The sequence below is a fragment of the Zalophus californianus genome, chromosome 2 (assembly GCF_009762305.2).
Source record: "Zalophus californianus isolate mZalCal1 chromosome 2, mZalCal1.pri.v2, whole genome shotgun sequence".
Classification (NCBI taxonomy): domain Eukaryota; kingdom Metazoa; phylum Chordata; class Mammalia; order Carnivora; family Otariidae; genus Zalophus; species Zalophus californianus.
Genome location: NC_045596.1, coordinates 71,654,067 through 71,942,424, shown reverse-complemented (window position 1 = coordinate 71,942,424; position 288,358 = coordinate 71,654,067). Strand labels below are relative to the sequence as shown.

Genomic DNA, 288,358 nt, shown 5'->3' with positions numbered 1-288,358 from the left:
AGAACTCATTTGACTATCTGCAGCTCTTATCCAAGGATAGAATACAATCTTAAGACCAAATGAAATAATAAATTATGGATAAAGAACTGGTATCTTTCTGGCATTTTCCTCCCAGGGCAGTGGGGACAGCAAATACCTTACTGTTAACTCAACAAATACCTTACTGTTAAGACACTGCTTATTGTTAAGCAGTATCTGTGTATTCAACTGCCTACAAGTTAAAATCTAGCAGGCATTATTCTTATCATTCTTTCATCCAGTTTTCTTAGACCCATCTAAGAAATACCCAAAAAGGACCCTTCAACCCCCAATGATGAGATTATGACATATACTAGACAAAAGGAAAAAAGAGCTGCAATGATTAATCCTTCACAATTGTATGCAACATTTCTTACCAGGATCTCAGTATGCTTTGTTGAGAAGATTTCTGCTTTTGCAGCATAAAATAAAAAGAAGAGATATTCACTCATGTCTTTCTAGCTGTCCTTCACCGTGACAGTGATACTAAGCAATGTAGCAAGAACCACACTAGGTTCTCAGAAGTTTCTCCAGTAGGTAACTAACTGTGTGACAGAAATAAGGTCTGCCTCCCGGCACAAGTACAAAGGCACATACGACAGTGCCTAAAACAGCATGGATGAGTTCACTGTGTGCTCAATGAGTGCTAGTGACCCAGAAAAGTCAAAACATAAACTTCACCAAAGACAGAAGCTGTTCCACACAGTAATCTCAAACACAGTGTGTTGGCAATCAAAACAGGAGTCCACCACCCTCTGCCTGGCAATTTTTAAAAGTACAGCACTCTCTATTGTACAAAGACTTGAAGACTTTTGAAGCTACTTTTTAGAAGTCATGGTAACAGAATAATGGAGCTTCATAATACAAGTAAAAGAATGACGCAGGCTCCCTTCTCTTTACTCTCTTGAATTTAAGTACTGTCTTTCTTTTAAGGAAACTGTGTGTCATCAAAACATCCTTATTGAAAATGTGTTGTAGGAGCAGCCCTGAAGCCAATTAGTGGCAAACAACTGCAAAGTAAGAGAAAAGGAGCCCACATATTTTTTAAAGATTTATTTATTTATTGGAGAGAGAGAGAAAGCACACACAGGGCGAGCAGGGGAGAGGAGGATAGGGAGAGAGAAACTTGAGCAGACTCCATGCTGAGCGCAGAGCCCGATACAGGGCTTGATCTCAAGACTCTGAGATCACAACCCGAGCTGAAACCTAGAGTCAGACACTCAACTGACTGTGCCACCCAAGTGCCCACCCTCCCGCCCCGGAACATGCCTTTTAAACATAAGCATGCTCTTCCACACTGATTCTGAGTACCACTCTTGGGGTTAAGCATTGTCCATGAGTGTGTAGGTGTCAGCAGCAGATATAAACAGTGGAGAAGGAAAAAAAGGAAACAAAGTACCAAGAAGAAAAAAAAGCAAGAAAAAAACACTTGCCAGGAACCTACTTCTATCATGTAACTCCCTAGCTCACAAACCAACAGTGGCTTCTTACTACTGCTGAATGAAGTCTAAAATTCTCTAATTTCCAAAGACTTCTACAATCTAACCCCCAAGGCTAAACTATTGTGGGTCCTCCAAATGAAGCTTCTCCCAGCAAGCCCCCCCCCAACCAGTACCCACACCCCACACACACTCACTCACTGTTCTCTTCCTGAAATAACAACTAAGATTTAGCGATCACTCTATGGAGCACCTTTCACTTTTTACTGTGGCCTTTGTTCCCTATACTTTCTGTTATCCAACAGGTAGGTTTCACAACCTAGCTCTAGGCCATACCTGACCTCCCGGGTGTATGTGTCCAAGTTGCTATCTCTGAACTCTTCAGATTCAACCCCCAATTTAGTCTACTTCACTTTTGAAATATGGCTGCACACAAGAAGAGCTTACACCCTAAAGAGACTGTGTTATATTTCAGTATTCCTGAACACTTTACCTCTCAACTATTCAGTCAATTCAATTGATGATTAAAAGAAATATCTATTGAATAAGGAGAGACAGTGAGCGTGACAGGGAAGGAGAAGTAGAAACAGGAAGGGAGAAAAATTCAGACCCAGAGAGAGAGAGAGAAAAAAAAGCAGAGACAAAAAGTACTCTAAGAGTAATACTTTTATAAAGATAAGAAAGAGTTGTAAGTCCCAACAACTGCCTCAAGTGCAGACTACATCACAAGTGGCCTAGGCCTGCCCTGGATCACCGTCCAACCCAGTGTACCAAACACACAGAGCTCTACGATGACTCACAATAGTATAAAGACATTCTGAATGTTCCCTTCCTCAGGCCACAGGCCTAGCCCATTGTTAGCTTCTACAAAATGATGCAAATGTTATCTTGTCTGAAACTTGATGCAAAAGCTCAGACATCCTTTGAGAACTAAAGGCAGATACATACACATATACATGATAAAACAATCATCAAAACTACAAGAGAAATCTTCTAGGCCAAAAAATCCACTCTATGATCTGCCATAAATTTCCCAATTCTAAAAACATCAGACTATAGGGAATATATAAACGTGTTCTTATTTGAAAAAAATAAATAGATCATTTGCTGTGAACAAAGTACCAATGTTATGCAGATAAAGACAGGACAGTATATTTAGCTCCAAGGGATTCTTTTCTTTCCTCCAAGAGATTCTTGAGTCTTGACTGAAACACCTACTTGACACAAGACTAGCCTCTACATTAGGTTCCTAGAATTAAGGTAATTTCATCATCTGAAGCCATTTTTCTTGGGCACTTACTTTCCCCAAAGCTGAAGCTCCCTGGATAGTCTGGAAGGTTTACATAACAAAGAAGGTTACTGAATGTTACATTAGAACTCACAGTCTTCTAGTTGTCTTTAAAAATGTGCAAAGATGCAAGAAGAGGTCTGTGTTTTTCTAGATCTGCAACAGTTACCTCCTGAACCTAGGCCTGGTGCTTCCTCTAATATTAAAAATTAATTACAATCTGCAAATTCTTGCTCTCTCACCCTTGCCTCCACTGCAGAAGGGATTAAGATTTAACTTCAATCTTGGTCTTAAAAGTAAAAGTGCAGAGAAATAAAGTAGCAACATCCGCAAGGGTCCAAGGTCAGGACTAACCTGTTATCCTTGCGCACAGTTACTTTGTCCCCCCCAGGTATCAGCTTCTTCTGTTCAATCACTCCATAGCTCTCTCGACAAATCTATATTTAAGGAGGAAAAAAAAGAGATGCTTCAATTCTGTTTACCACTTATCTTTCTAGAATCCACATGACTGAGAGAAGCTTTAGGAACAAATGTAGGTTAATCATTACTTATTACACAGAATATTCTTGGGAAAAGAGAACCTGATGCAGAAAACATTAGTACCTTAAAAGATATCCTGTGTTTTAAGACATGCAATTGCCAATAAATGCAATCAAAGAGAAAACGATATGAACTCTAGAAATCTATGTATCAAGAGTAAAGAGGACTAATGTTTCAGTGATTTTAAGTTCACAGATGAATCATTCATTTATTCAACATCTTCACTTAACTCCTTTAACAATCAAGACACTATAACTAAAATAAAATTTGTTCAGAGAAGACCCTGAATTTATTCTTCAATGTAGAGAACAACTATATGTTCATTATGACTTGTGAACATGATGAAAGGGAATGCCACAATCAGAAGTAAACTGTGGAAATCCTTACCGTGAAATTGAGGCAGAAAGTCTCCTCAATATCTTCGCCAGTGTAATCTAAAAGTTCTTGAAGACTCCTAATCATAGAATAGAGAAAGGAAAAGAGGCAAGTTAGACACTGTAATAGTGTTTCCACCTCAGTCATATATCCAGAATCCTTGCAAGGAAAAACTAAAAGATTCTAGGATAAATGTAAATCCAGACTGACAGAAAATTGTGTTTATACCTTAAAAAGAAATATGGCAGGGGCACCTGGGTGGTTCAGTCAGGTAAGCATCCAACTCTTGGTTTCGGCTCAAGTCGTGATCTCAGGGTTGTGAGATCAAGCCCACACCAGGCTCCACGCTCAGCACAGAGTCTGCTTGTCCCTCTCCCTCTGCTCCTCTGCCCTGCTCTCTCCACCCCCACTCTAAAATAAATACGTAAGATCTTAAAAAAAAAAAAAAAAGGAATGGCAGTAGACCTGTAAGACATTCATTAATTATTCTCTTTTCCCACTGAGAAGTCTTACTAGATTTATGAAGAAATTCAGATAGATTTATGTCTGACACACTTGTGTTCCTTTAACTGTGGTATTGCCTGGGAGTCAAATATGAGGACATGGTACTACAGTGGCCCTATAGAATGTCTTCATCCACATTAGAATAATCCTTCCATCGTAAGAAAGCCACAAAGTCACCTCATCCACCTAGGAATCTTAATTGGCTTACTCGTTAATCCAAGGGGCTCTGTATGGTAAAGTCACTCTATTACCTGCCATACTAAAGAACACAAACATGTACTCTTAAAAAAAGAATGTTTATACCAACAATGGTCATATCCTAGCTTTCAAGAGAATATATTCCTGTAACCAGACTTCATTCACACTTTAGTGAGCTCCAAGTCCAGTTCCGTCAAAAGTTGCCCAGGAAGAAAATTCTTAGTGTAGAATTTAAATCCACTACCAGTTAACCACCCAAAATCATTACTTCAAATATATCCTCAGCCAGCAGGCTGGCAAAGTAAATCGCACACACTTCAACCACTCTCTAGCCTTCTTCAGTTACCCCAAAATTAACACTGCCAGGGTCTCCTCCGCTCTTTTTCAATATTCCTTCTAAATGTTCTCTTCCTCTCTGTGTCCCCACCTCTCCCATCCTTTATGGTTTCTCAGTATTGGTGTCCTACCCAGGTGGTGTGGCAGTCTCACTTCCCAGAGGGGACATTAGAAATGACCCTTTCTCTATCTCCATCTTAATATTGGTACTCTTTCTCCATAAAAAGTGCTGTTCCTTCCTGTTAAAGCCAAAAGGATTATACTGTCTACAGAAATCCAAGGATATGGTGCTTTTTATATATCTGATCTTATGTTACCTAAAATTAAGGCAGAAAAAGTCAGAATCAAAAGAGTTTTAAGAGCCAGAAAGAGAATAACATAAAAATATGGCTCCACTACTCTGGAAAACAGTCTGGCAATTCCTCAAAAGACTAAACACAGAGCCACCAGATGGCCCCAGCAATCCCACTCCTAAGTATACACTCAAGAGGAATGAAAACTTACATCCACACAAAAACTTGTACAAGAATGTCCATGGTAGCATTATCCATGCCAACTGAAAAGTGGGAACAACACCAATTTCCATCAACTATCAACTAATGAATGAACAAAATGTCATACATATCCATTCAATGATTATTATAATTGTCAATACTGACATGTGTTTCAACATGGATGAACCCTGAAAACATGCTGCATCAAAGAAGCCAGACACAAAGGACCACATATTGCATGATTCCATTTATATGAAATATTCAGACAAGGCAAGTCTACACAGAAAGCAGATGAGCTATTGTCTAGGGCTTGGGGGATGAGGAAACTGGGGATGACAACTAAGGAGGACCAGGTTTCTTTTTCGGGCAATAAAAATCTTCTAAAATTGTAGTGATAGCTACACAACTCTGAATACACTGGAAGTCACTGAATTGTATACTACAAGTAGGTGGATTGTATGGTATGTGGATTATATCTCAATCAAAATTTTTTTAAATACTCCCTTTTCAGTACTTTCTCTCTGTATTTCTGGACCATGACAAGTCTCCACCCTTTATTTTTGTTCAGGATAAGGAAGGGTGAGATTATTTTGTAGCCCTGGGCAACCATGACCTCCCTTTTCCTTGGTCCCCTCTGCCACAGGCCATGCCTCAAGCAAGTAGCAGTGCATCTGCATCTTAAGAGTCTAGCCATATGGGGGAGCCTGGGTGCCCCACTCATTAAGCATCTGCCTTCGACTCTGGTCATGGTCCTAGGGTCCTGGGTTCGAGCCCCACATCGGGCTCTCTGCTCAGCAGGAAGCCTGCTTCTCCCTCTCCCACTCCCCCGCTTATGTTCCCTCTCTCGCTGTCTCTGTCAAATAAACAAATAAAATCTTAAAAAAATAAATAAAAGAGTCTAGCCATATGGTTTGATAAACTCAAACTTGTCTATGTGGTATTTTCAACCTTAAATCCCTGTGCCACAGGCAGCCAGAGCAGTCCCCATCTTTTAACTTTATACCTTCCTTCAGTGGGTGAGAGCTCCTTCAGGTCTTCCAAGCCAGGCTTCACGTTCAGTAATTTCTTATAGAGAGCCAACGGGAAGTGGAGATCGACCACAGTGGAGTTGTAGATGGCTAGTCCACAGGTTATGCCAATCAAGTGAAACCAGTTGTGCTCTACAAAACACTTTTCAGTATGTATGCAAATGTGTTAAAAAAAAAAAAAAAGGAATGCACTGCTTGCAGCCCTCAAAACACTGCCATTTACCTCAGAATATTTTCAGTATAGAAGAATAAAGACCTCATTAATACTCAGTTACCTTCTGAAGCAGAGAGACATCCTGCAATACCACCAAAAACTGCAACCTAGACAAAGCTAAGCATTTACAGCTCATCTAGCGACACAGAGAAGAGCATATAATCTTCTAGAGCAACGCTGTCCAACAGGACTTTCTGCTCTGATGGGAACAGTCTATTCTATGCTGTGCCATCCCCCAGCCACTAGCTACACCTACTGAGCACCTGAAATGTGGCTAGCACAACTTTGGAAATAAATCTTAAACATTAATTTTAACTAACTAAAATTTATATTTAAATACCTACATGTGGCTAATGGCTACGTTTTTGGAACAGCGCAGATCTAGGGGGAAAACTCCAATGGAAAAAAGAACTAAATTATAGTCTGGTTAAAATTAGATGTCATTTTAAGCTTAGCTCTCCTACTGAATTTTCAAAAATAATGTATGTGCCTGTATTTGTATAAGTATTCACACACATACCACATTATTAAAGTAAGGCGTACTTGTCTATCACTTTCCACATGTCATAAAACTCATTTCTTTATCACACTGTGTTCTTTTTACCCTTCAAAGAATAACAAAACCTGGCTCTTACCTACCAGGAAGGGAAATGGGGCTGATAGGTGACAAAATACATGAGATCTTGGCAACAAGTGAAAATGAAGACTAGATACATTATTTAGACTGTTTAAATTATCTTTGTTATGCTCCCCTTTGTAAAGTCAGAAGTCAGGGGGTTGGTCTGACCACAAAAAGAAAATCTAATGCAATCCATCTGTTTAACTGCAATATCACTAACTTACCGTATCTGAAAACCACAAGAGATTTGAATCCTGATAGTAGGTAAACATTCCGTAGATAGGATTCAAAAGTTCTTTTAACAGTAAAAGAAAGAACTCCTTTGTGACACCACCAGCATCCACTGCTTCTTCACCATCAAAGATTACCTTAAAATAATGAAAGCAAAATTAATACTTCAGGGAAATCTTTGATGTTTTACCTTTTTTTAGCAAACTCTTTCCAAAGTCAGGACAAAGCAAGAAATATATTACAGAGAATACACTGATGCAATGAAAACTGCAAGGTGTATGTGCTGATTATTAACAAGGCACTTACAGACACACAGAATTTCTACTAGGTACTCCAAGGAATACAAAGGAAGTCAGAAGTTTACCATATGTCCATGGAAAGTTTACCATCTATTTGGGGCGGTAAGGCAAAGATAAAATAATCAATTGGAGATTATATTTTCTTTCTATCTATTTATTTTTAAAGATTTTATTTATTTAAGAGAAAGAGATGTCATAAGCCGGGGGAGGGGGGGAAGAGGGAAAAGCAGACTCCCCACTGAGCAAGGAGCCCCATGCGGGGCTCGATCCCAGGACTGAGATCATGACCTGAGCCAAAGACCGACACTTAACTGACTGAGCCACCCAGGCGCACCTGTATTTTATTTTCCAAGAATCAAATATATTGCGAGGTAAATGTTCTAGCACACAGCAAAAACCAATGATTAAATTGAGTAAAGGAACACTTTCTGGAAGAAATCTCTCTCAGTGGGGCTCTTGAAGGAACTGATGCATATGGAGAGAAGGAGGGCATTCGAAGGAGGCACAGACTTGGGTTCTGTGAGGGGCTATAACCAGATCTATGCAGGGCATCCTGGACCCATAGGATCATCACAGTAACAGCTACAGCAAACCAACAAAGAAGATTTATTGAGAGTTTGTTACATGCCAGCATTTAAACTCTATTAACCTAATGAGAGCAGCCTCATGTGTAGGGATTGCTATTATCAATCCCCTTTTTACAGGCAAGGGCTCAGACACAGAGCTAAAAAGAGCATTTGAAAAAGTATATCCTTCAACACTATTCTGCAGATGTGTGGAGAAAAAGCAGAAGAGGCAGAAGAACTTCGATTAGATCTTGAAGATGTAAAAAATATGTATAAGACTCAAATAGATGAACTTTTAAGACAAAGGCTCAGTTAACTTTTGAAAATTACATTCCTATCAAACTGAATGTAAACATTTAATATCTAAATGTAGACTTCCAATAAATTCTTTTATAGAATTAGAAGAAAAAAAGAAAAAGAAAAAGAAAAAGTGTATCCTTGTGGCCGGGTTCCAGGTTGCTGAGAGAAGGACAGGAGCAAAGGTGGGGACAGACACTAGGACCTCGATCGTACAGATGCCAGCAGAAGACTTAACGCAGATGTGCTACGAAGCAACAAGGGTCTCATCTGACTTACTGACTGAAAACAGGGGGCAAAGGGAGGCCCCCTCTCTTTGTGATATCAAAAACCTAACCCAGGGAGAACTCCCAGGCAGACAGAGGAGATTGATGCCACTCATGGGATGTTCTGGAAAGGGTGACAATAGCATGGAGACCATCAGTTTCTTGCCTACACTACCTTTTGAAAATCAGAGTTTACAACAGGAATGGCAACAGAGATCTGGAAATCATCTGAAGGGAATGATAAAGGGCTTAAAAAACAACTTCAGATAATTCATTAAACATTAATCGAACCACCTACTAGGTATGAGCATTGCGCTAAGCCCTGGGAATACAGTAAGTAGTAACACAAACATGCATAGTCTATGAGGGGAGAAAAAATTTTAATTCAGTAATTTCAGGGTACTAAGAGTGCCTATCATGATAGGTCAACAGCTTCCCAATTTCACTACCTTTCCATTCTAGGTTTTTCCTTCTTTCTCTTCAATATCTGACAACCAAAGTCTTCCTAGATGCTGACTGGATAGTTTCGCCTAGTTGAAGCTTTAGTTCTGCTCTTGCTGGCTTGTTTCTGGTAGAGCTGAAGCAGGTACACCCAAGACAGCAGACAGAGAAAGCCCTATAATCCCTCAAGTAATCCACTGGCATTCTTATCTGGTGGTATGTTGAGATGTTCTGTTCGATGATTTGACAGAAGGAGGTGATTAAATTCTTGTCAAATGAATGAAAGAAATCATGAATGGCTGTACTCCACAATTTTCATAATAAGACCTTTGCTGTTTCATCAACACTGTTTAAAGAAAATCCTGGAAGATATTTAGAGGAATAAAATGAAGGGCTCACTTTGAGAGGCTTTTTCAAATCAATATCAGAATGAATGCTCAGCTCTCTTAGGGCATCTCCAACGAGATTATTCCTGCGAACGTGAAGGACCAGGAAGGGGCTTCTGGCCAGCAGAGGCTCCAAGGTGAGAAGCATGAAGACATTCTGCAGGTTAGCTCCATTGACCGCCACCTGGAACAGCACAGCCAAGAATACAATTACTCAGAGTACACCTGGGAGTGGGGCTGGAACAGCAATCACCTGTGCCTTTGGACCTGGGGTGGGTGGGGAGCAGGCTGAATGCTTCTCCATTCTGTTCTTTCTGATTTTCCCTTTAACTTTTCCAGATTTTCTAAGTTACTCATGTTTATAAAACACACAAATCTTTCTAATCTGAACCAAAAGAAATTAAATGAAACAGTTTATGAACCGTAGGACCCATAACCAGTCCCATGAAAATGACTGAGACCAGCTAATTAAGACTGAAGTAATCATCAGAGTAGAAGAAACATGATGGAGAGTTAAACAGCTTTCATTCTTTGAAAACTGTCCACTTTCTCTGGAATGCCTTTAAATTGACAATATCATGGATAGGTCACTGTGAAAACAGACACATATGTACAGATACACACAGAGAGTGAGAGACAGAGAGAGAGAGGGATAAACGAAGAGATATACCTACCAACAATAGGAACTGGTAGATTTGGATTATTAATTCACAAATGTCTTTGTAAGCTTATCAAAACCAATTATATTTTATAATAAAAGTGTATATTTAAAATAAATTAAACAAATCTCTATAACTTCAGTTTTTAATCAATAAAGAATTACCAAGCTCCATTTAATTATTGCCCTATCTCCACCAGGGCAGCAAATGATGGCCTGCAGACCAAATCCAGCCTGTTGCCTGTTTTTGTACAGCTCTTGAAATAACAATTTTTTTTCATTTTTAAATGATTGGGAAAAAAGTGAAAAAAATACTTCATATGTGAAAATTATATAAAATTTAAATTTCAGTGTACAGAAAACAGTATTGGAAAAATGCCATGCTCATTCATCTACTTATTGTCTATCACTGCTTTCCATGTTACAACACGAAATAGTTGAATAGTTGAGATAGACTGCATGGCCCACAAAAACTAAAATATTTACTATATGGCCTTTTATGAAAATGCTTGCCAACCCCAGATCCAGGTAAACATGCATTCATGTATATGTGTTATATTCAACATAAAATTGCTGAAAAAACTTAAAATAGTTCTAAAAAGTTATAGTGGCCCTGTTAGACTCTCTCATGTTAGTAAAAGTTACAACGGAATGCTTAGGATGAACAGAACACAGTAAGAAGAGGAAATGATTTTTAAAATATGATACCTGCATCTGTAGTTCAGCATCGGTCTGTAACATTTTGGTCTTGGCTTGGGCATCAAAGATGAAAGGGTAGGAACAAAGTGTGACAGTATCCTAGAATAAAACATATTATTAGCAATATTACAGTGGTCCACAGAAAAAACTGCTAGAAAAATATATAAGTAAATGAAAAATGGATCGTTTACCTGTATTATAGATGGTCTAGCCTTCTGTGTAAAGAAAAATAAAAAGTCTCTTACTTGGATTGTAAAACCTGAACTTTCTACCCCCTGCGAATATAAAATATAAGTCAAAAAACATATAACCGATCTGACTATTTGCCCATGCAGAGAGCGAACACCATTTGAATGGCTGATTGGTTTTTGATGGAACAGACCAGATGTTTTGATGGGTACAGACTGAGAAAAAAATATAAAAACAAGTATAAAAAATTTTAAAGGACCTTTAAAGACCATTTCACTGACTCCATAATTTACAGCATTAATAGAATGCTCTTTTATAAGAAATCTAATTCCAAAACAGGAGCTTTACAACCTTGACTTCAGATATTAATTTTCTTGGGTAAAATGGATGATGCAGACTGCATTTTATTTGTCATCATGTTACATCTCCTTCTTACACACACACACACACACACACACACAGCTGTCATGATTAGGAGAAAACAAATATTTAGAAAGCTGTCCCTGACTCAGCACTTAGACTAGTGCCAGGCCTATAGAAGATATTCCATCAGTATGTGAATAAATCTAAATAAAATTTTGAGGACGGGAATAACAATAAATAACAACTATCACAAATGAAACACAGCTACAACAAAAACATCAACAATACACATTTGTTGATCTGCAGCAGTATTTCTCAAACAGAAAACTGCAGACTTACTCTCAGAGATCTGAGAGTGCTCTAGAATTTTTTAAAATTCTGCGAGTTCTTTAAAAGGCTATCCTAAACAAAACTAATGAAAATGCATTCTGAACAACCTCCTTGTGATGATTTTCATTTATTTTAATGATTGCACTGGTGTCACGTTTTATATACTTAATTGTCCAAGGATAATGAAAAAGAAGAAAAGCAGTCTTCCTCTGTCAGGGATGCATTTGCGCCCAGGAAAAGGCCAGACCAGTCTCGGCCCACTGCATGAAGGAAGGTTTCATAGCTTCTGAAAAGAGAATAGAGCTGAGTCATCCCAGGGCCGACAGGCTGGGGGAACTCAGGCACCCAAGGCCTGACAGCAGGCAGTTCCTCTCCCCAATACAATGGGTTTCAATAAGGTATTTTTGCTGTCAAATTTAATCAAAAGGCTAATCTGCATTTTATTGATTTTAGAGTTTTGTCTGCATTTACTTTGTAGATTTGGTTTGGTTCTATAATTGTTTAAGGGCTACTGAGTAAGAAGTGTAGAACTACCTCCTTTTGTGTTTGTGTATATTTCGATGAAATCATTTAATAGCAATTTTCACTAAAATCCATCCTGTTAATCCTTTGGAACTAAGTTCCTTTAGAGATCTTGGAACATTTCCCTAGACTAAGAAACCCTAACTGGAGAGATGATTCTAGTCCAGTGAGACAAGGTATGGAATCATGCATATATAATCCAGGCTAATTTGGCTCATTCTCATACCTACTATACCTAATTATTTGGAATTTAGGAACTGAAATCACTAAAAAAAAAAAAAAAAAAAGCCCACATACCATAAAATAGCACTTCACAAAGTGATCTTCTAGTCTAGGTACCTAGGGAGGAGTATCCTAGGGAAGTGGGTTTACAAGTAGTGGCAATATTCAGAACTAAGCATTATTTGCTTATTCTCAAGGGACAGAAAAAAATTGTCTACGTGTGTTGGTCTATAAAGCAAGATAAAAGTTCTGAACACTTCGAATGTAAAAGTGACTGGGAGAGAAGTGACCAGAGGGACCACAAAAACAGTTGTGGGCATTATAGCATCACAGCGTACCCAGTATTCTTCAATACCGGTATTTTTTTGTTAGGACAGTATAGTTATTTCAGACATCAATCAGCAGGTCTGTCTGGAGGTCCTGGCCCTCTCCAGGCCCACTGCAGTTCTCGGACCATTCTGCTGCCCTCTTGCTGCAAGCCCCACCACTCCCATCACCCGCTCAGGGGTGCAGGAGGGGAAGAATGAAGGGGGGGGAAATCAGAGGGGGAGACGGACCATGAGAGACTATGGATTCTGAGAAACAAACTGAGGGTTCTAGAGGGGAGGGGGGATGGGTTAGCCTGGTGATGGGTATTAAAGAGGGCACATATTGAATGGAGCACTGGGTGTTATACACAAACAATGAATCATGGAACACTACATCAAAAACTAATGATGTAATGTATGGTGATTAACATAATAAAAAAAGTAAAAAAAAAAAAAAAAAAAAGATTTACCCAGAGAGAGAGAGAGCCAGAGGAGGGGAGGGGAAGAGGGAGAGAGAATCCCAAGCAGACTCCCTGCTGAGCACGGAGCCAGCCAGGGAGCTCGAACTCATGACTCCAAGATCATGACATGAGACGAAATCAAGAGCCAGCAACTTAATCGACTGAGCCACCAGGCATCCCTTTGAAGGTCTACTTATACACAGAAGGTCTACAATTTTTTATAAGTCTACGGGTTTTGTATTTGAAATATAATCACTTAATGTCACTGATTTTTATTCTGTAAATGCTAACTATTTTAGAAATGTTATTAGTACTGGCATTTCTGCATTACATGAAATAAATGTTCCAACAGCAGCGTTAGGATTTTGCTCTATGGCTGCTCTCCCTAACGTAGGAGGATGAGCGTGAACTCATAAGATATGTGATCCTCTCAGGGAGGAGCCTGCTCGTCCTGGGACATCCACTCCCCAAAATGAGTCTAACAAACATAAAACTAGCAAAGTACTGGTGATGGATCATATTTCAAGTGTTCCTGCTTGAAATGGGGTTAGACTGTGACCTTCTTTCATTTTCAAAAGTATATTAAACAAAAGCATGGAATAAGTACATGGTACAGAACTGGGGAACTGGGAATATCTTTTTCTTCTTTTTTTAAATTCCAAGTCCACATTTCCTACGTGTGGCTGTGGCTGGCTGGGGACAGGAGGTACTGTACAAACATCTGCAGCATGAGGAGAAAACACAGCTAACTCTGCCTTAGGGCCTGCCACCAGGTGCTCCTGTACCCATCATAGACAAATCTGGCTTCCCAGCATCACTGCATGATGCTGAGGCAAAACAGTGGCCTTGTCTCACCCGGGAACAACACGGTACCTGGAGCCAAACCACTGTCCCCATGTGATACATACAGCAAGGTGTCAACTCAATTCTAGCTTTTACTTAGGAAGCATTTTCTTTGTCATTGACTTTCTCCCTTGTGCTGCCCTCTATGGGAGCCCATTGAGCCACTTATTCTATGTGCTCTTCGGTTTTCAAGTGTAGAAGCTGGCAGTTTATTAACTGAAATAAACCACTACCACCTCTTCTTTAAAATGAGCAAAAACCAGGGTGCCTGGGCGGCTCAGTCAGTTAAGTCTCAGGGTCCTGAAATGGAACCCCACATCAGGCTCTGCACTCAGTGCAGAGTCCGTGTCTCCCTCTCCCTCTGCTCCTTCCTCTGCTCACTCGCTCTTGCTCTGGAATAAATAAATTAAAACAAATCTTTAAAATGAGCAAAAATCAGCCATTCTAGAATGTTCCTTTTGTGCTCCATAGCCCTTTACACACAACGGTTCCACAGCTGTGTAATGTCTTTTTCACTGCTGCCTCTGCACTGAATATCCCACAGAGGGAATCACCACATGCTACACAGGTCTCCGTCCCTGGTGACCAGCAGGCTCATGACACATATTAGGTGACCCAGAGCTGCTTACTGAAAACCAGTTAGTGAGGGCTTATTATATATACGCCACTAAGTACTCTGCCAAGTAAAGCCTTCCCATGCTTTCTCCCATCTAATTCTCATGATACTATCATAATTCTCATTTACAAATAAGGACACCAGCACTGTAAGAATTAAGTAACTTGCCTAAGACAGCACAGGCAGTAGGCTACCACTGAGATCTGAACCCAGTTCTTTTTGACTAGAGCATGTGCTCTGAACTGTATGCTAGACTGCCTTGGCTACTACCACACTAAAACATTAGACAGGTAAAGCCATTTATTGTGAAGTGTGCACACACACACACACACTCCCATGCACGCACACAGAAATATTACTGAGCCATAAAAAAAGAAGGATATCCTGCCATTTGCAACAACATGCGTGAACCTGAAGGGCATTATGCCAAGTGAAATGAGCCAAACAGAGAAAGACAAATACTATATGGTATCACTTCTATGTGGAATCTAAAAGAAAGCCAAAGTTGCTCACTTAAGTACCGCCATTCACAGACTGCAATCATGATAATCTACATTTCTAACACCAGCAACTTCTTTTTCAGTGGCAAAAAGAATTAGGGTTCATTAGAAGTATTTTATTCAGCATCCAGTCACAGAAAGGGTAGATTCAAAGTCAGAAGAATTGGCTTCTATGAAGCTAACTAAATTCCTTAAACAATTGGAAAAACTGTTTAACTTCTGTGGGCCTCCAATTCCTCACCTAGAAACAAAACAGCCAAAATAATTCATAAAGCTTATTTCAGCTCTTAACATTTTATTATTCCATGAATAGTTACTCACAAGTTGATAAAACAGAAAAGCTTTTTTTTCCAATTTCTAAAGTAGCAGCTGAAAGCAGAGTTCATTGCTAGCTTGCATGTTAAATTTCCCATGTAAACCCATTTAAAAGACTCGAACTCATTTTTATTTGAGTATTTTGTTTTTTCAAGGTTATCATAAAGCTTATTAAAAACACATAACTAGGTGATGGACATTGGGGAGGATATGTGTTGTGATGAGCCCTGGGTACAAGACTGATAAATCACAGACCTGTGTCCCTGAAACAAATAATACATTATATGTTAATTATATGTTAATTGAATTTAAATTTAAAAAACACATTGTGTCTAGCACTGATCATCTATTATTTGACAAACCAAATAATCTCCTAAGTTAAATAAACCTATTTACACACCTTGCTATTAGAGACCACTACTCACCTCCAAAAACACTACAGGGAAATGTTGGTGATGAATCTGTTAAATGTTGGTGAAGAATCTGTTAAACTGGCAAGGACTCACACCAAATGTATCTGTTGCACATCACTTCACTAAATACAGTAACAAATCATCATTTGGTTTTCTGACATAACTCCAATTTACACATACTCCACAGAGGGGAGGTCCTAAAAACCCATGCAGAGATCCCAAGCCAGTCTGCAATCAAACTGAGCACCTCTTGCCAAGTCATGGTGGCAGGCAGGAATCCACAGTCCCTTGGGTGGCATATCTAACATACGGTGACAGCTAGGTCAGGGATGGGTGACATCTTCACATCCATAATCCCAAATCAGCGGTGGCCTACAGAATTCAGGTGCCAACACAAGACAACTGAAGTAAGCTAGCTATCAGAAGATAGTAATTAGCAAATGATCCTTTCCTCAATGTCAGAATCAAGGGGCAGTGGGGACTGAGGCACACAGAAGCCTCGTCTAAAGAGCCACTATTGAACTCCAGCCAATTGGTACCATCTGGGAGGACAGGTTATGTTGCCAGATATTCCAAGTTTCAAGAAAAGCTAGAAATTCATTTTAAGTATCTTGCCTTTTTTGTAGTAAAAGACATGTAACAAAGTTTGCCATCTTTACCATTTTTAGGCGTACAGTTCAGTAGTGCTAATTATATTCACATTATTACACGGCAGATCTCCAGAACTTTTTCATCTTGCAAAGCTGAAGTTCTATACCTACTAAACAATGCTCCATTTCCCTTCCCTCAGGCCCCAGCCACCAACCACCCTACTTTCTGCTTCTACAACTGTGACTACTTTAGATACCTTGATTTTTAAAATGTTGGCAACTAATTAACATTTGTACCATTCTGGCTGACTACCCATTTATGACTCCTTACTGACCATTTATGATTTCTCAAAGCACTTCAAAGTTTCAAGAATGCAAAGCCAGCCAAAACATTGTGACATTAACACCAAAGTCAAGGACAAATTTGGGGCTCAGATGTGCTCTTCTCGTCCTTATCTGTACTCTGAGAAAAGACTAAAGCTTTTTTTTTTTTTTTTAAGATTTTATTTATTCATGAGAGACAGAGGCAGAGGGATAAGCAGGCTTCCCGCGGAGCAGGGAGCCCGATGCGGGGCTCAATCCCAGGACCATGGGATCATGACCTGAGCCCAAGGCAGACGCCTAATGACTGAGCCACCCAGGTGCCTCAAGACTAAAGCTTTAAGATCCGCTTTACGTGAATTCTTACCATGCCTGCTTGATGCAAGAACCACATGAGGTAGTCTTCCTGAATGTCCACAAGACTGGAAATCTCAGGAATGTAAAATGTATCATATTCCACATGCTTCACTTTGAGATTTACCTGATGAAGAACAAAATAAGGAAAATTAAAACCCAGACAACCGAAAAAGGGCTTTCCATGGACAACCTCAGTAGGACATTTGAGCCTACCATCTATTCACCCCTCTCCCCACTGGCTCCTCTCTATGCTCACCTTATATAACTTCTCCAGGAGCTTGAGAGCTGCTGTAATATAATTGTTAAACAGTACAGGAATTAAGAATGTCTTTCTTCCTCTCAGTAGATAAACGACTGCACCTTTATAGAGGTTTACCAGCTTCATGAAATATTTTGGGCATACCTGAGACCACCAGTTATCTTTAGGGAGAGAGAAAAGACATATTTCAACATGTATCCTTGATCAAGTATTTACGTCTTCTGCCTACTAGCTAAAAACTGCTCCGGCTAGAAAATGAACATTAGTCTAAAATACAGTTTCCCAAAACTGACTTTAAAAAGAATCCATCAAGGCATTTCTGGAGAGGGCAGGAGATCCATAAGAATCCCTAGAGCTTTTTTCGTAGCGCTTGATCTGATTTTTTTTTCCTCCAAGACCCATTCAGAAAGCTTAGCTAAAAGTTCAATTCCAAAGGTCTGTGTGGACAAGATGCTAAGGCACCTGTTGTGGGCAGGAGCCTTCAGATCTCATCCTTGCTGCCCCCACCTCATCCTGTACCAGGGATGCAAAGGGCCACATGGCTCTGAAAACAGCGCCAGTATGGCATTCATGCCTTCCCTCAAGAGGCATCATTAGTTGAAAACTACTATTTCTGTTTCTCCCCAAACTATGCTTTCTCATAATCAGACAAGAAGGCTATAGTATTAGCTTCTACATTGTCAGAAGTAAATTCAGCCATACTGAAATACTTAAAGGATGAAATGATAGGATGTCTATGATTTTTTAAAAAATATTTCAGCAAAAATAAAAAGGTGGTGGTAGGGGGAATACAGAAAACTGAAAGGGCAAAATACTGATAATCATGAATCTTTGTGTGAATGGGTACCTGTAGTGTTTTCTATACTTTGGGATATTCCTCTAAATTTAAATTTCTTTAATTAGAAGTTAAAAACAAGTGTAAAACTGAACGATTCTGATCTCTTTGTGCGGCCCTACCTGGAAAAATTTTAAAAAAATAAAAACCCAAAACTTAAACGTCAGGTAATATTCCTTCGGAGACTGCCATCTCTCTACCTCATAGTCTACGAGGACACCTGAAAAAATACGCCCCCCAAAGGGCTGTGATCTTAAAAAAGCAAAATGAAGGACTAACATATTCCTAGTGCTTTCATTATTATTTCTGTTTTTGTATCTTCTGCAAAGGTGGAAGCAATATGGAAAAGCCGGGATTCCATCCTCAGGAACACAGGGCTCTTTATTCATGGGGAGACACACTCAAGTAACATCCCAGTCCACATGGAACGCAGAAGTTACTGAGTCGCAATGAACACCTAAAAAAAAAAATTTACCAGGGGGAAGGAAAAAAAAGGGAAAAGCCAGGTGACAGACTTTCTGCACTTGATTAATAAAAACATCTCAGGCGCTACTCCCATGAGAGACACTCTCCAATTCACTGAGGAACGGAAGGTTCTTATCTCAGCAAAGTGTCCGTGGCCTGCAAAAATCAGTGTGGACTCAACTGTCCTAAAAAAGAAAAACAGAACAAACATTTGGTAAGTCTCCACTAGGTCATTCTCTTCCTCTCCTCTTTTGGAGACCTGTGCATCACACCAAACTGTTCATTTCACTCCCACCCCCTAAATTAGGTTTAGGAGAAAGACCAACAGATGGACACTAATTTTTGAGGCACTATTAACTACTAGCAAATGTAGGAGGTTAAAAAAGTAGTTTAAAGTTGGATAATGTAACCTTGTGAATATTTAAATATCAAGATTAGTCTAGCATGAATCATTTCAAGTAACCAAAATAATGGTTCGATTTGCTCATCGTGCAAACATAGCCAGTTAGAAGACAGCAGCAAAGAAAAGTAAGATCTGAATGTTAAGCATATTAAATGGCAACAGATCGATTCTCGGATCTCAGTCCACTGAGAGTCAGTGGTCACACCAATAAAATAAAAAGTGCAAAGCCACTGGTATTGGGTTTCACAAATTCACCTAATACTTTGCTGGGGTTTGTATCCAGCCGCAGAATGGCCATGGCCAGGGGAATAGTCAACGTTATGTAATACTTGGAATCCTGGAGCAGTGGGAATTCGGGAAGTATTAAATAGATTCTCATGGCTTCAACATCTGGTGGTGAACTGGACAACTGAGGAATCAGGCAACTCTCAAAGCTGTTCAAGATCTGTCCGAGAGAAAAGAATACTGAGAAATTCTAACATGCCTGAGATCTAGTTACCTTATCTCTAAATTCATAAGCTATTCGATAGACCCTCCATTCCCACTCACTCAGTATGCACTGAGGGTGCTCAGGAGATACATCAGTGGAATGAAAAGCCAAAGATCCCCACCCGTGCAGACCTTACTCTGGAAGGGCACTTCCTCAGAATGAGTTAAGCTCAGAAGAAAGTTAAAGGTAGGTCAAATTCCCAAAGTGAACATTGTAAAGATTTATACAAGATTTTTGCCTTTTTATCTTACTCTTTTGTTTCTCTTGAAAGCTGAATTACTGCAGTGCAAAAATGCATTTTTAAAAATACACTCTGTAAATGTAAAGAACTTACCTGTTCTAGAATCATGGAGTGTTGAGAGCTCATTAACTTCTCAAATAACACTCTCGTTGAATTCAGGTCAATCCCAGGGATTTTGGGACTTGTTTTAAAATGTTCATCAATTCTAAACAAAAATGTTGAAAGTGTGTAATAAAAGAAAAACAAAGCAAACACTCTGACAGGAATTAGGAAAGGGAAACAAAATAGTCTGTCTCTACTGATGGGATTTAAAGTTGATCTAGCAGACAAGCTGCATAAAAACACTACACTTCAAGAAAGCCCAACAAAATCAAGCTCTGGAACCCCTTTTTCAAGATGATCTTAAAATTTTCAAGTGTTTTTTTTTCTTCAATTCAAAGTACAAGCAAGGATCATCATTTCAGTTTGAGGCTATCTTGAAATTTATAAGCAGAGTGTTATTTCCCTGATTTACTCTTGCATTTTTGCCTTTTTCTGTAATTCTGGTACACTGACCTAGATGTAGATGCTGTGCCAAGGGGCAAAACACAACCCCGGTGCAAACTGGCCCACTCATCAACAAATAGCAGGTAGAACAAACCTCGTTTAAAGCTTTTCTTAATAATTTTTTTAAAAAATCAGATCTACAACAAATACAAAGCTAATGTCTCTCTTAGTTTACACAAGGGATACAATTACATACACCCAAGGACTAATACACACTGCTACTGTTTTTAACTTCCTAGCAACTCATCATTTTTTCTAACCTTAAATAAATCTTAGCCTTTTAGAGACTTAGAGAGTCTCTCTTTTAAATTCCTACTCTTGAACATTACCACATCTATTAATTAAAAAAGAACTATCTATTTGCAAAACAGGCTACTGTTTATGAGTAATGGACACATTCAAATAGTTTTAACACCATCTGACAGCAATGTTGTAATTTATAAAAATATAAGTCGAGTTTCTAACATTAAAAAAAGTCATAATTACATGTATTGAAACCTAAATGGTCAAATAAAGAGATGCTTGGGCTTTGTTGGGTCTTTTGTTGTTATTACTCTAAAAATAAATCTACCCCAAACACAGAAATTAATTCTGGTGTCCTTTATGTAACCTTCTATATGCAGAGGTATTTACTGTCATACTGTTAAGAAAAAACAAAATATTTTATCTAAATGTATTTATGCTTTGTAAAAGTGGTCTTCACTTTAACTGGTTTCCTGTGAGCATAAGCTACATAAGCAGGAGTCCTGAAATAGCACAGTTGTCAGTTAAAAAAAAAAAAAGGCTTTACCCATTTATCTCTATGGAATTTATGAAACTAAAGGTGAATAACCTAACAAATCTGGCCAAGGGCCATTCCAAACCTTCATAAAAACCTATCCTTCTAGAACAAGTTTTCTCAGCCTTGGTGCTATTGACTTTTGGGGCCAAATAATTCTTTCTTGGGTGGATAGGATTGTGAGGTGCTTGGCAGCATCATACCACTAGATGCCAGTAGTATACCCCCCCCATTGGAACAACCGAAAAATGTCACCAGACATTGCCAAATGTCCCCTCGGAAGATAAATCAGGTTGGTTGAAAACCACTGTCCTAAAAGACCAACATCAGCACAATACAGAACAGTTTTCCGTGGAGGAAAATGCTAAATATTAAATCTGAAATAAACCGGATGAGCTGCCCTAATAATACAAGTAAAAGGCTTGGCAATCTCTAGCTGTAACTGAAGAGTTTCTGAAGTGACCTCTTGCAACCCAGTCAGGGACATACATTTTTGGTGGGGGAGGGAGTGGGATTCATACACTGAACTAAATTCTAAATCTTCTTGGGATTTCATTCATCTGGTCACTGGCAAAAAAGGACTGAGAAATGATCAGGACTTGGGATCACCAAAGATCAAAACCCATGACAAGAACCTTCTGCTGCATGAGGTTCCTGAGGGGGATATATGCAGAAGTGATAAGGCCAAGCAAAGAAACACTATTTCCTACCTGGAAAGTCAGCCCAAATGTAATTTCCTGGTGAGCTGAGCTAGACCTAAGGCCAAGGAGCTCCCGAAGCTTCCTTGGAACATCCCCCTAAGCTCACTCTTTTTGAGAAAAGAAAAACCTTTGGGCAACAATCCAATGAAACTGAGACTACTTAAATAATTAAGAATTTAAAACAAATAGGGTATACATGTTGGGGGTAACATTTCAGAACACCCTAAGAAATCCTGCTATTGATTACAACAACTCTCTCTGAGATAGTCTCACTCTTTGCTAATCTGCTTCTTTGCCAATCAGGCATAAATCAGCATTGCCCTTCCTGACATCTCATTCATCATTAGGCATTCCAATTTGTGCACAAATCATCAGCTTATCCACTAAATGAAGGCCAACCACCATCAAAGAGAACAGGAGTCTCTCATGGCCTTTGCTGAATAAGTATCTGAATCACATGTGGGTATTTTTTTAAGATTCTAAATCACTTACTTTTTTTCAAGAAAACTTCCATTCCAACAGGCTGCAGAAGATAAGATCTGAACAACACCACTGCTCAGAAAGAAAAAGGTAGGCAAGCCTTTAATAATTACAAAGAAATGGTTATTCAAGCCCAACAACAGGTTAGTCATCTATCCCAGGATTTCATCAACAGCAGCTTTCTTACCCAGATGAATCCTTGGAAAATGTACATTTGCTGTGGAGAAACATTGTGTCTCAAAATGGACAAGTACTTAAATTTTCCACAAGTCGTGTTAAAATCAAAAGTACCAAAGCTACTGAAAGAACGACTCTTGCACCCGATAATGATCTTGAACATTCTTCTACCATCAACCATCTAAGATATTCCCCGGCTCATCTCCAAACATATAATCACAAAAGAAAAGCTGAGCTGTTATCTCCCAAACACAGAAATTGTCTTTGCAAAATAATAAATGAGCAACTATTTCCTTTTATTGTGTTTCTTATCTGAGAAACTGAAAATAAGTGAAATGAGTGTTTATTCCTATTACCTAGATAATAGAGGTTCTGGGAAAACAGCTACTTTCTGAGGACCCAGAAAGAAACTGTGTGTGAAGAGTCCTGGATTCTTTCAGTTAGTATATGGAAAAGGGAAGGAATACAACAAAAACATGGTTAAGGAGGGGTTTGCAATAACTTCCGGTAATGATAGAATCTGGGTCAAGAAAGTTCTCTAGAGATCATTTCTTCCGTCCCCTCATTTTACAAATAAGAGAACGAGAATGAGTAAACTGTCAAGGCCCCAGCAAAGGGGAAGCCACCCGCCCCTCCCTCGGTGAGTCTAGTCCCCTTCCCTTACCCCTACAACCTCCCAGCCTGAATTCCCCGTCAGAGCCACCTAAGGTTAGAGAAACTCTGAGGACATGAGCTGCTTGAGAGCATTCCCAATGATCCCCTGGTGCACCCCAAAGTTTAGGGCCCTGGTCATTTGCCCTACTATAATCTATGTCATAAAGCAAGATGTATTATACGCATTTCAGTGTATACCACTGAGTACACAGAGTGTGATTCATTCATTCCCAAATATTAGATTCTGCAGAAAAATGGAAATGCTAAGGAAAGTCAATGAAAATGTATAAAAATGTGCAGGACAAAATTCTCCTTTAAAATAAACTTGATAAAAGGCCTCAATCCTTTTTACTTTATTTTCTCAACCTGACATTAAATGACCATCTCAGCTAATCATTTTCAATGTGAAAATGCTAGAAATTATTCAAGATGAGGTAAGGTAACAGCTGTCTTACTTTTGGGATGCTCTGGGATATGCATATGAAGAAACTCTTGGGGGTAAACAACCGTTAACACTGAGCTTTTTTTAGCAGAAAGGCCAACTCATACCTTCATCGGTGAGGATTTTTAAGATCTGAACAAGGTAAGTTTAAGGGACACACTCTGAGAGAATGGGGGAACATTATGTTATCTGGGGCTAAGGACACCAAATCCTCAAGAAATATGTGGCAAAAAAAAATGATTCCCTAAATTAAAAAACTCCATGTATATTTACAACCTCATACGGAAGTAAGGAAAATTACTAAACTAGAACATTCCAATATACTCTGGAAAAAATAAAATGAAACAAACAGCCGCATACTTGATTGTATTTGCATTGCTGTGTTCTGAGAGTTTTTGTCTCCAAACTGCTATGGTTTCATCATTTATTAAACTGGTGTAATGTGCTTGGTTCATCGTCCTGAAGTCAACAGCAGGGGAAGAATTCTGTAAAAAAGAGAAATTATGTAGGATGGATCTTTTCTCTTTCTGCTGACATAGTCTCCATTTTGGGTTTCACAGGAGCTGGGGTGCACTGCCCACATCCCCCTCTTGACTCCCTCAGCTGCTGAGAGTGTCAGCTCCTGACAGCTCCCAGCTGGGCTGCTCTCCGGAACCAGGGCTACTGGTTCAGCACTTCAACATCTGGAGGCAAGGAGAGGTATAGTACAAAGGCCCCTTGCCTCCACTCAGGACTGGTGAAGAGCCATCCCAATTGGCTTCAGAGCTCCCAAGGAGACTGGCTGAGGCCTCTGTTACACTGACCTGCAGTTTCTCCCTCTGCCAATCCTGCCTCCTTCATCCCTAAATAGATGCCCTTTCTAGAGCATACTACCCCTAAAAACTTTCTCAACATAAATCTCAGTCTCAGAGACTGTTCACCAGAGAAACAACCCCAACAAGGCTTTTCCACACTTCTTTCCCCTCTGCTTTGAATCACTGTAACATCAAGGCTTTTAAGGTATTGTTTGCCATAACTATTCACCGAACTCCAACAAAATATATTATTAGGGGCACCTGGGTGGCTCAGTCATTAAGCGTCTGCCTTCGGCTCAGGTCATGGTCCCAGGGTCCTGGGATCGAGCCCCGCATCGGGCTCCCTGCTCGGCGGGAAGCCTGCTTCTCCCTCTCCCACTCCCCCTGTTTGTGTTCCTGCTCTCGCTGTGTCTCTCTCTGTCAAGTTCAGTTATAATGTATAGTGCAAACAATCTATGAAAACTTAATGCCTCTTAATTTCTTGTTCCAAGTATATAGGTGTATATTAATAAGAAAGGTTGCAGAAAGGACATGTCAATAATGGCCTTGAAAATTCCCAGTGCTGCACAGCATTATACATCTTTTATTCAGAGAGATCTAAAAAAAAATAAGCACTTTTACTTTCTAAAATGTATCTTATTCAACTGGTATTTCCCAAATCCTGTTCTTGATCTAGAACTAAGAAAAAGTTGAAAGTGCCTTATACCCCCATAATTGTCACTAGAAAAGAGAGAAAAATTATATTAAACCATTCATCCATCAATTCATAAGATGATTTTTTTTCCCTCCTTTGTACCGACACAAAGAAAGACAACTTCCAAAGTAAATTTTCTTGGTTACTTCCCCATAGTTGTGAGTTAAGATATCATAATAAGGGGAAAGGAAGAGGGCATGTAAAAAATAACAAATCGGAGATGTTTGCCAATGTTTTTGATTATCTGGGTCTTGATCATTACTTTACTAAAATGGCCATGGACATCTATGAAAGAACAAAAGTCATCTTGAATGACACAGGAAAATCACAAGACAAAATGGACACTTGAGAACATACAAGCAAGATTGCCTCTTCATCCTGGCCTTAAAACCACTGTTATCTACATTTTAATTACTCTCCCCATTCACGGGGTAGCTGAACAGACTCTAACACATACAATAAAATAAAAACATGGAACTATTTTCTCATTCTTCATCGTATGTCCAATAAACTACAGGTGACCTGAATGAAGTATAATCTCAGAATCACTTAAGGACCCAAGAAAAGGTTATCAATTTTCTGTGCCTTCTAATTATATACAGGCCAAAAAAAATTTTTTTGATCTAGGGTCAGTGTTTCTCAACTTTGGATCACTAGAGTTTTCAAAATCTCGATGGCTAAGTCATACTCTAGACCAATTAAATCAGAATCTCTACAGACATCAGTGTTTTTTTTTTAAGCCCCTAGGTGATTTCAAAGGGCAACCAAGGTTGAGAATAACTATTGAGAAAAAGAGAATTATGTCACCTAGCAGGCTTGCAGGCACATGAGCACAAATACACACACACAAGCTCACCTAACATCCCAACCACACCCCCTCTTCAATCCTACCCATCAAACAACATGAAAGGAGAAGTAGGGGCTATGCTTTGCACTCACTGAATTGCCAAGACGTGGAGTCCAATGTCGCAAAGCAGTATCTGTACATAACTCCCCCCTCCCTTCTTCTACCTCAGACCTGGCATTAAGTGAGTGAGTCGCATTTATAAAAATGGAACCTGTCACAATACAGATGCTTTCTGTTAGGTCGTTAAGTGATTCTTCAAGTGTTATGGTAATGGGGTAAACACATGATTTGATCAGTCTCTGTGTCTAAACAAATATCTCTGCTTAACAGTGTAAGTAAATGTGTACAGCCTTCATTTATTTCAGTTTTAAAAAGAAAGAGCAAAGTGATAGTCTATTTTTTCTTTTTTGTTATCTTACATTTTTAATGCCTACCACTCTTACCAGTTGTTTAACCTTTAACTGCCCTATTTCTCTAATATGACATTATTTTATATCCTTTTCATCAATGTTTTGTTTTCCAGTCCCAACAGTGCTAATTACAATAATTTTAAATCCAACCACTTAGATCAGATACCATATTGGCTTTCATAGGAAAATTAAAATTGGATAATATTATTCAAGTCAATTTCTTAGGGAAATGAATACTTCAAACTCTACTTTGGACAAAGTTACCATCCTGCAGAGATTCGGGGCTTTTCATGTTTCATTTCACTGGCATTTTGAAGAAACGAAAAATAATCTCGGTCTTCCTCAAGATTTCTCTGTGAAACACTGAAGCTGGGCCTAAAATAGGTCTAAAGCAGCAGTTCCAAATCACCCCAGATGGCAGCACTAAACAGAACTTTCTCCAGGTTCCTGACCTGGAAAATATCTAGTTGTCAGTTTCCACTGTCCAACCTGCAGCCTCGGGCTCCAGCACAACCTCTTCTACCAAATCACGTAATTATACTGACTAGAAGGCAAGAACATTGTGTATTTAAAGATGGCAGAGTATCGGATGAATGGGGAGAATTTCCAGGACTCAAAGGGGCCCCTTGTCTCCACAGTTCCTATTTTCTTCCCAACCAGTTCTGATTCCTCTATCATCACAAACAGCCTTTCCCTGCTCTTCCAGAGAGGATAAGGATCTAGGCACCACATACAGTTGGTCCTCCCTATATGCTGGTTGAATAAAAGCGGGTGGGCGGAGGGCAGGGGGCAGGCAGAGGAAGCACAAAAGCCAGGAAGGGAATGGAGGGCAGAAAACAAATCTGTGTCACAAGTTTCAGAATCATTTCCCTTGTCCAGGAGGAGGGGAGGGATTACAGCTCTGTCACAGATTACCTGGACCACAGTCTCCTCTACCTTCAACCCTGAAAGATACCAGAACGGCCTTCTTCCTGACTTACCCACTACGGTGACACAGGAGACAATGTGAAATTTTAGTGTGGTGCTATGAGCAGATGATAAATAATAAAGGTAATCTGAAAATTACATCATCTTTTTTATATTTACCATATACTCAATCATATCAAACCCACTAAATTCTCAAGTACCTAGTATTTGTTGCTACCTAATGGGGAAGAAAGGGAAAGTCAAATAATGCCAAACTAAGTACAAATTCTCTAGGCCTCCTTAAATATCTTTTGGAACAAATGTAGACATAAACAAATAATTTTAAATTATAAATTAGAACTCTATGATTAAAATACCAGGAAAGTTATTGGCACTTCAAGGAAGCAAAATGGAGAGAACGTCTTCCACGTCAAGTTGGCTTACCTTGATAAGATAAAATTGGTAGAAACAGAGTAATACTGCTCTCATGTAATTATTTATTAAAATAAATACTGGTTCACCATTATTCCACCCCCAAAATAATAGTCGGAAGAATTGTTTACCTCATATTTGGAGCAAAGTACAAAAGTTTGGTCTCCTCCAGAGAATATCTGCTTAACAATATGATATTTAAAGCGATCTGTCAAAAAAATTTTCAAGAGCATATTTTTCAGTAGTTAAATTTTTTCCTTGATCCCCTTTTCTAATATTCCCAAATATGACTCAGACTGGTTTCCTATCCATTTCATTTATGTCAGAGAAGAAACCTTCTTCCTCGCTCTCTGCCCCAAAACTGTTTGTACTTCAATTAAAAATAAATGGATACAAAATGGTATCCTCCCCTCCAACTCTACCCCATCCCTTCCCCAACCGCAAGCTAATCCTGACGTTTCCATTCTTCATTCTAATCTTTCCAGCCACTAATGTGAAATTTAAAACAGTCACTAATATCAACAGTAACATGTCTAAGAAATAATTGAACATCTGAGTGTGGTGTTCTTTAGCCCCTTCAGGATGAAGCTTGTCATAGAAGGCCCTCCATTTCCTACTCCCTGCTTTATCTTCCATCACACTGATTCCACAGTGACCCTCCGATACCACCATATTGTTTTCATTCCTAATATACCGCACTCTCCCCTATCTCTGTATCTTTTCCTTCCACCACCCCCACTGCACACTGTGCTTTTCACAATGGTGCCTCCTAGAGCACAGTTGCCACGGTGCTCCTGCAAATTGTGTGATTCTGTGGTACTCACCACTGCCCACTCCCTCATAGTCCTCTACCTGGCTAACTCCAAATCAGCCTTTAAGACACAGCTCAAACTTCCTCTAACCGGAATACTCCTTGATGCCTTCCTCTGTGCTCCCACATTCCCATGAAGGGTCCTAAAACCACAGCATTTACATAATGAATTGAAATTTACCTATTTACGTTATAAAATCATTTTGGCAAACATCCAAACACAAATTTATGATCACACAAGTTAGGTTCTAATTAAACTTCAAAAATTTATGATTTCAAATTAAACTATACAACACTTGAGTTTATGAAATTGCTTTATTTCTTCAACACATGCATTCCTGGCATGTCTACAATGCCTTGGCGTAAAAGAAATTCACAAATGACAGAGAAGAGGACACCTAGCCATTCTTTCACTTTTAGGAACATCATCAAAACCAAATCTTATTTATTTTATATTTCAAGTTCCACTGCATTTTTAGAGGCTCATATATTCTTTCTATAACTCTTTCTTGACTGAGAAGTCTGTGCCAGGCCTTGTGCTGTATGCCAGATTTACAAAGAAGACTCAGTCCCTGCACTTAAGTTTCTTACAATCCAGTAGGAAACTTATGGTAGTTATTGCTTAAAAAAATCCTAATTAAGCCATAAGTCACTTTATAGTCTTCAAAATCAAGTTATTATTAAATCACACTTCTTTTTGGGGGCACCTGGGTGGCTCAGTCGTTAAGCGTCTGCCTTCGGCTCAGGTCATGATCCCAGGGTCCTGGGATCGAGCCCCACGTCGGGCTCCCCGCTCAGCGGGGAGCCTGCTTCTCCCTCTCCCACTCCCCCTGCTTGTGTTCCCTCTCTCGCTGTGTCTCCCTCTGTCAAATGAATAAATAAAATCTTAAAGTAAATAAATAAATCACACTTCTTTTTAATGACTCTCCAAGCTTCTTGTCAGACACTAGATTTATTATTTCAAGTCATTCATACTGAGTGACTGCCTTATTTTGATTTCCAATGAAATGGACAATGTGCTATTTCACTATTTTTTAAGAGAAGAAAAAATGGCATAAAAAGAAATCATGTCATGTTATGACCAGAATAGCAAAAGCAAAAGGAAAGTAACAGCACAAGCATTAAGCACACAGGTTCTAGAATGAGGAAGAGCTGGGTTTAATTCCTGCCCCCAGAATCTATGTGGTGTTGGATGAGTTACTTAACCTCCTTAAGACCCAACTTCCTCATCTCCAACATGAAATAATAACCACTAATTCTTAAGGTTGTTTTCAATGCTTAGCATAAGTAATGGAGCTTGGTTAAGTATTCAATAAACATTAACTTTCTTTATCAGCAATAATAATAAATAAAATTTATACACCACTACCAAGGTCCTTAGGGCCAAAATAACATTTTTTTTGCTTAATCTCAATTGAGATCTCTAGGATCTCAATTATAGAACCTCATGCATAGTAACTACTCAAATAATTGATGATCAATGTTAAAAGAAAAGATCTCATACTCATTTCCTCCAAAAGACTCCAAGGTAAAATATAGATATATGTTCTATAAACAATTTTTTGTTATCATTTAAAATACCATTACATTCCAATGAAAATCACTCTTACCGGCTCTGGCTGAAAGCTGGCCACTATGAGCGGCCCAGTAACCTTTCACAGGGGATGGGCATTTAACGTTACAAGTGTGTCCCGTTCCTAATTGACCTCTTGCTCCACAACCAAATGCATAGATGAGTCCAGAAGAAGGCACGAAGGCTAGGGTGTGTTGTCTGGGGAAAAATAAATTCACTTATCAGCATAGTTTCTACCACTAGGGTACATTCAGACTGACTTTTAACCCCCACACGTGAGCACAGCAATGCCTACGGGTGCCCCCTAGAAATCCCACCCTACATTGACATGTGACTGTTTTTGCAGTGGCTGGCTCTCTGTAATCTCTGAAACTCTAGGCAATGAGGAAGGTGGCAAGATGAGAAAAAGGCTGAATGGCCTGCTGCATTAGGCCTTTGAGATGACAGGGAAGAAGCAGGGTAGACCAGGCAAAATTTCCAAGAAGTTCTTTGAGGCTCTCTCACTTTCCTTTCTTCATGTCTTCCTCCCTGCTAGTCTTTATCCCAAAAGAAGTCTCATGTCCCCATCTTGCTACACTCATCTAAAACCCATCCTTGACACACTTTACTCAGATCGAACTTTCTCCAAACTTTCACTGTGGCTGTGTACGCAGTTAAGACCTCTTAAAATGCTGGTGGTTAGAAGGGCGCCCAGGTGGCTTCAGGCAGTTAAGCGTCTGCCTTCAGCTTAGGTCATGATCCCGGGGGGTCCTGGGATTGAGCCCTACGTCGCGGCTCCGTGCTCAGCGGGAAGTCTGCTTCTCCCTCTGCCTCTCCGCCTGCTCATTCTCTCCCTCTCTTTTTAGATAAATAAAATCTTTAAAAAAAAATGTTAGTGATTAGATCCAACCACATGCTCTGTCATTACAAAGACAAGATTCATTTCAAGGTCTCAACAGACACTAAGAAGCTCTTCAGGGCACTCACCTGCCACAAGCAATCTGAGTTACTTCACTGCCCATCAGCTCCAGAACTCTTCTTGGATTAACCTCATCATTCATGGAATCATGTCCAAGTTGCCCACAGGAACCCGCACCAAAGGTAAACACACCTCCACTCTAACAAGGGACAAACATGACATGACTGCATTGTATCTCTGAGTTTGAGTATACTCCTCAAAAAGCCTCTGTACACAAGATTCATATCACACTAGTCTGTACAAGAACACGATCCTTCACCAAAATGCCTCCTTTGGAATGTTCATTAAGTAGAAAAATAATTTAAAAAAAAAGAAATTAAGACTACATCTTTATGGAACAAAGACAGCACTGCTCAAGGGACCATGTGCCATCTGTAAATTTTCAAAGTTGTTTAGAAGTACAATGATGTGCTAGGAAGCAAAACAAAATAAGGAAAAACAGAGATAGGTGAAATGAAATGATTTTGCACAATCGTTCATATCTAAGAAATTAAATGCTCCACAAACTCCTTGGTAAGTTAGCTACTTTTTTAACAACTGTACATGAACAAATGCTAAGGCATTTTATTGAAGTGAATCTATAACAGTATTTGTTCAACATAAAAATACATTTTCATTCTCTCTGCATGTGATGGTTTTAGAAAAATAGGTTGATAATTTTAAGACATCAAGTACATTGCTCTGTATTTTTCACATATTTAAATTGTTTTAAAGGAACACAGAATGTTGCTATATACTATATTTTAAGGTTATTTATACTGAACTATTTTTAAACACCATCACTACTCTAAAAGATACTATCAAAACGAATCAAGTAATAATCATCATCTGTGCCATACCCAAAACCAAAGCATCACAGAAGAAACCAAAACACTGAGTCCCTTACCTTTGTGAGGACTGCTGTGTGTTCTTCTCCACAACTAATATAGACGACTTTTTGTGTTCGTAAGAGTTTCACGTGGCAAGGAGACTCTCGATCTAAAATAAGAGAAAAATCAGAATGTCACTACCATTTGTCTTTGAGATGAAATATACACAACTATTTTAGGATGAATTTTGGGTCCCCCTGGATCCCTGACTCACATATTCAGCTTCCTGCCTATACATCCACTTGAATATCTAATAGACATCTCATTTTGAATACATCTAAAACCTAACTCATGGTTTCCCCACACTCCCCAACTCTGTCCACTCACCACCCCAACACACACACACACACACACACACACACACACACACACACACACACACACACACACACACACACACACACACACACACACACACACACACAGTTTCCCTCAGTCCATAAATGGCAGCTTCATCCTTCCACTTTTCCTCTCTTTATTTCAAGCACACACCCAACAATGAGCAAAACCAACTGGCCCCACGTTCACAGTATATTCAAATCCGACTTTATTCCCACTGCCTCCAAACTGGTCTTCCAGCCTCCCTGGGGTCTGCACTAGCCAAACTTAAATTGGATCACTCTTCTCCTCCAAACATTCAGTGTCTTCCCCTTTCAGTGAGTGAAGCTGAACTCTTTCCTTTGCCTTCCATGGCCCTACATCATCGGGCCTATACTACCTCTCTGACCTCCAGCCCTGCTGCTCTTCCTCTCGCTCATTCCACTCTAGACTACACCACCTATCTTCCCACATTAGAGACTCTACACATCCTGTTCCCATTGACTGAAACATTCTTTGCCCAGATAGCTACATGTTCCCTTTTTCCCACCTGACCTCCTACAGGGCTTTGCTCAAACATCTTATCAAAAAGGCCCTCTCTGGAAACCTTATATAAAACAGGAAATTCTCCTCTCAAACCATCTGACATACTGTACTTCCATCCACCAGCATGCAGTCTCCACTAAGTCAACAGTATTATCTGTTTTGTTCATTGCTGCACCCTTAGAACCTAACATGGTGCCAGCACACAGCAGATTCTCAAGAAGCATGTGTTAAACAAATGAAAGTGCTTTTGAACTAAAGAGGTACACACAAAGAGTTTACTTACCTTCTTCATCACTGAGCCCTAGCTGCCCTGCATTATTCATCCCCCAGCCAAAAACTGCTCCTGAGAGAGACAAGGCAAAGCTGTGAGCTCCTCCTGCAGCCACCTGAGCCAGGGGGATGCCCTCCAGGGACCTCACCCGCTGCGGGCTGGCTTGGGAGGGGAACTCCTTCCCCAGGCCCAGCTGCCCATGGCTGTTCTTTCCCCATGTGAAGAACTGACCATCTGAAATAAAAACAGGGTAACTGATATTACCTTTCACAAAAATAACCTCATTAGAGCAATACAGTTGCCCAGTAAGATCATTTGTTAGTTGCTCCCCCTCAACCTACCAAACTCTCCTGAGCGCAAGGGGCAGAGACACTTCATGCTATGAAGACTGCCAAAACCAAAACTCCCACTTGTCATTACAACAGAGAGGTAAACTGAGTCTTACTGCCCTTCAAACGCTATTAACATTTATACAAAGAAAAGAAAAAATTAAATGTTTAAGTCAATTCAGTTGTGAAGAGGCCAATTACCAGGCTTGGATCCACTAAGGGAGCTGAACTAGTTCTAAACACACCAAGATCATGAAACCCAGGGCTCAGGAGGTCCATCTTTCACCTGGACTATCTCACAGAGCATTGAGCATAACATGTTGGTACAGATTTCCCTTCAAATTTATTCTAACACAGAATATAGTATTGTTTGCTGACTTAGGTTTCCCTAACTCCCTCCTTTTCACTTATTTGGGAGCTTGATATGGAATATCGCTTGAGAGTGACTATAGCTAAGAAAAACCAATCTTCTGTATGTTCAAGAGCACTGAGATTCAGTCCTGTCTCCTTCTCATCCTCCCCTGAGAGAGCGATGACCGCCTTCTTCACTGTCTACACCCCGAAAAACGTATGAGCTGCACAAAGACTGTCTCAGAAACACCACTGTCCAACAGGAGTGCATAGACCCTAACCAGTGAGTTAAAAGTGTCCAGTTAGGGCGCCTGGGTGGCTCAGATGGTTAAGCATCTGCCTTCGGCTCAGGTCATGATCCCAGGGTCCTGGGATCGAGTCCCGCATTGGGCTCCCTGCTCCTTGGGAGCCTGCTTCTCCCTCTGCCTCTCTCTCTCTCTCTCTCTGTCTCTCATGAATAAATAAATAAAATCTTTAAAAAAAAAAAAAGTGTCCAGTTAGATAACATCATATACAAATGCAAAGAGAAATAGTTCTCAAATTAACATAACATTAGCATACATTTCAATGTTATATTACCAGCTGCAAGAGCCAAGCAATGCCAGTTGCCACAGGAAACTTGTAATATCGTCTGCTGGTTCAGCTTTTGTATTAACCTAAAACAGAAAAGGCTTTCTTCTTAAGAAGGCATTCACAGTGATCAGAAATATTCCCAACAGTTGTAATAAATAACATCTTTCCTAAAAGACTTTTTAAAATCAAATGCATAATCTTACATGATATAGTTCTGTTAGGTCTTTCACTAACTTCCTACCTCTTAGGCAGTTACTATTAAGAACAAAACAGAACAAAATGAAAAATACATCTGCACTTAAACCCATTGCAACACTCTGTTAATTACCATCTTGAGGGGGAAATGGAGTAAACTATAGAAGACAGATCCCTAGGCATCTGTCTTCTGCTGTCTATTTGGTTTTCAAAATGAGGGCAATGCAATGCAATGATCCAGCAATCTCACTTCTGGAGGTATAGCTAAAAGAACTGAAAGCAGGGTCCCAAAGAGATATCCATACACCCATGTTCAGAATAGCATTATTCGCAATGCCCAAAAGGTAGAAGCAACTAAAGTGTCCATCAACAGACGGAACAGAATGGAAAAACAAAATGTGGTGTATTCATACAAGGGAATATTAAATTGATCTTCAAAAGAATGGGAATTCTGGCATATGCTACAGTATGGACGAAACTAAAGGACATTATGCTAAGTGATACAATCCATTAACAAAGGGGCAAATACTTTATGAATGCACTTATGAAAGATATCCAGAGTAGTCATATTCATACAAATCAAGTCTGATGCTGCTTGCCAGTGGCTGGGAGAGAAAAAATGGGGAGCTGTTATTTAAGGGATAAAGACTAATTTTTGCAAGATAAATGTTTGCAATTTCTGGAGATTGTTTACACAACTATGTAAATATACTTAACACTACTGAGCTATACACTTAAAAATGGTTAAGATGCAAAATTTTATGTGAGGTGTATTTTGCCACAATTTTTAAAAAATAAGGACAAAACCTAAATTCCCTAGGATGGTAAAGAGGAAGATCATAGAGTACTTTTCAAATCCTGCTCCTGTGCTTGTTCATGTGAAACACAGGGACAAGAACAGTACTTATTTCACAGGGTTGTAGTAAAAAAAAATAAAGAAAAGAAATCCATGTAATGGTGCTTCGTGCTGCCCCACAAATTTGGGCACCTGGGAATATCTCCCGCTCTCTATTGTAACAGCTTGCAAGTTGCCATGATCTTCTTCATTAAGTCAAGGAGTCAGATGGACACGCTCTCAGGAGAGGGGCATCTTGGAACATAGATGCCCAGTGGGGGAGGAGGAGATTATTTCAAGTGACAAGCAGATATTACCTTTGTTAATGTCTTATTTTCTCAGATATGAAAAGATTATAAAACAGAGTTCACATATGCATTTAGTATCAAATAGAGCCCAACTATTTTTTATTGAGGTAACTGTAGATTTACATGCAGGTGTAAGAAATAATACAGAGAGAGCCCTTGTATACTTTGTCCAGTTTCCCCCAGTGGTGACATTTTGTGAAACTATGGTATAAAATCATAACCAGGACACTAATATTAATACAATCTACAAATCTTATTCATACTTCCCCAGTTTTATTTGTACTCAATTCTGTGTATTAATTTTACCACCTGTGTAGGTTCGTGTATCCACCACCATCAAGATACTGAGCAGTTTGAACACCATAAGGATTCCTCACGCTGTACTTTTATAACCACTGCTCCCCTCCCCATCCCTAACCCCTGACAACCCCTAATCTACCCTCTATTTCTAAAATTCTGTCATTTCAAGAATGTTACATAAATAAAATCATATAGTAGGCAACCTTTTGGGATTGGCTTTTCCACCTCTCGGAATAATTCCCTGGACATTCATTCACGTTGTACAGGTATCAATAGTTTGTAGAACCCCACTATTTTTTAAAATTGGAAAATGCATTACTGCCTAGGGGATCAACGTTTCGGAAATTTTATGCAATAACAGCCCTTTTTTTCCTGGCCAGTTTCCACTCAAATTCCCCACGATTCTCCCTTTATGGGTCAACTGCTACCCTTATCACAACCTTCATAATCACAGTTACAGAAAGGAAGCAGGTCAAAAGAACAAAGAAACAATAGGGAAATGATAGGCTTGAGGTAGACAGGAGGGATATATAAAGAGTGCCAGCATATAATGTGTTTTACCTAAGCATCTCATTCTCTCCTCCCAGTAACTTCGTAAAGGTACACAATACATAACTCCATTTTTAAGTTAAGAAATCGAGGCTTAGATAAGTTAAACAATTTGCCCAAGGTCACTCACCTATTTAATAATAGTACCAGTATTAGAATGGGAGGGCTGTTTGACTTCAAAGCTATGTTACTTTCCACAATACTAGGGTATGGATTAAGAAATTAACTTCAATTAAGTTTTAACATAAAATTATACATAAACCAAAGCCTCAGAAGTCATCCTTAATTTAGACATGACTAATGAAAATTCAAGTGTTACTATAACACAGGTTACTTCATTTTTAGAAATGAAATGCCACTAAAAATCTTTGAGTCTCTGGTCATCAACAAGTAAAATTTTTTTTTTAAAGATTTTATTTATTTGACAGAGAGAGACACAGCGAGAGAGAGGGAACACAAGCAGGGGGAGTGGGAGAGGGAGAAGCAGGTTTCCCACTGAGCAGGGAGCCCGACGTGGGGCTCGATCCCAGGACCCCGGGATCATGACCTGAGCCGAAGGCAGAACTTAACAACTGAGCCACCCAGGTGCCCCAACAAGTAAAATATTTTTGTCAGTGACGTTATGAATCTTTTCCTTAATATTCACATAATTTCATTAAAATTTATACAGTGCCCTTTTTTCTTATTGCCACTCTCTCTCTTCCCCAAAATTCAACTGATTTTTGGAAAAATGAATCCAAAATACTACCTGTTCTAAGTCAGGAAATGAATCAAATCACTCTTACTTCCATGTTCCTCTTTTCCTTAAAACAGCTTTTGATTAAAGTTACAAAAATCTAAGAAGGGCAAAAAAGGAAGAGGAAGAAGAGTATTTTGTCCTTTAAAGGGGACAATAATTGGGCAGGGGAGGAGAGGCCATTTATTAAACAGCCTTGTAATAAGCAATAAATGTGCTGGACACCTTTAACAACGGTGATGCAAAAATGAATAATCCAGGTCTCATGTCATCAAAAGTTCCCAGCTTTGTCTGACAGTCATTAAATAAACAATTACAGTGAACGTGACAAGTACAACAGCAGGGGTGTGCTCTATGTTTGTAATATAAAAGGGCAGGAATTAAGTGATGGAAATAAACTAGTGGCCTCTTTGATCACCAAGAATCTCCACAAACTGAGACTCCACCCCCTAAGAAGAGCATGTGGAAGTAACTTCAGTATTTTGGATGTTTACTTAGTGCTGAAGCATCTGTTAGATACTTTATTAAGTCATCTAAGATTCAGAAATTAAATAAATATTTAAGAGTCTCAAAACCACTGTATTAGTATTTTGTGTTAAAAAAAAAACTTTTAGGGGGCGCCTGGGTGGCTCAGTTGGTTAAGCGACTGCCTTCGGCTCAGGTCATGATCCTGGAGTCCCGGGATCGAGTCCCGCGTTGGGCTCCCTGCTCAACAGGGAGTCTGCTTCTCCCTCTGACCCTCTTCCCTCTCGTGCTCTCTATCTCTCATTCTCTCTCTTTCAAATAAATAAATAAAAGCTTTTTTAAAAAAAAAAAAACTTTTGGGGTTGCGTGGGTGGCATCTGCCTTCAGCTCAGGTCATGATCCCAGAGTCCTGGGATCGAGCCCCGCGTCGGGCTCCCTGCTCAGCGGGAAGCCTGCTCCTCCCTCTCCCACTCCCCCTGCTTGTGTTCCCTCTCTCACTGTATCTCTCTCTGTCAAATAAATAAATAAAGTCTTTAAAAAAAAAAAAAGAAAAAACTTTTGTATATTTGGTATTTTAGCTGTTCGTAACGCTCATAATGGCTATTATTAGAAAATGGGTCAAACTTTTGATTCTAGTTTAGAGTCCTTAATTGAGTAATTGATTTAGGCTTACAATTTTAAGTTAAAGGTTAGTAAGTCCAGCAAGAGAAAAGATGCTTCTTTTATTTAAACATTTATTGAATTCCAAACACTATGCTAACAACTAGGTTACTAGAATAAATAAAGTACAATTCCTGAACAACTCACATTTTTTAACTGGAGAAAGACACGTCTATAAATAATTACAATTTTTGTGACAAATGCTATAAAGTATTAAGGCACAGTAGTGGTACCCCCCCCCAAAAAAATACCAAAAAACAACAAAAAAAACAAACCAGCAATTAAATAAAGAAAACAGAACTATAACAAGGATTCTAACAAAGCAAGAGCAGGAAAGAGTATTTATAAAACTGACATCTGAAAACTCAGATTCCTGTCTGTGTCATTCTTACCTGGGCACTGCCACCGAATCCTCAGTAGTCATGAGTCCTAGTTGACCATCACTCCCTGCACCCCAAGAAAACAGCTGGCCCCGGTCACTGAGGGCCAGGCTGTGCGACTCGCCACATGCCACATGGACAATGTGCTGATCTGCCAAAGCTCCAATTTGCTCTGAAAGAGATCAAAGCAAGGAGGAAAATGTAGAGCCTAGAAAGAGGAATCACACAAGACTTTCTTACACAGAATTATCCTTCTAGGCAGTTTCGTTTTTCAAAAAGAACCACTAAATCTGTATATTTATACAGATTATAAATTTCATACATTTCTACAAGCTATCAGTTTAGATCCCAGCTACACTGGGCAGCATATATGCCTGTAGCAGCACATACATCCCAGATAGTCCCCCATGGGCCTGGTGCTTCTCTCCAGGGAGAAGCCTGAAAGTTTACTATTGGGAGATATTGAACCAGAGAGGCTCAAATGTGAGTGGGAATGAGGCATATTATTTAAACCAGTGGGACTGGTAAAATTCTGCTTGGGAACAATAAGACTCCTTTCCCAGAGCCCTCCCTCCCTAATCCAGAAAATACCTTTCTCCCCAAGGTTCCAGAACACAGCCTCATACATAATATCTAGCCGAGAAAAAGGAGGATTTCTCTGGGGGGAAAAAAAAGGCCCAAAAGAGAAGATCCACAGATACATCTGTGGGTCCCCCAGTGAAATGTCCAGCTTCCTGTGAGTTAACAAGCCCTGCCCTCACACAATTCCACTCACATTTTAGAACCGCACTCTTAAATATAAAAGGCTGGGCCCAGTACTTTCCTCACATATGAGGAAAATGCTAACATTAAAGAAAAAAAAGAAAAAAAAAAAACAGAAAATGAACTCAGAAGATAAGGATCATGCTGGGAGCAGAAAAAATATCTAAGCTGTTAGAGAAAGAGAAGATAAGGACCATTCAAACATTTGAGGAACAAAATCATCTTAGAAAATGAAAATATGGCAGCATAAATTTAAAGACAAAAACCTTTCAAAAACAGATTGGAAAATAAGAATTGAAGAAATTCCCACAACTATATGGTCAACTAATCTTCAAAAAAACAGGAAAGAATATCCAGTGGAAAAAGTCTCTTCAACAAATGGTGTTGGGAAAATTGGACAGCAACACGCAGAACAATGAAACTGGACCATATTCTTACACCATACACAAAAATAAATTCCAAATGGATGCAAGACCTAAATGTGTGACAGGAAACCATCAAAATCTTAGAGAATACAGGCAACAACCTCTTTGACCTTGGCCAGAGCAACTTCTTACTAGACATGTCTCCAGGGGCAAGGGAAACAAAAGCAAAAGTGAACTATTGGGACTTGATCAAAATAAAAAGCTTCAGCACAACGAAGGAAATAGTCAACAAAACTAAAAGGCAACCTACAGAATGGGAGAAGATATTTGCAAATGACATAGCTGATAAAGGGTTAGCATCCAAAATCTGTACTTATCAAACTCAACACCCCAAAACCAAATAATCCAGTTAAGAAATGGGAGAAGACATGAATACACATTTTTCCAAAGAAGACATCCAGATGGCTAAGAGACACATGAAAAGATGCTCAACATTCCTTGGCATCAGGGAAATACAAATCAAAACCACAATGAGATACCACCTCACACCAGTCAGAATGGCTAAAATTAACAAGTCAGGAAACAACAAATGTTGGCAAGGATGTGGAGAAAGAGGAACCCTCTTACACTGTTGGTGTAAATACAAACTGGTGCAGCCACTCTGGAAAAGAGTATGGAGGTTCCTCAAAAAGTTAAAAAGAGAACTAACCCTATGATCCAGGAATTGCACTACTAAGTATTTACCCAAAGGATACAAAAATACAGATTCAAATGGTTACATGCACCCTGATGTTTATAGCAGCGTTATCAACAATAGCCAAACTATGAAGAGAGCCCAAATGTCCATCAACTGATGAATGGATAAAGAAGAAGTGGTATATACATACAATGGAGTATTACTCAGCCTTCAAAAAAAATGAAATCTTGCCATTTGCAATGATGTGGATAGAACTAGAGTGTATAATGCTAAGGGAAATTAAGTCAGTCAGAGAAAGAGAAATACCATATGATCTCACTCATATGTGGAATTTAAGGAAGAAAACAGATAAAGATACGGGAAGGGGGGAAAAAGTAGAAAGGGAAACAAACCATAAGAGACTCTTAACAATAGAGAACAAACAGAGTTGATGAAGGGAGGCGAGTGGGGGACGGATATTAAAGAAAGCACTTTTTGTGATGAGCACTGGGTGTTGTATGTGAGTGATGAATCACTGAATTCTACTCCAGAAAGCAATATTGCCCTGTATGTTAACTAAAATTTAAATTAAAAAAAAAAAAGAATTGAAGAAATTTTCTAAGAAATAGAACAAAAAGACAAAAAGCAAAACAGAGGGGGTTAAAAAAGAAAGAAATGAGGGAATTATTTCAAGAGGTCCAATGACAGAAAAATAAGAATTCCATAAAGAAGATGGGGAAAATACAAGATAAAAACATTTCAAAGAAGAAACACAAGAAAAGTTCTCATAAGGACTTAAATTTCACATTGATAGGACCTGTGAAGGACTCAGAATAATGACTGATGAAAGACCTACTTCAGAGGACTTCATCTTGACATTTAGAACACCAAAAAAGACTCTCAAAGTTTCTAGAAAGGAAAACAGTTTATATACAATAGAACAGGGATCAGAATGGCATTAGATTTCTCAGAAGCAATACTGAAACCTAGAAGACAATGGAGCAATGCCTTCACAATATTGAAGGAAAATGACCTCCAACTGAGAATTCTATATCTAACTAACCATGAATAAAATATGAGGAGAGAGGGGGAAAAGGAATAATTTTCAGGCATGTAAGGCTCTCAAAATATTTTACCTCCAATGCTGCCTCTCTCAGGAAGTTACCATAAGATAATGCCTCCTAAACAAAGGAAGATTCAGGATCCAGGAAACAAATTTTACATAAGAAGAGGTGAAGAACATTTCCAAAACAGCTATAATGTAGCAGGCCCATGAGCAAAGCTGAAGGAATGTCTCCAAGGTGAAAAGTGAAATACAGTCTGATGAGTTTTATATTGTTATGAGTTTTACAGTTCTGTCAGAGAATACAGAGGTTACTATGCAAAAGAAAAAAGAAGATATAATTAACTCCAGGAAATACATAAAATGTCTTACAGGAAATAAAAGCAATCATTGAACACAGAACCATAAAAACCAAATATAATTTACATAATCAAAAATTTAATTGTCAATTGATTTCAGCAATCAATTATTTGGGAAAGGATGAGTATCTAGGGGTGAGGGGAAGGAAAGAGTAGACAGAGAATATAAAGGAATGCTAATCTTCCCCAATGTCTCTACATTATGTCCAATACTGAAAAAAAAAAAAAATCAAGAAACAGCATAAGCATGTCATTTAGAAAAGATAAATATTAAAAGAAAGAGCTAAAATTGTTGACAGAAATGGTCTCTGCTAGTGAAACTGCAGGGGAGGCAGGGAGCGTCTGTTTGACCTAAAGATAGTTTGTATAAATATATTACTTGGAAACAAAGTTTTTATTTAAATTAAGCAACTGAAAACACGCTCATGTCAGAGAAATCTCTAAAAAAAAAGATGCTTTAACTCCTGTAGTTCCCATTGCCCAACTTCTTTAACCTCTATTCACTATTAGACCCTATATCCCAACTCAGCTTTGCCTCACACACTAGGAACAGTCCTGTCTTTATTTTGGAATAAGGTAAGAAACTCCTACTGAAGTACGTTGGGTGATTCAGACTCTACTCCTCTCACCAAATATCCACCTTGTACCACAGTTCCAGGATTTGGGCAGCTTTTATGTCCTCCTGGGCCTGGGTATCTGGCCTGACACCTCAGCCATGACTCAGGCCTGGCCCCTAATACCTGACTTCCTACGCCAACCATTAGCCTTTCCTGCCCGGATGTTAGCATTCAGCCTAATGTGACACTAATAAGTTTCTCCACTGTCTTGACAGGATGCTCTCTACCTGATCTGCCACTATGTTCTTGCCTCAAAACCTGTCAATAGCATCCCTCTTGATCTTGTTTACCACAGCTGAACAGCCTCAAAAGGGCACGGTAAAACCTACAACAAACCAATTCCCGTCCCATCACGTATTAGCCATCAAACCACCACTGCCACAACAAAACCTACAGCCCCAAAGGCAACATTCAGTAATGCAAAAATTTGTGAAGAATCAAACCGGTGACTGCACCAAGTCCAACTTATTTTATTTCTTCTAGCCAGAAAACTAAGCTCATCTGATTCAGACTGGGGATCTGTTACAGTGAAATTATAATCCCTCTTCTAGAATCCACTCCCTAGGTCAGGCCAACAACGTGGGAATGAATGCTTCATTCACACCTCTCCCTGAACACTCCCCTGCTCCAGTTGGGAACGTTCAGGCTGCAGTACATATTTTCACATGCAGTCTCTCTGGTTCATTCTGTCAAGACTCTATGCTATATTTTGCAGATCATGACAGAACCTCAACCCACACATTAAAATAATTAAACACACTGAAGAAATATTTGGCATTTTTTGAGGATAAAAGTATATTTTCTCTCTGATCCTCTCATAGAAACCCTTTCAAGTCTTTAACAGTCTTTAGCAATGTTCTCAACTCAGAATGAGCCAAGGTAATAGGAATGAGCAAGGTAAAAGGAATGAGCCAGAACAGTGGCAAATGTGGAGTGCTGCTTGAACAAGTCAGCAGTTCAACTGGACTTATGTTATTATGATTATTTCTACTTGGTTTTTGAGCCTACGAAGTTTTAAATGTATTTTCAGGTTAATAGTGAATTGGGCATTAAACCATCAAAGGGTGGCAATAGAGAAGGATGGTATGAGCCTAGAGGGTAGATGCATGATGCCAACACTTAATCCTGCAACAACACTGTGAGGCAGGGTTATAATAAGCCCCAACTCAGAAAACATATGTAATTTGGCCAAGATTCACAACTAATGAGTGGAGAAACTAGAATTGGATCCCAGGTCCTTCTGACTTCGGAGCTCATTGTACCCACTAGGCTGTATTACATTCTGTCATGGAAAAAGATTAGACAGATATGAAACTGGTAAAAGTAACAATGAAGTGATTAGCCTAGATATGGAAAAATGGGAAATGGATTCTTTTTCCTCATTGTTCAGATGAGAAATATATTCAGTAGTTTGCAGTTGAATGGAAAGCATAGGGAATATACAAAATTTGTGCTCAATATTTGCTACTAAATTTTAACTAATAAAACTATAATAAATTAAATGTCAGCAGTTGGCATGACAAAAGAGATTAAACTCTCATTACTTAAATGTCTCCTTTCTGAGTTTCCCCAAACTATCTACTCTAGAATTGCACTTTTCTTTAGGAGTAGAAAACAAAAGGCAGAGTCATCCTGTGAGAAATGTTGTGCTTTGCCCTGCCATCCTGTGGATTCTGAGTCCTCACATTCTCCCAACCCTCGTTGCTGTTTCCCACGGGACTCAGCCTAGTGCACATCCTGCCTCTTGCTGCTACATTCTGCTCTCCCCTGGCAGTGTTCCCCCAGTACCGTGAACCCAGTCTGAGGGGGGCAGCTGACTTTTATTGCAGATCTGGGATGAGGGAAATAAAACATTATCTCAGCAAACCACTCAAAACAAAATATAATCCGAATTCTCCTGCAGATCCCCCCAAAAAAGAATTTCCTAGTGCCTGACTCTCCTCCTGGGGTGCCCTGTCTTCCCACAATATGACTAGGCTCTCTCTCCATTGTTTGCTTCTGTATCTGTTTTGTCCTAAGACATATTCCAACTATTTTAAGTATTCTCATCTAAACATTTGGGGGAGGGGGAGTCTGCGCTATGCTCAGTGGAGTCTCAACTCTATAATACAACTCAGAGCGCCTGGATGGCTCAGTTGGTTAAGCGACTGCCTTGGGCTCAGGTCATGATCCTGGAGTCCCGGGATCGAGTCCCACATCGGGCTCCCTGCTCAGCAGGGAGTCTGCTTCTCCCTCTGACCCTCTTCCCTCTCGTGCTATCTCTCACTCTCTAATAAATAAAATCTTTAACAACAACAACAAAAATATACATATATAATACAACTCACACTTTAAAGTGACCCCCCCATAAAAGAAATCTCTCCACATCAGGAATTATATCTTGTTTCTGAGCCAAGACACTCAAACCAGAGTCAGTTTTTTCAAAACCAATTTTTTAAATTTATTGTACAGTAAAACTGATCTTTTATTATGTACAAGTCTATGAATTCAAGCACATGTCACAAAGAAGATATGGAACAGTCCCATCACTCAGAAAAAAAGTCCCTTGGTCACACACTCTCCTCATACCTAACTCCTGGCAACCACTAATCTGTTTTTTAGCACTACAGTTTAATATTTTCAATACTGTCACATAATGGAATCCTATAGTTTCTAACCTTTCAAGACTGAATTCTTTCATTCAATATAATGCCTGGAAGACTCATCCAGGTTGTAGCATGTATCTCATAGTGTGTTCCTTTTTATTAGTGGGTACTACTCCACTGCATTATGGATGTACCACAAAGCACTGTTCCCAGTTTTTAGCAATTGTAGAGATGCAATAAACATTTCTGTACAGGTTATACTGTGTGAGAATAAGGTTTCAGTTCTCTGAAATAAATGCCCAGGAGTAGGTATTTTAAACTTCCTAGATTATTATTTTTGAAGTCAATTTCTTATATACAGCATATAGTTGGGTAATTTTTTAAACTTAATAGAAGATCTATATTTTGTTTTGTTTAGACGATATTTAATAAAATCATTGATATATTTGGATTTTTGACCTACCTTTTTATTATTTGTTTTCTGTTCATTCCCTTTGTTTTTCATTGCTCTTTTTCCTCATTCTTGCCTTTGTTTGCATTATTTAAATACTTTCTAGTATTCTATTTTAATTCATTGTGGTCTTTTTTACTATATCTCTTTGTATGGTTACCTAAGTGATTGCTCTAGGGATTACAATATAAATAGTTATCCTTGGGGCGCCTAGGTGGCTCAGTTGGTTAAGCGACTGCCTTCGGCTCAGGTCATGATCCTGGAGTCCTGGGATCGAGTCCCACATCGGGCTCCCTGCTTGGCAGGGAGTCTGCTTCTCCCTCTGAACCTCTTCCTTCTCATGCTCTCTATCTCTCATTCTCTCTATCAAATAAATAAAATCTTTAAAAAAAAATAGTTACCCTTTCAGAATCTACTGAGAATCAATACTATTTCAAGTAAAATGTAGAAATTCTAGCACTATATAGTTTCCTTTATTCTCCCCACTCAAGCTACAGCAGTCTTAAATAGTACATCTGCAACACTTTGAAAACTCTATCACAAGGTTATAATTTTTGCTGTCAATCAGTATGTTTTAAAGAACTCAAGAAGAGAATAGTTCATTATATTTGCCCATATATCTACTATTTCTGTTGCTCTCTATTCATTCCTGATGTTCCAATATTCCTTCTGGTATCATTTCCCTTCTGTCAAAATAACTTCTTTTAGCAATTGTTCAGCACAGGTCTGCTGGCTGTGGATTTTCTGACTTTTCCTTCATCTGAAAATGCCTTCATTTCACATTCATTTGTGGAGAGTGCTTTTTGCTGGATACAGAATTCTGGGTTGACTTCTTTTCTTGCAGCACTTTTTAAAAGTGGCCATGCCCCTTACGGCCTCCACAGTTTCTGGGGTGAAATCCGTAATGATGTCAATGAATATTCCCTTACAGGTAATACATGTCTTTCCCCTGGTTGCTTTCAAGTATTTTGTCTTTAATTTTTAGAAGTTTGATTATGATCTTCTAGGTGTGGATTTCTTTTGGTTTGTCTTATTTGGGTTTACTGTACTTACTGAATCCACTTATTGAATCTGTTTATGTCTTTTGCCAAATTTAGAAATTTGTCAGCCCCCGTCATCTTCGGCACCGCATTCTTTCTCCTCTCCTGCTGGGACCTCCGTGACGTGGGCGTCAGACCTTCTGTTCTTGTCCCACAGGTCCCCAGAATCCTGTTTAATTCTTTGCCTCAATCTGCTGTTATTCAGATTGGGGAAATTCTACTGGCTTATCTTCAACTTCACCAATTCTTTCCTCTGTCCTCTCCATTCTGCTACTGAGGCCATCCAATGACTTCTTCATTCTGGCTATTTTATTGGTTCTTCTTTTATCACCTATTTCTTTGCAGAGAATTTCATTTTTCCATTTAGTTCACAAGAGTTTGAGCCAGCTGGCTGGAACATTTGTGTAACAGCCGCTTTAAAGTCTTCATTAGATAATCCCAACACCTATGTCATTCCAGCACTGCATCTACTGATGGTCCCTTATTATACTAGCTGAGTTTTCCTGTTTTGTTTTGTTTTTTTTTTTTAAGATTTTTATTTTTACTTGAGAAGGAGAGAGAGAGAGCACACATGAGTGCAGGAATGGGGGGAGAGGCAGAGGCAGGGGGAGAAGCAGGCTTCCCACCGAGCAGGGAGCCCGATGCAGGGCTCAATCCCAGGACCCTGGGGTCATGACCTGAGCCGAAGGCAGATGCTTAACGACTGAGCCCTCCAGGCGCCCCTTTCCTGGGTTTTCATATGCTGAGTGATTTTGGATAGTACCATAAACATTCTGAGTATTATAAGACTCTTGGTCTTATTTAAATCTTCTGGAGAAGGTTGACAATTTTGTTGTAGTTTTCAAAACTTCTGCAGTGCCATTCAAATTTGTGCCCTGCATGTACCACACTGAGGCGAGTCTGGAATGTAGGTGGTGGTCTGTGTGTTAGCTCAGTTCTTAGAGTCATTTATATGCTAAGCAGGATAAGATCCACACATAAACAGCTCAGGGATGAACCCAGGAGTTCATAGATGACTATATGCAGTTGCTTTCCCAAGGTCCTCCTTCCCTGAAATCTGTGAAATCTGCCCAACACTTTCTGGCTTCCTGGGGCTCCTCTGCTGCTCTCTAGCCTACATACTGCACTTCCACAGCTCTACCTGCCCCCGGGGCCAAAGGCAGGGGGACTGGAGGGGAAACTGGGGAATTCAACGGCAATCCAGTGGTACTTTGAATTCTGGTCTTCTTTCCCAATCCACCTACCATCATTTGCTTTTCAGAGCCCTCAAATAGCTACTCCATTTATTCTGTCCAGGTTTTATAGTTGCATTCTGCAAAAGAGATAAAAAAGAATGTGCTTACCCCATCCTTCCTGAAACTGGAAACCTAGAGCCATAATTTTAAAATGACATTTTTTTTTTCTGTACATGTGAGGCTTTTTGTTTTGTTTTTGTTTGTTTTATATTTTGGTTAATCAGAGAAAGTCCATAAACTGTCTTTGTTCAACCTGGCTAATTTTTTTTTAAAAAGCCAAAAAACCAAAGGTACAGCTCTCCGACAAATGCTCCAACTAAAATTACATTTAACCTTCTTCTACAGTGAAGGGCTGGATTCCTGGAGCCAGGCAGCATCTCTGAGCAGCTGATACTTCATTTAAATTATCCGGGAATATCAAATGCTTACTTGCTTAATCCTATGTATGACTGCCCAAGTTTAAACAATCATTAAACCAAATCTTTTCAACTAAAGAATGAGGAAAAAAAGATCAGTTATAATAGAGTTCAGAGTAGTATTTCTCAGTTCAGAGGTAGGTGACTTTACCTTGGGCTTTAGAGTTCATATACAACCTTACCCACCAAAACAACAACAACAACAAGCATGAAACCACTTCACACTATGAAGAATGCTGCTGAGAATATTTTCTTCTCAAAGCCATACATTTCAAATTACCATGTACGCTTTCAGATGTAATACACCATATATACTAAGGCAGTTAGAACATATGGAGGCCTGTCACAGGCAATGGGAGGGGAGAAGACTGTTTGTGAGTCATTGGCACTACCACTAGTCAGAATAAGATCAGCTGCAGTGACTCAGTTATTTTCAGGAACTCAAATTTGTCAATCATGGCATAATCTGATGCTTTAAAAGGATTTTAATAGAGAGGCATGGTTCTGGTCCAAAACGGCAAGGTAGAAACCCTGAACTCACTTCCTCCACAGAACACACCAAATCCACACCTATTTATAGAGCAATTCCTCCTGAAGAACAACTAAGGGCTGACTCAACAGCTTAAGCACATCAAAAGATAGACCACACAGAGAATAGTAGGAAAGAGAGGAGACACAGTAACAAAGGGAACCCCCACCCCAACACTGTGAACTGCAGTGGGGACGGATAGTACTGAGGGACGGTGGGCAGATCTGTCTCCCATGGGGCACAGGAAAAAAGCCTCAGTTTAAAAGAGCAACTAGGACATAAAAGATCCAGCTCTAGAACTCCACCAAATGGTGGGGGAGCTGCTGGAACTCTCTCCAGGCTGGAGGGGCTGGTGAGAGTCATAGTTAACGTCCCCCGCCCCCAACCCCCACTCTGATAGTGCAAATGAGGGCAGGGTCCAGATGCCATAGCTGGCCTGCCACCTCAGTGAGCATAGGGCCACTAGCCCACAACATTCCTGGATGCCCTGGGGCACAGAAAAAAAGCCACACTTAAAAAGAGCAAAGAGAATATAGAAGTAGCTCTAAAATACCGCCAAACAGCAGGGGAGCTGCTGGAACTCTCTCCAGGTCTGAGGGGCTGAAGAGCACCATGGTTTACATTCCCCTTCCACCTTGAAAGTGTGGACGAGAACAAGGTCCAGGCATCCTAAGTGACCTAACGCCTCAGCGAGCCCCAAGCCCCTAGCCCACACCAGCTCCAGCCATCCCACTAAGGTGGCCCCAGCGTACAACACCATGATACCCCTGGTCAGTGCTCACTATAGCTCCAGCCACTGCACTGAGGTGACAGAGGCACAAAGCACCTTAATACACTCCAGGCCTGCACCACTTTGGCCTCAGATGGCTTGGCTAAGGTTCCCTTGATGCAGAGTGCTCCGACATCCTGGCTCATGCTAGTTTTGGCTCTGGCCATCCCACACCCACCACATGGAACACCACAGAACCCCAGTCCATGTCTGTCTCAGTTCCAGCTGCCCTACCAGGGTACCCTCTACATGGAATGACCCAGGAACCCACAGGCCATACCCCGCCTTGTCTCCAGCCACCCCACCAGGATGACCCTGTGTAGAGTGCCCTAAGACATCCTGGCCCACATTAACCTTGGCTCCAGTTGCCCCACCAGGGCACGCCCTATGCTGAGCACGCCAGAACCCCCCAGCTTACACCCATTTCAGCTTTAGCAAGTCCTGCCAGGGCAACCTCCAGACAGAGAGACCCAGGACAACACAACCACACCAATTCAGCTCTGACCATTCCACCAGGGCAGCCCCAGCAGAGAATGCCCTTTGACCACAAACCCATGCCAGCCACAGTTTCAGCCAGACAGACAAAGTCACCAGGCACACACCTGTGTCTAAACAGGGGATGAACACATACAAGGCCATTCCTTCAAGTTCAGGAGAAATAGCTGTTCTGCCTAATCCATAGAAACAAACACAAAAGAAGAAGATAGTAGGAAGGGTAAAATTAAGGGGGAGAAATCGGAGGGGGAGACGAACCATGAGAGATGATGGACTCTGAGAAATAAACTGAGGGTTCTAGAGGGGAGGGGGGTGGGGGGATGGGTTAGCCTGGTGATGGGTATTATAGAGGGCACGTATTGAATGGAGCACTGGGTGTTATATGCAAACAATGAATCATGGAACACTACATGAAAAACTAAATATGTAATGTATGGTGATTAACATAATAAAACTTAAAAAAATTTAAGCATGGAAATATAAACCTAGAATTAAAATGGTTTTGTTTTTTGTTTTTTTTAAAGATTTATTTTGAGAGAGTGAGAATGAGAGAGAGAGAGAGAGTACATGAGAGTGGGGAGGGTTAGAGGGAAAAGCAGGCCCCTCGCCGAGCAGGGAGCCCGATGCGGGACTCGATCCTGGGACTCCAGGATCATGACCTGAGCCGAAGGCAGTTGCCTAACCAACTGAGCCACCCAGGCACCCTAAAATGGTTTTGTTTTTAATTCTGTTTAATGAACACTGCAAAAATGCCTAGGACTGTAACAACAACAAGAAACTGGAAAATTATCAAAGATGTGTTTGAATTGGAACTGTGCTGTTTCATATGCCACGAAAGTGCCTCTAATCTAGTAGCTCATACTAAAAACCAACTTTCCATGCTAAAAAAAAAAAAAAAAAAAAAAAAACACAAAAGTCAAGCAAAATGAGGAGACAGAGGAATATACTCCAAATGAAAGAACAAGACAAAATCTTAGAAAAAGAACAAAATGGAGATAAGCAACATGCCTGATAAAGAGTTTAAAGTAATGGTCAGAAAGATGCTCACTGGACTGGAGGGGAAAATGTATGAACTCACAAAGAACTTCCAAAAAAGATAAAAAAATATAAAAAAGAACCAATGAGAGCTGAAAAATACAATAACTGAAATGAAGAATACAATAAAGGGAATCAACAGATTAGCAGATGGAGAAGAACAGAGCAGTGACCTGGAAGACAGAGAAATGGAAAGCACCCAAGTGGAACAACAACAACAAAAAAAGAATTTTTAAAAAATGAGGAGGGGTCGGGGGGCGGGCGTGCCTGGCTGGCTTAGTTGGTAAGGCATAGAATCTCGATTGTGGGGTTGTCAGTTTGAGCCCCATACTGGGTGTAGAATTTACTTTTAAAAAAGTAGCTACTTAATGCAGTTGATGTTCTAGTAACACACTATTTGTTCATTGTATCAACTCCTCTGATTCTATCATTAGCTGCAGGGAAAAAAAGTAATGAACACCATCACCATTAACCAAGTCTGGTCTCTCTGTATTCATATACAATAAAACTGTTACTTTAAAAAAATAAGATATGAGGACAGGTTGAAGAGGAACTTAAGAAAATACCTGGAAACAATGAAAATAAAAACACAATGGTCCAAAATCTTTGGGATGCCCTGAAAACAACTCTAAGAGGGAAATTTACAGCAATACAGGACCTCAAGAAACAAGAAAAATCTCAAATAAACAAAGTAACACTACACCTAAAGCAACTAGAAAAAGAATAAACAAAACCCAAGGGGAGGAGAAAGAACAAAATAATAAAGAACAGAAATAAATGAAATAGAGACTAAAAAAAAAAAAAAAACAGAAAAAAATCAATGAAATCAAGAGCTGGTTCTTTAAAAAGATAAAGACATACCTTTAGCCCAACTCATCAAAAAAAAGAGAAAGGATAAATAAATAAATCAGAAATGAAAGACAAGTAAAAAGATACACTACAGATACACAAAACATTATATGAGACTACTATGAAACATTATATATCAAGAAATTGGACAACCTAGAATAGATGTATTCCTAGTAATACACAATCTTCCAAAACCAAATCAGGAAGAAATAGAAAATGTGAATAGGCTAATTACTGGCAACAAAATCTGGTATTCAAAAAATTCCCCAAAACCAAAGTCCAAGACCAGATGAATTCACAGGTGAATTCCACCAAACATTTATAAAGTCAATACCTATTCTCCTCAATCTATTCCAAAACAACAGAAGGGGAAGGAAATCTCCCAAACTCATTCTAAGGGGCCAGCATCACCCTGATACCACACCATATCGATTCTACAAAAAAGAAAACTACAAGACAATATCCCTGATAAAAAGAGATGCAAAAATCCTCAACAAAACATTAGCAAACTGCATTCAACAACATATTTAAAAGGATCATTCACCTCAATCAAGTGGGATTTATTCCAGGGATACAAGGATGGTTCAATATGCACAAATCAATCAATGTGTTACACCACATCAACAAAGTGAGGGATAAAAATCATATGGTCATCGGGGCACCTGGGTGGCTCTGTCAGTTAAGTGTCTGCCTTCAGCTCTGGTCATGATCCCAGGGTCCTGGGATCGAGCCCCGCATCGGGCTCCCTGCTCCGCGGGAAACCTGCTTCTCCCTCTCCCTCTGCCTGCTGCTCCCCCTGCTTGTGCTCTCTCTCTGTCAAATAAATGAATAAAATCTTTTTTAAAAAATCATATGATCATCTCAATAGATGCAGAAAAAGCATCTGACAAAACTCAACATCCGTTCATGATGAAAACTCTCAATAAACTGGGTTTCCAGGGCACATACCTCAACATAATAAAGGCCATATATGACAAAACCACAACTAACATGGTCAATGGTGAAAAACTGAGAGCTTTTCCTCTAAGATCACGAATAAGACAAGGATGTCAACTCTTGCCACTTTTATTCAACATAATACTGGCAGTCCTAACCACAGCAATCAGACAAGAAAAAGAAAAGGCATCCAAATTGGTTAAGAAGAAGTTAAACTGTCACTACCTGTAGATGATATGATACTAATACACAGAAAACCCTAAAGACTCCCCTTGAAGTAATAAATAAATTCAGTAGAGCTTGGGATATAAAATTAACACAGAAACTGGTTGCATTTCTATACACTAATAACAAAAGTAGCAGAAAGAGAAATTAAAACAATTCCATTTAAAATTGCACCAAAAAGAATAAAACACCTACGAATAAATTTAACCAAGGAGGGGGAAAGACCTGTATTCTGAAAACTATAAAATACTGATGAAAGAAATTGAAAATGACACAAACTGGGAAGATATTCCATGTTCATGAACTGGAACAATATTGTTAAAATGCCCATACTACACAAAGCAATCTACAGATTCAATGCAATTCCTATCAAAATACCAACAGCATTTTTCACAGAAGTAGAATTTTTATGGAACTACAAAAGATCCCAAATAGCCAAAGCAATCTTGAGAAAGAAGAACAAAGCTAGAGGCATCACAAACCCAAATTTCAAGATACTACAAAGCTGTAGTAATAATCAAAACAGTATGGTACTGGCCCAAAAGACAGACACAGAGGTCAACAGAACAGAGAACCCAGAAAGACACCCATGCTTATAGGGGTCAATTTCATCAAAGGAGGCAAGAATATACAATGGGGAAAACACAGTCTCTTCAATAAATGGTGCTGGGAAAACTGAACAACATTCAAAGAATGAAAACAGACCACTTTCTTACACCATACACAAAAAAGAAACTCAAAATGGATCAAAAACCTGAACATGAGACCTGAAATCATAAAACTCCTAGTAGAAAACATAATTTCTTTGACATTGGCTTTAGTAATATTTTTCTAGATATGTCTCCTAAAGATGAGGGAAACAAAAGCAAAAATAAACTATTGGGACTACACCAAAATAAAAAGCTTTTGCACAGCAAAGGAAACCATCAATGAAACAACAAGCAATCTACTGACTGAAAGAAGATATATGCAAGTGATATATCCAGTAAGGGGTTAATATCCAAAGCATAAAAAACTTATATGTTCTCAATATAAAAACTCAATACCAAAACAACAACAAAAACAACCCATAAATAATCTAACTAAAAATGGGCAGAGAACCTGAATAGATATTTTTCCAAAAAAGTCGTACAGGTGCAAACAGACACATGAACAGACGCTCAACATCACTAAAATGCAAACCAACACCACAGTGAGATACCACCTTACACCTGTCAGAATGGCTAGAATCAAAAAGTCAAGAAAGAGCAAACATTGGTGAGGATGTGGAGAAAAAGGAGCCCTTGTGCACTGTTGGTGGGAATGCAAACTGGTGCAGCCACTGTGGAAAATGGTATGGAGGTTCCTCAAAAAGTTAAAAACAGAAATTCTATATGATCCAATCATTCTACTACTGGGTATTTACCCAAAGAAAACAAAACACTGATAAGATATATGCATCCCTATGTTCATTATAGTATTATTTACAATAGCCAAGATATGGAAGCAATCCAAGTATCCACCAACAGATGAATGGATAAAGAAGATGTGGTGTACAGGTACTAGGGAATATTACTCAGCTATCAAAAAGGATGCGATCCTGCCATCTGTGACAACACTGATGGACCTAGAGGGCACAATGCTCAGTGAAATAAGTCAGACAAAGACAAATACCATATGATTTCACTTACATGCGGAATCTAAAAGACAAAACAAATAAAACCAAAAAATAGAAACCAACCTGTAAATACAGAGAACAAACTGATTGCCAGAGGGGAGGGGTAGAAGGATGGGAAATGGATGAAGGGGAGTGGGAGATAACAGGCTTCCAGTTATAGAATGAGTAAGTCATGGGGATAAAAGTTTTGTTGTTGTTGTTGTTGTTGTTTTAAAGATTTTATTTATTTGACAGAGAGAGAGACAGTGAGGGGGGAACACAGGCAGGGGGAGTGGGAGAGGGAGAAGCAGGCTCTCCGCCGAGCGGGGAGCCCAATGCAGGGCTCGATCCCAGGATCCCGGGATCATGACCTGAGCTGAAGACAGACACTTAACAACTGAGCCACCCTGGCGCCCCGGGATAAAAGGTTTTGTATTTCTACAAGGGTATCGTAAAGAAACAGTGTACAGTGCATTATTATAAACAGAAAAAAATTAGAAATAAATTGGGATTATATGCTACGAATAGAAATATGCAGTCATTAAAAAGGGTGAAATAGATGAGTATAAACAATCATCATAAAAGTATTCATGAGACATTAAGCGGAAAAGAAGGTTATAAAGAAGTAATATGATATGACTACATTTTTTTTTAAGATTTTATTTATTTGACAGAGGGGGACACAGCAAGAGAGGGAACACAAGCAGGGGGGAGTGGGAGAAGGAGAAGCGGGCTTCCCGCTGAGCAGGGAGCCTGATGCGGGGCTCGATCCCAGGACCCTGGGATCATGACCAGAGCTGAAGGCAGACGCTTAACGACTGAGCCACCCAGGAGCCCTGATATGACTACATTTTTTAAAAATTACATTGATGTTTTAAATACTGGAAGGATATAGTTCAAAGAATAACTGTTTTTTTGTTCAGGTGGCAGAATTAAAGAGTATTTTTTATAGGCATTTAAATTGTGAGCAATACACATGCACTGTTTACATGATATGAAAAAAGTTTAGGGGCGGAGCAAGATGGCAGAGGAGTAGGAGACCTAGATTTCGTCTGGTCTCAGGAATTCAGCTGAATAGGGATCAAACCATTCTGAACACCTACGAACTCAACAGGAGATCAAAGAGGAGAGTAGCAACAACTATCTGAACAGAGAAGCGACCACTTACTGGAAGGTAGGACGTGCGGAGAAGTGAATCCGAGGCTATATTCGGGAGGATAGACGGTGGGGGAGGGGCCTCCGCCGGCCGCTTCTGGCAAGTGCTAGAGCCGAGGAGCACAAAATCAGAACCTTTAGAAGTCAGCTCCACTGAGGGACGTCGCTGCAGTGGCTAAGCAGGGGGTGGAATCCTCCTGGGACAGTGTGGTCTCAGGATCCTTGGGGTCACAGAAAGACCGGAGGAGCCTGAGTGCGCCAGAGCTCCCAGGTATTGGAGCGGGGAAGCCGGCTGCAGAGACGGAGCCCAGGCGCAGGCTCTCAGTTTGGGGTTGCCATAAACTGTGATCCGCGGCCCAGTCGGGCCACTGCTCCTGCAGCAGGGACCCAACAAGCGGCAGATCCGGGGAGACTCCCCTTCCTTCCCGGGGAGGAGCGGCGCAGGAACGCACCACAGGGATCTGCTGGGTTTGGAGACTCCACACGGGGTCGGGTGCCAGAGATAACAACGCTCGGTCACAGGCCGGGTGAGCACGGAGAGCGGCCGGAGACCGGGGACACGGGAGTGACTGCTTTTCTCTGGGGGCGCACTGAGGAGCGGGGCCCCGAGTTCTCAGCTCCTCCGGGTGGAGATTGGGAGGCCACCATTTTTGCCCTGGTCCTCCAAGGCTGTACCGAGAGCTTGCAGGGAACAAAAGCTCCTGAGATCAAACCCGAGCACATTGCTTAGCCCGGACCGACAAGGGCGGGGCAATTCAGCCTCCGGCAAAGACATTTGGAAACCACGGCAACAGGCCCCTCCCCCAGAAGATCAGCACGAACAGCCAGCAAGCCAAGACCAAGTTTACCGATCAAGGAGAACGAGAGAACTCCAGCGCTAGGGGAATACTGCACATAGAATTCATGGCTTTTTTTTTTACCATGATTCATTAGTTCATCAAAGTTAATTTTTGTTAACTGTTTTTTTTTCTTTTTTCTTTTTCCCTTTTTCAACCAACATCTTATCAATCTCTTTTAAAAAAAAATTTTATTTTTCATTTTTAGAGTCATATTTTATCCCTTCATAGTAGTTACCCTTATTTTTGGCATATATATATAAGTTGTTCTCTCTTTAAAATTTTGAGATACAGTTTCTTCTAACAGATAAAAATATACCCTAAATCACTAGTGTATGGCTCTGTTCTAGTCTCCTGCCTGACCACATTCTCTCCCTTTTTTTTTTTAAATTTTCTTTCTTTTTTCAAACTTCCTATCTTATCAAGTCCTTTTATAAAATCTTTTATAATTTTCATCTTTACAGTCATCTTCTATCCCTTCATTGTATCAACCCTTATTTTGTACATAGATGTCTTTCTTCCTTTAAAATTTTAGGAGGCCTTTTTTTCTAACAGACCAAAATACGCCCAAAATCTAGTGTGTGGCACTGATCTATGCACTAGCCTGATCATATTTGATCACATTCTGCTTTTTTTGTATTGTTCTGTTTTTGTTTTTATCTTTTCTTTTTTTTTTTTTTCTCTTTCTTTTTTCTTTCTTTCCCTTTCTTTTCCCCTGGTTTCAGGTCTTTTCTGATTTGTATACAGTATATTTGCTGGGGACGTTGTAAACCTGTTAGCATTTTGTTCTCTCATTCATCTATTCTCCTCTGGACAAAATGACAAGAAGAAAAAAATCACCTCAGCAAAAAGAACAAGAGGTAGTACCGTCAGCCAGGGACCTACTCAATGCGGACATTAGTACGATGTCGGACCTAGAGTTCAGAATCATGACTTCGAAGATACTAGCTGGGCTTGAAAAAAGCGTGGAAGTTATTAGAGAAACCCTTTCTGGAGAAATAAAAGAACTAAAATCTAACCAAGTAGAAATCAAAAAGGCTATTGATGAGGTGCAATCAAAAATGGGGGCACTAACTGCTAGGATAAATGAGGCAGAAGAGAGAATCAGTGATATAGAAGACCAAATGATGGAAAATAAAGAGGCTGAGAAAAAGAGGGAGAAACAACTACAGGATCACGAGGGCAGAATTCGAGAGATAAGTGATACGATAAGACGAAACAACATTAGAATAATTGGGATCCCAGAAGAAGAAGAAAGAGAGAGAGGGGCAGAATGTATATTGGAGCAAATAATAGCAGAGAACTTCCCTAATGTGAGGAAGGAAACAGGCATCAAAATCCAGGAGGCACAGAGAAGCCCTCTCAAAATCAATAATAATAGGTCAACACCCCGACATCTAATAGTAAAGCTTACGAGTCTCAGAGACAAAGAGAAAATCCTGAAAGCAGCTCGGGGGAAGAGATATGTAACCTACAATGGTAAAAATATTAGATTGGCAACAGACCTATCCACAGAGACCTGGCAGGCCAGAAAGGACTGGCAAGATATCTTCAGAGCACTAAACGAGAAAAATATGCAGCCAAAAATACTATATCCAGCTAGGCTGTCATTGAAAATAGAAGGAGAGATAAAAAGCTTCCAGAACAAACAAAAACTAAAGGAATTTGCAAACACGAAACCAGCCCTCCAAGAAATATTGAAAGGGGTCCTCTAAGCAAAGAGAGAGCCTAAAAGCAGCAAAGATCAGAAAGGAAAACAGACAACATACAGTAACAGTCACCTTACAGGCAATACAATGGCACTAAATTCATACCTTTCAATAGTTACCCTGAATGTAAATGGGCTAAATGCCCCAATCAAAAGACACAGGCTATCAGATTGCATTAAAAAACAAGACCCATCAATATGCTGTCTGCAAGAGACTCATTTTAGACCCAAAGACACCCCCAGATTGAAAGTGAGGGGGTGGAAAACAATTTACCATGCTAATGGACACCAAAAGAAAGCTGGGGTGGCAATCCTTATATCAGACAAACTAGATTTTAAAACAAATACTGTAATAACAGATGAGGAAGGACACTATATCCTACTTAAAGGGTCTATCCAACAAGAAGATCTAACAATTGTAAATATCTATGCCCCGAACATGGGAGCAGCCAATTATATAAGGCAATTAATAACAAAAGCAAAGAAACACGTTGACAACAATACAATAATAGTGGGGGACTTTAACACTCCCCGGACTGAAATGGACAGATCATCTAAGCAAAAGATCAACAAGGAAATAAAGACTTTAAATGACACACTGGACCAAATGGACTTCACAGACATATTCAGAACATTCCATCCCAAAGCAACGGAATACACATTCTTCTCTAGTGCCCATGGAACATTCTCCAGAATTGATCACATCCTAGGTCACAAATCAGGTCTCAACCGGTACCAAAAGATTGGGATCATTCCCTGCATATTTTCAGACCACAATGCTTTGAAACTAGAACTCAATCACAAGAGGAAAGTCGGAAAGAACTCAAATACATGGAGGCTAAAGAGCATCCTACTAAAGAATGAATGGGTCAACCAGGAAATTAAAGAAGAATTAAAAAAATTCATGGAAACCAATGAAAATGAAAACACAACTGTCCAAAATCTTTGGGATACAGCAAAGGCAGTCCTGAGAGGAAAGTATATAGCAATACAAGCCTTGCTCAAGAAACAAGAAAGGTTTCAAATACACAACCTAACCCTACACCTAAAGGAGCTGGAGAAAGAACAGCAAATAAAGCCTAAACCCAGCAGGAGAAGAGAAATAATAAAGATCAGAGCAGAAATCAATGAACTAGAAACCAAAAGAACAGTAGAACAGATCAACAAAACTAGGAGCTGGTTCTTTGAAAGAATTAACAAGATTGATAAACCCCTGGCCAGACTGATCAAAAAGAAAAGAGAAATGACCCAAATCAACAAAATCATGAATGAAAGAGGAGAGATCACAACCAACACCAAAGAAATACAAACAATTATAAGAACATATTATGAGCAACTCTATGCCAGCAAATTAGATAACCTGGAAGAAATGGGTGCATTCCTAGAGATGTATCAACTACCAAAACTGAACCAGGAAGAAATAGAAAACCTGAACAGACCTATAACCACTAAGGAAATTGAAGCAGTCATCAAAAATCTCCCAACAAACAAAAGCCCGGGGCCAGATGGCTTCCCGGGGGAATTCTATCACACATTTAAAGAAGAATTAATACCTATTCTCCTGAAACTGTTCCAAAAAATAGAAATGGAAGGAAAACTTCCAAATTCATTTTATGAGGCCACCATTACCTTGATCCCAAAACCAGACAAAGATCCCATCAAAAAGGAGAATTACAGACCAATATCCTTGATGAACATGGATGCAAAAATTCCCACCAAAATACTAGCCAACAGGATCCAACAGTACATTAAAAGGATTATTCACCACGACCAAGCGGGATTTATCCCTGGGCTGCAAGGCTGGTTCAACATCCGCAAATCAATCAACGTGATACAATACATTAACAAAAGAAAGAACAAGAATCATATGATCCTCTCAATAGATGCAGAAAAAGCATTTGACAAAGTACAGCATCCTTTCTTGATCAAAACTCTTCAGAGTATAGGGATAGAGGGTACATACCTCAATATCATAAAAGCCATCTACGAAAAACCTACAGCGAATATCATTCTCAATGGGGAAAAGCTGAGAGCTTTTCCCCTAAGGTCAGGAACGCGGCAGGGATGTCCACTATCACCACTGCTATTCAACATAGTATTAGAAGTCCTAGCCACAGCAATCAGACAACAAAAAGAAATCAAAGGCATCCAAATCGGCAAAGAGGAAGTCAAACTCTCACTCTTTGCAGATGATATGATACTTTATGTGGAAAACCCAAAAGACTCCACCTCAAAACTGCTAGAACTCATACAGGAATTCAGTCAAGTAGCAGGCTTAAAATCAATGCACAGAAATCAGTGGCACTCCTATACACCAACAACAAGACAGAAGAGAGACAAACCAAGGAGTCGATCCCATTCACAATTGCACCCAAAACCATAAGATACCTAGGAATAAATTTAACCAAAGAGGCAAAGGATCTGTACTCAGAAAACTATAAAATACTCAGGAAAGAAATTGAAGAAGACACAAAGAAATGGAAAAACGTCCCATGCTCGCGGATTGGAAGAACCAACATTGTGAAGATGTCAATGCTACCTAGAGCAATCTACACATTCAATGCAATCCCCATCAAAATACCATCCACTTTTTTCAAAGAAATGGAACAAATAATCCTAAAATTTGTATGGAACCAGAAGAGACCCCGAATAGCCAGAGGAATATTGAAAAAGAAAAGCAAAGCTGGAGGCATCACAATTCCGGACTTCCAGCTCTATTACAAAGCTGTCATCATCAAGACAGTATGGTACTGGCACAAAAACAGACACATAGATCAATGGAACAGAATCGAGAGCCCAGAAATGGACCCTCAACTCTATGGTCAACTTATCTTTGACAAAGCAGGAAAGAATGTCCAATGGGAAAAAGACAGTCTCTTCAACAAATGGTGTTGGGAAAATTGGACAGCCACATGCAGAAGAATGAAACTGGACCATTTCCTTACACCACACACAAAAATAGACTCCAAATGGTCGAAAGACCTAAACATGAGACAGGACTCCATCAAAATCCTAAAGGAGAACACAGGTAGCAACCTCTTCGACCTCAGCTGCAGCAACTTCTTCCTAGAAACATCACCAAAGGCACGGGAAGCCAGGGCAAAAATGAACTATTGGGATTTCATCAAGATAAAAAGCTTTTGCACAGCAAAAGAAACAGTCCACAAAACCAAAAGACAACCGACAGAATGGGAGAAAATATTTGCAAATGACATATCAGATAAAGGGCTAGTATCCAAAATCTATAAAGAACTTATCAAACTCAACACCCAAAGAACAAATAATCCAATCAAGAAATGGGCAGAAGACATGAACAGACATTTTTCCAAAGAAGACATCCAAATGGCCAACAGGCACATGAAAAAGTGCTCAACATCACTCGGCATCAGGGAAATCCAAATCAAAACCTCAATGAGATACCACCTCACACCCGTCAGAATGGCTAAAATTAACAAGTCAGGGAACGACAGATATTGGCGGGGATGTGGAGAAAGGGGAACCCTCCTACACTGTTGGTGGGAATGCAAGCTGGTGCACCCCCTCTGGAAAACAGTATGGAGGTTCCTCAAACAGTTGAAATTAGAGCTACCATTCGATCCAGCAATTGCACTACTGGGTATTTACCCCAAAGATACAAATGTAGGGACCCGAAGGGGTACGTGCACCCCAATGTTTATAGCAGCAATGTCCACGATAGCCAAACTGTGGAAAGAGCCAAGATGTCCATCGACAGATGAATGGATAAAGAAGATGTGGTATATATACACAATGGAATATTATGCAGCCATCAAAAGGAATGAGATCTTGCCATTTGCAACGACATGGATGGAACTGGAGGGTGTTATGCTGAGTGAAATAAGTCAATCAGAGAAAGACATGTATCATATGACCTCACTGATATGAGGAATTCTTAATCTCAGGAACAAACTGAGGGTTGCTGGAGTGGTCGGGGGTGGGAGGGATGGGGTGGCTGGGTGATAAGACATTGGGGAGGGTATGTGCTACGGTGAGCGCTGTGAATTGTGTAAGGCTGTTGAATCACAGATCTGTACTTCTGAAACAAATAACGCAACATATTTTAAGAAAAAAGAAAAAGAAGATAGCAGGAGAGGAAGAATGAAGGGGAGTAAGTCAGAGGGGGAGACGAACCAGGAGAGATGATGGACTCTGAAAAACAAACTGAGGTTTCTAGAGGGGAGGAGGGTAGGGGGATGGGTTAGCCTGGTGATGGGTATTAAAGAGGGCACATTCTGCATGGAGCACTGGGTGTTATGAACAAACAATGAATCATGGAACACTACACCAAAACAAATGATGTAATATATGGTGATTAACATAACAATAAAAAATTTTTTTAAAAGTTTAAAGTTTTTTAAAGACTCCTTACCACTTCCCTGCCCTAGTCACATTTTTTTTTCAACAACTCAAATCCTTTTCATTTAATGTGATTTAACAATAAGAGACCATTTCCAAGCTCTCAGGTTATTTTTCCAATTTTAGACTGTGTGCTACCTTATAAACAAAAAATGTAAAAATATACAATCATAATGCAAGATTAAATGCTTCTGGAGGGACTTCCTAAAGATACTTAATCCCATTGATTTTTACAGATTTGGATAAAATTTTATCACAGCAGGCAAAAAGATCTCTGTATTGAGATCCGTCTACTTTATCTTTAGATTGGCAGTCTTCTGTCCATTTTTTCTTAAAAACGTATGTGTATGTAAAAACTCCAATCAATCAAAGGTAGACTGTATTGATGTGCAAGACCCAAGTATATGCTGCCTTCAAAGCACCCACTTCAAATATAAAGACACAGAAAAATGAAAAGTAAATGGATGTGAAAAGAAACACTAATCAAAAGAAAGCTGAAGCTATTATATTCATATCAGGTAAGGTAGACTTCAAAGCAGTGAATATTATCAGGGATAAAGAATGACATTTAGGGGCGCCTGGGTAACTCAGTCATTAAGCGTCTGCCTTCGGCTGGGGTCATGATCCCAGGGTTCTGGGATCAAGCCCCGCATCAGGCTCCCTGCTCGGTGGGAAGCCTGCTTCTCCCTCTCCCACTCCCCCTGCTTGTGTTCCCTCTCTCGCTGTGTTGCTCTCTGCCAAATAAATAAATAAATAAATAAATCTTAAAAAAAAAAAAAAGAATGACATTTCATGACATTAAAAGGAACAATTCATCAAGTAGACCTAATAATCTTAAATGTGTATATACCTAATAATACAGTTTCAAAATATCTATAGCAAAACTTAGCCAAAAGAAGAAATAAGCAAATCAACAATGATAGTCAAAGATTTAAACACTATACTCTCACTAATGCGTAGAACAAGCAGACACAAAATCAGTAAGTATATAGAATACTGAACAACACTGTCAGCCAACTTGACCTAATTGATATTTATAAAACACTCTACGCATCAACAGCAAAATATACATTCTTTCCAATGGCACCACAGAACATTCACCAAAATAGACCACATTTTGGGCTATAATACAAATCTAAATAATTTTAAGAGGCCTGAAATCATACAAAATATGTACTCTGACCACAGAGTATTAAACTAGAAATCATTAAATGAAAAATGTCAGTAAAATCTCCATGTATTTGGATATTTAACTACATACTATAAATAATGCATAGGTCAAAAAAGAAATCATAAGAGAAATTATTATAAAGTATCTTGAGTACTAAGTAAGAACAGATCCAGTGAGAATTTGTAGAATACTGCTGAATAAAGTGAAGCTTAAAAGGAAGTTTTTAGCATGAAATGCTTATTTTCTAGAAAAGAATAAAAGTGACAAATCAGTGATTTAAATTCCCACATTAAGAAACTGGAAAAAATAGTGCATTAAGCACAAAGTAAGTAGAAGAAAGAAAACAGTAACAGCACAAACCAATAAAATAGAAAAAAAAATCATTGAATCCAAAAACTTTTTCTTTGAAATTATCAGTAAAAATGATTAACCTCTACCCAGTCCAATCAGGAAACAAAGAAAGAATACACAAATTATCTATATCAGAAACACAGATCTTACAGACATGAAAAGGAAAACAAGGGGACATTATGAAAAATTTTATGCCCCAAAATGTGACAACTTAAGTGAAGTAGATAAATTCCTTGAAAGACACAAGCTATGAAAACTCACCTAAGACAAAATAGGTAATCTGATTACCCCTGTATGTTTTTTAAGGATTTAAATTATAATTAAAAATGCTCTCCAAAGAAATCTCTAGGCTCAGATGACTTCAGTGGTAATTCTACCAACCATTTTTTTTAAGATTTTATTTATTTATTTATTTGAGAGAGAGTGAGTGAGCAAAAGAGAGAAGAAGCAGGGGGAAGGGCAGGGGGAGAGGGAGAAGCAGACTTCCTACTGAACAGGGAGCCCAATGTGGGGCTCAATCCTGGGACTCCGGGATCATGACCTGAGCCGAAGGCAGATGCTTAAGTGACTGAGCCACCCAGGTGCCCTCTACCAACCATTTAAAGAAAAAATAATAACCTGTAATAAGCTTACATAAAATATAGACAAACTCTTCCAGAAAACTAAAGGGAACACTTCCCAACTCATTTTATGAGGCTGGCATTACCCACAGAACAAAACCAAAGACATGAAAAGAAAAGAAAATCAATAATCCTCATGAATGCTGATGCACAAACCTTGCCAAATTTTTAGGAATCAAAAGAATATGTAAAAATCACCAAGCGAGATTTATCCCAGGAATGCAAGTTCAATTTAACATACAAACACAATTCATGTAATTTACCACTCAGCAGACTAAAAATGAAAATCCATACAATCACTTCAATAGGTTGAGAACAGCATTTCACAAAATTCAACACTCATAGTTTAAAAAAATTAATAAATATTAGGGATCTTTCACAACTTGATAAAAGGAATCCAAGAACAACCCACTGCTAACAAAAAAACACTTAACAGTGAAAATGAATGCTTTCCCTCTAAGATCAGGAACAAGACAAGGATATCTACTTTTATCACTTCTATTCATCACTGTACTAGAGTTCACTCCGTAAAATAAGGAAGAAAGATGAAAGAAAACACATAGGAAGAAATTGAAGGAAGGATGGAAGGATGGAATAAAACTGACTTGTAGACAACACTATCATTTATGTAGAAATTCATTAGGAATCCACACCAAAAAAAAATGCTACTAGAACTATTAAGAGAGTTTAACCAGGTGATTCAAGATCAATATACAAAAAATTAACCATATTTCTATACAATAGCAAAGAAATTAAAAATTAAATTGTTTTTAAAACACCATGTATAATCAAATCAAATATATGAGTACTTAGAAACAAAAATATGTACAAGGCCTATTCACTGGGAAGTACAAAATTTTGCTAAGGAAATTAAAGATGACCCAGAAAATGGGGACATATACCCCAAATCGGTCTAGTGATTCAAAAGTAATCCCAATGAAAATCCCAGCAGGCTTTCTGATAAAAACTGAAATGCTGATTCCCAAATATATATGCAAAGCCAAGGACCTAGAATAGCCAAAATATTATTTTTTTAAATTTTTTTATTTGGGCGCCTGGGTGGCTCAGTTGGTTGAGCGACTGCCTTCGGCTCAGGTCATGATCCTGGAGTCCCGGGATCGAGTCCCACACCGGGCTTCCTGCTCAGCAGGGAGTCTGCTTCTCCCTCTGACCCTCTTCTCTCTCGTGCTATCTCTCATTCTCTCTCTCTCTCAAATAAATAAATAAAATCTTTAAAAAAAAAATAAATAAATTTTTTTATTTAAATTCAATTTAATATACAGTGTATTATCAGTTTCAGAGGTAGAATTCAGTGACTCATCAGTTACACAAACACCCAGCGCTCATTACTTCAAGTGCCCTCCTTAATGCCCATGACCCAGTTACCCCATCTACCCACCCACCTCCCCTCCAGCAATCCTCAGTTTGTTCCCTATAGTTAAGAGTCCCTTACAGTTTGCCTCCTTCTCTATTTTTGTCTTATTTTTCCTTCCCTTCCTCTATGTTCATCTGTTTTGTTTCTTAAATTCTACATATGAGGGACGCCTGGATGGCTCAGTTGGTTAAGCGTATGCCTTCAGCTCAGGTCATGGTCCCAGGATGCTGGGATCGAGTCCCATGTAGGACTCCTTGCTTGGCAGGGAGCCTGCTTCTCCCTCTGCCTGCCACTACCCCTGCTTGTGCTTTCTCTCCTCTCTCTCTCTGACAAATAAATTAATAAAATCTTAAAAAGAACTCTACATGAGTGAAATCATATGGTATTTGTCTTTCTCTGACTTATTTCTAGAATAGCCAAAATATTCTGAAAAAGAAAAAGTCAGAGGATTTGGACAATCTGCATTACATACTTTCAAGATTAGTGTAGTACTAAGGGTAGATATGTAGATTAACAGAATAGAATGTCTAGAGATAGACCAGTATACACATGGCCAACTAATTTTCAAAGGTGCCAGGGTAATTCAATGGGAGTTAAAGTCTTTTTTTCAACAATGGTGCTAAAAATGGATATCTATATGCAAAAAATGAACTTTGACCATGATCTCACAAACATACAAAATGTTAAATTGAAACAGATCATGAGCTGTTATATATATATATAGCTAAACTATAAAATTTGATGAAGGAAACTTAGGAGAAAAATCACTGTTATCTTGGGTTAGGTAAAATTCTTAAAACACAAAAAACATGAATCCTAAAAGTAAAAATTCATAATTGAATTTCATCAAAACAATTTTTGTTCTTCAAAAAACAATTTTTTGTTGTTCTTCAAAAGACACTGTCAAAAAAAATGAAAAGGAAAACCACAGATTGGGATATTTGCAAAATATTTTTTTTTAAAGATTTTATTTATTTATTTGACAGAGAGAGACACAGTGAGAGAGGGAATACAAGCAGGGGGAGTGGGAGAGGGAGAAGCAGGCTTCCTGCGGAGCAGGGAACCTGATGCAGAGCTCGATCCCAGGACCCTGGAATCATGACCTGAGCTGAAGGCAGATGCTTAACGACTGAGCCACCCAGGCGCCCCGATATTTGTAAAATATTTGATAAAAATCTTCTACCCTGAATATGTAGATAACTATTATATCTCAAGAATAAGATAAGCAATGGAATGCCTGGCTGACTCAGAAGAGCAAATGATTCTTGATCTCAGGATTGTGAGTTTGAGCCCCACATTGGGTGCAGAGATTCTTAAAAATAAAATCTTTTAAAAAAAGATTAAGGCAAGCACTTTGATTTTTTTTTAAATGGGCAACATACTTGAATATACACTTTGCCAAAAATAAGATTAAGATAAAATAAGCATATGAAAAGTTGCTCAAGATCATTAGTCATTAGTGAAATGCATATTAAAACAAGGAGATTCTATTGCACAGTAATTTGAATGGCTAAAATTAAAAAGATGGACAATACCAAGTGATGTTGAGGATGGGAAGAAACTAGAACTCTCATGAACTGCTGGTAGAAATTTAAAATAGTACTGTCACTGTGGAAATCTGGCAGTTTCTCATAAAGTTACCTAAGGAAAAATTCCTAGGAATTTACCCAAGAAAAATCAAAATATATATCTACCCAAAAAACTGTACTCAGACATTCTTAGCAGTTTTACTCAAAACGGCCCAAATTTGGAAAAAAATGTCCATTAACTGATAAACAACGTGACATATCTATAAAGTGGAATACTGTTCAGCAACAAAACCCTACAAACTAACATATGCAATAATATATGAATCTCAAAGGCATTATTCTAAAAAGCCAGACACAAAAGATTATATATGATTCCATTTATATAAAATCCTAGAAAAGTCAAAACTATAACAACAAAAAGCAGATGTAGGGAAAAAACTGGAAGCACAAGAAAGGTATGGGATAAAAGAAATGTTCTCTATCATGATTGTGATGGCCACTTTTTTCTCTATGACTGTTAAAACCCATTAAATTATACATTTAGAATTGGTGAATCCTATTGCATGTAAATTACATCTCAGGGAAGCAGATTTTATTTTTTTTAAAGATTTTTTTGTTTATTAGAGAGAGAGAGAATGAGAGATAGAGAGCACGAGAGGGAAGGGGGTCAGAGGGAGAAGCAGACTCCCCGCTGAGCAGGGAGCCCGATGCGGGACTCGATCCCGGGACTCCAGGATCATGACCTGAGCCGAAGGCAGTCGCCCAACCAACTGAGCCACCCAGGCGTCCACGGAAGCAGATTTTAAAACCCAATACACACACCAAAATAAAATATGAGTTTATCATCTACACGATTCTATATACATTAGAGATCAAAAGACAAATAAGGTATGGAGTTTTTTTCCCCAAATTTTTATTTAAATTCTAGTTAACACACAGTGCAATACTGGTTTCAGTAGAATTCAGTGACTCATCACTTACATACAACACCCAGTGCTCATCACAAGTTCCCTCTTCAATACCCATCACCCACTAGCCCAACTCACCTCCCTCCATCAACCCTCAGTTTGTTCCCTAGAGTTAAGAGTCTCTTTATGGTTAATCTTAGGAAACAAACTGAGGGCTGCTGGAGGGGTTGGGGGTGGCAGGATGGTGTGGCTGGGTGATAGACATTGGGGAGTGTATGTGTTGTGGTGGGTGTTGTTTAAGACTGATGAATCACAAACCTGTACTCCGAAAACAAATAATACCTTATATGTTAAATAAAAAGAAAAAAATTATTCAATTATTTAATGATCTGTTTAAACCTAAAAACTTATACATATGTATTTAGTTTTGATCAAGCCAAAAAAAAAAGTCTTTTATGGTTTGTTTCCTTCTCTTTTTTTTTCCCCTCCCATATGTTGATCTGTTTTGTTTCTTAAATTCACATGAGTGAAATCATATGGTATTTGTCTTTCTTACTTATTTCACTTAGCATTATATACTACCTCCACCCAGGTCGTTGCAAATAGCAAGATTTTTTTTCTTTTTGATGGCTAAGTAATACTCCATTGTGTATATATACCACAATTCTTTATCTATTCATCAGTCAATGGACATTTGGGCTCTCTCCATAGTTTGGCTATTGTTGATACTGTTTCTATAAACATCAGTATCATGTATCCCTTCGAATCAGTACTTTGTGTCCTTTGGGTAAATACCTAGAGGTGCTATTGCTGGTAGTTCTCTTTTTAATTTTTTGAGGAACCTCCATGCTGTTTTCCAGAGTGGCTGTACCAGCTTGCATTCCCACCAACAGTGTAAGAGGGTTCCCCTTTCTCCGCATCCTCGCCAACACTGTTGTTTCCTGTGTTGTTAATTTTAGCCATCCTGACTGGTGTGAGGTGGTATCTCATCATGGTTTTGATTTGTATTTCCCTGATGCCAAGGGATGTTGAGCATCTTTTCATGTGTCTGTTGGCCATCTGGATGTCTTCTTTGGAAAAATGTCTATTCATGTCTTCTGTCCATTTTTTTAAAAGATTTTATTTATTTATTTGACACACAGAGAGAGCGAGAGAGAGAGCACAAGCAGGGGGAGCGGCAGGCAGAGGGAGAAGCAGGCTTCCTGCATGAGCAGGGAGCCCGATGTGGGGCTCGATCCCAGGACCCTGGGATCATGACCTGAGCTGAAGGCAGCGGTTTAACCAACTGAGCCACCCAGGCGCCCCTCTTCTGTACATTTCTTAACTGGATTATTTGGTTTTGGGGTGTTGAGTTTATTAAGTTCTTTACAGATTTTGGATGCCAACCCCTTATCAGATATGTCACTTGCAAATATCTTCATTCATTCCAAAGGCTGCCTTTTAGTTTTGTTGATTGTCTCCTTCGCCATGCAGAAGCTTTTTTTTTTTTTTTTAAGATTTTATTTATTTGAGAGAGAAACCATACGAGTGGCCGGGGTGGGGGGGGGGGTGCAGAGGGAGAAGTAGACTCCCTGCTGAGCAGGGAGCCTGATGTGGGGCTCGATCCCAGGACCCTGAGATTATGACCTGAGCCAAAGGCACACTTAACCATATGAGCCACCCAGATGCTCCTGTGCAGAAACTTTTTATCTTGATGAACTCCCAATAATACATTTTTGCTTTGTTTTCCCTTGCATCCAGTGATGTGTTTAGTCATAAGTTGCTATAGCCGAGGTCACAGAGGCTGCTGTCTGTATTCTCCTCTGGGATTTTGATGGATTCCTGTCTCACATTTAGGTCTTTCATCCATTTTGAATTTATTTTCATGTATGATGTAAGAAAGTGGTCCAGTTTCATTCTTCTGCATGTTGCTGTCCAGTTTTCCCAACACCATTTGAAGAGATTGTCAAATAAGATACGGTTCTGTCCTCTGCCTCTAACTGAAGAGGCAAACAAAGCATGCAAATTCATGTTACAGCACCATGTGCAGGCTGCTAAAGGCAGCCCATGTGACAGGCATCTAATCCAGCCCATGCATGGGGGAGAGAGAGGAGAGGCTTCTTCTTTTCTTTTCAAGATTTTATTTATTTGACAGAGAGAGGGAGAGAGAGAGAGAGAGAACACAAGCAGGGGGAGAGGGAGAAGGAGAAGTAGGCTCCCCACTGAGCAAGGAGCCTGATGCAGGGCATGATCCCAGGACCCTGGGATCATGACATGAGCTGAAGGCAGATGCTTAACCAACTGAGCCACTCAGGCACCCCTGAGAGGCTTCTTGGAAGAGGGAACATCCAAGATGTGCCCCGAGTGATAAATAGCTGGTTATTACAACACCCACCCATCCATCCATCCATCCATCATGACTCAAAATCTCTAACAGAAGACAGACTTAAAGATTATATTATAGTGAGGTAAATCCAATGACAAAATTGTGTACAGCATATTATGAGGACAAAGGATGAGTAATCAAACCAGCCTGAGAGGGCCTAGAACAGCTTCCTCAGAGTCAGTACTCAAAAGGGAGTCTTTTTTCTGAATACATACACCTAAGTCCATCCTAACCACTTGAATCAGCAAATTTTGGAAGACCGCATGTTTTGTGTGGTTTTTTTAATTGTCCAAACGATTCTAATGTTAGAAAATATTGCATTGAAAAGCTTCATGACACTGGATTTGGCATTTGGATTTCTTGGCTATGACGCCAAAGGCACAGGCAAAAAAAGAAAACAAAAAGGTAAATTGGACTTCATGACAACAACAAAAAAATTATGCATCAAAAGACACTTTCAACAGAGTAAAAAAAGGCACCTCACAAAATGGGAGAAAATCTTTGCAACTTGCATATCTGATAAGAGAATAATATCCAGAATATACAGAAAACCCCTAAGACTTAACAACAAAAAGATAAACCACCCAATTCAAAAAGTGGAAAGGACTTGAACACACATTTCTCCAAAGAAGATACTTAAATAAGGGGCGCCTGGGTGGCTCAGTCATTAGGCTGAGATCCTGGGATCGAGCCCCGCATCGGACTCCCTGCTCCGTGGGAAGCCTGCTTCTCCCTCTCCCACTCCCCCTGCTTGTGTTCCCGTTCTTGCTGTGTCTCTCTCTGTCAAATAAATAAAATCTTAAAAAAAAAAAGAAGATACTTAAATGGCCCATAAGCACATGAAAAGATGTTCAACATTACTACTCATTAAGGAAATGCACATCAAAATATAATGAGATACCACCTCACACCCATTAGGATGGCTACTATCAGAAAAACAGAAAATAACAAGTGTTGATGAGGATGAGGAGAAATTGGAAGCCCTGTACACTGTGGGTGGGAATGTAAAATGGTGCAGCCCCTGTGGAAAACAGGATGGGGGTTCCTCAAAAGATTAAAAATAGAATTACCAGATGATACAGCAATTCCACTCCTGGGTATATGCCCAAAAGATCTGGAAGCAGGGTCTCAAAAATATATTTGTACACCCCTGTTCTTAGAAGTATTATTCAAAATAGCTAAAACATGGAAGCAACCAAAATGTCCACTGACAGATGAATGGATAACAAAATGCAGTATATCATAGTATGGAATATTTCTCAGCCTTAAAAAGGAAGGAACTTTTGACACATGCTACAACACTGATAAAACTTGAGGCAATTATGCTAAATGAAATAAGACAATCACAAAAAGACAAATACTGTATGATTCCACTTATATGAAGTAGTTTAGTCAAAAATCAGAACACAGAATGGTGCTGCCAGGCGTCTGAGGGGACACATGGAGCGTGACTGTTCCAGTTTTACAAGATGGAAAGAGAGTTTTAGAAACAGATGGTGGGGGCGCCTGGATGGCTCAGTCACTAAGCATCTGCCTTCAGCTCAGGTCATGGTCCCAGGGTCCTGGGATCAAGCCCCACATCGGGCTCCCTGCTCAGCGGGAAGCCTGCTTCTCCCTCTCCCACTCCCCCTGCTTATGTTCCCTCTCTCGCTGTATCTCTCTATCAAATAAATAAAATTTAAAAATCTTAAAAAAAAAAAAAAAACAGATGGTGGTAATGGTAGCACAACCTTATAATGTATTTAATACCACTGAACCGTACACTAAAAAATGGACAGGACAGTGAATTTTACATTATATGCATTTTGTCACACAAAACACTGCACTGATTCTGAACTTGTTATACACATGGAGCACCCGCTATAACAATAATACTAAAATTTCTAGCACTTATTTCCTGCTTCCTATGTACCAGGGACTCTTGAGGTAGGCACTCTTATGGACAGATCTGATTTTTAAAAAAATCTCTCACACCCTCATACTCTGCTAACAAGAATGTAAAATGGTGCAACCACTTTGGAAAGTAGTTGGCAGTGCCTCAAAAAAAGTTAAACCTAGTTACCCTATGACCCAACAATTCCACTCCTAGGTATATACCTAAGAGAAATGAAAACATATATCCACACAAAAACTTGTACACAAATGTCCATAGCAGCATTATTAATAATATCCTAAAAGCCCATCAATGGACCACATATGAACAAAATGCGATATATCTATGCAATGAAATATTATTTGTCAACAAAAAGAAACGAAATATATGCTGTCAATCTTAAAAACATGCTAAATTAAAATCAGCCAGTCACAGAAAACCATATATCGCATGATTTCATTTATATAAAATGTCCAGAATAGGCAAATCTGTGAGGGCCAAAAGTAGATTAGTCGTCGCCCAAGGCCAGTGGTTGGGAAATGGAGAAGAGTTGGATGACTGCTAATGGTATGAGGTCTCCTTTGGGGTGATGAAAATGTTCTAAAATTGATCATGGTGGGCGCCTGGGTGGCTCAGTTGGTCAAGCGACTGCCTTCGGCTCAGGTCATGATCCTGGAGTCCCGGGATCGAGTCCCGTGTCGGGCTCCCTACTCAGCGGGGAGTCTGCTTCTCCCTCTGACCCTCCCCCCTCTCATGTGCTCCCTCTCTCTCTCTCATTCTCTCTCTTTCAAATAAATAAATAAATAAATCTTTAAAAAAAAAAAAAATAAAATAAAATTGATCATGGTGATGGCTGCACAACTCTGAATATACTAAAAACCACTGAATTGTATACCTTAAGTGAGTAAATTGTATGCTATGTGAATTATATCTCAATAAAGCTATTATTAAAAACAAAGATGTCTCAAGGTGGAGGATGAGTACAAGCCTAAGTCAGCAGTCTGTCATTAAAATGCAAGTGTAATTATCTACCACAGAGGTAATCATGACTTCATTCTGGAATACTTATAGTTTTAAGAGACAAAAGAAACTCAATATATATTTGGGTAAGGGAACTAAGACACTGTAGGATATCAATACTCAATATATTTGGGTCCCCCGCACCAACAATATACAGTTGACCCCTGAATACCATAGATTTGAACTACATGGGTCCACTGACATATGGATTTTTTTTTGACAAATACAGTATGCTCCTATAAATGTATTTTCTCCCCTTATGATTTTCTTAACGACATTTTCCTTTCTCTAGCTTACTTTATTCTAAGAATACAGTACATAATACATATAACCTACAAAACACATGTTAATCGACCGTTTATGTTATCAGCATGGCTTCCAGTCAACAGTAGGCTATTTGTAGTTAAGTTTTGGGGAAGGCAAAAGTTATACACGGATTTTCGACAGCATAGGGGTCAGTACCCCCAACCCCTGTGTTGTTCAAGAATCAACTGTACTTCCAACTGATTTCATAAATACTTCCCCAAAAGCAAATCAGGCAAATCTGCTGCAGGAGTGCAGGCAGTCTTTCTAGGAGTGCCCTTCTTTCTCACAGCTTCACCTCTGTAGACAGGGAGCTCACTACAGGCCAATGCAAATGCCCGACAGCTGAAGCCATGTAAGCCTGTCTACAAATAAATTCCACATTAGAGTCACAGGAAGGAAAAATCAAAGGGACATCATTTTTTTTTCAATAAAGTTTTGGGTTGACTTTTTTCTCAGGGAGCTGCAATGAACTTTTCTGATTTGAGGAATAACTGACATACAACATTATATTATATACAACATAATGATTCGATATTTGTATATACTGCGAGATGATCACCACAATAAGTCTAGGTAACATCCATCACCATACCTAATTACAATTTTTTTCTTGTTATGACAGCTTTTAAGATCTACTCTCTTAGCAACTTTCAAATATACAATACCATCTGCTAAACTCGCTACGCTATATATCACATCCTCAGGACTTGCACCTTTTGACCACCTTCTCCTGTTTCACCCACCCCTCCCTACCCCTGCCTCTGGCAACCACTAACTGTTCTCTGTACGTAAGAGCTTGGGTTTCTTTTTCCCTTTTTTTTGGATCCACACATAACAGCTAATATGGCATTTGCCTTTCTCTGACCTATTTGGTTTGATTTTATTTGTACAAAAAGGGATCCTATACTCCTTAATTAGAAACTTTGTTTCTTTCTATAATATAATCACTCATTTATTCAAAAAACAATTCCTGAAGGCAGCACTTACATATGCCAGACACTATTCTAGGTGTTGGGAGATACAAAATAGCCCTGATCCTCATGGAGCTTAAACAAATATAAGAGAGAGACACAGAGAGAAAGCAGTATATGAGATAGGTCTAAACTATGAAGAAAAGCAAAGTGGGGAAGGGAAACAGGAGGTGCTGGGGCTTGGTGGGGCAGGGGGAGAAATTCACAGGGTAGTGAAGTGAGGGAGGTGGGTTCAGGGATGCCTTCAAGGTTTTTGACCTGACAGCTGGAACTGCCATTTACAAAAATTGAGAAAATAGGTGGGGAACAGGTTTGAGGGAAAAACAGGGTTTGGCTTGGGATCTGTTAAGCTTAAGATGCCAATTACACATCCAAGTGGAGACTGTAAATGGACACCAAGTCTAGAATTCAGTGAAAATGAGGCTGGAAATAATTTGTGAGTCAACAGTATAAAGATGGTACCTAAAAGTTTGAACTTGTGACTGTCCGTTATATTTATTCAACCTCTTCCCTGGAGTATGAGCAAGCTGTTTTCATTACTTTACCACTGAAAACACTGCTGCAGTGAGCATTCTTAGAAATATTTCCTTCTGCTATATATTAACATTTTTATTTGTGTAAGGAAGCTTAAAAATAGAACTGCTTATTCAAAAGGTATAACCATTTTAAATTTTACTAAATACAGCGAGTTGATTTACAAAAAGACTGTAGCAGCTCACACTTCTTCAATTAGCACATGACAGCACCCATTTTCCAATACCAGTGAGCAGTGGTATTGGAAAAAAATTGAAATTTTTTTGCCAATCAAATGGATGGAAAAAATGGTATCTCATTTTAATCTTCATTTCCCTGAACATATTTGCATATATTCATTGGCAATTTTAAGTGCTCCTCTGTAAAATGTCCATTTTATTAAAGGGTTCCTTATCTTTTTCTTATCAACTTGAAGATGCTCTGCTATATTTGAGATATGAAACTTTTACCTGGCAATTCATGGCATGATTTCTCTCAGTCTAGACTCATCTTTTGGTTTTATTCATGAATGCTTTATATCACAGAAAAAAAATTTAATTTCATGCAAATCTGCCCATCATTTCCTTTATGGCTTCTGGACTACCTGTCTCACTTTAGAACCCCCAATTCTAAACACAGTCCCCTAATTTTTTTCCTATCATTTTTGTAGTTTTACTTTTTACATTTATGTCCTTCATACATCTGGAAGTTACTTTTGAATATGGCGGGAGCTAGGGGGTCTAGGTCTATTTGCAGATAAACAGCCAACTGTATCAATTCCACGTATTAAGTAAACAATCCTTTCCCACTGAAATGCTCTGGTATCATGTGCCCGACTCACCTGGGCAGCCATGCATTCTCGACCAGAAATAAATCCTACACAAAAGTGTAAAGAAAGTCAAAGTGCCCTAGTCCTTAATATAAACATGCAAATTACAAAAAACTGAGACATACATAGTCAAGAATTCCATTAGGGAAGAGAACAACAGAAATGAAGCACGACCGATGGCTTCTTGATTTGTGGCTCTGGCCTGGTCATGATGACAACCAGTTCAGAGCAAGGGACAGAGAGGAGGCACTTAAACTAGAACAGAGAAGAATTCATTTAAGTCTTGGGCTCCCTCCAGTCTTTCCTGTCACAGATCTTTCACTGGTTGGTTTCATCCACGTGCACTGAAGCCTGATGCTCCCCCCACCCACCCCCCCGCCACTGACACTTTAGGGTCAATCCTAAGAAGGTCTCTAGACAGCTCTGTTTGGCTGGAACACTGCCAAAGTCAGTGGTACATTTAAACTGTGGACAAACTTGAAATAGTGTTTTTCTGACCCAAAATACCTAATCAAGGCAGTTAAATGGTAATTCATAAAGTGATTTAACAAAAGGATGGGCAATGAGGAGATGGACTAAGAGTTTGGCTTTTTCTTGAGCTCATAAAATGACAAGGGAAAGAAATTCTATGGGTCCAGTGGTCCTGCCCAATCCTGGGTGATGTGTACTGGCACCCTCCCCTCATTCAAACTATGCTGCTGATGCACCTTTAGAAATATAAAAAGTAGCTATTTACAAAAGCTTTACAAAGCCTACAGATAAGTCCTCCTCCATAAAGAGGGTAGCCAATGCTTAATGACAAGCTAGAATAGTAAAGAAAGGAGACAGGCATCCAGTTGATCTGAATTATATGCAGTAACCAAAAGGAGAGCATAAAATAGCCAGAATATGTATACTCATATACCGTTCACCACTATTTTGTCTCCACATGGAAACACTAAATGCATTCATCAAAGCTCTTGTGCTTCAGAAACTACCTTCAATGAAGAAGAACAGAAAGATGTGTAAAGCGTGGGCTAACACTCATCAAGACATCACAATAAAAATTCCAACTTCTCAGGGCGCCTGGGTGGCTCAGTCATTAAGCGTCTGCCTTCAGCTCAGGTCATGATCCCAGGGTCCTGGGATCAAGCCCCACATCAGGATCCTGCTTGGCGGGAAGCGTGCTTCTCCCTCTCCCACTCCCCCTGCTGTGTTCCCTCTCTCACTGTGTCTCTCTCTGTCAAAGAAATAAAATCTTTAAAAAAAAAAAAAAAACTTGCGGCGCCTGGGTGGCTCAGATGGTTAGGCGTCTGCCTTCAGCTCAGGTCGTGATCCCAGGGTCCTTGGAGCCCCACATCGGGCTCCCTGCTCAGCGGGGGGCCTGCTTCTCCCCCTGCTCATACTCTCTCTATCTCTGTGTCTTGAATGAATAAATAAATAAAAACCTTTAAAAAAAAACTTCCAACTTCTCATGCATGACTAGCTAGTTTGGGATATCTTTTTTTTTTTAGATTTTAATTTATTTATGGGGGGAGAAAGAGAGAATAAGCAGGGGGAGCGGCAGAGGGAGAGGCAGACTCCCCGCTGAGCAGGGAGCCCGATGCTGGACTTGATCCCAGGACCCTGAGATTATGACCCTAGCTGAAGGCAGACGCTTAACCGACTGAGCCACCCAGGTGTCCCTAGTTCGGGGTATCTCTATCATGTGCCACCTCACAGTAAACAGAAACATTCCATAATTAACTCAGCATTCTTTCCACCATATGAAGAAAAAAGAGCTTTTAACTTGTGCCTCCTGGTGAGCTCAGCATGACTGCTCTTTCCACTTTTCCTATCTCTCCTTTCTCTTTTCCTGGTTGCCGATAGTCTTACTTCCAGCTAGGCTTGGAGGAGACCCACCGTGGCCCATCAGCAGCCTTCACCTCCTTAAAGGAAACCAGGGAACTTGCATCTAAGAGCATAATGAGCCCCATGTTCCTGCACTACTTTGAATGTGTGCCCCACAGCCTCTGAGTACAGGCAGAATGGAGAACTTGCTGTCTCATTCAGCACAATTTATTTAACCATGATCAGCACTATTCATACAGCACTAGGCCGATTCCAAACCAATCAATGATAAATTCTTCTCACGTGAGAAAGTACATTGACCACAAATCTATGCAAAGTGGGAAACAGGTTCTTTAAATTGTTAAGGACTCTCTGCAAGCTCTCATTAATATGACTTTGAAAAGAGGTTTTAAAAAGGAGCCCTAAATTAGTGCAGCCACTATGGAAAATGGTATGGAGGCACCTCAAAAAATTAAAAACAGAAATTTCATACATTTCACTAGTGGGTATTTACCCAAAGAAAGCAAGAACACTGATTAGAAAAGCTATATGCACCCCCATGTGTATGATAACATTATTTATAATAGCCGAGATATGAAAGCAACCCAGGTGTCCATCGACAGATAAATGGATAAAGAAGATGTGGCATACATGCATTTGGCAAAATATTACTCAGCCATAAGAATGAGGCCATTTATGACAACATGGATGGACCTAGAGGGTATTATACTAAGTGAAATAAATCAGAGAAAGACAAATACCATATGATTTCATTTATATGTGGAATCTAAAAAACAAATGAATAAACAAGCAAAAAAAGCAGAAACTGACCCATAAATACAGAGAACTGGTGGTTGCCAGAGGGAAGGGGGGTAGGGGTGGTGGGCAAAATGGGTGAAGGGGAGTGGGCAGTATAGGCTTCCAACCACAGAATGATTAAGTGACGGGGATGAAAAGTACAGCACAGGAAATACAGTCACTGTTAGCGTAGTCGCATTAAGGGGGAAAAATAAAAAGCCTTAGAGCTCTCTTCCTAGCAACATGCATAACTCCCCAAATAGTTGACAGCTGAGATGCTATTGTGACTGGACCTCATGGAAAGTTCTCACTCTCAAATTTTAATGAAGTAAATCATATTCCTTTGAAAGTCTGAGTCCACTACAAATGTTGTCATTTCAATACCTAATAGAGTATCAAAGGAGAAAAATATCACAAGAAAGAAAATTAAACTTTCAATATAACAGGCTAATTACGGCATCCAAAAAAAAACAAAAAACAGCATACTGGCAAAGCAGACCCTTGCTGGTAAAGCACTTGGGGATAAATGCAGGCTCTAAATCAGACCCAAAAAATCTTACAACCACATCAGTGAGCTAGAGAATTGGCAAGGAGCATAAATCTGCAGCACTACAAAACTCCACTCCCCATCCATCCACCACTGCCTTATACATAAACTCATAGCTACACATTCTGTTAAAATAAAAAAAGCCTCCTATCACTGGAAGGTATTTGTATCAATCATAGCAATAAATGGATATTCACAGTCCTGGAAATTTACTTACTGCTGGGGAAAGGTGTGGTGGTAAGGACTGGGAGGTATTAGAAAGGGTATACTTTAGTGTTTGCTTCACTTCATGATTTCAAATTAGTGTGACAGTTAAATGCAGGAGGATCACTGATAAATGAATGCCTGATTCATGGCCCAGGTGTTACTACTTGCTAAAGGCACTGTTCTGAGGACACTCATGATCTCTGCAGTCTTTCTAAAAATGGGTTAAACTGGGGACGCCTAGGTGGCTCAGTTGGTTAAGCCTCTCCCTTCCACTCAGGTCATGATCCTAGAGTCCTAGGATCGAGTCCCACATTATGGTATCAGGCGGAGTATCATGTGGGGAGCCTGCTTCTCCCTCTACCCCTCCCCCCACTTGTGCTTTTTCTCTCTCTCAAATGAATAAAATCTTAAAAAAAAGGGGGGGGGTTAAACTGATAAGTTAACTGAGCTGAAGTAGCCGAGGCTACTGCAGCTCCCTTTAGAGAAGTTCTGCTGTGTGATACTAAATCCAATGTTAGTTCTGTGAAGCCTCATGAATGGAAATATTGACCATTCAAGTCACTCTTTTATCCTCCATCCTTAAAATTCTGTGATCTTCTTTAAACAAAGATCATTCTGATCTTTGTTGACCTAACTCCAGAAACCTCCCAGAACCCATACAGAACATGGCAAAGTAACAAAATAGTAAAACCTATGAGACATGTATTTATTTAACACATTTCCTACCCTATGTACCTACCACGCTGTGCTTAGCACTTAAATACAAAGCTACTAACTCTTAAGAAATACACAATTCCATATCATACATAATAAACACTACAAAGTCATTGCCTCATAATGATAGCCATCAGTTTTGTTCGAGGCCAATGTTAAGGTGTTGTTGTTGATTTCATAAAAGGAACTACAGATTATAATATGAGCAAAAATAAGATGCCATGATTCCACTTTAAGGTGGCAAAGACCCTAGACTGCACACATTATGAAATCGGCCTTGTGGAAGATGCTGTGTGTTGCTTACCCATTAGCCATCTCCCATTTTCTCCTTGCACTAGAACCCTTAGGGTTGCTGGGCCCCTCCCCAGTCCTAGGAGATGACACCTGACTATGCCAAACCAATATTTCCTATTTCACTTACTCAGGAACAGCAGTGACTGGTCTATGGTAGGCACGTACCCCAGGCCTGGCCAATGAGACAAAGGAGGATGTACGCAACGGGGTTCCTAGGTGAGGTTTTCCCCATTTTTGAAAGGTGACACAAAAGAAAACTCCCCTTCCCATCTGCCTTTGAATACAGCTGTGTGAGAATGTGATGCCTGGAACTGTGGCAGTCACCTGGTGACCGTGAAGGGGCAAGCCCAAGGAAAGACAATAGACTGAAGATGGCAGAACAGAAAGATGGCAAGCACCTGCGTGCCCAATGGTGTCCTTGTGCTGATTTAACCAATCCTAAAACTCTCTATAAAGAGATCTTAAGTTTTACTCATTGTTCCTGCAGAAATGTAGCTTAGTATTCTGTTACAGCTGAAAGCATCCTGGCCATAAGCACAGGCCCATTTAAAAAAAAAAAAAAAAACAGGATCAGACAGGTTCAGACTCCAAAGTGATTTCTTCTTAGGCAACTGCAGAATGTAGAAAGGAAAACCACTTACCTTCTTTCAAGTCATTTAGATCCCTGCTCAAAGATTCACCCCCCACCAAAGCTAACAAGAAGCCTAAAGTAATCCCACACAGAATTCAGGTGGGCTCAGCATAAATTGATTGTGCCCTATTTTCTGGACCTGTGGCAAGATCAAATCACCTGGCTAACTGTTGCCAAACCACTTCCAGTCCTCTAGGAGCATCACACAGTAGCCCTTGGAATACTATAATGTCCACAGTGGCCTAATTCACTTCATTTCCCTTTGCAATTTTGGACCAGAATGCTGGAGGCAATGTTAACCACGGCATAAAGAGAACATATATGTATGCATGTCCATACGTGGATAACCCATTTTTACAGAGTGCCAATATATATGCAAGGTAGTTTTCTTGGGACCAATAAGGTAAAAGACCCCAAAAAGTTTAAAATAAAGACTATCCAAGGCGCCTGGGTGGCTCAGTTGGTTAAGAGACTGCCTTCGGCTCAGGTCATGATCCCAGAGTCCCAGGATGGAGTTCCGCATCAGGCTCCCTTCTCAGCAGGGAGTCTGCTTCTCCCTCGAACCCTAACCCCTCTCATGCTCTCTCTCTCGTTCTCGCTCTCTCAAATAAATAAAAAATCTTAAAAAATAAAATAAAGACTATCCTTTAGGAGGGGAAGAATGAAGAGGGAGAAATCGGAGGGGGAGATGAACCATGAGAGACTGTGGACTCTGAAAAACAAACTGAGGGTTCTAGAGGGGAGGGGTGTGGGGGGATGGGTTAGCCTGGTGATGGGTATTAAAGAGGGCATGTTCTGCATGGAGCACTGGGTATAATGCACAAACAATGAATCATGGAACACTACATCAAAAACTAATGATGTAATGTATGGTGATTAACATAACAATAACAAATTAATTTTAAAATTTTTTAAAAAAGACTATCCTTTAAAACTCAAAATATAAAAATTAGCATGTGTGCAGCTTCTCTTAATGACCCTAGCTTATAGCATCTCCCTCCCCTGTATGCACAGACCATTCACCAAATCCTATAGTGTTAAGGGAACCTATAAAAATGATCAAAGTACTTATTTTTATGTATATATATGTGTAATGAATTTATTAATTTAATATCATAGAACAGTAAGATCAAAAAAATTGTAATGGAAGATGTTACCACACACTACTACTGGGAGCACCTAACTGAGTCCTTACTTTGGGCCAGGCATTATTACAAACACCTGAGATAAACTTATTAAATCCTCACAAAATCCTAATATGTAGATATTATTACCCACGTTTTACAACTAAGAAAACCAGGACACAGAGACGTTAAGCAACTTTTCCAGAATCACACAACCAGTGAGTGGCAAAGCCGGGATTACAATACAGGCAGTCTGGCTCCAGAGTCCACGCTCTTATTCATTATAATGCCTCCATAATTAGCTAACACTCCAAATTAAAATCACTCACAATAACAATTTCAACTGCTATGAGTCATTTAATAATTGTAATAGAAATGCAATACATGTCTTAAAATGAGTAAAAAACTAATCCAAAATCTGCAAGGACAGGAGACAGTTTATCTGCTGGAGAGTTACCAAAGATTTCAACATTACATGCTATGAAAGGGTATTTACTCAGATTCATGAAGAACTGTAAAATGTCAGCTGAATAGACATATAACATCCAGACTGATAAATTTCCTAAAAACATTCTACCTATCCTAGATCCATCAAGATCACAGATCACCAAAGGTATACCAGAGATCATCAAAATGACAAGACTGTTACTGCAACACAAAAATTCAGAAGTAAAAGGTGGACTTACCCACTAACGTCATGGAAAATCCCTGGAGAATGACACCATTTCCAAAGCTGCCCCTTCTCCGACTGCTAGATTTCACTCCTTCCACAAAGCTCACAAACCCAAGATAAACTTGAACTTTATATGTGTGTGGTTGTAAAAGATGGCATCTGTGAGAAATCTGAATGTAGCAATGTTGGTGACCTGATTTAGACCTGACTCTTCACTACAACTCTTATTTTGACACACTTAGGACCCTGATCACTTGCTTGGCACATGGTGAACTGGATTACATAATCATTACAGAAACAACAGGAACACATCTTACATTCCCACCTAGCCTGTAAACTCCCAAAGGGTAGGATCTGCACTAAATGCATTGTGTTCTGACAGTAACTGTGACAAATGAGGAACCTAGTAGTCTAGTCACTCAGTAAACACCTGCTGAATCAATGACAGGAAGTAAATAATTCAAGGAAATAAAGGAAGAAAGAACAAGAGGCAAACTGCAAGGCAAAATAAAATCTATCAGCCTGAGATGTGAATTATCATGTGTGTTTTTCCCCCAGATTAGCTGGCAGTCACCTGATAGTTTTAAAGATGAAAAAGGAACTGTTTTTCCATACCTTTAATCAAAGCACCTTAAGTATATCTGGCATTTAACCAGTAAATTAAAGAATACAAGCTTCTTGGTGGCCAAGTTTATAACCTTTTGTTTCTTTTGTAAGGAATGAGTGAAGACTAAAAGTAAAGAAGAAAAACAGTTTAAGAATAAAATTCTATTGTGCCCTTCCAAGCAGCCTGCGGTTAAAAAGATGTCCATCAACAAAATTTTCTGATTACTAAAACAAACTGTCAGCACCCAAGCAAAACTGAAACTCAACTCCCTTTCCTGTTCTCCTTTACATATACCTGGGATGGTAATACTGACCTACTTTATAGAACTATCAGGAGGATTAATCAGCTTAAAAATGTCATGCACGTCCAGAGGAAGAGAGATTATAATACCTATAGTTAACCACTTCTACAATTAACAAATGAACTTGGTCTCATGTATCACAATGCAAACCACTGTTAGTTACCTAAAAATAACACTGCAAATTTTTAAGTCACAAACGGGGGCTCCTGCATGGCTCAGTAGGTTAAGCATCTGCCCTCAGCTCAGGTCATGATTCCAGCGTCCTGGGATGGAGCCCCCACATCAGCCTCCCTGCTCAGTGGGGAGCCTGCTTCTCCCTCTGCCTGCCCCTCCCCCTGCTTGTGCTCTCTCATGCTCTCTCTCTCTGTCAAATAAATAAAATTTTTAAAATCTTTAAAAAAATTAAAGAAATAAAGAATATGCTCATTAATAAGTACATATTTTCTAAAACTTTCAAGTGTCTTTAAAGAAAGTAGGCCGAGTACAGACAGGAAAAAGTAACTTTTGATGACTCACCCCAGAAATAATAATAAAATTATTAAATGACACTGCTCCTGAGCTCCAGGCATCTGAACTAGAAAGCTGTCCACGCAGCTAAATTCTTCAGCCATAGGGTTTGATTACTCCCACGGTTGTCATCATCATCAGAAAGGGTTGTGCAGCCTCCTGGACCACCTGCCACCCCTAATGAGGAAGGGATGGGGTTTCTAACAGTGCAATGTTGAGATCTGAACATTTCCTGTGGCACCTTCTGCCTTTTATATCAGGGTTATGCCCATAGGAACATGCACTTCAGTAATAGGAAGTCATTACAGGATGTCTTCCATTTTCTTTCAGCTCAGCTAGTTTGCTTTTCAGCAAAAGCTGGTTAACATGAGAGAGTTACCTCGTCCTCCAGATGTCCGAGAGGAACTTGGTAAGCTAGTTGAAAGTGTTACTTCTACCAGGGTTAGCAGCAACCACAGCTCTGGGAATTGACGCTTTTGAGATATTCCGCTTTATAAACCCCATTTATCAAACAGCGGGAGAGCTGTTACATATGGTGATGGGCATTATGGAAATGCTTAGGTTGAATACAAAATTTGAATGTGAACTGGATTAATTACCTGCAAGAAAGAGAGAAACTAACTCGGGAGGGGGTAAAAGGAACCAATCATAGATATGAATCAAACAGGGTTGCACAGAAATGTTAGAGTCTGCTTTAAATGGTTACCATTGAAGTTTCCTGTGAAAAAGGTTTCCCAGAAGGTCAATGCAGAATTTTAAAAATTTAACATAGTGAAGTTAGATTAAATAATTGCACCTACCACAGTTCTTTGTCTACTCAAAATAGAAAGGTTAGAAGAGGTTTACATAAATTCAGACATCCCTAATAACACAAGGATTAGCTGGTGCTAAAATCCCAATATGAAGAATCAGAGTATGCATGGGGAGAGGAGACCTGTGGGTTTGGCTGAAGAATACAGTGCTGACAATGTGGCTGGATGGGAATAAGAGAAGCAGAGTAAACTAAGGTAAAATCCTTGAATTTATTTTCTATGGGCAACCAGTTTCTATTTTAGTTTAATAAAATATTTCAAGATGTGCTTAATGTTCAGTTATAGTTTAGTCACTTTACTTATTTAAAAAAATCACAATTTGGGAAAAAACTCACGTTTTGCTTGCTTTATTAAAAAAGAAAAAAATTTAAAATTTAAAAATTTAAAAAGGCGGGAAGGCACACAAGTCTTCCTATAATGTAGTTCTGTAATTCTACATCTTCAGAAATTCTGAGATGAATTCATGGGCAAAAACATGTGGAAATTAGTTTAATAATCCTAAAATTTTCTCACCACTGAAACTACCCCTGATTTTTGGAGAGGTAAGGTTGATAATCACAATGTGATGGGGAGAATGAAGGAGCAAAAAGTCATATGGGAGAGGAATATACAAAACAGTTATAATCCAACTGTTTTTTTTTTTTAAAGCTGGACATTGAGTTTAGATGGGACTTTGATATTCTGCCCATAAAAAATGCTTCTGGGAATCACAGGGCTCTTTGCCTTTGGCCAAAGCACAAATGAATGAGTCACAGAGATACACAACCTAGAACCCCAGGCTGCCCAACACACTGGGAAGATATGGGACCTTCATAACCAGGAGTTTCAGTATTTGATGTGTCCTTGAAATGCCCTCTCCCCATCACACACAGAGACACACAGGAAGCTGGTCACATAAGAGCAGTACTAAGAGGTAAGAGAAATGCACAGTAGCCGCAAAAACAGCAAAAGCAATAGGTAACTATTAGATGCTCCCAAGGAGAAAAAAAAAAACCCTTTAAAATCATTGTGAAGTGCTTTATACCACCGCTATGTCACAGGTATAGGATTCCTCCTAAAAAAAATGAATGTGTGTCCCTGGCAACCATGCCAATTAGAGACAATGTGTATAAACTGATCAACTGGCAGGACAGACGCAAGGTGCACGTTCTGACAGAAGAGTCTCATCCCATCATCCCAGTGCATCCCCTACCCCATCTTCCTCCACCTTTCCTTCCCCTGACTCTTCAATCCTTCACACTACAAAGTCCTCTGGTCTGGGCAATGGTGTGGACTTGAAATCACAAACCCACCCACTGCCCCCAGAAGCATCCTGAGAAAGTGCTCTTCTATCAAGTTCCCTCCCCAAACAGCAGAGGGGTTACTTAGGGCCAGCACAGGCTACCTGAAACAGGGTCTGCCTGTCACTGACTTCCCCCCCTCTGCCTAGCAGCTCTCCAGGTCACAGTTCTCAAAAAACACATGGAGAAAACAAGTTCATTCTCTTTTTCCCAGTCATTAAAAATAAACCCAAATGGTCCCCAATTTAGAACACACCTACCAATGAAAAAAGTTAAAAGAGAGGGAGGTGCCCACCCACATAATCTTTCCATTCAAAGAGGCACTATTTCACAGCTGCTATGGAGTTTATAATTAACAGACAAGCTTAACCAACAACAGAAGTTTCTGGAATCTACTGTAACTTACACTAGGGCCTTGCTTATTACAAATTTAGATTACAAGCATGGGCTGGATTCTGTGGCTGAATCCAAAAGCCTTCTTGACGCACCTCTAGCTCAAGTCTCTTGCAGTCACTCAGCCTTGCCTACAGGGAGCGGGGGCAGGCTGAGGCGTTGGCCTGACCCAGTGTGCAGGCTGAAGCAGTGACTACTCCTGCTCACTCACTCCCAGAGCCCACAAACCACCCACCACTAGCTCCATGGAGCTGTCAGGAGGTTCCACTGGAACAATGTCACATTGCACTGAGGTGCGTTCACCATGGGGCCTCCCACAGGTCTTTGAGATGGTTGGACTGAAAGCATTTTGTTTCCTTTCTCACCTGCCACCCCAGGTTGAATCCTCTGACCCCAGGTTCTAAGACAAAGGGGGGGGGGGGCAGGCAGGCTGCCAGAGGGCAGAATCACAGAGCAGACAGACAGGAGGGCGGGAGCAGGGCAGTTTTCACAGGCCACAGGTAGCTCTGCTGAGTCGTCTTTAACATCTGAATCTACTGCATCAAGAGCTACACTACAACGGGAAGTCTCCTTTTACAGGAAAGGGAATTGAGCTCAGAAATACAGAGACAGGTAACGCCTACACCTGGTTTGTCTGACTCCAGAGTTCACCCTGTGTTGTCTCTGCAGTCCTGGAAAGATCTCCTCCTGGTCCCCAAAATCCTCCCTTCAAAGGCTGGCCAGGGTGAGGACAAATCCTTCAAGGATCATTGGTATGAAGTGGGCCTTAAATATCTTTAAGTCCTGGCTGGACATACACATTCCCATAGGAAGGAGCAAGTTGTTGGACTGTGACTTGCCATTAATCTCTCTCTAGGCATTAATGTTAGATACTGGCTCTCACTTGAGGAAACAGCAAGAATAGGAGGCTCATGTAAGATACAAGTGAGTTTTAATAGAAGGAAGGGAAAGACGACCTTGGTTTTTTTACTCTTTTCCAAAAAGAAAATCATTTTTAGAAATCAAAAACCTTCCTGCATATTATACTTTTATGTCAATTGGTAAAAGATATAATGGGTAGGGTTTACTAACTCAATTATAAATTGGTAGCACATATACTGAAATTTTATTTCAATGAATAACAGAATCTACTAACATTTGAAAACCTTTAGGATCAGGTGCATTGTACATATAAAGGTGTACAAACATATGGCTCATGCTACAAACTCCTTCCTTGAAATCCCAAGAGTCCAGGGCCCACATGTTAGGAAAGCCCTGACAGAACATTGGGATTTGCTCCAGGTGAGCAGGCCTGATGGGATGTCTTAGGGAGGGCTCCAATGAGGGAACCTGTAGGCAAAGAATGGGGAAGAAGCCCACAAATGATACTTCACATACTTCATAATTTTGCTTAAGACCAGTCCAATGGCCCTTTATCCAATGGTCAAATTATTAATTTATAAATTAATACTGACATTTGGGCAGGTGAACTATGGAACACAGCCACTTGCTATGGGAGGGAATAAATATGAGAAAGGAGGGAGAAGTGTGTCATGGAAAAAATTTAGCTCATCCTGATGTCAAACTGACCTTCCTAGATAAACATGAAAGAGTAAAATTATCTAGAAAAAAAAAAACAGCAAGGCTGTTCTTTAATGAAGCTTCAGTATCTTCACTTGATTTGGATTGAATAAAAAAGATAATAAGTAACAAACAAAATGACATCTGCCCATGTTAGTGTGAAAAACACAACATGGTCACAACTGAAGACCCTACCTTATCATTTCTCACCAAAAGGAGACCCATTTAAACTTCATCATTACTACTTCCAAAATCCAAGACTGAGAAAGTACCTCACAGATTCATTCATGCTATATATATATACTCAAGGTCAAACTCACACAGAAAAAGTGGGAGGAAAATAAATTGAAATCAGAGGACTTTAAATATGTGCAGCCCCTTTCACCCTCCATCACCAGTCCTGCCACACTATTCAACATTCCCTGAACAAGGATTGCACCTTGATAGCCATGCCTTTAAAACAAAACAAAACAAAACCCACAGGGTACACTCAGGGTGTGTGCAATAAGCTGAGTGTTCCTGCCACATGCATACACACACACACACACACACACACACACACACGCTAAAGTCCTACTATGCTTCTTACTTGACCCCTAAAGGCAGAATGGATCCCGCTCCCCAGCTCCCTCCAGCATATTCTTTAACTTACCTCACACATCCTTCCACGGGGGATCCCTGGAGCCACATCATCACTAACTCCCATTCAACTATCTCTTCACACGAGCACAGTGCTTAGCCCAAAATGCTAAACAAAAGCATGTTGCCAAAATTGATGAACGAACACTCAATTAGGAGGAAAAATGAGGTGAAAATGCTTCTGATATTGACTGTGTGAGGGTTATAGATCCACAAAATGATCATAATGTCTTAGCATTCAATTACCAGAGAAAAATCTCTCTAACTCTGAACTCGTCAACCTCCCCGCCTCCATCGGCCAGTGATATTACATATGTTATCTAATAAGACGAGAAAGGAAAAGTCTGGTTTTCTGACAAAAAGATTTGAATTGAACACAAAAGTTCCAAACAGCAAGGGATCCCTGCACCAGATCAGAGCCTCTCGAAAGATAAACACTCAGTGAGGAAATCTTCAACCCGCTCTCCCCCTTTCCTCAGCCTTTCTCACCAATCATGGAGGTGAACTAGGTGTGCTCACCTGGCTTATTTCCTTCCCTCTCGTGGCCCAGCTGCCCCTTGGTGTTCAAACCGCAGGTGTACACTTCCCCATCCTCCAGCAGGAATACGGAGTGGTTTCCTCCACAGGCCACTTCCTTGACGCTTCTATCGGATATGAATCCACACACCTGTGGCTCAGCCACAATCCCTTGCAGGTTGGTGCTGATCCCAGGTTGGCCCAGAGACCAATATCCCCAACATAACATTGTTCTGATCCTTCAGGGAGTCATGTAGCCTAGAAGAGAGTTCTGTAAAAAAAAAGGTTTAAAAAAGAGGTCAGAGAAAATAACTTTTAAGTAATAAATATAATCAATTTTAAAAAGAACACTCCCCTTAATACTCTCCAGATACCTTGCATCTCAAAATAATACATATTAACATCGTTGAAAATATTTATAGTAATGATGCTGTTTTCGTGTTTCAGTAGGAGTTTAAAAAAACATTTCTAAACAAATTTTGTTTATATAAATGAATAGTGAACACAAACAGAATATAACTTTTAGATCGCTGATAAGGAACTCCAAATACAGGAGACTCGCTAAAACAATCTTTGCAAACCATTATGGCAATAAGAGTCTGGAAATTACCCTCCTAATTTCATCTTGTCCTTTCTCCTTGCCCCTTTTGAGTTTTCTGCTTATTTCATGTTATAAAATTTTTTGAACTAATTAACTCTTTTAGGTAACCTATTGTTAGCTTGGACAGTAATAATTCACCACTTAAAACAAAACATAATATTAATAATAATAAAATGAAAAAAAAGAAAAATGGGGAAAAAATGTTATCTTCTCTGCCATTTCTTCTTACACATCCTTCTGGCTCAGAGTCAACTTCACTTCCTACCTAAAAGCCCCTAGGGATCATTCCAGCCACAGTTAGCCTGCATTCCTCTGACACATCTACTATAGTGTCTTGATTGGAGACTTTCTCTGTGGTTTGTTGTTTTGTTTTTTTTTTGCTTGTTTTTTTTTTTGCTTTTTTTTTTTTTTAAACTTAACTCCTCAGCCAGAGCCTAACTCCCTTAAATAGGGACCACAGTATAACATACCTCTTTGATTTAGCAGCTACTCAATCAACTTTTGGCTGATTCCTGCTGACTCCAACCCAAAGTTTCACCACCTTTTAGAAATTTATGCTTCCCTTTCATACAAACAAAAACAAAATCTCATTGCGTTCTACCAGTTCACACTCACTAGGATGGCTATAATCAAAAACGACAGATAATAACAAATGTTGATGAGGATGTGGAGAAACTGGAGCCTTCTACATTGCTGGGGGGAACATAAAAATGTGCAGGTCGTTTGGAAAAATATTCTGGCACTTCATCAAAAGGCCAAATATATAGCTACTATATGATCTGGCCATTTCATCCCGAGGTATATATCCAAGAGATTTGCAAATGTATGTCCACACAAAACCATGTACACAAGGAGCACCTGGGTGGCTCAGTCGGTAAAGCATCTGACTTTGGCTCAGGTCATGATATCAGGTTCTTGAGATGGAGCCTCATGTCAGGCTCCCTGCTCAGCAAGGAGTCTGCTTGTTCCGCTGCCCCTCCCCACACCTCATACTCACGTGCATGCATGCTCTTTCCTGCTCTCTCTCAAATCTTAAAAGAAAAACACACACAAAAAAACTTGTACACAAATGTTCATAGCAGCATTACTCATAATACCAAAATGCAGAAATAAACCCAAATACCTATCAATTGATGAATGGATAAACAAAATGGGGTACTTCCAAACCACAGAATATTATTTCACTGCCTATGGTAATGTTATCTGACTTATTCTTTGAACGCTTAAGGCTTCCAGGAAAGGCACAGAAACCCAAAATAAAATATAAAACTGAATCTCAAGATGCTTTCTTAACCAAAAAGTTCTGTTTCTTCCCAAGATTTGTATTCCTTGTCTAGACTCTAGAACTAAAAGGACATTAAGCTTAGCTGTTATTCTTTGAGTTAATTACAAAGGGAGGCAAGATAAAGCACAAACTGGGGCAGGGGGGTAATATATACATTTTAAAAGACCAGAAAAATCACATAATCTTTTCATAATTTAATTTTCCCAACTAACTTCTTTCATCATTTTTAATGTTTCGTGAATTCGTCTTATCTCACCTACCAATAATTACATAAGCAGCATCACAGAGCTTACTATGCAACAGTCACTGTGCTAATTAGCATTTTATATCATTATTTCATCTTCACAACAACCTTATGCCATAAATACTATTTTTAGCTTCATTTTCAGATAAAGCAAGCCTCAGAGAGACTGAGAAGCATGCCCAAGGTCACACAGCTAGAAGGCGTCAGAACCAGGCTACAAATCTAGGCCTGATGCCAATGTCCACAGTCTTATCCACTGGGCTACACTGCCTCCCAAGCAGGTCACCTACAGGAGCAAGAACACAAAAATTACTTGCAGAATGACTAACTGTAGTCAGGATACAATACAGTATGCCCTGCAAAGTTGAAAATAAAGTTGCCCTCTGAGAGGGAAACTAGTCAGAATTAAGAGATAATGGCTGAGATTAGGCAGCTGTAGCATTAAGCCATCCCCTTAACCAGCCAAGTACAAACAGTGCGTCTAAAAATATGGCATGAAGAAGCTACAATTGTATGTCTGCAAAAAGATCTATAAACAATGCTCACAGCAGCTTTATTCATACTAAACAAAAATGGCAACAACCCAAATGTCCATCAACAGGAAGCTGGATAAACAGACTGCAGTATATTCATACAAGGAACACAACTAATCAATAAAACAGGGGGAGGGGGCATGGCTGAAACCCACTTAACGTAAAAGCAAGCTGCAACTCAAGGTGACGCAATCCTTCTGAATGATAAAGGTTAGTTTAAAAAAAATTCCTCAAGGGTGTTATCAACTGCTTTTTTTAAATCCATGTCCCAAAGTCCCTCTTCATCTAGTAACAAATTTGCTGCTCTCTTGCACAAGGGTAAGCATGACCCTGGCCAAGCCAATCAAAGAACACCCCTCCAGGGGCGCCTGGCTGGCTCAGTCAGTTAAGCATCTGCCTTCAGCTCAGGTCATGATCCCAGGGTCCTGGGATTGAGGCCCCCATTGGGCTCCTGCATCGGGCTCCCTGCTCCGAGGAAAGCCTGCTTCTCCCTCCCCCTCTGCTGCTCCCCCTGCTTGTTCATGTTCTCTCTCTGTCAAATAAATAAAAAAATAAAATCTTAAAAGGAAAAACAAAAAACAAAAAACCACCCCCACAAGCCATCACATGACCCCCCACCAAGCCAGAGAAGGCCACCCCTAAGCCACAAGACATGACCACAGCAACCCAATCAGAGAACAGCCCCTAAGCCATTTTGAATGGTTCAGGGATAGGTTCACACTCCCAAGGGAGCCAGAGTCCTTCCCCATGAAGCTCACTGGAGCTCTAAAGGAAGACTGCCTTTTGCCTCTGAAGGATAACTGAGGCTGCTGCGAGCTCTGTTCCCTGCCACACGAGGATACCTATAAGACATTATTACCCTCCTAGCCACAGAGTTTCAAAGACAAGAGACAGAACCAGTCCCAATAATGTTGCCTAGCGGGGGATCCCCTCTTGCCTGGTGCCAGCACCACCACCTTCACTCTTCCCAACTGCAGCTGTTCTTCATTATTTGTGGGCTCCATGCATGTGAATTTACCTACTCACTCACATGTATTTGTACCCCAAGAGCGATACTTGGAGCATCTCTGTAGTCCTTCTCGGATAGGGGCAGAGAGGTGAAAAATCTGAGTCACCCTACGCACACATTCCCAGCCGAAGTCAAACAAGGGGATGCTCTGCCCTCTCGTTTCAACTCTCATACTGTACAGAAGTGGTCTTTCTGCCGTCTATTTGGTGCCAGACTCTTCAGATTTTTATAGTTTTTGTTGGTGATTTTGCTATTTAAAATGCCACCAAGCACAGCGCTGATGCTGCCTAGTGTTCCTAAGTACAAGAAGGCTGTGCTGTGCCTCACCAAGAAAATACATGGGTTAGATGAGCTTCACTCGCACATGAGGTATAGTGCTGTTGGCTGTGAGTTCAATGTTAATGAATCAATCATGGGATAGATCTAAGAAAAGGAAGAAGGAATTTGCTGATCTACATATGTGGTGGCTGTGGAAAGTGCTAAAGTAACATCTACAGTGCATAATGAAGCTACAGAAAAGACAGAAAAGTAGCTGAATCTGTGGATTCACGAGATGATTGTAGTGTGTGGTGGACAGCATTGCTGGGAGGCTGAAAGCCAAAGAAATACACCATCGCATTACCAAGGATCAGAAAAATGTTAAAAACCCTCTTGGCTAGTGTTCTGTCATAAAGAAATATTGTATACAATTAATCACTTGTAAAAAATATATATTAAACTGGGCATCTAAACAGAAATACGCATAAAACACACACAAAATAAGGTCATATACGGATTGGTTGAGCAGAGGCTCTCAGCAGGAACCTAACTAATTCTGTATTTCTAGAAGAACAGTAGCTCAGTATTCACTACTTCAGTGTTTGCAGTGGCTTTGTAGAACACAACTACCACGAAGAACAAAAATCAACTGTATACAGTCTGAATCTCCCTTTTGTGTTTAAGATTGTTCAAATTGGATTTGTCACTTGAAATTTAAAAAAAAGTCCTGATTGATATTATTAATAATTACATTATTAATAACAACAGCAGGTAAGACTTAATTTGAGCTTACTCTGAGTCTGGCACTTTTTCTATGAGCTTCACAGATATTAACTCATTTCATCTTCTATGAGATAGGTGCTGCTATTATCGTGTCTAACTTAGAAATGAAAAAAAGTGGAACCAGAAAGAAAGGATAAAGGAAAAGAAAAAGATAATAAAACAGAGAATGAAGGAACTTGACTAAATCACACAACTAGGCAATGGCAGAGTTAGGATTTAAGCCCAGAATCTGTGCTCATGACCATTATGCCATCTAATAAGGAATCTAGAAAATAAGGAACCAGCCAAAGGGTCAGAACTTCCCAATGTCTCCAGCACCGTCCAGAGAGAAAGGGTACCATTACCAGTCAACCTATGTGAAATGCTAAGTAATCACTGCCCAAGAGTGGAGGTGGGTAGATCAGACTCCATAACATTAGTCATTAAATTCACCCAGACACTTGCCATACTTAGATTCCGTAATTAACAAGCACCTTAAATAACTTGGTTTCCGAGGCAGCTTCTACTATGGGGAAAGAACACCATGACCAGCTGACCCAAATGTCCCAGCCTTCTTGGCATTTCTACTTCTCGTTATTAATTTAGCATCCTGGATGTATTAGCTTCTTGTAAGTTTGTTTAGCATGAGTTAGTCCTTGAAAGTCAGCGGAACTCTGGGAGCTTTGGCCAACTGCAAGCCTGAGTAAGCAGCCTGATGTATGGCCTCATCCTGATTTTACTACAATTCATTTCAAAAAAGACAAATAGAACTATTGTTCAAGAAAACTTCAAAAATCCTTCCCACCTGAGTTATAGTAATGGAATTTTCAAGTAGCCAAATAAAGAAGTAACGAAGGAGGAACCACAAATAAAATGTATTCCCATGAATGGATTAAAAACCCTAATTAGAAGTGTGATCTAGGTCATCAGGATGCTCTGCCAAAACTATAGCAGGAGGCACTAAATCGTCTAGCTTTCAGGAGAGAAGTTCAGCGCAGTGCAGAGAAGCAGCCGTTAATACAGCTTTCACTTAAAAGTACACCCTAGAAGAACCCCCAAATCTAGCAGCGACTGGCATCCGTGAATTTAAGGTCTAGCTTCAGCAACATTCTTCATCACTTGGCCTTTTGCTCTCCCAGGACCTCCCACCCATTTTTCCTCACTCCCTGTCTGTCCCTTGCTCCTAGAGGAGTGGAATATTCTCCTTCCTTTCAGAACTCGCAATTATGAACAGTGCTGCAGAAGGATACAGGACTGCACTCTGGCTCAGCACCTACGCCAGCCACTGCAGTCCCAGCCCCTCCTTTTCCTGCCTGACTTCCCCATCACAAAGCAAAAGGAAGGAAGATGTTCTATTCCCTCCATGTCGTACCTGGTACTTTTCCCAGCCCTTCTCCCCATCTATTTTTGGTAAAAGATTCAGGATAATCTCAGCAGGGTTTAAAGGTCAAAAGGACTAAAGTTCAAGCCTGAATTAACCACACACTAGCTGTGAAATCTCGGGGAAGATATTAGCCACTGTTCCCTGTTTCTAAAATGGGGAGAAGGGTGCTTAGCATGATGCCCAACATACAGTACTAAGTGATCAATAAATGTCAACTGCTATATCACTGTTACTCCCTAGTCCGAGTGTTCTTCCCCGAGACCCTCAGCAAACAGGACAGTCCCCAAAAGAGGCTGGGGGTATGACTCCTTTCTTTCTCCCCGTGGTTAGCATTAGCTATGTTCCGCCAAATCTGTGCCACAGCAAAGCAGCACTACCACCATCTGTCATAACTTTCATGAAGGGGATTCGAGGTTGCTAGGAGAAAGTTTTCTGCATGTCTTTTCTTTCAAATTCTGGGTGGGGGGTGCGGGCAGATAAAACTCTTTTTATCAGTCCTAGTAAGCTGAATGCTAAAAGATAAGCTGCAATTCCTAAACTTTGTCTCATTAATCAGACCATACACACAGTAGCCTAACGACTGATTCTTATTCCTTGTCTGAAAGCCACTGGAACCTAAATAACACTCGGGCAGGACTTCTAATCTCATTCATAATAGGGATAAGCGTCCTTTAAATAAGCTTAGAAGCCATTACCCGCATGGTGTATGGGGAGAAGGGGGATCTTTTTCAACGGTAGGAAAAGGCAATGCACAAGGCTTCAGAGCTCTGCAGGCCCTCCCCAAATCAAAGCTTGAAATAAATCTGGAGCCAAAATTCAAATGCAGAATTAACTCCAGTAACAAAGAAGACTCATTCTGATGATATGCTTTACTGTTAAAAAGGTTACTTACCAAACAAATGGCAGAGAAAGCAAAGAGAAGTTTTCAACCATGAGACTCTGCTCCTTGCTGCTTTCTCTCCCTCCTTCACTTCAGCTGGACTTTGGTTCTCTCTTTCAGCCAGCAGAGGAACCATTTCTAGCCCTCCCCAGAAGGGACCATTACAGATGGTACCTTCTTCACTACCTGGTGCTGGGCCCTGTGAAGCTAGAATGATCTCTCTGCTATCTGTGTAAACTCTGGGCTGCCTCCAAAAGACCCTTGACCAGCCTGGCAAGAACTGAAAAGTCTGACAGTGCCAAGTCAAAAATATGAAGCAACCAGGACTCTTATACACAGCTGGTGGGAGTGTAAATTGACATAACCACTTTGGAAAACAAGTTGGCATTATCTAGTGAAGGTGAAGATGTGAAGAGCCCACAGCATGGCAGTCTCACTCCTACCCATATGAACAACAAAATCCAACTTACCAAGCACCTACGGGGCTCCTGCACCATGCTGAGAACTGGAGATACAAAGATGAGTGAAAGCTGGAAATGAAACTTTCTCCAAAGATGGAAATGTTACATACCTACACTGTCCAGCATGGTAGCCACTAGCCACACAAGACTATTGAACACCTGAAATGTGGCTAATGCAACTTAGGGACTAAAATTACCTGAAATTACTTATAATTTTAATCCAAGTCATATATGGCTAGTGGCTACCTTATTGTACAATGAAGCAAGAACCCCACGGACATGTACCTTAAGATATATGCACAAGGATGTCTGTGTCAGCACTGTTTGAAATCGGTAAAACAAAGACAACCCAAATGTCCATCAATAAGGAAATGGATAAACTGTGGCACAGCAGTCAAAAATGAATGCACTCTACAAGCACCAATGAAGCTAAACCTTGAAAGCAATGTTGAGGGGGGAAAAAATGTTACAGAAGAATTTAGAGAATGATGAATTTTTACAAAGTCCAAACACAAGTATAACAAGTATTTGTAGGGGCACCTGGGTGGCTCAGTCGTTAAGCGTCTGCCTTCGGCTCAGGTCGTGATCCCAGGGTCTTGGATTGAGCCCCGCATCGGGCTCCCTGCTCCTCAGGAAGCCTGCTTCTCCCTCTCCCACTCCCCCTGCTGGTGTTCCCTCTCTCCTGCCTCTCTCTCTCTCTCTGTCAAATAAATAAATAAAATCTTTAAAAAAACAAAAAACAAAAAAACAAGTATTTGTAGATAAAAACATTAGTGGTGGCAAAGCCATGAAGAAAAGCAAAAAAAAAAAAAAATGATAAATACAAAATATAAGGTAATGATTATGGAGCCAAGAGTTGGAAGGTACAATGTGGAAGGAGCACAATGGGCATGGCTAATGTTCTGCTTCTGTCCTTTTATTGTTGCCTCTTAGCGCATATATTACATATATTGTCTTATGCCTACAATTACCTCACAATAAAAGAAACGGAAAAGTACTACTGAGGTAGTGTTGCTGCTTCTTGCATCTCACCCACCAATTTCCACCCGTACACAGGCTGGGAGCTTCTCCGTGGCGGAGATAGGTTTCACTCATCTCTGGGTCTCCAGTTCTCAGCAAAGTGCAAGAGCCCAACCCTGCTTGCTAAGTGCCCTTGTGACTTGAACCCAAATCAGGGAAAAGCAGCACTCCCACAACTTCAGTTTGTTAACAGTTTTGTTTTCCAGGTAATACTAGAGAAACATTCCCTCTGCAGTAACAAAAAAATAATACTGTATTTCCTCCACTCTAAAATGCACCCTCCTTCACCACATTTTAGCAGATCTGAAAGTAGAATGCCTTCTACAATTGAAGTTGTCAGTAAAGGGTGGTGTTTCTCAACAGCACTGGCATGCTAGAATTCAGGATTGAAAGCTCTGTGAAGGAAGGACTGAGCCTCTTTTGTTCATTTCCCAATCCTCAGAGAAGTGTCTGCCACACAGTAGGGACTCAATAAATAGTTGCTAAATAAAGAAAAATAGTTACTATTACTGCAAGCCTACTCTGTGTCTGAGTCTTGCTAAAAACTTCACACAGATTATTTATTTTGCCCTTTACAATAACTTCAAGGCTTAGCAAGGTTAAGTGCCCAAGACACTACATGTAAATAAGTAGTTGAGGGACGCCTGGGTGGCTCAGTCAGTTAAGCAGCTGCCTTCGGCCCAGGTCATGATTCTAGGGTCCTGGGATCAAGTCCCACAACGGGCTCCTTGCTTAGCAGGGAACCTGCTTCTCCCTCTCTCCCCCTCTGCTTGTGTTCTCTCTGTCAAATAAATAAAATCTTTAAAAAAAAAAAAGTAGTTGAAATAGAAACTTAGTAAATGGCAAAGGCAGGATTCAAATCTCCTCTAGACTCCAGAGTCCGTGCTCTTTTTTTTTTTTAATTTTTTTAAAAGATTTTTATTTATTTGAGAGAGAGAATGAGAGATAGAGAGCACGAGAGGGAAGAGGGTCAGGGGGAGAAGCAGACTCCCTGCTGAGCAGGGAGCCCGATGTGGGACTCGATCCCGGCACTCCAGGATCATGACCTGAGCTGAAGGCAGTCGCTTAACCAACTGAGCCACCCAGGCGCCCCAGAGTCCATGCTCTTAACCATGACACAATATCATCTCACAAACAAAATGAAGCCAAGTTCCACCCTTTCACCAATTTTGAAAATAAATGTTTAAAGAAAACTGCCTACAGTTAGTGAGCTTATATTAGCGGAATCACCGGCCATGTTTATAGGCAAACAGAAGCTATGTTAGCCAGAGATGGGGGAGAGGTGAGTGAAACAATCTCATAGATAGCCAGACTTTCCTCCATATCCACCCTGACTTACAATATTAATCCAGTTACTGGTTCACACACAGAAACACATGCCCCTGACACCAGTAAGTACTATTTCCAAATGTAGTCAATGTCTAAAGACAAAAGAGTTATATCATCAAAGGGATTATCTTATTAAAAAGACCCTAAAAGTCCATTTGATCCAACCTCTAAGCAAGAAACTTAAATTCCTAACCTCATTTTAATGGCAGCTAAAGCCTTCCGAGGCCAAGTAACTTTGGTCCTCTGAGAAGTAAGTGGTTGAAGCAGAGACCAGAAACTAGGTCTCCTACTTCCTGGGCTCACCGTGTTCTCTTCACTACATCACAGCAGAGGGAAGTCATTAAGGATTTGTTAAGGTCCCCATCTAGGCAGCTATACTAACATGAATCCTTTACACAGTTTATCTAGTTTAATCCTCTTGTCGATTCTGTGAGTTAGATATTATCTCCATGTACAAGATGAGGAAACTGGGGGCGCCTGGGTGGCTCAGTCAGTTGAGCATCTGCCTTCAGCTCAGGTCATGATCCCAGGGTCCCGGGATCGAGTTCCGCATCAGGCTCCCTGTTTGGCGGGGAGTCTGCTTCTCCCTCTCCTCCCCACCTGTGCTCTCTCTCACTATCTCTGTCACTGTCTCTGTCTCTCTCTTTCAAATAAATAAATAAAATCTTAGGAAAAAAAGAAAAAAACAAGATGAGGAAACTGGATTCAGAGAAATTAGGTAACTCACCACAGGTCACACCCTTGGCATATGGACTAGAAGCCAGAATGGTTTTCCCTCACCTTGAAGACCTGCAAGTTAAAGAAATCATAATTAACATTAGCACGGTGCTACAAAGTGCTTTCATGCTATTGAAAAGAAAATGAGAAGTAAACTTCTGAAAATAAGAACATCTTTATATTATGAAAGCTTAAATATTCCCCAATACCTGCACCTTAAGACTGGAGTGTGGTTAAATACCAGTAAGATAATCTCTAACCAACTACAAAGATGTCGCCTCTAAAGGTGAACTTGAGACACAGGTAGCACCTTAAAAAATTACTAGTATTTGTAGTAAATATAAAGGAAAAATAAAGTTATTTTTAAATCTCCCATTTAGGTTAAAAAGAGAAAATTTTGAAAAATAATTCAATTTTGTCTATTTTCCTCCATTTTTTCCATGTACCACACACAGTATAGCTTATTTTGCCAGAACTGTTTTGAAGACTTTCTCTTTCATTCCTGTCATCACCACATCCTCTTTCATGCAAAACAAGATGAGACTATCTGAGAGGCACCTTAAGTCTCTCAAAAGAAAAAAGTCCTCCATAATTTTCATGTATTATCATAACTTTATTTCTATCTTTTATGTAGGAAATCCCGTTCAATTTGGAGAATATTACTTTTATTTCTGAAACTGCAGCAAAACTATCTTGTATCTTCAGGAGCGCAACTCTCATCTTTTTAAAATTCTTTTTAATTCTTATGCAAATCTTAAAAAATTTAAATTTGTTACTCAGAACGAAATGCTATAACCAACGACTCCCCACGCCATTTGGAACATTTTAGAATCTCGGTTTCTTTTTTCAAAAATAAAAACCCAACTACATACAGAACAAGTAAAACTGTATGCTAATCGATGGTTTCTTTTTTACATGCCAAAGGAGGAGTTTTGCCAAAGAGGCTCTGAGCCTTCCTCCTTGATTCCTGCATAGTTTCTCCAGAAGGTTCCTAGCCTTAGTGGGGTCAGACAATAATGTGTAATTCATCTATTTTGCTTTAGAAGGAGATTAAATATATTACTCCCCTTTTCTGATTTATAATGTCATTCCCCTGCCCTCAGGGTAAAATAAAGTACAAGAAGAGAGAGAGAGCTTCACAGTAATCTGCCTACTAAAACAAGACATCTCTCTCCAGAGTCACTGCATTTAAAAAGGCTGCCAATCCTCATTTTATTTCACTTTTCCTTCTTCTCAGTCTGGAGTTAAAAATCAGCTCACTTGATGTTATCAAATCATCAAATGAAAGGTTCTAGAAATAGCTTCCTATTTGTGGAAGGAGCCAGAAGACGTACAAAAATGGAAGAGAGCTCTCGAATCGTCTTTGCTAAAGCATTCGTGTGTAATGAATGCAAGCAAAATCCTGAAAGGCTTGCTTAGCTATGAATTCAAGGTACTTCCTAATGGGGCTGATTTAAAAGCTAAAGAACAATGTAACCAGAAAAAACAGCCAAAAACCGTGACAGACCAAAAGCAAAGTTCAAATACACATTGCCCGGGGCCCGCTGTGCATACCCAGAATCACTGCACAGTTGCTTCAGGTGCTGCTCATCGCGCTCCCTGGCTCATCTGTTTCAGGTTACACATGCTCTTCTCTGTCAGTTGTCCCGGTTTGCCCACTCCACACGTTTACAAATGACTCAAAGTGCCACCTGCCCCCGAACGTCCCAGCTCCTGACACCCCCGCGCCGGTCCACGCACTTACGTGTCCGCACACACACCCTCGCCCCGGCTCCGCCCGCAGGCTGACTGGGGCGAGGCGAGCCCGGCACAGCCTCCGCGGGGTGGGTGGTGCCGTGCGCCGCGGCCCCACTGGCGCTGTCAGCTCGGACGCCGAGCCCCGCGTCCTCACTGCAAACTCCTCGCGGCCGCCGGGGCTCCCCCAAAATGCGGAGGCCTCGCCGGCTCCCATTACGCGGGGAAAGGTCCGCGTTCCTCCCCGCGAGGGTGTCACCGGAGCCCCGGAATTCAAATAGGGGCAGACGAGGAGGAAGGGGAGGATCCTCTTTTTGACTTTCTGCGTCGCAATTCCTCCTGGTCTGCACGCAGCCGAGTTGGGGTGGGGGGGCGCTCCCATTTTTAAGGCTGCTTCCGGCCTTTCCGGGCGCCGGGGCTCTTCTGGTCAGAGGGCATGCCCCGAGAACGCCAGGGAGGCGCGCGCGAAGCCGAAGGGCACCTAGCGCGCCCGGCCCCGGCGCAGCCCCGCCGCCTGCCTCCCGCGCCCCGGAGGCGCTGCAGCCGCCGCGCCCCGACCTCCCCGCGCGCCCGGCACCAGGTCGTCGCGGGGAGCGCCCTGCAGCCGCAGCTGCCCCTCCGAGAGCCGCGCGCTGACAGCCGTGCCCCGCGGAACGCGGCGGTCGCGCGGCTGCAGCGCCGCCGTGCCTTCTTCCCTGGAACCCCGGCCCCCGACCCGCGTACCTTGGCTGCCGCCGAACCGCCGCTCGGGATTCCTACTGTGACAGCCCTTCTGGCCCGGCTCGGGGTTTCTCCGTTTTCGGCGTCACAATAATAAGGAAGTTTCCCCGCAAGCCTGCGGACGGCGGAATGTGCTAGGCGAATGACTTCCCACCCGGCCAATGGGCGCCCTTCTGGGGCGGATTGGCACCAATGGCGGCCGCGGCGGAGCCGGAGGCGGGGCGGCGAGGTCCGCGGGCGGGAGGCGGGGAGAGGCCCAGGCTCCGGAGGGAGGCGGGGGCCGCCGGAGGTGACAGGACCCGCGGGCCCGGCGAGGGGACAGCGGCGCGGGCGTGTGTCGGCCAGGAACCGGCTGCTAGACCAGGGCATTCGCGCCGGAATAGGATTGCTTTTCACTGACGGGGAAGCGAGCGGGACTGATCAGCGGTTGGTTTTTCAGGTTCTGTGTTCTGGGTCTTAATATTTATGCAAAGGTGACCAAAAGCCTTGAGCATGGGAGGAAAATCTAGAGGGTGACAACTGAGGGTGAGTTAGTAAGCGTTTTATTCCGCAGTGGAGGAGTCTTATGTTTCATACCTCTTCGCAAGACTGGACGAAGCGCGGAGCCGAAACGCGGGGCCGCGAGGTGGGAGGGAGGCGGGAAGGAAGTCGGGTGCAGAGGCCCGCACTGCCTGGGCCCCCCTGGAAAGTTGGGGGTCGAAGAGGAGAGCGGTGCTGCAGAAGCAAGGAGGGCTTGGGAGACTGGAGAGTGGGGGCTGGGAGAGCATGAAAAGAAGTCCCTGAGTAGATGACTTAAATCTTATCATCTGAAAGACACCATGTGGCTTCTTCAATGGATAAAGAAGTTTGTCCTCCCCTACTTTCCCTGGCACTGAATCTCAGAGCTTTCTTCTCCTCCCCAAGGTCACAGTGCTTTCAGAGTTCCCTTGGTCCTTGTACTTGTGAAGAAAATATTCTCACAGAGATGACTTCATGTATCTGTTGTCCCCCCACTCCCCACTTAAATTTGAAGCACAGAAGGAGAACACCCTGGGAAAGTACCACGCTAACCCAAAAGAATGGCTTTCCTAGTGGATGAATTTCTGTAACCTGTTATTTGAACTGGAGAGGCCCTTTGAGGCCAGATTCTTCGCAAGGACGTTCAAATCAGGTCAAGTCTGCAGTTACCTGTTCTGGAACTCTGATAGTTTGACCAAGCCAAAAAAAAAAAAAAAAAAAAGTTTTGAGGGGTGGTATATTCCCGGGATGGGTCAATGTTGGCTGACCTATGAACTCTCAATGAAATAAAGCAAGTTGTCAAATGCTCCTGGGACAAGAAAGATAAGAAAGCAAAATCTTGAGGAGCCTGGGTGGCTCAGTCGTTAAGCATCTGCCTTCAGCTCTGGTCATGATCCCAGGGTCCTAGGTTCGAGCCCCATATCGGGCTCCCTGCTCAGCAGGAAGCCTGCTTCTCCCTCTCACTCTCCGAGCTTGTGTTCTCTCTCTCGCTGTGTCTCTCTCTGTCAAATAAAATCTTAAAAAAAAAAAAACTATTTAAAAAAAAAGAAAAGAAAAATCTCAAATTATCAGGTAGCTAAGGTCATCTAAGAAAATTTCAGCCTTTGAAGTTTGAATCACACTGGACACCTTTAGAAACACTGAGGACAAGATTAACAAGATTCCCTTATGCTGTTTCACAGAAGTCTAGATATCTCACAAAGACATAATCCTAATCTAGAGATGGTATCATGAAAAGGAGTTGGGGGAATAGCCAGAGAGGAGTCATGGTAGGAAGGGAGGTTCCTCATGGTTGAGAAGGAAAGAGCGAGATTCTATTTTCATGTGCCAAGTATGAGGTTTGTAATCAGCATTTAGGTCAATATATTTGCCTTAATTGCTTTCATATGAAATTTAATCTTGAGAGAGAAGTTGGTTATCAAAGACTCAAGCCTGGAGGTGGGATATAAGTATGTCTAAATTACAAACTTCCTTACCAAAAACAAGCTTCCTTACCAAATAAACATCCAGAACCCTAGGAACTTACTTATATGTAGAACAATCAGTGAAGATACTCAGAGTACTTCATTTTATTTTCTTAATTGAACCAACATAAAATGCCAATTTCCTTAGCAAGCATGTCCTTCTCCATTTACCAAAATGCTTTGAATGGCCTCAGCACCAACAATAGTCTTAATAACAGATATTTAAACTGATTTGAGAGGCCATGGTTTACTTTTTCTTTGAATTTCTATAGCTCCATCTTCCATCCATTTCTTTCTGACTTCCCATATGTTCCCTAACAAATATACTGTATATTGAGCATCTACTGTAATACCAGCCCCTGTGGATATCTTGGTGACCAAAATGGCACAGTCCCTGTTGCCTTCAAGGGGGAGGCAAACATTAACCAAATAAATATGCCAAGGAGTACATAGTTGCTAACCAAGATAAATGTTATGAAAGAAAACATTCATGTTAAAAAGATTTAACCTAAAAAACAACTGTAAGCAAAATTGACGTCCAGTTAATGCTATGCACACTGATGTATTTAGGAAGTATACTGATATCTGTAACTTATTTTGAAATGTACATTTTAAAAGATGGATTGAAGGATGGATAAAGAGATGGATAGCTGGATATACATGTAACAAATCCAGTATCCCGAGATGTTAATTACAGACTTTACATGGTAGGTAGAGATGGGTGTTCATTGTACATTACTTCCAATTTCTCTGTATGTTTAAAAAATTTACATTAAAAGATATTGGAAAACAAAAAATCAATAAGAGATGTGATAAATTATAACTGTAACCTTTGACAAGCAGAAGGGATCATGTGGTCCAGCTCTAGCACTGGACAAATGAGGAATCCCCAGTGACCAGGGAATGATAGATACCCAGTGCTACTACGCTTCCACCTGAACAGATAGATACCCATTTGCCCCATTTTTAACAGCTCACTTTTTGAAATGCATGTGCCTATTTTGAATTGAAAGAAATTCTCAATACGGTAAGAATAGTGTTTAATGATGATTGTTTTCTGTGTTTAACTTACTTACCCGGCAGACAAATATGAACTTAGTAAACTTAGAGACAGATCAAACTTGTGGGGAAAAAACAGGTTGGCTGCAACATTCTGTCTGTCAGGTATACTTTTGAAGAATTAAGTGTCTTCACCTCTGGGAAAGGAAAACACTGATTATTTGACAGGCAATATGTGCACACCCTGTAAAGCTACATAATGACAAAGGTTTTTCTTGGTCCCCCACCTCCCAAAATACTCATTTTGTCCATGTAGTCAATATTCAAAGGAAAAATTGGTTGTAAAATATTTTTTACATGTTTTCACTGTTTTTTGTTGTTTAATATAGTTTAGCCAAGAAGCCTATATATATATACCCAGGCTAAATTATCTAAGCTTATTGAAAACTGTCCTATAACACACAGCATTGGTTTATTAATGTGAAAAATAACTTGGAAGAAAAATATCATGGTAAATTAATATTGCCATCAATCAAATAATTATTATAATATTTAGTTAATGTCTTCTATATGTATTGCTGGATAAGAAGCATTATTCCTGACTACAGAGAGCATACAGGCTTTATGACTATTCCTTTGTGTTTCTTTAAACTATTCATAGTTTAATTTTGCATTTTTTTAAATCCACCTTACCTTAAATATAAGAAACTCAGTAATATCATATAGGTTAATATTGATGTTAAAAAAAGATTGGATGGTTGAGCATTTCCTAAGAAAGCCTTTAGGGTGAGCTTTGGTTTGTCCCTGAAGGTGCATGCAATAAAGTCTTTAGGAAGTGACATCTTTCATGAAAATTTCTTTTTTTTAAGATTTTATTTATTTATTTGACAGAGAGAGACAGCGAGAGTGGGAACACAGGCAGGAGGAGTGGGAGAGGGAGAAGCAGGGAGCCTGATGTGGGGCTCGATCCGGGGCTCGATCCTAGGACCCTGGGACCATGACCTGAGCCGAAGGCAGACACTTAACGACTGAGCCACCCAGGCGCCCCTGAAAATTTCTCTTCTTACAAGGTCCCAAAACTTGTACCCTTGGAAGTGGCCTCCAACCTACCACTAGGACTGCACTGACAAAACAAGTCCTTGGGGGTATACAGCAAAAAGCATGTCTATTGCTGTGTAGCTGCATAGTGTGCACAGATTTTAACTGCCAAAAATCAGGCAACTGTTTTACCCTTGTAGATGCAAAAAAGACCAAATTCTCCAGAAGTTCACTTGTGTCAAATCAAAATCATCAAAATGAAAACCCCCCTTTTTTTTACGTTAAAGATTAAATCTGGGTCAAATTAAATTTAAGGAATTTTATTATATCCTAGAAAAGCTAAAGTGACCCTATGGAATTACAAATGAGCATGGATAAAACAGTATTAGACAGCTTTTATAACTTGGCCATAAATTCAGGAAACACGGGTGAATATACATAATAAATGGTTTCTTGTTTTACCGTTATGATGTGTGATATGTTCCATGACATTACCTGATATGGTAAGTGTGTTATCCCTTGTGGCGATGCATAGTTCGTGTTGCAGTGAGTGTGGTGTAGTGATACATTTTCCCCAATGCTAGCAGAAGCACATTCAATGTGTTGTCTCGGTTGACTTCTCTCATTTTTACTAAATAAACCTTGAAGCACCTGGGTGGCTCAGTCGGTTAAGTGTCTGCCTTCAGCTCAGGTGGTGATCCCAGAGTCCTCGGATGGAGCCCCACATCGGTCTCCCTGCTCAGCAGGGAGTCTGCTTCTCCCTCTCCCTCTGCACCTCACCCCAATTAGTGCTAGCTCACTCTCTCTCAAGTAAATAAAATCTTTAAAAATAAATAAACCTATATCTTTAACATACTCCAGAAGAAGCAAGTAATCAGAGGGGTTCTGTCTGTAAAGTTGGTATATAATATAACATAAAATAACAATATGAATCTGTAAAAAAATAAAATAGTATCCTGTTTCCAAACTTTATGGCTACCCTTTATATAAAGGGGAACTGATAACTGATATTTAACTTTCCATTGGTCTCTAGCATTTGTCTTCATCCTACATGTAGGTAAAAGCCCAGTGAAATCAGCCATTATACTCACTTTTAAATTGTTGACTAACAAATTGTTCTTACCTTACTATAGTATCATCTTATAGATTCTAAGGCTATTTCTGTTTCCCTCTTTCCATTGGCTTTTGAAAGCCTGGAACAAAATGTATGTCCCATCTGTACAGAATCTTACTGCATACATTTTGAGAAGTAACCTCATTTCAAGATTCATTTTAACTTTCCTATGACATTTTCCCATTGTACTCTTTTTCTTACCTACTTAAAACAAACTTGCTTTTCTCTTCACAAAGGTAATAAATATTCACTACATAAGATATGTAAAATACATATAAGAAAAAGGAAGAAAATAAAAATGATCAGTCCATTCACCACCTTTTTTTAGTTCTTAATATTTTGTCCTTTTCCCATGCATGTATGTATATGCATTTCTAAAAGTGGCTCATTTTCTACATTTTACACAATGCTTTCTGAATTTAACAATATATTTAACATCTTCAATAGAATTAAATACTATTCTACAACATCATTTTAAGTTGCATGTAAATTACATTTACCTACAAAATGGATATACTGTAATTTAACCAATTTCTTATTGTGTATTCATTTCCCATTCTTTGCCATTATAAACAATAGTGCAACATTGCTGCACATAGTGAATATAACTAAATATTTGCCCTCTCCTTTGATAATTTCCTTAAGATAAATTCCTAAGAGAATAATTAGGCAGAATGCAGAGTCTTAAGGCTTTATAGTGTATTGCCAATATTCCCTAACAAAAGATGGTACCAGCTAAGTACACACACAATGTCTAAGTAGCCCTTGTCCAACCCCCTTACCAATAATTGGGTTGTCTTGGTTTGGTTTTCATTTTATCATTTTTACTCTATTAATTTTATAAGTCACCTTATGTCTTGACTAGAATATGTGGGATATAAACAATTAAAAATAAAAAAAAAAATTCTAGTAAAATAAAAATCCATGTGGCACACATCTGAAAATCAGCTTAAGTAAGATGTTTCTAAACATTCATATCAAAAATTCCCTAAATGCATAAAAGTGTATGATTAGGGTTGTTGGTCCTTGCTGAAATTATTTGATGTCATGTGACTCCTCAATCTTCCCACACACTTGCCAAAAATAAAAGGTTCCAGGAAGGAAGTTCTGTACAAACTCAGACTGTTGTTAATCATATTCTTATTCACACACATGCACATACCAATAACAATCAGTTGATGGTTCACCAAGTTCCATAGCAAAATAAAAAGCAGACAAAGTGGGGCACGTGGGTGGCTCAGTCAGTTAAGCAATGGACTCTTGATTTCGGCTCAGGTCATGATCTCAGGGTCGTGAGATCTAGACTGAGCTCTCTGTCAGTCTCGTGCTGAGCATGGAGCCTGCTTAAGATTCTCTCTCTCTCCCTCTCCATCTGCCCCTCCCCCCAAAAAATAAATAAATCTTAAAAAAAAAAAGCAAAACGTCAGAATTTATTTCATCCAGCCAGAGAAGGCATTTTATTGTGCACTTCTCAAAAAGAAAACGTAGTGTCATGACTTGTAATAATCCACTGTGGTCCAATCACCTTTGCCATCAATCACCTTATTATGTGTGCCAGTGTGTCCCAGGCTTTATAGAAGAAAATGACCTTACTGCCCAACCATCAGATAAGCATGTACTTCGAGTTCTTTTGTAGCCTTCAGGAGTGGATTCGTACTATTCCATCCAAGTTCTCGCCTGGTTTCCTTTTTGATTAACTGGATAAAATTTCAATGTAGATACATAGCTATCAGCCTAGAACCAGTTAGAACAATCTGCCCAGTACCTGGAATGAAACATGCACCCTGGGCCTTATTAACATTATGTTCTGATGGATTGTACTGATGTACCCATACTGAGGGTATATGGTTTGGGAGGTGTAGTGAATTAAATAGTTTCCCCCCAAATCCACATCTACCTGGCACTTCAGAATGTGAATTATTTGGAATAGGGTCTTTACAGATGTAATTAGTTTCATTAAAATGAGGCCATGGGTCATAAAAAGAGGATTAGGAACGTCCTAAATCCAATAACTGATGTCCTTCTAAGAAGGCCATGTGAACACAGAGAGACACACAGGAAAAACACCATGTGAAAATAGAGATTGGAGTGACAGGTATCTACCAGCCAAGAAATGCCAAGTAACCACCAGAAGCGGGAAGAGAGGCATGGAGAGTAGATTCTCCTTCAGAGCCTCCTGAAGGCATCAAACTGCCAACACCTTGATTTTGGACTTCACCCTCCAGAATTGTGAGAAAATAACCTTTCTGTTGTTTTAAGCCACCCAGTTTGTCATACAAAGGTAAGAACATTACTACAAAAAGCATTTATAATAAGCTTTTATTGCAGTCTAGCTGTGGTCTGTGACCCGGTTGATTGCCAGGACTGACTGACTGATCTGGCATCTTAGCCCAGAGTTCCCTTTCTCTGAGAGCTCCGTGTGTGTTCTTCCCAAAGTGTCAATTCAATCAAAAAGAATGACATTTCCAAACTGACAAAGTCTATTCTTAGTCAAGATATATGGGGAGTTACAGTCCCTGCCTAGATCTTTCCAACAAGCATTGACATCCTTTTGCAAGTAAATGTAAGCCGAATCCGTTTTACAAAGTATCTCTCTCCCCCCGATATTTTATTATAGTATCAATAAACCCAGAGTTCTCTACTAGTTTCGTTCAGAAAACATACAAATTACGTAAGATTGCATGTATACAAGGCGGGCCATAGGAGGAAGATGGTGGTGCAGTCGCGCGTTACCCAGGAGGAAATTAAGAAGGAGCCAGAGAAACCGCTCGATCGGGAGAAAACGTGCCCGCTGCTACTGCGTGTTTTTAGCACCAATAACGGCCACCACCACCAAATGGACGAATTTCCCCGTGGAAACGTACCGTCCATCGAGCAGCAGAGCTACACTTGGATGAATGGGCAATTGTTTTTACAGATCCTAAAAGGCCTGGCTATAGAGTAAAGGAGATTGGCAGCACCATGTCTGGGAGGAAGGGGACTGATGACTCCATGACCCTGCAGTCACAGAAGTTCCAAACAGGAGACTATCTGGACATAGCAGTCACACCTCCAAATCAGGCACCAGCTCCTTCAGGCACATGAGACCATATTAAGTTTTATTTACTATTTCTTGAATTATTTTTCATTCAGTTATGTAAAATAAATTCTTTTTCTTCCCCTCATCATTGCCATTAAGCCTTTAAAGTCTAAACAACTTGTAATGCGTCTATCTAGGAATTAGATTTGACTGTGTTACGGTATGGATATTAATAGAAAGTCCATATGTTTCTGGTCCTTCTGTAAAATAAGAAGAAAAGTGCTCTTAGCATCCTTTGTAAAATTGTATTGTTAAATATATGTGTGCAATCAAAAAAAAAAGATTTCATGTATACAAGACTTGACCTTGAAATTCTAGTCACTTCAAAGACAAATCATATTTTCCTTGATCTTACAGCAGAACAGGTACCCTTTATGAATGAGTATAACATAGAAGCTGGAAAATACTTAAATTTATTTTATTTATCCCACAAAGTAAGACTTTGGATGTTAAAGTGAAACTTCATGTCTGCGGAGAGGACCCAAGAAAATTAATCATATCTGTAGGAAACTCCATCAAGTACAAACCTTGTCCATTCCTTTATAGTACTTTTTATGATTTTTCATAGTATTTTTAAAGGAAATCTTGACGATCATTTTTATTTTTTAAAAAATCAACATTATATTGTTTTGGTTTTTTTAAGATTTTATTTATTCATTTGACACAGAGAGAGAGAGGGCACACAAGCAAGGAGAACAGCAGAGGGAGAGGGAGAAGCAGGCTCTCTGATGAGCGGGGAGCCGAATGCGGGGCTCAATCCCAGGACCTTGCTAGACTGGAGCTGAAGGCAGACACTTAACCGACTGAGCCACCTAGGCACCCTAAGTCAACATTACATTGTAAAACAAAATGGAAACTGTTTTGGTCCCTACAGAGGTGGAAAACCAGTTACCTAAATAAATTATTTGTTGTTTATTATTATTTTATTTATTTATTTATTGCTATTTATTGTTTAATAACAATAAATATTATAACATAATATTTATATGATATAATGTGATATGATATAATAATATAAATTTATTATTTATTGTTTAGGGAAGAGATTCTGACCCCACGTCAGCCTCTGAAGCATTCAGTGGACTTGGCTATGCTGAATTTAAGCTACATTGAGAAGGATCTCTTAGTATACAGGACAGACATCAAATTTAACCAGAGAAACCTTTTACTCAGGAGATCAACTAAGCAACCCAATGATTTATATCACTGAAAAAAAAATAGTTGCTGTTAATTAGAAGCTCCCTAAGCTTTCTATACCTCATTTATTCTTTGAATATATTGCCAATGATAATGATATATTAAGTTATTTTAATATCCACTTCGTGGAGATAATAGTATTTGTAATATTGAGAAAAGTCCTTTGATGAAATATTCGGTAAAACACCAAAACAGAATTTTTTTAAAGAACACATTGCCTGTAAACAAAAGAACTCTTAACAGAATGAACTCTGCAGCCTCTTTGCAAACTGGGTCTAGAAACACAAAAAGTCCTGATATATGGGTCTAGTATGAGAAAAGAGGAGCAGGGATTAGTGGTACCAATCTACAGCAAAAGAATGCCTGTGGAGTTTCCGTGTTGCCCTTTCTGCTTCCTCTCCCCCTTGGCCCTTCCTCCTCCACCCTCTGGTACCCCAGGCCATTAGCACATGATTCCAAACTTTCGTTTTCAATCTTCCACCCTTTCAAGAATCTGACGGCATTACATATTGTCTCCACAAAAATGGTGTATTTGCTCACATAATTATGAATACCGTTCTAAGAGCATCTATGGACTCTTTCCATCTAGGGATGGACCTATGTACTTCCTCTTCCTCTTCATTATGAACCTTTGCCTTAACTGCTTACCAAATCTAAGAATCAGATAAGCTCATCTGTCTTAAAATGCAATAAGGCTTAATATTTTTGGCTATTCTCTACTAGAAGGAATTTTAAATGAGGTGACTTCATCTCTAACTGATATAACTGATCAAAGTGAGATAAGCATCGTTGTGCAATAGGGGAGCTGCATTTTGCCTCCTAAGGAAGGACCCCTTCCAGAAATCCCCATATCAAAGCCTCATACAAGGTAAACTTGATTTTGGATGTCTTTCCTAGAACCCAAGCAGAATATATAAAATTGAACTCATCTTTCCCCCAGAAATACATTCCCTTTCCATTGCCTTCATAATCTAGATTCAGAATCTCAGAATTACTTTGATCCTCAATTCTTCTCTCCTCATTCAGTCAATCATCAGGTACTATCATTTTTCCTTTATAATGTCTTTCATATTCTCTACGTACTCAAATTCCTCTATGTATTAGTTTCCTATTTCTGCTAACAAATTAACACAAATTTAGTGGTTTAAAACAAAGCAAATTTAGGGCACCTGCATGACTCAGTTGGTTAAGCGACTGCCTTCGGCTCAGGTCATGATCCTGGAGTCCCAGGATCGAGTCCCACATTGGGCTTCCTGCTCAGTGGGGAGTCTGCTTCTCCCTCTGACCCTCCCCCCTCTCATGCTCTCTCTCTCTCATTCTCTCTCTCAAATAAATAAATAAATAAAATCTTTAAAAAAAATAAAGCAAAGCAAATTTATTATTTTATACTTTTGGAGGCCAAAGTCCTAAGTGAGTCTTATGGAGATAAAATCAAGGTGTTGGCAAGGCTGATTACTTCTGGAAATTCCAGAGGAAAAAGAGTTCCTTACCTCTCCCAGCTTCTAGAAGCTGCCCATATTACTTAGCTTGTGGCTACATCACTCCAATTCCTACATCCAAACTAGCATCACCTTCTCCTAACTTTGACATTCCTGCCTTCCTCTTATAAAATCCTTATGATTGGAGTGCCTGGGTGGCTCAGTCAGTGAAGCATCATGATCTTGGGGTCCTGAGATCTCCCTCTCCCTCTCCCACTCCCCCTGCTTGTGCTCTCTCTGTCAAATAAATAAATAAAATCTTTAAAAAAAAATCCTTATGATGACACTGGGCACACCTGGATAATCCAGGATAATCTCCCCATCTCAAGATCCTTAATCACAACCGCAAAGTCCCTTTTACCGTATAAGAGAACATATTTGGGCACCTGGGTGGCTCAGATGTTAAGCATCTGCCTTCGGCTCAGGTCATGATCCCGAGGTCCTGGGATCGAGTCCCACATCGGGTTCCCTGCTCAGCGGGGAGCCTGCTTCTCCCTCTGCCTCTGCCTCTCTCTCTCTCTCTCCCTGTCCGTCCTGAATAAATAAATAAAATCTTTTTAAAAAAGAGAGAACATATTTACGGGTTCCAGAGATTAGGATGCAGACATCTTTGGGGGACCATTATTCAGTCTACCACACTCTACATCACCTCTTCCTCAACCCTAGTTTTGGTCCTTATCTGTACCCCTGGACTACTTCAACATTTCCCTAACTGGATTTCTTGACCTCAGCCCCTCTCCCAATTCCTTGGCCATTCTGTTATATATGAACTAAGTTTTAATGAATATTTGTCATATCTTGAATGGCCAAAACACTGACCCTAACATACCTTGGCCCAGCATTATTCACGCCTGTCAAAATGATCATAATGTCCCCCTATCTACACAAACCAAGGACATTCCTGTATTTGTTCAGATCATACCTCCTCTCACCTCTAAAATGCTCCCATTATACTAGAGTCTAACCTAAGTGCCACCTCTTCCATGAAACCATCTCGACAGGTCCAACTCACAATTCGACTTCCTATAGCACTTTTTGTGAACATGATGACCCTAGCACTTACTACATGCTATCTGTGTGTGTCTCCACCACTTTCCCACCATATAATCTTAGAGAAGTCGTTTTCCCTTCCCGTGCCTGTTTCCCTGTCCATAAAACTGATAATATTTATACTCTCATCATAGGAATGTTCTGACAGTTTAATGTAAAAACAATGCACTTAAAATGCTCAGCATACAGCACTTAATAAATGTTAACTCTTCTTCCTTTTTCTTCTATTTACCTTCTTTAGCATATGAGCCACATAAAAATTCCTTCAGGGAAGGGATTATTTCTTATGCATTATATACCATATACATTGTAAGATCAATAGGTACATCTTTTATCACTATTAGTGTTGATGACAATATGTTTCAGAACTCCAATCTGGTCCTTCCCACTTTCTATTTCTCATTCTGGCTATACAAGTGAACACCTTCTCTTCCATCAAACTATCTACATTTCTATTAAAATATTTAGAGAACATTTATACTTGATTCACTGTGGAAACCCTAAGGGCAATGGTTGGCAAATAGCTGATCTTCATCAAGTATTGGCACAAATAATTAATCTGTGTTCAAGAATCTGCCTGTTGCATTGCTTTCTTTACATCTAAGTTATCATTTGAAAAAGGAAGAGGTTGTATTTGATAACCTAAAGCCTTTGAATCTCTAAAATTCACTATTCCTATAATTCTGTGAATAGAGTAAGAAATTAACCAAGAAATAACCCTTTCTTATGTTTATTTTTTCTCTCCAAGATTTTATTTAAATTCAAGTTAATTAACATATAGTGTAATACTAGTTTCAGGAGTAGAATCTAGTGATTCATCACTTACGTATAACACCCAGTGCATCACAAGTGCCCTCCTTAACGTCCATCACCCATTTAGCTCATCCCCCCACCGCCCCTCCAGCAACCCTCAGTTTGTTCTCTATCATTAAAAGTCTCTATGGTTTGCCTCCCTCTCTGTTTTTATCTTATTTTATTTTTCCTTCCCTTCTCCTTTGTTTATGTTTTGTTTCTCAAATTTCACATATGAGTGAAATCATATGGTATTTGTCTTTCTCTCACTGACTTATTTCGCTTAGCATAATACACTGTAGTTCCATCCACGTCACTGCAAATGGCAAGATTTCATTCTTTTTGAAGGCTGAGTAATATTCCATTGTATCTATAAACCACATCTTCTTTATCCATTCATCAGTCAATGGACATTTGGGCTCTCTCCATAGTTTGGCTATTGTTGATAGTGCTGCCCTAAACATTGGGGTGCATGTGCCCCTTTGAATCAGTATTTTTGTATCCTTTGGATAAATACCTAGTAGTGCAATTGCTGGATCATAGGGTAGTTCTCTTTTTAACTTTTTGAGGAACCTCCATACTGTTTTCCAGAGTGACTGTACTAGTTTGCATTCCCACCAACAGTGCCAGAGGGTTCCCCTTTCTCCGCATTCTTACCAACATCTATTGTTTCCGGTGTTGTTAATTTTAGCCATTCTTAATGGTGTGAGGTGGTATCTCATCTGGATTTTGATTTGTATTTCCCTAATGATGAGTGATGTTGAGCATTTTTTCAATGGTCTGTGGGCCATCTGTACATCTTATTTGGAAAAATGTCTATTCATGTCTTCTGCCCATTTCTTAACTGTATTATTTGGTTTTTGGGTATTGAGGTTCTTAAGTTTATATATTTTGGATACTAACTCTTTATCAGATATGTCATTTGCAAATATCTTCTCCCATTCTGTAGATTGTCTTTTAGTTTTGTTAATTGTTTCCTTCACTTTGCAGAAGCTTTTTATCTTGAGGAAGTCCTAATAGTTCATTTTTGCTTTTGTTTCCCTTGCTTCCAGAGATGTGTCTAGTAAGAAGTTGCTACAGCCAAGGTCAAAGGGGTTGCTGCCCATGTTCCCCTTTAAGATTTTGGTGGACTCCTGTCTCACATTTGGGCCTTTCATCCATTTTGAACTTTTTTGTGTATGGTGTAAGAAAGTGGTCCAGTTTCATTCTTCTGCATGTGGCTGTCCAGTTTTCCCAACATCATTTGTTGAAGAGACTGTCTTTTTTCCACTGGATAGTCTTTCCTGCTTTGTTAAAGATTAGTTGGCCATATAGTTGTGGGTCCCTTACTGGGTTCTCTATTCTATTCCATTGATCTGCGTGTCTGTTTTTGTGTCAGTACCAGACTGTCCTAATGATTACAGCTTTGGAGTAGAGCTTGAAGTCTGGAATTGTGATGCTACCAGCTTTGGTTCTCTTTTTCAACATTTCTTTGGCTACTCAGGGTATTTTCTGGTTCCACACAAATTTTAGAATTGTTTGTTCTAGCTCTGTAAAAAGTGTTGGTGTTATTTTGATAGGGATTGCATTGAATGTGTAGATTGCTTTGGGTAGTATAGACATTTTAACAATATTGGTTCTTCCAAGCCATGAGCATGGAATGTCTTTCCATTTCTTTGTGTCATTTTCAATTTCATAAGTGTTCTATAGTTTTCAGAGTACAGATCTTTTACCTCTTGGGTAGGTTTATTCCTAGGCATCTTACGGTTTTTGGTGCAATTATAAATGGGATCAATTATTTGATTTCTCTTTCTGCTATTTCATCATTGGTGTATAGAAATGCAACAGGTTTCTGTACATTGATCTTATATCCTGTGACTTTGCTGAATTCATGTATTGGTTCTAGCAGTTTTTTGGTGGACTTTTTTGGGTTTTCTACATAGAGTATCATGTTGTCTGCAAAGAGTGAAAGTTTGACTTCTTCCTTGCCAATTTGGATGCCTTTAATTTCTTTTTGTTGTCTGATTGCTGAGGCTAGGGCCCTTTCTTATCTTTAAATCATTTCCTCAAACACTGCTTTCACTTTGGTATCACCATTTTTTGGTGCCAATTTATGATAACATGTCTGTTTATGAAGACAGAAAAGTCTATTCCACTCACTGCTAGATATGATTAAGTCAACAGCTTTTACTTGAAACTACCTTCAGTATTATGATCTTATTTTATATATGCATAAGCATAAAGTATCTTTTGTTCTAAGGCAAAAATTTTTTAAATCAACATATATATGTAGCACTCACATAAATGTTCATTTGATTGAAGATAATATAATAAAAATACTTATAGAAACAAATATATAATTGGAATTATAAGTGGGAAGATGTAATTAATATGATCTTTGGCCAAAAACATCTGAACCCTACTCTAGGTCAACAACCTCTTCCCTTAACGTCCACAAGGGAAATATATGCACAAAGAAAGATGCAAATAAAAATAAGCACTTTGTTAAAAATAATAATAATAAGCAACAAACACATTTGCTATTAGATGAGGCTTTAATGCCAGACTTCAGTGCAGAACTTTAGGGAATAGTCTGAAACTTGGTGAACAAGTGCCTTTGCCTAAGCTCATTATTTCCTATTTCCTCTATTTCTGCCCCACCACTCAAACCGAAGTCTTAGATCTTCCTATTCTAATGCCCACTACAGTCTTATTTATACATCTACCATAAGACTCTACTCTGAGAAAGCATGACCCAATTAATGTCCTTTAACTTTACCAATCCAAAACAAACAAACAAAAACTTTACCAATCTATAGCAACTCCTCCTCCTTGGAGGAGAGAAGAAATTGCCATTGCCAACAACTCAAGGAATAAACATCAATTCCTCCTTTACACCACAGAGCAAAATAAATTCCAGAGAAGTTTAAGAAACAAGAAAAACTTCAGAAAAAAAATAATAAGTGATTCCTCACAAAATTTTGTGGAGGAGAAAGACTCTAAGCATGGTACCATGAAATAAAATGGAAAAGATTAATGGGATTTATTACTTGAAACTTAAAGCAGAAAATTAAACCTGGAAAAAAGTTAAAAGGCAATATTTTACTGGGAAAATATCTGTTCTACATAAGACAAAGGCTTTTACAGGAAATAAGAAAAAAATGCTCTAAGAAATAGCAGAAGTCTTGATGAGGTAAAACACACACACACATTAATGGGAAGACCTATCCAGCATTTTGAGGTAATCATTCCCTGAAGAGAAAACATTTAAGCTAGATCTTAAGGATGTGAGGAGGGAAAGAGCATCCCCGGCAGAGGGAACAGCATGTGTCAAAGTTCTGAGGCTGAGAAGAGCTTGTCATTGTCAAAGCCCTGAAAGAATTACCAGCTCACCAGTGTGGCAGGAACAGAGTGGGCAGAACAGAGAGTGGCAGGAGGGAAGCTTGGAGAAAAAGTCAGGGACATACCATGCAGAATGTCTATAGGGGTTTTAGTTCTATTGTAAGTGCAGCAAGAAGCCACTGAGTGGGGGGGGGTGGGGGGTGGGGGGGAGCAGGGCGGTGTTAAACAGATCACTGGTTCCTGGATAGATGGCAAGGGATGGAGGGGAGCAATAGCAGACCTCGAAAGGTCAGTTAGGAAGTTATCGAGGCTATTACAGTAATCCAGGCTATAAATGGTAGTGGCTTGGGTTCAGATCATGGCAGCAGAGATGAAAAGAAGTAAATGTCACCAAGCTCTATTTTGGGGGAAGAAGAGAAGGGAGTGGGAGTGGGGGTTTGGGAGAGAGGAAACCAAAGAAAAGTCCTAGATTTCTGGCTAGGGCCGCTGGTTGGACAGCGATGCCCTTTACTAAGGTGAAGCAGATTGAAAGAGGTACAGATTTTAGAATGTAAATCAGGAGATAAGATCCTTGAGGGGGCATCTGTGTTTAAACTTCGCTTAGCAGTATACACCCAGCACACAGCACACTGGCTGACACAATGAATACTACTCAAATTGGGTTTGATGACAATCCTGTGACATCCTGACAATTCACCACTTACAAGAGGGGATCCGGTAAATGTAAATGAAATATAAACAGATATGGGATATAGAGAGTCAAGAGATTCATATTTTGGGGCGCCTGGGTGGCTCAGTCGGTTGAGCAACTGACTCTTGGTTTTGGCTCAGGTCATGATGTCAGTGTCGTGAGATGGAGCCCCGAGTTGGGCTCCGTGATCAGTGGGAAGTCTGCTTGGGATTCTCAATCTCTCTCTGCCTCGCTTCCTCTGCCCCTCCCTCCACTCGAACTCTCTGTCTCTCTAAAATAAATAAATAAATCTTAAAAAAAATAGAAAGATTCACATTTCAAATTTATGAATAAAGTGACAGTGATAACTTAATGCCTTCCACATAAATGAGCCTTATGTAAAGCAAGGGACTTTTTTTTACAGAATATTTTATGTAAAGAATGTCTGAAGCTATGAATTGGTACTTTGGGAAGAAAAAAGTCGTAAGAAGTTCAATGTAGATGAGGGCTCTTTATTAATATTTGAAGTTCTTAAATTCTATCGTTTTAGAGACTTGACTCTTAAAGGCATTGTAGCCTCATACTGCTGCTGGCTTTTAGTAGAAAGGGGAGCAAACAGGAGAGCAAGTGACATCACCTTTGTGTCAGCTGTTGGTGCTTGTCAGATTAGACAGGCTAAAGAAGAGCCCTCAGATGACACTGAGACCAAATAAGTATTCAGCTTTTAAACTCTGAGGGCAACGTGGTGTTTAGCATAATCACATTGATGTGCCATTTTTGCACGTCCCAACTCTCTAGAATACAGATTATGCATTGTGTGAAAAGGAGAAATCCTATACGAAAGGATCTTCATTGGTATTCTGCCAAAAGGTATCTAGACTTCAATACTTTTCAACAGGTAATTGGCATCTAGTGTCCCTACTATTCCAATAAAGGCTTTCAAAAATTGGCACCAGCTATCGTTGAAAATCAAATTTGATCAGAGAGACTTCAAACTGAGTTAAATTTATCCAGACCTGAATTTTTATATCTTGTCTAAGTAAGATGTGAAACAAAAATAAACAAAAATTCTCTAGGATAGCCAAGCAAACCATTTTTAAAAATATTATGGAAGTTGGGGCACCTAGGTGGCTCAGTTGTTTAAGCATCCAACTCTTGATTTCGGCTCCAGTCGTGATCTTGGGGTCGTGCGATTTGATTCAATTTGACTTAAAAGTGGACCCCTGCCTTACCTTTTGGTGTCTCCATTTCTTCAGTTGTAAAATGGAGATGGTAATAATACCTAGCTCACAGGGTGGTCCCAGGTTAAATGAGATAATGCGGTGAACCACTTACAACCGTGCTCGGCGGAGAGTCTGCCTGGGATTCTCTCCCTCTCCTTTTATCTCTCAACCCCTCTCCCTGCTCACCTGTTTTTCTCTCTCTTTCTCTCAAATAAATAAATAACTCTTTTAAAAAAAATTCTGGAAGTATTAAAAACAATTGTTAATTCCATATGATCCAGCAATTCCACTTCTGGGTATACACCCAAAAGAGTTGAAACCAAGGTCTCAAAAAGATATTTGTACACCATGTTCATAGCAGCACTATTTATAATAGCCAAAAGGTAAAAGGAACCCAAGTGTCCACCAACAGATGACTGGATAAACAAAATGTGACATATACATACAATGGAATATGATTCAGCCTTAAAAATGAAGGAAATTCTGACACATGCTATAACATGGATGAAATTTGAACACATTTTGTTAAGTGAAATAAGCCAGGTACAAAAAAAGACAAATATTGTATGATTCCATTTTACGAGGTACCTATAGTGGTCAAATTCATGGAGACAGAAGGTGGAATGGTCATTGCCAGGGAGAAATGGGGAGTTAGTTAGTATTTGATGGAAATAGAGTTTCAATTTGGGAAGACAAAAACGTTCTAAAGATGAGTAGTGGTGACAGTTGCACACCAATGTGAATATATTTCCTGCTACTGAACTGTACATTTTTAAATGGTTAAAATGGTAAATTTTATTGTATGTGTATTTTATCACAATTAAATATAAGAATTGTGATTAAGTAGTAAGTGGTCTGTCATATGAGTGATTTTATTCTGTCTGAGGGGATAAGAAACACTGATTGATTCAGTGGGTGGAGGTAGGTGAGGATAGGCAAACCTGCAATCTGGCTGCCTCAGAAGGTAGTGCTGCTCATTTGAGGCATGGTAGGAAGAGAAGATATGAGGGAGGGTCTCTATATCTGCTTTCAAATAGGAAGGATCATTCCATTTCTGGCAGCATAAGGCACATGGTCCATCAACTATTTTCATTTTTCAGTTTTGTTGTGTTGCTTCAAGGATGGTGAAAATTCTTTTTAGATCCTGGCAATAGACTCTGAAATCCTACCATTTTTGGAAAGGGAGCTTGAAGGTTTCATCTTTTCTGGAACATCACAGGTTTGTTATTGACAGCTAGCAAAGACTGTAACAGTTGCAGGTCAGGTGGCCTTGCAAATCACTACTTTCTCTTTATTCCTGCTGATTTGTTTTGGAAAGGGCAGATTACGACACAGAATCTCCTTTAGGGCTATCAGTGAATCTGTCACCAGGATTTTCCTTTTCCCAGATTCTCAGAGTTGTTAGAATTAGATTTGAAATCAATGCAGAGATGTGGGAGTGAAAGGAAGCCCCAAACTCTTTGGGTCACCATCATATCATCGTATCCCAGAATTCCAGAAGTCAGAATTCCATGGTTCAAGGGTCCCTGGTGACCCTGCCTGGTGGCAGTGAGAATAAATGGTTATATCGTACAAATTTCTAATTTCAGGTTTAAACTATTCAACTAAAAATGGCATCTAATCAAGAGATCAAGCTTTATAAAAACTGGAAGTAGCTGGATTATAAACCTAATGAGCTTTATGCTCCACGTGCACATAAAGAATGCTTTTAATGACTGATGAGTAAGCTACATTTTTATTTTCCTTCTAAAATGGCCATGGATTTTCTTTTTCTAGTGAACACTGATCTTGAATATACACAAATGCTAAAACCCAGCTGCTTCTCTTTGTGACCAAAAAGCAGTCTTAATTAGTTTTTATAACATATACATATCTTTCATTCTAGAGAAGCGCAATACTCAACAAATAATGTTTTGATTAAAATCCAGTGAATGCTTTTCCTGTTCTTTTCCTCCCTATACAGTCTTGCCCCATACTTTTAGCATCTGATACCCAAGAGAAAGTATCTCCAGAATATAATTTTTCAGATAACAGAATCAAATTACCAACTTTATTTTGAATGTAGAATCTATGATTAAAATCTCCTCATTTATGTAACTTCATAGGCTTTATGAAGGGAAAAAAAACTGCACTTACATCAATTTTACATACTGATAAATAAATTTTTAGGGACACCTGGCTGGCTCAGTCAGTGGAGCATGAGACTCTTGATCCAAGGGTTTTGAGTTGGAACACCACTTTGGGTGTAGGATTACTTAAAAATAAAATCTTGAAAAAAATGTTTAGTTAGATGATGGCTTAAGGCCACATACACTTCATTAACTGCCACCAACTGAACAAGGGCCATCACCCTGAATTTCTAAGTGCTTATTCCTTAGTAGAGTATTAATTAATATTATCAGGAAAACTATATTGCCAAAGTTGATTATTTTGGATGATTTATTTTTTGGTACTATACTATATTACCTAAATTGAGTGTGTCGAATTGAAAATTCACAACACTTTCTGCCCATGTTTAAAAGCCAGTTGCATTAGTTTGCTAGGGCTGCCATAACAAAGTACCACAGACTGGGTGGCTTAAACAATAGAACTTTGTTTTCTCACAATTCTGGAGCTTAGAAGTCCAAGATCAAGGTATCAGCAGGGTTGGTTTCTTCTGAGGTCTCCCTCCTTGTCTTGTAGATGACCACCTTCTCCCTGCCTTCACATGGTCTTCCCTCTGTATGTCTCTGTCCTAATCTCCTTTCTTATGAAAACACTAATAATATTGGATTAGGGCCCACTCAACCTCATTTTAACTAGTTACCTCTATAAAGATCCTATCTCCAAATATAGTCACATTCTGAGGTACTAGGAATTAGGGCCTCTATATATGAATTTTGGAGGGACACAGTTGAGCACATAACGTCAAAAATTCAGAAATGGCAAAATTAAAACCACCAGATCAATAAATAGTACTTAGTAAGAGTTTCTTGTGCATGTAAGAACAGTTCTAGAACTGGGAGCTATCTAATTTAAAACTAATATGAAGCTCAGGTTACAGGATTTACAGGATGGCTTATAAAGTGAAAATAAGGAAATTGTTTAAACTTTACAGTGATTGGCTATTACAGTGGGGGTTTCCACATGGCAGGGGATTGGTTAAAAGTGATTACCTTATACCATTTTTAGGAAGATGACAAGTTTCTTTTATGATATCAGAGGCCTTTGCAAGAAATTACCTAAGTTAGTTACTATTTGTGTCCATGAAAGAAGTTAGATTTAGTTTTGCTTATGTAGCTTACATGGTTTTATCACCCAGAGAATTTGCAAGTCCGGTCTCCACTTTGTACTTAATTTTAACAACACTAATTCACAGACTTCCCATGTTTTTCATTTAGTTTAGGTGGAATAAAGTAGTCCCAGATAATTGTTCCTATACAGAAAAATTACATCTAAATGATGTTCAAACTGGAGTCAGATACAGCACAAGCACAGGTTGCTGGAGACTCTGAAATGCTTATCGTTAAGGATGGCAGATTTTTGGACCAACAAATCTCACAAGCCTGAGGATGTCAAAGTCCTATTAGGAATAATGGGATCCCAGGTATAACAGAAATTAAATTCTTACATGTGTAAAGGCTTTGGTTAGATATACCTGAGACTTTGTACCTGAAACCTCCAGTCTGCACACCACCTTGGAAAGGTGTGGTGTAGAGATGGGAGTGTTAAAAAAAATAAAGTAGAGAGAAGCAGACAGTATACTGTACATAGACATGTTCCCACCCACTTAGAATTAAATTAGGGGGCGCAACATGATAACCAATAGACCAACCAAAGGAGAACCGAAGTAGAGGTCCTCGGCAGACGCATGTGCAGTCCTACGTGAGCAGAAGCTGTCTGATGCCCAAATGCAAGCAACTGGGATGCTGGGGAATGTCACCAGGTCCATACACTTCAAGATCCTTCTCCTGGCCAAATACAAAGGCCTAGAAGAAGAGATGTATATGGTCTGGTGAGCAAAGGATCAATGGTCAGGGCACACACACAATGACTTTCATGGGTCCATTGGATATATGACTGCATCCAATGGGGGCAAATTAATAATAAGTCCAAACAGTATCCTTAAGGAGAAAGTTAAATGATATAAACTGCATGTAGACATGGTGACAAGTGGCCAAATTCTAGGGTGAAAATTAAATAAGTATGCCATGTATCAAATATTTAGGTTCCTATTATGTGCCAGGCACTAATGCCACAAAGTACCAATTACCAATACAGAGCCAGCTGGAACATAAAGGTAAAATCCTGAGTTCAGTTCTCATCTCGATAGTCTCTATCACATAGAATCTCTCAATGAAAATGTTGAAAGAAATAAATGAATGATCAGCATAGCACAGTAGAAAAATCACGGACACCAGATACTTACAGATGTGAGTTCAAATCCCAGCTCTGCAACTGAGGCAGCTGTGCCGACACTTCCTTACTGGTTAGGTGGGAATTATAATACCGACCCTACCATTATGCTAAGGATGAAATGAGCTACTGTCTCTTAAAGGGTCTAACATAAAGGGCCTAGCATAAGGGCTCCGAATTATTAGTTCCCTTTTCTCTCTTTTCTTTCCCTGCCATTGACTTCCTCAATGAGACATTCGATTTAACTGATGCATGAAAGAATGAATTTATCTAAAGGAACAAAAGTCCTGATGGTGTACATTTTTAATTATTAAAACAGGTAAATCAAGCACTTTGGGGCTTAAAGAATCGCTAGTTTTCTTCAGTGGAGATGAGTTTTTCAGAGGCAGCGACATACATGGGAGAATGGAGTGAAGACTCACTGGTATGAGAGGAGAATAGAAAAGAGGAGTCTTGTGACTGAGACTTTCAATTTCAAAAAGCTTAACTCAGGCTGGGAAACCCGGCCTATCACAATCCACTGTGTAATTGATAGGCAGTAAAGCAGAATGGAAAGAGAATGGACTAGGGAAGCAGACAGGCAGGAGTTGGCCTCTGGCCATGTGTGACCTTGGACATATTATTTAGTTTCTTTGAGGCTCAGTTTCCCCATTTATAAGTTGGGGATAATAATACTTGCTGGCAAGGTTGTTATGAGAATTAAGAGATAACTCATGATAACAGACATAGTTTATCATGTCCAAGAAATAAATAAAGTTTCGATAAAGGGGCATCTGGGTGGCTCAGCTGTTGGGCATCTACCTTCGGCTCAGGTCATGATTCCGGAGTCCTGGGATCGGGCCCCGCGTCGGGCTCCCTGCTTGGCAGGAGGCCTGCTTCTCCCTCTCCCACTCCCCCTGCTTGTGTTCCCTCTCTCGTTGTGTCTCTCTCTGTCAAATACATAAATAAAATCTTAAAAAAAAAAAGTTTCGATAAAACCTGAACTAAGGGACCTTGAACCACTGACTATCACTGAGAAATTTCACTGAGACAATGGAGGGAGAAAGCTGTAAAAAATGAAAGGAGTAGATAATGACTCACAATTAAATTCATTGAAAAGAAAGTATTCTAGGGGCCCCTGGGTGGCTTAGTCAGTTAAGCATCCAACTCTTGATTTCAGCTCACATCATGATCTCCGGGTTGTGAGATCCAGCCCCTCGCCGGGCTCTGTGCTAGGCATGAAGTCTGCTTGAGATTCTCTCCCTCTGCACGTCCCCCTGCTCGCTCGCTCTCTCAAATAAAAATAAATAAAATCTTAAAAAGAAAGTATTCTATATCTACATATCTCTGTTTATGACTATTATCCACACTGTAATTGAACAAGTAAAATAAATATAATATGGAATAACTTGCTATATTCTTTGCAAGAATCATCAATAACATGCTCTCTCTGACCTCCAGGCCTTTGTGCACACTGTAGATTTTGTTGGCAACACTTTTCTCCTTCTGTCAATGCTTAACTCCTCATTCTTATAGCGTTGACATAAATGTCACTTCATCATGGAAGCTTTCCTTGCCTTACCCCAGAATAATTTAAAGGTCTTACTACACTCTTAACTTCCTCATTTGTAACTTTCCACACTTTACTGAAATAAAATGTTCATTCTCTGAGGGACTGTAAATGCCTAGAGAACCAAGTTGGTGTCTGTCTTGCTTAATGTTGTACCCAAGTACCTGGATACATCTAAGCCTTCAATATTTTTTTTAACAGTGGCATGCATAAACATAAATTCTTGAGTGGAAGTCATTATATTATTGTCATTATACTTAGTATTTACTATTTAATATTATATCATAAAATGTTAGTCATAGTTTATTTCTTCATATTTTAAAATAGCACAAAATAACATTTGCAGGATGCTGTGGCAGGTTCTGTGCACTAGGTTGGAACTTGGAACCCACCAATGGGTAAAGTTACTTCTAGTTCAAAGTTCTTGGATTCTATAATTGTTTGATTTTAAGGTGATAAGAACCAGCCTTCCAATACTTAAGTCACTCCAAGATAGTAAATTAGGAGCACTGAAGTCATATTGTTTCATAATATTATGATGAGAACATTACAATAGTTCTTTAAAGGTAAAATGGCATTGGAGAAGTAGAGAGAAAACAGAGGTTTGTTCCTTCCAATGATAACTGGCTGGTGCTAAACCGTCTGGACTCTTTTTTGCCATTTTCCTCCTCCCTACATTTCCTCCCATGGCCTAGATTTCAAGGTGGCTAGCTGGTGTAAGCAGTCTGTAACCATGAGAAAAGCAAAACCAGCTGGGCTCCATGGAGTATAACTTGCTACCCTACTCTTGCAACCACACGATCTACCAATAACCTCACTCAACAAACCACATGACATGAGGCTACAGTATTGTAGCAGGGTTATGAACTGTACCCTTAAGCATTAATTGCATCTCCTTAAATGTCAATGCTATTTATTCATTTATTTTTATTTATTTATTTATTTTTATTTTTTAAGTAGCCTCCACACCCAGCATGGACCCCAATGTGGGGCTTGAGCTCACGACCCTCAGATCAAGACCTGAGGTGAGATCAAGAGTTGGAAGTTTAACTGACTGAGCCACCCAGGCACTCCTCAATGTTATTATTAAAGAGAGATTTGGTACTAAAAAAACCCCAAGAACCCCAGAACTGCTAGAACTCATACAGGAATTCAGTAAAGTGGTAGGATATAAAATCAATGCACAAAAATCAGTTGCATTTCTATACACCAACAAGACAGAAGAAAGAGAAATTAAGAAGTCAATCCCATTTTCAATTGCACCCAAACCATAAGATACCTAGGAATAAATCTAACCAAAGAGGCAAAGAATCTGTACTCAGAAAACTATGCAATGCTCATGAAAGAAATTGAAGAAGACACAAAGAAATGGAAAAACGTTCCATGCTCATGGATTGGAAGAACAAATATTCTGAAACTGTCTATGCTACCTAGAGCAATTTACACATTTAATGCAATCCCTATCAAAATACCACCCACTTTTTTCAAAGAAATGGAACAAATAATCCTAAAATTTGTATGGAACCAGAAAAGACCCCAAATAGCCAGAGCAATGTTGAAAAAGAAAAGCAAAGCTGGTGGCATCACAATTCCGGACTTCAAACTCTATTACAAAGCTGTCATCATCAAGACAGTATGGTACTGGCATAAAAATAGACACATAGATCAATGGAACAGAATAGAGAGCCCAGAACTGGACCCTCAACTCTATGGTCAACTAATCTTTGACAAAGCAGGAAAGACTATCCAGTGGAAAAAAGACAGTCTTCAACAAATGGTGTTGGGAAAATTGGACAGCCACATGCAGAAGAAGGAAACTGGACCATTTCCTTACACCACACACAAAAATAGACTCAAAATGGATGAAAGAGTTAAATGCGAGACAGGAATCCATCAAAATCCTAGAGGAGAACACAGGCAGCAACCTCTTCGACCTCAGCCACGGCAACTTCTTCCTAGAAACATCGCCAAAGGCAAGGGAAGCAAGGGCAAAAATGAACTATCGGGACTTCATCAAGATAAAAAGCTTTTGCACAGCAAAGGAAACAGTCAACAAAACCAAAAGACAGAATGGGAGAAGATATTTGCAAATGACATATCAGATAAAGAGCTAGTATCCAAAATCTATAAAGAACTTATCAAACTCAACACCCAAAGAACAAATAATCCAATCAAGAAATGGGCAGAAGACATGAACAGACATTTTTACAAAGAAGACATCCAATTGGCCAACAGACACATGAAAAAGTGCTCAACATCACTCAGCATCAGGGAAATCCAACTCAAAACCTCAATGAGATACCACCTCACACCAGTCAGAATGGCTAAAATTAACAAGTCAGGAAACGACAGATGTTGGCGAGGATGTGGAGAAAGGGGAACCCTCCCACACTGTTGGTGGGAATGCAAGCTGGTGCAGCCACTCTGGAAAACAGTATGGAGGTTCCTCAAAAAGTTGAAAATAGAGCTATCCTATGACCCAGCAATTGCACTACTGGGTATTTACCCCAAAGATACAAAGGTAGTGATCCAAAGAGGTACGTGCACCCCAATGTTTATAGCAGCAATGTCCACAACATGGAAAGAGCCAAGATGTCCACCAACAGATGAATGGATAAAGAAGATGTGGTATATATATACAATGGAATATTATGCCACCATCAAAAAAGAAATCTTGCCATTTGCAACAACATGGATAGAACTAGAGGGTATTATGCTAATCAAAATAATCAGAGAAAGACAAGTATCATATGATCTCACTGATATGAGGAATTCTTAATCTCAGGAAACAAACTGAGGGTTGCTGGAGTGGAGGGGGGTGGGAGAGATGGGGTGGCTGGGTGATAGACATTGGGGAGGGTATGTGCTATGGTGAAAGCTGTGAATTGTGTAAGACTGATGAATCACAGACCTGTACCTCTGAAGGAGGGGAAGTCGGAGGGGGAGATGAACCATGAGAAACTATGGACTCTGAGAAACAAACTGAGGGTTTTAGAGGGGAGGAGGGTGGGGGGATGGGTTAGCCCAGTGATGGGACTTAAGGAGGGCACGTATTGAATGGAGCACTGGGCGTTATATGCAAACAATGAATCATGGAACACTACCTCAAAACTAATGATGTAATGTATGATGACTAACATAACATAATAAAATTAAATTTAAAAAAAAGGAAGATATTGGTATCCTGAAAGAATTTCTGAAGTTTTCCAAACCATATCACTTGCAATCTAGGAGTGGACATTGTATTTTCAGGAAGGTATTCTTCATTCATTCTACAAACCTCAATGTTTAGAACTGTGAAAACAGTCAAAGAGCTAAAATTACTGGGATTCAGGAGTTACCATTCATAAAACCTAGGAAATGTAAGGGAAGAGCTATCTTCTATGTAATCTTGATTTTTTTAATAATAATCATCTTTAAAATGCATTTTAAAATATATGTTGAAGTCCTAACCCTTCAGTACCCATGAATGTGACCTTATTCAGAAACAGAGTCCTTGTAGAAGATCAAGTTAAGATGAAGTCATTAGGTGGGGGGTTCCTAATCCAATATGACTGTGTACTGAAAAAAGAGACAATTTGGATACAGGGACATGTACAAAGGGAAAATGGCATGAGGACTTAGGGAGAATGCCATCCATGAGCCAACGAATGCTTACGGCTACTAGAAATTAGATGAGAGGCATAGAATAAGTTCTACTTTACATCCCTCAGGAGGAAAAAAGCCTGCAAACACCTTGATCTCAGACTTCCAGCCTCTAGAACTGTAAGACAATAAATTTCTGTTGTTTAAGGTACCCACTATGTGGCACCTTATTACAGCAGCCCTAGGAAATGAAAACAAGCACTCTAGTCAAAAAACCATTTATTCTATGATATTACTGAGTCAATAATAAATAAATACTATATTTATTATTATATAAATACTATATTTATTACTATATAAATATTTTATAGAACCATGAAGGAATTGGACAATTTAATAAGTTGCTTGTAGATCCATGTCCAAAATATAGGTCTCATATATTTTTTTAAAGATTTATTTACTTGAGAGACAGAGAGAGGGAGATAGAGAGCATGAATGTGCAGGGGGGAGGAGCAGAGGGAGGGAGAGTCCCAAGCAGACTTCACACTGAGTGCAGAGCCCAACGTGGGGCTCAGCCTCAAGACCCTGAGATCATGACCTGAGCCAAAACCAAGAGTCGGTTGCTTAATCAACTGTCCCATCCAGGCGCCCCAATATAGGTCTCATATTAATGAATAAAAAATAACTAGAAATGGGGTGCCTGGGTGGCTCAGATGGTTAAGCGTCTGCCTTCAGCTCAGGTCATGATCCCAGGGTCCTGGGATCGAGCCCCGCATCAGGTTCCCTGCTCGGCAGGAAGCCTGCTTCTCCCTCTCCCTCTCCCTCTCCCACTCTCCCTGCTTATGTTCCCTCTCTTGCTGTGTCTCTCTCTGTCAAATAAATAAAATCTTTAAAAAAAAATAACTAGAAACATAAAAATATAGACACTAGACCATTATATTTAATAAGATGAAAATCAATACCACTTTATTTTAGTTGAACAAGAATTCTTATCTTTTTATCTCATTATTACCAAAAAGTCAGCCAAAGTAAATAGCAGTTTACATTTCAAAAGAAAAACATTTACTTTAAAATACTTCTATGGATCTTCTGAACAAGCATCATCTTTTTTTTTTAATTTATCTATTTATTTTAGAGAAAGTAAAAGAGAGAAAGAATGCAAGCAGGTGGAGGGGGAGAGGGGGAGAGAGAGAATCTCAAGCAGACTCCCTACTAAGCATGAGCCTGACACAGAGATCATGACCCCAGTTGAAATCAAGAGTCAGTTGCTCAACCCACTGAGCCACCCAAGCACCCCCAAGCATCATCTTCTAATAGAGACTGGCAACTCCTAGCAAAGAAAACTTCCTGTTTGAAAATGCTGAGGAAATTGCATGATCATTATTGAGAAATTAAAACAAAACCATATTAGTGATATTACTAAGTAGATACACAACAGATTAGCACAGTAATTATCACTGACTTCTTATCGCCCTGGTAGAGGGATCAAAAGGCAGTAACTGGAAGTCATCTTTTGCTAATGTCATTTAATATTTTTGTGCTTGATCTGAAAGAGTGGAATAGCAAGCATGCTTATTTGGTTTGTAGTTAAACGCTAAGTTGAAAAGGGTTACTAATGTGAATACAGAAAACTCAAAGTGACTTTGATAAATAGATGGTCAGAAGAAGTCTAACAGGAATAATTTCAAGACTGTACAGCTAAGGAAAACAAAATCAAGTGTAGCAATATAGCATATTAGCTGAAACATAGTCAGGATGCAAAAATGTCTCTGGGAATGAATATGAATATGACACTTCTGTTCTGCGCCGATTGTTTAACTGAAAGCCATTAGGAGTTCTTAGATCAACAAAGCAATTATCATTGGAAAACAAGGAAGTAAATAAAATTCCAGTTTAATACATCTAGTTGTATCAAATATGTCCTTAATTTGCATGTTCAACAAATGTTGACTGATTAGCAACTGGACAAATGAACAGGACAAAATCCCTCTCAGTAGAGAACTGTGCAGGAGAAAGAATAGAAAGGAAACCATTACAATACAGTGAGTGTGGGGACAAGAGCACTAGCAGAGATAGCCAAGTATGCAAAGGAATGAGGCTGGAGATGAAGCACTTCCGGAGTGCCGCATGTGGGCTGCACTGAGTATGAGTCATGGTGGATGACGAGACTAGAAAGGGTGACAAGATCTCTATCCTGAAAGCCTTTAGAATGCTTTGCTAAAGAGTTGGACTTTATTCTTCTTTTCCCAACTTTATTGAGATATAATTGACATATAACACAGTGTAACTTTAAGGTATACAATCTGTTGATTTGATACATTTATATATTCCAAAATGGCTACCACCTTAGCATTAGCTAATTCCATCATGGCACATAATTACCATTTCTTTTTTTGTGGTAAGGAAGGACATTTAAGATTTACTCTTAGTAACCTTTCAAGTATATAATACAGCATCATTATCAATAATCACAATGTTGTACGTTACATCCTCAGAAACCTGTTCATCGTCCAACTGGAAGTTTGTACTCTTTGACCAATATCCTATCCTACACCCCCACACACCCCCACCCCCAGGCCCTGGTAACCACCATTCTATTCTGCTTCTATGAGTTTGGCTTTTTTAGGCTTCATTCTTAATATAATGAAGAGGCAGACATGATTTTAAGTCATTTGGTGAAATGATCAGTCTATGTATTCTAAAAATATATTAAGTAGTGATAGTATGAAGAGTGAATCGTCACTGGGAAGGACTAAAAACAGTAGTGACGAAGGTTGTGTTAGGATTCCAAGTGAGCAAGAAGGACCTATGTTAAGACGATGGCAGTGGAGATTGAAGACAGGACTTAGGTGAGAGATATTAAGGAGGCAGGTTGACTGCACATTTGAGCACTTAATGAGTCCATGCTATGAGCCAGGCACTGCACCAACACTAAGTAAATAGAAAGGAAATAAATAGCCCTTGTATTTAAGTAACTGCTTGTCCAGTGACAGATGCAAACAGTTTAACCAATTACAAATCAATACGGAAAGCATTATGGTATCAGTACGAGTGGGTGCTCTGGTTGCCCCAGAGAAGATGTGATTAACTCAGACTGGGGAAAGAAAGAGAAAGAAGCAGAAGGGTAAGGAGGGGAGGGAAGAAATGAACCTGGAAAAGATACATAGAGTGAAAGGAGTGATGTAAGATCATTTTGCAAAACTGTAAATAGTTTGCTGTGTGTGAAACAGAAGGTACATGAGAACATGCAGTAAGAAATAAGGCTAGAGAAACCAAAATGAGAATAAAAAGGGCTTGTGCCATACAGAGGAGTGGAAAATTAATTCTGAAGGCTGCAGGGCACCATTGAAGAGATTTAGGCAGGCATTCAACATGACCTAATTGGTGTTTTACGAAGATAGCTGCGGTAGCAGGATGGAGGATGGATTACAGAAGGATGAGCAAGCAAGATCAGTAATGAGGTTGGAACTGAGTGCAAGTGAGGGTCTAAATCAAGGCCAGGATAAGGAAGTAGAATTTATAGGATTTGTGACTGATCCGAGGCAGATGTTTGCAAAAAGGAAGTAGTGAAGAATTGCCTGTCCTACAGCTCTTACCGCAGTGATTATTCTCACATAACAGGCCCCTCAGAAATGTTGATCCACATATAACCAAATTACTTATTTCCTTTGAAAGTGTTTGTCTCAACCAACTAATTTTTCCAAAACAAGTGTATTAGCAATCAATGCTGCAAAAAATGTGGTTTAGAGCTATTAGGGTTTACTATAATTTTATTCATGTTTTAATCCATAATTGCAAATGTTTGCACAAACTTTTGGACAGCTAGAGTGCTAAATGCAAAATTATTGCTTTTCACAATTACACTTGTGGTTTAGAAATTCTAGTGCACCTCTATGTGATACAGTTACTGCTACTTGGATTGCTTCATTTTTCAATAAATAATATTGGAAGAGCGCCTGGGTGGCTCAGTCGATTAAGCATCCAACTCTTGATTTCAGCTCAGGTCATGATCTCAGGGTCCTGGGATCAAGCCCCCGCTTGGAACTCGGCACCCATCAGGGAGTCTGTTTCTCCTTCTGCCCCTTCCCCTGCTCGAGCTCTCTCTCTCAAATAAATAAAATCTTAAAAAAAAAAAGAATATTGGAGAATGGCAAGATGTTTGATAAAGCTAGAAAGATATTATGTATCGGGGCGCCTGGGTGGCTCAGTCAGCTGAGCATCTGACTTGATTTCAGCTTGGCTATGATCTTGGAATCGTGAGCTAGAGCTCCACATGGAGCTCTAGGCCGGGCTCTGGGCTCAGTGCAGAGTCTGCTTGTCCCTCTCCTTCTTCTTCCCCGCCCAAATAAATAAATAAATAAATAAATAAATAAAATCTTTTCTCAAAAAAGAAAGATATTATGCATCATGCCAAGGAGTTGTGTGGACAGCTAGCATCAACAAAGGAAGAATAACCATGACTCTTTTCCATACTTTTACAGCTTCCAATAGCATCAGTTTCAAAGCTCCTAAGCCCTACTTGAGTCTGACTCTGAACTCTTGTTCTGACCCGTCTCCCCAAATTTGATCCAATTGTAAATATAAATTGAAAGCTTCTATTCATATGCACTACATCTAATTTGTCAGGCTACTCTATTCTTCCACCTAGATTAAGCTTACCAAACTAAGAAGCTTCTCACTGGACCTTAACAAACCACTAATTTCCTGTAGAGTAACATTTACTATACTATTTCTCTCTTCTTTTTCTCATCATATCAAACTTAACTAAAGAATATATTATTCCTCTTCGATCTCTGATGATGATAAGATTTATCTGCATCCTTACTTAAGCAACCACAATAATACGAGAACTATAAGTAAATTTAAATTTATTTTGGACTATATGAAAAATTCTTCCTGTCCACTTGAAATGTTTTGCTAGTAGAATTGACAATATTATTCTCAATAAATATACTAAATATCACTCTCTTTTTCAAGAGCATTTTATGTCAAACTATTACAATTATCAATAATTAGCATACAAAAACATAACACCATAATTCCATGAGTTTAATCAAATCCCTACTTGTGACACACTCAATGGCCCCTTGAAAACAAACCCTCCATCTTAAAAAAATCATGTGTCTTAACATGTCTCAAACTGCCTCATAATAACTTGCATATGTGTGGTCAATTTTACATGTGAACTTGATTGGGCTAACAGATGCCCAGATGGCTGGTAAACATTATTTCTGGTGTGCCTGTAAGGATGTTTCTGGAAGATACTTGCATTTGAAATGGTAGACTGAGTAAAGAGTCACCATCTTGGTTTTTACCCATCACCAACATGGGTAAAAATCACCCCATTCCTTTTGAGGACTTGAATAGAACACAAAGGCAGAGGAAGGGAGAATATGTTCTCTTAGCTTGAACTAGGACATCAATGCTCCTGGTTCTCAGCCTTTGGACTCGGACTGAATTATTCCACCAGCTTTCCTATTCTCCAGCTTGCAGATGGCAGACTGTGGGACTTCTTGCCTCCATATTTGCATGAACCAATTCATATAATAAATCTCTTATATATCTATATCTTATTGGTTCTGTTTCTCTGGAGAACACTCATTAATATAATATGCAATCATAAATATGAATGACAAGAGTTACTTTGAAGAAAGAAATTTTAGGACTCACACATGCAGGAGAATGCAAAACTTCCATGCTCTCATACTCCAAAACAATTCAGTGAAGTCAATTAATTAAACTGTTGAATCCATACTCTGAAAATGTTGATTTATAGCCTATTATTTCAGTACTAAAGGTCACCTCTGTGGTAACTGTTTTATTTAGATCAATTCTAGATCCTATATTTGGCTTTCCGTGAATATTAGCTTGAAGAAGCTTGGAAACTAACCCTAGCCAAAAATCACCATCCAAAAGCAGTACATGTTAGTATATTTGCTATAATTAACAAGGCATGATTACTGGGCCAATAAATGGAATGTAAGCCCCATACCTCAATCACCATAATTTCTGATACTACCCTTGAAGGTAAGCCTTATCTTTTTCCCAACTGTATGCCAAGGTATCTCATTAACTTCTCATACACTCTTCTAACATGTCAAAAGTCGCCCCAATCTCAATTACATACAAATTCTTCCCATCATTAACTCTTCCTATCTTTAATTAGCAAAGTCCTTTAACTTTATTTGGCAGCTGAGAAGGATTAATCAAATTCAGCTGGGAAAAATTATAGCCTACACCTCAATTGTTCACAAAGACTAAATAGCAGTCATTATTGTTTAAAGCCCAACTGTAATTAATCTCAATCATTTTATTTACCTCATCTTCACAATTACTTTATTCTTCATCTAAAACCATGTGCTAGCTGCCAAGACACAGCCTCTTGCCATTTATATCATCTATAATTCATATTGCCTCCATAGCATTTTAAACCCTTACGGGACGTTTGCCATTAACAAGGTTTCTTCCCAAATGCCTCATCCTTGGAGAATTTATCAAGCACAATATTGTCATTTTAACAATCTCATCATTACCACCTTACCAAATATTTCTCCTAAATAGGAATTATTTAGTCAATACTAATCACATTTCTAACTAACAGTAACAGCATTAGGCCACATGGGTTGCTTATGCGCAAGGACCCTAAGGTTCTTCTATTTCCTTCTTCATTATTTTCATGCATTTCATACTTTACTAACCCCAAAATAATTTCCATTCTCTCTTCCCATGTCTTCTCTTTAGAGTTCAGTTCACTTGAGAAAAAAAATTCTCAAATGTAATGAGTTTACCCTGAGTCTTTTAGTTATTTCATTAATTTACTAGCAATAAGGACTCTTTCAACTTAGCTCATGTGGAGGAATAAGAATACTAGGATTTCATGGAATTCCAAGAACTAGGGCCAGAGAAGACTGGTTTTGAATTTAAGCTCATTCTTGAAACCTGAGATGGGAGAGTTCAAGAATTTTTCCTCTACTATTCAGCTATTTGTGTTACTTAGTTCTAGTCTATGTATCTACTTCTTTCTTTTTTTTTAAAGATTTTATTTATTTATTTGAGAGAGCGAGAATGAGAGAGAGAGAGAGCACATGAGAGGGAAGAAGGTCAGGGGAGAAGCAGACTCCCTGCCGAGCAGGGAGCCCGATGTGGGACTTGATCCCTGGACTCCAGGATGATGACCTGAGCCGAAGGCAGTCGCTTAACCAACTGAGCCACCCAGGCGCCCTGTATCTACTTCTTTCTATCCTGCTTTAATAACTATTTCTTATTTATAATTTCTACTTTTTTAAAAATAACTTTAGCTTATACTATCCATTATGGCCTGCCAACCTGATTCTGCTCTCACATAAATTTTCAGCTAGAACTTGCACCAGTAACTGACAAATTCTTTCCTTTGTTCCTTAAGTCCAGTCATGAGAAAGAGTATTCACTTGATGAAAATAATGTTTTGAATCTGGCCTCAGAGGGTGAAGATAATGATCTCACCTAAGGATTAGTTGTTCTTAGGTTAGATGGTTATTCCTGTCCAATAAAGGGGATTGGAAGGTGGGGAAAGAAGGAAGATAGCACAATATCAAATATGGCTGCTGAGACAGTAATGTCCAATGGTGGGTCACTTTCCTTGGTGGAGATTACAGACAGGGCAAGAACAAAGATGAAGATGCTCAATAGTTACATAGTAGACAACAAGAAGTAACCCTATTCTTTGCTTAATGTTTCTCTCAGCTTTACCAAGTTCTATTCTACTATTGTATTTAGGTAATGCAACTGTGTAAGAGAAGAATGTAACAATTATAAATTCTTTAAAAGATTGTTTACAGGGTGCCTGGGTGGCTCAGTCCATTAAGAATCTGCCTTCAGCTCAGGTCATGATCTCAGGGTCTTGGGATTGAGCCCCACATTGGGCTCCCTGCTCGCAGGGAACCTGCTTCTCCCTCTCTTCCCTGCTTGTGCTCTCTCTCACTATCTCTCTCTCTCTCTCTCAAATAAATAAATAAATAAAATCTTTAAAAAAAAAAGATTGTTTCAGCACCTACAAAAAACCCATAGCGAACATAATACTTAATGGTGAAAGACTGAATTTTCCCTCCTAAGATCAGGAACAAGTGGCTCCTGCCACTTCTATTCAACATTGTGCTAGAGGTTCTGGAAAGGGCAATTAGGCAATAAAATAAAGTAAAAGGCAACCAGATTAGAAATGAAGTAGTAAAAGTATCTCTATTTGCAGATGTTATAATCTTGTATATAGAAAATCCTAAGGAATCTAGTGAAAAACAAACTACCAAAATTATAATAAGTTCTGCAAGGTTGCAGGATACAAGAGACATATAAAAATCAACTATGGGGTACCTGGGTGGCTCAGTCAGTTAAGCATCTGCCTTCGGCTTGGTTCATGATCTCAGGATCTTGGCATCCAGCCCCACATCAGGCTCTCTGCTCCGCGGGGAGCCTGCTTTCCCTCTCCCTCTGCCTGCTGCTCCCCCTGCTTGTGCTCTCTCTGTCTGTCAAATGAATAAATAAAATCTTTAAAAAATAAAAGAAAATAAATAAAAATCAATTATTTCTATATAGTAGCTTTATGGTTCCATAACAAACTGAAAATGAAGGGAAAATTTCATTTGTAATAACATCAAAATAAATAAAATACTTAGGAATAAATTTAACAAAAAGTGTGAAACTCATACTCTGAGAGCCACACGTCATTTAAAAATTTTTTAAAAGACCTAAATAAATGGAATGACATCCCATGTTCATGGATCAGAAGATTTTTGTTATAAAGATAGCAATACTCCTTAGCAAAAATCCAACTGGCTTCTTTGCAGAAATTGACAAGTTAACCCTAAAATTCATATGGAATTTCAAGGGATCCAGAGTAGCCAAAATAATGTCTTAAAAATGAAGAACACAATTGGAGGACTCAGATTCCCCAATTTTAAAACTTACTACAAAGCTACAGTAGTCAAGACAGTGTGGTACTGGCATATGTATATACAATAGAATTGAGAGTCCAGAAATAAACCCTCATATTTACAGTCAGTTGATTTTCAACCAGGGTCTAAAGACAATTCAATAAGGTAAAGGATAGTCTTTTCAACAAATGGTGCTGGGATAACTATATATTTGCTTCCAAGAGAATAAAAGTAGATTCTACCTCACACCATATGAAAAATTTAACACAATTGTTCTAAGACCTAAAGGTAAGACCTAAAACTATGAAAGTCATAGAAGAAAACACAGGTATAAATCTCTGTGAATTTGGATTAGGCAATAGTTTCTTAGAGCAAAACAGAAAAGCACAAGCAAACAAAGAAAAACAGAAAAAAATTTGTGCTTCAAAGGACACCACCAAAAAGTGAAAAGACAAACAAAAGATTGAGAGAAAATATTTGCAAATCATATCTCACAGAGGACTTGTATCCAGATTACATAACTCTTACAACTCTACAATAAAAAGACAAAGAACACAGTTGAAAAATGTCTAAAGGATCTGAACAGACATTTCTCCAAAGAAGATACATAAATGGCCAATAAACATACACATAAATGGCCATAAACAGGGGCACCTGGGTTGCTCAGTTGTTAAGCATCTACCTTCGGCTCAGGTCATGATCCCGGGGTCCTAGGATCAAGCCCCGCAACGGACTCCTGCTCTGCAGGAAGCCTGCTACTCCCTCCCCACTCCCTCTGCTTATGTTACTTCTCTTGCTGTGTCTCTCTCTGTCAAATAAATAAATAAATAAAATCTTTAAAAAAAAAGGTCATAAACAAAAAAAGATGCTCAATATATTAGCTATTAGGGAAATGCAAATCAAAACCACATGGACATACTACACACACCCACTAAAATGACTATTATCAGAAAGACATAAGATAACAAGTCCTAGCAAGGATGTGGAAACTTGAAACTCTAAAACATTGCTGGTAGGAATCTAAAAGGGGGGGGGGCACCTAGATGGCTCAGTCTATAGAGTGTGCAACTCTTAATCTCTAGGTTGTGAGTTCAAGCCCCATGTTGTGTAGAGACATTATGTAAAAATTTTTTTAAAAAAAAGGAATGAAAATGGTACCACTGTTTTGAAACAATCTGAAAGTTCCTCTAAAAGTCAAACACAGAGTCATCATATGACCTAACAATCCTACTCCTAGGTACATACACAAGAAAATAAGAACATATGTACAGGTATACAAAATTTTAACACAATGTTCATAATAGCATTATTCATAGACAAAACTTGCAAACAACCCAAATGTCTATCAACCAATGAATGGATAAAATAAATGTGGTATATCCATACAATTGAATATTACTTGGCAATAAAAGGAATGAAGTACTGATACATGCTACAACATGGATGGACCTAGAAAACATTATGCTAAATCTAAGAAACCGGTCACAAAAACTATCTATTATATGATTCCATTTATAGGAAATATCCAGAACAGGCAAAATCTGTAGAGACAGAAATTATACTAGTGGTTGCTAGGGCCAGGGGTGAGATGGGATTGGGGAAATGGAGAGTCACTGCTTATAGGTACAGGGTTTCTTCTCAGAATGATGAAAATGTTCCAAAATTGATCCTGGTGATGACTGTGCAACTCTGTGAATACTAAAAAAATGAATTGTACACTTTAAATGTGTAAATTGTGTATACATGAATTTATCTCAATAAAGCTGTTACTCTCACACCTGTCAGAATGGCTAAAATTAACCACACAAGAAACAACAAGTGTTGGCAAGGATGTGGAGAAAGGGGAATCCTCTTGCACAGTTGGTGGGAATGCAAATTGATGCAACCACTCTGGAGAACAGTACTGATGCAGAGCTTCAAAAACAAAAAATTGTTTTTCAGGAAAAATTCTAAACTAAGCCTAATGTAGATTTCTTCATGTAAAGATAATAATTCAAATATTTCCATATTTCATTTCTCCTTAATAGTGGTATAAATGTGAATAATAACCAAATATTTTAGCAGGGACTTCTTTGCCCTTTGGGAAACAATCAGTTAAGATATGCTTAATTATAGTAAAGTCAAAACAACTCTCAAATATCAGTGGCTTGAAATAATGAGTTTATTTTGTGTTCATTCTGTTAGGTTAAATCACACGAGAGCAGCAGGATTTTAATCACTTTCGAGCTAGGGATACTGCAATTTGTGTAATGGGAGCCTGATGCAGAGCTCGATCCCAGGACCTGGGATCATGACCTGAGCCGAAGGCAGACGTCTGATGACTGGCCACCCAGCCCAAGCGCAAGCGCCAAATTTTTATTTTTTTTTATTTTAGCCCATCACGGGGCTTGAACTCAAGACCCTGAGATTTGAGCCCTGAGCTGAGATCAAGTCATACACTTAACTGACCGAGCCACCCAGAAGCCCCTTTTTTTTTAGATGTAGGCATTTAGCAGTACAAATGGCCCCTTTAGACTTGCTTTTGCTGCATACTGTAAGTTTTGGTATGTTTTGTGCTTGTTTTTGTTTGTCTCAAGATACTTTTAATTACTCTTTTGATTTCTTCTTTGACCCATTGGCTATTCAAGAGTGTGTTGTTTAATTTCTACATATTTGTGAATTTCTAATTTTCCTTCTGTTACAGATTTCTAGTTTCCTACCATTGTGTTCAGAAAAGATACCGCATATGGTATCTTTTGATACTTAAATTTGTTAAGACTTGTATTATAGCCTAATATTTGATCTGTTTTGGAGAATGATCTATGAGTGGTTTTTTTTTTAATAGGGAATCCCATTTTTATTTTATTATTTTTTTTTAAAGATTTAGTTTATTTATTTATTTCACAGAGAGAGACACGGCGAGAGAGGGAACACAAGCAGGGGGAGTGGGAGAGGGAGAAGCAGGCTTCCCGCGGAACAGGGAGCCCGATGTGGGGCTCGATCCCAGGACCCTGGGATCGTGACCCGAGTCGAAGGCAGACGCTTAATGACTGAGCCACACAGGAGCCCCTCTTTTTTTTAACTTTTTGAAGAAGCCTGCTTCTTCCTCTCCCACTCCCCCCTGCTGTGTTCCCTCTCTCGCTGTGTCTCTGTCAAATAAATAAATAAAATCTTTAAAAAAAAGTAAAAATCTCAAATAAACAACCTAACTTTACACCTCAAGGAACTAGGAAAAGTACAAACTAAGCCTAAAGTTAGCAGAAGGAAGAATATAATAAATATCAAAGCAGAAATAATGAAATAGAGACACAATAGAAAAGATCAATGAAGGGCACCTGAGTGGCCAAGTCAGTTGGGCGCTCTTGGTTTTGGCTTGGGTCATGATCTCGGGGCCCTAGGGATTGAGCCCCCTGTGGGGATTAAGCCCTGCATGGGGCTCCACGCTCAGCCTGGGGTCTGCTTGTCCCTTTCTCTCTGCTCCTCCTCATGCTCGCTCACTCACTCGCTCTCTCTCAAATAAATCAGTAAATAAAAACCTCAAAAAAAAAAGATAAATGAAACTAGGAGTTGGTTTTTTGAAAAAATAAACAAAATTGACAAACCTTTAGCTAGATTAACTAATAATAAAAGAGAGAAGACTCATATAAATAAAATTGTAAATGAAAGAAGAGCCATTACAACTAATACCACAGAAATACAAAAGATCATAAGAGACTACTATGAACAATTATATGCCAACAAATTAGATAACCTACAAGAAAAAGATAAATTCCTAGAAATGCAACCTACCAACATTGAATCATAAAGAAATTTTTAAAAATATGAATAGATTAATAATGAGTAAGGAGATTTAATCAGTAATCAAATCCCCCCCCAATAAAAAGTACAGAACCTAATGGCTTCACTGGTGAATTCTACAAGTATTTAGAGAAATTTAATGCCAATCCTTCTCAAACTCTTCCAAAAAATTGAAGAAAACACTTCAAAATTCATGTAATAAGGCCACCATTACCCTGAGATCAAAGCCAGACAAGGACACTACAAAAAAGAAAATTACAGCTCAATATCCCTGATGAATATAGATGCAAAAGTCTTCAACAAAATACTACCAAACTGATTCAAGAGCACATTAAGAGGATCATACACCATGATCAAGTGGGATTTATCCCTGGATACAAGGATGACTCAACATATGCAAATCAATAAATGTGAGACATGATATTAACAGAATGAAGGATAAAAATGATATGGTCATTTCAATAGATGCAAGAAAAGTATTTGACAAAGTACAACATCCATTCAATAAAAACCCTAAACAAAGTGGGTTTAGAGGGAACATACCTCAATATAACAAAGGCCATATAGGAAAAACCCACAGCTAACATCATGCTCAATGGTGAAAAGCTGAAATCTTTTCCTCTAAGATAAGAAACAAGACAACGATGTCCATTCTCACCATTTCTATTCAACATGGTACTGGAAGTCCTAGCCAGAGCAGTTAGGCAAGAAAAAGAAATATAAGGCATTCAAATCTGAAAGGAAGATTTGTTGAAGTGAAATGGTCTCTGTCAATGACATGACCTTATATACAGAAAACTTTAAAGACTCCACCAAAAAACTATTAGCACATATAAACAAATAAATGTAATAAAGTTGCAGGATATAAAATCAATATACAAAAATGAATTGCATTTCTATGCACTAATAACAAATTATTCAAAAAAGAAATTAGGAAAACAATCCCATTTATAATAGCATCCAAAAAATTAAATACTTGGGAATAAAATTTAACCAAAAAGATGAAAGAATTAGTACACTGAAAACTATGAGACACTGGTAAAAGAAATCAAAGAAGACAGAAATAAATGGAAAGACATCCCATGTTCACAAATTGTGAGAATTAATATTGTTAAAATGTCCATTACTATCCAAAGAGATCTACAGGTTCAATGCAATTTCTATTAAAATTCCAGGGCTATTTTTCACAGATAAAAAAATAATAATAATCCTAAAATTCATTTGGGACAAAAGACCTCAAGTAGCCTAAGTATTCCTGAGCAACAAGAACAAACCTGAAGGTATCACATCCTGATTTCAAACTATATTACAAAGCTATAGTAATCAATACAATATGGTACCCGCATAAAAATAGACATATAGGCCCATGAAACAGAATAGAGAGCCCGAATAAATCTACACATTTATGGTCAACTGATCTTCCATAAAGATCTCAAGAACACTCAAAGGGGAAAGGTAGTCTCTTCAATAAATGGTGTGGGGAAAACTGGTTATCCACATGCAAAAGAATGAAATTGGACCCTATCTCACAACATATACAAAAACTGACCCAAGATGGATTAAAGACTTAAATGTTTACCTGAAAACTGTAAAACTACTAGAAGAAAAACAGGGAAAATATTTCTTGACTTAGTCTGGGCAATGATTTTTTTGAATATGACCCCAAAGGCATTGGCAACAAAAACAAAAATACACAAAGAGATTGAATCAAACTAAAAAGCTTTCACACAGCAAAGAATCAATCAATAAGTGGAAAAAAAACCTATGAAATGAGAGAAAATACTTGCAAACTATACATCTGATAAGGGGTTAATATCCCAAAATATTAAAAGGAACTTAACTCAAAGCAAGAAAACAAATAACCCGATTTTAAATGGGCAAAGGACTTGGATAGACAGTACTCAAAAGAAGGCATACAAATGGCCAAAAGGTATATGATGTTCAACATCACTAATTATCAGGAAAATGCAAATCTAAAACGAGGAGATACAACCTCACACATGTTGAAATGGGTATTATGGCTAAAAGATAATAAGCATTGGTGAGGATGTGCAAAAAAGGGAACCCTCACTATACCTTTAGTGGGAATGTAAATTGGTACAACCATTTTGGAAAACAGTATGGAAGTTCCTCAAAAAAATAAAACTAGAAACTACCATAGGATCCAGAAATTCCACTTCTAAGTATGTATCCAAAGGAAATGAAATCAGTATCTCAAAGAGATATCAGCATTCCCATGTTAATTGCAGCATAATTCACAATAGCCAAGATATGGAATCAATCTAAGTGTTCATCAACAGGTGAATGAATAAAGAGAATATGAGATATATACAAATATGTATATAAATATATATATAATGAAATATTATTTGGCCTTTAGAAAATAAGGAAATCCCATCATTTGTGACATGAATGAACCTGGAGCACATTATGCTAAGTGAAAATAAGCTAGACACAGAAAACCAAATACCCATGATCTCACTTATATGTGGAATCTAAAACCATCTAACTCATGGGAACAGAAAGTAGAGTGGTGGTTGCCAAGCCTGGGGGGTGGGGGACATGGAGAGATGTTGGTCAAAGAGTACAAAGTTTCAGTTATGAAAGATGAATAAGTTTTGTAGATCTAATATATAGCCTGGTGACTATAGTTAATAATACTGTACTGTATACTTGAAATTTGGTTAAGAGGGGGACTCCTGGGTGGCTCAGTTGGTTAAGCGTCTGCCTTCGGCTCAGGTCATGATCCCCGGGTCCTGGGATCGAGCCCTGCATCAGGCTCCTTTCTCAGAGGGGAGTCTGCTTCTGCCTCTCCCCCTGTTGCCCCCCTGCTTGTGCTCTCTCTCTCTCTGTCAAATAAATAAATTCTTTAAAAACAAAATTTGGTAAGAGAGTACATCTTAAATATTTTCACTATATACACACACAAAATGTGAGGTGATGGATACTTTAATTAGCTTGATAGCAGTAATTATTTCACAATATATATGTGTATCAAGACATCACATTATATACCTTAAATATATGCAATTTTTATCTGTAAAAATTATACCCCAACATAGCAAAAAAAAAAAAAATTACCAATTAGGGATTTAAAAGAACTCCATGATTCCTTTACAATGACATAGATGCATTTGAAAGAATAGTTTGAAACATCCTATTTATTGTGCTAGATATATAACTCCAGAGAGCAAGTAAACATGCATCAAATCACCTGTACAATTTCAGCATAGTTCTCTTTTTAAGAATACGTGGGTGAACAAACAGACCAGAACTCAGGATTCATCAACACCAACATAAGCTTGTTCTTTTGATTATAAGGTATGACTAATAACATAGGACATTATCTTCCTGTCAGAGGGTTTTGGAAGAGCCAAATGCATAGACATCATAGAAACAAGAGTTCTGCCGCTATTCCTATTCAAGTGTAATCCCCCAGGAGCTGCTGAATGCAAAACTTCCATTTACTTAAGGCTTTAAAATTCAGTTCAACCGAATACAGAGCCACACCTTGTTTTTGTAAATAATTTTGAGGCTAAACCCTCCAAAATATCAGAAGATTTCCATTTTAAACAGTCTTCTAATTTTTTTAAAGATTTTACTTATTTTTATTTTTGAGAGGTAGAGAGAGAGAGAGAGACCAAGTAAACAGGGGAAGGGGCAGAGGGAGAAGGAGAGAGAGAGCGTCCAGCAGACTCTGCACTGAACGCAGAGCCCAAGGCAGGGCTCGATCCCGAGATCACCATCTGAGCCAAAATGGAGAGTCAGTCACTCAGCCAACTGAGCCACCCAAGTGCCCCCAGTTTTCTAATTTTTATATGTGATCTCTAGGAAGGTCAAATAACAAAGCTAAACAATTTCCCATTAGATCACTTAGGAAACTTGCTCTGTTTTGTTTAGCCTTAAATATAACCTCATCTCCATAAGATACTTACATAATTCCCATATAATACTTAATTACATAGTGAAAAACAGTAATTTATAGCAGAGACATCTTGCAGGCACCACCTTAGTAAAATGTGCAGAATTAGCACCAGGAGTAATGCTTCTTAGTATGAAGAACTGAAAAAGGACATAGCATCAATCTCTGCTATTCCTGGCAAAAATGCATAACCTCAATCTAATCATGAGGAAATATACAATCCAAATCACGGAATGGACTTGCTGAGAAGTCACTGGCCTGTATGCTTCAATATGTCAAAATCATGAAAAAAAAAACAAAAAACAACTACTTTTTTAACTATTTCATATTAAAAGAGACGAATAAGACACAGGAACTAAATACAATGTTTGATTGTGGACTGGATCCTGCACCAGAAATTTTTTTTTCTTTTGCTATAGAAGTACATTAATGGGACAACTGGTAAAATTTTAATATGTAGATCTTATAATAATATTGTATCAATATTAACTTCCTGATTTAGATCTCCGTACCATGGTAATACAAGAAAATGCTTTCTATTTTGTTTTGAAGTGGTTAAGCCTCATGTCTGCCAAGTTAGTCTCAAACAGCTTTTTAAAAACTAGCTATAGAGTTGTTAACTTAGGAAATCTCAGTGAGAGTATATAAGAATTCTTTGTTTTATCTTTGTAACTTTTATGTAAATTTTAAAAATGCATAACCTCAAGCAAAAAACTTTAGAAGACAGATCTAATATAGTACTCCTTCTAGTACCTCCACCCTTTTTTTTTTCAAGATTTTTTTCATTTATTTGAGAGAGAGAGAGAGAGAATGAGGGAGGGAGGGACAGAGGGAGAAGCAGACTCCCCACTGAGCAGGGAGGTCAATGCAGGCTCGATCCTGGAACTCCAGGATCATGACCTGAGCCGAAAATGCTAAACTGACTGAGCCACCAGGCGCCTCTCCACCCTACTTATGTTTGCTCAAATTATAACTGGGCTGGAAAAGAGTTTATGTGAATATTTCTCTAAATTGAAGAGAAAAGTTTGTTGAGCAATTCTTTTCACTGGTATGTATCCTGGCAAGTTGTATAACTGCATAATAACTTTTTTCTGCTGACGAGAGGAACAACTAAACATTTGGTACCACCTATTATATTCATTTTATAGGCTTTTTTAAAAATCTATCCAATGGGGGGTGCTTGGTGGCTCAGTTGGTTAAGCCGTCTGCCTTCGGCTCAGGTCATGATCCTGGGATCCTGGGATCGAGCCCGTGTTGATGCTCCCTGCTCAGCAGGGAGCCTGCTTCTCCTTCTCCCTCTGCCTGCTACTCCTGCTTGTGCTCCCTCCTCTCTCTCTCAAGTAAATAAATAAAATCTTTAAAAAAACCTATGTGCCGGGTGCCCTGGGTGGCTCAGTTGGTTAAGCGACTGCTTCAGCTCAGGTCATGATCCTGGAGTCCCAGGATCGAGTCCCACATTGGGCTCCCCTGCTCAGCGGGGAGTCGGCTTCTCCCTCTGACCTCTTCCCTCTTGTGCTCTCTATCTCTTTCTCTCTCTCCTCAAAAAATAAATAAAATCCTTAAAAAAAAAATAAAACCTATGTGCCAGTCACTGTGCTAGATGCAGGGGATAAAAGAATAAAACATAGATGGTATGGGACCTAAAGGATCTTACAGATTAGTAGGGGAGACAGACATATAAATGAATAATTGCAGTGAAGTAGTTTAGGTGTCTTGGGTGTGTGCGTGAGTGCGTGCGTGTGTGTGTGTGTGTCTGTGGTGTACCATTGTACATGATGGATGAATTGGCTAATACCCAGCATACAGGGAAAAGGAGGGAGTTAGAAAAATCTTCATAAGAGAGGTATTGTTAAAACTGGGTCTTAAAGATGAGTAAGTGCTTTAGATGGACAAATGGAGAAAAGGATATTTGAGGAAGATGTCATGGCATGAGCAAAGGACATGGAGCTATAGAACAGCCTAGAGTATTAGTGGACAGCAAATAATTCAGAATGGCTAAGACAAGATGGAAGTGGCCACAGTGAGAGAAGATGCTGGAGAGGCAGAGGGTAGTTTTTTGAGGGCCTTATAAGCCACTGTGCCAAGAACCCTTCGCAAGAAGTGGGGTTGGGAGTTCTTAGCCAATTGTCTGTGTCTATGAATATCTAACTTGTTAAACTATCACATACAAAGCAAAATACATCAAAGTATGTCGCTCCATTCCCCACAAGATGGTTTGTGTTAATTATAACAAGGGAATGAAACAGAGGATGGAATGTCTCCACTTTTATATCTTACATTACTGACACTGAGAAATATTTGCATTCTTTCTACTTTGTTAATATCGCTGTATGACATTGGAAGGAGACTTGACTTTCAATGTGCCAAAAGAGAAAGGTCAAGCTGTAAATGAATGTTATCACTGTAAATTATCTTGCAGTCACTCCTGGGAGAGAAATAGTGGCTCAACAAGGACCACAATGCTTGACCATGGGTGCACCTCTTTTTTGTTTGCCTCTCATAAATTAGGGTTACCTGGGGTCAAAAATCTGTACTCCCACCTTTGAAAGAGTTTAGCAGCAAAGGAGAGAAACCCTGCAATCAGAAGGTTAAAGAATGCATGGAGGAAATAGATGTTGGTTACTTAAGATTATCTTGAGTGAAAATAAAAGATCCTCGGTGAAAAAATATTTCTGATTTATATCTGTCTCAGCATCCTGAACTTTGATTTACCCTGGTATAATAAACACATATAAAGAGAATGAAAAGACAAGTCACAGACTGGGAAAAATATTTCAAAAGACATATCTGATAAAAGACAGTTATTCAAAATGTTCAAAGAACTCTTAAAACTCAACAGTAAAAAAAAACAACTCAACAGTAAGAAAATGAACAATCCAATTTTAATGTGCAAAAGATTTGAATAGACACTTCACCAAAGATAATATGCAGATAGCAAATAAACATATGAAAAGATGCTCAACTTCATACACCATCAGGGACTTGCAAGTTAAAATAAGGAGATAATTACAGCACACCTACTAGAATGGTGAGAATCCAAAAGGCAGACAACACCAAATGTTGGCAAGGATGTAGAACAACAGGAATTATCCATTGCTGCTGGAAACACAAAATGGTACACTTTGGAAGACAGTTTGGCAGTTTCTTACAAAACTAAATACACTCTTACCATACGATCTGCAATCACATTCCTTGGTATTTACCCAAATGAGTTAAAAACCTATGTCCACATAAAAACCTGCATATGAATGTTTATAGCAGCTTTTTTCATAGTTGCCAAAACTTGGAAGCAACCAAGATGTCATTCAATAGGTAAATAGATAAATAAACTACGGTATATCCAGAAAATAAAATATTATTCAACAATAAAAAGAAACGAACTATCAAATCATAAAAAGACACAGAGAAACCTTAAATGCATATTGCTAAGAAACCAATCTGAAAAGGCTACTACATACTGTATGATTCCAAGTATATGACATTCAGGAAAAGGCAGAACTATGGCAATGGTAAAAATTTCTGTGGTTCCAAGGGTTAAGGGAGAGGAAGGGACGAGCAAGTAAAGTGCAGGGGATTTCTAGGGCAGTGAAACTATTCTGTATGATACTATAATGGTGGATACATGTCATTACACATTTGTCCCATCCCATAGAACAGCAACGGGATGGTAAATTGTGGGACTTCTCAGCCTCCATAACCATAGGAGCTGATTCATAATAAATAATACATACATATATATATATATATATATATATATATGATTAATTTTGTTTCTCTGGAGAACCCCAGCTAATTCAGACAGTACCTGCCACGTAGTGGACCTTCGATAAATTAATAAATGATCAATATTAAGAATTATGTTTTGGGGGACGCCTGGGTGGCTCAGTCATTAAGCGTCTGCCTTTGGCTCAGGTCATGATCCCAGGGTCCTGGGATCAAGCCCCGCATTGGGCTCCCTGCTCAGCGGAGAGCCTGCTTCTCCCTCTCCCACTCCCCTGCTTGTGTTCCCTCTCTCACTGTGTCTCTATGTGTCAAATACATAAAATCTTAAAAAAAAAAAAAAAGAATTATGTTTTGGGGCACCCGAGTGGCTCAGTTGGTTAAGTGTCTGCCTTCCGTTCGGGTCATATCTCAGGGTTCTGGGATCCAGCAGGGAGTCTGCTTCTCCCTCTCCCTCTGCCGCTACCCGCTGCTTGTGCTCTCTCTCTCAAATAAATAAAATCTTTTTTTTTAATTATGTTTTTTAAAATATTTGCTATTTTAATAGATGAAAAATGGAAACTTCTTTGATGTTTGAAACTTGCATTACTTTACTATTGATATTGTGTGTATTTATTAATCAAATGCATTTTCTCCTTTATAAATTTCATATTTTTTGTCCATTTACCTATTAGACCCTTTATTTCTGTGAATTCATTATAATTGTAATTTATTATAAAATTTTTATGATTTTTTTTCCTAAAATAAATGTCATCAAATAAAGGCAACCACTGGCAAAATAAAAGCAAATCTTTGTAATCAGAAAGAAAAGTACAAGCAGGAATAAATATTAATTCAAATACTGGATGATGCCATCTAGTGGAAAATTGATTTTAACTTCTTTCTCTGAATCAGAGATTCCCAAATTTCAATGCCCCAAATTTGGTATTTATGGGACTTCATTAAAATATATATTCTAGTCTCTAATCTGCCCAGAGATTTCTAACTCACTTAATGTGTCGATAACCCAAGAGTTGTGTGTCAGTATTATCCACGTAGGAAACCATAAAAATTTCCATGTCAGTTAAAATTAGGTGTCCCAGTGGTACACTGTGTTCACTTCTTAACCAGAATTTTCACAACTTCACCCACAATAAGTCTTTTTGCAACTGGTAGCATTTTTCAATATGCAATCTGTGCCAGCCCCTGTGCTAACTGCTTCACCTGTATATTTTATTTAATTCTCTCAACAACTCTAGTAAGGTAGGTACTATACTATACTATCTTACCAGATGACAAGATTGGGGGCAGAGAATTTAAGTAACTTCCCCAAGGTACATAGCAACAGTACCTGAGCCCAAAGCCCCCATCACATTATTATAATGTGCACGGGGCTCTGTGATGGGAAAGATGATAGTCATGCCAATAGCAAAAAAGGACTAATAACTTTACAACTTCTATATTGTCATCTACATTCAGCTTAGTATACCACATGCAGAAATGAGTTATATTCCCTTAATTACAAAGGGCTCCTTAGGGACCATTTTATAACTTAATATTTACATGGTTTGGCCTACTTGTATCACCACACTCAGATGTTCCTAAACTATTGGTTGTTGATTTTTGGTTTTATAAATTAGAGGGACGTTTTTAATGCTTTGCTGTTATTCTCCATTTCCCCCCAAATACTAACATAAATGAAAAGTAAACTGACCTGCTTTGAAACTTCTAGGTGGCAGCAAACTGAAATAATTTATTATAACTGGTTAGAAAACCCCAGGTGATAGGGATCAGTCAGCCAGGCTAGCCAAACTAAGGCTAATGAAACTGGTCTCAAGCATAGTTGTCTGCCTCCATCCCACAAGGGCTAAGACCCTAGGCCTGTCCCACCTGGCCTGGGTCCACACAGTGCTGGCAGAAGTCAAGCTCTGCTTCCCCCATAAGCTCGCGGAAACATAGTTAAAATGTATCTTTCTTATAATCCACTCCTTCTGTAGGGCCCAAAGTATCAGCTAACTACAACTGAAAAATTACTTCCTGCCCTGCTACCTGCCTCGTAGGAAATAAGGCGAAAGCAAACATAGGAACTCTACAGTAGTCCCTCTTGAGGCTACATCCTGAAAACTGCCTGATGCTGAAGTCTTCTGAGCATTAGTGAACAAAAAGCATCAAATAATGTAGCGTATTTTTAAAATAAACTATAAAAATTTCTCCATTTTCACATGGCTGAGTGGAAGAGAAATCTGCAAATATAATCTTGTATCTGTATCTTTGTGTCCCTCACTCCCACCCCTATCTCCCAGAGCTCAAAGTGTAAAATGATAAAGTCCAGTGAAAACAAAAAAGGTTCAAGTCCATAATCAGCAAAACAAAGGGAAAAAAATTGATGACTAACAAAGAATCTTCTAGCATACTGTACAGAGGAAATAAAAATAAACAACAGAGAACATTAACTGAGCATTAATTTGTCCCACTTTTCTAAATGTTCTTTGCATGCATGACCCCATTTTAATCCCACAAGGAGGAGATTTCAGGTAGTAAGTGCATTATCTTACTTTACAGGTAAAGAAACTTAGGAAGTCATTCTGAGTCACACAGCTCAGTCAGCCCTGCACCAGAAACCAAGCTGCCAGGCCCCGGAGCCCAAATCTACCACACCGTAACAAAGATCACTTCCTTTAGAGCGCAGAGGCAAACTTGAGGCGAACAAAATCCATTAAATGGATTTCCCACTCAAACTAATGGACATCTGCCTGAATACACAGTTACTTAGAGACCTTGCTGTCTGCAAGATCCTCTATAAACTGGTTGTGCTTTATTATGCAGCTGATTCACCACAGTGTAAGAATCTGGACGTCGTGGAGCTTAAGAGGCCTGTGGTATTCTTTTCAGGTTCTAAAGTTCTAATTTAATAAGAAAAGGGGGGGGGGAGACAAGGTTATAGGAGCTATCTATGGTAGAAGACTTACATAAGACCAAACCAATGCTTTTAACATACCCAATATGACAATGTGGTTGAAACCTCCTTTTGGAGATAACCACGTCGGTGCAAGTTTCAAACACTGTGACTTTGATGTCCGGCCACTGGCTTCCTGGCACCCCTGCCATAAACCCTGGTGAAACTCCAAATACCCAATTTAAGCCCTGGTTATGTTTGTAATTTGTAAACGCAGTGGCACAGTCGCTAGAGCCCTCTGGCGGCAGGCCGCGCCGGTAACTACCGAGCGCGCAGCGGGAAAAGCGGTCGGGTCAGGAGCGCCCTCGGAACCAAAGCGCTAGCTCCTGCCGGCCCGGGGACGGCGTTTCCGCAGCACCGGGGGCTGGGGCTGGCAGGCTGTGGGGCTGACTGCGCGGCGCTCGGCTGAAGCGGCTCGGTTGCGGCCTGCTGGACCATGCTGAGCGGAGCGTGCGGCTGGCTCGCCTCAGCGCTGCGGGGTCCACGCGTGCCGCCGTTCACGGTCGCCCGTAGGTGCCTTCACGCGTCGGGGTCACAGCGGTCCGCGGACAAGAGCGAGAGGCCCGGAGACCCGCCCCGCGCCTTCGACCCGGCGCTGCTCGAGTTCCTGGTGTGCCCCCTCTCCAAGAAGACGCTCAGGTGCGATTCGCCGTCTCCGACTTTGCGTTCGCCCCCTCCCGTGGCGGGGGGCGGGGGGGGCGGTGGACCGCGCGGCCGTTCACAGCCGCTGGGGAGCCCTTCAGGTCAATCCGGGTATTTTCCGCTGCCATTTCTGGCTCCGGCCCCGGCCCACTACGACGCACCTCCGACTGCGGCGGGAAGGGCGGGAGGCGACCGGAGGGGAGCCGAGCCCCCGGGCCTCCCAAATCAAGCCGCCCACCCGCAAGGATGGGTCGGAGCGTTTACAGGTTCGCCACTGCTGCGCAATTGTATCGCCGGGGACTTTTTTTCTTTTTTGAATGCCGATTCCCGGGCACCACCCCAGGCGGACCCAGTCAGCCGGTCTGGGGGCGGGACTAGAGCAAGAGTGTTTCTTAAAAGGACCCTCAGTGGTGCCAATGTACCGCCAGGTTTATGAACTGTGGGAGTCGGGACTGGTCCAAGGCATCAGATTTTTAGGCCAAGATGATGAAAAATAACTATTCTTGTGAACCTGTACAGCTGATGCCTGACGATCTTAAACGTTTTACGCTATGTTGTGCTGCCCCTTTTGGCTCTTAGTTCTGGACTAGCTGGGTTTTGTAACGGCTTCATGACCAAGAGTCGGGAAAAACAGCTCTGGGAGGGAAGATAAAACAAGAGGAAATCAGAGAGGAAGAGAAACCATAAGGGACTCTTAATCATAGGAAACAAACTGAGGGTTGCTGGAGGGGACGTGAGTGGGGGGATGGGGTAACTGGGTGATGGACATTATGGAGGGCCACGTGATGTGATGAGCACTGGGTGTTATATTGCAACTCGACGCATCACTGAACTCTACCTCTGAAACTAGTAATACATTACATGTTAGTTGAATTTAATTTTTTTTTAAAAAAAGGCTCTACAGCTCCAGGCTACTAAAACTGAACGTTGACAAACTAGTATTGCAGATTGGAGTATACTAAACACAAAATGTTATCAGTGGTTATTTTTGGTGTACATTGCTAGTCTTTTTTATTTTCAATATTTGTGCATTTCTCTTAACCTAGATTATTATCCGTAATGAATACACTCACCTGTTTTCTTACACCTTGAAATGACCATTTGATCTACCTTTTAGTTAATTGTGTAGCTCACTGCAGACCTGTTTTCTAAAGTTTCCTCATTTCTGCTATCTCATCTTCCTCTTTTATTTTGTAGATCTTGATTTTTTTAGTGGTTTCCTTCTAATGGTTCAGCTCTGTTGCTCTATTAAGCATGCATTCTAAAGTGGGGAAGTTGAATTTTTCTCTAGTGGCTGTTTCAGTAGTAAATTAACTGGGATGGTCTTGAGGTTGCCCAGAGTAACGAAGGAATATTTGGATGAAAAGGGGAGATTTTTTTCTGACTGGATTTTAAAAACTCATATTAAGGTATAGCTTGAGAATAAAGTGAAAAAGAAAATATGAGAGAAACTGACTAAAATGGGAATTAGAGATTCATTTTCTAAAAGAAATGTTTCAATTGGGTAATACTGCTTTTAGAATTAGAAGCAGTTTAATTCTGCTTTTTTTGGAGTTAACACTGTCAAGAATTGGATAAATGGGGGTGTTTATTGAACACCAAGCTCTTCCAAGCATTTTGTTTCACAATTCATTTTGTTTCCCTGTTCTCCCCTCAGATATGAATGCATCGACAAATGAATTGATAATGAAGAGTTGGGAAAGCCGATCCAATTATTGATGGGATCCCTAATATGATACGCAGCAGCTAGGATGACACATCAAAATAAGAAGGAAGAAGAAATGGAGCGGCACTAGATCATAATTAAAAACAGCAACACACACAACTAACTTTTTTAATACCACTTACCTTTTTAAAAGACAGAGTGGCAGGTAATAAGTGGGGAGATGAATGTTTCTGTCTCTTCCCAACGTTGACTGTCCTTATTCCGTTGGTCCTTTAGCAGGACTGTTCTACTCAGCCTCCGTGGAAGAAAACTTCCACAGGGCTGCACTAACACAGCCAGCCTGTGCTTTTATAGTCTGCTCCTGCCCATTACCATACCAGTTTATGTGTTCTTCCACCTTTGGACTTGGATGGGTATTAAACTCTTCAGCATAATTAATACAAACCAGAGCCAGAGGACATATATGTCATGTCTATCTCTGAAAGCTCAACTACATGGAAAATACAGAAACCCACTTAAATTGCAGGAAAGGTGCTTTGCCTTGCTTCTCTCAGAGGTTTAGGACTATGGGAGGCCTAAGCTGCACGAAGTTTCTTTGGTATTTTATGTTCTGCCTTGTTTTTTGAAAATTCTAATTAATAACTACTGTATCAGAAGAAACACTTAAGCAGGTTTCTTGTTGGATAGTAACAGTCCCAACCATACCTGATGACTTTCTTACCCCTATTCATCTAAAAATTAGTAATTAAAATTTTTATATGTTTATTTTAAAATATTTGGCAGAGTTACATGTTTACGGATGACTAAATAATTCATTCCAAAGGAGTTGTTATAGTTGGAGTAGTTGTAGAGAAACGTATTTGAGCTAGTGTGCTATAAAACTATAATAAATGGGAAAATTTCATGTACTTGCAAACATTCTGAGTTTGTAAAAATTATCTTCGTTTGTCATCAAATGCTTACATTAGTAATAAAACAAGATGACACTTTTCCATTAAAAACAAAGTGTTTTTTTGTTTGGTTACAAAAGTGTGGTTCCAAACGAGGGGAAATGTAAAAATATTCTAAACTTTAAACTGTAGGCAATGTTTAGATAGGCACTTAATACCCCACATAGAATACTACCCCAGGAAAATATGTATCTTTGGGGATAGAGGTAGGGTTGGAAGACTTGTAAAAAGCTTTTGTGTCCTGTTGAGCTTAGAGCTATGTTTTGAATCACATTTCAGTTTATTTTCCTGACTTAGGAGACCTGTTTAGTACTGCATTGCTTCAGTGTATTCTTTTTTTTTTTTTAAGGTTCAGTGTATTCTGTAGTACAAATCATGTTTTTAAAATCACTTTGTGGGGGCACCTGGGTGGCTCAGTCGTTAAACGTCTGCCTTTGGCTCAGGTCATGATCCCGGGGTCCTGGGATCGAGCCCCACATGAGGCTCCCTGCTCTGCTGGGACGCCTGCTTCTCCCTCTCCCACTCCCCTGCTTGTGTTCCCTCTTGCTATGTCTCTCTCTGTCAAATGAATAAAATCTTTGAAAAATAAATAAAATCACTCTGTGGTACTCAACACCAAAAAACAGGACTTGAAATTGTTCCAGGAAGACCTACAGGTAGCCAACAGACATCAAGATGCCTCAACATCACTTAACATCAAGTAATGAAATCAAAACCACAACGGATACCACATTACACCTTTCAGAATGGCCTAAAATAGACAAGAAATAAGTGTTGGCAAGGATGTGTAGAAAAAGGACCCTTGTGCACTGTTGGTGGGAAGGTAGATTGGTGCAGCCACTGTGAGACAGTAGGTTCCTCAAAACAAAAATAGAAATACTATATGATCCAGTAATTCCGTGCTGGGTGTTTACCCAAAGAAAACAAACACTAATTTTAAAAAAATATGCACTCCTATGCTTATTGCGCGTTATTACAATACCAAGATATGGAAGCAGTCTAAATTCAATGGATGAATAGATGAAGATGTGGCATTTACATGAGGCTGGAGGGAAGAGGGCTTGGGAGACAAGTTGATCAAAGTAAAAGCCATTTTGGTTTTAGGCCGACCCTTACCCCAAAAGTCAGCAGGTCATAAAAAGAGTCACAAGATCCAAATCTAGAAGATTGTAAGACCCCCACTCTCAACAGCAGTAAAAGCCACATAGGCCTGGACCATTTAAGATCTTAAAACTGTTCCCTGTGGTAATCCCACAATCCCTAAAACAATGGAAAAACAATTGCTGATGTGAATGAGAAAACCCGCAAGGTAAAGTGTAAGCCCCTCCCCTATATGGTTAGCTAATTTAAAAAAAATTTATAGGGGCGCCTGGGTGGCTCAGTCGGTTGAGAGGCGACTCTGATTTTAGCTCAGGGTCCTGATCTCAGGGTCTGCTATCGAGCCCCTGCCTTGGGCTCACTCAGTGGGGAGTCTGGTCGAGGATTCTTTCTCCTCTCCCTTTCCCTCTGCCCCTCCCCCCTGCTCTCTTCTCAAATAAATCCTAAAATAATTTATAAAACCCTTAGAGGCAAAGGAGGATCCTCTTCCTCTCCTGGAAAAGGACGCTACTTTGTCTATGAAGTTGTTCCTTCCTTGTATACTTAAATCTTTGTCCCTTTCTCTAGATGCTTGCTCTTGAATTCTGCTTTGCACAAAGCCAAAAACCCTCTTGGTCGAGGGGCCTGAGGCCCTCTTTCTTGGGGCCTCAGCCTGTCCCGCATCACTTATACAAAGGAATATTACTCATTATGTAAAAAAGAATGAGATCTTGCCATTTGTGACTTGGGGGGACCTTGAGGGTATTAATGTGAAATATGTCAAAGACAAATACCATATGATTTCACTTACATGTGGAATCTAAAAACCAAAAAGCAGAAATAGATGCAAATACAGAGAACAAACCAAGGTGGGGGGGCAAATACAGAGAACAAACCAGAGGGGAGGGTTGCCAGAGGGGGAGAGGGTAGGGGGAGTGGGCAAAAAGGTGAAGGGGAGTGGGAGGTATAGGCTTCCAGTTACGGAATAATCACAGGAATAAAGGTACAGCACAGGGAATATAGTCAATGGTATCATAATAGCATTATATAGTGACAGATGGTTGGCTACATTTGTGGTGAGCTTAGCACAATGTAAAATGTCCATCACTGTGTACACCTGAAACCAACGTAACATTGTGTGCCAACTATACTCAAATAAAAAAAATCACCACATGGCAATATACAAATAACCTGGAAGATTACAGAAGTTCCTATCATTTCCTGAAAGGGAGTTATTGCTCCTTAAAAAAAAAAAAAATTATTTTAGAGAGAGAGGGTGAGCAGGGGGAGGGGCAAAAGGGAGAGAATCTCAAGCAGACTACTGCTGAGTACAGAGTCGGATGCAGGGATGGGGATCCATCTCACCACCCCGAGATCATGACCCGAGCCAAAACCAAGAGTGGGATGCTTAACCAACTGAGCCACCCAGGCAGCTCCTAAAGATTTTAGTTTTTTGAGTAATCTATACACACAACATGGGCCTCAAACTCACAACCTTGAGATAAGGAGTCACATGCTCCACCAACTGAGCCAGCCAGGTGCCCCTTGTTCTTTTTAGTTTACCCTCAGTCTCAGTGTGGTCAATGTAAATGAAACGATTTTGCTGATAAAACAAGCACTATATTCTAAAAAAGTCAATTTCGGGCACCTGGGTGGCTCAGTCGTTAAGCGTCTGCCTTCGGCTCAGGTCATGATCCCAGAGTCCTGGGATCAAGCCCCGCATCGGGCTCCCTGCTCTGCGGGAGGCCTGCTTCTCCCTCTCCCACTCCCCCCTGCTTGTGTTCCCTCTCTCGCTGTGTCTCTCTCTGTCAAATAAATAAATAAAATCTTTTTAAAAAATAAATAAATAAAAAGTCAATTTCAACTTTTGCAAGCTAAGCGTTTTATCATTTTTGAGGAAACTGTTAAGCATACCCTGGGGGAGTTCAGCATTAACACCATCCTTTCGCTGAAGAATTTATTTGACAATCATTTATATAGTGCAAACGGTACTAGCTCCAGTTCTAAGCATATTACATGTAATATTTTATAACCTAAGAGGTCAGGTGGGCAATATTGGCACCATTTTACAGATGGGGAAACTGAAGCACAGAGATTGAAGTGATTTTACCCGGGGCAACAGCAATAACCGAACCGAAGCCGAAAGTGTCAGCCACCGTGGCTTCCAGTCTGCCTTCTTAACCACTATACAGTGCCTCTTTAAGAAAACTCATCCTTTCGGGCGCCTGGGTGGCTCAGTTGGTTAGGCGACTGCCTTCAGCTCAGGTCATGATCCTGGAGTCCCTGAATCGAGTCCCGCATCAGGCTCCCTGCTCGGCAGGGAGTCTGCTTCTCCCTCTGACCCTCCCCCCTCTCATGTGCTCTCTCTCATTCTCTCGCTCTCAAATAAATAAAAATCCTTTAAAAAAAAAGCAGAATTAGGAATCAAAAATGCTTGGATTCAAATTCCTGCTCAAGCCTTTCTTCTTGTTTCCTTAAAGCACCATTATATTTTATCTCTATTTTAGCACTTGAACTTTTACTGTAATTGCCTGTTTTTCTGTCTCCTGTCTAGACAGTAAACTGTTCAACATTTTTAATTTGATGCTTAGCACAGATTCAGCACGTACTTCCTGAAAGACTGAAAGCATGGTTCGGACAAGCTTTTGTAACTTTAGGCAAGTTACTTGTCTCTGAGCTGCATCTCTAGGGTTAGAATTCCTTCCCCTGCTTCTTTCACAAAATTATGAGGACAAGACTAAACTTGACACGTGAAAGCCCTTTGTCAAACAACACTAACTGGTGAAACAAAACGACCATTCGAAGTCTCTGGAAATTATCCCCAAGGGCATACAGCCAAAGGAGGAAACATAAAAGAAAATCTAAAACTCAGTAAGTGCTGCACATTGAAGTCTGTGGCGTTCGAACCCACATCTTCTCTTCCTCCTCTCAGCTCAGAGCGATCCACTCCCGGGAGGGTGCCAAGACCGGGGTTTATGCATCTTCCAGGAGGTGCAGGCCACCAGCAGAGTAAAGGTAATTATGTAACTATAAAAGGACAGTGTAGGGCGCCTGGGTGGCTCAGTTGGTTCAGCGACTGCCTTCGGCTCAGGTCATGATCCTGGAGTCCCAGGATCAAGTCCCCGCATCGGGCTCCCCTGCTCAGCCGGGAGTCTGCTTCTCCCTCTGACCCTCTTTCCCTCTCGTGCTTTCTCTCATTCTCTCTCTCAAATAAATAAAATCTTAAAAAAAAAAAAGTGTAAATGCATATTTCTGCTCTACTTAACTGATCTGCAGAGCAATTTGTAGAAAACAGTGTGTATAAATTGTATTTTGGGGGTCTCTATCATATTTGCCCACTAGTAGCACAAAGGAAGTAGATGGGAGGCAAAGCTGAACTGGAGTAAAGAAATGACACAAGATGGTAACTTGAATTCACAGGAACAAATGAAAAGAACCAGAAAAAGGTAAACAAGGTGAATATAAACTAATACTACAAATACATCCTTGTCTCTTCTCTGTTCCTAGAAGAGGCATTAAATTATATAAAGTAATAATTATAACCAAGCATTGCTGAGTTTGTAAACATGTAGACATAATATGCATGACAATAGCACAAAAAGGAATAGAACTACCTAGATGTAATGTTTCTGTATTTCACTAGCATTTTTTTTTAAAGATTTGAGAGAGAGGTGAGAGAGAGCATGTGCAACACATGTACAAGCAGGAGAAGGGGCAGAGGGAAGAGACAGAGAAATCCTCAAGCAGACTCCCCACTGAGCTCGGAAGCCCAACATGGGCTTCAATTCCAGGATCCTGAGATCATGATCTGAGGCAAAATCAAGAGTCGGATGCTTAACTGACCAAGCCATCCACTCGCACCCCTCACTAGCACTCTTAAGAACAGATCTGCTAAGTCAATTATATTTCAATTAAAAAATACAGTAGAAGGGACGCCTGGGTGGCTCAGTTGGTTAAGCGACTGCCTTCGGCTCAGGTCATGATCCTGGAGTCCCGGGATCGAGTCCCGCATGGGGCTCCCTGCTCAGCGGGAAGTCTGCTTCTCCCTCCGACCCTCCCCCTCTCATGTGCTCTCTTTCTCTCTTTCAAATAAATAAATAAATCTTTAAAAAAAGATTATCTTCCTTAGTGTCATCTGCATCACTGACAAGGATCGCCTTTACCCCTCTTGTGAATAAGAGCCTTCCCTCAGCTTTCAAAGTGAGTTTCTCACTCTGAGGGAACAAAAAAAGACCTGCCATGACCTTCTCCCTCTTTTCTTCCAATCCTGAAGAGTGGACTAAGGAAGCCTCTCTGAACTTGACTCCGGATCTGTAAAATGAAAATGATGATACCCACTTCCAGACTTGGTGGTTGTTTTAAGGGAAGTAGAAAATATGAAATTACCTAGCACCCTCAAGAGCCACAGTAAGATTCTCACTACTGAGCATAGTTGTGTGGAAGAAAGGTCTCCTTTTTCCAAGTTTGTTTCCCTTACTGAAATGCTTGATTTGGAGGTGATTGCTATCTTCTGCATTGGCCACTAGGTGGCACTTTTGGCTAACACTCGTATGAGGAACCACAACTAAGCCCTTGGAAGGAACCGGAATGAGGATTGTACCCAGGAAGATAGCATTTGTGAAATGCTGAGCTAAGAAGCCATATTCCACAAACATTAGCACGGCACCCTACTAGCGCAGCCATAGTAGATTAAGTGAATTCTGGAGAAGCAAGAGGAAGAACCACCCCAGAGTTGGAGGCAGAATTGAAACGAGAGGCGAGGAGGAGTGGGGGGATAGGGGTGGGGTGAGAAGGTTCGAACCCAGGCAGAAGAAAATGCATGAATAAAAAAAACACCGGAGAGACTGTGGCCTGTTCAGGAGATTGAGACAGTTACAGATGAGTAGAGTGAAATACACTATGTATGCAGGGCCCTGGTGGGAGAGCAGGCTGGGACTGCACAGGGGGCATGCCCTGGAAGGATCTGGGAGGTCTGATAAAACAATGTTAATGAAATACGACTTTACTGCCTGATTTTCAAATCATTTTGATTTGTGCAGCTTTATCACACTGTGGCTCTTTCTTCCAAGAAAAAGCACACGTAAAGGGTTTGTAGGTTTGGGACCTATCAGTGGCAAGTGCTCATATTGCACTTACACAGTAGTCACCAATCACACATAGATAACTTGAAATTTGGGTAGTGTGACCTGAGAACTGAATTTTTTTTTTTTAACTTATGTTATGTTTATCACCATTGAGAACTGAAATTTTAATATTTTAAAGAGATTTTGAAGGAGCACACGTAGGGGGGAGGGGCAGAGGGAGAAGCAGACTCCATGCTGAGTGGGGTGCCCAACTTGGGGCTCCATCCCAGGGCCCTGAGATTATGACCTGAGCTGAAGTCAGACGCTTAACCCACTGAGCAACCCAGCCACCCCTATTTAACTCAATCACCACATATTGGGCAGCACAGCTCCAGACTTGTTTTTCCACTGCCAATTAAATTTCTCTCTCTTCAAAGACCAAACCTTATCTTATAGCAGAAGTCTACCTTATTGAACAGTGCAGATACGGGGGGGGTGGGGGCTGGTTTCCAGCCTCACAGAAAGTTCTGCGGGGTGGTGTTGATCTAGATATAAGAACTAGAATTGTCAGGACCTGATTTTATTGAATGTGTGGAGTAAAGAGGAGGAAGGGAACAGGACTGTAGGCTTGTACCTGGAAATCCCGGGTACCACTCTAAGCTGTGGAATACAGGAAAAAACAATCATCTTCTTCTTAGACATGCTGAGATTAAGGAGCCAAGGCACATGCAGGGAGACACAGACTAGACAGAAGAATGGCTGGGGCTGGAATCTACCCAGCTCCTGTCGGTCAGAGAGAGAGAGATCTGGGCAGGATCACACCAAGTCAGAGCCAGAGCTATGGAACTGATGGAATGCGTGCAGACTGAGAACAGAGGACTACACTAGCACTGGAGGTCAGGCGAGTATAAGAAACACAAAGCAAAGGAAATGGGAAAGAAGCCAAGAAAAAGAAAGCCACAGTCTACCAGTTTCACAACCGTCTTGAGGAGAAAGTAGTCGACGGTTTCAAATGCCCCACAAACGATTTAAGAACAGAAATGGGCGGTTTTCCATTGACATTTTCAAAAGAAATCACTTTTGACTTTTCTTAGAGCAGGAGAAGCACCACTTCAGCCGAAGACGTTTATGAGAGAAAAATAAAATGCGGTCTTCTTTAATGCACTGTGTTTTGGGGTCACCTTGTTTTAACAGCCCATCTAGACCGTTATCAAAACATCCTCACATGCAAAAAATACCATTCTGAAAGAGCAGGTAAACACAATTAAGAGTCAGCAGGACTTTTACATTAACTTTTGAGTTCTTAATTTTTATTTCTGAAAATATTTTCTGAAAAGGGGGTAAAGAATGTGAGGCCGGGTCAGCCAAATCCTCTGCTGTTGTTGATGGCTACTTGAAGTGCTTCTTCTACCCCTTTCCATTGTAGAATTATTGGGAAGGTAGAGAACACTGACACATGTCTGTGCTCTCTATGGGCTCTTTTTCATTCACTTTTCAGGACAGCAAAATGTTATTTTCATGTTCTTTAAACCTTTTACTTGAATTCTGTCAGTTCCTGTAAGAAACACTAAAAAGAAGAATAAAAATTAAGTGATCTGCTTCCCAGAGACCAAGACTTACAGAGGGAAAAAAAGTAATTTATTCAAAAAACACTTACTGAGAGCCCACATGCAGAGTCCCCACATTAGACTGCATCGGCAACACATTTCCCCTCAAAGCTACTTACAGTATACGGTTGGAAATACTGTAATTCTTGTGCAGGAAAAAGACAAATAGCAAGGAAAAGCAAAAGGGTGTGAGACAGGCAGAATAAGGCACCCACGGAATTAAGTGCTTCCTGAGTGAAAACGCTGTGTGTGGTTCAGAGCAGGGAGAGAGAATCGAGGCTGGGATGACCGGGGAGACTACTGAGAGCTCAGGACTAAGCTGGCCTTTAAGAAGAGGAAGGTGTGGAGCGGCAGCAAGGAGGTGGGTGAGGACAGCAAGGAGGTGGGTGAGGACTCGAGGCAGAGACAAGGGCTTCAGAGAAAGCCTGGAGGTGGGAGGGCCAAGGTGAGCTCAGGAATGAGAGATAATGGAACTGTTTGGCTGAAATGATTTCCTGTAAAGCAAAAAATCGGAAAGTCAGGCTGGGCTTCTGGAGAAGTCCGAGTATCTTCCAACGTATGTGTTATCCACAACAAAGAACAAGAAGGTAAGTGTTTCTCAAAAATAAGTATGGAAATTTTGCAAGAAAATGAGAAAGACATTAAGCAAAATTGCAGGCAAACAACTGAGTAAGCATGAAATCGAGATCAAAATGTGGAAGAGCGGTGAAAAGGGTTGGAGACAATGACACTGTAAAATACGGCTAATCACACAGTGCCTGAACACCTAACTGAGTCACAAATACAGAAAGCAGGTTGACTATCTCAGCTGGATGGAGAATGGAGGGGACATGTGAAAGCAACAGGCAGGGCTGAAATCACAGGAAAGAAGACCTATATTAACATTTATTTTTTATGTCCGCACAGCCTGGCACAGAGAACATCCAAACGGACTCGGAGTGGCTCTTACACTAGATCTGTGGCAAATGGTGCCTATAACAAGGTTTTCTTATCCCATAAAAAAGACCTAAGATTATAGATCTACTCCTGATAGAATACCTACCAAGGAACTTTTTCTTTTCCTCCAAAGTCAATTTGTGTAAGGCCTTCCAAAACATCACTATGGTGGGATGTGAATTATCATATCCTGCTTCATAATGTGCATTCTAGAGAAAAAAAAATACAAAAAAAAAAGTATTCAGGAAATAGAAAAGAAATTCAAATTCAAACTTCTAGGCCTTTACGATATACCTTCTCAAATGTCTCCCAGTCATAATCTGTATTTCCAATAATCACATCCTTTAGTTCTTCTGGATGGAAAAATTCAATAATATCCTTGTCACACACTTTGTAAAATCCTCTTTGGAATTCTTCATAAAGTGCCTTCACAGAGATGTTGAAGATATAATTGACACACTTAGAAATATAGTCTCTCCTTTAAGGAAACAAAAAATGATTTCAGCTTACTGCAGTACCCGGAAGGAAACTTGGCAGGGGGGCAGGGAAGGTGGGCAGAAGGCCAAAACTAAAATGAGAACTAGAATACCTAACAATTCAGTACTTCCCATGTGCATATGGCTATTTTTCATATATTACCTAATTTAATCTTCATAACTCTCAGGGCAGATTCTTAGGACATTTTAGTAAAGAAACAAATTTCTTGGTGAAGGTATGTAACTCCTCAAGGCCACAGAGTTAAAAGAAAGGAAACAGATTAGAACACTAGAAAGTTTGGAAGAGTAAAACCTGACCTGCTGGTAGTGCTCTGGGGAACAGGCTTGGGAGATGGGGGAAATTTCCTACTTTTTTTATGGTCTTCCATACTGTCAGAATGTATGACAGTAATTAATATTAGTATGTGTGGTTAAGCACAAATACATAAGGGATTTCTACTTCTAGCCATGATGGGGTAGCTTTCCCCAAATACTCCCAGCGCGAAGAACTAGAAAAAGCCAGATAATATATAAAAACACATCTAATCCAGGCTCCCAAATCTGGGTACGACTCAAGAGGCCACTGAACTACTAAGAAAGAAGGGAAGCCCTGTGAAGTGAGCCTGGCATTTTACTTGCAGTTTTTCCCTTTGGGCCATTTGCCGATTCAGTGAAAGCGACCAGGCTAAAAGTAGTTGTTAAGAGGCAGAGAACCTCATTATGTCTATCAGTAATACTATAGATAAATTGGAGTATTCGTAAAATATACTAGAGCTGGAAATGTTCTATTTCTTGATCTGCATACTTATTTGTGTACCTTTCTGTATGTCAGATCTCAATACAAAGTTCTTTTTTTTTGTTGTTAAAGATTTTATTTATTTATTTGACAGAGAGAGACACAGCGAGAGCAGGAACACAAGCAGGGGGAGTGGGAGAGGGAGAAGCAGGCTTCCCGCTGAGCAGGGAGCCCGATGCGGGGCTCGATTCCAGGACCCTGGGATCATGACCCGAGCCGAAGGCAGACGCTCAACGACTGAGCCACCGAGGCGCCCAATACAAAGTTCTTTTTTAAAAATAAAAGATTAAGGGCGCCTGGGTGGCTCAGTCGTTAAGCGTCTGCCTTCGGCTCGGGTCATGATCCCAGGGTCCTGGAATCGAGCCCCGCATCGGGCTCCCTGCTCAGCGGGAAGCCTGCTTCTCCCTCTCCCTCTCCCACTCCCCTGCTTGGGTTCCCTCTCTCACTGTGTCTCTCTCTGTCAAATAAATAAAACCTTTATACTACCTTGGTGGTATAAACCTAGACCAGAGGAGAAGGGAAAGCCTGTCTGCGAAAGCTATTTCCTTCCCTACCAGAATAAAAGCTCTAGGAGACATACACATACACACAATATACACCAACTCTCTGCCTTATTAAAAAATGATTAATTGGTAAGAACTGTAAGACATTTTTAGAGCCCAGTGAAATAAACAGTGTATAAACAAAACAAATAGTTCAGTTCTCTGTACCTACTTGTTAGTCTGGTCAACAATGATGCAACTTCCATTAGGAATTAAGTCTATATCATTTTTGTCCCAATGCACCTGTAACCACAAATAAACTCAGAGAGTATCTCCAAAATAATCCGAAACAATCTATTATTAACAAAAACACTTTGAAGCATAGCTTTTCTTCTCAAGATTTTATAAAGTAAACATTTTAGTCATAAAAACAAGGAATGTGTATATATAAAAAGTTACCATCTTATGAAAAATGAAAAATCAATTTTTATAAAACTTGAATTATTTATCATACTGAAAAAAATTGGCAAATTGTCACATTTCAGTAGTCACTTTATACAGTAAAGACCTAGTACGGTAGATTTGCAAAATGCTCACAAATTCTTCCCAGCCTGGTACTCAAGCCCCTTCGCAGTATGACTCTGCAATAGCTCCTGGGCCCCTACCGCCCCGCCCCCCATCCAGAGGAGGAATCCAGTTCGTCAGCTCTTGAATCTGGCTGTGGCCCTGTGAGGCACTCTGGCCAATGGGATTTGCCAGAAGTAAAAGCTTAAAAAGAAGCTTGTATGCTGAGGCTTGCCATCTCTTCCCACTCTTTGTAATCCTGACACCATTCTATAAAGACACCTCAACTAGCTTATTGGAGCATAAGAGATCCCTGGAACAGAAAAGCTGTTCCAGCCCACATTCTATAAACCAGCCAACAACTGGGTATATGAGTGAGGCCAGTATAAACCAGCCAAGTTGACCCAGTCCAGAAACTCAATGAATTGTGTTTGTTTTAAGCCACTAAATTTAGGTGTTGTTACATAGTAAAATCTAACTGATCTGCCCAGCTCATAAAAAATGAGGAAAAAAAACCTTTTGCACTAATTCAGAAGTTTGTCCTTTTATTAAAGAGTGACATGTCTAGATAAATATGTAAAGGATTCATCAGATTAAAACTGATCTGTAATCTGGTTCTTATAGTTACTCACATTGAAAGAGATACAAAATACTTCTCCAAAGTCATCGCCTTCATCATCCAGAATAGTTTGCAAACTCCTAAAGAACAAATAATTTTATTTTTTAAAAGTCAATTAATAATGATCACTAGATATATCACCTAAAAAATATCATCTAAGGGGCGCCTGGGTGGCTCAGATGGTTAAACATCTGCCTTCGGCTCAGGTCATGATCCCAGTGTCCTGGGATCGAGCACCACATCAGGCTCCTGGCTCAGTGGGAAGCCTGCTTCTCCCTCTCCCTCTGTATCTCTGTGTCTCAAATGAACAAATAAAATCTTTAAAAAAATAAAATAAACCATCTAAAATCAAATGCATGACTATTCTGAAGGTGGGAGGTCAGATCATTAGTTAACAATGCCCATTTCTCTGTGTACTGATAGCCAGACCTCAACTACAAGCATGAAGTTTATGAATATTTGCAATTCTGCAAGCTCTCTTCCCTTCACCCTACCTTCCTTTACCCAGTGATTATAGGTTTCTACAGAAAAGGACTGATAACGTATTTAACTGATACTGAAACTCATTCAAATTGGTGTAACCTTTATTTAAGCTTCGGAACTGTACCTACAGAACAAATAATCTCCTTTTAAATATCAGGTACCACTTAGGAAATCTGAGGAGTGAGGAGGTCAAAGGACCTTCTCTGTATCTACTGTCCCAATATCATCAAGCTTAAGACAGATGTGAAATTCAACTACCTTAACTGTTTCAAGGCATCTGTGAGAATATAGGTTATATCAGCACGGACAGCAGCCAGCCTTCCTAGATCTCCATCCTCTGTTGTCCTATGGTACTTCATTTATATTTTTAAAGTCATATGTCTCATTGTATTTGCTCATTCTCTCATGTATTCATTCAACAAACATGTATCAAGCACCCAATGTGGCAGGCATTCAGGGATGGAAAGTTAAGACATTACTGCCAATAAGCCCTGAGACCCATAGGTAAGATACACTGATGGAAGCCTCACCTACATTACAGTGAGTTATGTGCAGACACTCTCTAGGTGTTCAAGTACAGCCTTGGCGAACTCTTTCTGAAGGGCTGTGTGACTGGGAAAGCCTCTGGAAGAAGGTGGAATCCAAGCTGACTACTCCATCCACTGGATTTTTTATTACAGAACTATGAACAGACTATATTGCATTCGTTGTAGGTTTTAGGGGGTGGGCGGTGAGGAGAGGGAGAGTGATGGGAACTCAGCTGACAAAACTGGATTCATGATAATACTTGGTTCATGACACTCTTGTCATTTTCTGTCCATGTATGGCTGATGCTTATTTATAGGTGTTTTTATGAGGAAAATTTAGGAACCTGCCTCTTCAAACACTGCTTATATCTTATACCCACCTGTATGGATACCTCCCCTATCCCATTTTTCTACCACACCCAAAATATGTCACAAATACCAGTTTAAGGGGTGTTGTTTCCCTTTTCTTAAGGTATCTCATGAAGAACAGATAAATTCTTTAATCTTACTGCAGTTAGACTTATCAGTCTTTCCTTTAATGTTGGTACTTTTTATGTCTTAAGATTGCAAAGGTTAGACAGATATTTGTCCATATTTTCAACATTTTTGCTTTAAGACTTTCATCCACATGAAGTTGATTTTTGTATATGGCATAAGCTATCAGCATTCATTTTTTTCCCATATGCATGAACTGACAGTCCTTCTGTTCCCATCAACCCCATTATATCAGCACGGACAGCAGCCAGCCTTCTTAGATCTACTACCAACAAGGTCCATAGGTGCCTGGATCAGTATCGGAACTCTCAGTTTTGTTCCACTGAAAACCTGCACCCATACTGTACTGTCCTCAATACAGCTTTCTAAAAATTCTAAAATTTTTTCCTCAATTTCCTCACCTAAAAACATGAGGAACACTGATACAGATATAACAATCTTTACATTTACTAAGTTGATGTGTATTAAGTCTTCCGAGGCATAAGCATTATTTAGGTCATTTTCATTGTTTTAGTAAAAAACAATAAATTTATCTCCTCCTCTCCAAATCTTGTGCTTTTGATTTTTTCCTTATCTTATCAGTACAATTAGCAATAATGATTAATAGTTGGAAGCTGGAACCAGACTCTGTTCAATTCATGGTTCTGTCACTATGGGGTCTGAGACAAGTTACCCAAACTGTCTGTTTCCTCACCTGTGAAGAAATAGGGATCATAATAGGATCAGGGTGCCTGGGTGGCTCAGTCCGTTAAGCATCCGACTCTTGATTTCAGCTCAGATCATGATCTCAGGGTCATGAGATCGAGCCCTGCAGGAGCCTGTTTGAGGTTCTCCCTCTCCCTCTCCCTCTGCTGCCCACCCCCCACTGGCCTGCTCGTGCTCTCAAAAAAAAAAAAAAAATCATACTACTGTTCTCATTCTTTTAACAATCTACATAGGATTTCATTGCATAAATATACCAAAAATAATTGCCTTATTAAAGAACACTGAAGTATTCCACACATTAGGCACTATGTAATACAATATACATTAGTATGGAAAAATCCTTGCATGGTTGTGTTATTTCTGAAACTAAACGTCTAGAGGCAGAACTGCTAGGCCAAAGGGGCAAATACATTTTTGATTCAGGTAAGTACTATCACACTGTCCTCTGAAAAGGAATCACCAATTCATACGTCCACTACCAATCCCTGAAATTAGAAAACCTTTTCCCAAACTCTGGTGAACACTATATAGCATCAGTATTTCCAACCACTGTCAATTTGAAGCACAGATTAGCCTCTGCATTCCATGAGGACTAGGGAGGTAAAGCCATTCTGTTACTTCTTTTGTGGGTTTCCTTCCTGTATACTTTGTCAATTTTTCTTATGGATGTGTAGGAACACCTTACACAGCAGGAATATCATCCCTTTCTATTACCAATATTTTTTGTGAGGTGGTGGCTTTGGCTTTTTAACTCAGAAGTGAGTTTTCACTGTAAAGGTGAGGATATGAAACAAGATTTAAAATAAACATCACTTGCAGATTTCACACCAGGGTATAATTTGTGCTCTCCCCATGACTGTTTCTACACAAATAAAGTTCAAAGATTAGTGCCAGCATTAGGGACCAATCATAAGGAAAATCAACTTTTCTTAATCAACTTCTCTTACTATTCAACAATTCTTCCCCAAATTATACTTGACTTAAAGTACCTAGAATGTTGCTGTTGAACATGAAAATACTATTGCGGGGGGGGAATGTGTTTAATTATTTACAGGCATACCTCAGAGTTACTGCAGGTTTGGTTCCAGGCACTGCAATAAAGCAATTATCCCAGAAGAGGCAAGTCAAAAGAATTACTTCGTTTCCCAGTGCATATAAAAGTTATGTTCACACCATACTGTAGTAAGTGTGCAACAGCATTATGTCTAAAAAAAGTGCATACCTATAATTTAAAAATACTTTAATGCTCACCATCCTCTGAGCTCGCAGCAAGTTGTAATCACTGATCACAGATCACCATAACAAATAGAATAGTAATGGAAAAATTTGGAATACTGTGAGAATTACCAAAATGTGACAAAGAGACACAAAGTGTGTTGGAAAGATGGCTTGCTTGACACAGAGTTGCCACAAACTTTGATTTGTAAAAAACACTATTATCTGTGAAGCCCAAGTTAATGAAACAAGGTATGCCTGTACCTAAATACGTATTATGTAGAGTTCTAGAAAAAGAACTAGGTTTACTTACTTTCCCCAAACAGGACTAAGTTCTTTCAAGTCTTCCAGTGATGGCGTCTGATTCAAAAGTTTCTTAAATAGGGCCAGTGGGAAAGGGATGTTGGCAACATTGAAATTGAAAAGGGAAAGTCCACAGAGAACCCCAAAGAAGAAGTATCTCTTCTTCTCAAATTTAGGCTGAAAAGATAAAAAAAACTGAATGTGTTTTAATTTTTACAAGTAAAATGGAATATTCATATTAGGTAAACCTTTTTCCCTTTCACAAAGTCAAATCAAAAAGGTTGCAGGGCCACTGGGTGGCCCAGTCAGTTAAGCATCTGACTCCTGATTTTGCTCAGGTCATGATCTCAGGGTCATGAGATGGAGCCCCGCGTCAGGCTCCACACTCAGCGGGGAGTCAACTTGAGATTCTCTGTCTCCCTCTGCCCTCCCCCCACTGGCGCACACTCTCTCTCAAAATAAACAAAATCTTAAACCCTAAATATTCTTATCGCAAGCTTTTTTTTTATGTACAGTCATTAAGTCAATTTAAATCTCTGCCACAGGGACACTAACAGAATCACATTAGGCTCAGCAAGTCTTCATAAACTGAAGTTTTCAATTTCTTTTCACAGCCTTTCAAAGGAAAATTTGAGAAAAAATTTTCAAATTCACGGGGAAAAATAGAACTAACAAAAAATGGGCACCTGGGAAAGGAAGGGTTCCTTTTTATCCATACATTCTTTAAATGGTCAAAAACATATACATTGCTTAAATTTTCCTGTGTGGGCAGAAATGGGAACCCAGGGAAAAGGGACTCCATTTTAAAGAAAATAATCACTTTTATTGAAACTGAAGGCTATTCCCATAATTATATGTATCAATAACTCCTCTCCTAAAATGAAACTGTCTAGACAACCTAATTTCCAATGGTATGTGACATGCCTTTTCTGTCATGATAACCATAAGCAAAAAGGAGAGGACTCACCCTGACGGGAAACCACATGTAGGAAGCCTCCTCAGGATACATAAACATCCCATATTCTGGCCGGGTCATCTCCTCAAACAGACAGTGGAAAAACTCTACCTTGACTCCTCCAGAGTCATGTCCAATTTCTCCACTAAATGAAACCTTAAGAAACAGAACAAATAATATATCACTTCCAGGGCTCTGTATTGCTATGTATTAAGACTCATTTAATTATCATTAAGAGTGAACACTATTGGGCACCTGGGTGGCTCAGTTGGTTAAGCGACTGCCTTCGGCTCAGGTCATGATCCTGCAGTCCTGGAATCGAGTCCCACATCGGACTCCCTGCTGAGCAGGGAGTCTGCTTCTCCCTCTGACCCTCTTCCCTCTCATGCTCTCTATCTCTCATTCTCTCTCTCTCTCAAATAAATAAAAATCTTTAAAAAAAAAAAAAAGAGTGAACACTATTTGTGGACCCAAGTATTTGGTAAGCATCTTACTCGTTCAATCTTCACATTAATTCTATGAGGTGATAAAGCTTCAAGAATGTAAATATTAACTTCCCCAAGGTCACACTCGGTTAAGGGGTGCAGCCTAGATTTAATCCTATGTCTGTCAAGTCTCAGAGCCTGATGTCTTCAGCTGCTAAGCTGACCTCAATTGGCATCATTAGTATATAATAAGGAATGTTAAGTAAAATGAAAATAAAGAAATAAAAAATAGTTGGATTTTCAAAGGCTGAAAAACCAGAGCACACATTAAGTTATCTATTGGCTTAGTTGTTTATGCCTTGAGAAGGCACCCGTGGACACCAAGCCCTTCCTAGGATGGTTTTACCACAACCCATCTCTGCTCCTTCAAATACTCACTCATTCCTCCCTTCCTTCTTGGAATCCCTCACTTCAGTGTACAAATGTGTTAAGGTCTCCCTTATTCTTAAAAGAAGAAAAAAAATCTCAACACCACTGTCTCCACTATCTCCAAATAATACTGGCTTCTACTCTAGGCTGCCAAATTCTGGAGAATCAGGTACACCAACTTCGAAACCTACTTCCCTACTTAAGTGCTATCTTCAAGAGGACCAAGAACCTGTGCACCCCCAATTCCAAGGACTTGTTCTCACACCTCCTCTCGTTTTCATGAACTCATTTTACACTTCCAATCACCCTTCTTCACACTCTTCTCCTCCCTTGCTTTCTCTTATAAAGCATTAACTAGGTTTTTATTTCTCTCTTCTTTTTCCTGCTGTTCTGTGCTGGCTCTATCCTTTCTGCTTTCCCTGGATGTTCGATTTCTCTTTGAACTTCACTTATCACCTGCAGGCATTTAACCTTCCTACCCACTCTACGTTCTCTCTGACTGACACACGTTCCTGTCCAAAGGCCTGCTCAACACTTCCTTCAGGATATTCCACAGGCACTTCCCCAAAAGCTCCTTTTACTGGTTTAACTGGATGAACGCCTCTTCCATTTTCTAGAAATGCAAGTTTAAAACCTCAGTGAATTATTCAAAATCTTTATAAGACCAGGTTTTGGGGCACCTGGGTGGCTTAGTTGGTTAAGCATCCGACTCTTGGTTTCGGCTCAGGTCATGATCTCAGGGTCCTGATACTGAGCTCCATGTTGGGTTCCCTGCTCAGTGCAGAGTCTGCTTCAGATTCTTTCTCCCTCTCCCTTCCCCTCTCCCCTTCTCTCTCCAAATAAATAAATAAAATCGGCAAAAAAGAAAAAAGACCAGGTGTCAAATCCTAACTCTGCCCCTTTCTGTGGGCAAGCTCCTTCATCTGACAGCCTCAGTTTTCTCATGAGATTATCAGAAAGCATGCAAAAATGCCTCACATAGTCTGGAAAATGGTGGCTGCTCATCAGATGTTTAAAAGAGATGAATGAACTATAAAAGTGAAACTAAAATAACTCAGTGAACTGGCTGGCCATCACAGGCAAGATTCACATAATGAGTTTGTTCGATTTTTAAAAATCATATGTGCAAAAAATATGTGGCAATGCCACCCCTAACTGCAAACCCCAGTGCAACATACTTTTAAAATAGTGTCTTGAACTTCAGTCAAGTCATTCTCTAATCTGCGTAGGGTAAGTGATAAACGAGGGTTTATGAAAAACACTCTAATAAATACCATCAGGCAGATCTTTGTTGTGATTAAGTGCAAAGTCTGGAACCTAACAGGGCCCAAATCCTGGCTCTGATACTTCTCAGCTGAATTGCCCTTGGATAAGTCACCTTTAATAGTTCTGTACCTCAGTTTCCCCATCAGCAAAATGAAGGAAAAACAGAACCTTCCATGCAGGGCCACTGGAAGGGTTTCACAAGTCCTTGTGAAGCATTCACAATGTTCTTGGCACAAGGAAAACGTTCACCAGATTTACTACATACTATTCTGTGTCCAATATCTACTAGTAAGACAAGTTTTATAATAACTAAACCAGAGATCATTTATGTTCAGAACATGGGGATTTCCACAATAATACCCTCAAAAAACTACAGAGTCAATAAAGAGGAAGTTCTCTTTTCCACAAAGCAATTTGGGCTCCTGCATGAGAGCAGAAACAAATCCTCAAATCTCCTCCATGTCAACCTCATCTCACTGAAACCCTTCCCAAGGGGTGACTGGCCAGGCTGGGTCAGGCCTCAGGAGGGATGGGACCTCTTAGGGCTAGTTCTGGACTTCCCACCTGCCCAGGCTGGGGGAGGACAACCCTTTCACCCGCTGCTCCTCAGCCCAAGAGCACCAAGTGCCCGCAGCTATTCCCAGCAATTCCCAGCTAAGTGGGGAATCAGGGAAACTCCAAAACAGACAAGCTCCGTGGCAAAGGGAGAGTCTTTCTTCTCCAGAAGACCCACTGTTACATCCTTTTAGGTTTTCCCTCTCTCAGCAGCAAAAACATTGAGAATTATACTTTACCATTAACTCCCTCCTCAGATCTTCATTCTCAAACTGATTTAGGTGACTCAGAACATCCTCAATCAAGTGACTCCTTCTGACTGTTAGATTGAAAGTGGGCAGCAAAGCTAATTCAGACCCTCCTTGTTCCACAATTCCAGCCAACCGCATACAAGCTTTAAATTTTTTCTCCTAGAAAAACAGAAATATTTCACTCAAAATAAAAAAAGGGGGGGCGCACATGGGTGGCTAAGTCGGTTAAGCGTCTGCCTTCGGCTCAGATCATGGTCCCAGGGTCCTGGGATCGAGCCCCGCATCGGGCTCCCTGCTCCACGGGAAGCCTGCTTCTCCCTCTCCCACTCCCCCTGCTTGTGGTCCCTCTCTTGCTCTCTCTCTGTCAAATAAATAAATAAAATCTTAAAAAAAAAAAGAAAGAAAGAAATATTTCACTCATTTCACCATTTGCTCTAAGTGGGAATTTATAAAGTGGAATAGGTTGGTTCAGTTTATTATGAGTGCTTGTCACGAATACTTATGAACAGAGCCTTATTTACATAAGCCACTGGAGAGAAGCTATACATTTAGCATTCATCCTCAGCGAGCCGAAGAAACACCTAAGGAATGAAAAGTTTTGGGAAGCCAACCAGTGTAAGCAGGAAAGTGACCAACTGTGGGCTCCACTGGTCCACTTTATCCTGCAAACACAATTATTAATACTTCAGTTACCAAAGCTAACTACCATCATTAGGCTAAGAGAATGATTAGCAAACACTGAAGCAGTGTGTTGAACATAAGCTCCTCGTTTGGAAAAGTTCAGAAAGAAGCATGCTGCAGGAAACTTCAGGTATGAAAGACCTCTCAAGATATCCTATTCTATGAAGGGGAGTAAGTTGGAGGGGGAGACGAACCATGAGAGACGATGGACTCTGAGAAACAAACTGAGGGTTCTAGAGGGGAGAGGGGTGGGGGATGGGTTAGCCTGGTAATGGGTATTTAAGAGGGCACATTCTGCATGGAGCACTGGGTGTTATGCACAAACAATGAATCATGGAACACTACATCAAAAACTAATGATGTAATGTATGGTGATTAACAGTAATAAAAAAATGGGGGAAAAAAGATATCCTATTCTAGGAGGACTCTGAGAAACAAACTAGGGTTTTAGAGGGGAGGGGGGTGAGGGGAGTGGTGAGCCCAGTGATGGGTATTAAGGACGGCACGTACTGCATGGAGCTCTGGGTGTTATATGCAAACAATGCATCATGGAACACTACATCAAAAACTAATGATGTACTGTATGGAGACTAACATAATAAAATAAAATTTAAAAAAAAATCACACAAAAAAAGATAATCCTATTCTAGGAGGAAAACCCAATGAGAGATTTTAGGGCACAGATAATCTAAGAAGTTACAACATATGAGACAGAAAGACAGACAGATGCGCACACACACACAATGATGTCTAGCTGACCCAATGGTAATTTGGGACCATTCAAGTCTAAGGCTCTCAGGACAACAATGAACAAATACCAGGTCTGTAAAATTATTACTGGAGGCCTGTTTAAAATTAGGAGAGAAGAGTTATAAGAGTTGAAGGAAAATAAAGTTCTTGTACCTTTTTACTTTTCATTTTCCTTTGTTAAATATTTCATCAACGGTCATATCCATAAATCAATTTCCCATTTTGTTTTACAATGGTTAACTGCATTACGTAAAAGTATCTACTGTTATTTGAATATGATTCATACCTATACATATCCAGATGCATATACAAAAGTGATAATAAGAACTAACACTCTTGGGCACTTTCATTTCTGGAAGCTTTTTCAATAGTCCAGTTTTAAGTTCAAAATCACTTTTTGGATATGTTGACAAACAGAACCAACTCACCTCATGACAGTTCACTTTTTACAAACCTTTATCATGGCACCATTAGACTACCAGCCATCTATGTATGTGTCTGCATTTCAAGAATTCTCTGTCACCTCTATTCCCACTGCTCTGTTTTTTAATTAGGTTGGGCTCCTTAAATATGGGTTTGCTAATCCCAATCAAGCCCATCTTCCGCTATGCCTCTTTGAATACCACACAGAAGGCCTGTATAGAGGGCCCAACCTCAAGGTAAAGCCCCACAAACTAGATCGGCTGTCCATGCTCTCTCCTCCACTACTGAGGCCCTAATGTGCCTCAAGGCCAAGCCAATCCAAATTATGACAGTCTTTCTTGCCACCTTCATTACAGTCTAAGCTCCGTGATGTTACAACCATTGGTTTCAATGTTATCAACCTCCAAAATATTGTATACTTAAGAAGGCATTTATCATTTGATTTGTTTACGAAGACAAAGAAATAGGCATACATACCTGTATTTTTAAAAGCGAATCTGCGTACAGTAGTTTGATTTTCGACAGAATATTAAAGGTAAACGGAAAATGACTGAATATGACTGGATATTGAGTGTCTACTGAAGTGCCCTAAAAATGGAAATGACAAGAATTCTGACAAATGAAAGAAAAGAGAAATCTTACACCTTAACTCACAGCCTAAAATCCCTGATAGTTAAAAGTCTCCGTTCTAGCCAAAGCAATCCAAATTGCTGGTCAGTAGTACTTAGATATCTAAAATTCTAAGAAAATGTTTTGTATGTATCAATGGAAGGTATGTAAACCTAGTACTTAAAAATATATATATAAAAATAAACCTAGTATTTTTCAGTACCTTAATTTAGCAATTATAAACTCTAGACACTTTCCCAAAGAGTTTGTTCTGCTGCTCTGTGCACCTCTGAAATGTAAATTAGTTCGGATGCACTTAGTAAATAGGGGAATGATATAATGTAGACAGCTGATGAGCTCATACATGATTTCTGCCAGTCAAGGGTCGATGTGGTAGGAGCAGAATTAGAGTCTTCGAAGAGAAGGAAAAAAATCTCAGGTCAGCTGCTAAACTGGCAGCAACAGCCCTTTAGCTTTAAGAAAATAAAAGGATACACCCAGAGCCACCCCTAAAGTTGCAGCCCTATTCTGTTGGCCCTGGTGGGTCATGCTGCCCTCTATACCCACCTAAGAGAGCCCTGCTTGCATCTTGTTATCTCAGTACTACCAAACCTCTCATTAGAGTGTGAACAGGTATCTACCCTTCTGTTTGGTGCATTTTCCTATTCTCATGGCACTCTCCACAAGCAGCTCGCCTGGCTGATCCAAGTGATCTAAGGTAGTAACCACTTTTCTCTTAGGGTTCTGGCTACAAAATTGCACTGGTTTTGAGGGGTCTATCTCGCCTTTCCTGTAAGCCCTGTTATTTCTACTGAGCAATTTTGTAGGGTGCAAGGATATCTGGAAACCCATGCACAGAGTTTCAGCACAAATACTTACATTAACGCGCTGGTGATCAACATCCCCCTTTGAACATACCACAACTGGGTGCCTGGCTGTTAGTCAGTGGAGCATGCAACTTTTGATTTCAGGGGTTGTGAGTTTGAGCCCCACATTGGGTATAGAAATTACTTTAAAAAAACAAAATCTTTACAAAATAAATAAATAAATACATAATAAACACGCCATACTTACGGAATTAATTTTCCAAGCGGACCTTCTGTATGCATCCCCATAAAAATCAAGCCAGTGTGTAAGCTCATTCACTTTGAAAATATTTTCAGGCAGTTGACACACAGCCTGGTTTACCTTTAATAAAAGATGGCCCGTGAGAAAGTTTTATATGTAAAGACAATTCTGCTTTTTGCCCATTACTTAGATTATCAGTATAAATAGCAAAATAAACACTCTTCCAATGACCAGAATAAAGTTCTATACAATACCTCCACTGGCAAAGCCCCAAATTTTCAGGAACATAAAGAATACCTATGATTTAATAGCAGAAATTGATGACATGATAATAAACTCCTACTTACTTTTAATTCATAGAAAAGCTTTAAAGAATTTTAGGTCCAAAGAAAAATAAAGTGCAATATGAATCCAAGTACTCTGGGACCCAGTATTTCATGTTATATTCTTCAGAGCTTAACAATATATGATTTACAGATGTCCCCCTCTGGAAGGCATGTGTGGAACATTCCCCTCCTCAACTATGGGGCTGTTTTCCAGCCTTCCATCTCCGATGACCAGGGTTATGACATGCACATAGACACCCTGCAACAGTGCTAACCATCAGTCAGTTAAAACACTGATAATGACACTAGATGCTTTGGACATGAGTGACCATCAGTATCTGACACAGATGGGCACAGACTTAGCCTAAATGACTCATTCTCAAGAGGTCCTCTAAAGCCCCTCTTGGCTTTCATTCACCTGGAATATTCTTACTAACCTTGGCCCAGACCCCAAATGATCCAAGCCTCCCCATACCACCACCCAGAGAATTGTGAAGCTGTTTCAATCCCATAATATGGTCCTCTGGACCCTGCTGCTCTCATCCTGCACATCCCCAGTTATGGAAAAAGCGGGTGTTTTATCCTTGCAGCTTCCTGCGGTCTCCTTTCTTAGGTTGGGGAGGGAGCTCGACAAATAATCTAATGTCACTGTTAGAGTCAAAGGTAAAGCAGGATCCCTTGAGGATTTTGTTGCTGCTTCAGTATTTCTCAGGATTCTTTTTTTGTAAATGGGAAAAGCTCATGAGAATATACTTTCCCCAAGCTCTTCGGAAAATTTTTTAAAACCCAAACTATTTTTTTATTAATATTTCTGTTTTGTACAAAACCTTTCAAAACAGCCAAAGATGGGCACTGCTTTTCAGCAGTACGGCAGAATTCTTTTTTTAAAGCAGTACAGCAGATTAGGTATCTTGATTTGCTGAAAACAACTAGAAATACAGGATAAAGTGTAAACAAATGTTTTTAATGCAACACCAATATTCTAAGTAGATACAAAATAATCAGGTCAAAAACAAGGTGAAAGTGGCATTTGCCTCAAGAATATTTGCCAAACCTGGTGAACTTGAACTTCAGTTTGCAATTGTTGGGGCTTTGGGGAAATAAACAAAACCTAGACTCTTCAAATTATGGGGCCAATAATAGAACGCCAACTCATAAATCTGGGATCCAGAAGGGCTAACCCATCAGACTGAGGGTAAACTAGAAATGAACAGCCCACCCCCACACCTTGACCCCAAGCCCAGGAAGCAAACTGCAGCTAGTTAAAACGGTGCCAAGTTGCAGAAAAAAATGTCACCTACAGCATTTGTAATCACGAAAGCACTTTCCTGAAAATTCACACACCACATTCAGACCACACCTAGAGATCTAAAGAGCTTCAAGCCAAGAATTTAATTTAAGGTAGTACCAAACTGAGGTGGTGTCTCCCAGAGTCTGGTAGAAGCAAATCCTCCCTGGAGAAACAGCCCTCAAAAAATTCCAAAAGATAACGTTTCAAGGCACGCGCGCACGCACACACACACACACACACACACCACACACACACACAGTCACAAAACACGATAAAGAAGGCACTATGAGGAAGATTCAGCGGAAGCAAAAGAGGGCAAAGCAGACTTGTAAAGACTTCAGATATCAGAGGTATGATGCATATAGATTTAAATAAGCAAAAGGGAAGCTTGAAAATAAAAGATGAAGATATCCTAAATAATGACCAAGAAAAAAATTTCAAAGAAACAATGGGAACTTTTGGAAGTGGAAAACATAATACTTGGAATAAAAACTCAAAGGGCAGTTTTATTAACAGACAGAAATCACTAAAAATAGATTTCATGGACAGAAAGATATGGCTGAAGAAGTCATCCAGAATGGGATGCAATCACAGAGAGAGATGGAAAATATGACAGAAACGTTAAGAGACATGGAAGATACAGTGAGAAAGTCAGACATATAAATAACTGGAATTTCAGTAGGAAAGGAGGGAGTCAATATTTGTGTGGACTTAAAATGTTTAAGGATTTAGGAACATCCTTTACCTATAAGGGTTATTTTCAAAAACCCCACAGTAAACATCCTATTTAATAGTGATATCCAATTTTTCCTTTAAAATCACAAACAAGGGGCACCTGGCTGGCTCAGTCTGCAGAGCATGCAATTCTTGATCCTGGGGTTTTGAGTTCAAGTCCCACATTGGGTGTAAAGATTACTTCATAATAAAATAAAATCTTTAAAAATAAACAAAATCACAAACAAAATAAGGAATCTACTATTGCCAACACTTCTATTCAACATTGTACAGGAAGGTTTAACCAGTGCAACACAGCAAAGGAAAGTAATAAAATGTGGGGGGGGGGAAACATTACTTTTTTTCAAAGTTATGATTAGCTGCATAGGAAATACAAAATAATCTACAGGTAAATTATTAGATATAATGTGGAAATTATAATATATATGTATATATATAATAAATGCAAATATATAAATGCACTCCTACAAACGAGAGAATATAATTTTTAAAATTTACCATCTACAAAATCTAAAAAAAATTAAATATGGTGGAATAGATTTAACTAAACATAGCCTAGACTTCCACAGTAAAATAACAAAATTTTATTGCAAGACTTTAAAGACTACCTAATAAGTGGAAGAAATAGACACCACCAAGAATAGTAAAGATGTCAATTCTCCCCGAAGTGAAATACAGACTCAATGCAACTCCAAATCAAATTTCCAGTAAGATTTTTTTGTTTGCATTGCCTATCATTAGGGAAGGGACAGAATTTCAGTAAGTGGTGCTAGGTAATTGTTTTCATATGGAAAATAACAAAAATTAATTTAAAATAGGGGCCCTGGGTGGCTCAGTTGGTTAAGTGTTTGCCTTCAGCTCAGGTCATGATCCCAGGGTCCTGGGATCGAGCCCCATGTCGGGCTCCCTGCTCAGTGGGGAGCCGGCTTCTCCCTCTCTCTCTGCCTGCCGCTCTGCCTACTTGTGTTCTCTCTGTCAAATAAATAAAATCTTAAAAAAAAATTAATTTAAAATAAATTTCCAATTGGATTAAACACCAAATTGTAAAGGCAAAGCTAAAAATCAATACTCCCTTTAGACCTGGGTTAAGAGTGGCCTCTGCTGGGGCGCCTGGGTGGCTCAGTCATTAAGCATCTGCCTTCAGCTTAGGTCATGATCCCGGGATCCTGTGATCGAGCCCCGATGCGCCTGCTTCTCCCTCTCCCACCCCCTGCTTGTGTTCCCTCTCTCGCTGTGTCTCTGTTGATTAAATAAAATCTTTAAAAAAAGTGGCCTCTGATCCAGGTCCATGATTTATTTCTCGGTCCTTGCCCTGGCCTTCCTCCAGCCAATCCCCTTCTCAAAAAAGTAAAAGTAATGAGCCTGCTGGGCTAATGGGACCTGACCACATGCGCAGGCCTCTTCCCCTGCGTGGTCTCTGGAGAGTGGACTGTGTTAGAGCTGAGCACACCCTTAGGCTCTAGAGATGGCTACGGTGTGGCTGCTGTGGAGGCAGGGATGTAATGCAGACAGATGGGCTGAGGTGTCCACATATGGGTCCATGATACCCCAAATGTGAGACAAAACCAAGGTAGGAAAAGAAGGCAGAGGTTTTGGGGAGGCCTCTGTCTGAGCCTCCACCTCTCATGCAAAACTCTGTAAAGAGTCTGAGATTTCTAAATTCAAATCTGGCCTCCCCTGTCATTAGGAAGGTTTATTTGTCAAGATGGGTGGGTAGGGTATATTTTACTTTAGAGTAAATTATTCCACAGTTTATTATCTAGATTTCTAACCTTCTAAACATTAGACATAGGTAGATGGGCCTCTGTTTGTACTCTTCTGGCCCCAGCTATCATCCCTGTTACCAATCTAGGGAAGCCTTCAGGCCCAAGTCTTGTTGGAACGCAGCCTCACCCATTCATTATTGTAATGCCTCCAGCCGCTTTCATGCTATGAGCTCAGAGTGCAGTGGTTGTGGCTCCAATGGAAACCCTGCTGCCTCCTGATTTAGGGTGATTAACTTAAAAACGTGAAGAAAAAACAAAGCTTAAAACAAGACCCAGAGAGTAAGAACTATAAGGGAGTAGATTTATTTGTATTAAAACTAAGAACGTGGGTTCATCAAGAAAACAAAACAAAACACCACAAAGTGAACAGACAAACAACAAACTGGGATATGATATCGGCAACACACATAACTGACAAAGAACTCATTTACAAAATAAAAAGAACTCCTATACTCAGTTAAAAAAAAAAAAGTCAAGCACATTTAAACTGAACAAAAGTCAGACATTTTACAGAAGAAGAAAAAAGTACTGCGATTATAAATATGACAACATGTTCTCATGTATTAGAACCAGAGAAACAGAATTAAAATCATAATTTGGTATCATTTAATACTGAAAACATTTTCCAAATTTTAAAGTTAGACTTGGAGTAGCAGATATTCTCATCATCTCCTGGAGAGGACTGAAATCAGTCCAACCATTCTGGAAGGCAGTTTATCACTACCAACAAAGAACACACGTATATCCTACAGGCTACCAAGGCCAGAACTAGGTATGGAAACTAAAAGCCAACTCTTAACACACGCATGCCAAGAGATATGTACAAAAATATTTACAGCAGTATGTTTTCTCAAAGAAGAACACCTCCGCCCCAAAAGAACTGCAAGCAGCACATATACCCATCTCAATACCTGAATGGATGATTATGGGAAGATTCACACTATGGACTACAATACAGAAATGAAAATGAATGAAATACAGCCATAAATATTAATCTGGATGAATCTATAAAACAAAATGTTACATAACAAGCATGTAGTCCATTCATATAGATTTCAAAAATGGCAAAATTAAGCAACACGGTCTCTAGAAATACATATAATCCTAAAACAGCAAAGGGAATGATTAACCCCAAATCCAGGATCATGGCTATCTGCAGGTGAGGGGGTGTGAGATACACAGGCATTTCTAAAGTCCTGACAACAGTGTCCTTGTTAATAACATGGGCAGTACTTACACTACTGTCTATTTCATTACTTTTCTTCAAACTGCACACAGATAAGTACATATGCTCCTTGATATGCATGACTTAATTCACAGAAAACAAAAACTTAAAAATAGCAATATAAATGTGTTTCCTGAGTCTGCTTAAGATTCAGGCCGGTTGAAACCAAGGGACTTTTGACAGCAAAATAAAAATCTATGAGTGTCTGAAAGAGCCCTTACCCTATGCAGCTTTTTCAGTATTTCTAGGAGAGCTTTAATGTGGTAGTTGTTCTCAGAGCTTTCGGTCCAGTACTGGAGCTGAGCAGTGATGGCTCTTTTAAACATCTGGACCAGCCTGATGAACGCGGGTTCCTGCAGAGACGCCCAGTACTCCTCTGAGGGATACAAAGGTAAGTCACTGTTGGCATGTCATTTCTCATATGTATCAGTTACAAAAAACACATCTGTAATAAACTTTTTAGTAAACACAACTGTAATGAAAAGTTTATGAATTTAATGTCCTCGAGAAAAATCCCTTGACAGTAACAAAACCACAAACTTAATCTAATTAATTTGTGGGAAAAATCCCGACAACATGAGTCACTTTTTTTTGCCCAGATAAAAGAGCATGCGGTTTTAAAAACCGATTTAAGAATTAATCACAATTGCACAACTTTCTTTTCTCACTCCCAGCATGAGTTTTTAACTCTTAAAAAACACCCCTCAGGGTGCCTGGCTGACTCAGTCGGTAGAGCATGCAACTCAATCTCAGGGTTGTGAGTTCAAGCCCCACATTGGGCGTGGAGCCTACTTTAAAGAAAACAACTCTGGGGGTGTCTGGCTGGGTATATAGAGCACGTAACATCTCAGGGTCATGAGTTCAAGCCCCATGTTGGTCCTAGAGTTTACTCAAAAGAAGAAAAAAAAAAACACAAGCACCTCTCAGCACTGTAAAAAACCAAAAAATGCTTTAAACTAGCTTTCCATCACTTACCTAGATTTAATAAAACATAAGAAAAAATGGACTTCCTTGGGCTGAATATGATGCTTGTGTCAAAAACCTCATTAAAATCTACTCAAGCCCCTAGAGCTGACTTCCAGTGTACTCAAAATACAGGGAAAGGTACTTCAAGTGTACTCGAAATACAAGGAAAAGTGGAAATAATCAGACATATTTAGATGTAGGGCATTCTACAGGACAACTGACCTAGACTCTTAACAAAAAAAAAGGCTGTAAAATACTTTTGGGACAAGTGCAAAAATTCAAATATGGCCTGGATATTATGGAAATATGGACTAATTTTATTAGGTGTGATAATGATGTGGCAATGTAGGATCTCATATTCTTAAGAGATGTATGCTGAAATAGTATGGGTGAAATGTCATGGCGTTTCCAACTTACTTTCAAGTACTTCAGCAAAAATAAAAGGTAATCTGCTCAAAGAGGGAAGCACACATGGCAAGAGGTTAACGGTCGTTGGCTCTAAGGTAGAGGGGATATGGATCTTCACGTACTGTTCCTTCAACTTCTATGTATGACATTTTTCATAATGAAAAGTTGAGAACAAAGGACCTCATGACCAAACACACATGTACTATTACAAGAACTCTAAAAAGGTAGTAAAACAATCTATTTTGGATGACTCTAATAATTACTACAGCACCTTTACAATATGCTAAGAATATGAACTAAAAAAAAACAGGAACATATTTACAATTACTTAAGTTTTGCTCTAACTTTAGCAGGGGTCCATTTCCACTGAGAGGGTGGTTAGAGTATTTTTAAATGTAAATCATCAGTCTTACCCAGAACCCCTAAAGATTGGTCACTCATGGCACAAACAGCCTCTGCAAATGGAACCACCAGGCTCTCCCAGTTGTTATAATCATGCATCATGGGACATTCAGGGAGAAGGAAGAAAATCTCTAAAGCTTCTTGGTGTGGAGAATGAAATGGAAGGTTTTTGAGCAGATTATCCCTGAGACATGTGGTTATCTGTGGTCAAAAAGGATCAGGGAAAAAAAAGACACTCAAAACACAGCAAGAACTGGATGCAACTTGTAATAAAGTAAAATCTAGAACCTGGAGTTTCATTCCACCAAGAAATTGGAATAATCATTCAGTCCTAAAACCCATGTTTACATCCAATCTCACGTAGCCTCCCAACTACCCGAGGTGCAGATACGTGACAAGTGTTATCCCATTTAATTGCTGTGAAGCATGAAGGAGGTGGAGAAGAAATCATCTAAGAGTTATACTGGATGAACAAGGAATTCAGAACTAACAGGCAGCCCTCCCAATAATAAATACTACATTCTACCCCCTCATTCCACTATCACACCTCATTATCTTTAAAGAAAAAGAATGTGTAAGAACCCCAAAAAGTAACATGTAATTAATAACCCCACACAAAAAAAAGCAGTAACTCCAGCAACATAAACCAACATGGCTTCCTCAGAGGATCACCTGCCTCATCACAAACTCTCTCCACTACAAACTCAAGCTTTTAATCCTTCCAATCTCCATTTACCATTTCCCCAATTCAGAATACAAGTGTTCAAGAAAAATTCAAATGCAATTCTGAATGTTTATGTTAGATGTGCCCAGATAACAGAAATAATTTGTTTCAAAACCCAGTGAGAAGCTATACTTATTTGTAGAATACTCATTTGTCAGATATTAAGCTAAGTGATTTACATATGTTAATTAGGTCATTTAATCCTTGTAGTTCTTTAAGAACATACATGGTATTATTAACCCCATTTTAGAGATAGGAAATCTGTATCTGCTCAAGGGCACAGAACTAAGTGGGAACCTCTTCTGGATCTTTCTGACTCCAAAGCCCAAACTTAATTATTAAATTATGATATGAGCTAAATGAGATCTCTAAATGTACAAATTCTTATAATTACCTACTTTTATATCAAAACACTATGCCAGGTTCCTACTACATGGTTCAGTCTTTGGAGTGCACATATCCAACTACTCTATTTTACACCTCTCGGTATCACACATCCCTCCTACCTCGGTGCTCATCAGCTGCCACATCACCAAATCTCCCAACCTCCCCCCAACCCTGCAGAACTCTGTGATCCTCTCACTTCAGCCATCTTGTTCCACACACGTGTGCCTCAGTGTACTTCCCTGACTACCAGGAATGACCTTTCTGAGGTAGGCACATGGTAAACTCGTATTTCCTCTGGGGACCTTGTTTTGAGTACTCTAAGTAGAGATGACCATCCACTGCCCTAGTGATGACTGAATTCATTCATCCAGAAATATTTATTATTCACTAACTAGGTTCTAAGTGAGGCATTAGGGAAGACAGTGAAGTGTAAAACACACCCAGTCTTCCCACTAATACCTGCATGTTTGTGTCTGTGTCCCTAACTGTTTTATAAGACAGGGAGCATGTCTCTTCCATTTTCACCAGGAGTCTGCACCACAGTGCCCTAGACAGAGCAAGCATTCAAGTGTCTGCTGAGTAAAGAAATGCACTGCAAAAGTCTGTGAATCTGTGTCACAGAAACCTCAAAATAGAAACATTACAGGTCTTCTGAGCCAACTCTCTGGTCTGAAATAACCTAAGACTGTTCTATGATTATGTCGACTGCGTATCATACAATATTGTTCTCGCACAACCAAGGTATAATTAGCTCTAGTGAAGAATTGGCCCAAATTCTTCCCTCCACAGATGCAGAAGTGGTGATCTTCCTACTAAATGCTGCAGAGTCCTGATAAAGGTACGTAATTAGGGATCCATTTTACCTCAGACCCCTAATAGGGCCATGGTTCTGCCAAGGTTAACAGAATTAAACTTTTCATCTTCCCTCAAGAGAAAGCTGTGTGTGTAAAGAGACCCTGCAGCTCGGATAGAGAATGCTGGTTTTGGAGGATAGAGCAGGAGAACAGGTGAAGCAAGAGAGGAAGGAGGTAGAGATGACAGGGAGACCGAGTGAGAAAGAGAATGAGACGTACAGAAACAGAGGCCAAGAGCAAATGAGAAGGAGACGGGGGAGAGGGAGGGAGAAGGGAATGGAGAGAGGGAGAAGGGGGGACAGGGAGGAAGAAGGGGGGAGGGGAGAGGAGAAGCGAGCAGAGTGGAGGGGAGGGGAGAAAAGAAGGGAGAGGGGCCCAGAGAGAAAGAAATGGAACGAGAGTGAGACCAGGAAAGAAACAGATTGAGAGAACATAAAAAGTACTACCCCTAGATCAAGCAGTGTAAGAGAACAGAGAAATAAATAAAGGCTACATCAAGAAAGGCTAACCTAATAAAGGAAACATGTTTGGAGCATTTGGCGAAGTGGGAAACTAAAGACAATAATAACAGCACTGAAACAAAGCAGCAATCCCCCAAAGAACATTCTAGAACCTATAGAAAGGAAGTGCAATAGAACAAAACAGAGAAAAAGAATCCAGGTAGTCCCAGGTAAGGGGGATGTTCATACCAAAAAGTGTTCTCATTTCTACACTTACGTTTAAAATAATTGTAAATAATTATGTTCGTATTCTAGTGTACCAATCTCAAGAAATCCTTCAATCATCTTCCTTATAGCCATGAGCTGACAAAATTCCCTCTATAGAGTGTATGCATCTATTTATAGGTGCGTGTGTGTGTGTGTGTGTACAGACGAACCATTTAGACTATTTGTCGTCTATGTGACTACCAGAGCAACCATTTCACTGCCAAGGGGGCCAACTCCTGAATGCTATCTGAATTTCACCGAATCTGGATGTGCTACAGTCTCAGAGACTCTCCTGAAACAAAGTATTTCTTCTCAAATTCTGAATTCTTACAAAAAAATGTTTGTGTATTTTCTTCTCTAAATAAGAATTTAAAGAATACCACCGTGTTAGCAATCCAGTCCTTCTGGGTTAACTCTTTAAAGGTGTTTCTTGCTTTATTTAAGTCCAAGTGAGTAAGCATTGTTTCCGCAGCTTTCCTATAGAAGGAAGATAAATTTTAAAAGTAGATGGGTAAGTAAATGGAACAGGACACTTCAAAATTAAATGTTTTATCAGATTATTTATCCAGATGAAGTGTTTCTTCTAAACCTTATTTCATTTCAATAAAATTACTTTTTCCCTCAACTTTATAAACGTAACTTGGCTAAATATAAATTCAATTGAAATGTAGTTGACCACTTATTATTTCTAAAAGGCTAAAAACTACCAAGACCACATTAACAATATATATACTTCCAAGTTTAACTCAGATATTATGTTATCTTAAATATTTATTTTACAAAAACAGCCACACACACAAAAGAAAGGTTTTTCCCCATTTCTGAAAAAAATGACCATTTCTCCCAGTTACGTGAACTGCGCCAGGGTCAAAAAAGGGGGCTTCAGGGACGCCTGGGTGCCATAGTCAGTTAAGCATCTGACTTGGTTTTGGCTCAGGTCATACATAAATGATTGAGCCCCACCTCAGGCTCCACACTCAGCATGGAGTCTGCTTAAGATTCTCTCTCCCGCTCCCTTTGCCCCTCCCACTCATGCCCACTCTCCCTCTCTAATAAATAAATGAATAAACCTTTCAAAAAAGATGAGGGGGCTTCAAAGCAGTAAATTCTTAGTGTTGCAACAGAAAATTACTAATGAGGGGCGCCTGGGTGGCTCAGTCAGTTAAGCGTCTGCCTTTGGCTCAGGTCATGATCCCAGAATCCTGGGATCAGTCCCCCACGTTGAGCTCCCTGCTCAGCAGGGAGCCTGCTACTCCCTCTCTCTCTGGCTCATGCCTTCTCTCTCTCTCTCTCAAATAAAATCTTTAAAAAAAAATTACCAATGAAGTGTTTAAGTATCTTAACTTGTGAATTACATTTATTCTTAACATATTTATGTTCGATGTCTTAGAAATAGACACATTGTTTGTAAAATAATACAAATATTTAGTGTCTCAAAATAGAAAACATTAAGATAAATATATAAATATTTAGAAAAAAGGTGCAAAGTCATTCTTTCATATTTAAAAATTCAAAGAAACCTTAACACCTTGTAATAGTAAATTGTTAAATGAATTAAGGTATGTCCTTCCCATGGAATACCATGCAGCCATTAAAATTACATTAAAGAAAACTACTGAATAATAGGAACTGAATAAAATAGGATATGGACAAGTACATTAAGTATAAAGTAATATATAAAATAACCACATTTTTAGTAAAAAAATAAATTTGCACAAAAAAAGAGATATACACAAGCGATTCCTCAAGTGGTGGATTATGCGTGATTTTCATTTTTTTTTTCAGTCACAGGTCTTTATTTTTGACATTTTCTACAGTGCGCATGTATTTGCTTTCATTACAAAAAGTTAATTTTTAGGTGGCTCAGTTAGCTAGGTGTCCAACCTTTGACTTCTGCGCAGGTCATGATCTCAGGGTTGTGAGATCGAGACCCACGTCGGGCTCCACGCTCAGTGGGGAGTCTGCTTGAGATTCTCTCTTTCCCTCTCCCTCTTGCCTACCACCCCGCACACATGTGCGTGCTCTCTCTCTAGGACAGAAATAAAAATTTTTTAAAGAGTTAATTTTTAAAAAGACAAACACAGGGCGCCTGGGTGGTTCAGTTGGTTAAGCGACTGCCTTCGGCTCAGGTCATGATCCTGGAGTCCCAGGATAGAGTCCCGCATCAGGCTTCCTGCTCAGCGAGGAGCCTGCTTCTCCCTCTAACGCTCCCCCATCTCATGTGCTCTCTCGCTCTCTCAAATAAATAAGTAATCTTTAAAAAAAATAAAAAGACAAACACAGAGCGAATTATTTTACCCTCATGCCATTTTCTTTACAATCTTTCATTTATTGAAATACAACTGACATATAACATTATATTAGTTTCAGGTGTGTACAACATAATGAACTGACATATATATATATTGCAAAATAATCACCACATAATAGACATCTAGTTGACATCCATCACCACACAGTTAAAATTTTCTTTTCCTTTTTTATAAAGATTTATTTGAGAGGGAGGAAGAAAAAGAGAGAGAGAGCAAGAGCACAAGAGCAAGGGGAGGGAGAAGTAGACTCCCCGCTGAGCAGGGAACCTGATGCAGGGCTCGATCCCAGGACCCCAGGACCATGACCTGAGCCAAAGGCAGTCGCTTACCCACTGAGCCACCCAGGTGCCCCCCAATTTTTTTTTATAATGAATACATTCAAGATCTACTCTCTTAGCAACTTTCAAATATATAATCCATTAACTACAGTCACCATGCTACACACAGTATTTTTAACAGGATCTTAAACTTTATAAATACATCATAAATATTACCTTTCCCTTAAAAAACTTCCAGTCAGACAAGCAGGAGATGAAAATATCTCTCTGATTTCCCTGTATTAAGAATAAAATGGTGGTTAAAACAAATCATACTGTATGCCTCCTTATAGCATGAGATATGATAAATAAAACATCTCCTAACCATCCTTCAAACTTCTCTGTCTCTGATTTGTTTGCATTTTGCCTTGGGCATCTAAAAGTCTATTCCATTTTCCCAATCTCAAAATTTCAGTGGCAGATGTGAGTAATAAAAAGGTGTGTACTCAGAGAAGCCACAGGGAAAGAGGTAAAGGGCGGACCTAGGGTATGTCCTTGAATAAATAAGACATTCCCATCCCACCCAGCTCTCCAAGTCCTATCTATGTTTGTTCCACTTCAGCAGAACAGAAAAAAATTACCAGAAATTAAATGGCAGAATGGGAGTGAGGAGAGCAGGCTCAGTTCCAACTTGGAAGTAACAGCACGAGTAGATTTTTTTAAATTATTGGAGTACAGTTGATGGAGAATGTCATCTCGGTTTCAGGAGTAAGAGACACAGTGTTCTGACAATTCCACACATTAGGCAGCACTCAGCAAGGTGAGTGCAGTCACCAGCACAGTTCCTGATCGTCCATGCAGACTGTGATGCAGGTATTTTATACAACTGCTTTTCGCAATTAGGAAACCATATCTAAAAGTGGCTCTAAAAGGAAACGTTTGTAAAAGTATAATCTTTAAAGATGGTAGGAGTTGTATCGTTTTAAGCCACAACTGCCCACACTGTTCAGCTGTGAAGAGGAGGTCCACAGACAAGTGGTTCCAAGGTCAAAGAGTGTAGGGAAATGATATAGGTTGTATCTCCTACTCAGAACAGTCACAATATATGCAAACATATCAGAGATCCAGAGAGGTCCTCCAGTAAAGAAAGCTGCCCTCAAGGAGCTTACATGTTAGCTGTGATGTTCAATTTTAATGTGTCAACTTGGCTAGGCTACGGTAACCCAAGTATCTGGTCAAACACCAATCCAGATGTTGCCGTGAGGATATTTTGTAGAGGAGATTCACATTCAGATCAACAGACTCTGGGTAAAGATCACCCTCCATAATGTGGGTGTGCCTCATCCAATCATGGAGGGCCTAAAAAGAAAAAGGTTCCCAGGCATGGAGAATTCTGCCTCCAGACTGCCTTCTGACTCAAGCTGCAGTACTAACTCTTCCCTGGGTCTCCAGCCTGCTGGCCTGCATTACCTACTTAGCACTTGTCAGTTCCTACAACTGCGTAAGCCAACTCCTTAAAAATAAGTCTGTCTATACACACACACACACACACACACACACACACACACACGCGCGCGCACGTCAGTTCCTCCAACTGCGTAAGCCGACTCCTTAAAAATGAATCTGTCTATATACACATACACATACACACACACCCTTAAAAATAAATCTGTCTACACACACACCACAGACACACACATACATACACCCCTATCTATCGGTTCAGTTTCTCTGAAGACCTCTGGCTGATGGACCATGGCGGACCACAAAACCTCACATCTCTTACTATGCAGAACCAGTCAGCGGGGAAAGGCTACTTTACAGAACTCTATGAGCAGAGAGCACAGGGGCTGTACCTTTTTGTATTTTGCCACTGTTTAGTCCCCACATCAGCAATCCACCTCTTTACGGTCCCTTCATTCAGTGTAGGAATTTTCCTCCTCAGATTAACATAGGGATTCTGTACATAAACAAGCAAATAAAACACAGCAATTGAGACACCACAGAAATAGGTGTCCAACTTTTAGGCACATTCTAAGGATACAGGGTAATACTGATTTTTTTTTTTTTTTTGGTGGGGCCCGATCCCAGTACCCTGGGATCATGACCCAAGCCGAAGGCAGACGCTTAACAACTGAGCCACCCAGGCGCCCCAATACTGATTTTTAAATACGGATAATATAGAGGCGCCTGGGTGGCTCAGTTGGCTAAGCGACTGCCTTCGGCTGAGGTCATGATCTTGGAGTCCCAGGATCGAGTCCCACATCGGGCTTCCTGCTCAGCAGGGAGTCTGCTTCTCCCTCTGACCCTCTTCCCTCTCGTGCTTTCTCTCTCTCATTCTCTCTCTCTCTGAAATAAATAAATAAAATCTTTTTAAAAATTAAATAAATAAATAAATAAATACGGATAATATAGCTGTGGGAAATCCTGAAGTAAGATTTCACCAAGATGTAATCGATCATTTGTTTGCCTAGTCGTCAATTTCTTGTCCAAGGGGCTTAAATTCAAGGTAAACTTCTGAGTGGTCCAACACTCAGCACTTCCTACATGTATAATCAGATTAAAATGAGCATCACAGCCTCAAGGGGAAGATCCTTTGTGTAGGAGTGGGAGGAACCTGGTTTGCCTAAGGAAAGTAGGGGGAGGTGATGAACTCATGATTCACAGGCCTATGAACCTGGGGTCTTTGTTAGTACTGGCCAGCAAAATCATGTTAGAATGTCAACCTGATGGTTTGCTAGGATACCGACCTAATACCATTGGAAGGACAAAGGAAAGATCTGAGGAAATCTGATTTGACACTTACCAGAGACAAATCTGCTGATTTCTTTGAGTCAATACTTATGTTATTTTCGACAATAAAGGATTCTTGTTTATTCCCTAAAGGTCAGCTTAGGAACTAGATGATTTGGAATCACCCACACTTGGATCCTGAAACCCTTCAGTTTGCTTAAAATACCAAGTTATAAAACATCTAGAGATCTATTTTTACCTTTTTTCCCATCCAGAGCAAAATGCTTTGATTCCCTCCAGCAATCAATATTAACTCCTTTTCTGAAGCACGGCTTTCTGAAAGGGAGACAGAAAAAGAAAGTGCAGAAATTGACTGGCACAAACATGCACACTCAATTTAAATCATTTCAGATTCTTCTTAAACTTAGTCCTTTTCTCTTTATGATACACAGAGACTCAACACATTTCCCACCCATGAAGCAGAAATATACATTTCCTTCAGAGTAAAGTCTAGTTGGCAAACACAGGCGATCTACAAGGTTGACAGGTGACATCAGTCTGACATACATAATTAATGTAAACACTTATATATAAAATAGTCAAACCAGTATTTTTAGTTAGCTGATCCCTGGTTTAATTCAGCTCTCATTACCAAAAGCCATATTCTACAACTCAAGATTTAACCAGTAACTACCGGCTATAAAGAATGTAATATAAGTACTTCAAAAGTCTAAGTGGTGTTTTAAGAAATCAAATAATTGAGCTGGCTCAAAGAAATAACCCTACTCTTTTCATTTTTCCCCAGAAGTACTTAAGAGGGTTTCTGGTACCTTGGGTCACCAACTAAGGTTTCAGAAGTAGGTAACCAAAGTACTCTTGAGACAGTTTTTGATAGCAGAGTGTTTTCCGAGCTCTGTGTGGCTCAGGCCACAGTTCAAATCCAGCCAAACACTGACTCGGCTGTAAGAACTGGCTTAACCCTTCACCCTCCAAGTTTCTGTACCCTCCAGTAAAATGAGCCTGAGAGCACACATCTCCCCGAACTGTTTAAAGGACAGGTTAGGTAACACACGTAAGGGCTAAGCACAAGTTAACAGTGCCTGGCATAGAACAGTGCCTGGCATAGAACAGAGAACATTCTCAGGGGTTTAGGTGATTGTGAGTCAGTTACCAAGGTGGAAAACCAATCACCACGGAATTTATAGGTCTCCTGCAACATATACCTCTGAATCCATATCATCTATTTTTAATCTTCTATCATTTTAGGGCCACATTAATCTTAATCTGAAGGGGTAAGAGAACACTAATGGTTATTTTGACTTCATTAATTATACTGAATATTTTAAGTTCTTTACAAGTAAAAAAAATGAAACCAATGTTTAGAGAAACTCCCTTCTTAGTCATACATTTTTTTTCCTTGTCACATTACAAACTTAGAAAAATCAGTTTCTTGACAGTGGTATTTATGCCAAATCCTGTGCTCCTACAAAATTTACCAAATTTGAGTTCTTCATTTGATGGCGATTTCATGGGAAGTGGTATCAGCTGATTATGTGTTCCACCGTTTCCCAGTTGTCCTTCTTTTCCAGAACCAAAAGACACGACTTTCCCCAAATCAGAAACATAGGCAAGTGTGTGCCGCCTATTAAATAAAAGCACATACGGTCAATTCTCAATTATCTACAATGAAGACAGCACGCAGCAACACGGAAACTGCTGAAATTGGGTTTACCCGGTGAGTGAAAACTAATTCGCTGAGATGGAATTAGGCGATCCTTTCTGAGCTCTCCTCTATTTCCATAAGACCTTACCCATAATGATTCCCTTACTGATTGGCTCCATGGCCTCCTCACCACCTCGTGAGAAGGCCGTTAAGTAAAGAATTTGCCTTGGTCCTCAGTTGCCTGGGAGGTAACCTCTGAGCCTTAGAATTTCCCAGGTGATAGGAGTGTCTTTGTTTATTCATGGGCAAGCTTCAGAGATCACTCTACAGTTGGACCCAGGTGGCCTCAGGAAGGGCCCCTCTGGCTACATGAAGCCCAACCTACTGGGAGAGGCTGGATGTACAGTTTCACCGCCGGGGCAATGATCCAATCAATCAGGACTAGCAATGAACCCAATTACTCTGGACTTGGGTGCGCTTCCCTGAAGGGGCAATACTCTACACATTGTCATGTTCTGGGCTGGGAGGAGGGTAATACCATCCCATCCGTGATTCCAAGGGGACTGGACAGCGGAAGCTCCTTGTTTGGACTCCTCCTAGACTCCGTCCCATACATCACTTCTTTTGGTTCTAATTTGTATCCATCTCTTATAATAAACGGGAATCTGACTTTAACAGTTTTCAGTGAGTTCTGAGCATCTTTCAGTGAATTCTCCTGTTGTTAGTAGGGGAACTGCCCTGGTGTGTATTAAGCTATCTCTTACATGAGACTCCTCTTCTAACAAATGCTACTTAAAAGAATTGAGCGTTAAAAATCCAAGGTGGTGGTAATGTTCCCTTGAATGCAGAGAATCATACCATCCCAATAATCTGGTCTACTTTAATAATATCCATTTATGTAATTTTACTCCAGGATTCATAAAAGAATAGGTCTATAGACTGAAAAGTACATACACGAATTTTTACACAAAGGATTTTGGTAAACAAACACATGAACCCAATATTCAGATACAGCCTGAATTTGCCTGTTTAATAAGGAAGGATTGCCCAAAAGAAGAGTATCTGATTGAAAGATTTCTTAACCTCACCAACACCCAAAATCCCACTGGTGAGAAATGGACTGAATGATGTTCAAGGAATAACTAAGTAAGCCAAGGAGTTTGAGCAAGTTTTTCTACTTTTATTTAAAAAAAAAAGCTATAAAAAAAATCAAACTTATCAGAATATTCTACTCAAACCACCACTGACTTTGTCTTACCCTCTACTGTGATCACTCTGAAAAAAATTATAGTAACAGTATGTTGGCCTCTGGGGGGTTGTGAGAAAGTCATTACATCAATGAATAATCCTTTGTGATTCATGTTTATTTTTTCCCAAATAAATGACATACTTTTCTTAAAGGTTTAAAGTGTGTTTGAACAGTTACAAAGATATTTCACTAAAGGGGCAACAGAAAGTGAATAAGTTTTCTCATTAAAAAAAAAAAACAAAACAATGCAGGGCATGCTGCCTGGCTCAGTCTGAGGAGCATGCAACTCTTGATCTCAGAGTTCTGAGTTTTAGCCCCACGTTGGGAAGAGATTATTTAAATAAATATTTTTTTAAAAGCCAATGAAGGGGCACCAGGGTGGCTCCATCGGTTAAGCATCTGCCTTCAGCTCAGGTCATGGTCTCAGGGTCCTGGGATCGACCCCTCATCGGGCTCCCTGCTCAGTGGGGAGCCTGCTTCTCCTCTCCCCTCTGCCTGTCTCCCCCCACTGTGTACTCTCTCTCTCTGAAATAAAATCTTAAAAAAAAAAGCCAATGAAATCAAATACATATACTAAAATAAAATTATCTAATAATGTAAATTAAGCATCTTCACCCATGTGAAAATGTTTGATACTTTTATCTCAATCAAAAGCTGATGGGAGTTTTATTAAACCACCTGTCTAAATTTATGGTATTGATTTCATCAATTTTCACAGACACATTACAACTTACCTTCCACACGCTATCTGGGTCACCCTATTCCCAGCGAGCTCAGTCACCAAACGGGGTCTTAATTCGTTCTGTGTGCAATTGTGACCGAGTTGCCCATACTTTCCAGCACCAAAGTAAATACCAGCCCATCCTAAAGAAAGAAAACTTCTTATCAGATTCTAGAAAAATACAACAGTAAGCAATACTACTTAATAATAAAATATTACTGATTCCGTGATATTACTCAATAATTAACAAAAGTTATTTATTCTTTTGTTATATAAGTGTTTATAAGTTTATAAAGTTATATAAAAGTTAAAGTTATATAAGTTTATAAGTGGATAACTTATAAAAGTTATCACTACTCACTGATAAGTGAATTAATAAAAGGACTATCAGGGGATCCTGGGTGGCTCAGTAGGTTAAGTGTCCCTGACTCTGGATTTTGGCTAAGGTCATAATATTAGGGTCATGAGATCAAGCCCCACACTGGGCTCTGCACTCATTGTAGAGTCTGCTTCTCTCCCTCTCTGCCCCTCCCCTGCTTGTGTGCACACACTCTCTAAAATAAGTAAATCTTAAAAAAAAAAAAAAAAAAAAAAGACTGTCAAAGCAAAGCCCCCAAATTATCAGGAGGACAATCCTGCATGTGGGAAGTCCACCCTTCTTCTCAGGGAAATACTAAGTGCCCACACGCAGGTATTTTGTGCTTTTTCCCACTACAAAGTTCTTCCAGAATTACCATCGGAGTCAAGGATACACGCACCGTTGTGAGCAGGGCAGTGTGAGAGCCACCACAAGCAAGAAATTCAACTTTCTGATTGTCCAGTGCTTCAATAAGGGAAGGAAAATATTCACCTATGCAAGGAAAAGAACAGCTGGCGTGATCCAAAGAGGACGCTGGAGTTCCGCGCTACTAGGAACATACCTGGACTGTCTCTCAGCCGGCAGCCACAGTTCCCAACACCTTCTGACAAGAAAGGCCTCTATGTTGGTATATTTATTTTGGCCTAAAACTGGGGGTGAGGCAGTGGTCAAAGGGCCACACAGAGCAGAACTCACGTGAAAGTGTCAAGCCACTTCCCAGAACCCACTCTTCTCCTGTTAGCCTAACTGATTAATTGCAGCATATCTGGTATTTCAATTCCCATCTAAAATCACCCTTTTAATGAACATAAAGATTCTTTCTTTCTTTTAAATTCTCTACAACAGTGTTCCTGCCCTACATTACCTCTCCTTTCTTCTCACAATTTCCTTGTCAAAGCACTTAGAAGTTCAGCAAAAACAGTTTAACTGCTCTTTATTCCTTTCCCTCCTTTGCATATTTTCTAACATTGACTGTGGTTGCTTCTAAGTAATTAGCACTGGGCCACGTGGGGGAAAGATCCACTAACCCAGGGGGAAAACCAGTGCGTTACCACAGCTGATAAAGCAGCAATTTGCCACACCTAAAACTCCAAGAGGGTATTCGGGATCGTAAGAAAGTTGCCATCTGCTTTGTGGAAGCAGTTCGATAGTGGGAATTACAGGTTTTTCTCCACATCTGCGTATACAGATATAATTGATACGTTATAGACTAAGATTAGAATATGTGAGTTTCTGAAGAGATTAGTAACCTTTTGTCCTAATATGGATATACCTGTATTAGTAGACATTTGAGTGCAAAGGCACTTCGGAGATCATTCCATCCAAACGCCATCGCTTTACAGAAAAAAGAAAAGAAGGCCTAGAGAAAAGTTAGGTGACTTAGTAAGGGCCTGCCATTAGCTGACTTGCGCAGCGGGAAACAGGGTCCAGGTATTCCGACCAGTGCAGGGCTCTTTCCCTGAGCCCACACACCCCTGACGCGTATCTCCACTCACGGCAACACACTTCCACACGACGCCTGTCTCCTAGATTGCTTCTGCCCTGAAGACAGAGGTAACCAGGAAGAACAGCACCAACGACCGTGAAGGCCTGAACCATCTCTGACAGGGGGGCCTGTGTCAAATTCACCTCTTACCTAACAAATACATCTGATAAGGGGAACATGAAAGCAGGGCTCCATACCGTTGGCGTGGCCCAGGCCTAGCTGTCCCAAATCGTTTCTCCCCCCACGAGTAGATGTTTCCAGACATGACAAGGCCACGCTGTGGGCTTTTCCTGCGGAAATCTGAACCAAGGGGACTCCTGAGAGGTTCTCCACAATCTGTGGCGTGGGGGATTGAGGCAAACAGTCTTCCAACTCCAAGTTGGCCATGTAAATTCTGTCCCCATGCAAAACAGCTCACCACCTTGACATAAACAAACAAAATGCTGCCTTAATTAAGTTTAAAGCGCAGGAAACAGTAACTTAGGGCATTATGTATGTTACCCATACTATACTATCAGTTTCTTACATTCAACTCCCCCTATGTCTGAGACAGAAAAAACTAGAAGAAATCTTCTCTTTAGCAGCACTTCCTTACCTCCTGCCTCCAAGGGTAGAGGCTGTGTCCTGGCTTCCCCAAATCTTATCTTCCTAGATTGTGATGTACCAGTCATAAACCCTGCACACCCACCTTTGCCCCACATCACTAGATCGTGGGCTTCTTTAATGGTCATGTCCCCCTCAAAAAATATATTATATGTTGAAATCCTAACCCTCAATGTGAAGGTATTAGGAGGTGGACCTTTGGGAGGTGATTAGGATTAGCTGAGCTCATCAGGATGGAGCCCTCAAGAATGAGATTAGTGCCCTGAGAAGAGAAATTCCAGAGAGTTCTCTTGCCCTCTCCACCATGTAAGAAGACAGGCCCTCACACAGACACCAAATCTGCTGGCACCTTGAACTGGACTTCCAGCCTCCAGAACTGGGAGAAAGAAATTTCTGCTGTTTAAGTCAGCCAATCTATGGTATTTTTGTTATAGCAGCCCAAACGGACAAAGACAGGTAGAATGAACCTACCTGAACATATTATAATCAAATTCAAGAAATGGGCCCATGAAAACCAGAAACATTCTACATCTAATATCAAATTCTTTACTAAGTCGCTTTAGGGGCGGCCTGGGTGGCTCAGATGGTTAGGCATCTGCCTTCGGCTCAGGTCATGATCCCAGAGTCCTGGGATCGAGTCCCGCATCGGGCTCCCTGCTCCTTGGGAGCCTGCTTCTCCCTCTGCCTCTCTCTCTCTCTCTCTCTGTGTCTCTCATGAATAAATAAATAAAATCTTTAAAAAAAATAAGTAAATAAATCGCTTTAGTTTTGTCATCTGACAGAGTACATTGTAGGAACAGTAAATATGGAACCCTAGAGATTTTAATACATCCAAAAATTACTCTTTATTTTCTAACAAGTGCCTTGGGGTGCCCGGCTGGCTCAGTTGGTAGAGCATGTGACTCTTTATCGACTCTATCTCAGGGTTGTGAGTTCAAGCCCCACGGTGGGCCTAGAGCTTTTAAAAAAAAGTACAAGTGCCCTGAACCATATCAAATTCAAAACCATTATTTTTGTCTGTTACAAAGTGAAGCAGATACATTCTACTAGTTCTACATATATACACATTATTCCCTCTAAAAAACAGTATTCCAGAAAACTACCTTTTGAGAGTGCAAGAGAATGATAATCTCCACATGTGATCTGAATTATACTTTTTTCTTGTAAAATGCACTGAAACCTGATGAAAGAAAATATATTTTATGTCAATCACTGCAATCGAAGTCACAACATCGATGTTAAAATTAATTGTATTTAACTGGGATTGAAGCTCAAAGAAAAATTTAAATTTACTGCTTCACATTCAGTACATCTAAAATTATAAAAATACTACATCTGTTTTAATTGGTGGTTTAAAAGGAAAATAATGTGCACTATATACATAATTGTAATTAGGATGATTCCAAGTCTCTTTTGCAAACAATAACTGTATGATACAGGAATAACACAAGATGAAAGTAAGTTCTAATTCATATGATCTACTTGGAAAAAGTCTCACAAATCATTCCATGACAATGTATTTTTCTCCTACGTTGAAAACTTTTTATTTCTGATAATCTAACTCATAATGAGGGGTAAATGAATTAATGACCGTGGAAGACCAATTTGGGGTGAGGCAGACTAACAACCGTTTCTTTTAAATGTCAAAGCAAGGGGTGCCTGGGTGGCTCAGTCGTTAAGCGTCTGCCTTCGGCTCGGGTCATGATCCCTGGGTCCTGGGATTGAGCCCCACATCGGGCTCCCTGCTCGGCGGAAAGCCTGCTTCTCCCTCTCCCATTCCCCCTGCTTGTGTTCCCTCTCTCGCTGTGTCTATGTCTGTCAAATAAATAAATAAAAATCTTTAAAAAAAAAATAAATGAATAAATAAATGTCAAAGCAAGACCTGATGTCTATGGGACATAACTTGGCTGTAGCTCACTGATGGAATTCACTGGTCATTTCAGAATTGTTTATTTAAGAGCCACTACGTAAAGCAGGGCATAATAGAAAACCATAATACAAAACTTATGATTGCCTTTTGAGTACATTTTAAATAACTTTTAATAAAAGAAAAAGAAGTTCCCTACCTTGCATGTTCTATGCTATAGTTGTACTCAAATGGTTTTCCATCTGAGGACAGAATCAGCATGTGCTCTGCTCCTTGGTCCACGGAATGTATCTTCATTTTTTTTCCTAATTTAATGCACTCTGCAGAGCAAATCCAATCAGGAACTATCATGACTCTGGTTATTACCCATTATCATTATTTATTTCATTATAATACACTTAAAACACCTGGAAAAAAATTTCAACTAGACCACCTTTGACTTAACATGAACCTCTCTTTAAAGAAAAATTCAAGAACAAAAGCAGACCAATTAGCAATGACTATTGTTTTGACCCATGGATTTTTTTCAATTTGGGAAAGCACTGATTCATACTTTGTTCTAAATTGAATATAGTTTTGGGGCACCTGGGTGGCTCAGTCAGTTAAGCCCATCTCTTGATTTCGGCTCAGGTCACGATCTCAGGGTTGTGAGATGGAGGAGTGTGGCGCCTGCTTACATTTCTTTCTTTCCCTCTTCTTCTGTCCCTCCCCCCCTCTAAAAAAATAAAATAAAACAAAATCGATATAGTTTAAAAATAACCAATTAAATATTTGCTTTTAGATTCCTGTTTAATACATTGAGACAGAGAAATTAAATTTGAAGTGACAGAAATGAAAAAGTCTGTAAGAAAATATAACAGTATCTGGATGACATAACTCATTTTAGGAGAAAATATATATTGTGTATTTTGAGATAAACTCTTTCCAAAGACAAAACGAATCATAATAATAAAACTCTCCTCATTGCTCCACAAAGAAGCCAAGTTCTGTATTTTTAAAAGGAAGAATTGTGTTTGAGGACTAATTTTTAAGGAGGCATGCTGTCAAAATAATTTTTATTGGCATTATTGCATATTTAGCCCTTCCTAAAAGAGACTTAAAAATTGTTCAGTTACCATTTACGCTTATCTCATTTAATTTGTTCACAAAAATTGGATGTGGGACTTTACTTTTCGGTTCTAACCTAACCAAATAGAATTTATTCATGTAAAAATCTCCAAGCACAAATCTTCATACTAGAAACGCTCTGAGAACCAAAAAAGTTTGGTAATGAAGAAGAAATAGTTTAAACAGTAATATTTTTCAGAGATCAGCATTTCCAACCAGTTGAAAAAAAAAGTTACTCAAGAGCCAGGGAGGAAAAAAAAAAGGTTACTCAAAAAAAGGTACTGACATCAGACTAGCCACTTGGAGAAACAAATCTAAGTTCCCCTACCTCCTTAAATCAAAATAATTTTCAAGTGCATCCAAAATTTTAACTTTAAAATAAAAGCATAAGGGGTGCCTGGGTGGCTCAGTTGGGTAAGCCCCCCCCAGACTCTTGATTTCAACTCAGGCCTTGATCTCAGGGTCATGAGTTTAAGCCTCCCGTTGGGCTCCACCAAGCCTACTTAAAAACATAAGTAAAAGCTTAAAATTGCTATAAAGATGAGTACATTAAAAAAAAAAAAAAAACTTGAGTGTGGATAGCTTTGTAACACAAAATCCATAAGCCTTAACAGAAAAGATTAAGGAGACTAAAATAACATCAACTAAAGTTGGGAAAAACATCAACGTCTATGCCGGACAAAGGGCTATTCTTACTCAATGTTCAAATAACTCTTTCAAATAAATAAGAAAAAGATTACAACTCAATTTTTAAAAAGCCAGTCTAAGATATGAACAAACAGGTCACCAAAAAAGGAAAGCAAACGATCAATAGAAAAAAAAAAAAAGATGTTCGACTTCGCCCGAGTTAAAAGCATAACGACCAGTAAAATGCCATTTTCCTCACTCAACAGACGGGCAAACTTTCTAAGATTAAGAATGGCCACTTGCTTTCCTCCACCTTTAAAATCGGAACCACAGTTCCTGACCTCATCTACGGAGATTGCCACCTCGGAGAAGTGCAACTGAAAGCATTCTTTAAATCGTTTGCATATATAAGATATTATCGTTGAGAACAAGAGAACTATATTCTCCAAAGGGTCACAAAATCGGAGCCGCTGTGTTCTAAAGAGGAGTAAGTGAAAAGTAAACTTCAACAGAAACCAATGCTAACGGCGGACTAGATAAGAAGATGCTGCCTGCACGCGCGCTCCCTCCGCGTGGGCTACTTGCAGACTGCGCAACCCATTTGCAGAGTGCGCGACCCAGTTCTCGCCACCATCCTGCAAACTCCGCGCCAACTGGGAACGCGGATACGGGAGAGCTCAGGCGCTCGCACGCGCGAAATTTAAAAGCCACCCGGCCCGGCGCGTTTCTGCGGCCACCGCAGACCGCTGCGGCGTCGGGTCCCCTCCTGAGCTTCCCTTCGCGTTTAGGGAAGGACCGCCACACCCACCCTCGGGCCGCTCCGCAGGCGCTACACTTGGGGCCCCCGGCCGCCCACCCTCACACCCCCAGCCCGAGGCGGGAGGGCGGATGGGGCACTGCCCGCCCCACTCACTCGGCTTTTTGGCGCCGTCGCTCCCCGCCGGCAGCTGGTGGACCTCGACGCCGGCCCCGCCGCGCTCCAACACCACGAGGCGCCCGCGCGTGCAGCACATCTGACGGGTCGCCTCGGTCCTCTGGGGCAGCGCCCTGCGGAGGCCCGCGGCACTGGGGAACAGCCAGAGCTGAGTGCCCGGCAGCTCCGCGGAGCGCCGCGGCGCTGCGGGTCGGGGCGGGGGGACCGGCCCGGGAACCGGGCGCACGCCGCCCCGAGCTCTCCTTCGCGGCCTCTGCTCCATCGCCGCTTTCCCGGGTTCCACGGCCGCGCCTCGGCTCTCCGGACTTCGGAGGAGACGGAGTTCGCGAGAAAACCGACCCCGGCGTCGCGGTGCGCAGCCGGAGCGGGCAGACAGCGCAGTGGCGTCGAGGCACCGCAGCCTCAGCTACTCCGCCCCCGCTCGGCCGCCGGCTCGCAACGTGCTGTTTGGGGGCGGAGCCCGCAGTTCCAATACGAAGCGAAACCGTTGTGCTTGTAAGGGGGCGGAATCGAAAAGGAAAGGGAAACTCGAACGGGTCACCGAGGGCTTGGAAGGCTGCCAGAGTAAACAGGGTGCTGGCAGATGACGTGGGTGGGCAGGGCTGAGGGGGTGTCCCCCGGCGAGCAGTGGCCACCCGAACGCCTGGACCTAGTGGCCTTGGAAGAAACACTGCAGTTCCGCTAGGAGGAGCAGTGACACAGGCCGACTTGCAGAATTTCCAGGAACTATTGTGGCAAGGAAAGCTAGTTAAGCGTTCGGTTTCGAGCTCCGCCCCACGACCGCAAGGAAACTGAAACCGAGAGCCGCGCGGTCAGTCCCTCCGCCCGCACTGCGGTGCCTGGCAACCGCTGATGTGCTTTCTGTCAGTACAGTTTGCGTCTTCGAGAATTCCTTACAGATGGAGTCAAACCTGTGCAGTCTTTGTGTTTGGTTTTTTTTTTCTCCACTTAGCGTAATGCTTTTGAGATTAATCCCGTGTTTCATCAGTAGTGGGTCAGTCAGTAGTTATTGTTGAATGTTATTACGACAGATGAGTATACAGGGATTTAGCTGTTTATCCGTTCACCAATTCACGGACTTTTCAGTTCTTTCCAGTTTGGGGCTACGGTGAATAGAAGTGCTATGACTGTGAGCCAGTCGTGGAGTGGATTAAGTGTTTTCGTTTCTTGTGAGTAAATACCTAAAAATAGAATTGCTGTATCGTATGGTAAATACATGCATGAATATGATATAAGAAACGACCAGATCTTTCCAAGGTGCTATGCCGTTTTGCATTACCCCCAGCAATTTATGGGAGTGCCAGTCCCTCTATATCCTTGATGACATTTGGTATTGTCAGGCTTTGTAATTATAGCAGTTGCAGTGGTCTGTACGTGTGTCATACTATGGTTTTAATTTCCATTTCCCTAATGCTTAATGATGTTAAGCATCTTTTCATATGCTTATTAGTGCTAATCTCTGTCTCTTACTTGAAGTGTCTATTCATATCTTTTGCCATTTATTAATTTGCTTAGTATCTCAAAGTTCTTTATATATATTACAGTACTTTATGTTATATATCAAGGCCTTTGTTAAATATGTTTTGAAATGTTTTCTGACAATCTGTGGCTTGTTTTTAAATTTTATTAAGTGTCTTTTGAAGAGCTGAAGTTTTTAATTTCAATGCAATTTATCCATTTTTCTCTTTTACATAGTTAATGCCTTTCTTTTTTTCTTTTGTCTTAAGAAATCTTTGCTTAACCCAAGGTTACAAAGATTTTCTTTTTTTTTTTAAGATTTTATTTATTTATTTGACACAGAGAGAGAGATCACAAGTAGGCAGACAGGCAGGCAGAGGGAGAGGGAGAAGCAGGCTCCCCAGTGAGCACGGAACAGGATGTGGGGCTGGATCCCAGGACGCCGGTACCATTACCCCAGCGGAAGGCAGACACCCAACCGACTGATCCACCCAGGCGCCCCCAAGATTTTCTTATATGTTATCTTCTACAAGTTTTATAGTTTTAGGTCTTTGTTACATTTCAAATGAATTATTCTTTATGGTGCGAGGTAAGGATAGAGGTTCATTTTTGTCCTTACAGATTTCCAGTTGTTCTAGCTAGCCTTTCCCGATTGAATTGCCTTAGGGTCTTTATCAAAACTCTGTTGGCTATGTGTAATTGGATTTATTTCTGGACTAGTTTTTACCGTGTCCCCTCTATCTATATGTCTATTTTTACTCTTAAGACCACACTTGCCTTGATTACTGTAGATTATAATTAAGTCTCAAAATCACTTCATTCAAATGCTCCACCATTGTCTTTTCTTCGGTGTTGTTTTGACTATTATATTTGTTTGTTTGTTTTGGCTATTTTAGGTCCTTCCCATTTCCATATATATTTTAGGATAAATTTATCAATATCTACAAAACAGACTGCAGGGATTTGAAATTGCACTAAGGGCGCCTGGGTGGCTCAGTTGGTTAAGCGACTGCCTTCAGCTCAGGTCATGGTCCTGGAGTCCCGGGATCGAGTCCCACATCGGGCTCCCTGCTCAGCAGGGAGTCTGCTTCTCCCTCTGACCCTCTTCCCTCTCATGCTTCCTATCTCTCATTCTCTCTCTCTCTCAAATAAATAAATAAAATCTTTAAAAAAAAAATGAAATTGCACTAAATTAAATCAGTTTGGGAAGAATTGACATGCTGGTAATATTGATTCTTGGATCCTTGAGCATATCTCTCCCCATTAATTTCTTTTTTAAGATTTATTTATTTGAGAGAGAGAGACACACACACACACACACACGCAGGGGAGTGGGGGTAGTGCATAGAGAGTCTCAAGCCAACTCCTGGCTGAACCCAGAGCCAGATGAGGGCCTCCATCCCACGAGGCAGATGTCACAACCAGAGCCGAAACCAAGAGTCCAAGGCTTAACCCACTGTGCCACCAGGTGCCCTTCCCCATTAATTTAAAGCTTCTTTAATGTCTTTAAGCAGTATTTTCTAGTTTTCACTGTACAGTTTAATGTGTTCTGTTAAAATTATCCTTAAATACTTATCTTTTGATATTACAAATACTTTTTAAATTTCAACTTATGACTGTTGTTAATATATATAAGTAGTTAATTTTTATATATTGACCTTGAATCCTGAGACTTTATATTTACTTAATGCTTCTGGTAGGTTTTTGTTTTGTTTTGTTTTAGATCCCTTAGGATCTTCTGCAGAGAACGATGTAGTCTATAAATAAGATAGTTTTACTCCTTCCTTTCCAATCATTATGCCTTTTTCGTTTTTTCTTTGCCCTCTTACATGGACTACTACTCTAGTACAATGTTGTACTAGAAGTGATGAGAGGCAACCTCGCCTTGTTACTAGTTTTAGTAGGAAAGCATTTAGTCTCTTACCATTTAAGTGTAAGGTTAGCTCTTTGTAGGTTCTATCAGGTTGAGGAAGTTTCCTTCTGGTCCTAGTTTGCTAAGAATATCACACATGAGTGGCTATTGCAATTGGTCAATTTTTTTTCTGCCTTTATTGAGGTAATTATGTGATTTTTTTCTTTGCTTTATTACAGTGAGATATAATAGATTTTTTTAATTGTATTATGTTATGTTAGTCACCATACATCATTAGTTTTTGATGTAGTGTTCCATGATTCATTGTTTGCATGTAACAACCATACGTGCCCTCCTTAATACCCATCACCAGGCTAACCCATCCTCCCACCCCCCCTCCCCTCTAGAACCCTGTTTGTTTTTCAGAGTCCATAGTCTCTCATGATATAATAGATTTTTAAGAGCATTTCTGGACTAAACTCCACTTGGCCACAAAGTATTATACTTTTTATATTTTGTTGGATATGTTTGATATGTTAAAATCTTGGAAAGGTTTTTTTGTGTTTCTGCTCATGAGAGATATTTGTACTTTTCTTTTCCTGTAATGTCTTTGTCTGGTTTTGACGTTAGAGTAATGCCAACATTGTACTTAATTGGGAAGTGTTTCCTCTTCCTGTGTTTTCCTTTTTCTTTTTTTAAAGATTTTATTTATTTTTTAAAGATTTTATTTATTCATTTGCCAGAGAGAGAGCATGGAAGAGAGAGAGAGAGAGACTACAAGCAGGGGGAGCAGCAGACTCCCTGCTGAGCAAGGAGCCTGATGCGGGATCCCAGGACCCCGGGATCATGACCTGAACCGAAGGCAGACGCTTAACCGACTGAGCCACCCAGGCAGCCCTAAAGATTTAAGATTTTATTTTTAAGTAATTTCTATACCCAACGTGGGGCTCAAACTCACAACACCATGATCAAGAGTTGCATGCTCTTCTGACTGAGCCAGCCAGGCACCCCTCTTCCTTTGTTTTCTGAAAGAGTATGTAAATAATTACCACACTAGGGGCGCCTGGGTGGCTCAGTCTGTTAGCGTCTGCCTTCTGCTCAGGTCATGATCCCAGCATCCTGGAATCAAGCCTGCATAGGCTCCCTGCTCAGCAGGGACTCTACTTCTCCCTCTCCCTCTGCCGCTCTCCTTGCTCATTCTCTCTCTCTCTCTCTCTGTTTCTCTGAAATAAATATATAAAATCTTAAAAAAAAAAAAGAAGTGCTACGCTGTCTTCCCTAAATATTTAGCATAGTTCATCCATTTGCATTAGAAAAATTTATGTTGGAGTTGAAAGGCCTGAAAAATACAACCTAAATCAAGTGCCTAGGGATCCCTGAGATTTAGAGCTTACCTTTTCCCTTAAAATTCAAATAGAATACATCTGGGCCTCCATTCCATTTATTATAGAAACCAGATGTGTCAAAAATAAATCTGAGGAGGGCACCTGGGTGGCTCAGTTGGTTGCACGACTGCCTTCGGCTCAGGTCATGATCCTGGAGTCCGGGGATCGAGTCCCGCATCAGGCTCCAGTCCCACATCGGGCTCCCTGCTCAGCAGGGAGTCTGCTTCTCCCTCTGACCCTCTTCCCTCTCGTGCTCTCTCTCTCTCATTCTCTCTCTCTCAAATAAATAAAATCTTTAAAAAATAAATAAATAAATAAATAAATCTGAGGATTCCCTGGGGCTTGTGCTCCTACGGACCACCTCACATCCTAGTGTCCTTAGTGCATTCTCTATCTCTGTTCTGTCTGTACTCTGGTGATCCTGCCCTCTTTCCACATCACCACCCCGACACGGACTATACCTCATGGTCTTTCCTTTCCAAAAGTGCCACCGGTACAAGGCTTCTCTGTATGGCTTGCCATAACAACAGGCATTTACAGAATAGCATACAGTTTAAAATTTAATATAAGATAGAACTGGTCTACAAAATTCCTTGGCCATTTACAGCCATATTTCTTTCTCTCCTTTAATTCATTCCGTAGCCATGTTTCTAAGACATATTTCATGTTATTCATTTTCTCCAACTACCAATAGACAGGAGTTCCTGGTTGGGCTCAGTGTTTAACCAAAATAATGATATATGCATTTAGAATAATTCTTGGAACACAGTATTGAGCATGAGTAATTATTCAATGAATTAACAAATCCTTTAACATTTAGATTTTTCAAATAAATTACTCAGCAGTTGGTTAAAATCAAAATTCTGGAGACATTCTAGAATATAAAATATACATTACATGCCTCCAAAACATTTGAATTATTTTTATTTTTTTCAAGCTTCAGTATATCTTTCATATTTGCAGTGTGTTTATTAGATATACAATATTTTTTAAAATATCTGTTAGCTTTTAATATTCAGCTTATTTTTAAATGATAATTATTGTTCAGGAATAATTCAGTAAAAAGCAAACATTCTGATAACAAATTTAGGGATCAAGAAATGTTGATTCATTTTAAAAAATTACTTTTTTTTAATCACTCTTGATTCATCATTTTATTGTTTATACCAACATGTGTCAACTAATTCTACCTAAAACCTATCAACCCTTTGTGCTACTTAGACCTAAGGAAGAACAGAAGAGTCGAAGAGAGGGCCTGAGGCTCTGAGGCCTCACTGAAACTCTCCAAATCACTGTTGCTCTGTGACTTTGACAGAGACAAATCCTCTGTTGCTGTTGATGGCTACTTGAAGGGCTTCCTCCACTTTTTCCATTGTAGAATATTTAGGAAGGTCCAGAATATTATGACAGGTCAGCGCTCTTGGGTAATCTGTTTCACTGAAAGTTTGAGGACAGCGAAATATGATTCCTGTTTCCTGTTTGCCTCTTACATGCAGCCTGTCACTTCCGCTAAGAAAAACTAGAAAGGAATAAATTTTGGTTAAGATATTTCATAGAAAGAGCAAAACGTAAAATGAAAAGGAAGAAATGAATCACTTCATTCAATAAATATTACTGAGTACCCTTGTGTCGAGAGAACCACACAGGGCCATGTGGAGCACAGAAAAATCATGACATCTGGTCTTGGTTCTCAGTGAGTTCATGCTCTAATTGGGGAAAACCACGTACATGCAAAGAGAAGAGCAAGATACATGGAAGTTTAATTTAGCTCAACTAGGAAGTCTGATGTGAAGAGGCTAACGAAGGCGGCATCTGGCTGGGGGAGCAGGGATACTACAGGCGTCACATCTGGCCAGTTAGTTCTCCAGGAAAGGAGTTGGGTAAGCTTTCAAGGCAGAGGGGGAAAGCCCAAGAAAAAGCCAGAGGTAGGAAGATGTAAGTAAATGCACTGAATACATAGACAGTGGAATCAGTGGGCTGAAGCAAAAGTTTCCCATTAAGAGAGAAGATGAAACAGGTAGTTTGGGCTTGTGGAGAAGTAGTTGAGGTTTGTGAAGTTGGAATTGTCCTCCAGTGTCCTCAGGAGCAAGAAAAATAGCAAGAAGAGGGCGCCTGGGTGGCTCAGTTGGTTAAGCGACTGCCTTCAGCTCAGGTCATGATCCTGGAGTCCCGGGATCGAGCCCCACATCGGGCTCCCTGCTCAGCAGGGAGTATGCTTCTCCCTCTGACCCTCTTCCCTCTCGTGCTCTCTATCTCTCATTTTCTCTCTCTCCAATAAATAAAATCTTTAAAAAAAAAATAGCAAGAAGATGTGTATCTCCAGAATGACTGAAAAATGGGACGGACAGTGAGAGAATAAGTCATTAAATCTGCCCTAGGGAAACTTTACTGTTCCCACCAAGAGAAGTTCTTGTACCACAAGGCCACAGTTTAGTGGTTCAGAGACTTGGCTTTGGATCAGCCTGTTGGGTTCAGAATCTGTTTCTTATGCTCACCAGCTGTCTGAATATAGGCAAGCTACTAAATGTACCAAGCCTCTTTTCCTCAGATCTGAAATGAGGAAAAAAATAAGTACCATACCTCAAAACATGGCTCTTAGGATAAAGGGAGGTAACAGATATGAAGTGGTCACTACAATGCCTGCCATAGAGTAAGCACACTTTATAAAGGCTGTTAGTATTATCATCAGTGGTCACTGCTATTAGTATTATAATCCTAATTCCATAGGACTTAGATAAATAAAGATAGGAATGTGAGAGTAAAGGCTTGATTAGGAGGCAACTAGTGGTATCTTTTTTATTATCTTTTTTTTTTTTTAATTGGGAAACCAGGCTTATATAAGAGAAAGAACATTGGCTTGGGAAGCCTGGCTTTGCTGTTGACACGTGTGACCTACTATTAATAATGATTTCATGGCGGAGTGCCCGACTGGCTCAGTCAGAAGAGCATGCTACTCTTGATCTTGGGGTTATGAGCTTAAGCCTTATGTTGGCTGTAGAGATTACTTAAATAAATAAACTTAAAAAAAAATTTAATAATGACTTCATGGCAAATATTTATCTTTTATTTTTTTAAAAGATTTTATTTATTTATTTGACAGAGAGAGACACAGTGAGACGGGGAACACAAGCAGGGGGAGTGGGAGAGGGAGAAGCAGGCTTCCCACAGAGCCCGGAGCCCAATGCGGGGCTCGATCCCAGGACCCTGGGATCACGACCTGAGCCAAAGGCAGACGCTTAACGACTGAGCCACCCAGGCGCCCCTGCAAATATTTATCTTTTAAAAAGATATATAATTATAGGGGCGCCTGGGTGGCTCAGTTGGTTAAGCATCTGCCTTAGGCTCTGGTCGTGATCCCAGAGTCCCGGCATCGAGCCCCGTGGCAGGTTCCCTGCTCAACGGGGAGTGTGGTTCTCCCTCTCCCTCTGCCTGCCGCTCCCCCTGCTTGTGTTCTTTCTTACCATCTAATAAATAAATGAAATCTTTAAAAAAAAAAAAAGATATATAGTTATAAATCCATCTATTAGTAATACTTACAGAGGAATTTTCTCTTTTCCTCCAAGGTTAATTTGTGGAAAGCTTTCCAAAACATCAGTATAGTAGGATGTGATTTATGGTATCCTGGAGCATATTGTGAATTCTTGAGAAAAAGAGGGAGAAAAATGTTTTTTAGGGGGAATATGCAGAAGTTGTTTGGAAGAAGTAGGGGCACTTTAGTTATCACCAACCTCTTCAAACTGTTTCCAGTCATAATCAGTACTTCCAACCACTGCTGTCATTAGTTCTTCAGGATGGAAAAGTTTAAGAAGTATTTCCTTGTCACAGACTTTATAAAATCCTCTCTGAAATTCCTCATAAACTGCCTTTACAGAGGTGTTGAAAATGTAATCAATGCATGCAGAAACATATTCTTTCCTTGAGGGAAGCAAAAAAAAAAAAAAAAAGCCATAAAATACTTTGCCATTGACTAAAATTCTCTACTTTGCCCTTTTTACCATTTCTATTGAGAAAAAAATAAATTATTCAGAGGGAGGGGCTCCTGGGTGGCTCAGTCTTTAAGCATCTGCCTTCAGCTCAGGTCAGGATCCCAGGGTCCTGGGATCAAGCCCCACATCGGGCTCCCTGCTCTGCGGGAAGCCTGCTTCTCCCTCTCCCACTCCCCCTGCTTGTGTTCCCTCTCTCGCTGTGTCTCTCTCTGTTAAAAAAAAAATTCAGAGGGAAGTAAAAACCTGTGGTCAGCTGGAGGAAAGAACCTTGGAGTATGAAGCAGGACACTTTGTTCATTGCTGCCCTTTTCCTCCAAGAGAGATACTTTTAAAACACTCATCTGAGGGCGCCTGGGTGGCTCAGCCGGTTAAGCAGCCGCCTTTGGCTCAGGTCATGATTCCAGGGTCCTGGGATCGAGTCCTGCGTTAGGCTCCCTGCTAAGCAGGGAGCCTGCTTCTACCTCTCCCTCTGCCTGCCTCTCTGCCTACTTGTTCTCTCTCTCTCTCTCTGTCAAATAAATAAATAAAATCTTTAAAAAAAAAAAAACCACTCATCTGAATATGTAATTCTCCAACTTAAAATCTTTCAAAGATCTTCTTTCCGTTGCCCTTAGGGTAACTTCCAAACTTCCCTGATCTGACTCCTGCCTGACTCCTGCCTGACACAGCAGCCTCTTCCCACTTGGCATTTGAATCTTTGACCGGGCCAGTCTTCAGCTCTGGGGGCTCCCTGTCTCACTCACAGTTAGGCCATGGCATGCTGCCTTCTTTACGTGCTGACTTCTGTCAACCATCAGAGGTCCACAGCAACATGACTTCCTCAGGGTTGGTCCTCTGTTCCCCTCTCCCTCCTCTCTCATAACATGTGTCACCGTGTGGCAATGATTTCTGCAAAAGTCTGTCTTTTCCCCCCATGATGAATTTCCTGACGGCAGGGAGGAGCTGTTTCCACCACACAGCCACCAGAAACATGATAGCCTCCCACCCTTTGAGCAGCTTCATGGACCGTCCACTAGGACTGTCCTATCTGACCCCATTCTGCCACCCCCTGGAACCAGTGGTGTGCTGGTAAATGGTGAACCAGTTCTCTAAAGAGAAGAAAATGGAAGCGGACCCTCATTTGCAGCATTTGCCGGTTCTGTGGTGTAAATATTCCCACCACAGCTGATTTCATGCTACTAATACTTGAATAATAAACTCTCAACATTTTTGAAAATTTAACAGCTCTCACAAGCGGATGCCAGCTGGCTCCAGCATAACACTACTGTAAATCTCTTAATGAACTTTTATCACAGTGCTCCTCCTTATCTGACATCCTATTACATAATAATTTGTTTATATATGGTCTTTCTGCCCCACTGGAATTTAAGCTCCAGGTTTTGTCTGTCTGTTTCACGGCTGTATCTCTGACACCCGGAATAGGATCTGGTACAGAGGAAGGGCTCAAAAATAATTGTTAAATGAATAACTAGTGAAAAGTTCTGCAAAGGAGATATTTAATCCTCACTCCTTTTTCCCCTTCTCTTACCCTGTAACCTTTTTATCTTTCTCAGAGATGAAAAGCTAAAATGATCACCTGAGAAGCTAAAATATATGTATAAATTATAGTGATAGCAAACATGTGTATTCATAGCAGATGTTCTGAGTCTCAAAACTTACTTGTTGGTTTGGTCCACAGGTACAGAGATCCCATTTGGAATTAAAGCAACATCTTTTTTGTCCCAGTGTATCTGTAACCAAAATATATTCAGGTACCAAACATGAAAGAAAGTCTGAATAATTCAACTGCAGGGGCCATGGGCAAGTTGCCCCATGATGGGCCACTTTAGCATGAAGATTGTTTCTGAGTTAAAAAGCAATCAAAAACCAGCAGAATCAGAAAAAAAGAAAACAAAATTTCAAAAACCTCCAGCAGATTCAGGAAAAGCTCTTTACTTCCCCCTCAACTGTCTAAAAAGAATTTAGATAGTGGTCCTGCTCCAGGAAGAGAGCTATCACCATAGGAATCTATAGTATACTCTGAACTAGGCATGCTGGGCAGAGAGGAACCTAGCAAGGCCTTTTTGATCAAAGTCCTCTATGTCCCATTGTTGCTGAGTGGCCCAGCAAACATTTGTTTACCAAACATTTGCTCTTTTTTCATCTTCCTATAAATTGCATTTCTTCCCTCTGAAGTCCCAGGCCCCTACCTCCTTCTCCTTAGTTCAGAATGACATATATACCTCATTTTGCCTGTCTTTGAAATTTCCATGTCTGTATGGATTCCTTGTACATACAAAATTAAATTTGATATCCCACTGTTAATCTTTGTCATGTCAATTTGATTCTTGATCCAACTAGAAGGACTTTGAAAGAATAAATTCTTCCTCCCCAACACAACCACAATACCATTATTGCCAGTACATTTTTCCCTATAACTATAAATAACTGGGAACTAAATAATTATTTATGTAGTTCAGCCCTTTAAAAACATATAAAAATTTAAAAACCTACCCTAGTATATGTTGTATATAGTCCTAAGCATTTAGTGGTTTACAGTGTTCACACCGATTGCATAATTGCTGTATTTCACTTTCTTTGAGAGTATGTAAACATGAGGTATCAAAGAAGCAGCAGGTGTGAGCAAAGTCATACAATACAGAAGTAAAATATGCTTCAAAAAAGGAATCCCAAGGGGGCAGGGAAGAAAATTTTTCTAAAAAGGAATCCCAGGGCGCCTGGGTGGCTCAGTTGGTTAAGCGACTGCCTTTGGCTCAGGTCATGATCCCGGAGTCCCAGGATCGAGTCCCACATCGGGCTCCCTGCTCTCAGCAGGGAGTCTGCTTCTCCCTCTGACCCTATCCCCTCTCATGTACTCTCTCTCTCTCATTCTCTCAAATAAATAAATCTTTAAAAATAAATAAATAAAAATAAAAAAATAAAAAGGAATCCCATATTTAAGGTAATATAATAAAAATTATTCTAAAAAACAGATGAAAGCTAAACGATAATCTGGCTTACATGGGTACTTACAGAAAAATATATGTAAAGTTCTCCAATGTCATCAGCTTCATTATTTAGAACTTCTTGCAAATTCCTAATGAAAATTTTCATTTAAAAAGTAATATTTAATTAAAAAATTAAAATTAAAAATAAGTTATATTTTTGGATCTTCTAACATTTCAAAAATAATAAACGTTCAGTAGAAAAAATCTTGGACAGTATAGAAATGTATAAAATGTCACGTCCTTACCTTCCCACTCCCTCTTCTTAGAGTTAACTTCTTTTTACAGTTTGGTTGGGCCACTGCTAATACATAGACACTGCTATGTCTTGACGGAAATTACAGAAAGGAGCCCCTTCCTGTAGACCAGTGATTCCCAATCAGGGGTGATTTTGTTCCCTAGAGAACATCTGGCAAAATCTGGAGACATCTTTGGTGGTTACAATTAGGGGGAAGGTCACTACCGGACATCTAGTGGGCAGCAGCCCCATTAGCTGTTAAACATCCTACAATGCCCAGATCAGCTTTCCACAACAAAGAATTATCTAGCCCCAAATCTCAGTGTGGCCAAGGTTGAGAAACCCTGTTCTCTAGACTGTCAGGGCATAACAGTGTAAATCTAGGCAGTTTATCCTTACACTAATAGTATTTGAGAAGAGAATCCTTTTCCCCAATCTGTTGCCAAATCTGTATTTTATGAAAAACTTTTTAACATTTGTCAGTCTGTAAGCAGAAAAAGGACGTCTCATTTTCATTTATATTTCCTCAAATACTAGGAAGGTTGAGCATATTTTCATTTTTTGATTAGCCAAATATATATATATATATATATATATACACACACACACCCTCAGCCATATAGATTTCTGTGTGATGACACACACACACACACACACACACATATATATATTTATATTTATACATCAGCCGTACTAATCCTTTGTCTATCAAATCTGTTGCTAGTATTTTCCTCATGGGATATAGTTTGCCTTTTCACTTAGAACAAGTATTTTTCAATACTTAAAAAATAAAGTTGATGACTATAAATTGAATGAGGGGCACCTGGGTGGCTCCGTTGGTTAAATGCCTGCCTTTGGCTCGGGTCATGATCCTGGGGAGCCCCACATCGGGCTCCCTGCTCCACGGGGAGCCTGCTTCTCCCGCTCTGCCTGCTGCTTCCCCTGCTTGTGCGCGCTCTCTCTCTCTCTCTCTCTCTCTGTGTCAGATAAATAAATCAGTTCTTTAAAAAATTATTAAATGACTATGATTTATTAAAATAAATATAGCATGCATGATTCTCATTAAAAATATTGTGTATTGTTTCTGGGGCACCTGAGTGGCTCAGTGGTTAAGCATCCTACTCTTTTTTTTTTTTTTAAGATTTTTTTATTTATTCCTTCCAGACACAGAGATAGATACAGAGAGAGAGAGAGCACGAGCAAGGGGAGAGGCAGAGGGAGAGGGAGAAGCAGACTCCCCGCGGAGCAGGGAGCCTGATGCGGGGCTCGATCCCAGGACCCTGGGATCATGACCTGAGCCGAAGGCAGACGCTCAACCATCTGAGCCACCCAGGCGCCCCCAGAAGGCTTCCTACTCTTAATTTCAGCTCAAGTCATGACCTCAGGGTCATGGGATTGAGCCCCACGTTAGACTCTGGGCTGAGTGTGAAGTCCGCTTGAGATTTTCTTTCTCCCTCTCCCTCTGCCCCTCTACCCGTGCTCTCTGTCTCTCTCTCTCTAAATGAATAAATAAAATCTTTCAAAAAAAAAAAGAATATTGTGTACCGTTTCCATCTAGATAAATTCAAGATATTAGGCCAGAGCACTGTTTGTTGTAGGTTGATCATTAGAAGAGCCTTTGGCAGGTGCCTGGGTGACTCAGATGGTTAAGCATCTGCCTCCAGCTCAGGTCATGATCCCAGGGTCCTGGGATCGAGTCCCACATCAGGCTTCCTGCTCAGCGGGGAGCCTGCTTCTCCCTCTGCCTCTGCTTCTCTCTCTCTCTCATGAATAAATAAATAAAATCTTAAAAAAAGAGAGAGAGAAGAGCATTTGGCTTTTCTTTATTTTTGAAGGCATACTTTATTATTATAAGTCAGGCTAAAATTCAAATTCATCAGAAGAGTATATATTTATTGAAATTGAAGACCCTGTCTCTGTGTGTATGTGTGTGATTAACATCATTTGTTCCTGAATTACTGAGACTTAACTATAGCTCTGGAAAAACATTACTTACTTCCCTAGAAGAGGACTGAGTTCTTTTAAATCTTGCAATGATGGCTTTTGGTCCAGAAGTTTCTTAAACAGAGCCAGTGGAAAAGGAAGGTTGGTGACATTTGAGTTGTTTAGGGAGAGTCCACACAGTATTCCAAAAAGGAAATATCTCTTCTTCTCAAATTTAGGCTGGAAAAGGAAAAGAAAAAAAATCCCTAATGTATTAGAAGTAATCAAGAGTCCAAAGGGATAATGAGATTAGTAAAAATTTGTTTGGTTCCCTTTTCTAAAAGTCACAAATTAGAAACAAAGTGGGCTTCAGGAAAATAAAGTTTGAGCTTCCTATACAGGCTTTAATACAATTTAAATTTCTTCCATAAGTTAAAATATAAACAGTTCAGAATATTAAATAAATGAATTTACTTTTTGTTACTGACAACATATCTGGAATAAAAAAAAAATATATGCTCATATAGCCTTATAAGCCAAGGTTGTCATTATTTAATTTTATAGTCTTTGCCTTCAAATTCATGTAGAAAAGACACTGCAGAAGGAAGAGTACACTTTATCTGCACTTTCATTGTGCATCAGGCATGTCATGTGTGTCCCCTTCAGTGATACTGCCCTCAGCCTAGGTATGCTGACAGGGACAAGCATATGGGTCAGGGAAGGTGATGCTGCTGACCATGAAGGTGGGTGGAAGGAAGAAGGAAAGATGATGAAGCCTGATGAAACAGGCTTCACTCTTCTCTCTGTACTTTGTAGTCCCAGATGAGGAAAAACGCCACATCTTGCCAGGCCATCGCTACAGAGCAGCCAAGAGACCACTAGCCTGAAAATCCTAAATGCATTTTTTTAAAAATATTTATTTATTTATTTGTCAGAGAGAGAGAGAGAAAGAGCGCACAAGCTGGGGGAGCTGCAGGCAGAAGGAGAAGCAGACTCCCCGCTGACAGGGAACCCAGTGCGGGACTCCATCTCAGGACCCTGGGATCATGACCTGAGCCGAAGGTAGACGCTTAACCTACTGTGCCACCCAGACATCTCTCTAAATGCATTTTTAACATTTATCCTCACAATCGCTGTAAGAAGTAAATAGGGCGGGGCGCCTGGGTGGCTCAGTCGTTATGCGTCTGCCTTCGGCTCAGGTCATGGTCCCAGGGTCTTGGGATCGAGCCCAGCATCGGGATCCCCGCTCCGCGGGAAGCCCGCTTCTCCCTCTCCCACGCCCCCTGCTTGTGTTCCCTCTCTCACTGTGTCTCTCTCTGCCAAATAAATAAAATCTTTAAAAAGGGGCGCCCGGGTGGCTCAGTTGGTTAAGCAACTGCCTTCGGCTTGGGTCATGATCCTGGAGTCCCACGTCAGGCTCCCTGCTCAGCGGGGAGTCTGCTTCTCCCTCTGACCCTCCTCCCTCTCATGCTCTGTCTCTCACTCTCTCTCTTGCAAATAAATAAAAAAAAAAAAATCTAATAAAAAAAAGAAGTAAATAGGGCAAGTAGATTAAGGCTATTACGTAAGTGGCCCAAAGTCATTCACCTGCTAACAGCAAGGCTGGCCCTGGAATAGAAATCTTAGAATTTATATAAAATTTTAGGAAATTCAAACTACTCCATAATGACAGAAATCAGATCAGTGGTTGTATGGTCATGGGACAGGAAGTGTGTGGAGGGTGGGATTAGAAAGGGGTATGAGGAAATTTGGAGGAATGATGAATATGTCATTATTTGGTTGTGGTGGTAGTTTCATGGGTATATGTGTAATCAAAACTTAACGAATTGGACATCAACATGGATGGGACTGGAGGAGATTATGCTAAGTGAAATAAGTCAAGCAGAGAAAGTCAATTACCATATGGTTTCACTTATTTGTGGAACATGAGGAATAACATGGAGGATATTAGGAGAAGGAAGGGGAAAAAGAAGGGAGGGAATCGGAGGGAGAGATGAACCATGAGAGACTATGGACTCTGAGAAACAAACTGAGGGTTCTAGAGGGGAGGGGGGTGGGGGGATGGGTTAGCCCGGTGATGGGTATTAAAGAGGGCACGTTCTGCGTGGAGCACTGGGTGTTATACACGAACAATGAATCATGGAACACTACATCAAAAACTAATGATGTATTGTATGGTGACTAACATAACATAATAAAATTAAAAACAAAACAAAACAAACTTAACCAATTGGACACCTGATGTGTAGGTCATTGTATCTCAACTACACTTCATAAAAGCTGTTTAAAAATTTAACATGCATAGAAGCACCTGGGAATCTTATAGAATACATGCTCTCATCTGGGGTGGGACCTGAGATTCTGCTTTTCTAATAGCCCCCAAGTGATGCTCAAGCTGCTGCTCTGTGGACCTTATCTTGAGTAGCAAGGCTCTCTACATGACCTAATTTTACATTATTATCATGGTTTTCATGTTGCAAGTATATGGTATACTTTTTCTGTTCTGAAAAACTGTAAGAAAATAAAAGACTTACACTGACAGGAAACCACATGTAGGAACCCTCTTCGGGATACATGAACATTCCATATTCTGTCTTGGTCATCTCTTCAAATATACTGTAGAAGAACTCGGATATTACCCCGTGCCCCCAAGAACGAATTTCTTTAATAAATTCAGTCTGAGGAAAGAGAACACATTCACAGGCTCAGATTTAAAATATGATGCCTTGATCCTTGTGGAAAAGTTTCAAACCTCCTGCAATCATCAGAATTCCTGGAATCCCATACCCCTTCAATCCCACACTTCACTGCAATCTGTTCTCCCTCAATTTCCTGCTGAGCGGCAGACGTAGTGAACCCATTCACTGTCAGATTAGTGTGTGTGTGAGTCCTTTACACTGCCACATGAACCAAGTAAAGAGGGATTCTAGCAAGACTTAGCACTCACCAATTATGTTGACCAGAGTCTTGAACCACATTTTGATGTGCTTCAGGTCCCTGGTTCTTCTGCCTTACTGTCTATCTTCATCTCATCATTCAGACTTTACAACTTTGGCTCCAGTCAACAGCTATTTGGTTTCTCCTGCCTCTTCCCTCATTTTAACTTCTGATAAATTACCCTCCCAGTCCCCCTGGGTTTAGCACCTCTGAAGGAACCATCAGACCAGACTGCCCATAGCTCTTGTGTGGGAAGTCATTATGAACTGTCCTTTTCTTTTCCTTTCTTCAGTTCTACTATTATTTACCTTCAAATTTTATTTTATTTTTTAAAGACTTCAGTTTTAAGGAATCAGTACACCCAACATGGGGCTCGAACTCACAACACTGAGATCAAGAACTGCACATTCTACCCAACTGACTGAGCCAGCCAGGAGCCCCTTATTTATTTTTAAAAATATTTTTGAAAAAATTAATTTTTTTACAATACTTTCAACTTAAACATTATTCACACTGAACACATATGGCAACTTAACCTACCCAAGTATGAAGTTTAAGAAGCCAAAACTGTTCTAGCTTTGTTAAAAGTTATGCTGCAGGAACTGTCCTTCTCTAAATCTACCTTGGGTCTTTGTGGCCAATACTATCCCAGTTTTCTTCCTACCTCTCTAACTACTTTTCTGCTTCCTTTCCTGGCCAGTTTCTTTTTATCTTTTTATTTATTTATTTTTAAAGATTTTGTTTTTATTTATTATTTTTGAGAGGGAGAGAGTGCACACAGGGAGGGAGGGGCAGAGGGAGAGGGAGAAAGAGTCCTAAGCAGACTCCCCACTGAATGTGAAGCCTGATGCAGAGCTCGTTCCCATGACCCTGAGATCACAACCTGAGCCAAAATGAAGAGTTGGATGATTAGCCAGCTTTTTATTTTTTTAAGATAAGCATCACTAAGCCCCACTAAGCATTCTCTTTCTCCTTTCTTTGCCTGGAAGATCTTAACTCTGCCACAGATCACCCAATTCCTTGGCCACAGACCATCATCTCATCTCCAGGGGCCCACCTTAACCTTCCATCTGGATATCCCAATAACAAATTAAGCTCACTTCCACTTTTCCAATTTCTGCTCACTTAAACCAGCAAGTCTGCTTTCACTGTGGTCAGGACCCACACATAATTGGCTTTGACAACCTTGCCTTGTTCCGAGTCTATATTTGGATTGGATCTACCTTGAAGTTCACCTTTCTACCTCTTTGTCATCTCCTGTGGGCAGAATAATTTTCTACTGATTTCCTCATAATCAAGATTTAAAAGAAAGTAGATACAGAAGGAAATATGCAACTACAAAGTCTGGCTTATAAAATAGGTTGTTTTCCAATTAGGCCCAGGGTCTAACTGTCTGACTCCTACCCTCTAGGTTCTGGTTTCTTCTCTGAGAACCTAAGTCTCCCTCTCATGGCTGATACCAGGAAAATCCACTCCCTAGAAAATAGATACAGAAGGAAATATACAACTACAAAGTCTGGCTTATAAAGTAGTTTGTTTTCCATTTAGTCCCAGGGTGGGAAATACCCCCTCTCTTGTCTGAGTCCTACCCTCTAGGTTCTGGTTTCTTCTCTGAGAGCCTAAATCTCCCTCTCATGGCTGATACCAGGAAAATCCACTCCCTTCTGGACAAAGTCCAGCTTTTACCTAAAGAGTTACTCATTTTTCTATGGCATCAACAGGGCAAATGATCTGCAATAAACACAATAAACACCCTACAGGTACCCACAAAGGATAAAGTGAAAGATGACTAGAATTAGAAGCAATATAGTAGATACTCTATGACTAAAACTAGAGCCAAAATGTAGGAAAAGTGTCTGTTCTACCTGCTGCTTGTTGATTGCGTTAATAGCTCAAATGCTTTACCCTCCTTGATCCACGTCTGTTAATGTGACTTTGCAGTTCCTCCCATTAAAGAGGCTGAGTATATTTCATCAGCCCTTAACTTGGGTTCAGCCAGGTAACTCTGCTTTGTCTAAAGCAAGGTTAGTTGTGTGATTGGACTTGCTGTCTTTCTTATACCTCTGGCACTGCAGTGAGAAGAACATGCTTGCTGGTCCCAGGAAGATGAAAAGCACAGAAAACAGAGCCAAACTGCCCCAGCCAAGCTTAATCTAGCCCAGATCAGCCAGTTCCTAGCCAACTCCCAAACATGTAAACAAGTGCAGATAAAAATCTACAAATCCACCCAAGTGAATTCAATCTAAATTAACAGATTCTTAGCTGAGTTTCAGATCGCTGTAATAAATTATTGTCATTTTAAGTCATTAAGCTTTGGGATGGTTCATTATGCAACAGTTTTGTAGCCATAGGTAACAAATAGTTTACACATAATCTCAGTATTCAATTAAACATCCCATAGCTTTTCTCTAAAGGGTAAGCAAGGAATTATTATTTTTTATTTATTAAGTAATCTCTTTGCCCAGTGTGGGGCTCGATCTCACAACCTCGAGATCAAGAGTCACACGCTGTACCAACTGAGCCAGCCAGACACCCTAGAATTCTGGAAACCATACAGCTGATAACTATAGTTGCAAAATCAGGCTCTTCCTTTGCTATATTATATAAATGTTTCCCTTTCACATTAGTAAAAATGTCTGAAGAGACTTTTTACTGTACCACTAATACTTTACAGAGGTCAGTGTCTTCAGTTTGGCTTAACTGACGCAGAGCATCTTCAACTAGGTGACTTCGTCTGACTCTAAGGGTAAGTGTAGGGGATTTACTGTATTGCAGAATCACTTGCTCCCAATCCAGGTATTCTTTCTGTTTTAAGTCCTAAAAAAAGAGAAATATTTTAGGAATCTCATAGGAACACTAGGGAGTGTTTACTATTTCAAATAAATGTAGTCTGCATAGCATACACTTATGCTACTATTGCTATATATACTCAGATTATAATTATTTAAGAAAAAAAGGCATCATATCTACACTATACAATGGAAGATAAGGAGATCACAGGATCTGTGAAACCATGGCATCTAGGAATTATATACAGGGGAGTAGTCACCATGGAGGTACAGCTACGTAATTACAAGCTATCTTGCTTGTAGTAAACATGATCCTTAAAGGCAATAGTGGTATTGAGTATGCTGAGCCATTCATCCACCATCAGTCTTTTTTTTTTTTTTTTAAGATTTTATTTATTTATTTGACAGAGAGAGAGACAGCGAGAGCAGGAACACAAGCAGGGGGAGTGGGAGAGGGAGAAGCAGGCTTCCCGCGGAGCAGGGAGCCCGATGTGGGGCTTGATCCCAGGACCTGGGATCATGACCTGAGCCAAAGGCAGACACATAACGACTGAGCCACCCAGGCGCCCCACCATCAGTCTTAAAAAGCAGAGTTTTAGCACCATAATCCTCAAGAATATAAGGGTAGTTTAGGAGCTCAAGGATGATATTAAACGTTGGAAAAAGATCAGAGGAAAGACTTGCTGAGAGGAGATCCAACTCTTGTTCAAATAACTGTGGTCCATCCACCTGATTTGTAGGGGAGCTCCCTAAAAATATGCCACCGGCGGCCTCACTTTTTACCTGCTGCTCTCAGTCACTCTACACAGTACTTCCATTTAGCTTTTCTGAATTTTCAACATTTCCTTACACTCTAGTCCGGATCTTATTTCTGCTGAACCCCCTCGGATTAGAAATCTAGCGTTGGACTTACTAGCCTTGCTTTGAGCTTCAACACTTCTCTAGGGCTTCTGCTATATCCTAAGGACAAAAAGGAATATTAGGACTCATAAACCGATGTAGATTTCTCTCTCTCTCTCTTTTTTTTTTTTTCTTTTTTAACCCATGTAGCTAGCTCTCTTTGGGACCTCTCCCGTAAATATTGGCAACAGGCAGGTGGATAATAGCTACCCTGTCCCAGGTTTCAAGGCTGGGTGTGGTTGCCCAGAGCAGCACTCTGTGAGCCTCTCAGAGGAGTGTGCATGGGACTCTGGGCTTGGGAAAGCCTGCCCCAGATCTCCGCTGCTACTATATCCTGAGAAATCATACGTGATTCCACGAGACTCTTCTGGTTTTTCCCGAAGAAGTTGATTGTAAAGTTCCAGGTTGGTAGGGAGGTGGAGCTGGTGCCATTTCTGGTCCTTCCTGATTATAGGTCATCTCCTCTGGTGGCCCAGGAGCCTGCAGCTCTGGGACACTTCAGCAATACTGACTGCTGAGCAGCACGACCTGTGGCTCAGAGTGACAGGGAGTGGCCAGCAATATCCTCCACTGACTATAGCAGGGAGAGGTATATGTGGCCTGCTGTAGCCCCAGCCTTCTTTCACCTAACCAAGAATTAGGCAGGAAACCTGCATTTTATCTTATTTTCCAGTTCCTCTACTCCGATTCTCCATGTATTGGTTTCCCCTTCCTACATTGATGTGTGTGAGTTGATAATATAGTTTGGAGTTCACGGTTTTGACTATGGCCATCCTCTCTCCTTTGGAGGTCAGGATTGTGGAGTCTCCTTTCTAGTTTCACCCATGACGACTACCACTGAGAGTTTTCTTGTACTCAATCAAACCTTTCTAGATCCTTCATGATACGCAGTCTCCCTGGTTCCACCATGCACATAGCCCTCACTAACCCCTCACTAAGAGTAGATCTGCTACACAGAACATTGCTGTAGAAGAAAATACCACAGAGGGAAGGACTCGTTTAAAGGAAACATAATCTCTCCTGTTACCAGGGATGTTAGGAAAATTTAAAAAGAGGTGGTTGGGAAACGAAGAGATGACCAATTCAAATCTTGTAAACATGCCAATGACAGACACTAATAATAGGAACAAGAGGGAAAGTCTTTATCTATGGAATGCTTTTAGCAGGATGTACCTTGTCCATCCAGGTTGCTTATGTAAACAAAGCTGGGATTTATGGATTTATGGGGCATGGATCATCGGGAAATGTCACATGAGCTGTATATAATAGAGTATCAAGGAAATGTTTTATAATTGAGGCGGCTCCTTTTCTGCATGTGATGTCCCAGACTTCTCCACGTTTCACCTAGATGGCCTGCATCCTTTAAATTATTAATAAAAGTAATGGGTATGCCTTCTGAGTCCTGTGAGTTTTTAAAGAATAAATAGATAGGAACCTTTTCTGAGGAATAACCTAGACAGGCCTCAGCAATCAAAACATGTTTGGAAAATCTTTAGCACAACGTCTGGGAGTGGGGTGAGCACTCAAATACTTGAGAACTAACGATGCTGGTGGTAAGAGAGACGCAACAGCATGTAACTGTTATGTGGGAATAATACGAACTACCCGATAAGAAGCAAAAGGAAGGGAGTAAAGGGAAAATAGAATAAACTCACTGATTGACTCCTAGGCGTTATTTCAGAATAAAAAAATATCAGATGGAGCTTACATATCAAGCTGAAGCTCTTAAGAAGATTTGAAATACAAACACTAAGATCACGGTAGTAACTAAAATTGGATAGAGAAGGAGAGGGAAGGGAGAGAGAAAGAGCAGTTACTAGATCATTTCAGTATTTGCTCATAGAAGGAAAACACTGGATATTATCTAAAGAAAGTGAAGACTTAGACATTATATAATAACGAGAAAAGCAAATTAAAATTAGCCAAAATATCATGATTAACCTGTTGAATTGGAAAAGAGCACAAAGCTTGATAACACTCTGCATTGATTATAGTGTGCATATTGCTGGTAGTAACATAAATTGGTACAACCTCTACGTATAGTGATTTGGCAACATTTAATAAATAAAGAAAAAGGATTAAGCATCATTCTACTTTCCTATATGAATGTAGCCAAATGGCCCGTATTGATGAGGAAAAGTTCTTTACAGAATTCAGTTAATAACTCTGGAAGGAACGATAAGATTAGAAATAACGTCATTTTGCAAACCTCAACTAAAACAATGAATAGAATTATTAAATAAAATGTTGATGGGAAGCATTACAATAGAAGAATCATGTGGTCACCACCTGAACCCACTGATGAATCTCAGCATGAGTAAGAGTGAAACAACCAGAAACAATGCACTGAAGTATAGAGAGGTGAAAGGAAATTGGGCCGGGGATTTGCTTTAAAATACTTCAGCTAAAATAGTAACACCCACAAAACCAACAAAAGTGATCAATGGGGAAGTTGTGGCAATATGTTGATGATGACTGGAACTTTGTGATGGGGCTCATTACACCATTATCTCTATTTTGTGTATGTTTGTAACTTTGCATAGTAAAAAAAAGAAGTAGAGCATACATACCAGCATTTTCAAACGGGACTCAACTTGTAATAATAGAATTTTGGATAGCAAAGTAAAAATAAATGGAAAATCACTTAAAACAATGGAACTGGGGTTTTCTGCACGTATCTAAAAAATAAGAGATAATAGCTTTAATAATTCAAAGGAAAAAAAAAACTTCATTGCTTTACCTCATCACTTTAAATTGTTTCCCTGTATGCTTTTTGCAATCAATTTTTAAGAATTCAAATTACCTAGAAAAACTTTCTAAGGAAATGCATTTGTTTTGTGAGTGAAGGATGTTTAAGTTTTCAGTGATCATCTAATTTAGCAATTCAGCATTGCAATGAAGCAATGTTCAAATCTTGATTTATCAATGAGTTACCTAGCTACTAATGTGTCCTCCTATAAAGTATGAAAATTTTCAGAAATAAAAATGTTATTCTTACCAGGTTGTTATCCCTAAAGAACAATCTTGTATACTCATACATGTTCAAGAAATTGGAGGTTTCATTTATGTTGAAAGTATTTTCTGGTAGTTGGCAGTTAGCTGTGTTTACCTTAAAGAAAACAAGACTTGTGAATTTTATTTTCTATTAATAAATGATTTAATCTATTATACATATGGCTTAATATATAATTAGAATAGAGCTCTATAAACCCAATGCATTTGTCATTGATAACATAGAGTTCTTTATATAAAACTTCCATTTTTTGATCTGTAATTTATCCAATTTTCATAAATACTGTAAAAGATAACAGACGTTGGCAGTGGAGATTAGTAAACCAATTCTAAGGGCACAGATTCACTGGAAACAATTTCTAGATCTTGGGAATAAAAGCACCATAAAAATCCAAGGTACTTTTGACAAATTTAGCCCTTTCTCCATTAATCAATGAATATTATTTTAGCACATACTATTTGTCAGGTGTGGAACAAAACATAAATTCTCCTTGCTGACACACAGGTTACTGTCTAATATAGTAGTTGACAAACTCTTTCTTAAATCCAAACAGTAAATATTTGTGCTTGGGATCAGACAGTCTCTGGTGCAACTATTCAATCCTGCCATTTTGAAGCAGAAAATGGCCTTAGACAATATGTAAACAAGTGAGTGTGGATGTGTTCCAATAAAACTTTAATAACAAAAACATGAGGCTGCCCATGGGCATAGATTACCAACTCATGACCCAGGGCCTAATAGGTAAAAACAAGTAATCAGACATCAGGGATACAGTTTCTGATTGGAGAAGGACTTGGGTTCAAGAAGGTTTCCCACAGGAAGCAATTGTGGAAAATCAATGATCTAAATAAGCCTCTATCAAATCAAATTAATCCAAAAGATACAAGGCAGGAAATAAAGAATCTAAGAATATAAATTAAGAAAGTAAAATGAAAACACAGCCTATGAAATGGGGAAAAATAGTTTCAAATTATATACTTGATAAGGAATTAATATCGGGGCACCTGGGGGGCTCAGTCATTAAGCGTCTGCCTTCGGCTCAGTTCACGGTCCCGGGGTCCTGGGATGGAGTCCTGCATTGGGCTCCCTGCTCCACGGGAAGCCTGTTCTCCCTCTCCCACTCCCCCTGCTTGTGTTCCTGCTCTCACTGTCTCTGTCTCTCTGTCAAATAAATTTTAAAAAATTATTTTAAAAAAAGGAATATCTAAAATATATACAGAACACATGCCACTGAGCAAACAAAACAAAAACATCTGATTTAAAAATGGGCTGAGAAACTGAATAGGTGTTTTTCCAAAGAAGACCTACAGAGAGCCAATAGGTACATGAAAAGATGCTCAACATCCCTAATCATCAGGGAAATGCAACCCAAAGCTACACAATGAGATAGCACCTCATACTTGTTAGAATAGCTGTCATCAGAAAGACAAGAGATAAGTGTTGGCAAGGATATAGAGAAAAGGGAACCCTTGTCCACTGCAGGTGGGGGTGTTAACTGGTGTAGCCACTATGGAAAACAGTATGGAGGTTCCTCAAGAAATTAAAAACAGAACCACCATATGATCCAGCAATCCCACTTCTGGGTATATTAAAAAATATATTCATCTGAATAAATATATTCATTTCAAAGGAGGAGAAATCACTGTCTCAAAGAGATATCTGCACCCCCATGTTCAATGCGTCATTTTTTACAAAAGCCAAGACAGGGAAACAAGCATCCTGAATGGATGAATGGATAAAGAATATGTATATATACTCTAAATATTATTTGGCCATGAGACAGAAGGAAATCCTGCCACTTACAGGACATTATTCTAAGTGAAATGAGTCAGACAGAGAAAGAAAAATATGTATGTATGAGCTGAACTCAGAAACAGAAAGTAGAGCGGTGGTTGTCAGGGGCTGGGGGATGGGGGAAATCAGGAGATATTGGTCAAAGGGTATAAACTTCCGGTTATAAATGAGTCAGTGTACCAAATAAGTATAAGTGTATCAAAGCAATATGTTGCACACCTTACACAATGTTGTATGTCAATTATATCTCAATAAAGCTAGGTAAAAAGAAATATACTACTTTAGCTAGACCCTGAGCTGCTCTGCAAGTCACCATGCTGCGTGGAAGTCGGAGCCGCACCTCCCGCATGGCCCCTCCGGCCAGCCGGGCACCTCAGACAAGAGTGGCACCTAGACCAGCGCCAGCAGCTCAGCCTCCGGCAGCGGCTCCACCAGCTGCTGTTGGCTCACCTGCTGCTGCGCCCCGGCAGCCAGGGCTCATGGCCCAGATGGCAACCACTGCAGCTGGCGTGGCTGTGGGCTCTGCTGTCGGGCACACGATAGGTCATGCCATCACTGGGGGCTTCAGTGGAGGAGGCAATGCTGAGCCTTCAAGGCCTGACATCACTTACCAGGAGCCTTAGGGAACCCAGCCAGCATACCAGGAGCAGCAGCAGTTTGGCCCATGCCACTATGAGATGAAACAGTTTCTGGAGTGTGCCCAGAACCAGGGTGACCTGAAGCTTTGTGAAGGTTTCAGCGAGGTGCTGAAACAGTGCAGATTTGCAAATGGATTAGCCTAATCAAGAAGTTCAAATTGAAGATAAGGAAAATCATCTCTCATAACCAAGTTAATTTAGCATAAAAATATAATTGATGGTGAACGGTGAATATATAAAGTGTAAAACCACCAGTTAAGCTTCTCCTTCATCATTAAATACAGCTTTCTTCAGAATTGGAATAAAAAAGGTTGTTCTTACTGTATAGAAGTTCATTGAGATGGTTTGAATTTGGGGTTGGGCAGATATTTTTGTGCCTCCTTAAATCACTTTTTGTGATGTTCTCATTTGTGAATTAGAATAAAGTGATTTTCTCCCCCCCAAAAAAATATACTACTTTAGAAATATCAGTGCATTAACACTTCTGAAAAGCACTAACTTTTTTGTACATAATATTTTCTCCTGTTGGGATTGATATTTTGTGGTGAAATTGCTTTTGATTGCATTTAGCAATTTATATTTATAAAATCATCTTAGCTAATTATTTTAATTGAACAATACTAATTTAATTCTGCTCTTTTATTTAAAATGCTCTGGCTCCTCCCTACCCCCCAACAATCATTAAGTTTATTAGTACCCTAACTTTAAATTACTTCTAGATTATGTTGTGTACTCTACTGAAAATGCTAAATCATTCTCATTTTTGAGTATTTGTTCATCTAATATATACTATAAAAAATATGTAATATACATAAAACATGTAAGTCTATGCCTAGAGTCTAGCCAGTCAGCAAAACAAGCAAAATTTTGAATTTCTAAGGACTGAATAAAACATTTTCTGTTTTATTTTTTTTTAAAGATTTTATTTATTTATTAGAGAGCGAGCGAGAGAGAAACAGCATGAGAGGGGAGAGAGTCAGAGGGAGAAGCAGGCTCTGCACTGAGCTGGGAGCCTGATGTGGGACTTGATCCCAGGACTCCGGGATCATGACCTGAGCCAAAGGCAGTCGCTTAACCAACTGAGCCACCCAGGCTCCCAAACATTTTCTGTTTTAGAAACAAAACAAAAGAAGACTCCAATTGGCAAAGACCAAAGGGATTTTGAGTAAAATGACATATATATTCCCCTCAGAGGAACCCTTACCTTATGTATTTCTTTCATCACTTCTAGAAGAGCTTTAAGATTGCAGTAACTCTGACTGTGTTCAGTCCACTTGGAGAACTGAGCAATAATGGCAGTTTTAAGCATCTGGACCAGTTTGTTGAGAGAAGATTCTTGCAAAGATGCCCAACACTGCTCTGAAGGGTATAAAATCAGCCATGATAAATACGCACCCTCCAAAAAGAAAAATCCCCGTTTCTACTGGGCTCTTTAATATAAGAAAGAGATAAGAGTTTCCATTTCTGATGACAAAACCTATAAAATACCTAGTCTCAGGATATCAGCCTGGACATTTATTACTCAGAAATGTGAAAAAAATGTTTTTCCCTGATTAAGCATCATTGAAATTAAAAGCTCAAATTTAGGATTCTGAAGAAATTTGCTGATTGCTCATATGAATACCTGACTACTTGACTGATTTCATGATTTTCCAACTGAAAATTCCATAGAGTATCTAAAAGTCTGAAAACATACATAAGAACACACACATACACACATATAATGTCATCAAGGACATTTTCTTCCTTCCTTCCTTCCTTCCTTCCCTCCCTCCTTCCTTCCTTCCTTCCTTTCTTTTTCTTCCTTCCTTCCTTCCTTCCTTCTTTTTCTTTTTTTCTTCCTTCCTTCTTTCTTTCTTTCTTTTCTTTTTCTTTCTTTCTTTTCTTCCTTCCTTTCTTTCTTTTTTTAAAGATTTTATTTATTTATTTGACAGAGTGAGAGAGAGCCAGAGAGCCAAGTGAGGGAAACAGCAGAGGGAGAGGGAGAAGCAGGCTCGATGTGGGGCTCGATCCCAGGACCCTGAAATCATGACCTGAGCTGAAGACAGATGCTGAACCGACTGAGCCACACAGGCGCCCCCCCTTTTTTTTTCCTTAAGGATTTTTATTTATTCATTTGAGAGAGAGAGCGAGAGCATGAGCAGAGGGGAGGGTTAGAGGAAGAGGGAGAAGCAGACTCCCCGCTGAGCAGGGAGCCCAACTCAGGGCTCTACCCCAGGATCATGACTGAGCCACCCAGGCGCCCCTCATCAAGGGCATTTTCAATCTGAAAAAAATATCTATGTTTTCAGATTTTATGAACACCTGGTATATATAGATATATTTTTTCAATGAACTCAGTAACAATATTTTAATATTACTTCGTTCCAACTTGGATTTTTGTATCTTTAAAGGATAATTCTCAGAAAACAAACCTATCAAATGTTAAAATAGCTAATATAATTAAAATAATATGATGCAGATGCATGAAAGGCAGATTTACATAGCAGAGATTCCATAAATGGACTCAAATATGCATGACACTTTAGCATATGATAAAGGTGGCATTGCATATTAGTGGGAATGAAATACATCATTCAATAAATTTGTGGGGACAATTGAAAACTGACTCATAAAAAAATAAAGTTTAATCAAGGTAAACTCCATATGGATCAAAGATTTAAACATAAAAATGAAACAACAGAAGTTCTAGGAGGAAAGTGCCACCTGCCTGGCTGGCTCAGTCAGTAGAGCATGTTACTCTTGATCTCAGGGTCATGAGTTCAAGCCCCATGTTGGGCACGGAGCCTACTTTAAAAAGAAAAGGGGGACACCTGGCTGGCTCAGTTGGAGGCGTATGTGACCCTTGATTTCAGGGTCATGAGTTCAAACCCCATATCAAGTGTAGAGATTACTTAACTAAACAAAACTTAAAAAAAAATTCTAATAGGAGCATGGGAATCTTTTCTTTAAAGATTTTATTTGAGAGAGAGAAAGAGAGAGAGAGATTGAGAGAATGAGTGGGAAGAGGGGCAGGGGGGAGAAGCAGGCTCCCCACAGAGCAGGGAGCTCCATTCAGGACTCAATCCCAGGACGCTGGGATCATGACCTGAGCCAAAGGCAGATGTTCAACTGATTGAGCCACCCAGGCACCTGGGAAATTTTTTTTTTAATTTCAGAGTGAGGTAGGCTTTTTGATGTATGATCTAAACTCAGAAACCGTAAAAGAAAATGTTCATATAGTAGGCTTCATAAAAATGATTTAAAGAAACAAACATTTTTGTTGTTGTTTTTCGTTTTTTGGTTTTTTTAAGATTTATTTATTTGAGAGAGAGAGAGAGAGAGCGAGCACGTGTGAGTGGGGGGGTGGGCAGAGGAAGAGGGCAAGAATCCTAAGCAGACTCCCGTGCTAGGCACGGAGCCCCGAATCGGGGCTTGATCTTACCACCCTGAGACCAACCAGCTGAAACCAAGAGTTGGATCCTCAACTAACTGAGCCACCCAGGCACCCCTTCATAAAAATGTTTTAAAATAATTATGCATTCGGGGCACCTGGGTGGCTCGGTTGTTAAGCGTCTGCCTTCGGCTCAGGTCATGGTCCCAGGGTCCTGGGATCGAGCCCCGCATCAGGATCGAGCCCCGCATCGGGCTCCCTGCTCTGCGGGGAGTCTGCTTCTCCCTCTTCCACTCCCCCTGCTTGTGTTCCCTCTCTCACTATGTCTCTATCTGTCAAATAAATAAATAAAATCTTAAAAATAAAATAAAACAAAAGAAAATAAATTATGCATTCAAAAATACCACAAAGTAAAAAAATAATAATAATAATAACCCAGAGAAAAAAGATTTGTAACTCATATTATTGATAAAGTATTAATTGCCTTAATCATTTAAAAGCTCCTAAATAAAAAAGAAAAACACTAACAACACATGGGAAAATGGGTTAAGAGGGAAGAACTGATAGTTCCCAGAATATACTATAAAAATGGAATTGAGATATAGGAAAACCAGCACTATCTCATTCATGATGAGAAAATTAAAATTTAAAATAAGAGATTCTTCAGAATGGCAAATACCAAAGTTTCATAATACTGTAGGAAAATGCGTGGGGTGATGCTGTCATATTTTTTGAAGTATAAGCTGATACATCCTCTATCAGGGCCATCATGTTGCACTGCATGTGATTTATTTAGACTACAATGTGAATGGTGACCACTTAAAGTTCTGTGGAGGCTCATTTGGCAAAGTCTCTCAAAATTTTAAATGCATATACAATTTGATCCAGTAATTTTGCTTTCTGGAATTTTGCCTGTGTGTGTAAATTTATATACATACAAAGAAATGCATGTTAGCACTATTATAATAGCAGAAACTTAGAAACAGCTATTTATAGTATATCCTCCCAATAGAATACTAATAAGCCATTAAATAGAACCAGGCAGTTCCTGTAACAGAACAAACATATCTTTACAATATACTGTTGAGTGGGAAAAAGCAAATTGCCAAAAAATGTGAATGGTGTGCTACCATTAAAAAAAGAAAAAAAGAAAGGATATTTCTCTATTTTTTTAAGTAGAGAAAATAAATAAAAGTCTCTATTTTTTTTAAATACATATCTTTCAAAGTTTACACAAAAAACTATATTCTGTAACTGCTTTCTGGGAGGGGAAATGAGTGGCTTATATTTCATTATATATCTATCTTTTCTACCTTTAAAGCTTTGGTCCTTGAACATTCGGAAACAATGGAATACAGAGAGGAATTTTAACAGACTTTGCTGAGCTCCTCCCTGTCTACCATACCTAATTCGTATCTTACTGTAGTTACCTATGGGGATAGCTCCCTTCCTGGAGCAGGTCTTATATCTTACTTCTTTTAGGCAGTTAGGGGGAGGGATAAAGGTTCTTCCTGGGCCTTCTGTTTCTTAAAAATTGTCTAGAATAATTCACATGCTAAAGAGACACATTTTGGGATGGCAGACTTCACTCCCCCGCAGGTCAAATGTCTCAAGTTTTAGGGGCACCTGGGTGGCTCAGTTGGTTAAGCAGCTGCCTTCAGCTCAGTCATGATCCCAGGGCCCTGGGGATCAAGCCCCACATTGGGCTCCTTGTTCAGCAGGGAGCCTGCTTCTCCCCTGCCTGCCACTCCCCCTGCTTGTGCTTGCTCTCACCCTCCCTCTCTCCCTCCCTCTCTCTCTCTCTGTGTCAAATAAATAAATAAAATCTTTCAAAAAATGTCTCAAGTTTTAAAACATGAACAAAAATTTTTAAAGTATGGATTTATCTTGACTGGATCCTCTGTGGTTATTAAACTCTGATATCAAAGCCATGTCCAAGTCTAAGAGTTACACATGCTTTGTATAATGATTGTTAATGATTGTTAATAATATAAGGTTAATCCTTGCAAACATGCACATACCACATTCCCAAACATATGTGTATTTTTAAATCCTCTATCCAAAATTTGCTACAACTTTTACTTTAGTGATTCTTTACTGAGAGTACAGATAAAGTGACAAAAGGAATCAAACTTACTCAGGACTCGTGAAGATCGGTCACTCATCTTGCAAACAACTTCTGCAAATGGAACCACCAGACTCTTCCAGTTCCTAGAATCATGCATCACAGGACATTCTGGGAGCAGAAGGAAAACTGATAATGCTTCTCGGTGTGAAGAACGACACGGAAGAGCTCTGAGAAGACTATCCCTGAGACATGTAGTTATCTGTGGTTGAAAGGATCAGGGAGGGCCCAGCATCCATTAGATACAGATTATAGTGAAAAACAAGCTATGGAACTAGGGGTTTTGTTTCACCATCTTCCAGTGGAAAAATCATTTAGTTTTCCTCAAACCTACCATTCAAACTCCATCATTCCTTGCATCCCAAATGCCCCTAAAGTGTTATGTGAGAGTCATCCTCCCTGTTTTATATCGGGTTGCATGAAGGAAATAAAGTGAAATCACATGTACATGTACATACTGTGTGAATCATGGAGTTCACTCAATTAGAGATTGACAGGTCGCGGATCCATACCCAGATCTATCTGACTTAAAATCTAACATTGGCAGAGATAATGCCATATTGTTCACCTCACCAATCCTGTTTCATTTTCCTCCTGGGCTCATAGGAAGATGTCATTTCCAGCCTCCCTGCAGTTATGTGGGGCCATATGATTGAGTTCTGGCTAACAGCTTATGAGTGAAGGTGATGTATATCACTTCCAGGCATGACCCCTAAAACCTCTCATGGAACCTTCCATACTCTCTTTCCTTATCCGCCAACAAAATACAAAAGCTCTGGAGGATTTCATGGCCCCAGGGCCTAGGTTTCCAGAAAGAAGGAGCCCAAATCACTCCTCAATGAACCTGTGCAGAGGTGGGAAGGGTAGCAGAATATGCCACTCTGGCAGGAGGATTATTTTGAGCTGAAGGCAAGTGAGAAGAAGCGGTACAAAACAAGCTCTCTGGCTTCCCTCCATCTACTTGAAAACAGAATATCAATGCCCCTTGTGAAGGTGTCCTCTTGCCTCTAAATTCCTGTACCAGGAGAAGGGTAACAACCTTAATTAGCGGAGATGAGCAGGCACTGAGAAAGAGTCTACACAAACCTTACAAGCTAGACCTTATCTACTATCCGTATGCCCAGCTGTTTGCCTTCCCGCAATTTGGCGCCCTTAGAATCTCAGTCCTTTTCCTTTGTGTTGTCTCTTCTCCACAGAATTATTGTTCTTTGTTAAGATGCTATATAAGCAAGTGCTAACACCCCTGTACTTACTCATCACTGAGTGTATATGCAGCATGCACACGTTAATCAACTTCTGTTCATTTTTCTCCTATTAATCTGTCTTTTCTCAGTCTAATCAGCGAATGAAACTAAGATGGGTGGAGGGAAAATATTTCTTTTTCTTCCCCTGCACATGCTTCCCTTCTTCAGCCCTCATTGATGTGGAAAGAAGTCTTCATTGTGTCAAGCCACTGAGATTTGTTTTGTTTTTGTTTTTGTTTTTTAAGATTTATTTATTTATTTGACAGAGAGAGACACAGCTAGAGAGGGAACACAAGCAGGGGGAGTGAGAAAGGGAGAAGCAGGCTTCCCACGGAGCAGGGAGCCCGATGCGGGGCTCGATCCCAGGACCTGGGGATCATGACCTGAGCCGAAGGCAGATGCCCAACGACTGAGGCACCCAGGCATCCCAAGCCACTGAGATTTGAAAGTTATTTGTTACAAGAGCTAGCGTCACTTACTCTATTTAATAGGTCTTAGGTATTCTTAAGGACAGTGTCTACCTCTACATGTCATAAGGATTAAGTAAGATTATATATGCAATAATAAAGTACCATATATTATTATTACATTAATGTTCTTACAAGTTGTTTTCTCAGATGTCCAGAAGAACATGATTTCTATGGTGTGCTGGTAGGCATAGATGGGAAAATAATGTCACAGAGTCAGATAACTTTGAGAAAAATGGCTAAAACAGCTAGATTTCTTTTAGTTTGTGACATCATAGAATTTTTAATTTGCTGATGTACATCATAACTCCATAATAGTATGCAGCATTTCCAAAGTTGTTTCACTTAGAAGCTGTTTTCAGGGAGCATTCTGTGAAACTAGTGTTCCTTGGAACTCACAATGGGAACAGCACCCCAAGTTATCTCCCATATAACCTAAATAAATTTATTTTTAAAATATATTCAATAACATCTACTATTTTTACTTCTTCATCTTGAAAATAAAACTACTGTATCTACTACACATTAAAGAACACTCTCCCCCTTTCCCTTCCAAATGTAGGGACCTGCGACGCCTAGGTGGCTCGGTCGGTTAAGCGTCTGCCTTTGGCTCAGGTCATGATCCTAGTGCCCTGGGATCGAGTCTCGCATCAGGCTCCTTGCCTAGCGGGGAGCCCGCTTCTCCCTCTGCCTGCAGCTCCCCCTGCTTGTACCCCTACTCACTCTCTCTCTCGCCCAAGCTCTCTCTAACAAATAAATAAAATCTTTAAAAAAAAAACAAAAACAGGGAGCCTGGGTGGCTCAGTTGGTTGGGCGACTGCTTTCGGCTCAGGTCATGATCCTGGAGTCTCAGGATCAAGTCCCGCATCAGGCTCCCTGCTCAGCGGGGAGTCTGCTTCTCCTTCTGACCCTTCCCCCTCTCATGTGCTCTCTCTCTCTCTCTCTCATTCTCTCTCTCTCAAATAAATAAATAAATAAAATCTTTAAAAAAAATAAAAAATAAAAACAAAATACAAAAAACAAAGGGACCCAAAATGGTATAAAGATGACTTTAGGGTCACCTGGGTGGCTCAGTCGTTAAAACGTCTGCCTTCAGCTCAGGTCATGATCCCAGGGTCCTGGGATCGAGCCCCGCATCAGGCTCCCTGCTCCGCGGGGAGCCTGCTTCTCCCTCTCCCTCTCCCCCTGCTTGTGTTCCCTCTCTCACTGTGTCTCTCTCTGTCAAATAAATAAATAAAATCTTAAAAAAAAGATGACTTTAACCCAAAAGCATGTGTGATACAGCTGATGCGGAAAGAAGCCTTCAGATCTTCCCTTATCTGACTAAAGACAGGGCCTTCCCAGAGTGAGGCAGCCATAGATGCCCTTGGAGGGCAAGCTTCACTGCCAGGGAAAGACCAGCCACCTGCACTTGGATAAGAAATTACATAAACAAACATTATCACAAGCTGTCATATCTTCCATTTGGCCCCCTTAAAGTCCATTTGTCTCCCTGAAAAGTCCATTTGTTTTCTCATAGAAGCCTCTTCTCCCCCACTCCCTTTTCCCTATTAATTGGCATATAAGCCCTCATCCCTAGCTCTTTGGGGAGTCTCTTCATCTGAATGCTCCCCGAAAGAATGGGAATAAAACTTGTTTTCTTCTGTTAATCAGTCTATTGTCAGTTCACAGGCCCCCAAACACATGAACCTGAGTTAGTGGAGGGAAAGTTTTCCAACACAGCCCAGAATCACAAAATACTAAACTAGAATAGACCTTAAAGAGGAACTCCATAAATAAGGAGCCCAATAAAAAAGGTAAAGAAAATGTGACCCAAGCAGCATAAGGGCTCAATCAGTAGCAGATTCATCTCAACAGATTTGACATTGATCGCAAAAGAGAGACCCGGCTTTTCATTCCCCCAGTCCAGGTGAAGCTTCTCTTGCTTCCCAAATTAGTGCTATATCTGCTAATGGTTATTTACCTCTCAAAATTGTTTTTTCATATTGAAAATAAAAATATTGTATTTACTGTACATTTAAACATGTGCTTAAAAAAGTGCCAGCATCTAAAAGAGGGAGAAGTCAGAGAAGGGGTTGTGACCACAGAAGCAGAAGTCAGTGATACAGGACCAGGAGCCAAAGAATGCAGGCAGCCTCCAGAATCAAGAAAAGTCAAAGAAACAGATTTCCCCTAGAATCTCTAGCCTTATTTTCTATTATTACTATAACAATTACTATACTATATATTATTACTATACTCACTAACCATACTAACAATTATTATAACCACAAATTTAGTGGTTTAAAGAAACATGAATTTGTTATCTTATAGTTCTAGAGGTCAGAAGTCCAAAATGAGGGGCACCGGGGTGGCTCAGTCAGTTAAGCATCTGCCTTCGGCTCAGGTCATGATCCCAGGGTACTGGGATCGAGCCCCATGTTGGGCTCCCTGCTCAGTGGGGAGTCTGTTTCTTCCTCTCCCTCTGCCCTTCTGCCGGCTTGTGCTCTCTCTCTCTCTCAAATAAATAAATAAAAATCTAAAAAAAAAAGTCCAAAATGGGTCTTGCAGGACTAAAATCAAGATATTGACAAGTTGCATCCCTTCTGGAAGCTCAAAGGGAGAATCTGTTCCCTGGCTAGTGGTTTCTTACAGGGATAATCCCATCTCTTTTGTTTCTCTAGTTTCTAGAGACTGTCAGCATTTCCTTTCTATTGGCCTTTCTCCATTTTCAAATCCAGAAACACATCTCAAATCTAACTCTGACATTCCTGCTTCCTCTTACAGATACTCTTGTGATTACACTGGGCCCATCCAGATAATCCAGAATAATCTCCCCATCTCAAGATTGTTAACTTAATGACCTATGCAGAATTCCTTTTGCCATGTAAGGTAACACATTCACAGACTTTGAGTATTGAGACATGGACATCTTGGGAGACCATTATTCCACTACCACAGTTCCCATTATACACCCCATGCAACCATTAATCTATTTTCTATTTCTATGGATTTGCCTTCTTTGAACATTTCATGTAAGTGGAATCAAACAATATGTTATCTTTGTGTTTGTCTACTTTCAATTATATAATGTTTTGAGGGTCACCTATGCTATAACATCTCTCTTTTTTATTGCTGAATAGTATTCCATTGTATGGATTCACCACATTTTGTTTACCCACTCCCTGGCTGAAAAATATTTGGGTTTTTTCCCACATTTTGACAATCATGAACATGCTGCTATGATCGTTTACACAGAAGCCTTTGTGTGGACATATGTTTTCATCTGGGTGGGATAAACACCCAGAAGTAGAACTGCTGGGTCATATGGTAAATCCATGTTTAACTTTTTTGAGAAGCTGCCAAATTATTTTCTAAAGAGACTGTAACATTTTACATATCTACCAGCCATGAATGAGGCCTCCAGGTTCTCTGTATCCTTACCAATACTTGTTATTGTCTTTCTTTATGATGATGATCATCATTGTGGATGTGAAGTGATATCTCATTGTGGTTTTAATTTGCATTTCCCTAATGATTAACTGTACTAAGCATCTTTCCATGTGCTTATCCATAAATCTTCTCTCGTAAAATATCCATTCAAATCTTCTGATCATTTTTTAAATTTGGGTCATTTCTCTTCTTACTGAGTTACAAAAATCATTTATGTATTTGGAATACAAGTCATTTGCCAAATATATGATTTAGATATTTATAAATTAAAAAAATAAAAATTAAAAAGTGCCAGCATCTAATACAGTGTCTGGAATATATTAACCTCATCATGAACACTTGCCCCCTCCCCTATCACACAGTTCCCTCCCTGACTCAGCTCCCAACAAAATTAAACTGCAGTCATACTGATTCCTGTAAAGAAATTCTATTGCTCTATTTCTCAAGTAAATATTGGCCATTACCATGAAAGAAATCCATTCTGTTTCTGTTAACTTCTTGAAGGTATCTCTTGCCTTTTGTAAGTCCACATCAATGGAAATCGTTTCTACGAGTTCTCTGATACAAGAAATGTAAAAACAAAAAACAAACAAAACACATAAACAGATGGAAAAGAATATTTCTAAACTTCATACCTATTTATCGTCTTATTTTACTAGTTAGCAGATAAAAACTTTTTTCTTACAGCTTGCCTCCTTTCAAAATAATTAATTTACTTGGCACAAAAAAATTTTATAAAATGTATATTCTCCTAAAAGAGAGTAGGTAACAATTTATTATCTCTAAAGTGGCTACAAGCGTGGGCTCCAATAATAGCAAAATTATACATATGCGGCATCTGAGAACTGAAACCATTCCCCTATACTCAGCCCGGTACACTGAGAACTGAAACTACCCACCCCTCTCCACACCTTACCATCTACATCTACATTACTTTAGGATTCCACTGTTTCATTAGCATGACTTCACTACTCCAAGAGACCCTAAGCCCAGGCAAGTGGTTTGATTGTGCATTATAGGAACCTCCTGAAAAGACCCATTAACTCCTCAATGGAAAGCATTAATATATGCCCTAAGATTCTTTGAATCTCTTGCCTCAAAGTCAATGCCTTGCTGTTTCCAACCATCCTGGATCATTGGATCTTTTCCCAATCCTAATCAAGTCCCCAGCTGCCCCCTCCCAAACTGAAAGACCTGCCCTAAACCAAACTGCCAATTCTTGATAAATTCCAACCGGGCCTTCCCCTCAGTAACACTATCAAAGCTTTATCTAGGTACTGTGCTTTCCTGGGTTGTGTTGGTGCTATCTGAAGAGACTCCATCTGTCAAACGACTCGTTTTTATAATGTTCTTATCAAGAAATATTTTATGCTTGCTGAATTAATGGATCAATAGTAATACCAGGGCTAAAATATTTATGTAAATACTCAAAGTAACTGTAAATCTCCCCTTAAAATATATTGTCCTTTGCCATCCTTAGCATCTTAAAACCAAGCCTTGAGGTTCATCACTCCTGGGAGGATACTACTCCACTTTACAAAGGTAATATTCTTCACGTGGAAAATATTCTGTATGCAGTAAAGATTAGCCTGAGGCTAGAGAAGGGAAGAAAGAGGAAACGTTGTATGGCAGAGTCCCTGTCCCTCACTTCTCTCCTGGAAGCATGGCAAGAAGAAGAAAGCAAATGGGAGAGGAAGAAGGCAGAGGGAAGCAGTGTCTGATTTCTCTTCTCTCACCCTTGACCGGGATGTGTGGGGATAAATCGGGATGCTTTTTAGGACTCTAGAAAGACATTGCCTCATGTGTGCCAGGGGGAAGCCATGGCATTCAGCTTCCCTGGGTTTCTCTGGTTCCGAGGTGAGGTTGTTGGACTTAACATTTCCTCCAGTTCCCTTTTTTTTTTAAAGATTTTATTTTTATTTATTTGAGAGAGAGAGAATGAGAGATAGAGAGCACGAGAGGGAACAGGGTCAGAGGGAGAAGCAGACTCCCTGCTGAGCAGGGAGCCCAATGTGGGACTCGATCCTGGGACTCCAGGATCATGACCTGAGCTGAAGGCAGTGGCTTAACCAACTGAGCCACCCAGGCACCCCCTCCAGTTCCCTTAAAGAGTTAAGAGCTCCCCGCGTCGCATTGCCATGGCTGCCCGTGGTGGCGTCGCCGCTGCCGGCAAGGGTCTGCGCTACGCCGAGTCCTCGCCGCTGGCGACCACACGGCCGGACGCGGACATCGACTGGGGACTGGCAAGAAGTTTGATAGCTGTAGGAGTGGGTGTTGCAGCTCTTCTATTTTTCAGGTTGCTATGCATTTCAAATCTGGAAGCCTCTAGAACAAGTAATCACAGAAACGGCAAAGAAGATTTCCACTCCTAGCCTTTCATCCTACTATAAAGGAGGATTTGAACAGAAAATGAGTAGGCGAGAAGCTAGTCTTACTTTGGGTATAAGCCCATCTGCTGGCAAGGCCAAGATTAGAACAGCTCATAGGAGAATCATGACTTTGAACCACCCAGATAAAGGTGGATCTCCTTACTTAGCAACCAAAATAAATGAAGCAAAAGACTTGCTAGAAGCAACCACCAAACACTGATTGATGCTTAAGAATCATTCTGAAGGGGAAAAAAAGGGGGACTATAAAACAAAAAAGTCCTGCAAAGCAGCCTAAACCACGGTGTTCATAATTTTCATACATGTACTGACCACAATCATTTATTCCACTATAAAGGTAAAGATGAACAATCTTAAAAAGAGAGAGAGAGAGAGAGTGACAGTGCAGCTGGGTTAAAAACCACTGGGACAACTGGGGGTTACAAAGAGCCGAAGAACACATGCAGCCCGGGTTAAGTGAGTGCCACCTACTGGCCAGGAGATCTAACTATCTTCAGAATCTGTGAGGCAGTTTGGGGCCTACTCAACAGGGAGGGATGCGACCTGAGCTAGTGGGGGAGGACTGGACTGAGTGAGATGTGCTGCAGACACACCAGCAGGGCATCAGCCTCCAGAGAAGGCAGAGGGCAGCCTAAGGGCCCCTTCATGCTACTATCCTCCTTCTCCCTTAAATACTGTTCAATTTAAACAAGGAGGCCATTACACTGAGGGGGCTCTATCACTATGGGGGCCTATGTAAGCAAAAAATCTAAGCCCGTAAATACCTAAGTTATGAAATCGAAACCTAAGGACGACCAGTCACAAACAACCCACTACGCTCTGAGCTATAGCCAGTCAATTAATCTCTTTTCTTTGCTTCTGCACCTTCTCTACATAAGTCTTTCCTCTAGCTCCTGTTGGTGGAGCACCCCTAACCGCTTCAGTTTGGTGCTGCCCAGTTTGAATCAGTATTTGCTTAAATAAATCTTGAAATGTTTCATATGCCCCAGTTTCTCTCTTAACCGTTCCCAGGCACAGTATTGTAAAGCATAAAGGGAAGGGAAGAAATACAAGACCGAATGTTGAGCACTTCACAAGAGAGCTGTTAGTATGACTGGATCAGACACCAACTAGAGAAATCAGATTTTCCTCTGTAGTAGTGAACCTAGTTGAAGATAAAATAAATAGAATCTATTTTCCCTATTGCTGGATTCCCCTATCGATCCCACCACAAAGAGAACTGCGAAGTGCTGCGTTGGCCTCTAAGTACTAAAGCAACATTAGAAGGATCACTCGTGGACACAAAGATCCTGAAAAAAACACCATTCCTTGTTGTCAGGTAACAGAGGAGGACAGGGCAGTGTGTGAATTAGGAATTACAACTTACAGTGGTCTCGCAGAAAATTCCTTTACAAAATGGGAGAATTCTGTAACAACCTTTGGAGTTTTCTATGTTGGACTTATTGTTCATAGATAACATAATATACAAATTAAAATGACTGACTTGAAACATTTCATTTTAAATATTTCTCAATGTCCCCCCCATTTTAAATGAAGATAAGTCTCATGTAAAAATTACCTTTTCTTTAAAAAACTTGCAGTCAGACAAGCAGGAGATGAAAATATCTTCATAATTTCACTGTAAAAGTAACAACACACTTGTTAAGTCATAATGTACTATAAAGCATGCCTCCTCTTATATCCAACTATACAACTGAGGACATGGAATCGTTAAGGAAAACACCTATTCTCCTATGAGTCTTCCAAATTCTGGACATATTTTGTGCTGATAAATCTCCCCCAAACCCTTCATAGTTGATTTTACCAAGTCATGGATTTAAATAAAATCCATCCTTCTGAAAACAGAAACTTAGGGTGCCCCAGAGTATAAACTCTGAAGATACAAAAGAGTGCACTTCAATGAGGGCTTTGTAAGAGACAACATGTTTTTGATTCACTCCTGCATCTCCCATGGCTATCAAGGTGCCTGGGAACTCTATGTCCTCAATATAGCTGTGTTAAGTAAATGACGAATGAATGAGATCATCAGTGACTTCTTCAAACTTTGAGGTGGTAGAAGAGAATCATGGTTAAAATGCACATGCCTTCACAGCAAAGCCAAACCTTCTGTCTTATGTTTAGGATAAAATGACCCCATGGCTTCAAAACCAAATATTTGATTTATAACTTATCCAACAGAGCGACCTCTCAGCCACTTTACGTTCAGTGCTTCCTGTTGCCGCTGCTATCCATTTATCCATCAGGGACTGGTTAATTTGGCTTATTTCTGGCAGGATTTTCCTGGAAACATCTGTGGAACTGGTATCCTTCATGGAAGAAAAAAAAATGATCAGGAAAACATACCCACATGCTGAGGAATAAATAACACTGCAAAGCTTGTGGCAGGTGGTAGGTAGGCCCCACCCTCTCTGATGTAGGGTTTGGTGAGGAGTTATGTCCTCAGACTGACCTGGCTTTTCCAGTTCCTAGCCTTGGCCACTTGGCTTGGTCTGAGCCTTAGTTTTGTCATTTAAAAATGGAATGACACAAAATAATTGAAAACAGGGACTCAACCAGATACTTGTACACCAATATTCACTGCAGCATTATTCACAATAGCCAAAAAGGTGGAAACAGCTGGTGTCCAGTGACAGTATCCATAGATGAACATGGTGTATATGTGCAGAAGAATATTCAGCCATAAAAAGGGAAGAGATTCTGATACATGCTGAAACATGGATGAACTTTGAAGACATTATGCTAAGTGAAATAACCCAGATACAAAAGGACAAATATTGTGTGATTCCACTTATATGAAATTGGCAATTTCATAGAAAGTAGATTAGAGATTACCCAGGGCTGGGGGCAGTCATGGAATAGAGACTTATTATTTAATGGTTACAGAGTTTCTGTTTGGGGTGATAAAGTTTTGGAGATGGATAGTGGTGGTGGTTGCACAATACTGTGAATGCAATTAATGACACTAAATTACATACTTAAGAACAGTTAAAATAGAAAATTTTATGATGTGTGTGTGTGTTTGTGTATTTTAACCACAATAAAAAAATGAGATAATAATACCTACTTCTCTGGACTCTTGTTAAGATTAAATGACATTAGGTATACAAAGCCTTTGGATTATAGTTGGTATTCAGTAAATACTAATTTCTTTCTCCCCTCTAATCACCCATAGATTTTTACTTTTATTTTTTTAAAGATTTTTATTTATTTATTCAAGAGAGAGAGAATGAGAGATAGAGAACACGAGAGAGAAAAGGGTGAGAGGGAGAAGCAGACTCCCTGCTGAGCAGGGAGCCCGATGTGGGACTTGATCCCAGGACTCCAGGATCATGACCTGAGCTGAAGGCAGTCGCTTAACCAACTGAGCCACCCAGGCACCCTAGATTTTTACTTTTAGATCAGTGGTTTCCAAACTTTAGCATGCAACAGAATGACCTGGTGATCTTGCTAAAGCATAGACTGCTGAGCCCATCCCCGCAGTTTCTGATTTAGGAGTGGAGCTCGAGAATTTGCATCTGGCAAATTCCCAGGTGATGCTGCTGCTCTGGTGTAGGGACCACACTCTGAGAACCATGGTTCTAGACAATACTTGAAACCAAATAGCTCGAGGCGCCTGGGTGGCTAAGTCGTTGGGCATCTGCCTTCGGCTCACGTCATGATCCCAGCGTCCTGGAATCGAGCCCCGCATCGGGCTCCCTGCTCCACGGGAAGCCTGCTTCCCTCTCCCACTCCCCCTGCTTGTGTTCCCTCTCTCACTATCTCTTGCTGTCAAAAAATAAATAAAATCTTAAAAAAAAAAAAGAAAAAAGAAATCACATGGCTAGGGGGTGGTGTCAGAAATCACTATATGGAAAGAAAAAAACCTGTCTTTTAATAATAGCCTTCCAAAGATATTAGTGCTCTGCTCCATGTTATACCCCTGCCCCCAATGAACTTGTAATAAGTCAGGAAGTTCTTTTTTTGGAAGTAACCTCTATCTATGCCCAACATGAGGCTTGAACTCAAGACCCCGAGATCAAGAGTCACATACTCTACAAACTGAGCCAGCAAGGCACCCCATGAGTCAGGGAAGTCTTCATCGTTTTTATTTAATGCTTAAATAAAGACCTCCGGAAAAAAATGTGTAACCATGACTTCTGAAGTTCCCTTCAGCTTCTTGATCTGAGCCCTGGGTGTCCCCTCTAGTTCAATCATGAGAGCGCTTGTATTCCCCCCCACACACGGCTGGAAACTTAGGACAATGAGGTGCTCCCTATTGGCACTTACATACCATTTCTTCTACTCTCTTCAAAATCCCAGCTCCTCTAAAGTAATCATCTCCCAGTGTCCTGGTCACTACCGTTCAACACCGAAAACTTTAGTACCTTGCTGTCTTCCTCGGCACTGCCATGCTTGTTGTCATGCTTCCTGTAATTCTTGGCAACTACAGAACTAATAAACAGGATTTATTTCCCACCCTGATCTCTCAAGTCTTTTTTTTTTTTTTTTTAAGATTTTATTTATTGGGGCGCCTGGGTGGCTCAGTCGGTTAAGCGTCTGCCTTCGGCTCAGGTCATGATCCCAGGGTCCTGGGATCGAGCCCCGCATCGGGTTCCCTGCTCAGCAGGAAGCCTGCTTCTCCCTCTCCCACTCCCCCTGCTTGTGTTCCCTCTCTTGCTGTGTCTCTCTCTGTCAAATAAATAAATAAAACCTTAAAAAAATAAAGTATTTGGAGCTGAATAATAATGAAAATAAAAACATCAAAATTAAAAAAAAGATTTTATTTATTTATTTGAGAGAGAGAATGAGAGATAGAGAGCACGAGAGGGAAGAGGGTCAGAGGGAGAAGCAGACTCCCCGCTGAGCGGGGAGCCTGATGCGGGACTCGATCCCGGGACTCCAGGATCATGACCTGAGCCGAAGGCAGTCGCTTAACCAACTGAGCCACCCAGGCGCCCCCTGATCTCTCAAGTCTTGATCTCATCTCCACACTTCTTCTCTCTCTGCCTCAACTACCCATGCCCTGGATCAGGGTTTCAAGAGGGATGCTACTGACATTTTGTGTCAGATCGTTCTTTGTTGTGAGAGTCTTGTGCATGGTAGGATGTTTAGCAGCAGCCCTGGCCTCTACCCACCAGATGCTGGTGGCAGCCACCCCAACACACCTGCCCCTTTCCCTGTTACTACAACCTAAAATGGCCCCAGCAGTTGCCAAATGTTTCCTGGGGCAAAATCATTCCTAGTTGAAAACTACTGCCCTAGATCTAGGTAATACCCTATGCTTTATAATCATCAATAACTGTTTCACCTTCTAAAATTTCTATTAGAAACATTCTCAGGGGCGCCTGGGTGGCTCAGTCAGTTAAGCGTCTGCCGTCGGCTCAGGTCATGATCTCAGGGTCCTGGGATCGAGCCCCGCGTCGGGCTCCCTGCTCGGCGGGGAGTCTGCTTCTCCCTCTCCCTCTGCTCCTCCTCCCCTCACCCCCATTCATACTCTTTCTCACCTCCCCCCCAAATATATACATAAAATCTTAAAAAAAAAAAAGAAAAGAGACATTCTCTTCTTTGGTCATCATACACCTTTTTCTGATTCTCTTACTTTAAAGTGAAACTCCCAATCTAACATTCTTTGGTGCTGGAATGAGTTAAGACTTTGGGGACTGTTGGAACAGAATGAATGTATTTTGCATGCAAGAAGGACATGAATTTTATTGACGGGGTGGGGGGGTAGAACGTTATGGACTGAATGTGTTCCCCCCCAAATTCATGTGTTGAAATTCTAATCCCCAGTGCAATGGCATTAAGTGATGGGGCCTTTTCCCAAAGGAGGTGACTAGGTCTCATGAATGGGATTACTGCTCTCATGAATGGGATTAGTGCCCTTATAAGAGACCCCAGAGAGCTCTCTTGCTCTTTCTGCCATATGAGGACACAGCAAGAAGACAGCCGTCTATAAACAAGGAAGCATGTCCTCACCAAACACTGAGTACACTGGCCCCTTGATCCTGGACTTCCCAGACTCCAAAACTATGAGAAGTACATTTCTGCTGTTCATAAGCCACCTAGTCTATAGTGTTTTGTTAGCAGGCAGAGCAGACTAAGACAATTACTTTAGAGCGGACCCACTCCAACATTCTTTGAGGGCATTAGGATCTCTAATCCATTGACCCTATTGTTTGTTCATTATTCATCACCTCCTCATTTCAATATTGTTTTATCTCAGGGAACAAATAGGGAGGTGCAAGGAGAAGGAGAGAGCCAGGGGAATAGCCAGTTGGTGGAGCAGTCAGAACATACGTATTTATTGATTAGGTTCACCATCCTATATGGGCATAGTTCATGGCATCCCAAAACAATCACAACAGTAACATAGAAGATCACTGATCACAGATCACCATAACAAAGATAGGAATAATGGAGGGGCGCCTGGGTGGCTCAGTTGGTTAAGTGACTGCCTTCGGCTCAGGTCATGATCTCAGGGTCCTGGGATCAAGCCCCGCATCTGGCTCCCTGCTCCACGGGAAGCCTGCTTCTCCCTCTCGCACTCCCCCTGCTTGTGTTCCCTCTCTGGCTATGTCTCTCTCTGTCCAATCAAATAACATGTTTAAAAAAAAAAAAAGATAGGAATAATGGAAAAATTTAAAATATTGTAAGAATTACCAAAATGTGACACAGAAACAAGAAGTGAGCAAATGCTGTTGGAAAAATGGTTCCCATAAATTTGTTCCATGTAGGATTGCCACAAACCTTCAATTTGTAAAAAATGCACTAAATCATAGTGCAATATAATGAGGCATGCCTGTATACTTCTGTCTCCATACAGACATTTCAGAACCAACCCAGAAATATAATAAAATCCTCTCTGTCAACAATTAGGAGGGTACTACGGTATGGTGGATAATGGTATAAGCTTTGGAGCTGGATTGCCTGGGTTTGAATCTAGCCTTGCCACTTCTTAGCAGTGCAACTTTCGGTAAGTCTACTTCTCTAAGACTCAGTTTTTTCATCTGTAAAATGGGGGAAATAATACCAATTGGAGTTGACATGAGGATTAAATGTGTCAATCGACTCGGAGTATTTTAATTGGTACCTAACTCATGATGACTACAATTAATATTAATCACTGCTGTTATTATCATCAATATTACTTAATGATAAACAGTGTAGAAGCAATGAATTTAGGTTTGGGGGTCTCATCTCTTAGGAGGAAGTGAAAATTACAGGATGTTTTTTTAAAGAGGTTATACCTCATTTTTTAAAAAAGATTTATTTACTCATTGGAGAGAGAGGAGTGTGCGAGCAAGTAGGGGGAGGGGTAGAGGAAGAGAATCTTTCAAGCAGACTCCCCACTGAGCATGGAGCCTAGTTGACACAGGGCCATCCCACAACCCATGAGATCAAGACCCAAACCTAAACCAAGAATCAGATGCCCAACCAACTGAGCCACCCAGGCAACCCTAAAATGACAGAATTTTTTTTTTTTTTAAGATTCTATCTATTTATTTGACAGAGAGAGAGAGCACAAGCAGGGGCAGTGACAGAGGGAGAGGGAGAAGTAGGCTTCCTGCCGAGCAGGAAGGGATGCAGGGCTCGATCCCAGGACTCCAGGATCATGACCTGAGCCGAAGGCAGACACCCAACCAACTGAGCCACCCAGGTGCCCCTCAGAATTATTTTTTAAGAAGCATTCTAACAGAGGATTTTCTTAGTAAAAAATTTGAATACATACAAATGACACAATGTTTGAAACACTGCTCTGACATCAAGACGGAAAAAAATGATTTTTATTTGTTTTTGTTTGTTTTTGGTTTTTTAAAGAATATTTTTAAAAGAAACAGAAAGTATAATAGATACCTGATAAGTTGTCACAAAATTGGCATGTGTTCCAGCAAAAATATGTTTGACTTGAAAATCCACAAGGTCTAAAAGAAAGTATAAATCCATGCTTATTGTTTTTAGAAGTAAAAAAATAAATCTTTTGTTATAAACCTTAAACTGCTCTAAAAACATAGTCTTAAAAAAAACCTGATATATTGGGGTGCCTGGGTGGTTCAGTCAGTTAAGTGTCTGACTCTGATTTTAGCTCAGGTCATGATCTCAGGGTCGTGGGATTGAGCCCCACATTGGGCCTTCCAGAAGCATAGAGTCTGTTTGTCCCTCTCCCTCTGCTTACCCCCCAACCCCGTGCTCTTGTGCATGCTCTCTCTCTCTCTCTAAAATAAATAAAATTTTTAAAACAAAATCTGATATATTACCAAACTAAATTTACTTATTTATTGGTAATTTATATTCTTCTAGATGAATTTTGACTACAAGCACCATAAAAGATTAATTTTGATCAGGTTACATGTTGTATATTCTTAAAATTTAATTTTTCATGCATTTACATAATGAAACCAGGGTGAGGTACTTTAGAAGAGGGTTTTTTTATTTATCTGTTTGTTTGTTTTTTTTATTTGATTTTAAGCAATCTCTACACCCAACATGGGGCTCAAACTCACAATCCTGAGATCAAGAGTCACATGCTCCACCAAGTGATCCTGCCAGGTGCCCCTAGAAGAGGTTTGATTAAATATATAAAAGTGCATCTCTCTGATAGTTCATCGACTTGGGATCTTTTTCGTATTACCCTAATCTTTAGAAAAAAAAAAAAAAACCTCCAGGAATCATTACATAAGAAAAGATGCATATTGTACAGATTAAAAATAACAGTACAAAAAGAACCACAGTTCTATGTACTCTTGTGAAAAGAAGATAAGTAATATTTCTCCTCCAGTGGCATCAATTAAAACAAAATCATAAATTAGTGGGACCACTCATACCATCAGCAGAAATCAGGCAGGTAAAGTCAGTGTTCTCTGTCAGAGCCTCCAGATGAGTTGGGCTGCTTTTGCAACTTGGTCCGCGACCGAAAGACACTACCTTTCCAGCGGTGTAGACATATGCAAGGGTATGGTAACTGCAAGAGACAGAATATAATGAAGATCAAAGTACTCACACTTTTTGAGAAAGATGATGTCTCCTAACACAAAATACCAGATTTATCTTATAGTAAGTACTCAGATCCCTTATCATAATGTCAGGGTGACAGGGTACCAAATGATGTGACTAAACAAATGGTAGGAGAATATTAACTTATTACTAACCTTAAAGATAGAATATTATCAGTGGGTCTTTACTGTAGTTTCTTCCATTTGTGTTTTTTTGTTTTGTTTTGTTATTTTATTTTATTATTTGTCAGAGGAAGAGAGAGAGAGAGAGAGCGAGCACAAGGAGGGGAAGCAGTGGGAGAGGGAGAAGCAGGCTTCCCGCAGAGCAGGGAGCCTGATGCAGGGCTCGATGCGGGGCTCGATGCAGGGCTCGATGCGGGGCTTGATCCCAGGACCCTGGGACCATGACCTGAGCCAAAGGCAGCCGCTTAACCGACTGAGCCACCCAGGTATCCTATACCATTTTGTTCTTTTTTTTTTTAAGATTTTTTTATTTTATTTATTTATTCATGAGAGACAGAGACAGAGAGAGAGAGGCAGAGGGAGAAGCAGGCTCCCAAGGAGCAGGGAGCCCGATGCGGGACTCGATCCCAGGACCCTGGGATCATTACCTGAGCTGAAGGCAGACGCTTAACCATCTGAGCCACCCAGGCGCCCTATACCATTTTGTTCTAAATGTAAGCTTTGTTTTTTATGAATTGGGTAGATAATATTCAGTGTCCTCATAATTAGGTTATGCAAAACTCTGAATGCATATGCAAATACATATTATCTTCTATTTGCATGAGAATACGTTAAATCTTGTCTTATCAACTTAAGTAGGCAAACACCACTATTTTTATTTTATTTTATTATTTTTTAAGATTTTATTTATTTACGGGCGCCTGGGTGGCTCAGGTGGTTAAGCGACTGCCTTCGGCTCAGGTCATGATCCTGGAGTCCCAGGATCGAGTCCCACATCGGGCTCCCTGCTCAGCAGGGAGTCTGCTTCTCCCTCTGACCCTCTTCCCTCTCATGTTCTCTATCTCTCATTCTCTCTGTCTCAAATAAATAAATAAAATCTTAAAAAAAAAGGTTTTATTTATTTATTTGAGAGAGAGAGACAGAGAGCACAAGTAGGCAGAGTGGTAGAGAGAGGGAGAGGGAGAAGCAAACTCCCTGCTGAGCAGGGAGCCTGATGTGGGGCTCAATCCCAGGACCCTGAGATCATGACCCGAGCTGAAGGCAGACGCTTAACCGACTGAGCCACCCAGGTGCCCCACCTCTATTTTCATTTTAAACCCTCCTCCCAACCCCCAGCACCTAGTAAGGTGGTCTATACACAGTAGACTTCTAATAAATTCTTATTAAATAAATGAAATGTCTGGAATAAATTAGAAAAAATAGAAAACTTAAACTATATTTGAAAGAAGTAAATTTTCAGAAAGGAAAATGATCTATAAAAGGAGTAGTCACATATTTTGGGTTTTAAGGTTTGATAACATTGCTGAGGAGTCTTTTTTTTTTTTCTGATGAACAGCCAAGTTTACTGAACCATAGTACAAAGCTCCGGAAGGCGGGACCTGAGAGGGTTGCCCTGAGGAATCATTTCAAAGTAATAAAATAAAACACTTTCTACTTACACTAAAAACAAAAAACTAGCCCCTTACCTTCCACAATCTATCTGTGAAACTAGGCCATCAATTCCTTCCATGAGTTGTGGACCTTCCTTCTCAGCAGTGGGGCTGTGTCCCAGCTGTCCGTAGCTATTGCCTCCAAACGTGAACACTTTCCCGGTCTGTTTGAAAAAGACAGAATCAGATTAATTTCAGATTTTAAAAAGTAACTAAAAACTTAAAGATTAAGTATCATCAGAGAATTGTATGACAGCACTATGTGAAATATAAGCTCTATATAAAGGGGAGGGGGTCTTATATTTATTATTTCTAGTAATAAATGTAAGGGTTAACTCATTAAATGTGAAAAACCGTTGGCATTCATTGTAGAATGAATGGATGGACAAATTAATTGGTTCAAGAGTAACACTAACATTTCAGTAGCCGGTTGCTTTATTTCTTTGTGATCTCTGAAAATAATCTTTTTTCAAAAGATTCTTTTTTAGAGAGAGAGATAGAGTGCGTGTGAGTGGGGGAGCAGGCGAGGTGTCCTTGGGATTCTCTCTCTACTTCTCCTGCCGCCCCTGCCCCCCGCCCCCCCACTCATGTACATGCACACTCTCTCTCTAATAAAAAATAAATAATGCAAATTACTTTAGATATTTAGTTTTTATTCACTTTTTAGCTTATATGAATGTTTTTTATTTAAATTTAATTAATTAACATATAATGTATTTGTTTCAGAGATAGAGGTCAGTGATTCATTTAGTTTTTATTTTTTTTAAAGGTTTTATTTATTCATTTGCGAGAGAGACAGAGAGAGAACAAGCAGGGGGAGAGGGAGAAGCAGACTCCCCGCCGAGCAGGGAGCCCGATGCGGGACTCGATCCCAGGACCCTCGGACCACGACCTGAGCCGAAGGCAGACGCTCAACCATCTGAGCCACCCAGGCGCCCAATTCATTTAGTTTTTAAATAAACATTTCAACCACACAAATAGTTTTCTTTCTTCTTTTTTTTTTTTCCACACAAATAGTTTTCAAGTCTATTCCTTATGGCTCTGGAGAGAATCCATCCCACTGGAACATACTATTTGGCCAGTACAAGAAGAGGAGGCAAACATTTACAAAGCGGGCTTGTAATTATGCCAAGCAAGAAATGGAACAAAGTAGGTTTTAGTCTATAATTTGGGTTATTGAAACCTGTAAAAGTTACTTGGTTGCTTCTACATTAATTTTCATCTGTATAACTACTTTATGAATGAATAATTGCTAAAAGGATTAACTCCTATATTAATCGTTTTTTTAAATTTTTTTTAAGATTTTCTTTTTAAGCAATCTATACACCCAACGTGGGGCTCAAATTTACAACCCCAAGATCAAGAGTTGCATGCTCTACCAAATGAGCCAAACAGGCACCCCGTTAATCTAATTTAGTGGGTATCTAAATATATTTCTTAAAGCTGAAATTAGCTTCTGTTATAAGATCTTGAAAATTTCATGGTTTATACGGGCGCCTGGGTGGCTCAGTCGTTAAAGCGTCTGCCTTCGGCTCAGGTCATGATCCCAGGATCCTGGGATCGAGCCCCACATCGAGCCCCGCAGTGGGCTCCCTGCTCGGTGGGAAGCCTGCTTCTCCCTCTCCCACTCCCCGTGCTTGTGTTCCCTCTCTCGCTGTGTCTCTCTCTCTCTCTCTCTGTCAAATAAATAAATAAAATCTTAACAAAAAAAAATCCTTTAAAAAAATTTCATGGTTTATATTTGGTTAATTTCTCCTCTTTAGATATTTGTATATTGAATGGATATGTTGAGATACTGATACACATATTGCTTTCAACAACAGTCAGTACATGTACATTGTGGTAACATTTCTCAGGAATTCAAAAAAAAAATAGCAAAACATTTTAAATTACCTGGGTAAGCACCGCAGTGTGCTCATAACCACAGCTGATATAAATCACACCTAGATTCTTCAGCGCACCAATTGAACGAGGCTTGGAGCTTTGCAGTACTGAAAGAAAGAATCTCTAGAGTATAAGACTCAGATTTCATGAGTTTTCACGTCTTTTAATATTTTTATCATCTTATAATTCGTTACCATAATTTTTAAAATGAGCACTCAGAAGTATTATAAACAGAGGGAAGGCCCTGCTTTGGAAAAGAAAGAAAAACAGTCTTTTAGCATCTATCTCTGAAAACTATTTAATCTTCTGGAATGCCTAAGGCTATTCTCCTAGAAAGCTAAGGTTTAAGACCTTTATTCCCAATAATAGTGCCATTATGTTATATTCATTTCTGTCACATAGTAGGTGTTCTGCAAGCATGCAATAATAATTGAGAAAATAAGAGGACTTACTTCATGTTGACAGAGTTAAACGAAATGAGATGTAAGTACTGGCTGAGCATCTGTTAGCCAGTACTGTAAGCACTGAACAGAGGAGGGAGGAGCGATAGGGCTCACGGGCTCATGGGGAAGATTTCGCAGTGAGTTTGTTTAAGGGTTATCAGACGAACTGGCTGTTTCTCCTGTTAGCATCTTCTGATCCAATGTGCAAGCTTGGCTGCACATTGCAATAATCTGTGGAACCTTTAATAAAGACTGATGCCTGGCTTCCAACCCCAGACATCCTGATTTACTTGGTATGGGGTCTAACTTGGGCGCTGGGATTTTTAAATGCTCTTATGGCAGACAAAATAAGGGGCTTCAAAGTTGTCCGTGTCCTTCCTCAGAGGCTGTGGATATGTTAGGTTACTCAGCACAGAGGAGTTAATGAAGCAGATAGAATTAAAGTTGCTAATCTGTTGACCTTAAAATAAGGAGCTTAGGGGCACCTGGGTGGCTCAGTCAGTTAAGTATCTGTCTTTGGCTCAGGTCTTGGTGCCGGGGTCCTTGTATGGAGCCCCAGGTCGGGCTCCTTGCTCAGCGGGGAGTCTTCTTCTCCCTCTCACTCTACCCCTCCCCCACTGCTTGTGCTCTTTCACGCTTGCTCTCTCTCAAGTAAATAAAATCTTAAAAAAAATAAAAAATAAAATAAAATAAGGAGGTTAGCCTGGATTATCTGGGTGGGTCCAATGTAATTACAAAGGTTCTTTAACAGAAGAATCACTGTCAGAGTAATGTGACCTGAGGAAGACTTCACCAGCCATTGCTGGCTTTGAAGAAGGGGGCTATGAGTCAAGGAATCAGGTGGACTCTAGAAGGGGGAAAAGACAAGAAAATGGTGCAATGCCCATCTCCATCTCCTACCTGGCTGCCCTGAAGCCTCCAGAAAGGAACACAACCCTACTGATACCTTGATTTTAGCCCCGTTAGAACTGAATCAAACTTCTGACCACCAGAACTGTAAGATAATAAATTTATGTTGTTTTATTTTTTTTTAAAGATTTTATTTATTTATTAGAGAGCGAGCGAGAGAGAAACAGCATGAGAGGGGAGAAGGTCAGAGGGAGAAGCAGGCTCCCCGCTGAGCCGGGAGCCCGATGTGGGACTCGATCCCAGGACCCCGGGATCATGACCTGAGCCGAAGGCAGTCGCTTAACCAACTGAGCCACCCAGGTGCCCAAATTTATGTTGTTTTAAGTCACAAGTTTGTGGTAATATATTATAGTGGCAATCAAAAATTAAGATGGCTCCCCAGGTGATTCTAATGTGTCACAAAGTTTGGGAATCACTGCTCTAATCGTCGAGAATCCTCTTTGCAGAGTTGGTCTTCCAACTGGAGAGAAAGAATGATTTACTGCAAGAAGAAGACTATCTCGTTACCTGGGACATGATTCTTTTGGAGGGCCAGCTGCCCTGCATTGTTGTTTCCCCAGCCAAATGAAGCCCCGGAGAGAGAGAGGGCGAAGCTGTGGGCCCCGCCTGCAGCCACCTGAGCGAGGGGGATGCCGTCCAGGGACCTCACCCTCTGCGGGCTGGCTTGGGAGGGGAGCTTCTTCCCCAGGCCCAGCTGCCCATGGCTGTTACTTCCCCATGAAAACAGTTGGCCATCTATAAAAATAAAGCAGAGAAATTGAGAATTACAAACACATTGGAACACCAAATTCAAGTAGAAACTACCACCCTCATTTTAAAAGTCATTAATAACTAAAATAGGGATAAAGGAGGTTAGAGTATTCTGACTAAAAGCAAGGAGGATGGTCAGGAACACCTTCAAAAGTCCCTTCCAACAACATCCACTCCTCTTCTCCCTCCAGTTAAGGGCAACTCTGCTCTTCCAGCTGCTCAGACCAGAAATCTTGGAGTCATCCTTGACTCCCTTCTTTCTCTTACACCCTTCAGCCTAGCAAATCCTGAAGTCTCTATCTTTAAAATATGTCTGGGATCTGACCACTTCTCACCTCTCCACTGTTACCACCTTAGCCACCAAGCCACCATCATTTTTCTCCTGGAAGTTTACAATAGCCCCTCACTGGGCTCCCAGAGTCCATCTTTGTCCGTTTTCCAAAGAGCAGCCAGAGTGTTCTTTTAAAAAAAATGAGTCAGACTGAACCCTTTAGGAATTTGCTATCTTACTCAATAAAAGGCCAATTCTCACCAACGCTCACAAGCCCCAGGTCACCAGGATTCTCCATGACACGTCTCAGAACTTATCTCCCCCTTGTTCAGACCTTTCCAGGGACCCTGCTGTTCCTAAGCATACTGCTGAGCATGCTGCTACCTCATTAATGGCCTTTGCATCTAGATCATACCTCTGGACCATGGCCTTAGCATTATGTCCCCCTTCCTCCCTTCTTTTGGTCTCTGCTCACCTTATAACAGTTTCCCTAACATCATTTATAAAAGAGAAAGATTCCTTTCCTCCACTCAAGTACTTGATCCCATCCCCTTACCTGGCCTTACTTTTCTTCATACCCTTACCTCTGTTATATGACATAATTATTTGTCTATGTATTTAAGGCTCACTTCCCCTACACACCCCCCAGAATATAAGCTCCATGAAAACTGAATCTTAGGTTTGTTCACTGCTTTATCTTCTTTGCTGGAAACATAGGCACTTAAAAAATATTTGTGGAATGACTCTATGGGAGTAAAAGACCATCAACATTTTATGTTGAATTTGACCAGAGATGGATAATTTACATGAGGTCAAAAATCAAGATCTTTTTTTTTAAAGATTTTATTTATTCATCTGAGAGAGCGAGAATGAGAGATAGAGAGCACGAGAGGGAAGAGGGTCAGAGGGAGAAGCAGACTCCCTGATGAGCAGGGAGCCTGATGCGGGACTCGATCCCGGGACTTCAGGATCATGACCCAAGCCGAAGGCAGTCGCTTAACCAACTGAGCCACCCAGGCGCCCCAAAATCAAGATCTTCTAATGCTTCATTGTTTACCCAGAAAAATGCTAACATAGCTCAGATTTTTATGTTTATTATAACTGATTTTTCTTTTTTAACTCTTCTAAAGTTATTTCTACCACTGAAAAGTATTTCTGGGGCATCTGGGTGGCTCAGATGTTTAAGCGCCTGCCTTGGGCTCAGGTCTTGGGATCGAGCCTAGCATCGGGCTCCCTGTTCGGCAGGGAGCCTGCTTCTCCCTCTCCTTCTACTACTCCCCCTGCTTGTGCTCTCTCGCTCTCTCTGTCAAATAAATAAATAAAATCTTTAAAAAAAAAAAAGTATTTCTGAGGGCCCATTGCACAATGTCAAACTCATATGAAGGTCTATGAGAACTCACAGTTCACCATAGCAAATGTACTGGGTATCTGGGCTCCATACAACCTTCAGTCCAGACCAATATAAAGACAAATCAATACCCTGGGGAAATAATTCAAGCTATTTCAATAATTACGAAGAAGGAAAGCAAGAAAGGAAGAAAGACTATATTTCTTGTACCCCGGCCATCTGCTATAGATTGTACAGGATATATTGTGTTCCTTCTTTCACTGAATCTTCTAAACACCCCATAAGTACTCCTACAGATGAGAAAATCATCAGGTGAAATAACTTGCCCTACATCAAATCTCTGGAAATGGTAGGACGGAATTACACGATAACCACAGGATTATGCTATGGTCTCATGGCCTGCGTGGTACAGCGGTTGAGTGCTTAGGGTTGGCATGTAAACAGGTATAGGTTCAAATCTCACTTCTATTTCTTAGTGTGTGACCTTAGGCAAATCACAGAAAGTCTCTGAGCCCAAATTTCCTCATTTCTAAAATGAGGATACAAATAATGCGCAGCTTCTGTGTTTAAGTGATTTCATGAGATTACAGGCGTAAGGCATCTCACATGGTAGCTGGTGCACAGAAGGCAACCAAGAAATGTCCGGAGTCCCTGTGGCACAGCTGCCATCATGCATATGACATCACCTGGGGGCCATGCAAATGTTACGTGTCCCTGGAAGGCACTCACAATATGCCAAACCAAAATATGCCACTCTGGCATAAGGATTATTTTGTTTTCTCGTTTTTTTTTAAAGATTTATTTATTTGACAGAGAGACACACAGCGAGAGAGGGAACACAAGCAGGGGGCGTGGGAGAGGGAGAAGCAGGCTTCCCGCGGAACAGGGAGCCCGATGTGGGGCTCGATCCCAGGACCCTGGGATCATGACCTGAGCCAAAGGCAGACGCTTAACGACTGAGCCACCCAGGTGCCCCAAGAATTATTTTGAGCTAAGGGCAACTGAGAATCCACAAGTGTGGGAAAAGTTCTCTGCCCTCCTCTTATCCACCCAAAAGCAAGGTATATATTTCCCTTTGTGAAGGTGTCCTCTTCTCTTGCACCCAGGATGCGGCAGTGACTCATCACCAGAGACGGAGAGTCTGCCTCAACATGAGTCTTCACAGATAACCTCCCCTTTTTTTTAAATTTTATTTTATTATGTTATGTTATCACCATACTTCACAGATAATCCTTAATAAAATAACTCTTATCCTCCATTAGTTTCTCCCATGTATTTCCAAGTCCCATGTATTTCCCTACAATCGATCATCCTGCAAAGCCCAAATCTTTCCCTCATTAAAATGGCTCATAGCCCCCAAGTCTAAACACTTCTTGAGTTTCACTTCTTTTCTGTAAACTTCCATGCACTAAAATATTAATAAAACTGGTGTGCTTTTTCTCTTATCAATCTGTCTTTTGTCACTTAAATTTGCAGACTCCCAGGTACTGAACCAAAGAGGATAGGAGAAAAGTTTTTCTTCTGCAACACTCTCCATTCAAGCATTTTGATTGATGCTGGACAAAGGATGGGGATGTTAGTAGAAGAAATGTAAAGTCATAACTTTGATATCTTGACTTTTCTTTCTTTGATCTAAGTAAAAAAGACAAATAGACCTTAGTCTATCTGAATTTGCTGGTACATACAACCACTCAGCATAAAGGGCAAAGTTCCAGATAAAACTGTTATTAAATTCTGAGTCAGATCAGGTCATGTGAACAGAGATGACCTTTTATGGCATTGATATGAATTAGGCACTACTTAGACTATAATAAGAACAAAGAAAATAGGGGAAAAAATGAAGAACAATACAGCTTATGAAATCTAAAGAGTTAAAAAAAACTTTTAAATGCATTAAAATGAGGCCCAGTGCATTAAAAATCAACAGGCATCATTCATATTCAAAAAAATCACTTTGTAATTACACTTAGAAGATCCAAGAACCCTTTTTTTACCTTCTGATAATGCCAGGGAGTGGTAGTGTCCACAAGAAACTTGTATAATTTTTATACCAGTCAGAGTTTTTATCTTCCTGTAATAAAAATGACACAAAATCTATTAATCCTTCTTTAGAGTGGCTCACCAAGTGAACTACAGATATTAAAACAATCCCAGGTAATACATTTGGTTTAGGGAAATAACTCTCTCTTCCTTTCTTTTCTTTTCTTTTTAAACTGGGCTATTTTAATGTTTTTTACAATAGAATAAATAGTTCTCTGGATGACTGCAGATATGTAAGGCTGTTTGGTAGTATTCAGAAACACCACAGTAATGGTGATTTTCCTGATTGGCATGGAATCTTCAGCAATTTTAAGGAGTTACTTGTCTGAAACTGCTGTCAGACCAAGTCTGCATTTATGCATCCATCATTTTCAGGATTGTTGGTAACCTGGGCATATTTTCCCCAGAAATAACTTTATTTTCTTATTTTTCTGTAGTACCCTTATTCCAAAGCCCTCAAACTATTTTTAACTTGATATCAACATGTATAAAGGTACAGAGCAGAATACAAATCCAAATCCAGTTATAATACAAAAGTGATTTTTATTAGACATTTAATGCAGTATATAATGTACTAACTTTTATTCTATACTTATTGACTTAAAAGAAAAATTTCTTCATGCACATATGACACAGGGCTTTAGAATTTATAGGACACTGTTATTTATATCACCTGATTTAAGCCCTATGCGATAAAGAAATCATTAGGTTGAATCCTATTAAATTGCCATTTTCGTGGATCAAAAACATAACTATCAGCAATTTCATATGGTTGAACCTAGTAGAATTCAGAGTTCTGGTTTGCTCTAGGGAATCACATTATAGTTATCATGTTGTAGGACTAGACTCAAACCTTCATCTTTTCATTCCAAGTTCAATACTTGTCCCCCAAAGCCACAGCACTCTCTTACACAATTAAAAACCAGAAGAGGTAACAAAGAGTAACTTCCAAGTATTAAAAATCATGCTTTTAAACATGAGGGGCGCCTGGGTGGCTCAGTCGTTAAGCTTCTGCCTTCGGCTCAGGTCATGATCCCAGAGTCCTGGGATCGAGCCCCGCATCGGGCTCCCTGCTCTGCGGGAAGCCTGCTTGCTTCTCCCTCTCACACTCCCCCTGCTTGTGTTCCCTCTCTCGCTGTCTCTGTCTCTGTCAAATGATAAATAAAATCTTTTAAAAAAAAATTCTTAAACATGTAATTCATGAACACACAATTCAGACTGCTTGTCATATCATTTGTCCTAGGAAGCTGTATGTGAGGAAATGACTCCCCCCCACCACCCCGCGTCTTACTACATAAACTATTAGGATCCAGTGGCTTAAGACAGACCAAAAGGTTATGTTGGGAGGAAAACTCTTCCTTTTCCCGTATGGATCCAGTCGATACGGGACATGCAAATTAACTGACAATAGACAGATTAACAGGAGAAAAAACAAGGCTTATTTACATGTACAGAGGGGAGCTCCCAGTAAAGGAAAATTTGTGGAATCCCCTTAAATATATCAACCTAGCAAAATGGAGGGGATTTAGGACTTCAGTAGGAGAGTATGGAAGTTTCCATAGGGTTTTTTGATGTTGACTGGGCAGTCTGTCTTCACAGCAACTGAATTCATAGGAAACTCCCTTCAAGCTATTCATGGCAGCTGTTTTTTCAAGGAGACTTGGCTTTAGTCCAAAATGAAGTTCTTTTTTTTTTTTTTTTAAAGATTCTATTTATTTAATTGACAGAGCGAGAGACACACACACAGCGAGAACAGGAACACAAGCAGTGGGAGCGGGAGAGGGGGAAGTAGGCCTCCCGCCGAGCAGGGAGCCCAATGTGGGGCTCAATCCCAGGACCCCAGGATCATGACCTGAGCCGAAGGCAGTCGCCCAACGGACTGAGCCACCCAGGCGCTTTCTGTATCTTTTATTTAATGTTTTTACTTTAAAATAATATTTATTGGGGCACCTGGGTGGCTCAGTCATTAAGCATCTGCCTTCAGCTCAGGTCGTGATCCTGGGGTCCTGGGATGGAGCCCCCACATCGGGCTCCCTGCTCGGCGGGAAGCCTGCTTCTCCCTCTCTCACTCCCCCTGCTTGTGGTCCCTCTCTCGCTGTGTCTCTCTCTGTCAAATAAATAAATAAAATCTTTAAAAATAATAATAAAATAAAATATTTATTTTATTTTATTGATATTTTATGTGTATTTTATATTTTATATATTTTATATTTATATATTTTTATATTTATTTATTTACCACAGTTATTTCCAATACATAAGATTTATTTAGATCAAAGGGTCACATGTTCTCATTTCACCCTGCCTTTCTCCTTCATAGGACCCTAATTGAGTAACAATTGATGTTAGTTTTTTCCTGTCTCATTCTCTTACTACACTATAATCACTGGGGCTAGGGACTGTGTTTATCACAGTCATCTTTGTACCCTGACATCTTGCATAATGCCAAGCACATGAAACTGAAAAATACTGGATAAATGAATGAATGAATGGAACTATACTTACCTAGGTATAAGATTTATTTCCTTAAATTCTCCAACTCCCAGCTGCCCCTCAGAACCAGCCCCCCATGCAAAGACCCTTCCTTTGTAACAGACAGCAAGAGAGTGTTCCTTTCCACAGCTCACAAGATCAACGCGTAGAGTTTCCAATGCGTGAATCAGTTCTTCAGGAAGAAAAACAAAACAAAACACCTCAGAAGATTATTAATTGAACAACAAGTTTAAGACAACAAGTTTAAGACAACAAGTTTACTTTCTTCAAAAAGAAGGGACACTCAGATTTCTCATCTTTTCCAATGGACTTTTCAAATCAAGTCCTGACATCCACACTGCAGGTGTGAAGGAAAGCAGCTCAATGTGTGTTCCACTGTCTATATGGGAATGTGGTTGCCATTCCAAAGGATGAGTTTCATGGAAGAGGGGAACTTGTAGAGACTATGATGTTTGGCCTATGATTTCTCTATGATGATGGTAACAAAACCAAGGGAGACAGAGAGCAGATGGAATGGCCTCCACTCTACCCTTCTGACTTCCCAGCCCTGAACAGTGAGAATAGTCAATCCTTTATCTGGAGGAAATGGGCAGGGAGCCTTCCCCATGAATGTGAGAGGCAGAAGCCAGGTCCTCTCACAAAGAAGAATGCAGTAACATGCCTCTAATGGCCAAAGGCACCCACAAATGAAAACCTGATCCTTATAGCATGATTCCTAAAAGTCAATTTAAACTGTTTTCCCAAAGTGTTTATCTCTGAATTATTAGAGGTTTTGAGCTAAATATATCACTACTAGTAAAGTTTCTGCTAACACTTCAGTTTTCTTTTTTTAAACCTTTGTGATCTTATCCTTTTCAATAATTTATTTTCAAACTATGGGAAAATAAAAAACACCCCAAGAATTCATACACTCATGAAGGTAGAGACTGGTATCACCTTCCTGGAGAACAATCTGGCATCAAGTATCACGTTGCCCCTCATCTCCACCTAAAGTGGATCAGAATATGCCACCCCAAAATATGCCACTTTGGCAGAATGATTATTTTGTGCCAAAGGCAAGTGAAAATCAAAAGATGCAGGAAGAGTTCTCTGCCTTCCCTTTAGTCACCTAAAAGTAGGGCATAAATTTCCCTTGTAAAGCTATTCTCTCCCATACCAGAAAGATAAGAGGAACTCTTATCACTGGAGTTGCCACTGAGATGAGCCTACATAGACAACCCTAACCAAAATAACCCTCATCTTCCATTAGTCTCCCCCATATATTTCCAAGTCACTTCCCCACAACCGATCATCCTTCAAAGGCCAAACTCCCTTTTCTTTGCTAAGATGCAATATAAGTCCCTGAGTTTAACCACTTTTGAGTTTCCCCCTTTTTTTCCTGTGAACTGCTGTGCACATAAAATATTAATAAAATTGTATATTTTTTTGGTTAATCTTTGTCCGCTTAGTTTGCAGACCTTCAGAACAAGAGCTAACAGGATAGAGGAGAAATTTTTCCTCCCAGACACAACTCTTGGTATTTATTCTAAGTAAGTAATCAGAAATTTGGTCAAATAATGGCAATCACAGTATTATTTATAAAAGTCCCTAATGAGGAAAAAACCTAATGTTTTAGGTTTTTTTTAGAAGAAGCATTAACTTGTATTGTCAAAGCCTGGAATGTTTTGCAACAATTTAAAATGTATTTTCAAAAAAAATACATAATTAAAGGGCAATATGTTCATGATATTATGTTTCATAAGAGCACAATTTATAGAGCTGTATAAATACCGCGTACACAAAACTATATAATGACATGCTTTTATAAAAGTAAATATATAATAGAACAAAAAAGCAAATACATCAAAATATTATAGTTGTCTTTGGGTATTGGAATTATAGGCAATTTATTTCCCTGTGTTTCTATAATAATCAGTAATGGTAAAAATGGTATTATACTTTTAATTTTAGGGGAAAAAAGATGCTCTGCGGTATTTCTGAGAGTTAGAGATGTCCCACCCATAAACCACGTTTGGAAGGTCACTATTCCAGATAGATTCGCACTGGCAGGGATTGGTCTAGAAAGGCTTAGTGGGAGGGACCATGTCTCTTCAAAAGAGCGCTGTCCCGTCACGTTCCGCTCTCAGTTTCGCTTTTAAACTGAAGTGGAAACCGAAACAAACTGCGCTTCTGGAAAACGAAACTGACGAAGTTGCGCGCACGCACAGAGCATCGTTTCGCCGTATCCTGGGGCCCTGCGGACCTGGGGCTCCCAGCACCCGCATCTACCTGGCCCCCCGCCCCGCGCCTTTGTCCCGCACTCACTTGGCTGCTCCTCGCTCTGCACGCCCCTCCGCCCCAGCTGGCCCTGGCTGTTGTCCCCGCACGAGTGCACCTCGCCGTTGCTCATCAGCAGCAGCGAGTGGCGCTCCCCGGAGGCCGCCTGTCGCAGCTCGACGCCATCCCGGCCGGTCCGCCTCCGGTGTAGAGGTCTTCGGGGGCTGGTGCCCCAGTAGAGGTACATCCCGTTCCCGCGCCCCGCCGCCTGCGCCTGGTCTGTCCGCGCCGCGCGTAAGGGCTCTTAAAGGCTAATGACCGCTGTGTGCTGATTCGCAGAAACCGGGAAGCTGGGTGGACCAGCCCGGCTCTGATCTCACACTGGAGGCCAACTCCCCTCACCCCAACTCCGCCCTGGCACCCTTAGTCATCCTGACGTCCCGGCCAATGGCTTCTGGGACTCAAACGTGAGCACCCAGTGCTGAGGAGCAGAGGGACTCCAGAGGAAGAGTTCCTGCATTTACTTGGATACTAGCTAAGCAAATTCATGAGCCTTGTGACTTTGGGCAAGTTACCTAACGAAGCTGTGTCTCAGCTACCACATCTGTGAAACGTGGATGGTAATGCAGCAAATCTAACCTTAGAGTAAGTTAACAGAATATGCCAGAATGATGCCTGGAGTACTTAGAGTGCTTAATAAAAGCATCTGAGTGCCTACCCTTTTTTTCTAGGCTGTTTTTGGCAGTGGAAATGCAAAATCCTCTTGGGACTAACATTCTCCTATTTGTAAAGAGGTAAATATTTAGTATAATGTCAAGTGGCAACTCAAAGAAAAATAACAGTAAAGTAATAGATGGTTGGGGCAAAGGAAACTTTTGGGTTTTTTTTTTAAGATTTTATTTATTTGAGAGAGAAAGTGAGAGAGAGAGAGAGAACACAATGAGGGGACAAGGGCAGAGGGAGAGAGAGAAGCAGGCTCCCTGCTGAGTACGAAGCCCCAGGTGGGGCTGGATCCCAGGACCCCAAGATCATGACCTGAGCAGAAGGCAGAGGGTTAACCGACTGAGCCACCCAGGTGCCCCAGGAACTTGTGTTTTTTGATAAGATTTCAGGGAACACTTCTTGGATGAAGTGACATTTGAGCAGAGCGTCCAGGGGACATGAAAAATGAGGGAATGTGTCATGCTCATATCTAGAGGCTGAGGGTGAAGGAGAGCAGTTGGAAGCTTTTGAACAGAGAAGCGACATGATCTGACTTCAGATCATGTCCAACGACTGAGCCACCCAGGCGCCCCAAGAATTTAATGTTCTAATGATTCCATGTCTCTGTATCTCTTCACCCTGTCTCTTGCTCTGAGGGTTTCATCTTCTAGCTCCACACAGTGTACTCCAGAGTTCCAGAATCTCCTTAGAGGTAGCAAGAGAGTTATGACATCTCTAAGCTTTATACCCAGCTCTCAGCTTCACAGTCTTGGAGAATCTGGTGTTTAGTTGTGATGCTCTCACATGTCCACTGCATGTCCAGCCCTCTGGTTGTTCACAAATGGACAAGACAATTAGGATAGCCCGTAGAAGTCAGTAGGAGAAAAAACTGACCTACCTGTCAGAACGGCTAAAATTAACAAGACAAGAAACAAGATGTTGGCGAGGATGTGGAGAAAGGGGAACCCTCTTGCACTGTTGGTGGGAATGCAAGCTGGTGCGCACACTCTGGAAAACAGTATGGAGGTTCCTCAAAAAATTAAAAATAGAGCTACCCGGGCACCTAGGTGGCTCAGTTGGTTAAGCGACTGCCTTCGGCTCAGGTCATGGTCCTGGAGTCCTGGGATCGAGTCCCGCATCAGGCTCCCTGCTCAGCAGGGAGTCTCCTTCTCCCTCTGACCCTCCCTCCTCTCATGTGCTCTCTCTCTCTCATTCTCTCTCAAATGAATAAAATCTTAAAAAAAAAATAGAACTACCCTATGATCCAGCAATTATACTAATAGGTATTTACTCAAAAGATACTAATTCAGAGGGATACATGCACCCCAATGTTTATAGCAGCATTATCAACAATTGCCAAATTATGGGAGCAGCCTAAGTATCCACTGACTGACAAATGGATAAGGAAGATGCGCGCGCACGCGCGCACACACACACACACAGGAATATTACTCAGCCATAAAAAAGAATGAAATCTTGACATTTGCACAACATGGATGGAGCTAGAGAGTATTATGCTAAGTGAAATTTAGCAGAGAAAGAAGAATTATGCTAAGTGAAATTGTCAAAGAAAGACAAATACCGCATGATTTCACTTATATATAGAATTTAAGAAACAAAACAAGCAAAGGGAAAAAGAGAGAGAGGCAAACCAAGAAACAGATTCTTAACTATAGAGAGCAAACTGATGGTTACCAGAGGGGAGGGGGGAATGTGTTAGATGGGTGATGGGGATTAAGTAGTGTGCTTGCTTTGATGAGCAATGGGTGATGTATGGAAGTGCTGAATCACTATATTGTACACCTGAAACTAATATTACACTGCATGTTAATAACTGGAATTTAAATAAAATTTAGAAACAAAACCCAAAAACAAACCAAAAAAGCTGACCTATCCAAACCCTGATGTTTCAGTTTCCTTACAGGTAAGAAATTGTAGTTTTGATTTTTAACTCTAGAAGGCAGTATTAGCCAACTTGATTTCTTTAATGGTAGCAACCATTTTTCATGATTGGCTGACTTATCGTTGACATCTTTATAGGTACTCTTACAATTATTCACAAGGATTTTAATGATTTTCTTTCCCATGCTCATTGAAAGATACTGGTATTTAAATTACTTAGAAAGGGCGCCTGGGTGGCTCAGTCGTTAAGCGGCTGTCTTTGGCTCAGGTCATGATCCCAGGGTCCTGGGATCAAGCCCCACATTGGGCTCCCTGCTCAGCGGGAAGCCTGCTTCTCCCTTTCCTACTCCCCCTGCTTGTGTTCCTGCTCTCGCTGTCTCTGTCTCTGTCAAATAAATAAATAAATAAATAAATAAATAAATAAATAAATAAATAAAATCTTTAAAAAAATAAAATAAAATAAATTACTTAGAAAAAAATAAAATGCTATACTCACATGTTATCCTATTATTACTATAATTGTCATTCTAACACATTGCATTGTAACACTGTAGCGTTCTCAGAGCACCAGAACATAGCCCTGAATTGAGAAGACAGAGGAAAAGTGCCTCTAATCCTAGAAATAGTTGCCACTCGGGGCACCTGGGTGGCTTAGTCGTTAAGCTTAAGCTTCTGCCTTAGGCTCAGGTCATGATCCCAGGGTCCTGGGATCGAGCCCCGCATCGCACTCCCTGCTCTGCGGGAAGCCTGCTTCTCCCTCTCCCACTCCCCCTGCTTGTGTTCCCTCTCTCGCTGTGTCTCTCTCTGTCAAAAAAAATCTTTAAAAAAAAAATGGTTGCCACTCAAGCCAGGGGCTTCAAAACATGTTACCCAATAACAAAGGTTATTGGGACTGTCCAAGAATTGTATTTGTTTTTGTTTTTGTTTTTTTAATTTTATTTATTTATTTGAGAGAGACAGAGCAGGAGGGGGGGAGGAGCAGAGGGAGAGGGAGAAGCCGACTCCCCACTGAGCAGGGAGCCCGCCATGGGGTTTAATCCCAGGACCCGGAGATCACGACCCGAGCTGAAGGCTGGCGCTTAACTAATTGAGCCACCCAGGTGTCCCACCAAGGATTGTATTTGAAACATAGTTAACTTAACTTGTTAACCTTTGTGAACTAGTGCAGCTTTACCTGTAAATTAGGATTAGCTTCATCTGCATATAATAAAGCGGCCAAATAATAATGGTTTAAATACAGAATGATGGTTGAAATACAAATTTGTTTCTCTCACACACAAGAAGCCCTGAGGTGAGCTGTCAAGGGCTCATGTGACAGCTCCATTATTTTTCAGGAACTCAGGCACCTTCTATCTGCTTCCTTAGAGAACCTAATTTCTACCTCATGTTCCAAGATGACTGCTGGAATTCTAGCTGTCACAGCTGTATTCTAAGCAGCTTGGAAGGAGAAATGAGGTGGCTTCCCTAAATCCCATACATTTCTGCATGCATCTGATTAACCAAAACTTCTTCATACGGCTATAGTAGTGGCAGAAGCTGCTAGAAAATGTAGTTTTTAGCTGAACACCTTATAACTCCAGATAAAAATGGCGTTCAGTTACCAAGGAAGAAGGAGAGAAGAGAGTTGGTAGCAACAGTCTCTCCACAAGTAGCAAGGAATTGGAGACATTTGGTGCAAACATACGTGGCAGGCAGTACACACTTCATGGGTGAGTGGCCAGTGATGTTGGCCACTCAGGGCTCTGCTCTCAGAAGGCCCTGAGCTTAGTTTAATACTCCGCTGTCATTACCTTGAAATTCTTAACAACTTTATGTTTGAATTTGTGTTTCATGAGTGAAATCTGGTGGAACACTGGAGCGTGCATGTGAGCAGAGATGTGTGCAATAGGTCTGCTATTCCTTGCTGCCCTATTTGTATATAGTGTTTGAGATGCACTATGAATACAGAATTCCACTGGGTTCACAATGTGTGGGAGTTCGAGGAGACCCAAAGCTAGTATAAGGTAAGCAGGTTGCATCTACAAACAAGTAAGCAAGGGGCGCCTGGGTGGCTCAGTTGGTTAGGCGACTGCCTTCGGCTCAGGTCATGATCCTGGAGTCCCGGGATTGAGTCCTGCATCGGGCTCCCTGCTCGGCGAGGAGTCTGCTTCTCCCTCTGACCCTCTTCCCTCTTGTGCTCTCTATCATTCCCTCTCTCTCAAATAAATGAATAAAATCTTAAAAAAAAAAAAGTAATCAAGGACACTGACGGCTCCTAGAGGCCACACTTGCTGTTCAAACCAGAATTTGGGCTTTCAACACAGAAAGAAGGCAACTGCATTCTAAGAAACACAAACAAGCAAGAAACCCTATCACACTCTTTCTTACTCCCCTTACTTCTCAGTATTAGCCAACCACTATGCTGAAAATAATGACACAGAAAGAATAGGAAATACAGGGCAACTCATAATTTCTTTTCTTTTCAGTCCTTCCTTATTATGAGGCTGAAATTAGAGATTGGTAGAATATATAGATACCGAGAAGTGGAATAAAATGATTGAGCTAGTTTTGTTCAGTGTTTCCTCAGTTCTGATAAAGATGAAATACACGTGCATACAAGAGCTATAAAATATGAACCGCGTAATTTTGATGATTTTGTATTCGAATTAAATGTTAACATTTGCAGGGTACCTGGCTGGCTCTGTCGGTGGGGCAGGCAACTCTTGATCTCAGGGTTGTGAGTTCCAGCCCCACGTTGGATGTACAGATTACTTAGAAATAAAATCTTTTTTTTATTTAAAGATTTTATTTATTTGAGAGAGAGAATGAGAGAGAGAGAGAGAGCATGAGAGGGGGGAGGGTCAGAGGGAGAAGCAGACTCCCTGCCGAGCAGGGAGCCCGATGCGGGACTCGATCCCGGGACTCCAGGATCATGACCTGAGCTGAAGGCAGTCGCTTAACCAACTGAGCCACCCAGGTGCCCTAAAATCTTTTTTTTAAAGATTTTATTTATTTATCTGACAGAGAGACACAGCGAGAGAGGGAACACAAGCAGAGGGAGTGGGAGAGGGAGAAGCAGGCTTCCTGCTGAGCAGGAAGCCCAATGCGGAGCCCCGATCCCAGGACCGTGGGATCATGACCCGAGCTGAAGGCAGACGCTTAATCAACTGAGCCACGCTGATTCCCCAACCATCTGCCTCTTGATCTCAGCTCAGGTCTTGATCTCAGGGTCCTGAGTTCAGGCCCTGTGTTGGGCTCCACTCTGGGCTTGGAGACTGCTTATAAATAAATAAACAGAATTTCCTCACATCCATGTCAACAGAAGTAGGCTGTTCCATCAGAAGCTGGGAATTATTTCTTCTAAGACCCACTTGTTTGAAGCAGGGGTCTCATTTTATTTACTCATCACTTTCTTCTATTTTTAGGAGTAATGCTAAGAAGTAAAATATTCTTGTGGTCAGATGAGCTGACAATACAATGGTGTAACTTTGCTTTCTTATTGTAACACTTGCAGTAAATGAAAAAATAGACATTTGCTCTCATTTTCTCAGTTCCCAAGTAGAACTTTAAAATATTTCCTTCCAAATTTCAGGCTCCATCCAAACAAAATTGTTTCCTCGCTAAAAAAAAAAAAAGGTCACTCTCTGTTAAAGAAGTATTCACTATAAGTAGTTTATAAAGTAGCCCTGGGGCACCTGGGTGGCTCAGTCGGTTAAGTGTCTACCTTCGGCTCAGGTCATGATCTCAGGGTCCTGGGATCGAGCCCCGTATTGGGCTCCCTGCTCAGGGGGAGCCTGTTTCTCCCTCTCCCTCTGCTGCTCCCCCTGCTTGTGCTCTCTCTCTCTCTCTCTCTCTGTTAAATAAATCAATAAAAATCTTAAAAAAAAAAAAAGAAGAAGAAGAAGAAGGCTGTGAGATCACAAGCTGGAAATCATGTGGCACAAAAATGCCGCTAATCACAGGGATATAATCTGTACATCCAGTCAAAATGATGACCCCTCCCCAGATTCGGAGGGCATGTGCTAAAAATGTCATCAGTCCCATTGGAACCTTTGAAGGTTTATTTTAAGAGAAGATAGAATAATCCTAGACGAAGTTCATCGGTTCATGAGCATCAGGCTTCTACCAGGTACTCAGCTGTGCCCACGGCACTCTGAAGGGTTTACAGAGGATAACGAATCACATCTGAAACATAATATGTGCACATATAAAACAGAGGAAAACAAGGATGTGTTAGGATTAAGAACTAAACGGGGGCATTACGGTCAGGAAAGGGATGCTGGAGAGAGAAAGAAGGGCAGGTCCCAGGGAGAAAAAGCAACAGGATCAAAAGCAGGTAGCAAACAATGTGCCTAGTTTGTAGAGAGGACAGCAGGGACGCTGATCTGGTTCTGCACAGAATGTGGACGAGAGGAAGACAAATTTCAGTGGAAGGCATGGGCGAAACACAGAGGCCCTGAAAATTTGCTCTGAGTGTGGCATACTGCAGGTCCTTGAGCAACTACAGGAAGAGAGAGAAACCACTTCTGAAAGAAACTTCACAGATTAGCGACAATTCAGATGAAGTCTTCCCGATCTGGGCCGCTGTCCTGTTGTATATGGCCCATGAGCTAAGAATGATTTTTACAGTTCACATGATTGTGGGGGCGGGGGGATAGTATTTTGTGATACATGAAAATTATGTTAACTTCTTTTTTTTTCTTTGAAAATTACATTAACTTCTAATTTCTGTATCCATTCATGAAGTTTTACTTACTCTGTTGGTTCTCAACCTCAGAAGTTCCCTGGGGGATATCTGAAACGGGTCCCTGTCCATGGAGGGCAGGGAGACAGAAGGAAGAGGCAGACCACTTCAGATTGGTAGGTGGCAGGTTTCATAAGCAAAGGACCTTACATAAGAGGCTTCTCTTGGTCAGCTGCAAGATGAGTGGATCACCACACCTGTCCACCAGTATCTCAGAAGTTTATATAGAGAAGTTAACTGGACTATCCAGATGCTCTTAGCAACACATTACTCTCTCAAGGCTGCATCCTTGAAAAATGGCCCCTGCTGTGGGAATGGTGGGCAGAACAGACATTCCAAGGACAGGGGATGCGGTGGGGAGCCTCCAACCGCCTGGTTCCAGCTCTTAGGTCAGTTGGAGGTCTTGTCTTCTCCATAACCTCCTCCAACACGCTAGAGCACAACTACCCTCACTTGTTGGCTCATCACCGACAGCAGCTCTTCTGCTCCAGTGGCAGAAATGGCCTGAAAAGCCTAAAATATTTCCTATCTGGCCTTTACAGACCCTTGGTTTAGACTGACACTGGGGAAACAGGGCGAAGAGAGAGCATAGGAGCAGGACTAGGGTGAGGTGATGAGGCACACACCTCGGACACAATATTTAAGAGAGAGAATGCCAAAAAACCTAAGTAATCAAAAAACATTTAATGCAGGGCACCTGGGTGGCTCAGATGGTTAAGCATCTGCCTTCGGCTCAGGTCATGATCCTGGAGTCCCGCGATCGAGTCCCGCATCGGGCTTCCTGCTCAGCGGGGAGTCTGCTTCTTCCTCTGACCCTACCCCCTCTCATGCTCTCTCTGTCTCTCTCTCTCTCTCTCAAATAAATAAATAAAATCTTTAAAAAAAACATTTAATGCAAAAGTTTTTTTTTTAAGATTTATTTACTCATGAGAGACAGAGAGAAGCAGAGGGAGAAGCAGGCTCCGCGCTGAGCAGGGAGCCCAAATGTGGGACTCGATCCCAGGACCCCAGGATCATGACCTGAGGAAGGCAGACGCTTAACTATCTCAGCCACCCAGGCGCCCCTAATGCAATAGTTCTAAATATCAAAACTCATGCCAAAATTCCGTGATGAAGAAAATAACAAAATTGAAAATGAATATAGGGATCAATCACAGTGTTGTGCTGTGCCATTTCAGAGACTGAGACATAAAGAAAATCAGTAACTATGGAGATTCTTGGCACCCCTTTAACTTTTGCTGGGAGGCAAGTGCTTCACTCAGTGCCCCCTAGCGGTGGCCCTGGTATTACAGAGATAATCTAGAGTCCATGAGGATGGAGGGTTAGTGAAAAAACAGGGTAGCAGAAGATACGGAGATTTAGGAGTGGATTTCAGATCTTAGACCTCCGATCTGCACTTTTTTTTTTAAGATTAAAAAAATTTTTTTAAATTTTTTAAAAAATCTCTACACCCAACATGGGGCTCAAAGTCACAACTCCGAGATCAAGAGTTGCATGCTCCTGGGTGCCTGGGTGGCTCAGATGGTTAAGCGTCTGCCTTCGGATCGGGTCATGATCCCAGAGTCCTGGGATCGAGTCCCGCATCGGGCTCCCTGCTCCTTGGGAGCCTGCTTCTCCCTCTGCCTCTCTCTCTGTCTCTCTCTGTCATGAATAAATAAATAAAATTTAAAAAAAAAGTTGCATGCTCTTTGAATTGAGCCAGCCAGGCGCCCCTTGGATCCCCACTTTTTTTTTTAAAGATTTTATTTGTCAGAGAGAGAGAGAGAGAGAGCATGCACAAGCAGGGGGAGTGGCAGGCAGAGGGAGAGGGAGAAGCAGGCTCCCTGCTGAGCAAGGAGCCTGATGTGGGGCTCCATCCCAGGATCCTGGGATCATGACCTGAGCCGAAGGCAGATGCTTAACCAACTGAGCTCCCCAGGCATCCCAGATCTCCACTTTTAAGGGGAAAACTTCACCCAAAGTAAAAGCCAAAGTTCATGTGGTTTGTGCAATCCAGCCACCAGTCCCTCAGCCCTCCGACCCCATTCCTAAATATTCTCCTCCTTGTCTGCTTCCCATTAACCAGCGGGACTCCTTACAGTCCCTTCACAAAGCTGGACTGCTTCATCTCTGGCATGTACACCCTCAGTCTCCCCTCCTAGAGTCCTCATCCCTGACATGCCTGGAGCTCAGGTCTCACTTCTCAGATTAAAAAAATTTTTTTTAATTTTTTTAAAAATCTCTACACCCAACATGGGGCTCAAAGTCACAACTCCAAGGGAGTCACAACTCCCAAAGTCACAATCTCCTGACCTCTCTATTTAAGATTACACCTATTCCTATTACTCAGCCATCAAAAAGAATGAAATCTTGCCATTTGCAGCCACATGGGTAGAACTACAGTGTATTACACTAAGTGAAGTAAGTCAGTCAGAGAAAGACAAATACCATATGACTTCTCATATGAGGAATTTAAGAAACAAAACGGATGAACATACGGGAAGGGAAGGAAAAATAAGATGAAAATTGAGGGGGAGGCAAACCATAAGAGATGCTGAACTCTAGGAAACAAACTGAGGGTTGCTGGAGGACAGGTGGGTGGGGGCATGGGGTAATTAGGTGACTGGCATTAAAGCGGGCACTTGATGTAATGAGCACCAGGAGTTGTATGCAACTGATGAATCACTAAATTCTACCTCTGAAACTAAAAAAAAAAAAAGAGAGAGAGAGAGCTAAAAAAATAAAAGATTAGACTTATTCCTTCACCCCCATCCCTTCCCTGCTTTATTTTTCCATTGCATCTATCAAGCTCTAAATATTGTAGAAGGTACTGATTTACTATGCTTATGGTTTCTCTTTCCTTGCCTGACTGCATGTTCTGTGAAGGCAAGGTTTCTGTCTACTTTGCCACCACGGAATGCCCGGTGCCTAGACAAGGACCACCACCCCATCGATGCTTGAGGACTGACTGAACAGATCCAGTAGAATACAGAGGGAAAGGGAGAGATTATTCTCTTTTAGGGTTTAGGACATTCCTTCTAACCGAACAAAGAACCTTCTTACTTAAACAAAAAGGACATTGTTCGAAATGTGAAAATTCTCGCACTGCCCCCTCTGACCTGTTGCCGGGTCGTCCTCAACACTCATCTTTCCTGCCTCATGGGATTCCTAATTCCCTGTAAATTCCTAAGCTAATTGCTTCCTTTTTTCAAGGGTAGCTTTAATCACGGCAGCCGTTTCTGTGAACGCTTCTACAGGAAAGGGAAATCAGTTATTTCTCTGTGTTGAACTACAAAAAATATGTCTCTTTTCCATTGGTCTCTTCCTTGACTCCGTTTTCATGCACACTTTTCCATTCGGGGCTGAGGTAATGTATCTGCAATCCAGTATCCTCTTGCTGATTCTGCCAGGAATTAGTCATGCGTCAGTTATCCTGCTCACTTAACACTTCTCCACTGCTTCTTCTCACATCTAGTCCCTGCTTATTTTCGCAGGGGTACAGACTAGCCACTGGTTGCCTGGCCATTCCTAGACAGCTAAAAGGCACTGTGGGTAGACATGAAGAAGGAAGGAATAAGCTGAACTTGACAGTTAAAGAAATATAGGTCCTATATCCTACCTGCAACCTGTCCAGAGAATGTATCCTCCTGTCGCCCCAGATAATATACTTATGCTGACAATTATTGAAATCTGAATATCAAAATAGTTTTTATACAGAGGGAATAATCAATGTATGTACTTTTCTTTTTTTAAAAGATTTTATTTATTTGAGAGAGAGAGACAGAGATAGCAACAGAGATAGTGAGAAAGATAGCCACAAGCAGGGAGGAGAGGCAGAAGCAGGCTTCCTGCTGAGCGGGGAGCCCGATGCAGGCTCGATGCGGGGCTCGATCCCGGGACCCTGGGACCATGACCCCAAGCCGAAGGCAGTCACTTAACCAACTGAGCCACCCAGGCGCCCCAATATATGTACTTTTCTAAAGCAGCTTTAAATACTCCCCCTATGTCTTAGCTATTGATTGTTCCCCCCATGCCCCAAAATAAATGTATTTTTAAATAGTTACTGTGTCCATTTAATAGCAATAAGAGAAGTACATCAATTGCCTAGGTCAGGGGTCAGTAAACTTTTATTTACTGAAGGGCCAGAGAGCAAATATTTGCAGTCCATATATTCTTTTTTTTTTTTTAAGATTTTATTTATTTATTTCAGAGAGAGAATGAGATAGAGAGAGAGACCATGAGAGGGGGGAGGGTCAGAGGGAGAAGCAGACTCCCTGATGTGGGACTCGATCCCGGGACTCCAGGATCATGACCTGAGCCGAAGGCAGTCGCTTAACCAACTGAGCCACCGTGGCGCCCCGGCAGTCCATCTATTCTTGTCACAATTATTCAGCTCTAACATGGGAGCATGAAAGTAGCACAGACAATATATAAATAAATGCATATGGCTGTGGTCCAGTGAAACGTTATTTATACACTGAAACTTGAATTTCATATAATTTTCATGTGTCACAAAATATTATTCTTTTTAGGGCACCTGGGTGGCTCAGTCGTTAAGCGTCTGCCTTCGGCTCAGGTCATGATCCTGGGGTCCTGGGGTCGAGTCCCACATCGGGCTCCCTGCTCGGCAGGAAGCCTGCTTCTCACTCTCCCACTCCCACTGCCCTGCTTGTGTTCCTGCTCTATCTCTGTCTCTGTCAAATAAATAAATAAAATCTTTAAAAAAATATATTATTCTTTTTAAATTTTTTTCAATCATTAAAAAATATAAAATCGAGGGACACCTGGGTGGCTCAGTCAGTTAGGTGTCTGCCTTCGGCTCGGGTCATGATCCCAGGGTCCTGGGATCAAGTTCTGCATCAGGTTCCCTGCTCAGTGGGGAGCCTGCTTCTCCCTCTGTCTGCCACTCTCTCGCTTTCTCTCTCTCTCCGACAAATAAATAAATAAAATCTTTAAAATATATATATCCAGGGCGCCTGGGTGGCTCAGTCGTTGGGCGTCTGCCTTTGGCTCGGGTCATGATCCCAGGGTCCTGGGATGAGTCCCGCATCGGGCTTCCTGCTCTGCAGGAGGCCTGCTTCTCCCTCTCCCACTCCCCCTGCTTGTGTTCCTGCTCTCGCTGTCTCTCTCTCTGTCAAATAAATAAATAAAATCTTTAAAAATATATATATATATCCAAATATATATATCCAAAAAATATATATATTCTGAGTTCATAGACCATACAAAAATGGAGGGGAAGGAGCAGACCAGATTTGACTCATGTTCCTTGATTTTTTATAGTAAGCATATATTACTTATGTACTCAAGAGAAAAGATAATGCGATTTTTACTTCAAAGAAAAGATTTAACTGTAATGTTCATCAAACTGCATTTATTTTTTTAAGGTTTTATTTTTTTTAAGTAACCTCTACACCCAGCGTGGGGCAAGCACTTACAATCCCGAGATCAAGAGTCACATGCTCTACTGACTGAGCCAGCCAGGCACCCCCAAACTGACATTTCTAATATTAAAACTTGGAAATCACCTAAAAATCCAATAGTAGGGAAGACACTGCTGAGTCTTTTGGTACAGCTATACAGCAGAATACTAATTAGCCTTTTAAAAAGATGCTGTCAGGGCATCTGGGTGGATAAGAGACAGACTCTTTATTTTGCCTCAGGTAATGATCACCGGGTTGGGAGATCCAGCCCAGTAGTGCTCCGTGCTCAGTGGGGAGTCTGCTTAAGACTCTCTCTCCCTCTCCTTCTGCCCCTCCCCACTGCTCGTGAGCACGCTCTCCCTCCCTCCCTCCCTCTCTCCATCTCTCTCAAAATAAATAAATAAATCTTTTAAAAAATGTAATAAATAAATAAAAAGATGTTGTCAGTGGTAGAGATGGCTGGTTTTACAAGTGGATAGGCCTGGATGTAAATCCAGACTCGCAAATACCAGCTAAGGATCTTAAGAAAGTCTTTTCACACCCTGGTGAAATTTCCTCATCTTAAAACTGGAATAGTAATGTAATTTGTTAACTCAGCAATTAACATACAGTTCGGGCTCTTTATTTATTTTTATTATTAGTACAGGCTCTTTAAATATCATCTAGCGTTAATAGTTATTTGGGGGGTTTATGTGGAATCTAAGAAACTATATGCAATGAATATGTATATTTTCACAAAAGAGAAAAGGACTACTTTTGATTATGAGAGAGTTTACTTCAGATAGAAATGGTTTCTGAAAATCAGTTTGGAATTGATGGCAAGGTACCTCTTGCAGTAGTGTAGGTTGGGCTTGGGAGAGAAAGTCTTGCTGGGTATAACAGTGACAGCTAACAATTACAGTAAGAGTAACAGGTGAGGGCGCCTGGGTGGCTCAGTTGGTTAGGCGACTGCCTTCGGCTCGGGTCGTGGTCCCGGAGTCCTGGGACCAAGTCCTACATCGGGATCCCGGCTCGGCAGGGAGCCTGCTACTCCCTCAGACCTTCTCCCCTCTCATGCTGTTTCTCTCTCTCTCTCTCTCAAATAAATAAATAAAATCTTTAAAAAAAAGAGAGAGAGAGAAACAAGTGAAACTGCCTGTGTGGAGCATCACAAAGAGAAATATTGAACAGGCCCACCTATGAAAGGAGAGAAGACTGAAGGGATGCCAGGCTACATGGTCATCAGAGAAAAATGAGTCCATTAAGGCAAAGGCAGGAAACACTGTAGCTTGGTCAACAATAGGTGTACAGTGGATAGATGGATGGTTGTCAAGGTCATGCATTTATGATCAGATTGTTTGGACTACAGAGAATGAATTAAGAAGGAAATCCTTTACTCTGTATTTTTGGAGAGAATCCTGAATTATGGGGAAATTATAGGGGAAAATATTCATAACCCAATTAAAGGGTAAATGATGGTTTGACTGGTATGATCCATTTAGTCATTCAATAAGTAAGTATTTATTGAGGGGCGCCTGGGTGGCTCAGTTGGTTAAGCGGCTGCCTTCGGCTCAGGTCATGATCCTGGAGTCCCTGGATCGAGCCCGCCCGCATTGGGCTCCCTGCTCGGCAGGGAGTCTGCTTCTCCCTCTGACCCTTACCCCCCTCATGTGCTTTCTCTCTCTCTCATTCTCTCTCTCTCAAAGAAATAAAATCTTAAAAAAAAAAAGTATTTATTGAGCACCTACATCATGCCAGCAGTACTCATCATATACCAACCACAAATCAAGGTGTGTTGCTTTGAATCTGGATAACTTTGCTGTCTGATCCCGAGGTGAATGATGTCCGTGTTCACAGAACATGTTTGGAAGTTTATGAGGACAATTTGAGCAGTCTTTGTAGCTCAGCCAACTGGATGAGAAGCTAATGAGTTAAGATCACTAGCTGTGTCTAGGCACTATGCTTCAGCACATACAGGTGTGGGCTGTGGCATCAGACTATCAGCGTTTAAAATCTGGCTCCACTGGCCCTATAATTTTAGGTAAATTTCTTCATCTCTCTGAACCTCCATGTTCCCAGCTGTAAAATGAGGATAATAATGACGTGGGAAACAAAAGCAGAAGGAAATTTGGATAAAATTAAATGTCCTTATAACCTGCAGCCCATTGACAAATAAATACTTGAGGCAGGAAGCTCCTAACTGTCTTAATGTGAATGAATGCCTTGCTAGAGAGAAAAACAACGTTGGTTTGACAATAGCAAGGCCTCCCGTATCCTGTGTCTTCTTTAGCATATGAAAATCCTTTTGGAACTTCCCTTATCTTCACTTCCCCCAACCCTGAAGTATATAATCAGTTGCCTCTCACAATGCCGGAGCAGGAGCTCCTTCTGCCCAGGGGTCCTGTAACTATGCTTTCATAAAACCACCATTTTGCACCAAAGACATCTTAGAATTCTTTTTTTGGCCGTTGACTCTGGACCCCACCAACCTCACCAAAACATTCTAAAAACTACATCAATAATAGCATTTACCTGAGAGGATTTTTTTTCCTCTAATTAAGAATTAGTGGAGGGGCGCCTGGGTGGCTCAGTTGTTAAGCAACTGCCTTCGGCTCAGGTCATGGTCCCAGGGTCCTGGGATGGAGCCCCACATCAGGCTCTCAGCTCCACGGGAAGCCTGCTTCTCCCTCTCCTGTTCCTCCTGCTTGTGTTCCCTCTCTCACTGTGTCTCTCTCTGTCAAATAAATAAATGAATAAAATCTTAAAAAAAGAATTAGTGGAATAATATATAGTTGACCCTTTAAAAATGCAGGGGTGAGGGGCACTTGAAAGAGGACTTCAGCGGCTCCATTTTGACTTCCAAACTTTCTAGTTGGGTTCTTCTTTCCAGCTAGTCTCTTGGTTCAGGTGGAAGACCCTGAGGGCAAAGTATCCCCTGATGGGAACCGAAACTACCCCTCAAGCAATAGGTGATGTGGGAAACAAAGGCAGAAGATAATATTAAATTTCCTTACTACCTACAGCCCATTGACAAGTCCTTGAAACCAGTAGAGTGAACGTCCTCTAGGGATTCAACTGCCTCAATGTTGTTACTTTACTAAAGGCAAAAGGCAATCTTAGCCCGAAACCCCAGAATCCTGTAAGTCTACTTTAACATATAAAAATTACTTCAGAAACTTCCTTTATCTCTATCCCCCCCCTCAAGATACATGTTGGCAATCATCCCCCAAGCATATGACCCACAGATATACATCTGAAGGGTCTCATGACTGAGTTTCTACTGAACAGTAATAAATGACCTTTCCTAATAATAGCTAGCCCCCTCAGGATCCTGGAAATCTTGTTTCCAAAGTACCTGGGAGGCCTACACTATCCCTAATCCCCTCCCAACTTGAAGGTATACGACCCTGGGCGCCTGGGTGGCTCAGTCGTTAAGCGTCTGCCTTCGGCTCAGGTCATGATCCTGGAGAACCGGGATCGAGTCCCCCATCGGGCTCCCTGCTCAGCGGGGAGTCTGCTTCTCCCTCTGACCCTCCCCCCTCTCATGTGCTCTCTCTCTCTCTCTCTCTCAAATAAATAAATAAATAAAATCTTTTAAATATATATATAATAAGTGCTATTAAGGAAAGGTATATATTGCTATGATATCACATAATAGAAGGACCTTTCTAGTTAATGAGATCATAAAAGCTTCCTGGAGGAAATGATGCCAGTTGACAATGGGAAGGATCAGTGCTCTAAACAGAGTGGGCACGTTGTGCAAAGGTACTGTGGTAGAAGGAAGTATGACACCTTTGAAGAAAAACCATCTGTGATTGAAGGAGCTAAGATATGCTAATAACCAACATTTGTTGGGTACTTATTTTTTTTTTTTAAGACTTTATTTATTTGACAGAGAGACACAGCAAGACAGGGAACACAAGCAGGGGGAGTGGGAGAGGGAGAAGCAGGCTTCCTACTGAGCAGGGAGCCCGATGCGGGGCTTGATCCCAGGACCCTAGGATCGTGACCTGAGCCAAAGCAGACGCTTAACGACTAAGCCACCCAGGCGCCCCGAGTACTTATTAAGTTCTAAAGCACTTTACACTAATTCTCACAACAATCCTAGGAGGAAGATACTATTATCATTCCCATTTTTACAGATAAACTGAAGCACAGAGAAGTTAAGTAACTTATTCAGGGTTATACAGTTAGTAGGAGGTAGAGTGGAAATAAGATTAGTTTGGAGAAGTAGAACAGGACCAAAACATGCAGAAATTTGGGCGCCTGGGTGGCTCAGTTGGTTAAGCGACTGCCTTCGGCTCAGGTCATGATCCTGGAGTCCCGGGATCGGGTCCCACATTGGGCTCCCTGCTCGGCGGGGAGTCTGCTCCCTCTGACCCTCCGCCCTCTCATGCTCTCTCTCTCTCAAATAAATAAATAAATAATCTTAAAAAATGCAGGAATTCATAAGCCATGTTAAAAATTTTGATTTTCGTAAAAAAGGAATTTACTGAAGTATTAATGAAGAAGGAAAGCTCTGTGTGCGTATGTGCGCAAGTGCATGGGTATTAACATGAACATATTCACATTTCAAAACAGTCACTCTAGCCTGAGAACTCTCTAGCTCTAGCCTGAGAACTAGTCAAAAGAATGGGAAGAGTGGATACTGAGAAACCAGTTAGGCAGTGACTGCTGTTCTCTGGACAAGAGCCAGAGGTGGTGGGAGCAGGACTAGGGAGTTGGCCCCGGAGAAGGACAGAGTGGATGTGTTTGAGATGTATTTTGGAGAGAAGGTGGATGAAGAGTGATGAGAGAATGAGGGGATGTGTCCCGGTGATTCTCAGGCACCTGACTTGTGTAACTGAATGGATGATGATGTCACTTTATGACGCAGAGAATACAGGAAGGGGAGCAAACTTGGGCATGGGAAAGAAGGTTATGACTTCCAGGTATTCTTTGAGACACCTCCGCTTGGCAAGGTCAAGAAGACAACTGTGTGGGGCTGGAGCTCAGAAAGGTCTGGGTTAAAGATTAAATTAAATTAAATCATCTGTGACAGTGATGAGGGAGCAGAAGGTGAGCTGAGGACAAAGCACAAGCTGACCCCCCACACCCCCCCGGCCCCCCCCGCCCCATCCTTGACTCCCTGGTGGGATCTTTGTGACATTCCTCAGGCCCTCCGGGCTGCCCTAAAGCTAAGGGAAGGAAAAACAAATGGTCAACTTCTAGAGATTACAGTCCTGCAGGACCTGAGTCTCCCTCAGTTTACAAATGTTTTAGTGATTTATAAGAAAAAAAGAATTCTTATCAATGACCGAACTTCCAGAAGGAAACTCCCACCTGTCTTCCTGTTAATGCTTGGCTAGAGGGTAAAACAACCTTAACTTGACAATGGCAAGGCCTGCAGGATCTTGTAGGTCCTCTTTAGCATATGAAAGTTCCTTTGAAAACCTCCCTTTTTCCTAAACCCCAACTCCCAAGTATATAATCTGGCCATTCCTCCCAACCCCCATGCAGCCGCTCTTTCTGCCCAGGGCTCCATCTCCGTGCTTTCATAAAATCACCTATTTGCACCAAAGATGTCTCAAGAATTCTTTCTTGGCCATTGGCCCCGGACCTTACCAACATTGAAAAATTACATCAATAGTGGGAACTGCAGACACGGAATAGATGAGAGCAGTCAAGAGTGAGGAGTGTGAAGAGAGGATTGCTCAGTATGTAGTGAGGAAGCCTAAGTTTTCCTTGGCCTTGATTCAGCCTTCCTGTCTTTTTTAACTTCCTGATCCACACCCTCTCCTCTGTGAGAGCAAAACACGTCCAACTGAAAGTCAGGAGAACCGTATCAAGAAAATGATAGAATGGTTTGAGTTAACCCTTGGTCACCTTCACTTGTTTTTGTTTTTTTTTTTTTATCAAGTTTGAAGCATTCCTTCTACACCTAACAATTCCACCTTAACACATTTAGTGTCTCCTTAATACTCAAAAAGCATTTTCTCTGTGAAACGGAAGCTTAGACTAAGCACAGCCAGAAACTTAACTTCCCAAATACTGCTGCCAAAGGCTTGGCAGCATTATTTCAGTTTCTACATGAGCTTGTCTCTCAGGTATGGAAGAACTTGAGCGCTTAGAAAGGTTGACTTTGTTTTAAAAATGTTTTAATTACCAGAATTCTTATTTCAGCCATAGCCTACTAGGTATTGAGCATCCACCGAGGGAAAATATGCATCTAGCTCTTACACCATCTATTCATGCTATTATTATTTTTTTAATAGAGAATTTTTTTCATCAACAATTTTTTTATTTTATTATGTTATGTTAATCACCATACATCATGAGTTTTTGATGTAGTGTTCCATGATTCATTGTTTGCGTATAACACCCAGTGCTCCATACCCTCTTTTTTTTTTTTTTAAGATTTTATTTATTTGACATAGACATAGCGAGAGAGGGAACACAAGCAGGGGGAGTGGGAGAGGGAGAACTCGGCTTCCCGCTGAGCAGGGAGCCCGATACGGGGCTCGATCCCAGGACCCTGAGACCATGACCTGAGCCGAAGGCAGACGCTTAACGACTGAGCCACCCAGGCGCCCCCAGTACATGCCCTCTTTAATACTCATCACCAGGCTAACCCATCCCCCAACCCCCTTTTAATAGAGAATTTTTTTTAAAAGATTTTATTCTTGGGGTGCCTGGGTAGCTCAGTCGTTAAGCGTCTGCCTTCGGCTCAGGTCATGATCCCAGGGTCCTGGGATCGAGCCCCGCATCGGGCTCCCTGCTCAGCGGGAAGCCTGCTTCTCCCTCTCCCACTCTCTCTGCTTCTGTTCCCTCTCTCACTGTGTCTCTCTCTGTCTAATAGATAAATAAAATCTTGAAAGAAAAAAAAAAAGATTGCGGCACCTGGGTGGCTCAGCTGGTTAGGCGACTGCCTTCGGCTCGGGTCATGGTCCTAAAGTCCTGGGATTGAGTCCCGCATCGGGCTCCCTGCTCAGCAGGGAGTCTGCTTCTCCCTCTGACTCTCCCCCCTCTCATGCTCTCTCTCTATCTCATTCTCTCTCTCAAATAAATAAATAAAATCTTTTTTAAAAGTTAAAATTAAAAAAAAGGATTTTATTCTTAAGTAACTCTACACCCAGAGTGGGGCTTGAACTCACAACCTGAGATCAAAAAAAGTTGCATGCTTTGCTGACTGAGCCAGCCAGGTGCCTGGATTCATGCTATTATTAAAATAGCTCTGTGGGGTGCCTGAATGGCTCAGTCAGTTGAGCGTTCCACTCTTGATTTTTGCTCAGGTCATGATCTCATGGTGGTGAGATAGAGCCCCGCATTGGGCAGTGGGGAGTCCATTGAGATTCTCTCTCTCCCTCTGCCGCTCCCCTGGCTCTCTCTCTCTCTCTCAAATAAAAATAAAATAAAATAAAATAGCTCTGGCACAGATATATCTAACATGAGAGTTTTCATAAGATTAAAAATCTGAACTTTAGGGGCACCTCAGTGGCTCGGTGAGTTAAACGTCTACCTTCAGCTCAGGTCATAATCCAGGGGTCCTGGGATCAAGCCCTCTGTGGGGCTCCCCGCTCCTTGGGGAGCATGCTTCTCTCTCTACATCCCTCCCCCACTGCTCATGCTCTCTCTCTCTCTCAAATAAATAAAATCTTTAAAAAAAACTTAAAAAAATTCTGAACTTTAAAGGAAAGCATAACATAACTCTTAGTTCATAAGCCACTGAAGATGAACTTTATCACCGAAGTTTAATAGTGAAGTTTCTTTCTCCTTCCGGCAGGGATTGTGAAGTATCTGAGCAATGCATTGTTGAGTACCAGAGGCGAGCAGTGGGAGCCATGCCAGTATTTTCTGGACCATTTAACCATCAGTATCAGCAAAGTGAATAGTTACAACTCCAGTTTTGTGACGGTCTGGGTTGCATTTGTTGAGTGTATACGGAGTGAGTCAGACATCCAGCAGGAACCAGATGGCACATTCAAATGAAAATAGTCTAAATAGGTTGATTAAATGGACCATTTTCAAAAGTGTGGGAAGGGTAGAGGAAAGCAACCAGGACAGGGCAGTATCCTGGGCTGTTATCCCTAGGCCTGAAGGGACACAGGGAGGTATTGTTAACAAAACCTGGAAAGAGTAATTCAAAAACCTTTCCTGGAGAGGGTCACTTTGAGAGGAGCTGTCATCTCGGAGGGAAAGGGACAACCTGC

At 40.3% G+C, this 288,358-nt stretch overlaps 5 protein-coding genes and 3 pseudogenes across 12 annotated transcripts in view; 5 read left to right on the top strand and 3 right to left on the bottom strand.

Moving 5' to 3' along the window:
- Positions 1 to 103,274, bottom strand: part of HERC3 (HECT and RLD domain containing E3 ubiquitin protein ligase 3) — a 128,094-nt gene extending 24,820 nt beyond the window's left edge. The window contains exons 1-24 of one of the 7 annotated variants that reach the window (XM_027597634.1): positions 103,127 to 103,274; positions 100,680 to 100,741; positions 90,190 to 90,457; positions 38,840 to 38,999; positions 34,406 to 34,482; positions 33,159 to 33,380; positions 32,029 to 32,120; positions 31,151 to 31,281; positions 30,222 to 30,382; positions 27,932 to 28,008; positions 24,078 to 24,202; positions 22,457 to 22,516; positions 20,033 to 20,144; positions 19,464 to 19,653; positions 17,503 to 17,666; positions 17,257 to 17,370; positions 15,991 to 16,026; positions 11,088 to 11,111; positions 10,906 to 10,995; positions 9,553 to 9,723; positions 7,278 to 7,421; positions 6,196 to 6,362; positions 3,673 to 3,739; positions 3,100 to 3,182 (exon numbers count right to left, since the gene is read on the bottom strand). In XM_027597634.1, coding sequence (XP_027453435.1) covers positions 3,100 to 3,182; positions 3,673 to 3,739; positions 6,196 to 6,362; positions 7,278 to 7,421; positions 9,553 to 9,723; positions 10,906 to 10,995; positions 11,088 to 11,111; positions 15,991 to 16,026; positions 17,257 to 17,370; positions 17,503 to 17,666; positions 19,464 to 19,653; positions 20,033 to 20,144; positions 22,457 to 22,516; positions 24,078 to 24,202; positions 27,932 to 28,008; positions 30,222 to 30,382; positions 31,151 to 31,281; positions 32,029 to 32,120; positions 33,159 to 33,380; positions 34,406 to 34,482; positions 38,840 to 38,999; positions 90,190 to 90,415 — 2,693 coding nt within the window. In that variant the 5' untranslated portion in view covers positions 90,416 to 90,457; positions 100,680 to 100,741; positions 103,127 to 103,274. Of the gene's footprint in view, positions 1 to 3,099; positions 3,183 to 3,672; positions 3,740 to 6,195; positions 6,363 to 7,277; positions 7,422 to 9,552; positions 9,724 to 10,905; positions 10,996 to 11,087; positions 11,112 to 15,990; positions 16,027 to 17,256; positions 17,371 to 17,502; positions 17,667 to 19,463; positions 19,654 to 20,032; positions 20,145 to 22,456; positions 22,517 to 24,077; positions 24,203 to 27,931; positions 28,009 to 30,221; positions 30,383 to 31,150; positions 31,282 to 32,028; positions 32,121 to 33,158; positions 33,381 to 34,405; positions 34,483 to 38,839; positions 39,000 to 47,989; positions 48,037 to 83,584; positions 83,784 to 90,189; positions 90,458 to 100,679; positions 100,742 to 102,223; positions 102,376 to 102,413; positions 102,566 to 103,126 lie in introns of those variants that run through there. The other 6 variants (XM_027597636.1, XM_027597635.1, XM_027597637.1 and 3 more) reach the window with 6 other exon arrangements.
- Positions 103,275 to 107,606: 4,332 nt separating this feature from the next.
- On the top strand, positions 107,607 to 111,330 carry LOC113925535 (annotated as a pseudogene).
- Positions 111,331 to 154,162: 42,832 nt separating this feature from the next.
- PYURF (PIGY upstream reading frame) lies at positions 154,163 to 155,136 on the top strand. Its single transcript, XM_035726226.1, has one exon. It carries the CDS (start codon positions 154,271 to 154,273, stop codon positions 154,910 to 154,912), a length of 642 nt encoding a protein of 213 aa, XP_035582119.1. The 5' UTR covers positions 154,163 to 154,270; the 3' UTR covers positions 154,913 to 155,136.
- Positions 155,137 to 156,366: 1,230 nt separating this feature from the next.
- Positions 156,367 to 156,704, top strand: PIGY (phosphatidylinositol glycan anchor biosynthesis class Y). Its single transcript, XM_035726333.1, is given in 2 exon segments — positions 156,367 to 156,451; positions 156,454 to 156,704. Coding segments are annotated over 2 exon segments (336 nt in total).
- Positions 156,705 to 164,592: 7,888 nt separating this feature from the next.
- HERC5 (HECT and RLD domain containing E3 ubiquitin protein ligase 5) lies at positions 164,593 to 206,071 on the bottom strand. The gene is given in 27 exon segments (XM_027597399.2): positions 164,593 to 164,643; positions 164,645 to 164,799; positions 165,882 to 165,984; positions 166,070 to 166,253; positions 167,762 to 167,832; positions 168,726 to 168,792; positions 172,451 to 172,617; positions 173,408 to 173,551; positions 176,310 to 176,480; positions 178,653 to 178,763; positions 179,859 to 179,972; positions 185,417 to 185,571; positions 186,983 to 187,172; positions 190,027 to 190,120; positions 192,450 to 192,509; positions 194,069 to 194,172; positions 195,205 to 195,281; positions 196,442 to 196,587; positions 198,592 to 198,706; positions 198,709 to 198,721; positions 199,337 to 199,428; positions 200,620 to 200,779; positions 200,781 to 200,831; positions 200,833 to 200,843; positions 202,129 to 202,205; positions 203,092 to 203,212; positions 205,540 to 206,071. Coding segments are annotated over 27 exon segments (3,087 nt in total). The 5' UTR covers positions 205,823 to 206,071.
- A 3,971-nt stretch (positions 206,072 to 210,042) lies between these two features.
- On the bottom strand, positions 210,043 to 267,794 carry HERC6 (HECT and RLD domain containing E3 ubiquitin protein ligase family member 6). 2 transcript variants are annotated; one of them, XM_027597401.2, is made up of 23 exons: positions 267,510 to 267,794; positions 265,218 to 265,377; positions 262,667 to 262,743; positions 258,811 to 259,038; positions 256,961 to 257,058; positions 255,104 to 255,231; positions 253,287 to 253,423; positions 252,319 to 252,386; positions 246,670 to 246,791; positions 246,044 to 246,103; positions 242,563 to 242,656; positions 236,968 to 237,157; positions 232,662 to 232,816; positions 229,011 to 229,121; positions 228,583 to 228,690; positions 224,982 to 225,140; positions 221,921 to 222,064; positions 219,460 to 219,626; positions 217,254 to 217,317; positions 215,901 to 215,971; positions 213,984 to 214,170; positions 213,793 to 213,895; positions 210,043 to 211,774 (listed from the first exon to the last, which is right to left on the bottom strand). In XM_027597401.2, exons 1-23 carry the CDS (start codon positions 267,706 to 267,708, stop codon positions 211,545 to 211,547), a joined length of 3,060 nt encoding a protein of 1,019 aa, XP_027453202.1. In that variant the 5' UTR covers positions 267,709 to 267,794; the 3' UTR covers positions 210,043 to 211,544. The 2 variants fall into 2 exon arrangements, with proteins under 2 accessions (XP_027453202.1, XP_027453203.1); XM_027597402.2 differs by lacking the exon at positions 213,793 to 213,895 and having other exon boundaries at positions 211,600 to 211,774.
- LOC113924101 lies at positions 231,134 to 231,824 on the top strand (annotated as a pseudogene).
- LOC113924102 lies at positions 244,237 to 244,687 on the top strand (annotated as a pseudogene).
- Positions 267,795 to 288,358: the final 20,564 nt, after the last annotated feature.

Coding starts and splice junctions, on each gene's coding strand:
- PYURF (XM_035726226.1), top strand. CDS start 154,271: ATGCTGAGCGGAGCGTGCGGCTGGCTCGCCTCAGCGCTGCGGGGTCCA.
- HERC6 (XM_027597401.2), bottom strand. CDS start 267,708: ATGTACCTCTACTGGGGCACCAGCCCCCGAAGACCTCTACACCGGAGG. Junction 255,232..256,960: donor ACACTGCGGTGCTTACCCAG/GTAATTTAAAAT, acceptor TTTTTCAAACAG/ACCGGGAAAGTGTTCACGTT. Junction 242,657..246,043: donor GCAAGTTTTTTAAAGAAAAG/GTAATTTTTACA, acceptor TTCTTGTATCAG/AGAACTCGTAGAAACGATTT.